Source organism: Astyanax mexicanus, chromosome 8, assembly GCF_023375975.1.
Source record: "Astyanax mexicanus isolate ESR-SI-001 chromosome 8, AstMex3_surface, whole genome shotgun sequence".
In the NCBI taxonomy this organism is placed as follows: domain Eukaryota; kingdom Metazoa; phylum Chordata; class Actinopteri; order Characiformes; family Acestrorhamphidae; genus Astyanax; species Astyanax mexicanus.
In genome coordinates this window covers 31952593-32204023 of record NC_064415.1, presented here as the reverse complement: position 1 = coordinate 32204023, position 251431 = coordinate 31952593, and the positions used below count along the sequence as shown (strand labels likewise).

Sequence of the window (251431 nt, the reverse complement as noted above, 5' to 3'; positions counted from 1 at the left end):
ATAATCATTTCCTTACACAAAGTCCAAGCTATTAGAGTGTTAAACTCCTGAAACCTTGGTCAATTTAAGGAAACTCTGAGTCATATGCTAAATTGAGTACTAGTTATTTACTTTTTCACACTTTACATATTTCTAACTGCACAAGTCACTTTATTTATAGATATTTTTGCTGCTATTATAGAGGTGTGTATATGTTTGCAGATGTACATTGAGTATCTATGTGATAAGTCTAAGACATATCATCGATTTACAATTGTGCATTAATCAATTATTTATAATAAAAAAAAAAACGTTTAATTAGAAATTTCAAATTGTCCTAAATTTGCCTTCAAATGTGCTGATCATAAGGTATTATTATTGTTATTATAATTATTATTATTATTATTCAAGGATTCAAGGAGATTTTATTGTCATTCGCATCACATGTGGTACATGAGGTGGAACGAAATTGTGAAAATTGTATTATTATTAGTATTAGTATTAAATGTATTAAATGTTTTTTTTTTACATAATTTGAAAGTTTTTTTGTTAAATAAGATTCTGATTTATGTTGTATCTGGTGTTATTATAACATAAGTTAAAAAAAAGACTCCCAGTCCAAAAATTGCTTTTCCCGTTTAAAAAAATGATCTGGACAAAACAGGATTTTTGGAATGCAATAGATAATAGAAAAAAAGAATGAACCCATAGCTACATATGAATCATGAAAAATAATTAACTAGAGATCATAAATATTAAGTGGATCATATATTGATCATGCGAAAAATTGATTAATATAAAATATAGATGATTTATTTAATTAAAAGTAACACAATATGCTAAAACTTCTTCACTAAGTTCTTTCAGTTATAAATAGTTTTTATTTATAAAAACTCTATGTCTGTACTATAAATGATCTGAATTTTTTCCTTATGATTATGTGAGATTTTTTTAATTGTCATTAGTGTTTTAGGAGCACCTGTTTTGTGCTGCATCATCATCAAACACAAATAGATTGATTCAATTATAAAAATATACTTACATACTTTTATGCTATATACTTTTTTATTTTATTATAGAGAACAGCATTTTGGTCCAAAGCATTCTTGTTCTGGCATCGTCCACCATCATATCCATGGTTACGGCTTTGATTCTGTGCATAAAATTACACAGCAGTCATTATGAAGGTAGGAGACTCTTAATAATGTTTTAAAAAGTGTAATTTTCTACTAAGAAAAACACAAAACTGAATGTTAAAGTGATTTTATTTTTGTTTATTTTTTAGGCTCTGCTGCAGTTTGTGCATTTGAAGTAAAGCAGGTGATTTATTTTTTTTATTATTTCTAATGCACTGAAGATAGAGAACCTAATCTTGCTCAGCTTGTTAACAGTGAACTTCTTGAATGTTTTTTATAGTTGTGTCAATCGATTAACAAATTTAATCCGATTAATCACAACAAAATTCTGTGATTAACTGCGATTAATCGCATTTGTTTTTCTTCAGACATAAATTATTATGGTGGATATTTAAATGTACATAAAGGAATGAATGTAAGAAATGCAATTATATGTATATTAGTGGTGTCAGTTAAAATAAAAATATATACTTGTATGTTTGAGGGGAGACAAAAATCAACGCAGGGTGCTGGAATAAAGAATGAATGATAAATTGCACTGTAAAATTGGTTGTAATGATTTCTGAATTCGAACTTAATTTGAATATTAAAAATAATATCAGTAAAGTGTGTGTGTGTGCGTGTGTGTGTGTGCGTGTATGAGTAAGAGAGAGAGAGAACTCTAACCGGGTCCGAGCTGAAAGTCTGAACCGGAGTGTTACTGCTGGACACCGTATGAAGCGCGCGTTAACGATTTACCGTTGACACCCCTATTTTTTTATGTAAATGTAGGTATGCACTAAAATAATTACAACTAATTGTCTGAAACAAAGAGAATGTTTTAAATGCTTCATTTTGTTCGATTTTTGTATCTATCTATCTATCTATCTATCTATCTATCTATCTATCTATCTATCTATCTATCTCGAAACAAAAATTGAACAAAATGAAGCATTTAAAACATTCTCTTTCTTTTTGAAAGAGCAAAATGAAACATTTAAAATATTCTTTCTTTTTTTAAAGAAAATATCATAAGTTGGTATAAATTAAGAAGGGATCATTTTGGTTGAAAAAATTTTGGTGCATCCCTGCCTAAAAACAAACTAACTATTTCTAACCTCCTTTCCTTCTTCCCCTCCTTCACTTCTCTGTCCCATTATTTATCTAAAGATGTTTTTACCTTCAACTTCTAGTATTTTTTGTACTTGACTATTGTAAGTCGCTTTGGACAAAAGCGTCCGCCAAATGTAATGTAATGTAATGTAATGTAAAAACCCATTAACCACCAAAAACTTTGGACCCATTGTATTTTTTGTTTGTTTGTTTTTTTGTAGGTTGCAAGTAATGAAGTTTTGACATTTTCAGAAGGGGGTTTCACCATCAAACCACAGCAGATGAATAAAGACCCTGACGTTTACTCGCATGTCATTTATTACTAATAAAACTTATCAATGAATTAGAATTGTAAAGATATCCAGTGCTGGATAATATATGACTTCAAGTTATTTTGAAAAAAGTAATCTGATTACTGATTATTGATCATCTGCCATCTCAACAATCGTTGCGACTCCAAACGTTTCTTCAGATTTGACGTTGTGTTTTGAAGCTAGTTTGCACTGTGTCACCAGCGAGCGAGTGAACAGCCAACCTTGATATAGTCATCTTTAGCTGATACAAAACAGTCAAAATGGTGTCTGTATTTCCAGCTCGAAAAAAATCAGCGTTTCCTGTGAACAGACTGTTAGTATCAATATCCTTAGTCTAACAGAACCTTTTGAGCATGTGTTGTTGGTTTATTTTCACTAGAATTTGGAATACTGTTTAAGAACTGTAGTTTTTTTCTTACTTATTGTTATGATTTTCTTTCCACTGTATTGTATTTAGTGATGCTTTAAAGTATTTTTTTTTCAATGTTTCTTCCCATTTGTGTTCTGTATGTAAAAAGTGAACCATTTTTATTTTTATTCTGTATGGATCTCCAGGGGTCACTCTCCTGGATGTGCCCAAGGCAAGACATGAAAATTGCTGTTCACAGACGCTCTCTGTTCTGGTTGAAAAGAATGGCCATAAATCTCAGTCTCTAGAAGCTCAAAACTTACCCCCAAAGACTTGCAGCTGTAATTACATAGTATTGCAAAACTATTGATATATGAAAGTTGATTACATTTTTATTTGAATAAAATAAAAAAAAACATGTATCAATTTCTTTCCACTTCACTCCACTGCTACTTTGTGTTGGTCTATCACACATGTGTCAAACACAAGGCCCGCGGGCCAAATGTGGCCCGCCACGTCTTTTTATGTGGCCCGCGAGAGCTTGTAAGATCTTAGTGTCTATAATAAATAAGTCAGAAGCGTTCTTTGACCAAAAAATACATTTCCCACAATGCTTGTCGATTGTATTACCCGCAAAGTTACGGCTTACTGCCACTACACGGCAGTGTAGTCATTGATGTGGAAACCCTGCCGGAGGGAAGGTGTAACTTCGCGGGTGGAATTGAGACATATAAATGTTTATCCCATAATGTCCAGAAAAAGAGAAGTTGATGCAGACGGACGGCTGTGCTTCAAGGCGAAAGACCGGTATGCCTTTTGTGTTACGAAGAGTGTTACTGACCAAAATAAACGCTTTTTAGGAGAGATATAAGTTCTGTGTAAATATTTATAAGACAATAGCTGACAAAATCTGTTTTAATGACGTTAATAAACATCACTGGGACAGCGCTAGTCGCAGTTTCACCGCAGCAAAGTACGAGGACGTGAATCACTTATCTAACCAGCCTTTACTAATTTCTGCCCTCAATAACCCTTTCAATAACCTCCAATAGCCTTTAATAGTCTTCAGTAGCCTTCAACAGTCTAACCTTGCAGCCGTGGTGTGTTCTAAACTCCGTAGTTATAAACATCCTGAGGTTAGCAGCGCGATAACTGACCTGTTTATAATGTAATCCCAGCAGTGACTCATGCTCTAAACGGCTGCTGTTAGCTGATTGGGCTGAAAGATGAACTGTAGAGAGCTGTATTATTCGGTTACAAAAATCTTTATTTCATACACAGAAGAACTTAAAAATTTTAAAAACGCTCCAGACTGGCTGAGCTGAGCCCTGTAGCCCGTGGCTGGGCTGTAGCTCTGACTCAGTAAAGACTGCGGACTTGTGGTGCTGCTGCTGCAGCTCCCACTAGTGGTTGGATGAGGAACTGCTAAATCTGAGGAAATGCTATGTTCTTAACAGCTCACAATTTTTGATTTTATATTTATTAAGCCATATTTCAGTTAATAATTTCAAAGTTAATATAACTTGATGTCATTTCTATTCACTTGAATAGTTTGGTTCTTGATTGATGGAGTTTTTGGATTTCATGACATAACAAATTAAAAGGATTTATGTTAATAGAGCAACAAGCAAACATTTTTTCCATGCAACTGTAATATTTGATTGAATAAATAATATATTGAGAGTTATTTAACATTAAGGAGTAATTACATTCATTTACATATATTACATTTGGTTACATTTTATTACATTTATAAGTTACATCTGGCCCTCGGAGGACAGCCAATATGCCAATGTGGCCCTCGGCCAAAATGAGTTTGACACCCCTGGTCTATCACTTTAAATTTTAATAAAATACATTTAATTTAATGCTAAAAGGGTATAGATATAATCTTATTATCACCGTTTTTTCTCTGTCGCTTGTCATTTGGCATTCTTCTGCCCCCGACAGGAAACTACATGCACAGCAATTTTTCTCACCTTTTTTTCTCTCCAACAGGCGCATAGTATGAAAAACAGTGTTTATATTGGCAGAGTTGATAATTATAAAGTTAAACACTGTTCATTAAAAAGAATATACTGCATATCCAAAAACAGATCATTAAAACAGTAAATTCCAAAATCCTAAAACTATTACACAACAGTCTTGGCTCTGATTAAAACTGATTACCCACTAAACTCAGGCATAACGAATCAAGCCAAGAGGCTTATATTATCATTTCATCTGAGTACAGGTACACAGTGCAACGGAATTACGTCCCTCCAGAACCAACACAGTGCAACATGGAACAAACAACGAAGTACAATGATGACAACATGGTTCAAACATGCAACAAATTTTGTAACACAGAACTAAAATAATACAATGAATACAATACATACAGCACACAAGAGACAATTTAAAAGACAGGACATTGCAACACCAACACAGTAAAATCTTAATGTATGTGGTGAAGGAAAGGTGTGGAGACACAAAGCAATCCAGACTGTTCTCATACAGAGTTCCCCAATGGTGGAACAAACTACCTTCCACTACCTGATCAGGAGAATCTGTCACTATCTTTAATAAACTCCTGAAGACAGAGCTCTTCAAAGAGCACTTACTCTCCTAACACCTCTAACACACTAACTACTCTAACCTCATTTCCTTCTTCCTCTCCTTCACTTCTCTATCCCATTATTTCCCTTTGACCTATTTTAGGCCCTATCTAAAAATGTTTTTACCTTTAACTTCTATTACTTTTTGTACTTCACTATAACTATAAAATATAGGGCATACATGATCACAGTATCTACTGAGGTATACAGTATACAGTTCTTGGTGGAATGGAATTAGCAGCAAATTTTGCTGATAGGTATAAAGACAGTTTCAGTCTCTGGGCCCTATGTTAGTGATCTATGGCGTACTAGTTAATCACGCTTTGCGCCGCTGGATTTAAGCGCGTGTCCTGTATCTTTTGTATCGTGAGAGAGCGCTGCGCTTTGTGCATCTCAGCAGAGGATACTGACCCGTGCCTTCATGCTGTGCCAGCAGCTCATTTAAGGGAACAGCAATGACCCTCATTTAAAATGCCATAAATATAAATTTTAAACCGACATTTATTATAGATGAATCAAATATATACGTAAAATATTTTTTAAAAAGAACATAGAAAAAATTGTAACATAAAAAGTAAAGAATTTATAAAATATAAAATGAAGAAAATAAGATAATAGTAAAATTTTAATAAAATGATAAGAATAATAAGAAATAATAATAGGAATAAGAAGAACATGGGAATCAAAATAAAAACATAATAAAAAACGAATTGATAAATAAATAAAAATAAATAAAACAAATAAAAATAAATATTTTACGTATACATTTGATTCATCTATAATAAATGTCGGTTTAAAATAAAATATAAACTCATTAAAAAATAATTTTAAAAAAATCACAAGCTGACAATTCTGATAGTCTGCAGAATAACTGACATTAGTTTCAGTTTAAAATCACGGAAACAGCTCACCGAAACCTCAACCTATCTTTATATTTGACAATATTTTATTAACTTTACATATCCTTACTCATATTAGGTTTATTTAACTGAACTTAATTTATATTATATTCGTAGCCTCGCTCTGAACTCAGCTCTGTGCTGTGAAAATGAGATGGGCACAGCGCATTTTGCCTGATTTTCTCTTGGTTAAATAATAGTAAAGATGGTGGCTATAGTGTGTGTTTTACCATTGCTTTGCTGTTTGAACTGCACTTGATCTGACCTGATTTTTTAAAACGAATGTCGCCCGCTGCTCCACGCTCTGCTGCGCTACGCCATGGCAACTTAAGTAGCCTATATTTAAATTGTAATTAAACTATATTTAAATAAAACAAAATGATTAGGTTGTGCGTTTGAGTAATTCTTTCATATATCTTCTATGAACTAAAGTAGATTTAGGTGTGTGTATTTTAAACATCATTTTTAATACACTTAAAGTATATTGTAAATGTACTACTTTGCATATTGATGCACATATTGTTTACAGCTTAATGACAATGGGAAATAAAACTACACTAAAGTTCACTACAAGAACTATCATACCACAGTTAGTTCTGACCCTGCAATGTTATTAGCTGAGAAGCTTTTATGAGCTTTTTATCAGCCAGTAACTTACTGTAATCGAAGCTCTCTGTGTATTACTTCGCCACATACAGGCAACCTAGCAATAATGCAGCGCTTACAAACCAAACATCGCAGCTGCAAACAGAGCAGCAATGGAACTATTTTAACTTGCAGAGTTTTTATGGACAAACAGATCAGATTTTCTAGTCCTCTTTGACTCTAAATCTTTTAATACACAGTGATAATGAAACTGTGGGATTATTGCAATAATACACTGGAGATTTGTGCTATAACGTATAATATTGGCACTGCTGTGTTGCAGTCATAGGCACGAGGCTGCAGGCCGATTAAACTCCCTTTCAATGCTTCCAAGCAAAAATACTTCCTCTCATGTATTATTGCTTAATTTAATGCCACTACTGTATATAGTTTCTATTTTCACATGACGTATTATTTAAATCATATTGCTTAAAAATACATTTTATGGAAATACAGAGAAAGTTTATTCAGTGTATTAAGTAGAAAATGCAATTTTAGTATTCTTTACTTAAGTTGAACATGCTTTTAATGTTCTTAAGTGTACTTCCTGTTCACAAGGGCAGTCACACTATTAAGGCTGAACAGATTACTGGTGATAATGAACTACAGCACAGTGAACTATGTAATAATGCTTTAATAACAACAAACTCATCAACAGCTACTAAGAACATTACAACAGTAAATACAATAATAACTACAACAGAAAGCATTAGAGAGAGACCGCAATGCCTTATGGGGCTAGACCATCACTTACTCACTTAAAAGAATAATAATAATAATAATAATATTTTAACTTAATATATATCTCTAACATACATGAATTCAACATATAATACCACATGAAAATCTACATTTATTCTACTGTAGCCACTCATTGATCTGAAAGAGGCGTTGGTGACTTCTTTGACCTCTTTTCATAGGAACCAATCAGCTGTCAGCACGGGGGTATAAAGCTGCTCTTGTAGAGGTTTCAAAAAACAGAGCAAAAAGATGTGCATTGAGATCAAGTTTAACATCATCCTTCAAGCTGTCTTCCACAAAAGGTAATCAGGTTAATTGATGGGATTTTTAACAGTATATTATATACTTGATGTATTATAGTGTCTGTATACTTTTTTATTTTATTTTATTTTTCAGGAGAAACGTCACTTACTGAGTTTAATAATGATTCGGTTTTGTGTATTTTTTTTGCTCACAACAGCATTTGGTAACTATATCTATTTTTAATATTAAAAACTTCTTTAATATATAATTTTAGTTTTTTTGTGTAATTTTAGATAACATGTTTTCCTCTTTTTTTTTAGGTGGCTCGACAAAGATTGACACTGTTTCTCAGAATGGACTAAACGTAATTCAGGATGGAGAAAATCTCAGTCTAAACTGCTCGTTCTCATCCTCTGAAGAATCATCTACAGCCTGGTTTAAACAGACTCCAGGAGAAAAGCCTCTCCTCATTGCCTCGGCTCATCACTCCAAACCAATTAAATATCATAATGATTTTTATAAGCAAGACCGTTTAATTGCTTTAAGAGTGAAGAACAGTTTTATTCTGGGCATCTCAAGTGCAGAACCATCTGATTCAGCTACGTACTTCTGCTCAGTCACATATAATACAGAGCACGCCTTAGCAGACTGGACCATTGTAGTGCTCAAAGGTAGGTACTCAATTTATTACACTGCAAATTCCATACATCTGTCTACTGGAAAGTACAATCATCTCTCTCACTCTTCAGGTCCACCTTTAAGTCTATACACTGTTCTCCAGCCTCCCGTATCAGATCCAGCTCAACTGGGAGGAGATACAACTCTGCAGTGTTCAATACTCACAGATAACTCTGCAGGAGATCACAGTGTGTACTGGTTCAGACACGGATCAGGAGAATCTGATCCAGGAATCATCTTCACTCATGGAGACTCCAGCAGTCCGTGTACGAGGAGTTCTGAGACTGTTTCTCCTACACAGAGCTGTATCTACAAACTCCCCAAGAACAACCTCAGCCTCTCTGATGCTGGAACTTACTACTGTGCTGTAGCTGCATGTGGAGAGATACTGTTTGGGAATGGAACTAAACTGGAGTTTAGAGGTAAGATCAGATATTTATAATTTGGTATCCTTTATTTGGATGGTCCTTTATAGATGCCCAAACTGCATGTCTATTGAATTAAAAACTGAGCTCTAAGCTGAAATTAAATCATTCTCTATTGAATGTACTGTAACTCTAAACCCAACTCTAACTCTAAATCTAATTATATAAATTTAAGGCTAGGTTTAGGCTTAGATATTAGCTTTAGCTTATGGTTTGGGTTTGAGTTAGACTGTAAGGTTCATTTATGGTTGAGGTTAGACATAGAGTTAGGGTTAGGTTCTAAAGACAATAATTTACATTCAACTTAGAGTTAAGTTGCGTTTAATAGAGATTAACCTTCCTATTATGTTTATTTCTCAGAAACAGCATTGGTGTTCCCGGGTCATATGGACCCGTCACATATTTAACTATCCAAAAGATATCTGAAACAAATCCTAACAAGCAGTGTGACTACTTCAATACTTACTCCATTGCTTACTTTACTGCAATTTTATAATTGCACTACTGAACTTTTTGCACTTTTTCATATTCCACTGCTGTAGATAACATGTACTTACTTGTAAATAATATCCATAACACATTACTCTTTTCATGTATATATTTCCATCCTGGATGTAAATTTAACACCAATTAAATATTTATATTTAGTTAGTTCATTTCTTTCTTTATTGTATATTTTCTACTTCTGTGTTTATGCTGCATACTTGGCAAGGAGCAAAGAAAGAATTTCATTGTACGAGGAAACTTGTTTCTTACAGTGCACATGACAATAAACTCTTTGAATATTGAATCTTTGAATATTATTATTAATATAATTAATATTTAGTGCAATAGATTTCTTACTAACAGGTAATGGTTCAATTAGGATAATTCACTTGTTTTTCAAAAAAAAGTTCAAGCTTTTTTTAATGTTTCCCTACTTTATTACTTTTGAAAGACCTACATATAAAACAGTAGTTTTACATAACATTGAAACATAACATTGCAAATTTGTTTTAGGTTTAGTTTTTGCAGGGGATGGTTGCAAATATTTGAGATGAACCATTTTCATATTATATGTTGTTTACACTAATTAAGGCAAGCAGAAGAAGTTTTATACTGAAAAAATACTTTTAACTGTTTCTTTTTTTTTCGTTTTTTAAATTTCATAACATAACAGGAGGGTTAATTGGAATGTTAGTTCAGCGTCTATGAGGCATCACTATTGGACCATCCAAATAGAGTGATAGATGAAATTCAAATTAAAACTGTCTCAATGTATTAAATGTACTTTAACTAAAATCTAAGAAAACCTTAATTGAAATTTTTATTTAAAAAAATATTAAAATTCTTTATCTTTCTTGTGCTATAAGGCGGATGTTTTTGCAGCATTTTTTTCTATTTGTTTTGCAACCCTGAAAAAAATTATATATAAAAAACAAACATTCTTTATTTTGGATTATGATTTTGTATCATATTCATTAATTACTTTTTTTCATTTATTGAAATCTGTCATTTTGCTTATTTCAGAGTACAGTCTTTTGGTCATGGCTGTGATAGTTTTAGCAGTGTCAAACATCCTCTCATTGGCTGTGATTTTATTTACGTGTAGAAAATTACGCATCAGTCGTCATAAAGGTAGGTTTTACCTCTGAGATTGATGTTATTGTCTAGTTTCTATTGTTACTGAATGTGGTGTTTATTTTTTATTAATGAAAAATTATTTATTTGTTGTTTTGGCAAAGATGCTGGTGAAGCTCAAGTACTTCAAGTAAAGCAGGTGAGTATTTTATTTTATATTAATTGACAGAGACTATAAACACTGTAATATTTAACATTTTTTAAATTTACTAATTGAAAATGCAAGCATTATGGCTTAAGTTTATCTGGTATTTTGTCATGTTGACTGAAGGAACGCTGCACTGGGGTTTAGCCAGTCTAATCAAAATCGCTCCTTTAGTCAACATTACCTGTAAAGAATACAGCAGAAAAAGAGAAAGGAAGATAAACACAAAAAATATTATTATTATTAGTAGTAGTAGTAGTAGTTGTAGTAGTAGGAGTAGTAATAATAGTATTACATTTTGTAAGTGTTAGTTGAAATAATATGTCCATTTTAAAAAAAATCTTAAAGTTACTAACTACAAAAAACATAAAAAAAAGCATATTATGTTTCTGTTGTTACAGGATGTGTGTGATGATGAAGGTTTGAACTACGCAGCTTTAAGTTTTACCAATAAACCTCCAACATCCAGAGGAGCTAGAAGACAGAAGAAGCTTAAAGACACTGAAGTGTACGCCCAGGTCAAATTTCCACAGTAACACCAAATAATAAAATCCACCACCACTGATGTTGTTATTTAATGTTTGGACGCCAAACAATTCTACTGTTTTTATGATAATGGAATATTTAAAATATGAGGTAGTTTCTATTTTTGTGTATAGAAGTGTATTCTAATAATTGCCATCCGCAAGTTCAACTGAAAGTATAGACTGTGGACGGAATAATTTGCGTACTTTGCGAATTGACTCGCAAATCAATCCTAAGAGATCCTAAGTTTCCTAATAGAATTATTTCCGGGTCAAAGATGAATTTAAAAATATGACAATGTTCTTTATGTGAGAGTTCTTAATTAAAATATTATTTATGATATGTTTGTCTGTTACATAACCTGGATAAATCCAACTTTAGGAATGTACTTAAATAAAATGTTATTTTAGGTTAACCATTCTAAGTCGACTATATATATATATATATATATATATATATATATATATATATATATATATATATATATATATATATATATATATATATAGAGATATATAATTTTTTTTGTATGTATACTTAAGTAATTTAGTCATTTTTGGTCACAATAACCAAAATGATAATTTTATATATGATAATAATCATATATAATAGCATATATATATATATACATACAACTCTGGAAACAATTAAGAGACCATTACAGTTTCTGAATCAGTTTCTCTGATTTTGTTATTTATGGGTATATGTCTGAGTAAAATTAACATTGTTGTTTTACTCTGTAAACTACGGATCACATTTCTCCCAATTGTCAAATAAAAATATTGTCATTCAGAGCATTTATTTGCCGAAAATGATAAATGGCTGAAATAACAAAAAAAGATACAGAGCTTACAGACCTCAAATACTGATTTTGGATAACTTTATGCCACCTCTGGTGCAAAAAGTCAAACATTTCAGCTTGGTTTGATGGCTTTGTGATCAGATGAAAATCAAAGAAATTAATAATTTTGAAGTGGTCTCTTTTTTCCACCTCTCTCTCTCTCTCTCTCTCTCTCTCTCTCTCTCTCTCTCTCTCTTTATTCTAACACCCTCTAGCTTCTATATTAACTGTACATACAGTTTACATTGAACTGAACAGGGAGACAAGCAAAACAAATGCTAAAGCTGCTAACTGCTAATACTGTTAGTACACCTCACTTAGAAAAGCCATTTTCTGAAAACATTATATGCAATTAAATCGACAAAATATACCTGCAAATCTCTCTCACAACAGCTTAGAACATCTCATTTTTAAGATGTTTTAACATACCTGGAACAGAATTAACTAAAACTACACCCAATACATCTGGCATTTCCCCCTCATCCAGATTTGTTTCTTAATTTCTACCAAAAACTAAACATTTATTCAATTCACAGCCCAACATAGGTGTCTAAACATGGACTAGTTAGATTTATTAACTGGTTTAACGTGATTCTGGTGCATTTTAAGCACAGAAGGTTTAAAAGCAGAGACAGAAACCATTATTTGCTTTCATGAATGCCTCTCTGGTCTGAGAGGGGAATTCAAAGCTACTACAGCTAGTCACCGCTAGTCCCAGCATAGCCAGCGCTCCACTGCCATCTACTGGCAGCACCAGGAAATAGCAGCTGTACTTGCCTTAGAAATGCTTAGAATTGAAGTACATAAAAAAGAGTTACATGGCAAATTTAATTAAATAAATAGAAATATTAAATGAAATGATTAACATAAATGTTACCACACTTGGTGGGTAATGAACTGAACATTGCTTAAGGACCCATTAGTAGCTTTTTGAACGTGGGTAGAGAACCCACAACTCTGCCATCATTTTAGCTCTAAACCACACCTGTCAAGTTTTGGAATTAAAAAAAAGGTTCAGTATCCCTTGCGTTTTAAGACAGCCTTACTAAACTATAAACAGAAATGATCAGAATCTGATAGGCCTACCTTTGTTGACGTTGAAATGCTGCGGACATTCCTACATATGTCATTTTTTATAATTCAACCTAAATGAAAACTCTTTTCTAGATATTTACATCAAGTCTTGACTTTTTTGGCCTCTCGCAAGGTTAGTGACATTTCAGTTTGGAGGGCCACAAGATTTTTTTTTATTATAATACAAATTTACACTTTTTTTATTTACGGGAAAATAATAATATGGGAGGATGTCAGGAAAGAGGGGTAAAATACGGTAGTTTTCCAGGCAAAAGGGGAGACTTTTATGCTCTTAACACTAACCTCCATTGGACTTATTCCAGCTAAAAAATTTAGTCAGGCATTCTACAGCACACCTAGATCAGCAGGGTTTGAGGGCCTTGCTCAGAGGCCGAACAGCAAAAGATTTACTAATCTATTTATCAAACCCACAACCCAGTTATTGATGATCCAGCACTTTTACCACTCCCCACTAAACATTAGACGTCTTATGGACGTGAAGATCATGTCTATATTGCGTCGGTCGGTCCAAGACCAATTCTGTACGTCTACACGACGTGCAAACTAGGTCCGCTATTTGGACGTCTAACTATGACCCCACTTGGACGTCAATATGCAGTTAAACATTTGAACGTCGGACTAGGTCACTTTTTTGGACGTCATGGGGACGTCTAATACAGGTGCAGGAAATTAACATTATTTAAGAATATATTTATTTTTAAATGTATGTCAACATTGTTGTTATCAATATTGTTAATCACTATGAATATAGATTATTTATGATTAAGCATCATTTATTTCTAATTATTTATTTGAGTATTATATTTTTTATCTATTTAATTAATTAATGAATGTAGGTATTTATTTACGTATGTTTTTATTTTTATTTGGAAATGCAATTTATGTGGAAAATTGTTAAGTTGATTTCAACCAGTCAACGCTACTCTGATTTGCTGAGACCGCACGTCATCATAAACTCCACTCTGATATGCCGAGGCAAAACACGCTAAACATTTTTTGGCTGCTGCAGTAGCTCAGCTCAGCTCAGCTCATTCAGTTCAGCTCGCTCAGCTCAGCTCCGCTCCGGACCGGACTCAGCTGCCAAGCTATAAGGTAAGACGATATGTATAAGTTAATGTATTTGTAGTGTTAGTTGTTTTAGCTCTGTGGTCTTAAATCATCTGAACCTGCTGGCGTTGCCTCTCTTCCCAGGCAGTTAGCTAACTAGCTAGCTAGCTAACGATAGCTAAACAGTGGCCATAGTTAAAATGGAATTGGAATTACTTTTGAGAACGACCATAATGCAAATAATATTTACTGTAACCGAAGCTTTAACGTAGAAGCATTGTCCGGTCATTAAGTCAATGCACTAACCAGAGCTAGGCTGATAAGCCAATCTAAGCTAAATCAAAGAACCGTCTTTGGCTAAATTCGCTAAGCTAGCCTTAAGTTATATAAGTTTGTGGCACCCACAATTAACCTAGGCAACTGGGGGCAATATCAAGTGCATTTTGAATAGCCTGAAGAAGTAAGTTTATGTTAATATTACATAAATAAGGCCATTTAAAATAGTTTGTTGTGGGAAAACATTTATTAAAATAGCTTAATATGATGTGTGAGAATTAAAACGGCACGATAATTCTCGTCAGGTGTTAAATGTGTATTCCCGCCTTTAGCTTAGCGTTAGCTTATCATTAGCTTAGCGTTAGCTAAGCCATAGCATGAAGAAGTAAGTTTATGTGAATATTACATAAATAAGGCAATTTAAAATAGTTTGTTGTGGGAACAAAAAATAATTAAAATAGCTTAATATGATGTGTGAGAATTAAAACAGCACGATAATTCTCGTCAGGTGTTAAATGTGTATTCCCGCCGTTAGCTTAGCGTTAGCTAAGCCATAGTGTGAAGAAGTAAGTTTATGTTAATATTACATAAATAAGGCAATTTAAAATAGTTTGTTGTGGGAAAAAAAATATATTAAAATAGCTTAATATGATGTGTGATAATTAAAACGGCAAGATAATTCTCGTCAGGTGTTAAATGTGTATTCCCGCCTTTAGCTTAGCGTTAGCTTAGCGTTAGCTTAGCGTTAGCTAAGCCATAGCATGAAGAAGTAAGTTTATGTGAATATTACATAAATAAGGCAATTTAAAATAGTTTGTTGTGGGAAAAAAATAATTAAAATAGCTTAATATGATGTGTGAGAATTAAAACAGCACGATAATTCTCGTCAGGTGTTAAATGTGTATTCCCGCCGTTAGCTTAGCGTTAGCTAAGCCATAGTGTGAAGAAGTAAGTTTATGTGAATATTACATAAATAAGGCAATTTAAAATAGTTTGTTGTGGGAAAAAAAATAATTAAACTAGCTTAATATGATGTGTGAGAATTAAAACGGCACGATAATTCTCGTCAGGTGTTAAATGTGTATTCCCGCCTTTAGCTTAGCGTTAGCTTATCGTTAGCTTAGCGTTAGCTAAGCCATAGCATGAAGAAGTAAGTTTATGTGAATATTACATAAATAAGGCAATTTAAAATAGTTTGTTGTGGGAAAAAAATAATTAAAATAGCTTAATATGATGTGTGAGAATTAAAACAGCACGATAATTCTCGTCAGGTGTTAAATGTGTATTCCCGCCATTAGCTTAGCGTTAGCTAAGCCATAGTGTGAAGAAGTAAGTTTATGTGAATATTACATAAATAAGGCAATTTAAAATAGTTTGTTGTGGGACAAAAATAAATGGCCATCTTCAACATTTTCTGAGATTTCTAATTTGTCTTTTTCTACTTGTGCAGATGGAGTCATGAAATGTGACGGGACAGCCACCGAGGACTTCATACTTCGGAGCATCTCAAACATGCACCACAAAGACGTGGAGGACACAGCGCTGTCTCTCAGGACCTAGAATCTTAATGAAAGTATAATGATGTTAAGGGAAGGTGTAATGGAAAGGTGTGATAGTGTTGAGGGAAGGTGTAATGTTAAAGGTGTAATAGTGTTGAGGGAAGGTGTAATAGTGTTGAGGGAAGGGGTAATGTTAAAGGTGTAATAGTGTTGAGGGAAGGGGTAATGTTAAAGGTGTAATAGTGTTAAGGGAAGGTATAATATTGTTAAGGGAAGGTGTAATGCAGGGGTCTCAAACTCATTTTTGCCGAGGGCCACATTGACATATTGGCTGTCCTCTGAGGGCCAGATGTAATATAAAATGAATGTAATTACTCCTTAATGTTAAATAACTCTCAATATACTATTTATTCAATCAAATATTACAGTTGCATGGAAAAATTTTGCTTGTTGCTCTATTAACATAAATCCTTTTAATTTGTCATGTTATGAAATCCAAAAACTCCATCAATCAAGAACCAAACTAGTCAAGTGAATAGAAATTACATCAAGTACAAGTTATATTAACTTTGATCAAAACGTTTGATACTGAAATAAGGCTTAATAAATATAAAATCAAAAATTGTGAGCTGTGACAGATTTAGCATTTCCTCAGATTTAGCAGTTCCTCATCCAACCACTAGTCGGAGCTGCAGCTGCAGCACCACAAGCCCGCAGTCTTTGCTTAGTCAGAGCTACAGCCCAGCCACGGGCTACAGGACTCAGCTGAGCCAGTCTGGAGCGTTTTGAAATTTTTTAAGTTCTTCTGTGTATGAAATAAAATAACCCCACTAACCGGATAATACAGCTCTCTACAGTTCATCTTTCAGCCCAAGCAGCTAACAGCAGCAGTTTAGAGCAGCGTCACGGAGGCACTGCTGGGATTACATTATAAACAGGACAGTTAGCGCGCTGCTAACCTCAGGATGTTTATAACTACGGAGTTTAGTGGACACACCGGCTGCAAGGTTAGACTGTTGAAGGCTACTGAAGACTACTAAAGCAGGCAACGCAGCGTAAGCAAAAAAAAAAAAAAAAAAAACACACACACACACCAAAATACAAGTTAAGATAAAATATGAAAACGAACATAATAAAGCATAAATAATTAAATTGAATTGCGGGCCAGATGTATGTTTATTTTGTTAACCCGTGAGGGGCCGTATGAAACCGCGTGGGCCGGTACTTTGAGACCCCTGGTGTAATGTAAAGGTGTAATAGTGTTGAGGGAAGGTATAATATTGTTAAGGGAAGGTGTAATGTTAAAGGTGTAATAGTTTTGAGGGAAGGTATAATATTGTTAAGGGAAGGTGTAATGTAAAGCTGTAATAGTTTTAAGGGAAGGTAAATGTTTAGTGAAATTGTTATGGTGTGAATCTAAGGTGTATGTTATGTTGATGTAAAATAAAGGCATTAACCCCAAATGAGATTTACTCATTATGTTTATTATTATATTAATGTTTCCCCAAACAGAAAGGGTCAATTTAAAATCAACAGTGGTAAGATGGGGGTAATTAATTTATCCCTTGCTTTTACTGGTTCTTTGCAGGTTGACATGTTTTGGAAAAAGTGAGAGGGTTGAAATTCAATTTATTTGTAAAGCATATTGTGTATAACTAACGTGCATAACTAGTTCCAGAAGGTTGTGAACCTGTTCCAGTAATTGTTTGGCTTAGCTTTGTATGCGTTTCCAGTTAACTGCTGAAGCTGGAACAATGGAACAGTTGCCACCGTCTGAAATGGCACTACAGTTATGCAGGGAGCCTCAAAGTAGTTGGTCTATAAAAACGTATACATGTAAATTTCGAAATTTAGAAAAGACGTCCACAACGACTTAATTTAAACTAGAATTAGCCCTTATCCGGAGGTGTGGGGGACGTCAATACTGGACGTGCAGAAGACGTCAGAAAAAAGACGTCGTCTGGCGTCACAGTCTGCACCTTCAGGAGACCAAAATTGGACGTGCAAAAATGACCTAGAAAAGACGTCGTTTCAACGTCTCTTTGTTTAGTGGGTCAGCCACCACTGCCAATTTCTATGTGGCCTATTATTGAATTATTAATCAAAATAACTTGTGTATTTACTCATAATAACATGATGTTGGATGTTTTTAGTAACTCCTCAAGAGTTCTTCAGTAAAATAAATGTTATTTGAACACCACTGAAACCATTATTAATTATTAAATGCTTCTTTACCTGGTTTAAGGGTTAAGCTACTTTGTTGAGAGTGTACTATGAACATAATATATAAGTCTGGCTGGTGTGGAGTAAGAAAGGGAAGTTGGACCCACGAGTTTTCTAGTTTTGAAGTTTTACTCTTTTGATGTGGTTGGAAGCTTCAGTAGTCACTTGTCCACCTTCTGCTGCAGTGTGTAAGTCATCTACTCAGTGGTTCTTGGTAAACGTACACATGCAAATACGGGAAATAGTTCAGAGAAAGCGAGTGATAATGTGTTAGCAGAGAAGTGTTGTTGTCTTTAAAGGAAAGAACACAATATAATTACATAAAATGACTTTTAATAAAGTGCCAGTTGTCTTCTGATGCAAACAGGGGTTATGGAGGCATGATTAGTCTTTTTAACTAGTCAAACAGTTATTCAAAAAAAGTTTTTTAAAAATCCAAAAAAAGCTTTTTTTTTTTTTTTTTTTACTTTTTAGTGCTGATTGACCACAGTCACTTAAAGGGCCCTGTCTTACACCCTGCACTAGGCATGTCAAAATGCTTATTGCCATCTTACACTCTGTCAACTATCTATTTTCATGCCTTGCGGCCACGTCGTTGACAATTATCTGAGTTTCTGAATAAATCTACACTGATTGGTGTAGTGCTCTGGAAGTGAGATGTGTTCAGGTACATTTTTGGTGTGTGGTGCGAAATACAGTTGCACCACTGACAGATTTAAACCCAGACAACAGTTAAGAGTCAGCTGCCCAATCCTATCTCAGCCATGCAGGAGCGGTGTGTGCACTGTGCGCCTCAGCGCTCGTACACCCTCACTTGTTTCACACATACACACACGGACACGCTGCAGCAAACCTGCAAATCCAGGTTTTATATCAACAATAAACAGAATAAAGAATAAAATAACATTACTTTTCTACATACTCCAGTGAGCATGAAGGCAAGGTAAAACTCTCTCAGAGGTGGAGGAGGTAGTAACCAGGGCTCACAAGTACCTTGTACTGTTACATGTACTGTCACATGTACTATCAAAGCTAATATATAAGGGGAAACCCATCCTCCTCTGGTCAGACAACTATTAAAAATTTATGTTAAAAAGTCATTATACATCTACATGTGTCTAATATAGCAGTTTGAATATCTAGTAAGAGTTTGTATAAACTGATCTATGATAGGTGACGAAGATGCCTGACTTCCAGAAACTTCCATCAGTTTGGCTGAACAGGTGACAAGAGAATCTGAGTGTCAAACTTAAATAATAAAATTGTAATTTGTTCTTTTGAAGAAGAATTTAAAAATGGTCAGTGTGGCAGGGCTCACTCCATTGTGCCAGTGTGGTCAGGTGCTGCATTTATTTGATCTTTACAATAAACACACACACAATACATTCATTTTTCAAACATTTATCAGTGTCAGGCCAGACAGGAGGGCAGTCAGTACCTCTGAGGATGGTAGAGAGATGGAATTAGTTTTGACTGGATTTATGTAGCACAGAGAAAATGTTATATTAACAGAGTATCGAGATCTACACCACACGCTGCATCTGCAAAGTCACCAGCATTGTGGAAGACCCCACCCATCCCTCACACGGACTCTTCGCTCTGATGCCGTCCGGCAGAAGATACTGGAGCGTCTGAGCCCCCACTACCAGACACTGAAACAGCTTCTTCCACCAGGCAGTCAGACTCCTCAACACACAGAGACAGAGCTGAACCCCACTCCACCATCTAACACCCAACACACTCACACAGAACTGAACTGTACCCCCCCTCCACTCTTCACACACACACAAACACGCACACACACACACACTAGAACTGAAACATCTCTATCCCTATCAGCAATATTTGCTGCTTCATTCCAAAAAACTATAAACTCTCTACCTCAGTAACTGCTGTGACCATATATGTCCTATATGTTACACATCTCTGCAACTTATCCTCACTTTGCATATTTCATTATAACGTATCGGTACTGCACTGTCCTGTCTGTTAGACTGTCTCATCTGCTGTATTTATTGTAGTGTTATAGTTTTATGTTGCACTGTGTTGGTTTCGGAGGATGGTAGTTTCATTACACTGTGTACCTGTACTCAGATATAATGACAATAAAAGCCTCTTGACTCTTACTAATGACTCAGGCAGATCTGAATAAAACAGCCTAACTATAGGAAGAGAGCCAGAAGGTAACATAGACACGGAGGCATCAAAAACACTGGCATTCACCTATTCCACCGTCAGCAAACCTGAGTGATCTCATGCAGTGTGCAGGACAACAACACCAGAATCTCAGTCTACCAGCATTTATGGTTCCAAAAAAAAATCCAATTTGCCAAATTACATTTTAAATAAGCCCAAAGAAGAAGGCTGTGGTTCTGTTTTGTTTTTTTCTTTTGGCATGAAAAAGCTTTAAAATGCATTTCTGGATTACATGGAGAATTGTGTTGCGAGATAATGCTTTCTGGAAGTGTTTCTGATACTATGGAGTGATTTCTAGTACAGAATCAGGTCTGTTTTTTTAATGCAGTGCCATCTGAGGGCCTGAAGATCACTAGCATCCAGTATTAAACTGTCAGTATTGCCCTTTGCTTAGAGGTATGTACTGTAAAAGGGTGAGATATCCAAAGTCTTCACAATTTTACTTTGAGGAACATTTTTCTGAAATTATCCCATACCTTTTAGACAGTTTGTCACCGACTGCTTAACCTCTGACCATTGTTGCTTCTGAGGGATTTTACCTCTTTAAAATGGTAAAAAAAAAACATCCCTAACCAAAATGTTAGGTCTTTAAATGTATGTAACATGTTTGTTTGTGTGCATATAGGCATATAGGTTGTCTTATTTTGCTCAGTTTCTGATGTTCAGAGTCATTGGCCAGCATAAGTAGCATTTGAAATTATAGTATTATAATATTGGTAATAATGTTTTTTTATAGTTGTATAATATTCAAACCATGCTAACATGTGCTAACCTGGTTTTTTTCTACTGTTAATGCTTGTTTAATTCTGTTGTTAGTCTTTTTTCGCTTTGGCCAAACCCAGTTTATAACCCAGCCCAAATTATTTCCATATTAAATTTTAAACTTATGCCCATTGGTGGGGGGCAGCTTCAACATCCTGTAATTTAAGCCAATCGGCTGTCAGCATGGACCTATAAAACTGCTTGGGTAGAAAGAGAAACACTCATTAGTTACGCATTGAGGATCCTTCAAACGGACCTTTAAAATTTGTAAGTAAGCTTGCAGAAAGAACTCAACTCTCAATTGACTGGAATGCATGTAATTTCTCATAGAATATTATATAAATTATGTACAATAGTGTTTATATAGTGTAAACAGAATGCGTTTTCTTCTTCTTTTTTTCAGGAGAAAAATCATTTTGAAGAGTTTTGCAATGATTGGGATTTGTGTAACTCTTTTACTCTCAACAGCACTGGGTAGGACATTATTTATTCATTAATTTATTAATTTTGAAATTATTGAGTAATATTTACAAATAAACCTTTATTTTAACAAAAAAAAAGCGGTACCACTTTAAAATAAGACTAAGGGTTTATAATTAGTTTATTAATGGTTACTAATTAGGTTGTAAATGCCTTAAAAATCATTAATAATCAGTTATAACACATATGTAGAAAGGGCAACAGTATAGATGGCTGTGGATTCACTATTTGGCAAAAAACAGGTCATTGTTGCCCTTTCTACATATGTGTTAAAACTGATTATTAATGATTTTTAAGGAATTTACAACTTAATTAGTAACCATTAATTAACTAATTGTAAACCATTTATAAACCCTTTATAAAGGTAATCTTATTTTAAAGTGGTACCAAAAAAGCTACATTTATTTTGTTGTTGTTGTTGTTTAGGTGCTGCTTTAACGATAGACATTGTTTCTCTGAATGGGAATCATTATGTTCCGTATGGAGGAAATATCAGTCTGAACTGCATTTTCTCATCATCTACTGCTTCAACAGCTGCATGGCTCCAACAAACTCCAGGAAAAAAGCCTCTCCTCATTGCCTCGGGTTATCACTTCAACCCAGTTTTATATCATAATGGTTTTGATAAGAGTAATCGCTTTATTGCACTGAGAGAAACAAACAGTTTTACTCTGAATATCTCAAATGCAGAACCATCAGATTCAGCTACGTATTACTGTGCAGTTATTCATTATACAGATGTTGCTGTAGGAGACTGGAAAGTTTCAGTTGTTAAAGGTTAGTGCTATATATTAAAAAAGTTTATCTATTTTGAGACAGTGGACTTTTTCATGTTACAAAACTGTTTCTTTTGTATTGTTTAGATGCACCTTCAAGTCTCTACACTGTTCTCCAGTCTCCCGTATCAGATCCAGTTCAACTGGGAGGAGATACAACTCTGCAGTGTTCAATACTCACAGATAACTCTGCAGGAGATCACAGTGTGTACTGGTTCAGACACGGATCAGGAGAATCTGATCCAGGAATCATCTTCACTCATGGAAACAGGAGTGATCAGTGTAAGAAAAGCTCTGAGACTGTTTCTCCTACACAGAGCTGTATCTACAAACTCCCCAAGAACAACCTCAGCCTCTCTGATGCTGGAACTTACTACTGTGCTGTAGCTGCATGTGGACACATCATCTTTGGAAAAGGAACCAAACTGGACTTTGAAGGTAAGAAAATCTATTTTTAATAATAAAAAATGAGCCCAACAATCTTTTTTTTTTTCTCAAAATACAACTAGAAGAAAAAAAAGCTCTTTCAGTGAGTAACTATAAAGCCGCAGTGTCAAAATAATATATATATTTTTTTTATTTGGAGATTTTTTTAAACACAACATGTTACAATTAAAATTACTTAAAATTAAATTACAATAGTAAATAAATGACCCAGCTAAGGGTAATTGGAAAATTTTTGCTGCTCATTTTTATTTTGTTCTCATGTTTAGAATGTATATATTTTTGGTTTTGTGCTGCATCACAATCACAATTTTTTAGTTATGTTTTCTAATTATTACAGATAATGGTGTTTTGGTCCAAATCATTCTTGTTCTGGCAACAACAACCACCATATCCACGGTCATGGTTCTGCTTCTGTGCGTAAAATTACACGGCAGTCATCAAAAAGGTAGGATGTTTTAATCAAAACTGTTAATATGTCCAATATATAAAAATAGAGCCCACTTTTTAATAAATATGTCTAATAACTGTTTAGTTAGACATTGATAATTACAGTAATAACAATGTAACTACTGGTGAAGTATGCATTGTTTCAGATGTATTACAGTTGTGAAGGTTAAATAATTATAGGTTAAACAATTGTCAATGTCAATTTTGACTTGTGTGTAATAAGGTGAGTGAATTTTTCATGTCAGCGTGTTAAAAAAATGTATGTGTAATATATTGTGCGTATAAACTTCTGTTTCTAAATTGGATTGTTTTTGAATAATAAGAGTCATAATTCAGATTTTATCACAGGAATGTGGAGAAAATATTCCATGTCTAACTGACACTGATATCCATGTGTAATTACAGAACCTGTACAACTGTAATCCTTCTGTAACAATGCATAATTTAACATTAATTATAATGTTATTACATAGATTGTTAATGTGTAACTACACAGTTATTAGCGACACTTATTATAAAGTGGAACCAAAATATATTTTACAAAAGTTTGGGCCACCCATGTAAAATGTGTTTTTTCAGTGTTCAGTTTATACTACTTCTAATTTCTATACTATTTATTCTCTTAATTTCTAATCTTAAAGTAGGGTTATACATACTATGTTAAATTACAAAAAAAAAAAAAAAAAAAAACACATTGGGAAACTGTATCTTAAAGTGTTTTTTTCTTTACTTAATTTTATTTAGAAAATCAACAAAATCTTTTGATTGAACAAAAACGTCAGGAAACTTCTTACAAATGTTTCAATTATGCAAAAATGCAAGTTTGAGTAATTTATTTATTTTTAATATTCCTCTACAGAATTTGAAATTAAGGAAAAACAGGTTATTATTATTATTGTTTTTTTTTTTTGCGAACTAAAGCTAGAAAATCAAATTTTGCTCAGTTAGTTATTAGTGACACCCGTTAAGTACCTTTGTCTTTTCTTTTTTTTTTGCAGGTTGAAGTGTTGAAATTTGCTGTAGCGGGTTTTACCGAAAAAACAGCTGAGATTACAGACTCTGAAGTGCACTCCCATGTCATTTATTACTGACTTTACTAAATTACTAAAGCTTGAAGTGAGGAATATCCAGTGTTGGGTAATATAGGACTTTAGTCAATCTGGAAAATGTTATTACACAAACGAAGTACTTGTAATCAGTGGTGGCAGGTAACATAACTTTTCAGCACGTCGTAACTGTGCTTAAATATGTACTGTAATGTTTTATACGTAACTTAATCACATTTTCTAAACAGACATATTACTTTTACATGTAAATTACGCTGTTTTTTGATCATACAGTTTCTAAGCAGGCAGATGTTACTGCTGTTATTGCATCTGTTTCGAGTTGTGTCCATTAGTAATGCCAAAAAATAAAACATTTTTATGAGAAATCATGAACTTAGAAGCCATTTTTAAATAAATGCTTTTTTTTTTTTTTTTTTTACTTTATAATACTTTTAGTATCATGAATGTTTATATTTTACTTAAGTGAATAAAAAGAAACTTTTACTTACATACATTCTCTCTGGAGTAGTTGTATTTTTACTTTGTAAAATCAGATCTGAAAAAATGATGAAAAAATGACAAGCCCCAAATAACAAATTCACTCTCTTTCTGACTTACACTCTTTAATTTGTTGATTTATATTTTTTTTTCTCTCATTGCTCACTTTTAATCCCATTAATTGTCGCCTCCATTGTTTGGTAGTCAGATAACTTGCTTTGTGATGCTTTGGCATGTTTGACAGCCTGGCTACCACACTCTAATAAAAAATAAAATGTAAAAAAATAAAAATAATTAAAAAAAATAAATAAATAAAGCCTTGCGCCAATGCAACAGTTTGCAATAGACTTTCTGAGATGTGTCAGTTTCTTGTAGAATTACATTGATCCAAAAAAGTATTTTTACATATGGTATTATTTTTCAGTTTAACTCTCACCATCAGCAGATATGTTTAGGTTAACTGCACAAAAAGTAAATTTAATTTAATTGTATTGTAAATTGTAAATCTGTACACTGTGAAAATGAAAAAGTTTAGAAAACTCACAATTTCAAGGCAACTTTCTTCACTCTATTTTTATTTATTTTTTTTTTAGTTTTGAGGCCAAATCAAACTTTTAAGTTTTAAAATTACTTATCTGTCTTATTATCAGTCATATAAGTATTGCAGTAATACAGATACGGCCAGCTGGATCCAGACAGCATATAGTTCATAAACACTTAGCAACACAAAACACAGTAACTTACTCCTATAGCCTTTAACCCTGAGACCAAGCAGTTATTATATAACACAGATGTGAATCCCAGGAGAAGCAGCAGCAGCCTGTGGGGAATGACTACACACTGATGGTGAGTGAGAGGTGGGAGGACACGCCCAATATGCAAATAGTGTGACCAACATCAGGTGAAAACCCCTGCATAAGTGCTCAGTAGACCCCTTTTAACTAAAGAGTAAAACTGAGCATGTGCAGTAGCTCATGCTCATGTGAGTAGTTGGCTCGGCCTCGACTAGAGTTTGAGAACTACAATTTGTAAATTTTGCAACATAAATGATTTAGTTTGGCCAACTTTTAAAAAGATCTTAATAGTGTTAGTTGAGGCAACTAGTTTACAATTTTACATTTATTACACATTTTTTTAGTGTAGCCTATTATTGCCAAAAATGTATTTATTATCTTGTTGATTTGCTTATATAATATATTTTCTCAACCTTCTCTATTGCCCCTATGATGTCAGTTTTGCTGAAGTTGTCTTAATAAAGTCAAACAATGTCAATATTCAACAGTATGATCAACTTTATTCAATACTTTGGTCACGCAGCTCATCCCTCACATACCTAAAACTGGTGTCTGGTGGAGCTTCTCTACTTCTCCACAGTTAAATCCAACATGTCCAAGTGGGCGGGAGAATTCAGAAGTAGGAGAAAATTAAGTTGCCAGAAAATGACTTTTGTATTTTAGTGTTTAACGGAATATATTTAGTCTGGATTAGTCAGGAAAGTGTGTTGAAACAACACTTCCATTTTTTATGTCACTTCAACTCAATAAAACAATAAATAAAAATAAAAATCCTGCCAAATTCATATAACTTTTTTTATTTTTATCATACAACAGGGTATTTATTTACCTATTCACTAAAGACCATCAGATTTACTTTTTAAAGTGTACTCTGTAAGAAGTGGCACTAGAAGGGTCTCAACCACCACTACCCACCCAGAGCCCTAATCTCACTTTAGACCACATGACATGGCTGAAGAGCTCTTTGGGTAGGAGGCTATCTGTACAAAGGTCCCTGGTGTCAGAGCAGGTGTGGGGTACAGACTTGGGCTTTAAAACAAGATCTTTGAGTACATCTTTCTATGACCTGCAATGTCATAGGTGGTGGAAATAGTGTAGTTGGGTAATAGTTTGTGTGCTGGCCTGCTAAACTCACAAAAAATGTTTCTGATCTATCCAATAACTGTCCTAATTGTTATGGGCAGTATCTCACAAGAGTGAGTACACTCCTCACATTTTTGAAAATATTTTATTATATCTTTTCACTGGATAACATTGAAGATATGGCATGTTGATACAATGTAAAGTAGTCAGTGAACAGCTTCTATAACTGTGTAAATTTGCCTTGCCTTTAAAATAACTCCTATAACACCATTAACACAGCATAACACAGCAATTAATGTACTCAAAAGTGAGCACACTCTTAAGTGTAAATGGTTTAATTGTGGCCAAAGTGTCAATATTATGTGTGGTCAGCATAATTTTTATACTCTATTGGGCATGGAGTTCACTTGAGATTCACAGGTTGCCACTAGAATCCTCATCCACTCCTTCATGACGACACGGAACTACAGGGGTTGGACAATGAAACTGAAACACCTGGTTTTAGACCACAATAATGTATTGTCCTGACGGACAGTTCTGGTGGAAACAGGAGAGTTGAGGTGCACATTGAATTCTGCCGTGATTTGGGAAGCCGTGGTTTTATGTTTTTTGGATAAAATCCGGGTTAGCACCACAAAAACATCTCTTTCAGACAGCTTCATTTTGCATCCACAGTTAATCCTGTTGGATGTGGTTTGTCCTTCTTGGTGGTATGCTGACATTACCATACACTGGAGACTGTGGCTCTTGATACTTCATTACAAAGACTTGCTGTCTTGCTCACAGATGCACCAGCAAGACGTGCACCAACAATTTGTCCTCTTTTGAACTCTGGTACGTCTCCCATAATGTGTGCATTGTAATATTTTGAGCAGAACTGTGCTTCTCTTACCCTGCTAATTGAACCTTCACACTCTGCTCTTACTGCTGCAATGTGCAATTAATGAAGATTGGCCACCAGGCTGCTCCAATTTAGCTATGAAACTTCCCACACTAAAATTACAGGTGTTTCAGTTTCATTGTCCAACCCCTGTAGTTGAAGTGCTGAAATAGCCTTGTGCTTCTTTACGTTCTGTGGAAGAGGATGCCCCACAGATGCTCAATTGTGTCTAGGTCTGAAAAAAAATGCTTGGCCAGTCCATCACCTTTATCTTTAGCCCTATCTGAAGGTAGAGGATTGATTTTCTGCTTTAGAGCCCCACAGAACATGTTGGAATTCAGCTCCCCAGCGCTGGAAGCCCTCCTACAGCCACAGACCATGATATAACCAAAAATACACAGTATTCTCTTTCCGAATCAGAATATTTTCCCCACCTTTAACATACATTCTATTCGCCACGCTTTTTAGCTCTAAGCGATGCTATACACCATTCACCATATCCTGGAAACAGTGATGTCATTCGTGGTAACCCACCTGCTCCTAGTAACACAGATCTGTTGTTAACGATTTCTCATTCACACGTAGACACTGCACCATATGGACAACAAATGCAATAATATATGATTACAATGGATTGTGTCTGACTGAGCGTGCAGCAAACTGGAATCAAGGTATGTGACTAAGTGTGTGAGAAGAAAGTCTAGCTGACTGTGTCTTAATATGTCTTTAACTGGCTTTATGAAACGTGAGATGAACCAAGTCACAAAAGGTGAATAAAAAAATAGAAAATTGAATATATATATATATATATATATATATATATATATATATATATATATATATATATATATATGCTTACGCAATACACTTACAATATTGCACTGCTGAATGTACAAGGTGTAATGTATAACTATATATTGTTATTTATATGTGTGTAAAGGACAGGACTGAATCTAGATACATATACAGAATTTATCCTCATTGATCTGAGGGGTTGGGCCCTTTTTTAACTTCCTGTTATAGAAGCCAATCAGCTGACAGCACAGAGCTATAAAGGTTCTTTAAAAGCAAGGAGTAAATAACTATGCATTCAGAGTTTGACATCGCCCTTCAGACTGTCCTTCAGAAACTGTAAGTAACCTCAGACAAACAACTTGAGTGTATTAGAAATATAAAAACCTTTTTTGTAGGATTTTAAAATATTTATGTGGTTTAGTACATAATGTTTTTTTTTCAGGAAAGACATCACTTGTCAAGTTTGACAATGACTTTATGTGGTGTGATTCTTCTGATCTCAATCGCATTGGGTATTTTCTCTTTTTTTATATTGAAAGAGCGGTAACTCTTTATTTTGAATGGTCCATTATAGATCCCTTATAGGTCAATTAACATTAACATTCAACTCCCTCAATGTCTTTTAGTGCTGTTAGGTAAAAGTAAGTTTTTTTTTATTATTTAGGGTAACTCTACATCAAACTCTAACTCTAATTCTACCTCTAATCTTAACATTTTAAGAGTATATCTAGAGTTAAATTAAACTAAAGAGATATGATTTAGATAAGGATTTGGTTCTAGGGTTGATTTAAGGTTAAGATCAGGATTAGAGTTATAGGGTTAGGTGTAGGGTGGAAATCAAATCAAAGTTGTGTTTGATTGACATGTTAGTTGAGCATCTATGGGGCATCTATAATGGACCATACAAATAAAGTCATACCTAAAAATGTTGTTACTGTCATACAAACGTCTACTTTCAGTGGAAATCAGTTTAAAAAGAGGTAACACTTTACAATAATGGTACATTAATTAACAGTACTTACTAAAGAAAGCCTTAACTAATTAATTATTGACATTAGTTAAGACTAGAGCTGGGTTATGAAATTCGATACCTAAAAGTTACTGACCAAAATGTAAAAAAAAAAAATAAATAAATAATGCTAATTTTTTTCAACTTTGCATGAAATGCACATGAACAAAAAATAAAAACGGACAGCTCTCTCCTGCACAAAGTAGTGAAGATCGTAAAAAACAAAAACAAAAATCTGTTTTTCTTTTTCTGTTTTTCTCTCTCTCTCTCTCTCTCTCTCTCTCTCTCTCTCTACCCTGAGATATTATCATACAGTAAAAAAGGATCTAAACCACACTAAACCATTGTTTTAAAGTGATCGACACCACTACTATAAATAAACTTGAAGTATGCCAATCTAATGCTGTTAAAATTTCATTTCTTAAATAGAACTTGTTAAAGAATTTCTTAAAAAAACTGAAATGCATCCAGTAATATGCTTAGGGAATAAATATTAGTAGTTTAAGCAGTTAAAGTAATGCTGTTGTTTTTGTTCTCAATAAAGCGGCACAATCATGCTCATCGTTTGTTTGTTCCAACAAGATCCTACAAAAAGATGATAGTCTCTCATGGTGACAGTAAAATAATGAGATTACTTAAACAAATATGTTGTATGAGAACAATTATCGCTTTTTTGTATTTTTTTGGTTACAATTTAGAAAAAAGTATCAAAAAAGTAATATTTGCCCTGGTTAAAAAATAGATATATATTTCATTGTACTTATATTGACATATTGAGAAATGTCTAAGTATGCTCTATATATACAAACAGATTTACGATTTACTTAAAATATATTTAAAGTACATTAATATTATGCTTTTATCAAATGTTAAAGTAAAATTTTACCATACTTTTTAAAAAGTACAATATAGTGTATTTTAAATAAATAAACGTCTATGAAGTACACTTTTAGTTCAATGTAATTCTATAGACTTATAAAATACTCATTTCCAAATATACTTTTGTACATTTTTGTACAACTTTTTAGAAAGTAAATTAAATGAGTACATTGGTAATTTAAATTAAAATTTCACATTAAAAAATGTAAAGTAAATTTATAACACGTAAATATTTGTACTACAGTATATACAAAACATACTAGAAGTGTGCTTTACACAAAAGACAGGAACAAGAAGCATATTTGTACTCTAATATAAATAGAACACATATATTTAACATCAGTTCTTAGTACATTTCTAATATACTCGGTGTATAATCGTGATCCAGTTATAATACTCATCAAATATATTGTAATTTTTCTGTAAAGCATATTTGAAATATATATGAAGTAGTGTGTTTAGATGTTACTTAAATATACTTAAAATAGTTCCATTTTAGTACAGTTAAGAACGCTAAGCACAAGTAAGTAAGTCTTTAAGTAAGACTTTTGTACTTTTTTTTATAAAATTAAAGTACAATAATACGTACAAAAAGTTTTAGCACTCTTTAAATATACTGATTAATAATGTGGCTACAAGAACACTTTAGTGCACTATAGCATAATAATGCATAGTATATTTTAATCTACTTTTCTTTTCACTAGGGTTTGGGTATCGGTATCAAATTCAAAGTATTGTTTCGTATCTGTAATTTTTTTTTTATCAGTATTAAAACTTTTAAAACAATACCCAGGCCTAATTAAGACCTTATTATTAATCATTATCATATTTCTAACAAATGTCTCAATAAATTATTACTACTTGCAATATTTCTAATAATAAAAATGTAGTAATGTTTAAAAAAAATCTTAACTAGTGTCACTTAATAGTTATAGTTAATAGAGACATGACATAACTATTTACAAATGTTTTTATTACTGTGGTAAGTACTGTTAACTGTGACCTTTACTGTTAATTACCTAAAAAGATTATGTTTCTAATTTTGGAGCATTTCGATTGGATTATTAATTCTAACATTTTAAACAATGTAAGAACAATGTGGAACAATTGCCAGATTTAAATTCTAAAAAAAAAGATTTATGTGTGATAGTAACATGAAATTTTTTTGAGTAAATTTTTGTATGTGAGATTATATAAGTCATTATTTTATTTAAGTGTACCCCCACTTTTTTTGTAGGTGGATCTGTAAAGATAAACATTGTTTCTCAGAATGGACTGAACTTCATTCAGGAGGGAGGAGATATTAGTCTGAGCTGTTCGTTCTCCTCCCCAGAAGAATCATCTACAGCCTGGTTTAAACAGACTCCAGGAGAAAAGCCTCTCCTCATCACCTCGGCTTATCACTCCGGATCAGCTGAATATCATAACGGATTTAATAAAAGTGATCGATTTACTGCATCAAGACAAAAGAACAGTTTTACTCTGAACATCTTAAACGCAGAACCTTCTGATTCAGCTACGTACTTCTGCTCAGTCTCGTACTACACACAGAATGCTTTATCAGACTGGAACCTTCTAGTGATCAAAGGTAGGAACTCATTTGACAAACTCTTATGTAATAACTGTGAAAAGTAAAAAAATAAGACATTACTCTCACTCTTACTTTCTTTTAAGGAGAACCTGATCCAGGAATCATCTTCACTCATGGAAACAGGAGTGATCAGTGTAAGAAAAGCTCTGAGACTGTTTCTCCTACACAGAGCTGTATCTACAAACTCCCCAAGAACAACCTCAGCCTCTCTGATGCTGGAACTTACTACTGTGCTGTAGCTGCATGTGGAGAGAACATCTTTGATGGAGGAGCTCAAGTGGAGTGTGTCGGTCAGATCAGATCAAATATATTGAATCATTTTAAATGGGCTTAAAGGAGAACTCTGGTGTAAAATTGACTTTTGATACAGTAAAACATGCTAAAAAGTACTTATATTTGATGAATAGCACACCTCTGTTCTTCCACAGCGTTCAGAAATCCAGAAACTTCAACAGTTTGTCTAAACACCCTTCAGACTGGGTGACACGGGGCATGATAAATATTTTTTTTCACGTTATCAAGACTCAAAGTAGCTCCACACCTTCTTGCTAGAACCTGGAGAGCCCTGACATTTAGAACGATGCATAAATAGCATTAAAATTGTGTAGCCTAGGCGCCAAGTGGTCCAGTGGTCTAAAGCGCTGCCACTATAAGCGGGAGGTCTCAGGTTCGAACCCCCTATCATGCAGCTTTGCCATCAAGCTGTCGGCGCTCAGAGGCAAAATTGGCCCTGCTCCCTCTGGGTGGGTAGATGGCGCTTTCTCCCCACATCACTCCTAGGGTGATGTTTGCAGCACAGGGTGTCTGTGAGCTGATGTATCAGAACGAGTCGCTGCGCTTTCCTCCAAGCGCGCTGGCTGCTCGGCAATGCTGCATCAGCAGCAGCTCGAAAAGAAGCGGTGGCTGGCTTCACATGTATCTGAGGAGGCATGTATTAGTCTTCGCCCTCCTGGTGTGTTGGGGCATTACTAGTGATAGGGGGAGTCCTAACGAGTGGGTTGGGTAATTGGCCGTGTAAATTGGGGAGAAAATGGGAAAAATTAGAAAACAAATTGCGTAGCACTCAGAGCTGAAGCTCTTGTTGTAGGATGTAAAGAGTGTTTTTTAAATAAGGTTCTTGTGTACTGTTTTTTTTTGTTATTTATGCCTCGTTTTAAATGTCAGGGCTCCCCAAATTCTAGCAAAGAGGTGTGAAGCTACTTTAAGCTGGATAACAGTTTAAAAAGTGATTTATCAGACCAAAATACGCCCCGTGTCACCCAGTCTGAAGTGTGTTTAGACTGAACTGTTAAAATGTCTGGATCTCTGAACGCTGTGGGAGAACGGAGGTGTGCTATTCATCAAAGCTAAGTACATTATATCATGTTTTACAACAAAAGTCTATTTTACACCCGAGTTCTCCTTTAAGTCCGATCCCTTTACCAAAAGTTCTAAAAGTCTGAGAAAATCTTTTTTTTGTTGTTGTAATTATGTATTTATAAAAAAAACCATACAGTTCTTGAAATAAAAAGAAGAGACCACTTAAAAATTTTGAGTTTCTTTGATTTTACCAAATTGAAAAACTCTGGAATGTAATCAAGAGAAAAATGGTTGATTCCAAGCTGAACTGCTTGAATTTTTGCACCAGGAGTGGCATAGATTATCCAAAAGCAGTGTGTAAGACTGGTGGAGGAGAACATGCCAAGAAGCATGGAAACTGTGATTAAAAACCAGGGTTATTCCACCATTATTGAGGTCTGAAAGCTCTGTATCTTTTTTTGTCATTTCAGCCATTACTCATTTTCTGCAAATAAATGCTCTTAATGACAATATTTTTATTTGGAATTTGGGAGTAATGTTGTATCAGTTTATAGAACAAAACAACAATGTTCACTTTACTCAAACATATAAATAGCAAAATCAGAGAAACTGATCTTTCCAGAGCTGTATGACTTTTAGATGTTTTAGATATTAGTACTATTTTTCATCTTATTTATCAATGACTTTGTATGATTCATTTATTTAAAGTCCTCTAATTTCTCTTTATTTCTATCATTTCTTCCTTTTTTTAGAGAGCAGAGTTTGGATCACAGTCATAATTGTTTTAGCAGCATCAAACATACTTTTCGTGACAGTGGTTTTATGTCTGTGCAGAAAATTACACACTATACGTCACAAAGGTAAGTTTTACTCCTTATTCAGATGCATTGACTAGATTATCTACTTACTTTTGTTACTGAATGTGATTCAGTCTGTATTGTATATTATATTGTAATTTTTGTATGATTTATTTATTTGTTTGTTGAAGATGCTGGTGGAGGTCAAGTACTTCATGTAAACCAGGTTATTATTTTATTTATTTTATAAGAACCTATTGAAATCTTTAACTCTACTACATTTTTTGTTCATTTTAAACATACAAAAAGAAATGTAAATGCAATATAGTTTATTTTAGTTTGACAAAAAGTTAATATTAAAAAAAAAAAATGTTTCTGTTGTTGCAGGATGTGTTTGATGAAGGTTTAAACTACGCAGCTTTGAGTTTCACCAACAAACCTCCAAAATCCAGAGGAACTAGAAGACAACAAAAGAAGCTTAAAGAGACTGAAGTGTACGCCCAGGTCAAATTTCCACAATAAGATCAACTTAATGGACTCCTAAAGGACTTTTATTGCTATTATTTGTTTTTATGGACGCTTCACCGATAGTAACACATTTTATAATAGTGGATTATTTTAAGTATCAAGTATCTTTCTTTTTATTTTGGGCTGGCAGTCAGCTGAACACTTGAAGATCTCACAAATAACTTAAGAAAAAATGAGCGGATACACTCATAACACTGATTACAGACATAACAGTTCTGCAGGTGGAGATGCGACATTGTAAAAGTGTGGGGGACGTAGATGTGAGTACACTGGAATATATTTAACCCAACTCCTACATTCTATATACTCTAAATAAGGCCATATGAACAAACACACCTTCACACACTGTTATGTAAAGATAGTCCAAAGATGTTTAGTATATATGTCACTTCATGAAGAACTTCATGAGTTAAAATAATGGACATAATGCTGTGGGGAACCTTCTACATCTAATAAAGGGTCTGTGACACATACATAACCATGGGCTATGTTAGGTACATTTTGTAGGCGTTTAAGGCCCTTTGAGATCAATTTTTCACAGAGACTTTACGTAGCTTTTAGAATTTCTATATACTATAACTTTCCTAATTAGCACTCAAATGAAGAGGTTAAATATGACAGAAAAAGAAGGACCAGTGTTTCTAGTTCTAATTACAGATCACATTCAACAGTCCTACACTGTACCCATAGGTCATTTAAACTCAAATGATTTAAGTCTGTTTTCCAAACAATACTCAACTATTTTGAGTTAGTTAGTTAATCATTTGTGGGCACATAAATACATTCAAACTGAGATCTTTGAGTTGAACCAACTTATAATAACTGAGTTTAGTCTGTTGCCATTGGCAGCTTGTTTTCCATTGGCTTCTGTCACAATCTATTTGCATACTGGGTGTGTCCAACAGTTTCTGACACTCATCATCAGTGTGTAGTGATTCCCCCTGAGCTACCTTACAAATTAATCAACTTCCCCTTTAGTTGTAATAACTTGATGTTTTAAGTTATGCTAACTTAAGTTTTCATTACTTATTACTTAACATTTTTAAGGCAACCAGTTTCCTCAAATTATTTAAGTAAATTCAACTTATCCAGGCTTACAGTGTAGATTGGAAAGCTGTTCTTTTATGAACATAATAATCAATTATAAAACAACTATATATATATATATATATATTTTTATATCACAGTCAAGAAAGTGCTTTATTAAGTTTTGGTGGAACGTCAGATTTATGTCTCTCATACCACACTACTCATGTTTGTGACTCATGGCTCCTTCGATGTTTAGGTACAGGACAGAATCGCTCACCTGATTTAGTGGGATGTCTTCTAAGGGTCAGACTTTAAAAGGTTGCAAAGAAAAACGGAATAGCAAACTCTACAATGAACATTTCAAAAACAATTCACAGCTACAGTAATTTCTGTAACATGCGTATCTGTTACTTCACCTGGCAAATTTTGTAAACATATTCCAATCATTTCAGTTACTTAAATACATTTAAATACAATGTAACCCTTTTTCATGCAATTTATTTCAAGGTAATTTTTTTAGTCAAATTATGCACTTAATTATGGTGCACGTCTTGCTGGCACATCTGTGACAAAGACAGCCAGTCTTTGTGATCAAGTATCAAGAGCCACAGTATCCAGGGTAATGTCAGCATACCACCAAGAAGGACCATCCACATCCAACAGGATTAACTGTGGATGCAAGAGGAAGCTGTCTGAAAGGGATGTTCGAGTGCTAAACCGGATTGTATACAAAAAACATAAAACCACGGCTGCCCAAATCACAGCAGAATTCAATGTTCACCTCAACTCTCCTGTTTCCACCAGAACTGTCTGTCAGAACAATAAAATTAATTGTCCAACCCCTACAGTGCTGTAAAAAAAAATAAGAGATGACTTCAGTTTCTGAATCAGTTTGTCTGTTTTTTTTTTATGTATAGGTATATGTTTGAGTAAAATGAACACTGTTGTTTTATTCTATGTTTTATTCTTTTATTTGCAGAAAATGAGAAATGGCTGAAATAACAATAAAAGATGGAGAACTTTTAAACATTAAATAATGCAAAGAAAACAATTTCATATTCATAAAGTTTTAAGAGTTCAGAAATCAATAATTGGTAAAATATCCATGGTTTTTAATTACAGTTTTTTAATGCATTTTGGCATTTTATTCTCCACCAGTCTTACACACTGCTGTTCAGTAACGTTATGCTGTGCCTGGTGAAAAAAAAAAAGCAGGTCAGCTTGGTTTGATGGCTTGTGATCATCCATCTTCCTCTTGATTATATTCCAGAGGTTTTCAATTTATTATTATTATTATTATTATTATATTATAATAATAATTTTTTTTAAATGGTCTCTTTTTTCCAGAGCTGTATAAATAGTATAGTATGTAACTAGTGTAAAAGGTAGGCTGGTAAAAGAGTGAGAAAGGGAAATTGGGCCCACTCCTTCTCTACACTAGTCTTTTGTTTCTCTAAGACGTTGTTTATGCTTATTTTATACATCATTATACTTTTATGTGGTTTTACTTCCAGCTTCAGTAGTCACCTGTCCACCCTCTGCTGCAGTGTGTGCATGCTATCTACACATCTACACTGTGGTTCTTGGTAAATGAACACGTAAATACAGGAAATAGTTCACAGGAAGTATGAACTTTGTGAAGTGTGAATGTCTTGTGTTGTAAAGTGTTGTTACCTGTTAAAAAACAACATTTATGTTTCTAAGAAAATTGAGCCAGTACACATCATAACTTACAACTAGTATTAAAGTTATCTAAAGTCCACCCATCTGATTGTGTTTTGGACATATTTTGGTAATGTCAAAAATGTATGTTATTTATATAATTCTTTTTGATTCATTTTTTTTTATAGTCAAAATTATCTGTAATGATCTGATGAACTATCCATAGCCATAAGGAAAAGGCCTAAGAGGCCTAAGATCAGAACAACACTAAGGCAAACCTAAAATGTACCTAAAAATTTACCTAAAAAAAATAGGAAATTTAGAATTTATAAACTACATATGATTTTAATTGAGAATTGAGAAGTTTGGGCTATTTTTAGTAGAAAATTTGAAAGTTAAAACTAATAGGACTCCCTAAAGGAGCACAAAATGCAGGGGTGATTCTATGGTTTCTATATGTTTTAGGGGTGCTAAGCAAGCAATGAACCAAGTTTTATTGCACCACATTTAAGAAATATAAAAAAAACTGTAAATAAAATTGAGGAGAGTTTCCAGGAGGTGTGAGTGGGTCATGTGAGAAGAAATAGAGTCGTTCAGATTCAAATCAGACACACAAATTATGTGTACTGGGAACAGTTGTGTTACTTTCATTTAAAACCTCATTTTAGCAGATAAGATAAGATAATTTACTCCAGTTTAAACACTGAACAGTGGCTGCAGCCTGCAGCATTAGCTTACTAAAGTGAAAAAAGGGTTTAGGTTCTCTGCCTGAGCCCAAGCCCAAAAAGAAATGATGTGACATAGGCCTCTGTGTTTTTTAATGCAATTTATTATTCTATATTATGTTTTGGGACCCTATTTTAGCGCCCCAAAGCACACCAGTTTATTGCGTATCGCACTGCTTGATTTTGAGCGTCGGTGTGTTTTTGGAATCGTAAGGGCGCAAAAAAATGCACTTTGCGCAGCTCAAAATGCGCAAAAGGCTTAATTAATCATGGGTGTGTTTTGGGCGTGATGTGAAATAAGTTGTGCCAGTTGTCATTCCCTTAAATGCCAGATGTGCTCTGACCTTGGCATGTTGATATTTTAACAGTGCAGTGTTTTCAGCAGAGGATAATGACCTGCTTGTTCAGGCTGTAAAGGTGTGTTGACTGTTGTCAGGGTTTTTAAATACACCTGTATTTCCTGCCACCAAGATAAAAACACGATAGATATTTACCTGAACACCCCTCACTTCCAATTTACTACCACCATGTGCAAGGCCCCACTCCTGCCCAGATGCCAAGCTCACGCAGGTTGCCAGATTGACACAATGGGAAGTGAAGACAAGTTTTAAAAAAGTCTTGCTAAATCTACTTTGGAATCAAAAAAGTATCTATCTATCTATCTATCTATCTATCTATCTATCTATCTATCTATCTATTTATCTATCTATCTATCTATTTATCTATCTATCTATTATGTAGCTGATCATTAAATATATATGTATCAATTTTCCAAAGTCCTTGTCTCTACTACCCAGCGATGCTTAGCAACTTTACCGCAGCTAAGTGATTACCTGTTCAGCAGAAAATAGGCCTTTAAACTTGTTGCTGATAATAATTTTGATGTTCTTTTTTGTCTGTTGTCTGGAAAACATGGTGTCCTTGTTTCCAAAAGTAATCTTTCCAGGCAGTAATCTGGAAGTACACGCTGACAAAAAAAAATAAATAAATAAAAAGACACCTATGAATCTGGTCCCCTGTTTAGGCCAAAGGATCCAAACTTTTTGTACCACCTCTCTTATGGTGGGCATCCAACAGCACTTTAGCCCTGACACATCCTATACATTTTAATGTAGAAAGAAGTTGCATTGGACGCGGTCTTGTTGATTGATGACAAGCAGAGCTCAACTTTATGCAAATTGGCATGGCTGCCGTTCTGTGTCCAGCCAATCAGAGAAGAGTAGACTTTTACATCACACACATAGAAGCATCACACAGAGAACGGCCAGCTTTGAAACAAGGAAGAGAAGCTGAAAATGGCAGAATCTGGATTTACACAACTAGTCTCCATCTAACAGAATTGCTTTGATAAAATATATATATTTAAGACTGTTTTGTTGTTCAAAAACATTCCAGACACACCCACATGGCAAGCCTCAGAGATCTGGCACGGCTAAATGAGTTGAAGAAATGTGCTAGTGGTCTCCATTGCGCACTATTATGACACCTCTGAACAACTTTAACTATTTTAAACAAAAAAAACAAACCAAAACAAACAAACAAAAAAAAAAAAAAACAAGGAAACACTGAGCACTTAAATATGCTGAAAACAACGGAAACATGTAACCTGACTGACATAAACATGTACAACCATAGACGAGGAACAAGGAGAACTATTTATACACTCAGACAAGGACAGGAAAGGGGAACACCTGGGACCGGGCAACAAGGGGGCGGAGCTACAGGTGAGCAACAGGAATAGAGACACAGGAAACACACAGGGCACGTGCAGAGGGTAAATAACCACAGGGACAGACCAGAGAGATGCAAAAAACAGACGAGATTATTATATTATCAACATTGTCAGCCTGCTACTGTGAGTTAAATACTAAAATATATTCCACTGTTTTATAAAAGGATTTAATAGGAATGCCTAGGAAAGGCCTTGTGTGCTAAACCAACTTTGATGCAAGTCACTGTTAATAATTTGCATATTAAGTAGCATTTTGCAGCATGTAGATGTGAGTGGTCAGAACCTCTTTCAGTCTCTTCTGACGGGAGCCAATCCGCTCTCAGCACAGCCTTATAAAGCTGACCATGTAGACGTTTTACACACATTTGCAACAGCTCCAAAAGTTACTTTTCTTCTTCAGAAAGTGTAAGTTCTTCTTCTTCTTCTTTATTATTATTATTATTATTATTATTATTATTGTTATTATTATTACTATTTTATTATTTGTAGTATTTGCTGTTGCATATAAGATTCTTATTCCTGTTTTCTGCATTTTACATTATTACAATATTATAATCATACCATTGTTATGGTAATAATTTATATATTTTTCCAGAATTTATATATTTTACAATACATTTTTTTCCCCGCAGGCCATTCATTTCGTGTAGAATTTGACAATGTTTGGATTTTACATACTTGTTTTGCTCGCAGCAGCATTAGGTACAGTTTCTAATTTTTCTTATTTTTTATTTAACCTAAAAAAAAAGATTTGTTTTACGTACTTAGAAGGAAAAGTTTGACTTTTAATTTTTGTCATTTTTCTGTTTTTTCCGTTTTTTTTTTCAGGTGTTGAATCTAAGATTAACATCTCATGTCTAAATGGTAAAAAGTACGTTCAGAATGGGGAAAATGTTAGTCTGAATTGCTCGTTTTCATCTGCTGATGTGACGGCGACGGCATGGTTCAAACAGACTCCAGGAGAAAAGCCTCTTCTGATTGCCTCGGCTTTTCGTTCTTCCGCAGCTGTTTATCATAATGGGTTTAATAAGAGTGGCCGTTTTATTGCAGTAACAGAGCAAAACACTTTTACTTTAAATATTTCAAATACAGAAGCATCAGATTCAGCTACGTACTTCTGCGCAGTTGCATATTTTACAGATATCGCTCTATCAGACTGCACAGTTCTAGTCCTCAAAGGTAAAAGTTCCTGTCTTCTAAAACCTACTGTTTTCTAAAGCATATTTTATATATTTCTACATTTCCACTCATTTTAAAATCATCATTGTTAATTTTATCACTCCTTAGACGCACCTTCAAGTCTCTACACTGTTCTCCAGCCTCCCGTATCAGATCCAGTTCAACTGGGAGGAGATACAACTCTGCAGTGTTCAATACTCACAGATAACTCTGCAGGAGATCACAGTGTGTACTGGTTCAGACACGGATCAGGAGAATCTGATCCAGGAATCATCTTCACTCATGGAAACAGGAGTGATCAGTGTAAGAAAAGCTCTGAGACTGTTTCTCCTACACAGAGCTGTATCTACAAACTCCCCAAGAACAACCTCAGCCTCTCTGATGCTGGAACTTACTACTGTGCTGTAGCTGCATGTGGACACATCTTCTTTGGAGATGGAACCAAACTGGACTTTGCAGGTAAGATCAAATATTTAAAATCCTTTAAATTGTTTTCATATGCCTCCTAGATAAAAAAAAACTAACAAAATTGTCATAGTTATCAGATGCAATCTGACAAAAAGCTTTTGTAATGATGTAAATGAGACACAGGTTTGAGTTTTCTTTTAGTTTTGTGTCTGTAAAAAATTAGTCATTTTCATTCATATAGTTTTGTGATTCTGAGTAAAGAAAGCTTAAAAAAGTATTATTTAAGTTTTTATTTAAGTATGTATTTTGCATCACATTAATCACACTATATTCTTTTTTTGCAGTTTTGCAGATTAGTTATGCTTTGAATTTATTCAATGTTGTATACTTTTTTATTTTCTTTTTTTTTACTTTCATCATGAAACAGTGTTAACATTGGTAACATTAGCAGTGTCTACCATTTACACACATTTATTTTGATGATTCTATAACATTATAATTTATAGGAAAAAAGTATACATATTTTTAAATATAAATATATGATAGAAATATATAACAGAAAACAGCACATTTTCAGGAGTAAAATAAAACCTTTTTTAACAATTAACAATTTAAGTCAATGTAAAAAAAATGTTTATTTCATGTAATTTTGGAGAATTTCTGTTGGTCCCTTCTTCGAGAACGTTTGACACAGTATAAGCGACAGTGTGTGTTAAAATGATTTCGTAAATTATATTAAAAAAAAATAAAAAAGGACATACTTGTTTTTTATTGGACAGCCACAATATGTTTTATTTTTCTTTTCATAGAGAACAGTGTTTTGGAACCAACCAACATACTTCTGTTTTTGGTGGCATCAAACATCATATCAGTGGCCGCACTTTTATTTATGTGCAGAAAACAGAACTGTCACTGTAACGGTACATTTACATTCTGATGTCAAATAATGATTACATTTATAATTTAATATATAAATTTTTCTAACCAAACATTGAGTTATACAATACAGTACATGTTAGAGTGTGATTAACTTATTTACTTATTTATTTATTTTTTGTCTGGCTTATTCAGATGCTGCTGAGGGTCGCAAAGTTCTGGTGATTTCTTAATTTTTTTTTTCTCCTTTCCGCTACAGTCCAATATCTCCAATATCTACTACTTAATGTATGTTCATGCAACTGTCTGCTTTGGAAATATAATTCTTATTTTAATTAAATTCTGTTTATTTTTTACAGGCTGAATGTACTAAAGCTGTGAAGTTTGCTGCGGGGAGTTTTGCCAGTGAACCAAAGAAGATGACTGAAGGTTCTGAAGTTTATTCCCATGTCATTTATTACCAACAAAACTGAATTTTGTAATCCTTACAAAACATTTTCTGCCTTGAAGGAGAACTCTGGTGTAAAATAGACTTTTAGTGTAATAAAACATAATGAATAGCCCACCTCTGCTCTCCTGTAGCTTTCTGAGATACAGTTATTTTATTTCGTTTGCCCGAACATGCTTTAGAATAGACGATATGGGGCATATTTTGCCCCTGCAGATAAATCTCTTTTTACACTGTTATCCAGGCTCAAAGTAGCTCCACACCTTATTGGTAGAATCTGGAAAGCACTGACATTTTAAAAGAGGCATTAATAATTTAATAATATTAAAAACCACTGTTTACAGCCCGTAGCGTAAACTACATCTCCAGGTGCCGCCACCACTCTACTGATCACGACTTAAGATGGCAGCAGATTGTACACTTTTAAAGTTATTTTGGAATTCAAAAAGCTGGGGGAGAGCGAAGGAGGCCTATTCAACAAATGTTAGTACTCTTTATCATGTTTTACTACACCAAAAAAATTACACCGGAGTTCTCCTTTAACTTTCTGTGGCATGATTTTTTTTCTTTTTGGAGAAAAATAATACCAGCACTGCTTTTTTATAATGATTACCCATACAAATGAATTAAACAAATGAAACAAACGCTGTTTTATTTCTTAATTAAAAATATGTAAATAAAATGTATGCTTTTCACTTTTTTATTATTTTTGTGCATTTTTTTTATATATTATTTTTTATTGATTGTTATTTTTAAGTGTAAACATGTAAAAAAATATATTTTTATTCACCAATTGGTGGTTTTGAATCCAATGTGGCTTTGACCTTTAAAATAATTACCCTACCTTCAAAATAAAACTTCGTTTCAACTTCTACTATGCCCTAATTTTATTGGATGGAGACATGTTGTGACAATATTGCTATTTAGAAAAGAACATTATGATAGTTAAAGGAATGGTTTAAAAAAACAAAAAAGTGGTTTGTTGCCTGAGCCATAGAAGGTTAATAGAAGTTATGTTAGTTTGATGAGTTGTCGAAAAGTGGATTGCTAAAATGATTTTTTTTTGTGCAGAAATATATATATATTTTTTTAATTAAAAATAGCTGGGTTACAGTAAAAAAAAATGACATTCCGTGAACCCTAAGAAATGGGTTAAGAATCACTAAGAAAGACCTTCCTGAAGAGAAAGATCAGCAGAGAAAAAAATGTACTTTATGCAATTACAACCTCTGCCAAGATTTTATAACCTTTTTTTATTTTTACCTTTTTTTTTTTAGCTTTGTAAAAATGTTCAGGTTCATTGATAGAGTATCTGAACCCGATGGATTTGTTTTCACAGATCTTTTGTTTTCATTAATAGAATCTACACACAGTAAAGTCAGCTTAGAGATACATTAAAATAAACGCTCACAAATAACAGTGTTTACAACAGTAATAAACATTGTTAAACATAAAAAAGTAAAAAAAAAAGTTATTTTTCAACTAATTCTTAATTGTTACTAGTTAAGACATTATTAAACATTACTATGTTTTAATGCTTAATGATGTTGCAAATAACAATGAATTGAAAAAAATATAAAAAAAATATCTTAACCAGTATTAATCAATAATTAGTCATGATATTCTCTCATAAGTACTGTTAATTAATGTAACCTTTTTGTAAATTGTTACTGTATTTTTAATAAGGGACACAAAGTAAAATTCAGCCTATGGGTGCCAAATTGATTAAGGACACAGCATGGCCTATCAATAGTTTTCATTGGAAACTTTGTCAATATTATAAAATGACAATTATCTAAATGTACAGCTCTGGAAAAAGAAATAAAGAGAACACAGTTTCGGAATCAGTTCCTCTGAATTTGCTATTTATAGGTATATTTCTGAAAAAAGTGAACATTATTGGTTTTTCCCAAATTCCAAAACAAAAATGTCATTTAGAGCATTTATTTGCAGAAAATGAGAAATGTCTGAAATAACAAAAAAGAAAACAAGTACATATTTATAAAGTTTTAAGAGTTCAGAAATCAATGTTCGGTGGAATAACCCTGGATTTTTAATCACAGTTTTTATGCATCTTGGCATGTTCTCCTCCACCAGTCTTACACACTGCTTTTGGATAACTTTATGCCACTCCTGGTGGAAAAATTCAAGCAGTTTAGTTTGATTTGGTGGATTGTGATCATCCATCTTCCTCTTGGTCATATTCCAGAAGTTTTCAATTTGGTAAAATCAAAGAAACTAATTTTTCAGTGGTCTCTGATTTTTTTTTTTATATATATTTTAATTTTATATCTGAAGAAAAGAGTTTTATTTTTATTTCCATACTCTCACTGTTTAATGATACTCATTTATTGTAAGAAATTTAAAACAAATGATGCAATAAAGAACCAGTATTATATTGTTAAAGTTTTCTATTTACTTTTTTTATTAAGGGAAATAAATAATTAATTTGCAAAAAGTTGTTGCATTTTGAGTGTTATATACAACACCATTAAAAAGTCTGGACACAACTTTTTATTCAATGTTTGAATTATTTTTCCTTACATTGTAAATACAAACTATTAAGAACACATAAGGAATCATGTTGTAACTTAAAAGTTTTAAACAAACCAAAATACTCTGTAAAGTGCTTAGGTGACTCTTATCTGGGGTGCTGTTAACTTAAGCAGTTTCTGAGACTGGTAACTCTGATCAACATATCCTGTGCAACAGAGGAAACTCTTAATCTTCCTTTCCTGGGGCAGTCGTGATGAGAGCCAGTTTCATCAGTACATTATTTATAGGCTTTGTGACTGCACTTAAAGAAGCTCTCAAAGTTCTTCAATTTTTGAGGTTTGTCTGAATTACATTTCTTAAAATAGTTTTTCTTTACCTAGCTGAGTTCTTGACTTAATATGAATTAGAACATTATTCATATAGTTATTCACTCTATACCCACTCTACCTCTTCACAACATTACAATTGATGCTCTCAAACACATTAAGAGGTAAGAAATTAACTCAAGTAATTAACTCTTGACAAGTTCAGCACAGCTGTTAACTGAAAGCCATTCCATCTGACTCTACCTCATAAAACTGACTGGGAAAATGCAGAGTTGTGCAAGAAGAAACACTTTTTCAAAGGCACTCTTGAGAAAAATGACTAAAAGCCTTAAATGTGTTACGGCAAATAGATCTAAAAACATTTATGGTGACGTGTTGCGGCCATCTTAGAGGAAAAATGGAGGCAAAGCGTAAAATGGCACCCCTAACTATTAAGTGGGTGGAGTCACCGTCACATGTCTATTGTCACATGATTATAAAAAAAAATGAAATAAAATAAAAAGAGAAAAATGAAAAAAAAAGAGAAAAATATACAATATATCTATAAACAAATAAATAAAATAAAGTTTAAGAGAGAAAAAATATATTATTTAAGAAATAAGAATAACAAATAAACAAAAAAAATCACAGTCTTCATTAAGTCCAGGATAGGAAGTGGCATTAAGAGCACTAATCCAAAAAGTCTCAGGTTGTAGTCCATTTTTTTTAACTGTGGTTATTTAGTGATGTATACATTTGTGTCCTATTTAAATGTATGTATGCTATTGCTCTGTTCCTGTTATCATATGGTTAGGGTAGTGACCTCCTTGGACCCACTGGGGTTATTGTTGGAGAATGGGGTTATTGGGGTCTTATTGTTAGTATAATTAGTATGATTAATAAAACGATTTTTTTTTATTAATTAATTTATTCATGATAATTACATGACAATAGACATGTTATGGTGACTCCATCCACTTAATACTTAAGGGTGTCATTTTATGCTTTGCCTTCCTTTCATGTTTTAGGCCAAAAAGAAGGCCAAGATGGCAAGAACGTGTCTTTTAGTCATTGACTTAGTCAGTGCCTTTGACTGATTTTTTTCATATTTCAGTTTTTGCCCGGCTTCAAAAGAGCACCCGTGGAAGAGATTCACAATTTTAATACTCTAATATCTTTTTCTTTGTCACTTTTTTTTATTTAAAGTGTGTCCAAAAGTGTACATAGATTATTTGCATATAGAAAAAGAAAGATAGATTGGCTCATGTTAAATACTGATATTTAACCCTTGTTCATATAAATGAATGAATAAAAAAAAGCAACAGTGATTGATAACAACTGTGAACATTAACCGCAGTCATTCTGCAGCCTTTACTCTTCAATGTTTCCCACACGAGTTACTTTAAATAAGATGTTTATCTGCAGTCGTGTGATGTTATCTCATTGCTGGAACTTCTCAGGCTAGTGTTAACCACACTACCCTGCTGCAAAGTGTTAAAGTGATACTGCAGGTCTGCAGTATCTTTAACCACCACCACCACAATGGATTTACAATGAATCGATGTAAGTGAAGTTTAGACTTTTAGCTTTATACATAAAATTACCATTATAATTAATTATGTATGCACAAGTGTTCTTTGAGGCTTTAGGGTTTTAGCTGTGCAAAACAAATGAAATATCTTTTTTTACACGTATTTGTTTTCATTAATATTTCCACTATTATGACTCCTAAAGCAAATGTGTTAGTTATAACATTTAATGTTGAACAAAATACGCAGAGTCTATAGCAGAACTTACGCTGCACTTTCATTGATGTCACTATAATGTGGATTTTTATACCCTTAGAAATATATATTATTATTTTCATTTTAATTGTGGAGGCCAAACCAAACATTTTTTTTGTTTATTACTTAACTCCACATGTACATTTATTGTTTTCATGTCTTTAAAATGAATCTACAATGCAAAAGAAATAAGAAGACGTCGACTAGCATTATCACATTATCAATAATCACCAGTGACCCGGGATCAGGATGGGGTGCAAGAGGGACGACGCGGAGGCAGAGACGCAAATGCAAGTAAAAAGGGTTTAAAGATTTATTAAACAAAGAACAAACAAACAAACAACTTAATAAACTAAAACAAACAAGGAAACTAAACCTAAACTCAAAACAAGAAACAAACAAGAAATAAACTAGTGAAATAAACAGGGGAGCAGCGTGAGAAATGAACAAGACGTGATAGAACATATAATCAACAAAGACAGACAAAGGAAACGCAGAAACACTGGGGTATAAATACACAAGGAGGGAAACAGAAATGGAAGACACCTGGGGAAACAGGTAACGAGGGGGCGGAGCTAAAGATTAGAGTCATGTAGGGGAACACAGAGACACAGGGAAAACAACAAGAGAAAACAAAACAGACAGGAGGAACGAAATAACAGAGACAGGTTAGAAAAGACACAGAACAGGACCAGAACGCGAGACCCATGACCAGTTCCTCCTCCGCCATGTTTAAAAGATCATGTGCTTTTGTTCTTCACACTTTCTTTTTTTTTTTACCAGTGTTACTTATTTCTATCTTATCTAGTTCTGTATTTACATTCATTCATCTCTCTTGATTACCTCTGACAGTGATATTTCTGCATTCTTTAAAATGCAGTAGTGATTACAAAATTATATAATAGGTCAGTGAAAATACCAATAGAATTCTGTAAAAAGGTAATCCAGGGCCTACATGCAGGGCTGGTATTTATTTAGCAATTTACCAGATTTTTTCAAGAAAAAAATAAAATAGTAAAAAAAAAATATATATATATATATTTTAAAATTGCATTATATTTCAGTGAAAATACCAAAGGGCTGGTGTGTATTTTGCTATTTACCAGATTTTTAAAGAGAAATTAGATTAAATATAAAAAAAAAATATTTGTACATCCTTTAAAAAAATCAAAGGTCACATGCATGGCTGGTGTTTTGGTTACTTAGATATATTGTGATTTAGATGAAGAGAAGAAAAAAATCTTGTTTACAAAATGATATTATACATCAGTAAAAAATACCAAGGGTATTCAAAAAAAATATAATCCAGGACATATATGCAGTCCCTTTTTTTTACATAAGTACATTACATGTCAGTGAAAATACTAAAGGTATTTTTAAAAAAGGCTTGGTGTTTTTTTTTTCTATTTACCAGATTGTTAAAAAAAAAAAAAAAAAATTGCGTCTTCTTCAGAATATTTTATTTTACGTCAGTAAAAATACCAGTGTATTAAAAAAATATACAGACATATAAATCCAGTAACTTAATGCAGGGCTTAATTAAGAGAAGCAAAAAAATGTTAAGTGAATTCAGACAAACTATTTTAAAAAGCATCTTTTTACACATGTTAAAATGTTAATATCACTGCTCTAGTATATAAGCATAATGTAATATCACAATATCATATCTGAATGACAACCATAAAAAAATGTGATATGAATACATACATACTTACACTTACATTAGCCATTTTTACATTGAAAAATCACATAGCCAACTAAATATATTCTACTGTTGAAAGTTGAGTTGTTCAGTTTTTAGAGTTGAATCAGTGAATTTGTTGTGCTCGCTTTGGCCAAACCCAGTTTATAACCCAACCCAAGTGATTTGCATACTGAGTTCTGAATTACAGCCATTGGTTGGGGGTCAACTTCAACATCCTGTTATAAGAGCCAATCGGCTATCAGCATGGAACTATAAAAGTGCTTGTGTAGAAGTTTGAAAAACATTGATTAGTTACAGCTTTATATTCCTTCAAATTGACCTCCACATATTGAAAAGAAAAGAACTTAACTTATAGGTACAACAACGTTTTTTTATTTATATGGGGTATTTTATACATTATGTACAACAGTGTTTATATACTGTGAACAGAGTGTTTTTTTGTGTTTGTTTGTTTGTTTTTCAGGACAAAAATCATTATGAAGGGATTTGCAATGATTGGGTTTTGTGCAATTGTTTTACTCTCAACAGCACTGGGTAAGAATTTATTTAATTAATAATTTTTTAAACTATTAATTAATTACAAATAAACTATTATTTAAACAATATTATTTTTATTTTTTTTATTATTTTGTTGTTGTTTAGGTGCTGCTTTAACGATAGACATTGTTTCTCTGAATGGGAATCATTATGTTCCGTTTGGAGGAAAAATCAGTCTGAACTGCATTTTCTCATCATCTACTGCTTCAACAGCTGCATGGCTCCAACAAACTCCTGGAAAAAAGCCTCTCCTCATTGCCTCGGGTTATCACTTCAACCCAGTTTTATATCATAATGGTTTTGATAAGAGTAATCGCTTTATTGCTTGGAGAGAAACAAACAGTTTTACTCTGAATATCTCAAATGCAGAACCATCAGATTCAGCTACGTATTACTGTGCAGTTATTCATTATACAGATGTTGCTGTAGGAGACTGGACCGTTTCAGTTGTTAAAGGTTAGTGCTATATATTAAAAAAGTTTATCTATTTTGAGACAGTGGACTTTTTCATGTTACAAAACTGTTTCTTTTGTATTATTTAGACACACCTTCAAGTCTCTACACTGTTCTCCAGCCTCCCGTATCAGATCCAGTCCAACTGGGAGGAGATACAACTCTGCAGTGTTCAATACTCACAGATAACTCTGCAGGAGATCACAGTGTGTACTGGTTCAGACACGGATCAGGAGAATCTGATCCAGGAATCATCTTCACTCATGGAAACAGGAGTGATCAGTGTAAGAAAAGCTCTGAGACTGTTTCTCCTACACAGAGCTGTATCTACAAACTCCCCAAGAACAACCTCAGCCTCTCTGATGCTGGAACTTACTACTGTGCTGTAGCTGCATGTGGACACATCATCTTTGGAGATGGAACCAAACTTGACTTTACTGGAGGTAAGGTAAAGTATTTAAATCTTAAACTATCTTAGTAAAATATGTATATTGTGTCTGTCATGTAATAATTATGTATATTCATTTGTTTTTAGCTTCTGACAAATAAAAACAGTGAAGATTTAAATGTTATTAATTTTTGTGCTAAGGAAGTATCGGTCAAACTTTTGGACACACGTATTCTCATTCAATTTCTATTTTTAATAATGTTTTACATTGTAAATGTAATATTGAAGATTATATTAACACTAAACAGGAACACATGCTGAATTATTTATTAACACAAAGTGTTATTTGTGTTAATAAATTTGTGTTAGTATATTTATTAACACAACAAGTGTTAACCTCTTACTGCAGAAGCGCCCTCTAGCGGGCCCGCCGGCGGGCCCGTTCTGACTATGTAAATTAGAACGCTTAAAAGCGTCAAATATTCTAAACATACCGACCAACTAACCAACTCATATTCATTAGTACTACTTTAACTACCTGCATGCAAATTTACAGCCATCTACATGAAACCAGTCGCCAGAAATCTCCAACTGAAAACAGCCTGTTTTTTCACATTGTTTACATGAGAAACACGCCTCCCCAACAAAATAGCCTTATAAAATAATATTAGTGTATAAAATAACATCATATTATATTATTGAAAATTCACTTACTATCACAGCATCCACAATACAGCACTGAACCGCAGGTAAAATATCCATAAAGTCCTTTATTTGCCTGCTCACTGCTCCTCAAAAACATGCGTTTAGTTTCAGCGCAGCCGTAACGTCGTATTCTCAAGCTCCCAGCGACTACACAATGGAATATTTTCCGTAAAGTTGTACGTGAATACAAAGCTAAGGGTGTCCTCTTCTAGATTCTGTGGTTTTTATTGGTCTACAATCCACTACTTTTCTTGAGTGATCGTCTTTTGAACCAATGGCGTGAGCGCTGGATCGCGCTGGTGTTCAGGGCTGTCCAACCAAATCAAGTCATAGGTTTTCTCCAGCGTCACAAAAGTGATTGACACCTATTTCAACCAATAGTCCACCCTTAGACGAAAACACTGATACGTAATTTGCCCTGATTGGTCTCCGAATGGCTGGGGGAGGGGCATGCCAAACCGTCACCACGTGTTGCGCTGTCTCAAAAAAAAACACCCCTTTCCAAACGCTAAAACTCCATAGCGCACACAGCGCGCAAACATGTGATTTTATGTGTCATTTCATCAAAAAAATATTAATATTACCCTGAGATGGACTCACATTAATTTATTTTATCACAAAGAAACAAAAAAATATTAAAATGTTGTTTTATAGAGACAGATTAATCTCTGCATTAGACTGGGGCGCTCTGGAGAGATTTTTAAGCCTTTGGTGACGCCTGGTGGACACCTTATATATAATGCAGTGTAAAATCCCAGGCTGTCAAAATAATGTTTTAAAATTTTGTACTTTGTTTGACAAGACCCTAATAAACCAGGAAATGTAGAGAATGATTAGCTAATCATCACCAACATCCATACACACACTATAAACTCAAAATATAATAGGCGCTTTTTGTTTTTTTTACATTTTCCTCTGCATTTAATGTTCTCAAATAGATCCTAAATAATGAAAATTACCTCTTGAAAGTGAATTACTGTTTTGTCCCAAGTGTCTACTTCAGTTTAAGCCCTGACTGGTCATTGTGCTATATGTAAAACTTAAGATATCCAGTGTGATAGCATAGTAGTGCAAATCGCATGAAAATGAGCAAAAACATGGATCTGCAGTAAAGGGTCAAACCAGAATAAGTTTTGTATTTTAGTTTCTTCTAAATAAAAAAGTAGCCACATTTAGCTTTGAGGACAGATTTTCACTTGAGTTTATCGTACCCCGAGAAAATTCTGCCCGAGCCCGACCCAACCCGCTTCATAAAGTGTTATAATGAGCTCGAACCCGAATAAAACCTGACATTTTTTTTAGTAAGTAGAGCGTTAAAACTGAGCTTTAAAAAAAAAAAAAATCAGGATGTGGACTATAGACAACATTTCTCCCAAATTCCAAATAAAAATATTTTAATTTAGAGCATTTACAAAAAAGAAGCAGAGCTTTCAGACCTCAAATAATGCAAAGAAAACAAGTTCATATTCATAAAGTTTTAAGAGTTCAGAAATCAATATTTAGTGGAATAACCCTGGTTTTTAATCACAGTTTTCGTGCATCTTGGCATGTTCTCCTCCACCAGTCTTACACACTGCTTTTGGATAACTTTATGCCTGCACTCCTGGTGCATCATTTCAAGCAGTTCAGCTTGGTTTGATGGCTTGTGATCATCTATCTTACTCTTTATTATATTCCAGAGGTTTTCAATTTGGTAAAATAAAAAAATATTTATTTTTTCCAGAGCTGTATACAATTTAAAAACAATAATAAGGCTATGCACTGTACTGCACAGCGCTGCACGTCAAGTGTGTAATACAGACAAGTGGAGTTTGCACTGCACACTTGTGCAACTTTTTTTAAAACACAGTTTGATTTGATATTTTGCTATATTGTGATTATCACGTCATAGCTTTATATAAAATAAAAACAGACCCCTACGGCACAGACTATTTCCTTGAGCCCGATCCGGCCCGAGGAAAGTGGAGGGAAATTTTGGCCGACACGGCCCGAGTTCAGATCGGGACTCGGATTGGGTCGAGTTCGGGCAGAGAATCTAAACTCTAATTTGCACACTCCTGGTATTTTAATCTCAGTCTCTCTTCATGAGGCAGAGTCACCTGAAACAGTTTTCTCAGAGTCTTGAAGGAGTTCCTGGAGGTGCTGAACAATAGTTGCTGCTTTTTCTTTATGCTGTGAAGCTCCAGATAATCCTAAATCACCTCAAATCACACGTTTCAGATTGGATTTAGGTCAGGGGATTGTGGAGGACAAACACTTTTTTGTTTACTATAAAATTCAATATGTGTCCCTTAATAGTTTTGATGTTTTAAATATTAATCTACAATGTAGAAAATAAATTAAATAAAGAAAAACACTGAATGATAATGGTACTTTAAGCTGTATATAATTTAAATCTTTTTTCTTGCATGTTTCAGGGAAGAGTCTTTTGCTACCAGTCGTACCTGCTTTAGCAGCATCAAACATTATATCCATTATTCTGATCATATTTCTGAGTACAAAATTATGCAACAATCATCATAAAGGTAGGTTTCACATTTTAAATATAAATGCTCAGTATCTTTTCTTCAGAATTTTCTTTGAACAATTTGTTCATTAATATAATATGGATTTTATTTGTTTTTAGAAGAAAGTGCTAAAGGCCAAACAGTTCCAGTAACCCAGGTGACTATTAATTCACGTACTACTAAACAACTTAACAATTCAAACAATGAAAATAAATTATTTTTTAATAATTAAACATCAGGGTACATATAATAACTGTTTGTGCACAAAGTAGACAAAGCATGTAGGTGAGTAGGGACACCCAAAGTATCCTCCCTTTCAAGCTGTGATTATGCAAAAAAAAAGAAAAAGATTTTAAATAAATATAATAAGTAAATGTATATGTAATGCTTGCAAAATGACTCTTTATTAACTTATTTTTAGGTAAAAAGTTTCTACACTACAGCTCTGGGAAAAAAAATAAAGAAATCACTTCAGTTTCTGAATCAGTTTTATTCTGTAAACTACGGAAAAGATTTCGCCCACATTTTTTAAATAAAAATATTGTCATTAAGAGCATTTATTTGCAGAAATTTAGAAATGGCTGAAATAACAAAAAATGCAGAGCTTTCAGATCTCAAATTATGCAAAGAAAACAAGTTCATATTCGTAAAGTTTTAAGAGTTCAGAAATCAATATTTAGTGGAATAACCCTGGTTTTTAATCACAGTTTTCAAGCATCTTGGCATGTTCTCCTCCACCAGTCTTACACACTGCTTTTGGTTGGATAACTTTATGCCTCTCCTGGTGCAAAAATTCAAGCAGTTCAGCTTTGTTTGATGGCTTGTGATCATCAATCTTCCTCTTGATTATATTCCAGAGGTTTTCAATTTGGTAAAATCAAAGAAACTCATCATTTTTATGTGGCTTTTTTTTTTTTCGAGCTGTATATTAAATAACTATACAACCTATTGTTGCTCAGCTCAGACCTATATTAAAGCTTTGTATTATATTAACTTGATTTAAAAAGTAATACATTGTCTCTAATTGTAGACCAATATTTAAGTATAATTTAATTGAATGGTCTATTGACTTCTAATAAAATGATAAACAAAAAAAATAACAAATACAACACAAACACTTTCCCCTTAGTAATAACCTATATAATTTTATAAACTTTATAATAAGTGTCTACAATAACAGTGTAACTACAGGACGCATTGTTACAAATGAATTACAATTATACAGGTTATGTAAGCACAGGAGTATCGGCTTCAATTTAATGTAATAGGGCATAGCATTTCAGATTTTGTTATAATAAAATAGACGAGATATTCTCCTGTGGCTAGCTGACCTTTATACATGTATAATTACTTAATCTCACACCAGTCGTTACACTGTTATTACATGGGTTGTTAATGTGTAATTACACAGTAATTGTAGATGTTCTGCTTTAAATACAGCTTCACAAATGAGTTTTATTTTAGTATGCTGCATATAGAAATTTTATATATTCCATTTTTGTATTAAGGCATAGGCATCTTCAAATACTTACACTGTTGTACAGGTGTTGAAGCTTATGCTTTCCGGCTACTTAATAAGCCCTGCCCCCTCACTTCAATATCCCTCACCACTGATACTTATGAGTGGTATACCCTATAGTTTACTGATTCGGGGATCTTCCAACTTTTCTGTTAAACACAAGATATAGAAATTTATTTAACTTTATAAATGTTATTAATTAACTTTGTGTTGTTACAGGATGTGTGTGATGATGAAGGTTTGAACTACGCAGCTTTGAGTTTCACCAATAAACCTCCAACTTCCAGAGAAGCTAGAAGACAGAAGAAGTTTAAGAGTAGAGACACGGATGTGTACGCCCAGGTCAAATTTCCACAATAAAACTGAAACCAAACTGAATAATTTATCTTTGCTTTTGCTAACCTTTTATGCCTAATAAATAGGGGTGACGAGACACTAATATCACGAGACGAGACACGATATTGGGTTCACGAGAACGAGCCCAGACGAGATTTAAAAATAAAATTTTAAAGAAAACCTCAAAACTGAAAAATGGCTTGAAAACTAGAGTTTTATTTGACAAAATTATATAACGCAAACTTAACAGACTGGTTTCTCTCAAATATTGATTTCATAAGAAATAGAAATAAGAATAAGAATAAAAAATAAAAATAAAACTTTTCTAGGTCTTATATAGTGCAAACAATAAGTGCAAACCACAACCAGTCATATTAAGACTATGGTTTGTGTTTTTTTTCTCCTAAATCTCTTGTAATTTAACTATGCATTACCATAACCAGTCATATTAAGACTATGCTTGAAGTTCAAACAGAGACAGAAAATTTGTTTTTAATACAGTACAGAGCTAAGGGATTAGTACCTATGACTAAGTCACGTGTAGGATTTACTTACATTATTACATATGGTTTGTGTCTTGTTGGTCACTCTGTTACCATTTATTGTTTCCACTGGAGCCAAAATGCAGCCAGACATACAACTTTAAAAGGGGGTATGCAGCCTATGCAACGCGCTGCACTAAAGGGGGCGCCAAATGAAAGCCCCAAATAATTTTTGTTCCCAGGAGAAACAGCCAATCAGCTTGCTGGTTTTGCGGAGCACGGTGGGCTAGTAATGACAGAATGTATCTCCTCCATACCCCCCCCCCCCCCCCCCCCGTTGCCAGATCCCGCTTAAAAAGTCCCCACTAAACTATTTTTTTCCCCGCGAGACAGGTTCAATATTGACGAGAAATATCGTCACGTTTAATCTCGCGAGACCTCATGCCACCTCATGAGTTCTCGTCACACCCCTACTAATGAATGTATTATTAATCTATTTACAATCTTTATTTACTATATGTGTGTGGAAATGTATATGTGTGTTTACCAGGGTGTATGTGTGTGATAACTGCCCAGCACAAATTTTGTAATAAACTATGTAAAAGTGTGTGTGGGGGAGGGGAGGGGGGGTGCAGATATCAGTATGTAGGATTACTTTACTCATTACTTGCTGGAAAAAATGTTGTTACTCGTTACTTAACTCCAATTATGTCAATCTTTAGCGAATGGAAAGTACTAAATGTGTTAGAGAAGGAAAATTACTTTAAAAGGTAAAAAGTTGGGCACTAAGTGGTCCAGCAGACTAAACGCTGCCACTATGATTGGAAGATCACTGGTTCGAATCCCGGTCAAGCAGCCTGCCATCAGCTGCCGGAGCCCTGAGAGAGCACAATTGGCCTTGCTCTCTCTGGGTGGGTAGATGGCACTCTTTCCCCTCATCACTCCAAAGGGTGATGTCGATCAGCACAAGGCACCTGTGAGCTGATGTATCATGCTGTGATGCCACTCGGTAATGCTACATCAGCAGCAGTTTAAAAAGAGGTGGTGGCTGACTACACATAAGTGTCGGAGGAGGCATGTGCTAGTCTTTACCCTCCTAGTGTTGTGGCATCACTAGTGGTGGGGGGATATACAGCTGAGTAGCAGCTGAATGTGTGGGACAATCGGCCTAGCTACAAATGTGAGAAAATTAGAAATATAGTCTTAAAAAAACTAAAAGATCACACTGAATGGAAACACTTTAGTAAATATACACAAAAAAACAACTTAAGTACAGTAATAAAGTCAATTTACTTTTTTACTGTCTAAGAGAAGATACACTGATGTGAATACAACTGTAGCCAGAAACTGATTCCTTTCTCCCTGTTTTTGATGATACACATTTGATGGTAGAGCCCTAATGAATTTATACCCTTTCTAATATGATCTATATTTCCAGTTAAATTGTATGTGTGTGTGTGCATGCTCACTAATGTGTGTGTGTGTGTGTGTGATCACGGCATGGATGGATGAATAAAGTGATTTATTGTTTTGTCTTGTATTGTACCAACTTTTGTAAAAGTTATAGGGAGGACATGTGTCAGTATTTTGGATCACTTTGCTCATTTCTTGCAGAAAAAAATGCTCTTACTTATATATGTATTATTTTATATCAATGATACTATGCAATATAGCAATGTGACTGTACCAAAGTATATTTAGTGTTTTATTTTTTTTTTAATTCTTACTTATATATGTATTACTATATATCAATGATACTATGCAATATATCAGTGTGACTATACTAAAGTATATTTAGTGTTTTATTTAAAAAAATGCTTATACTTATATATGTATTACTTTATATCAATGATACTATGCAATATAGCAATGTCACTGTACTAAAGTATATTTAGTGTTTTATTTATAATTTTACTATTTTTACTACTAGAGTAAATTTATTAACCTGACCTCACAGTCAAGTACACTTGAATGAAAAAAAGGTGAACCAGTCAGCAAAAAGATTTAAAATGGGGGTTTGTGTGTTTATTGGTGGTGGTTTGTTATTTGTAAGTCACTAGGTTCGATGATGACAGAAGAGTCTAAAGTCTCAAGAAAATCTTATATGTAAACATAAAGTAATTTCAGGAGAATTATTTATAAAATTGAATATTGACACAAGGGAGCAACAACTGACTTTAGTTATCTTATTTGTTGTAAACTAGTCTTTGTCAAAAAAATATCAACCACAGCATCAGGGGTCATGATGAGTGAGGCAATGTCTCATCACCTGATTACCATTTGAGATCATACTCACTTTTTTGTTTCACATGGAAGTCATTTAGTACAATTGTTACGACCCGGTCTAGGGTCAGGCCATAACAGAAAATGAGAGTGGGCTCTCTCTCCGGACCCTTTGCCAGACCAAACACCAGACACTGAAAATGAATTAAAATCAGAATGATTTTATTGATGAAATTAAGGGAATATGACTTCAGGAGTGAGCATAGGCCAAAATAACAAATAAAACCAACTAAAAAACAAAGAAAACTAACTGAACCTGCCAAAATAAAGAAAACAAAATACACAAACTACCCTGACTCCCCGTCACCAAAACAGGAGAAAAAGGTATCAAAACAAAATGGCACTCACCCCCTACTTTACTCAAAGAGTAAAGTGTAAATCGAAGCAAAAACTAAAGCAACACACAGAATACAAAATGGAGGTGCCGGGTTGGTCTGAGCAGAAAGTTGTTCCAGGTCAGGAAAGGGGAGGAGCCCTGAACGTCTCTCCCAGGTCAGAGTGCGGCCCCAGTGGCCAATCATGGTCCTACAACCAAAAACCAAAACACAAACAGCACAGAGGGCACACAAAGAAAAGCCAATATGACCAGGGGTTGTAACAACAATGCATTTAATTTATATGTACTGCTTTTTAAAGCAGTAAAATTACATGAAAGAAGAAATTAAAAATAATTTGAAATTCTTTGAAGGAAATAAGTATTTGGCCGCCATCATTTAACACTTGGTGGCAAAACATTTGTTAGCAAGCATAGCAGTTAGACATTTCTTGTAGTTTTTTTATAAGGTTTGCACACACTTTAGGAATAATTTTGGATCACATTTTCTCCAAATCAGGAAGTTTTAGCTCTCTCCATAGAGTTTTAATGGGATTAAGGTCAGGAGACTGGCTAGGCCATTCCATGACCTTAATATTCTTCTTATGGAGCCACTCCTTTGTTGCCTTGGCTGTATGTTTTGGGTCATTGTCGTGCTGGAAGACCCAGCCATAACTCATTTTCAGTGCCCTGGTGTAGGCAAGGAGGTTGTCACCCAGGATTTTGCGATACATGGCCCCGTTCATCTTCCCGTAGATTGTGTGAAGTTGGCCGGTGCCCTTAGAACATAAACACCCTTAAAAGAACCTTGTGTGCACTGCAGGATTCTAAATTTTTCTTAATGTAGGACTGTTAATAAATGGACTCGAGTGGGATGTATTTTATTTTATAACCTTTATTGCAGAGTGAGCTAAAACAGAAAAATCCTGCTGAGCTTCTTTGTCCTTGAAGTTGGTGTTGAGATACCAGGTGAGGTTGTCAGCAGTATTCACACTGAGAAACGTAGATACCAAAGTAATAGTAATACCAAAACCAGTTAAAGATAAAAAAAATACCAAAATACATATTCACAGCATGATTACAACATTGAAGACATAAACAATAAAAGAGCTTTATTAAAATATTCTGAACTCCAATCAAGTAGATTATATATGTTGATATGCTTCTAGAAAATAACAGTTTAGTAGACTATGAAACTAATGTGTAAGTCAGAAGTAGAGGTGTTGAGGCCAGTTCTCACCTGAGTTTTCATTAGTGCTTTTTTCCCTTAGAAGCTGCTAAAGTTCATCTTTTCATGTGGCTGAAAGCTTCAGTAGATACTTGCTGGTGTGTGTTAGAGCCATCTTAACTGTGGTCTTGGTAAATGTACAAAGAAATAGAGGATATAGTTCACAGGAAGCAGTGCTAAAGTGTTGCTGCCTTACAGAAGAGCATGGTCCAATTGCATAAAAAGTCCCCCCCCCCCTTTTTTATATAAATGTGAGTTTTAGAGTTTAACACTGGTTTAAGTTTGAATATGACTTTGTAATTTATCCTTAAAGATACAATAAAATATTTAATTTCTGTTTAATGTCAACATAATCTTTGAATTGTAAGAAAAATGTGATGTTGTGTATGGGAGCTCAAAATTAAAGGTATGAGTCCCACTTAAATCACATAAAAATAGACTTCATACATTTCTCAAGACTTCAAACTTTTTCATAACCATTGGCATACGAACTGGGTGGATAAATATCTGAAATGGGTATATTTGTCCCACCCAAAAACTATACCCCAAAAAAAGAACTGTTTAAAAACGTTTGTTTTAAAAGTATTTTTTTGCAAAAATTTAGACAGCCTTCACACTGTTTATTCTTTCTTTCACTTTGTTAAGTCTTGTGTTGAGAGGCTTTTTCAGCAATATCCTGCACTGACCAGCTTAACTGACCTCAGATTTTGCCACATTTTTCATAGTTTTCCCAATAAAATTGGACTCTTCATTGCAAACCACTCAAATTGAAAAAGTAGTGCCTTGTTAAATAGCTGACGAGCTAAGAAGAGGGAGGATATATTTAGTAGGCTACAGCTAAAAGAGAGCGAAAGAGAGAGAGAGAGAGAAAGTGAGATGGGGTGGTGTGGATTTGATATTATTTCTTTTTACACAATTAATGATAAACGTATGGAAGTCACAAAAAAACAAAACTGTTGTATGTTCACTGACTGTGACCATAGCAAATGCTTATTTCACGTCCCCTTAATTTAAAAAAAAAGATCTTTCATAAAAATAAAATGTTTTGTTTAAAGAAATTCTTACATAAAAAGTAATATTACTATTATTATTGATTATATAAGAAAACAGCAATAATACTAATAATGATCTTGTTAAACATAAATTCAAATTCAAAAACAAGTAAAAATTTGGGGTAAGGTGGGATAGAGATCATCCAACTTCCGCAACTCACTAATACTATTTTCACAGAATGCAGTCAAATCGTAACAGCAATGCACCTCATAGAAAGTATTCCCTGGACAATAGAGAAATTGTTATATTGACTTGAGACATGACTTAAAATCTAGCCTTAAGAGTTATAACTGGACTTGATCTTTAGTCTAATGACTTGTGACTGAACTTGGACTCTGGCCTAAAGACTTGTGACATGAATTGATCTCTAGTCTAATGACTTGTGACTTCACTTAGACTCCTGCCTAATAAGTGTGACTGGATTGGACTCTGACCTAAAGACTTGTGACTGAACTTGATCTTTAGCCTAAAGACTTGTGACTGAACTTGATCTTTAGCCTAATGACTTGTGACTGAACTTGATCTCTAGTCTAATGACTTGTGACTGAACTTGATCTCTAGTCTAATGACTTGTGACTGGACTTGATCTCTAGTCTAATGACTTGTGACTGGACTTGATCTTTAGCCTAATGACTTGTGACTGAACTTGATCTCTAGCCTAATGACTTGTGACTGAACTTGATCTCTAGTCTAATGACTTGTGACTTGACTTAGACTAGAGATCAAGTTCAGTCACAAGTCATTAGGCTAGAGATCAAGATCACTTGTGACTTGACTTGGACTCATGCCTAATGACATGTGACTTGACTTAGACTCCTGCCTAATGACTTGTGACTGGACTTGGACTCTAGTCTAATGACTTGTGACTTGACTTATATTGCTGCCTAATGACTTGTGACTGGACTGGACTCTGGCCTAATGACTTGTGACTGGACTTGGACTCTAGTCTAATGACTTGTGACTTGACTTATATTGCTGCCTAATGACTTGTGACTGGACTGGACTCTGGCCTAATGACTTGTGACTGGACTTGGGCTACAGCCTAAAGACTTGTGACTGGACTTGATCTCTAGTCTAATGACTTGTGACTTGACTTGGACTCATGCACAATGACATGTGACTTAATTTGGGCTCTAGTCTAATGACTTGTGACTTGACTTAGAATCTAGCTGGCTGGAGTTGCTCTATAGACTAACAACAGACTTGATTTGGACACCAGTCTTAAGAAGTATGACGACTTACGACTTTTGACTGATGAACAAATCTGCATAAAAGAATCTTCAATTTGCGGTCTGTCAATACAAGGATTGGATGTGAGTAAATACAAAAACAACCATAAAGAGTTTAGTAACAAAATATTGTAGAATAAATCTGAGTTTACTAGTTAAATCAAATAAAAATGTACAAAACCTGAAGATGAAGATGAAAATGGTAAAATACTGTACATTGTCCATGCCTCTACAAGTCCATGCCCTTACCCCTTTGTAGGCTTAGGTGCAGACTCTTTAGTATGGTGCATTGCTTATATGATCAACCTGTCATTCTGAATTAACATATTTGTGGACCTCTACTGTGTTAAATCACATTCATTTATGTACAGTACCTTTAGAGTACAGAAAATAAACTCATAAGAAACAAAACTATCACCACCATGGTTGGAAAAACTATTTAAGCTCTATAATGTACCATAATTTACCATACCATCAGATCTGAGAGTTTATATAAAGTGAAGTCTCTTTAAAACTTTTAAAGCTTCTTCACACTCTCTTTTTCTATCTCTTTTTAGTCATTAGCATATTAAGTTGTATATTTATGCCTGTAGATGTGAGTGGTCAGGGCCTAATTCAGCCTCCTCTTATGGGAGCCAATCCGCTTTCAGCACAGAATTATAAAGCCGACCTTGTAGACATTTTGCATGCATTTTAGCTCAGACACAAAAGGTCACTTTTCTTCTGCAGAAACTGTGAGTAACCTACTGATATTTTTCTATGCTTATAATTATTGTTATTATTATTAGTAGTAGTAGTAGTTGTAGGAGTATTAATAATAGTAGCAGTAGTACATCTATGACATTAATATATTTTTATTTAGAGTTTTTATTTATAATATATACATAAATTAATGACATTTCAGAGCGGTCCATTAATTACTTTTTTTTTTTTTGCAAATTCAGAGATCTATCCATATTCAACTTGTCAATCTTCAGATATTTGTCATTATAAATTTCTCACTTCATTCAATTCACTAAAAACTGCTTTATAATAAAATGTTATAAATTATATCTAAAATACCATTCAACAAATGTATAGTAACTGTTTTCCATATGCATTACGTGTTTTTGATCTATATGTCATACTGATTATATTTAATGTCTTTGGTGAAGTCTATGTCTGAATTATATAGTTGTTTAAAATGTTGTAAAATTGCATTATTATTTAGGTGGCTTTATAAGAGTCTATTATAAAGTTTCTCATATTTTTTGTACTAAATTATCTAAATTAAAACTGAACTGCACTACTACACTGGCTCCCAATTAAAACAAATAGAATTTATATAAAAAAAAAAGAACCGGTATTTTAAACTCTATTCTCCAGCTGATCAGCTTCCAGAAGCTGTGAGATGTTCTGCTCAATCTGTAACCTTTTTTAAGAAAAAGCTGAAAAAACATCTGTTTAGCTGAGCTTTCCACACTGTCTAAATTGCTCTGCTTTGCACAGTTAGTATTGTTTTTTTGTTCTTAGTTTTCATTACCTGAATATTATTTTAACCTTTAATGTCTTGTATTTTCTTTTCACATTGTTCTAAAACTTTTTTTCTTATATAACAATTTTATGAATTTTAATTCTGTTAGAAATACCTTTTTTCTAGCTGTAACAGCACTTTTATTCTAATTAATTCTGTTAAGTTTTCTTCTTTTAAATATATTGTTTTAATCATGTTTGAATCATGTTTTAATCGTGCTTTATTCTTATTTAATTTTTTTCCAATTTTTATTGTTATTTTCTTAAGTTTATATGACTCTCTTTGTATTTTTGTATTATTTGTGCTTAAAAGAGTACAGAGCTTGTCGCTGGGGCTGTACCTTATATTGAGGTACAACAGAGTACCTTTCAGTTAAAGTCTTTTTTGTACCCATGTTTTTTGTACCAGTACAGACTATAAAGTTGAAAAATACTTGACGAACTTGTTGATCCAAAACTGTCTTTCAAATGAAAAATGTATAATCAAAATATATATAGTTTATTAGTACAGTGATACAGAATACTAAATGTACCTTTAGGCTGGTTAAATGGTACAAATCTGTACTTTCTGCTGATAGGAAAAACTTTGTACTTGAGAGGTAACACATGACCATGTGAAGACCAATATTATACATTTGAAGGTACAACTATAAAAAGTGTACCTTTGAGTACAAAAAAGTACAAAAAAATAAAATTGCCTTGCCTTACTAGTAATATTATAAATTGTTGATTTTAATTATACTGTTAATATGTTGTATTTTCATTGGTTTTGACATGTTAATTTTTTATATTACTATTCTTGGGCTTTTTAATGACATATTTATCAATTTTGCTTTCTTTGCAGGGTAGGCATTACCTGAGTTTGATGATGTTTGGATTTTATGTACTTGCTTTGATCTCAACAGCATTAGGTAACATTTATGTTTTTTTCTTCAGGTTTTAACATGAATGTTAATCTGTTAGTGCTAATGTTAAAAGTTCATTTGTTTTACCAAGAAGGCAAAAAAAATACCGCAACATTTACAAGTAACAATAAAATTCCACTTCTTTTCTTCTAGGTGGCTTATCAAAGAACACCATGCCCTGTCCAAACGGTGTGAAGTACGTTCAGCGTGGAGAAACGATTAGTCTGAATTGCTCGTTTCCATCAGTTGATGCATCGGCGACTGCATGGTTTAAACAGACTCCAGGAGAGAATCCTCTACTCGTAGCCTCGGCTTATCACATTGTAAAAGTTTCATATCATAACGGATTTGATAAGAGCGGCCGCTTTAATGCAGTAAGAGACCAGAACAATTTTAATCTGAAAATCTCCAATGCAGAACCATCTGATTCAGCTACGTACTACTGTGTTATTGCATATTACACAGATGTAGCTTTATTCCACTGCACAGTTTTAGTCCTCAAAGGTAGGTTCTATAATTTATTATCAATTTAACAGCTCAAACAATGAAACTTTGCAATTCTAAATCTCATTAATTACATATTTGGTTTTTTTAGACACACCTTCAAGTCTCTACACTGTTCTCCAGCCTCCCGTATCAGATCCAGTCCAACTGGGAGGAGATACAACTCTGCAGTGTTCAATACTCACAGATAACTCTGCAGGAGATCACAGTGTGTACTGGTTCAGACACGGATCAGGAGAATCTGATCCAGGAATCATCTTCACTCATGGAAACAGGAGTGATCAGTGTAAGAAAAGCTCTGAGACTGTTTCTCCTACACAGAGCTGTATCTACAAACTCCCCAAGAACAACCTCAGCCTCTCTGATGCTGGAACTTACTACTGTGCTGTAGCTGCATGTGGAGAGATCATCTTTGGGAATGGAACCAAACTGGACTTAATTAGAGGTAAGATATAATATTTTATATTAGCATAGAGAACAGACATTTATTGAGTAAATGTGCAATCTGTTTCTGTGTTTGGGCACTTTTGGAGACACAGACCAGGTTGAGAATAAATTGAGTGAATAAGCCATTTACCCATCTCCCATTGTACTTCTGTGCCCAGCACTTTGTGTAATGCAGTACTGTTACAAATGAACGATTAGTCAACAATGAAATTTGTAGTGGACAAATTTAAATAATCGACATTGTCGATTATATTGAATAATTGTTGCAGTCCTAATCAGCATAGGGCATAAAAAGAAATAGAAATATGTAGATAATAATGGAAAATTAATCAATAATTGATTATCATAACAAAAAAAAACGTTACTCAAGTATATGTCACCTACTATATGTGTTTATTGACCACATAAATATATTTTTTTTAATGCATGTCATAGTGACCTTAACATCATCCAAAACAAAAGTGTGCAAAATGCTGATTTTTTTTTATATATTTAATATTCCATAGACCACCCATGTGTACAACATGTACAGGACACTAAAAAAGTCATCATGTTAATTTTATATTTACCCAGTTGTCCCCATTGAATTAGGAAAAGTCAACTAAATTAGCCACAAATTATATCAATCATTTATTTAAAAGCGTTAAACAGTGAATGTAGGAGAAAAATAGGAGGGTTAGACAGCAGATTTTAAGCTGTTTGTTAATTTTGATTTAATAAATATTGTTGGCCAGTTTTATTAAGTTATAAAGAAATATATATGTTTTTTTCTCTCTCTTATTAAAGCAATCTGGGATTTGGATCCAGCCACTATGGTTTTAGCAGCATTAAACATCATATTAATGTTTGCCGTTTTGTTTCTGTGTAGACAGTTACACAGTAGTCATCAAAAAGGTAATTTTAACTTTTCCATAATTAAATTAAATGTATTCACACTCTTTATTGAACAATGTTCACTTACGTAATATAGTATGCTTACACGATTTTCTTCTTCTTCTTTTGTTGGTTTTGTTTTTGAAGATGCTGCAGATGTTCACACAGTTCAGGTAAAATTGTACTTTGACTATTTTTTTTTTTACTTTTGGCTACACTCAATCTATGGAATATCTTGTTTTGCTCACATACACTGTAAAAAGTAGTTAGAATTGTTAAAATAAAAATAAGAATCTGGTTTATTTTATTTATTTTATATTTATATACTTGTTACCACATTATGATACGTTTTGTTCTTTATTATTTAACTACGGCGCTTTTCTGCAGGATGCATGTGATGAAGCTTTGATGAAGCTCGCTGGTGAACTTCAGCAGATGAATGAAGGTTCTGAATTCTACTCCAAGGTCGTCTATTACCAGCAAAACTGAATTCAAATATTAATCTAAAGCTTGTAAAATTCTCTACCATTTAACTTTAATATAAACTTATTTTTTTGCTGACTTAGATTAGCATGGCTTATTGGATAGTTAATGATAGGTGTTTTTGCTCATCTGCTGTAAATATACATCTTGTTTAAACCAATGTTTTTTTTTCCATGTGCATGTATTCTATTTGAGGAATGGATTTAATCTATATTAAAATATATTTAGGCTAATTTTTAGCATTGATTCAATGACCAAATGTTTGTGAGTAAATGTCTTGATTGTGTTCATGGCATTTTAACTTTGTCAACATTTCAAATATGGAGGAAACTCTGTAAATTTAGCTGAAATGCAACTTTAGCATTGTGGAGGGTTAAGTCATGTGTTGATCCCCACTTTTTTCCATGACTGAATGAACATGAAAACATTTACATTTACATTTAAAGTATTTAGCAGACGCCCTTATCCAGAGCGACTCACAACAGTGCTTCGATGTTACTTCAAATATCCAAAGCTAGTTTGTAGACTAGGATCAAGAGATACACAGAGCTTGATCATTTTTGGAACCCTAGAAACGCTTTTTTTTTTTTTTTTTTTGTAGTTTATTAGTTTATAAAACCCAAGTCATATGTGTGAATAGAGAGTATATTTTATATGCTAGTATTTTGCTTTAGGCAGCAAGTAGATTAGAAACATCTGGATTTAACAATGCATTTATCTAGAACCTGCTGAATATTTGCATCTGATAAAAGAAATATCATGCATTTCCGCTGTATAATGACAATTGCCCATTTTAGTTAAATAAAAAAAAAATACAATAAAGAATATGTTTTACCTGATATTTAAAAAAAAAAAAACTTTGTCTCTATTGTTTGACTTCTTTGGTTCTGTATATTACATGAATATGTGATGCGTATTCCTGAACTGAAATTTAAACCATACTGGTGAAGATTGTTAAAAAATAAAATCAGTTAAAAATGACAGGGAGTGACAACCATCTATAGCCAGGCCTTCTAATGGTATAATTCACGAAAAATCAACATTTGTCAAAAATGTCTAAATTGTTGTCTCTCAGTTTTTTTTCTCTTAAATAGGAGTTATATATTTTATTTTATTTATTTTATTAGATTTTTAAAGTAATTAAATCAATATTAATGAATATATGCAGTAAATGAAAAGTGATGAAAATGTATTGTTTTGGTATTATTTTTGCCTTACAGTAACTAATCCAAAACAATCTACTTTAAGTAGAGTTGTTTTTAGAATACATTTTTATTGATCTGCTTGAGACTCACATTTCTGCCTCTATGCACCATGATAATTATTTTCTTTTAAATGTTGACCCTTTGACCTCATAAGGAGACACTGCCTGTAGCGTTTAGTGGTCACATGACATCATTACACTCAACTGATTGAAAACAAGAATGCAGAAATCATAATCAAGAGTTTCTACAGGCAGTTCAGAGACAAACTGGGAACTTATTGTAGAAAGCTAAAACATGTTTTTGGGCTAATTGGGTCCTTCTGATCCCAAATGGCAAAGATAGTTTTTAAATGTTAAAATACACTATGTGTCCCATATGAAGACATTGTGAAAAGACAATACTTTCATACTTGTTAGGTCATGATAATCACAAGAAAATGAAAAAACAATAAGGATTATATTTTCAGTAGTAAATGATCAGGATGTATCATCATGTATTAAGGGAACATGTTGAGTTAAAGCACTGGCAGCTCTTGTCAGCATTGCTTCAGCCAGTACATTCCTATTTGGACTGTGCAGTGCATCATGGGTATCTGTGTTTGTTTTGGCCTCTGACTTCACCTGCTGCTCGTTCCTTAACGCTAAGTCCACCCCTGAGATTGCCAATACACAACAGCGATTGAGCGGTGCTGCAGCATGGAAGCTAGCAAGCAGGCTAGTTCAGCTGAAACCTTAGCTGCTACACAGCTTAAAAAGTGGGTATGTGTGTGTGTGTGTGAGGTGGAGAGAGAGAGTAACGCACAGTGACTTGGATAAGTAACTTTAATCTGATTACTGGATTGGAAATAGTAAAGGTCAGATTAGAGTAACGTGTTACTAAGTAACGCATTACTGACATCACTGCTTATGGCCATCCCTAGCAACTATCTAGCTATTTAGCTGTTTATTTATCTGTCTGTCGTGTTACAAGATAAAACAGCATGGAAGCTAGCAAGCAGGCTAGTTCAGCTGAAACCTTAGCTGCTACACAGCTTAAAAAGCCTTGTAATGTTAAAAAAAGCTGAGTGACCAAAGAAGCAATAAAACGTAAAAGAGTAAATATTGGCAGTGATTTCAAAAGATGGAGAAGACATAAAAAGACTACAAGACCGATGCTGACTGCTGGCTACTTTTCTCCTGAATAGGTAAGCTAACTGGCTAGCTAATTTATTTAGGTGATTTATCACCACCACTAGATGTGCTTACTAGGGACTAGTGTTTAAATTAATTCAATAATTGGAGTGTTTGCATTAATATCCGTGTTCTGAGTGCAGCTGGGATTAAAAAAGCCAGAAACTGAAAGTTAGTCTCTATATTGACTCAGTTTAGCTATGAATGTGATTATATAATAAGCGATTTGTTCTGTCCAAAATGATTAATGGTAAATGTTACTTATGGCCAGTGATGGTATAGTTACATTGAAAAAGTAATCCGATTACTGATTACTCCTTTAAAAAGTAACTTAGTTACTTTTAAAATCAAGTAATCCATAAAGTAACTAAGTTACTTTTTAAAGGAGTAATCAGTAATCGGATTACTTTTTCAATTACGGATTACTTTTTTTACTTTACTAGTTACTTTATTAGTTACTTCCAGCAGCTGCAGACACCACCTCAAACCACCTTAACATAAAAATTATAACCAGATTTGCCAATACTCCCTTTATTGAAATGCATTTTTAACAGCAACAATGTATCTCTAGACATTTAAAACTGAACTGAAAAAAAAATTCTTGAATGAATTTAACATAAATACTTGTTTTTATAATACAATACTTGTATTTAAACACTTTAAATCTGAACAATGAACCTGTTGTTCTCTGCAGGGCAGGAAGGAGTGGTTTTACAAAACAAAACCGTGTATATGATCTAGGCTGACATCGTGTGTACTTTTGTTACTTTGGCCTCGTGTTATTTTATAATCACATGTAAAGAGTGAAACAGTGGAGTGGGGTGAGTAAACCAATGGTTGTACCTCATTAACAGAAGCTTCTCAGTCCTCTTGTCAGAAAGTCTATTTCTTCTAGGCACTTTGTTGTCAGCACAGAGTGTACATCGAACCCTGATATTGGAACCTTTAGCTGATACTAATTCAAAATAGTGGCTGTATTTCCAGCTACAAAACGCGCTTCTCTCGCCTGCCTCCATGGATTCGTTTGTGTCGCTGCATGTCCGAAACGCGTGTGGTTGGGGTATGTGTGTGTGTGTGTGTGAGGTGGAGAGAGAGAGTAACGCACAGTGACTTGGATAAGTAACTTTAATCTGATTACTGGATTGGAAATAGTGAGGGTCAGATTAGAGTAACGTGTTACTAAGTAACGCATTACTGACATCACTGCTTATGGCCATCCCTAGCAACTATCTAGCTATTTAGCTGTTTATTTATCTGTCTGTCGTGTTACAAGATAAAACAGTAGGCTACTCAAATATAGAGGTATATGTTATCCGCTAAACTAAGCAGTGTATTACTAGAACCTGTAAAGTAGTAACTCCAGCTCTGGGATGTGTATTTTTGAAGCAGTGGGATTTTTTTTTCCAGTACAACAGGCTTGGCTTAGGCTAACACAGCTAGCGGTGCATGGAGCTAGGTTAGCTAACCACAAATAAAGTTCACATGAGCCGGTTTATAATGTGCAAACAATTAAAAAAACACTCCAGTCGTACTTATTAGCTACAGCACCCATTATATTTATTGGCACCCCTAGTTAAAATGTTTTAAAAGCCTTTAAATAAATTATTATTTTTTTATTGCAGAAGCATAATCTCACTCTGAAAAAAATGAGAAAAAAGCAACCATCAACTTAAGAGAATAAAAAAAATACTGACTAAAAAATAATTACTTTTTTTAATATATAGACCTGGTCCACAATTATTGGCACCCCTAACCCTTAATTATTGGCACCCTTGAAATTAATGTATTTGGACCATTTATGTAATTTCTGCTGTAGTTTATAAAGTGGGGCAAAGTATCTAGGAATCTTTAATCAGTAATTCGTCACTTTCTGTTTCCCTGGGGTATAAATATGATGTTGCACAGAGGACTATTTCTCTTCCTCACTCTTAAACATGGAAAACACAAGAGAGCACACTATTCAAGTAAGACAGACATGTGTCGACCTTCATAATTAGGCAATGGCTACAAGAAAATAGCCACTCATCTGCAAATGCGCTTATCTACAATCAGAGCAATCATGAAAAAGTTTAAAGCATCTGAATTAGGGACAAACAAGTCTGGAAGAGGACGCAAGTGTATCTTACCACCACACAAAGCAAGAAGGAAGATAAGACAAAAGTTCTCCAAAGCTCACTGTAAGAGAACTGAATCAAATGTTAGCATCTTGGGGTTATGAGGTCTCCCAAAGAACCATCAGGTGCTACCTACATGCCAACAAGCTGTTTGGTAGGCATGCACATAAACGGGTGGAGTTTAACAAGCAGTACTGGGATTTTATCTGGGACTGTGTGCTTTGGTCAGATGAGACCAAACACTCTAAGTGGGTCTGGCGTAACACTAAGAATGAGTACACAGCAAAACACCTCATGCCCATTGTTAATTGTGGTAAGTATGGGGGAGGAACGGTGATGCTGTGAGCCTGTTTCTCCTCCAAATGACCTGGAAACCTTGAAAGGACACATGTACGGTGGCCGAGAAAGCCCAACGCAGTGCAAATTGAAAAGCGCTGCAAAAGCACAAAACACATCCATCAAAATTACAACACAGGCGCAGCAAATAGATAAACGCGCTGCAAATACAACCACAACACAGCGGAAGTGAGTCACAACACAACGGAATTTTCCCGGGGGACCTTAAAAGATGAGGCGTTTTGTGAAGCAGAACTTTTAATAATATGCACACAACCGTGGTAATCACAGGTAATAAACATAACTTACTTTTCAGAAGCTTGTTTGCCACTTATTGTCCTTTGTATACAGCTGGTACAGCATCTTTTAAGGTCCCCCGGGAAAATTCTGTTGTGTTGTGACTCACTTCCGTTGTGTTGTGGTTCTATTTGCAGCGCGTTTTTCTATTTGCAGCGCGTTTTTCTATTTGCTGCGCCTGTGTTGTAATTTTGATGGATGTGTTTTGTGCTTTTGCAGCGCTTTTCAATTTGCACTGCGCTGGGCTTTCTCGGCCACCGTACACATGGGATCATGAACTCTTTAAAATATCACAACATTATAAATCAGAATATGGTGGCCTCTGTCCGAAAGCAGAAGATGAGTCGTCACTGGGTCTTTCAGAAAGACAATGACCCAAAACATGTGGCCAAATCTACTTAAAAATGGTTCTAAAGGCACACAATCAAGCTCCTCTAATGGCCATCTCAGTCCCCAGACCTCAACCCAATAGAAAAGCTGTGGGGCGATCTGAAGAGGAGAGTGCACAGGAGAAGACCCAGGACTCTGGAGGATTTAGAGGGGTTGTGAAAAGAAAAATGGCAGAAGATCCCTCTTTCTGTGTTCTCCCATCTTGTGAAGAGTTATAGGAGAAGATTAAGTGTTGTCTTGTTGGCAAAAGGAGGTTTTCACAAAGTACTAACCCCAGGGGTGCCAATAATTGTGGCACACATGATTTAATTTAAAAGATTTATTTTTTTAACATGTGATATTTTCCTCACCAAATAAAGGCACTTGTATTAAAGCTTGTTCGGCTTGCTCACTGTATATAATATATTATACTTTTATATTATACAGTATATCTTTGCCCTATTACTGGAGTCCTGTACTATACTGTAGCTGCTTTGTTACAATGTCAGTTGTAAAATGTGCTATAGACAAAAAACAAAAACAAAAAAAACTTGACCTGACATTGGCTGAATCTGTAGTCATTTGCATATTGAGGAGTACCTTTACGCCCATTGACATTAGTGGGTTGGGTCTCAACTGAGCTTCCTGTAATGGTCATGGTCAAGTTCAAAAGTAGAGTAATGCTCTGATATAAGCTCATCTTCAAGGTTTAACATTGTCTTTCAGAACCAACAAGTAAGTAAGCGTATAGTGTATAGAATTTATTTAGCAGGTTTTGGGCTGTAACTATATTTTAGTTATATTGTTTTCTCGTTGCTTCTTTGCTTATTGCAATGTTTCTCTTCTACAGTGTAAATAAATAGTGATTTGTTTTTTATTTTAGTAAAGAAAAGAAGAAAAATTGCTTGAAGACTTTCTTGAAGATCAAACTACAATGATCATCTTTCGTGGACTTATTTTGCTTTTATCAATGTCAGGTAAGTTTTTCTGGAACTCAGGTTTTTCTCAGCATTTATTTATTTATAAAATTGTAAATATTAAAAATAAATCTTTTTTTTTCAGGTGGCACCTCTAAGATTAACATCCCATGTCTAAATGGTAAAAAGTACGTTCAGAATGGGGAAAATGTTAGTCTGAATTGCTTGTTTTCATCTGATGATGTGGAGGTGACTGCATGGTTTAAACAGACTCCAGGAGAAAAGCCTCATCTGATTGCCTCGGCTTTTCGTTTATCTGCAGCTGTTTATCATAATGGGTTTGATAAAAGCGGCCGTTTTACTGCAGTAACAGAGCAAAACACTTTTACTCTGAACATCTCAAACACAGAAGCATCAGATTCAGCTACGTATTTCTGTGCAGCTGCATATTATACAGATATCGCTCTGTTAGACTGCACAGTTGTAGTCCTCAAAGGTAAATACTTATCTACAATACAATTGAATCTATTTAAAAGTTAAATGTTTAAACAATCACTAAATTACATTTTATTCCATTATTTAGAAACACCATCGAGTCTCTACACTGTTCTCCAGCCTCCTGTATCAGATCCAGTTCAACTGGGAGGAGATACAACTCTGCAGTGTTCAATACTCACAGATAACTCTGCAGGAGATCACAGTGTGTACTGGTTCAGACACGGATCAGGAGAATCTGATCCAGGAATCATCTTCTCTCATGGAAACAGGAGTGATCACTGTAAGAAAAGCTCTGAGACTGTTTCTCCTACACAGAGCTGTATCTACAAACTCCCCAAGAACAACCTCAGCCTCTCTGATGCTGGAACTTACTACTGTGCTGTTGCTGCATGTGGACACATCTTCTTTGGGAACGGAACCAAACTGGACTTAACTGGAGGTAAGATATAATATTTTAGATTTCTTCAAATTGCTTCAAGCCCCATTCAGATACAACAGTTTTGTCAGAATATAACTTGTAAGCAGAAATAAATAATTATAACTTGATATGAAATGATAATAATTGTTTAATCTTTTTTTCTGTTTGTTTTCTTCTATGCTGTTGTGTAATAATGTTGAGAATCAGTGTTAGTTAGCACAGTCAGACATTTAAAGTTTAATGTTCAAGGTTTTTATTTTACATTTGTGTACAGACCATAGTACAGGCAAATTTGAATTCTTGTGCAGGGCAGGGCAAAGTCAACATTTAAAAAAGATAAAACATTATAAACCTATAATAAACCATCAATAAACAAACAAACAAAAAAAAAAAAACAATCATACCAAGATATAATAAATAACCAGCCAACACAACCAGCACAGAGTTGTATCCAAATAATATATATTTAAGGGTTATTATGTCTTACACATTTGTCAGCATATAGCATAAGTAGAAGAAATATTTAATACACATTTTCAAAGATTTTGTTTTGCCATCAATCTGACTGTCGATAGGAAAAAACTGTAAAAAAAAAAAAGTTCTGTGAGTGATAATACTAATACTAATATATTTATTTTATTGTTATTTGAAATGTATATTATTACTTTTCTTTTGTTTAACTCTTATCTTCAAATGTGCTAATATTATTTATGCTTGGGGTCAATTTTAACCTCTGGAATTGTATATTATAATAATAATATAATAATTAAAGTTGTTACCCCAAAAATGCTGCTGAGATGTTTATAGATGTTTATAGATATGTTTATTATTTGAACTTGTGGACAGTCTAATCTGTAGTCAATGGATATAATATTTAAATATTAATGGCTTACATTCATATTTAAATTAATATTTAATATTAATTTTGATGAACTGGTCATTGGAATACAGTACCTTGGCGATAGGGGTGGAAATTTGTGGGTGGTGTACACAATCACACCCATATTCTCTCATTTTATATTCTAAAATTTAAATTACTTACTTATAAGGTGGATAATAATGGAAAATGAATCAATAATTGATCATATCAAAAAACAATTGTTACCCAAGTATATGTCATATACTATATATATTTGTTGACTATGTCATAGTGACCTTCACATCATCCAAAACAAAAGTGTGTAAAATACTGATATTATTTTATGTATTTAATACAGCTAAAACAGACTGGGATCAAATTGACTCCAACGAACACCTTTGTGTACAATATGTGTACAGGACATTAAAAAAATAATAATGTCATCAGGGTAATTTAATGTTTACCCGGTTGACCCCATTAATTTAGGAAAAGTCAATAAATATTAGCCAAAATATATGTAAATAATTTATTTAAACATTGTTAAACATTGAATGTGGTAAATTTGACCCCAATGAAAATAGAGGGGTTAGACAGCAGATTTTGAGCCGTGTTTTTTATTTAATAAATAATGTTGGTCAGTTTTATTAAATTATAAAGAAATGTATGTTTTTTTTCTCTCTCTCATAATAGCGAACAGGGATTTGGATCCAACCACTATGGTTTCAGCAGCATTAAACATCATATTAATGCTTGCAGTTTTGTTTCTGTGTAGACAATTACACAGTAGTCATCAAAAAGGTAATTTTACTTTAAACTTTAAATTCTCCAAAATTAAAATGGATGTATAAATACTCTTTATTGAATAATGTCCACTTACGTAATATAGTATGCTAATGTAGTATTCTTACTTTTTTTGAAGATGCTGCCGATGTTCCCACAGTTCAGGTAAAATTGTACTTTGACTTTTTTTTTTTACTTTTGGCTACACTCAATATATGGAATATCTTGTTTTGCTCACCTACACTGTAAAAAGTAATTAGAATTGTTAAATAAAAAATAAGAATCAGGTTTTTTAATTTATTTTTTATTAACTTATTTGTTATTTAATTCAAGACATTTACTTAAGTTGAATATACTCAGTTTAATTGCTTGTTACCACATTATGGTATGTTTTGATAGATAGATAGATAGATAGATAGATAGATAGATAGATAGATAGATAGATAGATAGACAGATAGCCTTCATTATTATCCCACTCGGGGAAATTGCATTGTTTCAGCAGCACAAACAACAAAAGGAAAAGAGAGCAAAAAGTACATAAAAAATAATAAATAAATAAGATTAAATTTAAGAAAAAAACATACATACAATAAAGGTAAAGTGTAGAGAGCATTTATCACTTAAAGTGACTAGTGTGCCGCCTGGGGAGGTGATGGTTATAAAGCCTCACGGCTGAAGGCAGGAAAGACCTGCGGTACCTCTCCGTTCCACACCGCAGTTGGAGAAGCAGATCACTGAAGGAGCTGCCCAGTCTTATGACCATCTCCTGTGGGAATTGTTCTCCATTATGGTTGCCAGCTTGGCCAGCATCCTTCTTTCTCCCACTACTTCCACTGGGTCTAGTGCATGGCCCAGTACTGAACTTGCCTTCCTGATCAGCTTGTCCAATTTCTTCCTCTCTGTTGCCGTGATGCCGTGATGTTCTCTATTTGTACTATTTTTATTAATGAACTACAATGTCTTTCTGCAGGATGCATGTGATGAAGCTTTGATGAAGCTCGCTGGTGAACTTCAGCAGATGAATGAAGGTCCTGAATTCTACTCCAAGGTCATCTATTACCAACAAAACTGAATTCACAAATGTATCTAAAGCTTGTAAAATTGTCTACCATTTAACTTTAATGTAAACTTAATTTTTTTAGCTGACTTATTTCCTACCCGGATAGGATTAGTTTCTCAGGGGTCCTGGGATAATTGCCTGTAACGGGGTAACGTCCTCTGAGAAAATTACAGGCTGATTTACCTACTGTTTTTCGCCGAACTCTGTGGTCCTCCGGTAATTTTAGGTCCCGTTCAGACGCACATCTCTGAGTTTCGTCTCCTCACATTTAATAAAATTGCTATTTGTCCACTGCCACACACCGTAATTACACTTTGGGCGAGAGTTTCCACAGTGATCCACATAAACACAACAGTGAGTGGAAATGGAGGAGCTACTGAACGCGATGTCACGTGACCCAGAAAGCCAAAAAAAAAACAACAAAAAAAAAACGATCTGGTCCTGCTTTTTTTTTTTCAAATTGCAGTCCAGATGCAAGATTTTTATCAGTCAAAGTATAAAACATTTTTCACAGACGTGCCCCTGAGAAACTAATCCCGTCAGGATAGGGTTTTAGATTAGCATGGTTTATTGGATTGATAGGTATTTTTGCTTATCTCCTATATATCTTGTTTAATGTTTTTTTTTTCCATGTGCATGTATTATATTAAGAAATGGATTTAATCTACATTGAAATTTCATAATTAGGCTAAGTTTTAGCATTGATTCAATGACCAAATGTTTGCGACTCAATGTCTAGATTGTGTTCATGCTGTTTTAACCTTGTCAACTTGGCAAACCTTTAGCTGAAATCTAACTTTAGCTTTGAAGTGTCACCAAGTGGAGAGTTAAGTCATGTGTTGATGTTGCATGTGTTTTGTAACTAAATGAACATGAAAACCTAAGTCATCTGTGTGAATATGAGGTATATTTAATATGCAAGTAAAATTTTACTTTAGGCAGCAAGTAAATTAGAAACACATCTGGAATTAACAATGCTTTCATCTGGAAGTTGCAAAAACTGTTGATAAAAAAATGTTCTGGCTTTCCTTTGTCCTCATTCTCACTGTATAATGATAGTCAATCCTTTTAGTGAACTTTAAAAATGCAATAAAGAATATGTTTTCCCTGAAACTTTAAAAAATAAAAACTTTGTCTCGATTGTTTGACTTCTTTGGTTATGTATATTTTCTGAAAATTGTTGTCTCTCAGTTTTTTCTCTTAAATGGGAATTATTGTGAATATTTTTTTTCTAAATATTTTTGAAAAAAGTAATTCAATCAATATCAAATCAAATTAAATGAACATATACAGAAAATTAAAAGTGATGAAAATGTATGTGTTTCAGTGTTATTTTTGCCTTACAGTCAGTAATCCAAAGAAAAAAAAACTATTTGAGAGTTGTTAGACTCTGCATCCTTATTTGGGGAAATTACACTTCTGCATCTATGCACCATGATTTTTTTTAAGCATTAACCCTTTGACCTCATATAGAGACACTGCCATTACCGTTTAGTGGTCACATGACAACATTGCACTCAACTGAATAAAAACAAGAATGCAGGAATCCCAGTCAAGAGTTTCTACAGCCAGTTCAACCACATACATGGAACAGGTAAAAATTCTCATACTTACTGTAAAAAAGATAAAAAAATGTTTTTTGGGCTAACTGGCTCCTTCTGATCCCAAATGGCTTGTTAATACTTGTTAGGTCCTATTATCACAAGAGAATTAAAGAAACGATAAGGATTATATATTTTTTATTTATCTGCATGTATCATCAGATATTAAGAAAACATGCTGAGTTAAAGCACGTCCCTGTTTGAACTGTGCGATTAACTGTGCAACTAATTCCTCCCCATAGTGCAGTGCAACATGGTATCTGTGTTTGTTTTGGCCTCTGACTCCACCTGCTGCTCGTTCCCCAACACTAACTGCACCTCCAAGGTTGCCAGCACACAACAATAAAGTGAGCAGTGCTGCAGCATGGAAGCAGGTAAGCTGATTCAGTCAGGTAATTTATCTCAACCACTAGGTTAGGTAACTAAGGACTGGTGTTTAAATTAATTAAATAATTGGAGCACTCATATCAGTGATCTGTGTGCATACATTGTGAGCTGTTTTTTTTCTGAACAAAATGCTCTGGTGTTTCTATTTAGCCTTGCTTTAGATAACTGAATTAGAGGTCTCTGAAGAAAGACAGGATTTGGGGTCTTGCTCATTAATATTCACACATGCAAACATATCGCCTCTGATTGGCTAACAGCACTGCAGCAGTGGACCCCTACCTGCCTTCCCCCCACAGTCAATTTTACAGCTCTAAAACTGTAAAACTCAAAGGACAAAATGCTTTCAGAGACGCAGCCTTAGTTATAAAGATATAGCATTGAGTGCTAGATAAACCCTTAAACTTCACTTAACATCAGACTGTCAGCTCAACTAATGTTACTTAACTCTTACCTCAGACTTGATGATTCGGTACTTGGGCAGTTTCACCACGCTAAAGCCCCAGAGTCGGCTCTATATCATAAAATCCTATGCAATCGGTGCCCGCTTTGACCAGAATCATCCGGAGATCCGATTTAAACCTATAGCTATGTACACAAGATAGCTAGCGTTAACTAGTTACTGGAAACAAAAGCTGTAAGCTCCACCTTAGCTATAGCTCCTTCTGCTCTAGTCCATCTTCAGCTCTACCTGTGGGTGGCCCTGAGCCGAGGTGGGTGATGTCATGAACTCAGTATCCAGGCTTCGACATCAGAGCCTTTCCTGATCGTTTGTCTGATGCTTTCCTTTTACTAACTACTGCAAACTATGGAGGTTGAGGAAGTGAGACCTATAGTATTAAGTATTATTACAAAGAACAAGAAAAAGTGGATTGTAGTGGAAGGAGACTTTCAACGGTAAACATTACTTATGGCCGTTCCTAGCAACTATCTAGCTATAAAGCTGTTTATTTCTCTGTCTGTTGTGTAACAAGATAAAAAAGTAGGCTACTCAAATAAAGAGGTATATGTTTTCTGCTTAACTAAGCAGTGTATTACTAGGACCTGTAGTAACTCCAGCTCTGGGGTGTGTACATTTGGAGCAGTGGGATTTTTTCCATTGTTGTGTTCAGCTTGCTCACTGTATGTATATAATACAGTTATACTTTTTGTATTATACAGCATATTGTTAATCACTTACCTTATTGCTGAATGCATATACTATACTGTAGCTGCTTTGTTACAATGTCAGTTGTAAAATGGACAAAAAAAAAAAAAAAAAAACTTGACCTGACATTGGCTGAATCTGTAGTCATTTGCATATTGAGGAGTACCTTTACGCCCATCGACGTGAGTGGGTTGGGTCTCAACTGAGCTTCCTGTAAAGATCATGGTCAAGTTCAAAAGTAGAGTAATGCTCTGATATAAGCTCATTTGATGGTTTAACATTGTCTTTCAGTACCAGCAAGTAAGAAAGCGTATAGTGTATAGAATTAATTTTGCAGGTTTTGGGCTGTAACTATATTTTAGTTACATTGTTTTCTTGTTGCCTGTTTGCTTATTGCAGTGTTTCTATTCTACAGTGTAAATGAATAGTGATTATTTTTTTATTTTAGTAAAGAAAAGAAGACAAAGTGCTTGAAGACTTTCTTGAAGATCAAACTACAATGATCATCTTTCGTGGACTTATTTTGCTTTTATCAATGTCAGGTAAGTTTTTGTACTCAAGTATTTATCAGTGTTTATTTGTTTAATATATTTTAGTTATGTAAAACATGTTTTCTTTTTTTCAGGTGGCGCCTCTAAGATTAACATCTCATGTCTAAATGGTAAAAAGTACGTTCAGAATGGGGAAAATGTTAGTCTGAATTGCTTGTTTTCATCTGCTGATGTGACGGCGACTGCATGGTTCAAACAGACTCCAGGAGAAAAGCCTGTGCTGATTGCCTCGACTTTTCGTTCTTCTGCAGCTGTTTATTATAACGGTTTTAATAAGAGCGGCCGTTTTTTTGCAGTAACAGAGAAAAATACTTTTACTTTGAATATTTTAAATACAGAAGCATCAGATTCAGCTACGTATTTCTGTGCAGCTGCATATTTTACAGATATCGCTCTATCAGACTGCACAGTTTTAGTCCTCAAAGGTAAAAGTACTTATCTAAAATAAAATGTAATCTACTTTCAAATTAAATGTTTCAATATTGTAACACTACATCTAAACAATCACTAAATTACATTTTATTCCATTATTTAGATTCACCATCAAGTCTCTACACTGTTCTCCAGCCTCCCGTATCAGATCCAGTCCAACTGGGAGGAGATACAACTCTGCAGTGTTCAATACTCACAGATAACTCTGCAGGAGATCACAGTGTGTACTGGTTCAGACACGGATCAGGAGAATCTGATCCAGGAATCATCTTCACTCATGGAAACAGGAGTGATCAGTGTAAGAAAAGCTCTGAGACTGTTTCTCCTACACAGAGCTGTATCTACAAACTCCCCAAGAACAACCTCAGCCTCTCTGATGCTGGAACTTACTACTGTGCTGTAGCTGCATGTGGACACATCATCTTTGGGAACGGAACTAAACTGGACTTAACTGGAGGTAAGATATAATATTTTAGATTTCTTCAAATTGCTTCAAGCCCCATTCAGATACAAAAGTTTTGTCAGAATATAACTTGTAAGCAGAAAAAAAATATTTTAACTTGATATGAAATGATAATAATTGTTTAATCTTTTCTTCTATGCTATTGTGTAATAATGTTGAGAACCAGTGTTAGTTAGCACAGTCAGACATTTAAAGTTTAATGTTCAAGGTTTTTATTTTCCATTTGTGTACAGACCATAGTACAGACAAATTAGAATTATTGTGCAGGGCAGGGCAATGTCAACATTTAAAAAAGATAAAACATTATGAATAAATAAACCATCAATAAAAAAAAAAAAAAAAAAAAAAAACAATCATACCAAGATATTATAAATAACCAGCCAAATGTTTCTTTTTAAATACAAGTACAACACAAACAGCACAGAGTTGCATCCAAAAAATATATATAAATGGGTTATTGTGTGTTACACATTTGTCAGCATATATCATAAATAGAAGAAATATTTAATACACATTTTCAAAGATTTTGTTTTGCCATCAATCTGACTGTCGAAAGGAAAAAACTGTAAAAAAAAAAAAGTTCTGTGAGTGATAATACTAATACTAATATATTTATTTTATTGTTATTTGAAGTGTATATTACTACTTTTCTTTTGTTTAACTTTTATCTTTAAATGTGCTAATATTGTTTATTCTTGAGGTCAATTTTAATCTCTGGAATTGTATATTATAATAATAATATAATAATTAAAGTTGTTACCCCAAAAATGCTGCTGAGATGTTTATAGATGTTTATAGATATGTTTATTATTTGAACTTGTGGACAGTCTAATCTGTAGTCAATGGATATAATATTTAAATATTAATGGCTTACATTCATATTTAAATTAATATTTAATATTAATTTTGATTAACTGGTCATTGGAATACAGTACCTTGGCGATAGGGGTGGAAATTTGTGGGTGGTGTACACAATCACACCCATATTCTCTCATTTTATATTCTAAAATTTAAATTACTTACTTATAAGGTGGATAATAATGGAAAATGAATCAATAATTGATCATATCAAAAAACAATTGTTACCCAAGTATATGTCATATACTATATATATTTGTTGACTATGTCATAGTGACCTTCACATCATCCAAAACAAAAGTGTGTAAAATACTGATATTATTTTATGTATTTAATACAGCTAAAACAGACTGGGATCAAATTGACTCCAACGAACACCTTTGTGTACAATATGTGTACAGGACATTAAAAAAATAATAATGTCATCAGGGTAATTTAATGTTTACCCGGTTGACCCCATTAATTTAGGAAAAGTCAATAAATATTAGCCAAAATATATGTAAATAATTTATTTAAACATTGTTAAACATTGAATGTGGTAAATTTGACCCCAATGAAAATAGAAGGATTAGACAGCAGATTTTGAGCCGTGTTTTTTATTTAATAAATAATGTTGGTCAGTTTTATTAAATTATAAAGAAATGTATGTTTTTTTTTCTCTCTCTCATAATAGCGAACAGGGATTTGGATCCAACCACTATGGTTTCAGCAGCATTAAACATCATATTAATGCTTGCAGTTTTGTTTCTGTGTAGACAATTACACAGTAGTTATCAAAAAGGTAATTTTACTTTAAACTTTAAATTCTCCAAAATTAAAATGGATGTATAAATACTCTTTATTGAATAATGTCCACTTACGTAATATAGTATGCTAATGTAGTATTCTTACTTTTTTTGAAGATGCTGCCGATGTTCCCACAGTTCAGGTAAAATTGTACTTTGACTTTTTTATTTTACTTTTGGCTACACTCAATCTATGGAATATCTTGTTTTGCTCTCCTACACTGTAAAAAGTAATTAGAATTGTTAAATAAAAAATAAGAATCAGGTTTTTTAATTTATTTTTTATTTACTTATTTATTATTTAATTCAAGACATTTACTTAAGTTGAATATACTCAGTTTAATTGCTTGTTACCACATTATGGTATGTTTTGATAGATAGATAGATAGATAGATAGATAGATAGATAGATAGATAGATAGATAGATAGCCTTTATTATTATCCCACTCGGGGAAATTGCATTGTTTCAGCAGCACAAACAACAAAAGGAAAAGAGAGCAAAAAGTACATAAAAAATAATAAATAAATAATATTTAATTTAAGAAAAAAACATACATACAATAAAGGTAAAGTGTAGAGTGCATTTATCGCTTAAAGTGACTAGTGTGCCGCCTGGGGAGGTGATGGTTATAAAGCCTCACGGCTGAAGGCAGGAAAGACCTGCGGTACCTCTCCGTTCCACACTGCAGTTGGAGAAGCAGATCACTGAAGGAGCTGCCCAGTCTTATGACCATCTCCTGTAGTGGGTGGGAAGTGTTCTCCATTATGGTTGCCAGCTTGGCCAGCATCCTTCTTTCTCCCACTACTTCCACTGGGTCTAGTGCATGGCCCAGTACTGAACTTGCCTTCCTGATCAGCTTGACCAATTTCTTCCTCTCTGTTGCCGTGATGTTCTCTATTTGTACTATTTTTATTAATGAACTACAGTGTCTTTCTGCAGGATGCATGTGATGAAGCTTTGATGAAGCTCGCTGGTGAACTTCAGCCGATGAATGAAGGTCCTGAATTCTACTCCAAGGTCATCTATTACCAACAAAACTGAATTCACAAATGTATCTAAAGCTTGTAAAATTGTCTACCATTTAACTTTAATGTAAACTTAATTTTTTTAGCTGACTTATTTCCTACCCGGATAGGATTAGTTTCTCAGGGGTCCTGGGATAATTGCCTGTAACGGGGTAACGTCCTCTGAGAAAATTACAGGCTGATTTACCTACTGTTTTTCGCCGAACTCTGTGGTCCTCCGGTAATTTTAGGTCCCGTTCAGACGCACATCTCTGAGTTTCGTCTCCTCACATTTAATACAATTGCTATTTGTCCACTGCCACGCACCGTAATTACACTTTGGGCGAGAGTTTCCACAGTGATCCACATAAACACAACAGTGAGTGGAAATGGAGGAGCTACTGAACGCGATGTCACGTGACCCAGAAAGCCAAAAAAAAAAAAAAAAAAAAAAAAAAAACGATCTGGTCCTGCTTTTTTTTTTTCCAATTGCAGTCCGGATGCAAGATTTTTATCAGTCAAAGTATAAAACATTTTTCACAGACGTGCCCCTGAGAAACTAATCCCGTCAGGATAGGGTTTTAGATTAGCATGGTTTATTGGATTGATAGGTATTTTTGCTTATCTCCTATATATCTTGTTTAATGTTTTTTTTTCCATGTGCATGTATTATATTAAGAAATGGATTTAATCTTCACTGAAATTTCATAATTAGGCTAAGTTTTAGCATTGATTCAATGACCAAATGTTTGCGACTCAATGTCTAGATTGTGTTCATGCTGTTTTAACCTTGTCAACTTGGCAAACCTTTAGCTGAAATCTAACTTTAGCTTTGAAGTGTCACCAAGTGGACAGTTAAGTCATGTGTTGATGTTGCATGTGTTTTGTAACTAAATGAACATGAAAACCTAAGTCATCTGTGTGAATATGAGGTATATTTAATATGCAAGTAAAATTTTACTTTAGGCAGCAAGTAAATTAGAAACACATCTGGAATTAACAATGCTTTCATCTGGAAGTTGCAAAAACTGTTGATAAAAAAATGTTCTGGCTTTCCTTTGTCCTCATTCTCACTGTATAATGATAGTCAATCCTTTTAGTGAACTTTAAAAATGCAATAAAGAATATGTTTTCCCTGAAACTTTAAAAAATAAAAACTTTGTCTCGATTGTTTGACTTCTTTGGTTATGTATATTTTCTGAAAATTGTTGTCTCTCAGTTTTTTCTCTTAAATGGGAATTATTGTGAATATTTTTTTCTAAATATTTTTGAAAAAAGTAATTCAATCAATATCAAATCAAATTAAATGAACATATACAGAAAATTAAAAGTGATGAAAATGTATGTGTTTCAGTGTTATTTTTGCCTTACAGTCAGTAATCCAAAGAAAAAAAAATCAAATCAAATCAAATCAAATCAAATTTATTTGTATAGCGCTTTTTACAACAGGTGTTGGCACAAAGCAGCTTTACAGAAACATGATTACAGGACAAAGAATCAGGCAAAACATTACACATAGAAAATACAGAATACAGAACCCCCAGTGAGCGCGGAGGCAAGGAAAAACTCCCTCAGAGCTGCAGGAGGAGGAAGAAACCTTGGGAGGACCAAGACTCACATTAAAGGGGGGACCATCCTACCACTGGTCAAACGGCTTTTAAATTAAAATTTAAAAAAAGTCTTTTATACATCCATATAGGTTTTATGTACTCAGGAGTGTAATAGCGCCACTAATGGCTTGGATGTAATCTGTAGTGGAGAGTAAGATGGATGATGAGCAGCTGATCTGTGGTGGTGGTGGAGAAGAGCTGACTTCAGAAACTTCCATCAGTCTGGCCGGACAGGAGACGCGAGAGCCTGAGGGTCCAACATCGGTATCGGGTCAGACAGGTGGGCAGTCAGTAACTCGGAGGAAGGCAGAGAGATGGAATTAGTTTTGACTGGATTTATGCAAAACTGAGAATATTAAAACATTATCAGAGTGTGGCAAATGACTCCGGCAGAACTGAATAAAACAGCCTAACTAAAGGCAGAGAGCCAGAAGGTAACATAGACATGGAGGCACCCTGAAACACCAGCATCCACCCACTCCACCGTCCACAAACCTGAGTGACCGTGTGCAGTGGGAGAACAACAGCACCAGCATCTCAGTTTACCACAATTTCCTCTGTCCATGAACCCCTGGATCTGCAGCCTTATCTAAAGGGAAAAACATTAATTACCAAAAGCTAAACTAAACAAGTAAGTTTTCAGTCTAGACTTAAAGATTGAGACTGTGTCTGAGTCCCGAACATATTCGGGGAGATTATTCCAGAGTTGAGGCGCTTTATAAGAGAAAGCTCTTCCTCCTGCAGAGCTCCTCTGAATTTTAGGCACTACTAATAAACCAGCACCCTGAGATCTGAGTAATCGCGGTGGTTCATAACAGGAGATGAGGTCTTGTAAATACTCAGGAGCGAGCCCGTGTAGGGCTTTATACGTTAACAGGAGAATTTTATAGTCTATGCGGAATTTGACTGGAAGCCAGTGCAGTGCTGATAGTACTGGACTAATATGGTCAAATTTTCTAGTTTTAGTAAGGACCCTGGCTGCAGCATTTTGAACTAGCTGAAGTTTATTTAAGTTACTGCCGGAACATCCAGACAGTAGCGCATTACAATAATCTAGCCTTGAGGTAATAAAGGCATGTACTAATTTTTCTGCGTCATGCAGTGATAGGGCATTTCTTAGCTTGGCGATGTTACGGAGGTGTAGAAAAGCTGTTCTAGTAACATTAGATATGTGTTTATCGAATGCTAGATCTGAATCTATGATAACTCCAAGGTTTTTAGCTGCTGAACCAGGGGTGGCTGAGAAGTCAGCCAGATTTAGCATTAAGTCTGATAATTTATTTCTAGCAGCTTTGGGGCCTAATAGGAGAACTTCTGTTTTATCACTATTTAATAGGAGGAAGTTGTGCGACATCCATGATTTTACATCTTCTACACAATCCTCGATTTTCTTTAATCTCACTCTGTCATCAGGTTTGGCTGATATGAAGAGCTGCGTGTCATCCGCATAACAATGAAAATTCACATTGTGTTTTCTAATAACTTTGCCCAGTGGGAGCATATATAATGTAAATAATAACGGTCCTAATATAGAGCCTTGTGGAATTCCATATCTTACCTTGGTATAACTGGAAGACATATCATTTATCCTCACAAACTGATAGCGATCGGTTAAGTACGATTTAAACCATGCTAAGGCAGTTCCGGTTACACCGACCATGTCCTCTAGTCTTTCTAAAAGGATAGTATGATCTATTGTATCAAAGGCTGCGCTCAGATCGAGAAGTACGAGTAAGGAAACACAGCCTTGGTCGGCGGCTATAAGTAGATCGTTTGTTATTCTAACTAAAGCTGTCTCAGTGCTATGATAAGGCCTAAATCCAGATTGAAATTTTTCATAGATCTGGTTTCTTTGCAGGTAAGAGCAAAGTTGTTGGGCTACAGCTTTTTCTAAAATCTTAGAAATAAACGGTAAGTTTGAAATAGGTCTATAGTTAGACAGTACACTAGGATCAAGATTTGGTTTCTTGATCAGAGGTTTAATTACAGCTGTTTTAAAGGCTTTGGGTACATGGCCCAGGGCGAGCGATGAGTTTACTATCATTAACAGAGGTTTAATTATATCTGGCAGTACCTGTTTTAATAATTTTGTGGGAACAGCATCAAGTGTGCAGGTTGTGCTGTTTGAAGAGGAGATAATTTTCTCTAGTTCTAGCTGTGGAAGTGGGTTAAAGACTTCCAACCTAACTTCAGTAACAGAGTTTTGTTCTAGATCAGCCAGACCAGATGACAGAGAGGATGTAATATTTATCTGTTTAATTTTATCCCGAATGTTTTCAATTTTACTATTGAAGAAGTCCATAAAATCGTTGCTGGTGTAAATGGCTGGAATCTGAGGTTCAGTACCTGCCTGGTTTTTAGTTAATTTGGAAATAACACTAAAGAGAACTCTAGGATTATTTTTATTTATCTCGATCTGTGAGGCCAGATATGCTGAGCGGGCTTTATTAAGTTCTTTTCTATATTTAACAAGACTGTCTTTCCACGCAGAGTAAAACACTTCCAGTTTAGTTGATCGATATTTACGCTCTAAATTTCGTACTAACTGCTTTAAGGTACGAGTTTGATCATTGTACCACGGTGCGAGCTTTTTCTGTCTCTCTATTTTGTGTTTAAGGGGTGCTACAACATCTAAGGTAGAGCGAAAGGTATTTTCTAAACCTTCGGTTAGTTTGTCTAGTTCTACTGGGTCTACAGGAGAGTACATTAGAGTTGATAAGTCTGGAAGCTTATCTGTAAATTGTTGGGCTGTAAAAGGCGTAATTGAACGTTTTACAGAGTAGCTAGGGGATGTACGTATATTATGACTAAGATGTAATTTAAATGAAATAAGGTAATGATCTGAAATTGCGGAGGTTTGAGAACGAATATTCGGGTTATCTATGCTCACACCCAGGGTCAAAACTAAATCCAGAGTATGATTACAGTAATGAGTAGGTCCTGTTATATTTTGAATAATACCAACTGAGTCTAAAATCGATGTGAATGCCTTTTTTAATGGATCATCCAATTTTTCGAAATGAATGTTGAAGTCTCCAACTATAATCACTTTATCATTACTTACTGCTAAGTCTGTGACAAAATCACTAAATTCTTTTAAAAATTCTAAATAGGGCCCTGGTGGTCTGTAGATGTTAATTAAAGAAAATGCATTCTTTTTTGTAACTGGATTAATTATACTGGTGTAAAGAAGCTCAAAAGAAGTAAAATTTTCATAGTGTTTCTGATTGCTAACTAAGGTACTTTGGAAAAGTATGCAGACCCCACCTCCTCTACCGGACAATCTCGGATTGTGTATATAATTATAGCCTGCAGGGGTGGCTTCATTTAATGCTACATATTCATTTGGCCTAATCCAGGTTTCTGTCAGACACAGAACATCGAATTTCTGATCAGTTATGATTTCATTCACCAGAACTGCTTTTGAATTTAGAGATCTAATATTAAGTAAACCAATCTTTAGGCTTGAAATGTTAGTACTACAGTCTGGATATGATTGTTTAATATAAGTTAAGTTATTTGGATTTACTGTTTTAGTTTTTTGATGTTTTTGTTTGACTCGGGGGACAGACACAGTCTGAATACATTGGTATCTAGGTAACGTCTCTTTGCAGCTCGCAGACGGTCGGTTAAGCCTCTCTGTCTGCGGCCTGGTCCCGGCTCTGGATTGTCAGCAGCTTCTAATACTACTCTGCCGACTAACTAAAAGACTATGAGCTATGCTGCATGAAAGTAAGGCAGCACCCTCCCGCGTGGGGTGGACACCATCCCTACCTAAAAGACCAGGCTTGCCCTCAAAGTGTAGCCAGTTATCTATAAAGCCCACATGATTTTCTGCACACCACTTGGACATCCAGCGGTTCAGCGAAGAAAGCCTGCTGTAAGCTTCATCACCACGCCTCATTGGGATGGGGCCAGAGCAGATTACCTCCTCGGACAGTGTCTGGGCCTGTTTAATCACCTCTTTAATATTAGCCTTAGTTACTTCAGACTGCCGCAGACGAATATCATTGGCCCCTACATGAATTACTACCCTCGAATATCTCCTATTCCCTAACCTAAGGTTGCCACTAATGTCCGGTGCTCTGGCTCCCGGTAAACAAGTAACTGTTGCCGCTGGTGCCCCTAAAGGAGTAGCTAATTTCACGTGTCGGACGATAGAGTCTCCTATCACCAGAGTACCTTTAACAGGCTCCTCAGTTGGTGCTTCACTGAGCGGGGCAAACCTGTTTGACACGTGAACTGGGGGAGCGTGGTGTTCAGGTGGGCTGGCTGTGGCCTTTGCGGTAGCATTAGCCTTAGCCTTTCGACTATGCCGCCGAGACGTTACCCATTCGCCCCGCTGTGAGGGCTCTAAGGCCGGAGTCGAGGGGGTACTAACTCTCCCTGAGACACCCGGGGCTGCTAACAGTGAATCCTGCTGTCTATCCCTTATTAAACCCCGGACGTGCAGCTCTAACTTATTCACCTTATCCACCAAGGAGCTAACTATCTCACACTTAGTACAAATACCACTATTGTTACCAGTATCGGTGGATAAGGGATCTAAGCTATACATGCCACACTCTAAACAGGTGTAAACCTGAGCAGAAGCCATGGAGAAAAAAAGCACTCACCTTGTTTCAGTTGAAATTAGAAACTTACACAAACAAACTGCAGCAGCAAACAGCTAATCCAGCAAACCTGAGGAAAAAGTCTATAAAAGTAGACTGAAAGTGGATTAATACTATTTGAGAGTTGTTAGACTCTGCATCCTTATTTGGGGAAATTACACTTCTGCATCTATGCACCATGATTTTTTTTAAGCATTAACCCTTTGACCTCATATAGAGACACTGCCATTACCGTTTAGTGGTCACATGACAACATTGCACTCAACTGAATAAAAACAAGAATGCAGGAATCCCAGTCAAGAGTTTCTACAGCCAGTTCAACCACATACATGGAACAGGTAAAAATTCTCATACTTACTGTAAAAAAGATAAAAAATGTTTTTTGGGCTAACTGGCTCCTTCTGATCCCAAATGGCTTGTTAATACTTGTTAGGTCCTATTATCACAAGAGAATTAAAGAAACGATAAGGATTATATATTTTTTATTTATCTGCATGTATCATCAGATATTAAGAAAACATGCTGAGTTAAAGCACATCCCTGTTTGAACTGTGCGATTAACTGTGCAACTAATTCCTCCCCATAGTGCAGTGCAACATGGTATCTGTGTTTGTTTTGGCCTCTGACTCCACCTGCTGCTCGTTCCCCAACACTAACTGCACCTCCAAGGTTGCCAGCACACAACAATAAAGTGAGCAGTGCTGCAGCATGGAAGCAGGTAAGCTGATTCAGTCAGGTAATTTATCTCAACCACTAGGTTAGGTAACTAAGGACTGGTGTTTAAATTAATTAAATAATTGGAGCACTCATATCAGTGATCTGTGTGCATACATTGTGAGCTGTTTTTTTTCTGAACAAAATGCTCTGGTGTTTCTATTTAGCCTTGCTTTAGATAACTGAATTAGAGGTCTCTGAAGAAAGACAGGATTTGGGGTCTTGCTCATTAATATTCACACATGCAAACATATCGCCTCTGATTGGCTAACAGCACTGCAGCAGTGGACCCCTACCTGCCTTCCCCCCACAGTCAATTTTACAGCTCTAAAACTGTAAAACTCAAAGGACAAAATGCTTTCAGAGACGCAGCCTTAGTTATAAAGATATAGCATTGAGTGCTAGATAAACCCTTAAACTTCACTTAACATCAGACTGTCAGCTCAACTAATGTTACTTAACTCTTACCTCAGACTTGATGATTCGGTACTTGGGCAGTTTCACCACGCTAAAGCCCCAGAGTCGGCTCTATATCATAAAATCCTATGCAATCGGTGCCCGCTTTGACCAGAATCATCCGGAGATCCGATTTAAACCTATAGCTATGTACACAAGATAGCTAGCGTTAACTAGTTACTGGAAACAAAAGCTGTAAGCTCCACCTTAGCTATAGCTCCTTCTGCTCTAGTCCATCTTCAGCTCTGCCTGTGGGTGGCCCTGAGCCGAGGTGGGTGATGTCATGAACTCAGTATCCAGGCTTCGACATCAGAGCCTTTCCTGATCGTTTGTCTGATGCTTTCCTTTTACTAACTACTGCAAACTATGGAGGTTGAGGAAGTGAGACCTATAGTATTAAGTATTATTACAAAGAACAAGAAAAAGTGGATTGTAGTGGAAGGAGACTTTCAACGGTAAACATTACTTATGGCCGTTCCTAGCAACTATCTAGCTATAAAGCTGTTTATTTCTCTGTCTGTTGTGTAACAAGATAAAAAGTAGGCTACTCAAATAAAGAGGTATATGTTTTCTGCTTAACTAAGCAGTGTATTACTAGGACCTGTAGTAACTCCAGCTCTGGGGTGTGTACATTTGGAGCAGTGGGATTTTTTCCATTGTTGTGTTCAGCTTGCTCACTGTATGTATATAATACAGTTATACTTTTTGTATTATACAGCATATTGTTAATCACTTACCTTATTGCTGAATGCATATACTATACTGTAGCTGCTTTGTTACAATGTCAGTTGTAAAATGGACAAAAAAAAAAAAAAAAAAACTTGACCTGACATTGGCTGAATCTGTAGTCATTTGCATATTGAGGAGTACCTTTACGCCCATCGACGTGAGTGGGTTGGGTCTCAACTGAGCTTCCTGTAAAGATCATGGTCAAGTTCAAAAGTAGAGTAATGCTCTGATATAAGCTCATTTGATGGTTTAACATTGTCTTTCAGTACCAGCAAGTAAGAAAGCGTATAGTGTATAGAATTAATTTTGCAGGTTTTGGGCTGTAACTATATTTTAGTTACAATGTTTTCTTGTTGCCTGTTTGCTTATTGCAGTGTTTCTATTCTACAGTGTAAATGAATAGTGATTATTTTTTTATTTTAGTAAAGAAAAGAAGACAAAGTGCTTGAAGACTTTCTTGAAGATCAAACTACAATGATCATCTTTCGTGGACTTATTTTGCTTTTATCAATGTCAGGTAAGTTTTTGTACTCAAGTATTTATCAGTGTTTATTTGTTTAATATATTTTAGTTATGTAAAACATGTTTTCTTTTTTTCAGGTGGCGCCTCTAAGATTAACATCTCATGTCTAAATGGTAAAAAGTACGTTCAGAATGGGGAAAATGTTAGTCTGAATTGCTTGTTTTCATCTGCTGATGTGACGGCGACTGCATGGTTCAAACAGACTCCAGGAGAAAAGCCTGTGCTGATTGCCTCGACTTTTCGTTCTTCTGCAGCTGTTTATTATAACGGTTTTAATAAGAGCGGCCGTTTTTTTGCAGTAACAGAGAAAAATACTTTTACTTTGAATATTTTAAATACAGAAGCATCAGATTCAGCTACGTATTTCTGTGCAGCTGCATATTTTACAGATATCGCTCTATCAGACTGCACAGTTTTAGTCCTCAAAGGTAAAAGTACTTATCTAAAATAAAATGTAATCTACTTTCAAATTAAATGTTTCAATATTGTAACACTACATCTAAACAATCACTAAATTACATTTTATTCCATTATTTAGATTCACCATCAAGTCTCTACACTGTTCTCCAGCCTCCCGTATCAGATCCAGTCCAACTGGGAGGAGATACAACTCTGCAGTGTTCAATACTCACAGATAACTCTGCAGGAGATCACAGTGTGTACTGGTTCAGACACGGATCAGGAGAATCTGATCCAGGAATCATCTTCACTCATGGAAACAGGAGTGATCAGTGTAAGAAAAGCTCTGAGACTGTTTCTCCTACACAGAGCTGTATCTACAAACTCCCCAAGAACAACCTCAGCCTCTCTGATGCTGGAACTTACTACTGTGCTGTAGCTGCATGTGGACACATCATCTTTGGGAACGGAACTAAACTGGACTTAACTGGAGGTAAGATATAATATTTTAGATTTCTTCAAATTGCTTCAAGCCCCATTCAGATACAAAAGTTTTGTCAGAATATAACTTGTAAGCAGAAAAAAAATATTTTAACTTGATATGAAATGATAATAATTGTTTAATCTTTTCTTCTATGCTATTGTGTAATAATGTTGAGAACCAGTGTTAGTTAGCACAGTCAGACATTTAAAGTTTAATGTTCAAGGTTTTTATTTTCCATTTGTGTACAGACCATAGTACAGACAAATTAGAATTATTGTGCAGGGCAGGGCAATGTCAACATTTAAAAAAGATAAAACATTATGAATAAATAAACCATCAATAAAAAAAAAAAAAAAAAAAAAAACAATCATACCAAGATATTATAAATAACCAGCCAAATGTTTCTTTTTAAATACAAGTACAACACAAACAGCACAGAGTTGCATCCAAAAAATATATATAAATGGGTTATTGTGTGTTACACATTTGTCAGCATATATCATAAATAGAAGAAATATTTAATACACATTTTCAAAGATTTTGTTTTGCCATCAATCTGACTGTCGAAAGGAAAAAACTGTAAAAAAAAAAAAGTTCTGTGAGTGATAATACTAATACTAATATATTTATTTTATTGTTATTTGAAGTGTATATTACTACTTTTCTTTTGTTTAACTTTTATCTTTAAATGTGCTAATATTGTTTATTCTTGAGGTCAATTTTAATCTCTGGAATTGTATATTATAATAATAATATAATAATTAAAGTTGTTACCCCAAAAATGCTGCTGAGATGTTTATAGATGTTTATAGATATGTTTATTATTTGAACTTGTGGACAGTCTAATCTGTAGTCAATGGATATAATATTTAAATATTAATGGCTTACATTCATATTTAAATTAATATTTAATATTAATTTTGATTAACTGGTCATTGGAATACAGTACCTTGGCGATAGGGGTGGAAATTTGTGGGTGGTGTACACAATCACACCCATATTCTCTCATTTTATATTCTAAAATTTAAATTACTTACTTATAAGGTGGATAATAATGGAAAATGAATCAATAATTGATCATATCAAAAAACAATTGTTACCCAAGTATATGTCATATACTATATATATTTGTTGACTATGTCATAGTGACCTTCACATCATCCAAAACAAAAGTGTGTAAAATACTGATATTATTTTATGTATTTAATACAGCTAAAACAGACTGGGATCAAATTGACTCCAACGAACACCTTTGTGTACAATATGTGTACAGGACATTAAAAAAATAATAATGTCATCAGGGTAATTTAATGTTTACCCGGTTGACCCCATTAATTTAGGAAAAGTCAATAAATATTAGCCAAAATATATGTAAATAATTTATTTAAACATTGTTAAACATTGAATGTGGTAAATTTGACCCCAATGAAAATAGAAGGATTAGACAGCAGATTTTGAGCCGTGTTTTTTATTTAATAAATAATGTTGGTCAGTTTTATTAAATTATAAAGAAATGTATGTTTTTTTTTCTCTCTCTCATAATAGCGAACAGGGATTTGGATCCAACCACTATGGTTTCAGCAGCATTAAACATCATATTAATGCTTGCAGTTTTGTTTCTGTGTAGACAATTACACAGTAGTTATCAAAAAGGTAATTTTACTTTAAACTTTAAATTCTCCAAAATTAAAATGGATGTATAAATACTCTTTATTGAATAATGTCCACTTACGTAATATAGTATGCTAATGTAGTATTCTTACTTTTTTTGAAGATGCTGCCGATGTTCCCACAGTTCAGGTAAAATTGTACTTTGACTTTTTTATTTTACTTTTGGCTACACTCAATCTATGGAATATCTTGTTTTGCTCTCCTACACTGTAAAAAGTAATTAGAATTGTTAAATAAAAAATAAGAATCAGGTTTTTTAATTTATTTTTTATTTACTTATTTATTATTTAATTCAAGACATTTACTTAAGTTGAATATACTCAGTTTAATTGCTTGTTACCACATTATGGTATGTTTTGATAGATAGATAGATAGATAGATAGATAGATAGATAGATAGATAGATAGATAGATAGATAGATAGATAGCCTTTATTATTATCCCACTCGGGGAAATTGCATTGTTTCAGCAGCACAAACAACAAAAGGAAAAGAGAGCAAAAAGTACATAAAAAATAATAAATAAATAATATTTAATTTAAGAAAAAAACATACATACAATAAAGGTAAAGTGTAGAGTGCATTTATCGCTTAAAGTGACTAGTGTGCCGCCTGGGGAGGTGATGGTTATAAAGCCTCACGGCTGAAGGCAGGAAAGACCTGCGGTACCTCTCCGTTCCACACTGCAGTTGGAGAAGCAGATCACTGAAGGAGCTGCCCAGTCTTATGACCATCTCCTGTAGTGGGTGGGAAGTGTTCTCCATTATGGTTGCCAGCTTGGCCAGCATCCTTCTTTCTCCCACTACTTCCACTGGGTCTAGTGCATGGCCCAGTACTGAACTTGCCTTCCTGATCAGCTTGACCAATTTCTTCCTCTCTGTTGCCGTGATGTTCTCTATTTGTACTATTTTTATTAATGAACTACAGTGTCTTTCTGCAGGATGCATGTGATGAAGCTTTGATGAAGCTCGCTGGTGAACTTCAGCCGATGAATGAAGGTCCTGAATTCTACTCCAAGGTCATCTATTACCAACAAAACTGAATTCACAAATGTATCTAAAGCTTGTAAAATTTTCTACCATTTAACTTTAATGTAAACTTAATTTTTTTAGCTGACTTATTTCCTACCCGGATAGGATTAGTTTCTCAGGGGTCCTGGGATAATTGCCTGTAACGGGGTAACGTCCTCTGAGAAAATTACAGGCTGATTTACCTACTGTTTTTCGCCGAACTCTGTGGTCCTCCGGTAATTTTAGGTCCCGTTCAGACGCACATCTCTGAGTTTCGTCTCCTCACATTTAATACAATTGCTATTTGTCCACTGCCACGCACCGTAATTACACTTTGGGCGAGAGTTTCCACAGTGATCCACATAAACACAACAGTGAGTGGAAATGGAGGAGCTACTGAACGCGATGTCACGTGACCCAGAAAGCCAAAAAAAAAAAAAAAAAAAAAAAAAAACGATCTGGTCCTGCTTTTTTTTTTTCCAATTGCAGTCCGGATGCAAGATTTTTATCAGTCAAAGTATAAAACATTTTTCACAGACGTGCCCCTGAGAAACTAATCCCGTCAGGATAGGGTTTTAGATTAGCATGGTTTATTGGATTGATAGGTATTTTTGCTTATCTCCTATATATCTTGTTTAATGTTTTTTTTTCCATGTGCATGTATTATATTAAGAAATGGATTTAATCTTCACTGAAATTTCATAATTAGGCTAAGTTTTAGCATTGATTCAATGACCAAATGTTTGCGACTCAATGTCTAGATTGTGTTCATGCTGTTTTAACCTTGTCAACTTGGCAAACCTTTAGCTGAAATCTAACTTTAGCTTTGAAGTGTCACCAAGTGGACAGTTAAGTCATGTGTTGATGTTGCATGTGTTTTGTAACTAAATGAACATGAAAACCTAAGTCATCTGTGTGAATATGAGGTATATTTAATATGCAAGTAAAATTTTACTTTAGGCAGCAAGTAAATTAGAAACACATCTGGAATTAACAATGCTTTCATCTGGAAGTTGCAAAAACTGTTGATAAAAAAATGTTCTGGCTTTCCTTTGTCCTCATTCTCACTGTATAATGATAGTCAATCCTTTTAGTGAACTTTAAAAATGCAATAAAGAATATGTTTTCCCTGAAACTTTAAAAAATAAAAACTTTGTCTCGATTGTTTGACTTCTTTGGTTATGTATATTTTCTGAAAATTGTTGTCTCTCAGTTTTTTCTCTTAAATGGGAATTATTGTGAATATTTTTTTCTAAATATTTTTGAAAAAAGTAATTCAATCAATATCAAATCAAATTAAATGAACATATACAGAAAATTAAAAGTGATGAAAATGTATGTGTTTCAGTGTTATTTTTGCCTTACAGTCAGTAATCCAAAGAAAAAAAAACTATTTGAGAGTTGTTAGACTCTGCATCCTTATTTGGGGAAATTACACTTCTGCATCTATGCACCATGATTTTTTTTAAGCATTAACCCTTTGACCTCATATAGAGACACTGCCATTACCGTTTAGTGGTCACATGACAACATTGCACTCAACTGAATAAAAACAAGAATGCAGGAATCCCAGTCAAGAGTTTCTACAGCCAGTTCAACCACATACATGGAACAGGTAAAAATACTCATACTTACTGTAAAAAAGATAAAAAAATGTTTTTTGGGCTAACTGGCTCCTTCTGATCCCAAATGGCTTGTTAATACTTGTTAGGTCCTATTATCACAAGAGAATTAAAGAAACGATAAGGATTATATATTTTTTATTTATCTGCATGTATCATCAGATATTAAGAAAACATGCTGAGTTAAAGCACGTCCCTGTTTGAACTGTGCGATTAACTGTGCAACTAATTCCTCCCCATAGTGCAGTGCAACATGGTATCTGTGTTTGTTTTGGCCTCTGACTCCACCTGCTGCTCGTTCCCCAACACTAACTGCACCTCCAAGGTTGCCAGCACACAACAATAAAGTGAGCAGTGCTGCAGCATGGAAGCAGGTAAGCTGATTCAGTCAGGTAATTTATCTCAACCACTAGGTTAGGTAACTAAGGACTGGTGTTTAAATTAATTAAATAATTGGAGCACTCATATCAGTGATCTGTGTGCATACATTGTGAGCTGTTTTTTTTCTGAACAAAATGCTCTGGTGTTTCTATTTAGCCTTGCTTTAGATAACTGAATTAGAGGTCTCTGAAGAAAGACAGGATTTGGGGTCTTGCTCATTAATATTCACACATGCAAACATATCGCCTCTGATTGGCTAACAGCACTGCAGCAGTGGACCCCTACCTGCCTTCCCCCCACAGTCAATTTTACAGCTCTAAAACTGTAAAACTCAAAGGACAAAATGCTTTCAGAGACGCAGCCTTAGTTATAAAGATATAGCATTGAGTGCTAGATAAACCCTTAAACTTCACTTAACATCAGACTGTCAGCTCAACTAATGTTACTTAACTCTTACCTCAGACTTGATGATTCGGTACTTGGGCAGTTTCACCACGCTAAAGCCCCAGAGTCGGCTCTATATCATAAAATCCTATGCAATCGGTGCCCGCTTTGACCAGAATCATCCGGAGATCCGATTTAAACCTATAGCTATGTACACAAGATAGCTAGCGTTAACTAGTTACTGGAAACAAAAGCTGTAAGCTCCACCTTAGCTATAGCTCCTTCTGCTCTAGTCCATCTTCAGCTCTGCCTGTGGGTGGCCCTGAGCCGAGGTGGGTGATGTCATGAACTCAGTATCCAGGCTTCGACTTCAGAGCCTTTCCTGATCGTTTGTCTGATGCTTTCCTTTTACTAACTACTGCAAACTATGGAGGTTGAGGAAGTGAGACCTATAGTATTAAGTATTATTACAAAGAACAAGAAAAAGTGGATTGTAGTGGAAGGAGACTTTCAACGGTAAACATTACTTATGGCCGTTCCTAGCAACTATCTAGCTATAAAGCTGTTTATTTCTCTGTCTGTTGTGTAACAAGATAAAAAAGTAGGCTACTCAAATATAGAGGTATATGTTTTCTGCTTAACTAAGCAGTGTATTACTAGGACCTGTAGTAACTCCAGCTCTGGGGTGTGTACATTTGGAGCAGTGGGATTTTTTCCATTGTTGTGTTCAGCTTGCTCACTGTATGTATATAATACAGTTCTACTTTTTGTATTATACAGCATATTGTTAATCACTTACCTTATTGCTGAATGCATATACTATACTGTAGCTGCTTTGTTACAATGTCAGTTGTAAAATGGACAAAAAAAAAAAAAAAAAAAAACTTGACCTGACATTGGCTGAATCTGTATTCCAGCACAAGTCATTTGCATATTGAGGAGTACCTTTACGCCCATCGACGTGAGTGGGTTGGGTCTCAACTGAGCTTCCTGTAAAGATCATGGTCAAGTTCAAAAGTAGAGTAATGCTCTGATATAAGCTCATTTGATGGTTTAACATTGTCTTTCAGTACCAGCAAGTAAGAAAGCGTATAGTGTATAGAATTAATTTTGCAGGTTTTGGGCTGTAACTATATTTTAGTTACAATGTTTTCTTGTTGCCTGTTTGCTTATTGTAGTGTTTCTATTCTACAGTGTAAATGAATAGTGATTATTTTTTATTTTAGTAAAGAAAAGAAGAAAAAGTGCTTGAAGACTTTCTTGAAGATCAAACTACAATGATCATCTTTCGTGGACTTATTTTGCTTTTATCAATGTCAGGTAAGTTTTTGTACTCAAGTATTTATCAGTGTTTATTTGTTTAATATATTTTAGTTATGTAAAACATGTTTTCTTTTTTTCAGGTGGCGCCTCTAAGATTAACATCCCATGTCTAAATGGTAAAAAGTACGTTCAGAATGGGGAAAATGTTAGTCTGAATTGCAACTTTTCATCTGCTGATGTGACGGCGACTGCATGGTTCAAACAGACTCCAGGAGAAAAGCCTGTGCTGATTTCTTCTGCTTTTCGTTCATCTGCAGTTGTTTATCATAACGGGTTTAATAAGAGCGGACGATTTATTGCAGTAACAGAGAAAAACACTTTTACTCTGAACATCTCAAATACAGAAGCATCAGATTCAGCTACATATTTCTGTGCAGCTGCATATTTTACAGATATCGCTCTATCAGACTGCACAGTAATAGTTCTTAAAGGTAAAAGTACTTATCTAAAATAAAATGTAATCTACTTTAAAATTTAATGTTTCAATATTGTAACACTACATCTAAACAATCACTAAATTACATTTTATTCCATTATTTAGAATCACCTTCAAGTCTCTACACTGTTCTCCAGCCTCCTGTATCAGATCCAGTTCAACTGGGAGGAGATACAACTCTGCAGTGTTCAATACTCACAGATAACTCTGCAGGAGATCACAGTGTGTACTGGTTCAGACACGGATCAGGAGAATCTGATCCAGGAATCATCTTCACTCATGGAAACAGGAGTGATCAGTGTAAGAAAAGCTCTGAGACTGTTTCTCCTACACAGAGCTGTATCTACAAACTCCCCAAGAACAACCTCAGCCTCTCTGATGCTGGAACTTACTACTGTGCTGTAGCTGCATGTGGACACATCTTCTTTGGAGATGGAACCAAACTGGACTTAACTGGAGGTAAAAAAAACTTTTTTTAATAAGCCAAAATGGTCTCAAGCTCAACCCTCAAAGGTTTTGGGTGTTTTGAGGGGGGTCTTGGACAGAAAAAAAACAGCATTATCACTTTAGCATATAGAACTTTTTAAGCCTTTTAATATCTTTAATCTGTTTTATAGTGATACATTTTATAAGTTTTAACTATTCTTAATGTTTTCTTCCATATTTTAGAGAATGGTCTTTTGGTTGCAGCCATTATTGTTTTAGCGGCATCAAACATTGTAACCATAGTTGTGGTTTTATTTATGTGCAGAAAATCACACATCTGTCATTATAAAGGTAGGTAAGAAATAAAAAAGGGCAAAATTAAAAAAAAAAATATTGTAAAGTTTCTATTGTTAGCAATTTAATTAAATATATTCATGTATTTTTCTGTTTAAGATGCTGCTGAAAGAAACACAGTTCAAGCAGACCAGGTGATTATTACAGTTTCTGATTAAAATCTAAGATAAATGCATATTAGGGTTGTCTTAGCAAAATTCTAACTTTATAGGAGTAGAAAATTCACCGTTAGACGATTTTATTCCAAGGTAATTGTTAATTGTTGTTTTACCGATTCTTGAGAATTAGCATAAAACATGATTTAATTTTGAAAAACAAAAGTTAGTTAAATTATAACATCTGAAAGTATATCATAATAGAAAAAGGTCTTCACTGTTCAGAAATGTACAGGGGCACATTTTTTTTAATATAAAACATGTGTTTTTCCTGGTGGTGGTGACAAAAACCATCACATGCAGAAATTATTCACATTATCGACCTTGTTCCCGCTCTGTTTGTAGCTACTTCAGACTTTTTATTAAAAACTATACATTTATGTCATAATCTTATATTGTTGATGTGTAATAGTTGTGACAGTAGCAGCATCCAAATATATGAAGAAGAAAATAAGAGAAAATAGCAAACATAGGCGAGCTTCAGTGATCTTTACAAATGCAGTAGAGCTGAAGGTTTTAATGAAAATATGCGGGTCCTCAGCATTATAGTTTATCTTGTAGTTGCCTGATTTGTATAGCTTTTTAAAATATATAGTGGTGGGGATGAATAAGTGGGAGAAATTGTATTGTTGAAAACTCATACAAAAACCTTGTATCTCAAAAATGATTAAGGTCATCATAGGAGTAGGAAAAATCTTTTTTTATTTTTTTTTTAGGAAGAGTCTGGTAATTGTTAACTGTTATTTTACTATCTATTGAGAGTATATATATAGTTCAGGAAAAAAAGACTACTTAAAAATGACAAGTTTCTTTGATTTTACCAAATTAAACCAAAGCTGAACTGCGTAATGTTTTGCACCAGGAGTGGCATAAAGTTATTCAAAAGCAGTGTGTAAGACTGGTGGAGGAGAACATGCCAAGATGCATGAAAACTTTGATGAAAAAACAGGGTTATTCCACCAAGTATTGATTTCCGAACTCTAAAAACTTTATGAATATGAACTTGTTATCTTTGCATTATTTGAGGTCTGAAAGCTCTGCATCTTATTTTGTTTTTTCAGTCATTTCTCATTTTCTGCAAACAAATGCTCTAAATGACAATATTTTTATTTGGAGGCAAAAACATTGTTTTCAGTTTTTAGTAATTTCAGTGGATTTACATGATGAATGGAGTTGCACAAATGTATAAAATGTATACTTGTATATTTTTAAAATATTTAAAAATATATTTTTACAATTTCTAAATTATTTTTTGTATTTGTGGTTGTGTTCTCTTTGTACCAAGAAGTATAATCTTAAATGTTTAATAGAGGTGTTTATTAAAAAAAAACGTGGTCTTTACAAAGAAAAGAAAATGGGCATTAAATGGTTAAAATGAATAATGCATGCAAGTATTTTTACAGATTTACAGAACACTCCTATGTTTAGTTTATTCACTGAAGCAGACTGCATGGGCTTAATGGATGTTAAGAGATGTTATACATCTAGTAAATGCATTTTTGTAGTGTAATTTGTTTATATGCTTCAAAATAGTGCCTTATTACAAACACCACAAGAGTAGAACATTTTATTTACACAAAAAAGTTCATCAACAGCATGTTAACTTGTTCCACAATTTTACAGCGTATCCAATGTTAGGGTATAAACACTTATATCACCTACTCTTTATACTGAAAAAAACACTTGTATTTTGTTATTGATATGCAATTTTAATGAGTTTGTTTGTAGAGAATTCTGTTAACCACTGTCTCCTTCTGCAGGTTGCAAGTGATCAAGACTTGAACTACGCTGCACTAAAATTTACCAAAAAACCACAAACCTCCAGAGACAACAGAAGACAGCAGAAGCTGAAAAACAAAGACACTGAGGTTTACTCTCAGATCAAATTTCCACAGTAAAACCGAATTTTCTAAAGCCAATCTAATCATCTTCCAAACGTATGTGATGCTAATGCATTACATTTTAATACTAAAAAATAATAATAATAATAAATCAAAAATATCATTTTTTTGATGAACACAAAAAAATAAAAGGAGGGAAAGTGATAGTCAGAAACAAGCATGCAATTGTTTTATGTGCTTAATTTGCTTTATTTGTAGTTTTTCACGTGTTTTAAATGGTTTATTTTCAGATATGTATATGCTATAGTTTATATTTTCCATGTTTTTATTTTATTTATTTTTTTACCAATAGTGTTTGGCCCTTTTTTGTATCTACATAATTTAATATAACTGAATCTCTGATGTGGAGCTAAATTGGGAAAGGTTTGATAAGGAGCTAAGGGCTTATCTAGAATGACCTAGAATCTAGAATAATCTAGAATTATTTTCAGTGTGCAAATAAATTGTTTAGCAACTAATGGCATTTAATTACTTAATAATAATTGCTCATTTCTGTCACACCTGATGCTGTCAGTCTGCCTGCTCTAGTTCCTGTCACTCCCAAATACTCAAACTCCCAGCATGCTCAGCCCATGGACTACACTGAGGCTGCTGAGCATGGGACGCTGTCGTGCTCTGCCTCTCCAGTATTCCGATTGGTTAATTACTCGATTACTCTCTGGTGTCCCGGTGTATTTATAGCCCTCCAGTTCCCCTACTTCCCCGCTGAGTATTATCTGGTTTTATCTGGTTCTCCAGCTCTGTACAACGCATTTTTCCTGTGCTATTGTGTTTCTCTGTTTATGACCTGTTTCTGTTCTTCGATAATTAATAATTGTTTAATAAATGTTTTCTAATTAAATAACACTGTAATGGGATGGGAGCAGGAGCTCTCCAGCCCAGAAGGTTTCAGAACCCAAGTGCAGAGCAGTGGATCTCAAAGCAGGTAAACCCAAGAAAAAAGGAAAATAATAATAATAATAATAATAAGAAGAAGAAGAAGAAGAAGAAGAAGAATTAATATATAATCGTTAGTACATATATTAATAGGATATATAATAATATTATATAATAATATTTTATATATATATATATATATATATATATATATATATTTATTATTATTTATTAAACCCCGCTCCACGCGGGGATCGAAACCAGGCTGTCGCGGTCGGAGACCAATGCTCTCACCGCTGAACCAGCGGGTGGATTGAGACGCGGCCGTTTTATTCGCTCTTTACAGCCTCCGCCGAAAGGGGCGGAGCAACGCAAAACGGGCGGAGGAGGAAAACGGGTGGAAAACAAAAGTCACGCCTAGCGAGAGAGAAGGGGGGATGAATTGAAAACAAAGACCGCCGGAAAGTGCCGACTACCTCTTATGGCGCGAGGTGAGGATTAACTGAACAAAAGGGCTTCCAAACTAAACAAAGAACTGAACTGAGGTGATTATGAATTAAATGCTGTATCTCCGGAGAGGAGAGGAACAGCGAGGGGAGAGAGAGGTGAGTGAACCGCGTGCCTCGCGGCTGCTTCACCCACACACACACACACACACACAGACTTGAGAGAGAGATGGAGGCTGTGGAGCACACCGCTCTACACAGCTACACCAAACTCGAAGGAAAACGGCACTTGCCGTGGATAGAGCAGAAGGGAAGAGAAAAGAGCCGAGGCTCGCTCGAAAAACGGGCATAGATTCGCTCTCACGAGCTTCAAAGATCCAGCGCCGAGTGGCTGGTTGGCGCTGCTTATAAGGTGTTGAAAGCAGGTGTTGATAATTAACCAATTAACCCTGGGCGCTGGCCTGGCGCACCCTCCGATGTCCTGGATGATGCCTCGGTCAGCCACCAGCCCTTACAAACACATTTTATATATGTTATAAAAGAGAGTATAGGATATTTATGGTCACTTTCTTTTTAGATGTTTTTTTCCCAAGAAGCTATTAAAGTTCTGTTTAAGTTCTTTTTAAGCATCATCTTTTGATGTGGTGAAGTTTCAGTAGTCACTAGCTCACCCTCGACTGCAGTGTCTGTGCTATCTACACTTATATGGGATATAGTTTACAGAATGTATTCATGCATCGGGGCAAAGGTGTTGTGTGTATTCTGCAGTCTTATCTTCTTCAGTTGATTATTTATAATAATAAAGTAGCAGAAGCAGAGAACATAAAGCATAATTAAACTAAACAACTGAAAGTGTGAAAGTTTTTTAGTAGAACATTCATGGCATGAGGTTAGAATGTCAAGACCACCTGACAAAATGTTTACAAGTTTAAAAGTATAGGTATTCAATTCACAATATATTTACCTCAGAAGTGCTGGTCTGATCAAAAAAGTTAATGTAGCAGTGCTATTCTAATCATGAATTTACTTCAGGAGTGCTATTCTAATCATGAATTTACTTCAGCACTGCTATTCTAATCATGAATTTATTTCAGCAGAGCTATTCTAATCATGAATTTACTTCAGCATTGCTAGTCTAATCACAAATTTACTTCAGCACTGTAATAAAAATGTGCTTTTGAATATGACATGTTGGAAATTTACAAGGAACACTAAAACTTCCATTATTAAAATATTAGTGTTCATATTATGAAGACTTACCACAACAGTTAAATTATTTTTTTATATATCATTTTATGTAGTTAATTGTGACACCATGCTTCACATCTCCATACAGGTTTGGAATGGCCACTTTATTCAAATGTTTACATGCGGGTAAAATATAACTTGGTTTCAACAACTCTGTATGAATGTATATACTGACATTTTAGTTGCATAAAACAAAAACATAACATGCTTCATACATTTCTTTTTAATTTGCAAATAAAAGTGTGAAATTATTACATTAAATCAAGAACAGGCGAAAACCACACTGGAAAACAAACTGTGTAAAATGTACTAGTTTGACAAAAATATGCAGCACTGAGTGAAAATACAGAAGAAAATTACTTTTTTTTGTACAGAAACTCCCCTTAGTACTGTATCCTGGGTGTCATGCTCCAGCTTAACGGATCACCCCAGCCTGAGAGCATGCTCAAAAAAGGATGGTCTTGCGAGATACCATGCGAGATGTTAAAACTGTACACATATATGGGGAAAATTGGCTAATTCTAAGGATCGATCTCGGGTTAATATGAATCGATATTGAATCATTCAAATAAAGATCGATTTTTTAAAATAATTTGTGTAACACTTATGACTCACAACACTGTGGTCAACCATCACATACAGTCCCCTTCAAATGTACTGAAACAGTAAGGCAAATCCCTTGTTTCTGCTGTAGACTGAAAACATTTGAGTTTTACATTAAAAGATGAATTTGAAACAAAAGATCATCATTTCATCTTTTATTTCCAGGTATTTACATCTGGATTTGATACACAGTTTAGAAGATTGTGAACTCACCCATTTTTCTTGTGAGCAAAAGTATTGGAACATGTGACTGTCACAGCTGTGTCCTGATACATTGTGTAATAAACTTGGCCTAAGCCAGATAGGGTAATGCTGCCACCACCTTTGATACACACACACAGTTAGGGATGAGTTAATTAAGTTATCTTTATTAATATTACTAAGATTGAGAGAGAAGGGTTCAAGCACATCTGGAGCACACACCAAAGGCTAATACAAATAACCCAGGCACAGAAATCACAGCAATCTAAAAACACCCCATAGACTGGACACTCACAGAGTTCATATTCACGCTAGTTTCAGGAATCACCACTACAAAGCTCATTTTAGAAAACAGATAAATAACTAGTGCTTAACCCCAAAGGGGCTTTTAACTAACACTGGGCCTACTTGCTCAGTAGCTTCCCACTACTCTCATTTACTCCTAAGACAAGATAGAGGACAATATAAAAGACTTAACTCGCCCGCCGGCAAGACACTCCCCCCGGGGTCTGAGCTTGTGGCATGGTCCAACTCCCCCGGGAAGCATGCAGGTCGGATTCACGCCTTGCCAACTTCTCTGGTGATCAATGGGGATTCAAAATGGTGAGCCAAACACGCGGCGCAGTCCCTAACCCCCAGCCTATCTTACTACAGGAGGTAGCCGTTCCTCCCCTCCTAGCGCCGGAACAACTAAGCCCCCTGACTCTCTAGCTTCATCGCCGGCTGCTCTAACAGCAGCGAACGACACCCTCCCGCACCAGAACCAATCTTTTGCAGCAGCTCTCTCGCGCTCACCCCAAGCATTCACTCTCTGCATCTCCCGCACTAACTCTTAATTACTCCCAGGTGCAGCCTCGCTCCCATCCGAAGCCCCACCTCCACATTCATTACAATTAATTATTCAAACAATAAATAGTGCTTAATGTCTATTCTCAGTTTCCTATTTGGGTTTTATCTGTGCAGATTGTGCATTTATGGGCCCTATCTTACACCCCGCGCAAGGCGTGTAGCTGGCGCGTTGCCATCGTACACCCCGTCAACAGTCTATTTTTACGCCTTGCGCATGCATCCTTTCAATAGCAATGGACTTTTGGAATATATTAAGGCCGATGGGCATTGTGTGTTCAGGTAAATTTCTGCCGTGTTTCTATCTTGGTGGTGGAAAAAAGCATTGCGCGATTGATCCTCTAAAAGGACGTCTAAATTCACAAGTCACTGGCTCACCCAAAACTGAATCAGGATCGCCCTGCTCTCCAAAATACCCCATACCATCACTTCTTTACCACAGAAACACACACCTTACCCAGAGCCTTCAGCAATCAACTATAAAAAATATATATATTTAAAAAATATTATTAGTTATATTTATTTCTGTCAGATATAAGGATTTATATTTATGTTCAGTACACAGACTTAATAACTGTAACTTAATATAGCAGACATGGGCATTCTGCTGTTTAAGAATTTCAACAGATGCTTATTCTTTTTGAAATGAAAAAGAAAAGAACTTTGACTGAACATAAATTTATTTTATTTAACTTTGCTCTTATTTAACTGAAATTCACTTTTATGTCTGAAAAAAAGCACATAGTCGGCGTCTGGTGCTGCCTGTCAATTATATAAAACTTAAAACATTTGAAATACACAGAAATATAAAGCTATATGTTAGAATTTGTTTCTTATCACCAGGGCAAATTTATTAAAATATTAAATATATTAATTTATTAAATAAAATAATCTATTTTACCGATTTGAGCTTTAATTCAAATCTTAACACAGTTCACTGGATTTCACTGCTTTGACAAACCAAGTCCACACTCTAATTTGCATGTGAAGTTCAAAATGTATTGCCTATTGATGTGACAGGAGGAGGTCTCTTGAGCTTCCTGTCAAGAGAGCCAATCACCTTTATGCACTGAATGATAAAAGCACTTTTTGAAAAAGTTTCCATACACTGTGCATGTACATCTCAAAGGGATATTTTACCTTCAAGAACTGTAAGTACACTTACTGAATACATTTATTTATATTTTCAGTACATTTTGTTAGAATTTCTGATGTATGTACTATTGGTGAAGTGTGAGTGGGATATTTACTGAATAACTGAATAATTTTTTGCTACATTTTTAGGAAGCATTTGAATATGATTGGAATTTATGCACTTGTTTTGTTATCAGCAGTATTAGGTAATGGTATAAGTTCTCTAATCTTCAGTATTAATTAAGTTTTGTTTATTGCCACTGTCACACAAAATAACTTGTATCCCCCATATGCCATTCAACTTTGTAATCACAGCGGGTGGGGAAGAGCTGACTGTGGCGTCTCTACAGAGCGCGGTGGAGGACCGACTGTGGCGTCGGCTGCCCCGCCGTGAGACGCCTGCCCTGTGGTTAGAGCGCGTGCAGTCCTTCGCGGAGCTTATTGACCAACAATTTACACAAATACAGCCAATTCCAGCCATGAATAAAGGAAACAAACATTTTACTAATGCAGGATGACTGTCAAATCAAAGTTATGATGCAATGTGGAATTGTGTTTATTAATTTCTCAATAACATTCAGTCAGCCTCCAAGAAAACGCACCCTTCTTAAATTTACTTATAGCATCTATATATTAATATTTATAGCAAAAAAATCAGCACACATAATTCAGAAAATATAGCTTGAACAAGTTTATAACTATTTGTTTTTTATGTTTTTTTTATATGAGGCTTGTGGCTCGTTTCTTAAGCAGGTCACTGTAATTTGACAATATGCAGATCTTCAGTCTATTTCATCAGATATAGAAACAGCACATGAAATGCAATTTTGTGTTTCCATCATTATATATATTCGGGAAGTTGAAAGACCTTTTTCCTGCCAGTGTCACCAAAATATGCACAAGACACAGTGTCTGTGATTACACTGTTAACTTATGTTTCTGAGCTCATAAATGTGCATTATAGTTTTGATTTGTAATGATGTATGAGAAAATAGTATGTTTAAATGATTTAGTTTACATATAATTTGCATAAAAATGTAATTTAGATTAGGCATACAAATTAGTTGTATAAACAGGTTAACTGTTTTCAGCATAATATTATGATATTAATGTACATCTTACAATTACATTTGGTCACATCTAAAACACATTTTTAGGAAACATATTGGAATAAATGATCAAATTCATCCAAACTATTATATGAACTGCCCATTCACTAAATATCTTAAAAGATTGTATTAATAGATTTAAGACTAGTTATTTTGATTTTATATAGTGTTACAGATTTAAAGCAGCTCTTATATGTCCTTTCCTAATCACAGTCTTTTTTTTATCTGTACTGGAAAAACACTTTGTATTATGTACATCTAAACCCTGGGACTCTATTGCCATTTTACTGTATATACTGTTAATTTGCTCCCCTGGACACTTGTCACTTTACTGTACTTCCTGTACATTTACACTCCTGGATACTTTACTGTACATCCTGTACATTTACACTCCTGGACACTTTACTGTACATCCTGTACATTTACACTCCTGGACACTTTACTGTACATCCTGTACATTTACACTCCTGGATACTTTACTGTACATCCTGTACATTTACACTCCTGGACACTTTACTGTACATCCTGTACATTTACACTCCTGGATACTTTACTGTACATCCTGTACATTTACACTCCTGGACACTTTACTGTACATCCTGTACATTTACACTCCTGGACACTTTACTGTACATCCTGTACATTTACACTCCTGGACACTTTACTGTACATCCTGTACATTTGCATTCCTGGACACTACACTACGCACCTAACATAAATACAATACTTGCACAGGTTTATGTTTAATATTTTTCATATCTGCTGATACCCGCTATCTCCTATACTCAATTTATTCTTTTACTGCACTACCTCATATCTACGACTGATTACTTCCACACATTGTATAGTTTTTGTATTTATATATTTCTGTATATATTGTTAAGTCTCAGTTTAGAATTTCATAGTTTAGAGTCTTATATCCCTTACTGTGCTCTCTTATTGTACTACACCTTTGTTTCTACTTTGTTGTGTAACTGCTATTGGCTGCTAAATTTCCTTTGGGATCAATAAAGTATCTATCTATCTATCTATCTATCTGAGCCATTCAAAGACAACTGTCACACATTGCATTTATTTTGTATTATCTTTATTTCCTTTTACAGTGTACATTTAGACTTAAGTCTTATAGCTGTTTATTTATAAAATAATACTTCTTTACATTATTATTGTTGAAAATAAGAAATTAATAAACACAATTCCACATTGCATCATAACTTTGTCTTGATATGATTTATATAGCACACATACAGTCATCCTGCATTAGTAAAATGTTTGTTTCCTTTATTCATGACTGGAATTGACTTTATTTGTGTATATTATTGGTCAATAAGCTCCGCAAAGGACTGCGCCCACTGTACCCACACGGGAGGCGTCTGGCGCAGGGGAGCCGAAGCCACGGTCGGCTCTCCCCCATGCACTGTGGAGATGCAACCGCTACGGCAAAATCTGCGCACTGTATTATCTAAATGTAACACTAAAGCATAAATATTAGCAGGTTATAAATGTAGATAACTGATTATCATCACAGCACCCCTGTAACAGATCAAGAGAGAAAAATGCTTCTTTCTCTCAGAGCTTTTTGTCTTAGAGCGCATAAAAATCGTTCCCCAGAAATTGTTCACTCAAGTTACGGAAACCGTTCGCTCTAATTACAGAAATCTTCACTCTAATTACAGAAATCGTTTGCTCTGATATCTATATCATTCACTAGATTTTTTTTTTTTAATCCACGGCCCCTCCTGGGCTTGTACATTTATTATGACCTTTAATTAAATTTTTACACAATATAATAATATACTAAGACCAGCCAGATTCAAATGATGGCATAAATGGTGATTCAAGACCTTTGTGTGGCAGCAGCAGCATTATATTTCTGAATAAATATACCATGTGATTGTCATGTTTATTATTTTTTCTTTTAGGTAGAACAACAAGCAATGACATATCCTGCCTAAACGATCATAAGTACGTTCAGCAAGGGGAAATAATTAGTTTAAATTGCAAGTTTTCAGCTGTTCATGCATCAGTGGCTGCATGGTTCAAACAGACTCCAGGAGAGAATCCTCTACTCATTGTTTCTGCTTTTCATACATTACAAGAGAAATATCATAACGGATTTAATAAGAGCGGCCGCTTTAATGCAGTTCGAGAAAAAAACAATTTTATTTTCAGTTTTAATCTGAAAATTTCAAACGCAGAATCATCTGATTCAGCTACGTACTACTGCATTGTTGCTTATCATTCATATGTAGCTTTATTCCACTGCACAGTTTTTGTCCTCAAAGGTAAGTACTATAATTTACTATCAATTTAACAGCCCAAACTTTTCAATTTTGCAATTCTAAATCTCATTAATGACATATTTGTTTTTTTAGACACACCTTCAAGTCTCTACACTGTTCTCCAGCCTCCCGTATCAGATCCAGTCCAACTGGGAGGAGATACAACTCTGCAGTGTTCAATACTCACAGATAACTCTGCAGGAGATCACAGTGTGTACTGGTTCAGACACGGATCAGGAGAATCTGATCCAGGAATCATCTTCACTCATGGAAACAGGAGTGATCAGTGTAAGAAAAGCTCTGAGACTGTTTCTCCTACACAGAGCTGTATCTACAAACTCCCCAAGAACAACCTCAGCCTCTCTGATGCTGGAACTTACTACTGTGCTGTAGCTGCATGTGGACACATCTTCTTTGGAAATGGAACTAAACTGGACTTAACTGGAGGTAAGATCAAATATTTAATTTTTTATCTTAAAAAAGACATCCAAGACGTCCAAAATCACGCCTTGTGTTTTCAGCTTAATTACTCAGAAATCCCTTCACACATAAACATAATCCATATATGATTAGAAAGGGAAACTTAAAAAAGAAACGGACTCTTTCTAAAACCAGTGCGCTACAAGAAACCCATTGAGAAAAACACCTAAAAAAGTGAGATCTCTTTCCCCAACCAATATTATTTACCCTTAGAGCTTCAAACATATTTATATAATGTTTCAAACCAAATAATATCAGTAAATGACTCAAAAGTGTCCACAGAAAACGTGTGAAACTACCTGCACTCAAACTAAAGCTAGGTATGGCACTACGTTATATAGTTTCTATTTTACTTGCACATTTTTACTAAGTAGTTATTTTGCACTAAACATTTTTATTTTTTTCTTTCTTTGTGTCCTAATTAAAATACTGAAATGCATTGGCTGCTCTGAGTGTCCGGTTTTTAGTAATCTATATGTTTCCTAGAGGTGTGATTATCAAGAAAAATAAGTCAGTCTGATGCTCTTCATGTATTTTGTAATAATCCATGTAATGAACTATCATCAATATTCTTATGCTTTCAACTCATATACACTCTAGTCTAACCATTTTTAAAATGATATCTTATGTGTGAATATATGTAAAGTCTGTACATTTAAAAAAAAGTAAAACAACAAAATCCCTGCAATGAAAATCTATACACTACTGTCTGAAATTTAAATTTAAGTCTTTAAAGCCTCCTCTCACATAAACTGTATAACATTATAGAAATAAAAATGGTCAGAATAAATCAATGCTCACTTTTATTTGCAAAATAAAAACATGTCATCCCTGTCAAACCTATAACCTATATACATATAACCAATATAAATAACTTTACATTACAACAGAGGCAGAGCTTCTAATTCTTTTGTAAACAAATTTAACAGATCAAAACAAAAGTGCCTTCATATTTTAGGTGCGGAGCGGAGCGCAGTCGAGCTTCAGGGCGGAAGATTTTAGGTGAGGAGCGGAGCGCAGGCGAGCTTCATAGCGGGAGATTTAAGGTGCGGAGCGGAGTGCAGGTGAGCTTCAGCGCAGGAGATTTTAGGTGCGGAGCGGAGCGCAGACGAGCTTCATCGCGGGAGATTTTAGGTGCGGAGCGCAGGCGAGCTTCATCTTGGGAGATTTTAGGTGCGGAGCGGAGCGCAGTTGAGCTTCAGCGCGGAAGATTTTAGGTGCGGAGCGGAGAGCAGGCGAGCTTCAGCGCGGGACATTTTAGGTGCGGAGCGGAGTGCAGGCGAGCTTCAGCGCGGAAGATTTTAGGTGCGGAGCGGAGCGCAGGCGATCTTCATAGCGGGAGATTTAAGGTGCATAGCAGAGCACAGGTGAGCTTCAGCGCAGGAGATTTTAGGTGCGGAGCGCAGACGAGCTTCATTGCGGGAGATTTTAGGTGCGGAGCGCAGGCGAGCTTCATCTCGGGAGATTTTAGGTGCGGAGGGGGGCACAGGCGAGCTTCAGCGCAGGAGATTTTAGGTGCGGAGCGCAGGCGAGCTTCAGCCCTGTAGATTTTAGGTGCGTAGTGCAGGCGAGCTTCATCGCGGGAGATTTAAGGTGCATAGCGGAGCACAAGCAAGCTTCAGCACAGGAGATTTTAGGTGCGGAGCGGAGCACAGACGAGCTTCAGCGCAGGAGATTTTAGGTGCGGAGCGGAGCACAGGCGAGCTTCAGCGCGGGACATTTTAGGTGCGGAGCGCAGGCGAGCTTCATCGTGGGAGATTTAAGGTGCATAGCGGAGCACAGGCGAGCTTCAGCCCTGTAGATTTTAGGTGCGGAGTGCAGGCAAGCTTCAGTACGGGACATTTTAGGTGCGGAGCGGAGCGCAGGCGAGCTTCAGTGCGGGAGATTTTAGGTGCATAGGGGAGCGCAGGCGGGCTTCAGTGCGGGAGATTTTAGGTGCGGAGCACAGGCGAGCTTCAGTGCGGGAGATTTTAGGTGCATAGCGGAGCACAGGCGAGCTTCAGCGCAGGAGATTTTAGGTGCGGAGCGCAGGCGAGCTTCATCTCGGGAGATTTTAGGTGCGGAGCGGAGTGCAGTCGAGCTTCAGCGCGGAAGATTTTAGGTGCGGAGCGGAGAGCAGGCGAGCTTCAGCGCGGGACATTTTAGGTGCGGAGCGGAGTGCAGGCGAGCTTCAGCGCGGAAGATTTTAGGTGCGGAGCGGAGCGCAGGCGAGCTTCATAGCGGGAGATTTAAGGTGCATAGCGGAGCACAGGTGAGCTTCAGCGCAGGAGATTTTAGGTGCGGAGCGCAGACGAGCTTCATCGCGGGAGATTTTAGGTGCGGAGCGCAGGCGAGCTTCATCTCGGGAGATTTTAGGTGCGGAGGGGGGCACAGGTGAGCTTCAGCGCAGGAGATTTTAGGTGCGGAGCGCAGGCGAGCTTCAGCCCTGTAGATTTTAGGTGCGTAGTGCAGGCGAGCTTCATCGCGGGAGATTTAAGGTGCATAGCGGAGCACAGGCGGGCTTCAGTGCGGGAGATTTTAGGTGCGGAGCACAGGCGAGCTTCAGTGCGGGAGATTTTAGGTGCATAGCGGAGCACAGGCGAGCTTCAGCGCAGGAGATTTTAGGTGTGGAGTGCAGGCGAGCTTCATCTCGGGAGATTTTAGGTGTGGAGCGGAGCGCAGTCGAGCTTCAGCGCGGAAGATTTTAGGTGCGGAGCGGAGAGCAGGCGAGCTTCAGCGCGGGACATTTTAGGTGCATAGCGGAGCGCAGGCGGGCTTCAGTGCGGGAGATTTTAGGTGCGGAGCACAGGCGAGCTTCAGTGCGGGAGATTTTAGGTGCGGAGTGCAGGCGAGCTTCAGCGCGGGACATTTTAGGTGCGGAGTGCAGGCGAGCTTCAGCGCGGGACATTTTAGGTACGGAGTGCAGGCGAGCTTCAGCGCGGGACATTTTAGGTGCGGAGTGCAGGCGAGCTTCAGCGCGGGACATTTTAGGTGCGGGGCGGAGCGCAGGCGGGCTTCAGTGCGGGAGATTTTAGGTGCGGAGTGCAGGCGAGCTTCAGCGCGGGAGATTTTAGGTGCGGGGCGGAGCGCAGGCGGGCTTCAGTGCGGGAGATTTTAGGTGCAGAGCGGAGCACAGGTGAGCTTCAGCGCAGGAGATTTTAGATGTGGAGCGCAGGCGAGATTCAGCCCTGTAGATTTTAGGTGCGGAGCACAGGCGAGCTTCAGTGCGGGAGATTTTAGGTGCGGAGCGCAGGCGAGCTTCAGCGCGGGAGATTGTAGGTGCATAGCAGAGCGCAGGCGAGCTTCAGTGCGGGAGATCCTAGGTGTGGAGCGGAGCGCAGGCAAGCTTCATCGCGGGAGATTTAAGGTGCGGAGCGCAGGCGAGCTTCAGTGCAGGAGATTTTAGGTGCGGAGTGCAGGTAAGCTTCAGCATGGGAGATTTTAGGTGCGGAGCGTAGCGCAGGCGAGCTTCAATGCAGGAAATTTTTGGTGCGGAGTGCAGGCGAGCTTCAGCGCAGGAGATTTAAGGGTCGGAGCGGAGCGCAGGCGAGCTTCAGTGCGGGAGATTTTAGGTGCGGAGCGGAGCACAGGCGAGCTTCAGTGCAGGAGATTTTAGGTGCGGAGAGGTATTATGGACACCAGCTTTTTTTTTTTAAACAACAACAAAAAAACAGAAATACAACTTTTAACGCATAGATTTTGTTTTAATTAATAATCAATATTTTTTGTGTTTTATTTTTTTATAGAGAACAGTGATTTGGACCCAACAGTTATTGCTTTGGCAACATCAAATATCCTGTCCATATTTGTGATTTTATTTCTGTGTAAAAAGTTACACAACAGTCATCATAAAGGTAGGTTATACACATGAGACTGATATGATTGGTTTGTAATGCTTAAAAATGTATAATTTCTACATTTTTGCAATAACTCAAACTGAATGCATTTTTATTGTGTTTTTTTTATATATATCTGTGTTATTCAATTGTTATAGATGCTGCTGATGTTCAAGCTCAAGTAGACATGGTGATTATTTCATGTTTTTTTTTTTACTACAGAAACAAAAATTAGACACTTTTGTGTGCATTATTACATCTTTTCATTGCATTGATGTAACGCATCTAAATTAAAAGTATAAGAATGATCTGTAATAAATCTGTTTTTTTTTTTTTAACATGTTACATGTTTTTCGTGGTGGTGTCTGTCAGACTGAACAAACTGGAGATCTGAACTACGCAGCTCTTAGCTTTAATCAGCCTCCCTCCTCAAGAAGAAGCAGAACAAAGAACAGCGATGATCAGTCTGTGTACTCACAAGTGAAGAGCCATCATTAGAATCAAAATTAATGTTAAGATTATCCCTGGAAAATACTATCATTGTAACTGCTTTGTTAACAGTATTCATTTCACAAATATTCATACTGTATATAGTGAACAGTTAGTAACTGCCTCTCTGTATTCATCAGTGCCATTTATATAATTTTAATATTAACATAATTACTGTAATTTACCTAAACTAAAATAAAATGTTTACTGTCTACAATGCACATTTTGCTTGTATTTTCTATGTTGTCCCCATTTATAGTAATTAAGGGTTATTATGGGTTAACTAAACATGTTCCAAAAGTTTAAATACTGGAACAGGTATTTAATTATAAAAGCATTAGAATAATTGAATACATTCTATATTTATACTCATTATGATAAGTGGTTTGAGCCCACTCCAACATCATGTTTTGATACCCAATGAGGTTTAATCTCATTGTAAAAGGTTTATAAAAGGCTTCCTCTTGTCTTTCTCTTTGTTCTTTTAGCATTGGAAGATATAAATAGAAACAACATTACCAGTTACCAGCGTTCATGCTTTCCTTCACTGACAAAACAACTGCTTTTGAAGATGGAGGCCATTTAAGGTCTCTTCATCTTTGCCTAGTTTACATCATGACGCTGAATACTCAAAACTACAAAAACTGCTGGAAACACCAAAACAATAATTCTAAATAATATATAAGAAGAACTGTGTACACTTGTTAATTATACAGTGTAAACACTGTAATACCTTTCTGACAAGCTATAATATCAAGATGAAGTCTTGAATATTAACTGACACTGTAAGAGGTTGAAGAGTAACCGTTTATTATACCTTGGGTGTTTTGACAAATATCTTTCAATTATGATTACTTAACTTTAGCATCTATAATTACATAATCATTGTGTGAAACCTTGTATTTTATATGCATTTATATAGAAGATTAACCAATACTCACATTGTATTTTATACGCATTTATAATACTCACATTGTATTTTATACGCATTTATATAGAAGATTAACCAATAATCTCAATATATTCTTTACACATATAGTTAAACATTGCTTGATCAGGCATGTAACTAACACAGACTCTATTACAGAGGTCACCAACTGGCGGACCGCGGTCCGTGTCCGGACCCAGACGTTGTCCGATCCGGACCCAAACCGAAACTAGAGAGAAGGATTTAATTCTGACCGTATTCATTTAAAGCGGCGGAACGTTTATTGTCTTTATGGTTTACGTGCAGCGCAGTAAGCACACAGACCAATCGCATGTGCTGTAAAATCACCAAACGCCCTCATCTGCTGTGCAGATGCGAGCGCGAGGAGCCGCGCGGAGCCACGCGGGCATTGAGACAGGCGGTGAGAAGTCGGAGAATAAAGCGAGAAAAGCTAATACAGATGGTGCGCACCAGAAAAATAAATAAAAATACTACCTTAATAAAAACATATTAACAGTAATGTAACCTAGCGGTGTTACTTGGAGGAATTAAAAAGAAACAACCGAGACAACAGTGCAAAATATTCCACTTTACTCCACCTGATCAGAACTCAGCAAGAAAAAAAACCCTCCCTCCCTCGCTCGCAGACGCGCTCTCTTTAATCCCAAAACAACCCTACCTCAAAACTAAGGCAACCCCCACGGGACAAAAAGCATTGGCAACTTCCCACATTAGTTTTACACACTACATAATAAAGTCTGATACAGTAATAATATTAAATAAAATAAAACTGCTGTTTTTTTTAAAAAAGCTGATATTTTGGTCAAGTTCAACAAACATTTCTCCACACATTGTATGATTTGTCATTCATGTAATAATCATGACAGGCAGGCGCAAATCTAATATAAATAAAATTAAATAGAATAAATAAAGCATTTTGAAACAAAGCTAACATACAGATTCACATTAATAGACTCGATAAGTTCATTTATTTAATGATAGGTTCATAATGTAATTTATTTAAATTTTAAAACAATACATATTGTTGAAATATACTAGTATGTGTATTTTGTTTTGTCTTTCAGTATACAGTATATAATACTGTATATAATACAGTATATAATACTGAATCATAACACTAAAAGTTAAAAATAGCGACGGTCCGGACCTTGGCCTGGCAAAATTTTCTCTAACTGGACCATAGTGAATTCTAGTTGAATACCCCTGCTCTATTATATGACAAACTAACCCACATGATACATAAGGCATTTAACTAACACATAGGATCTATTGTATGGCGTACTAACCACTGGTTATTAACATATTAGCATATAACATATGAAATCTATTGTGTGACTTGTGTAGCTCACGCTTAAGGCATCTCGGTCGCTGCATGACCCTAACTAACGGCCATCAATCATCGACTGGTGCACTCTGTACGAACTGAATTGATACAAAGGAGACTTTGGGATGAACGGGGCGGCCTTTCTCTCTGTGCGTGTAAAGTCCTTCACCTACCAAAGCGGGAGGAGGACGCGCGCACATAGGGAGGGCGGCACTGTCCAATTCCTGAAACAATGTCACACTGTCCGGCTGGACACAGTCAAGGCCAAACACTAGTGGTCCGGTCAGACACTTGAAACGGATTACTAACACGTGAAATTATGCATGCTAACATGAGATGATTTTAGCAACGCCTCATCAGCAGGTTTCACGTCATTTGGGGTATAAACATGGAGTCAGATCAGAGGGGGGGGCAGAACTTTTTACTGTTTGATGGCTGCTAACTGTCTCATATGTATTGGTTCTCCTGAGCTCAGTACTTTGTAATAAATACTTGGTTTGCTTTCAACTCCACTCCACCTGTTTGCGACTCTCTCCATCAAAACGAACACGCAGGGGAGTTGTACCCCGGATGGTGGATGGGGGTAACCCATCTTTCATTTTCTTTTTACAACAAGGTTTAATATCAGGATAAAAATACCTGGGTGACTAGCAGCTGCCACTAACAGTGGTCACTAATCCACTGGCAGCTTCTACTGGCTGAGTGGAAGTCTATGCATAATAGACTTCACTGTTATTCTATTTTTTTTTTTTTTAGTTTTTTTTTTAAGTTTTCTTTATTTTTAATCCTATTATAGACAAATTGTTCAATGATGAGCCAGCTAGCTAGATGTTTAGCTTTTTATAAAGAGGCAGACACTGTGGAGGAGGTGAGTGACAGGCTGTGTGGTGAACCGTTCAGTGTGAAACTGCTTAGCATGGACAGCAGAGACAGTGTTTGTTGATAGCTGTGTTAATTAGCATTATCTGGTAAATATATATCAGATTATACCACAGTTAGATCTGACCCTGCAATGTGATTGGCTGAGAGGCGTTTATGAGTGACATTGTTAGCCGGTAATGAATCAGAATCACTTTATTTCACCAATGATATGTAACAGTTACACTACCTATTGGCAATCATTACACTATGAAAGAAGGTGCAATAAATAGCATAAGAAAATAGTTAAAAGGAATAAAGAGCACTGAAAAGCAATAGAAGCTAAGAGATAAATGAAATAAAATAAAATAAAAAAAAAATCAGAACTGTACACATATGAATATTATTGTATCCAAAAATTCTTGAGGTAGGTTAATGTTAAATTTAGTTTAAAGAACCTTGCAGATGATGTTTACATTACAGAAGAGAAGAACATCTAAACAGCTGTTCAAATAAGCAAAGTGCAAGTGAGCAAATTGTGAATCTAGTCAGTAAAGTTCAGTGAGTGAGGTTGGAGACTCAGAGGTGTCCACTGTGGTTAAGGAGAGCTACAGCTCTGGGAAAGAAATGGACTGTAATGCACTGTAACGGAACTGTCCATGTATCACTCCACCACATACTGGTAACCTAGCAACAGTGAAGCTCTTACAAGCCAAATACAAACCAAATGCGATGTCAGGCAAAGACGCAGTCCCACAACTAAGCCCAGAGATAAGAAAATCGCATTATTACAAACATTATCAGCCACCGATATCAGGTTAAGAGTTGTTATTATTCAAATAAAAGCTTAAGTGTATATATTTTTCAGTTAATATGGGGTATTTTATGCTGAACTCTTGTAATTCCACAGGTCTTGTCACTGGGGGGCGCCGAAGTAATCAAAACTTCTTACAAAAAAAACATTTTCTTTGAAAGTCAAACAAGCACTGCACTTTAATCTACACAGATATTTCTCCTGAAAGCCATTTATTTGGATGAGTAAAGGTTTTCCGTTTATTTACAGTAAGCTTAGATTTCCACAGTTTTGACTAAAAAAGGCAGATAATGGAGGCCACCACGTTAACCTAGCAACAATGCAACTTACAACAGCGCCGCTACAAACAGAGCAGTAATGGAACTATTTAGTGTTTATAACCAAACCATTTGTATTTTTCTGCTCTCTTTAACTCAAAATATTTTAATAAACAGCGATATAACAGCAGTGCCAATATTACATGTTATAGCACGAACGTTGAGTGTAGTATTGCTTAATTAAACTGCACCTTATCAGCAGTTTAGATCAAATAAAAGACGTATATTTTATTGCTGGGTCAGATCGAGAGCGGATCACGTTCTCACCAAGGGTACAAACAAACCAGAGCTCATTTGAACCAAAGAGTGCTGGTGTGAAAACACTCTAAGAGAATTAGTATACGTCTTTTCCGCCTTTCAAGCTGTGCAAAGCGTATTTTGTGCCCTCACGTTACCAAAAACGCACACACCGTCATGTGCCAAATCCAGCTGCACGGTGCGCAATTGACTAGTGCACTAAGAAACGCTAAAATAGCGCCCTAAGGGTTAAAGTACCATGTCAATTTGTGTGAGGTTCAGATGAAAACTATTTTGCTACTATCAACACCAAACTCATTCTTACCATCAATACTGTGACTATAATAGCAGACCTGAGGAAGAGCATTTATGTATCATTGTTGTGTTTATCTTCCTCAATAAAGTTATACTTTTGTATTATACAGCATATTGTTGATCTCTTATCCTATTTCTGGATTCCTGTAATTTACTATAGCTGCTTTGTTACAATGTCAGTTGTAAAATGTGCTACAAACAAACATATATATATATATAAAAACTTGACTTGACATTGGCTGAATCTGTAACCCAGCATGTGGGTGGGTTGGGCCTCAACTCAGCTTCCTGTAATGGAAACCAATCCACTTTCAGCAAAGGATTATATAGGTCATGGTGCAGTTTAAAACTAGAGTAATGCTCTGATATAAGCTCATTTTGATGGTTTAACATCGTCTTTCAGAACCAGAAAGTAAGAAAGCGTGTAGTATATAGAATTCATTTAGCAGGTTTTGGGCTGCAACTATATTTTAGTTATATAGTTTTCTTGTTGTTTGCTTATTGCAGTGTTTCTATTCTATAGTGTAAATAAATAGTGTTTTTTTTAGTAAAGAAAGGAAGACCAATAGCTTGAAGACTTTCTTGAAGATCAAACTACAATGATTGTCTTTTGTGGACTTATTTTGCTTTTAACAATGTCAGGTAATTTTTTTGTACTTAAGTTTTTTTCAGCGTTTATTTATTTATTATATTTTATATGTTTAAAACATGTTTTCTTTTTTAGGTGCCTCTAGGATTAACATTTCTTGTCTAAATGGTAAAAAGTGTGTTCAGAATGGGGAAAATGTTAGTCTGAATTGCTGGTTTTCATCTTTTGATTTGACGGCGACTGCATGGTTCAAACAGACTCCAGGAGAAAAGCCTCTTCTGATTGCCTCGGCTTATCGTTTATCTGCAGCTCTTTATCATAATGGGTTTGATAAAACCGGCCGTTTTACTGCAGTAACAGAGCAAAACACTTTTACTCTGAACATCTCAAATACAGAAGCATCAGATTCAGCTACGTACTTCTGTGCAGCTGCATATTATACAGATATCGCTCTATCAGACTGCACAGTTTTAGTCCTCAGAGGTAAGAACTAATCTACAATACAATTTAATTGATTTTAAAATTAAATGTTTTGATATTGTAACACTACATCTAAACAATCACTAAATTACATTTTATTCCATTATTTAGATTCACCATCGAGTCTCTACACTGTTCTCCAGCCTCCCGTATCAGGTCCAGTTCAACTGGGAGGAAATACAACTCTGCAGTGTTCAATACTCACAGATAACTCTGCAGGAGATCACAGTGTGTACTGGTTCAGACACGGATCAGGAGAATCTGATCCAGGAATCATCTTCACTCATGGAAACAGGAGTGATCAGGGTAAGAAAAGCTCTGAGACTGTTTCTCCTACACAGAGCTGTATCTACAAACTCCCCAAGAACAACCTCAGCCTCTCTGATGCTGGAACTTACTACTGTGCTGTTGCTGCATGTGGACACATCATCTTTGGGAACGGAACTAAACTGGACTTAACTGGAGGTAAGATATAATATTTTAGATTTCTTCAAATTGCTTCAAGCCCCATTCAGATACAAAAGTTTTGTCAGAATATAACTTGTAAGCAGAAAAAAAATATTTTAACTTGATATGAAATGATAATAATTGTTTAATCTTTTCTTCTATGCTATTGTGTAATAATGTTGAGAACCAGTGTTAGTTAGCACAGTCAGACATTTAAAGTTTAATGTTCAAGGTTTTTATTTTCCATTTGTGTACAGACCATAGTACAGACAAATTAGAATTATTGTGCAGGGCAGGGCAATGTCAACATTTAAAAAAGATAAAACATTATGAATAAATAAACCATCAATAAAAAAAAAAAAAAAAAAAAAAAAAACAATCATACCAAGATATTATAAATAACCAGCCAAATGTTTCTTTTTAAATACAAGTACAACACAAACAGCACAGAGTTGCATCCAAAAAATATATATAAATGGGTTATTGTGTGTTACACATTTGTCAGCATATATCATAAATAGAAGAAATATTTAATACACATTTTCAAAGATTTTGTTTTGCCATCAATCTGACTGTCGATTGGAAAAAACTGTAAAAAAAAAAAAAAAGTTCTGTGAGTGAGAATACTAATACTAATATATATATTTTATTGTTATTTGAAATGTATATTACTACTTTTCTTTTGTTTAACTTTTATCTTTAAATGTGCTAATATTGTTTATTCTTGAGGTCAATTTTAATCTCTGGAATTGTATATTATAATAATAATATAATAATTAAAGTTGTTACCCCAAAAATGCTGCTGAGATGTTTATAGATGTTTATAGATATGTTTATTATTTGAACTTGTGGACAGTCTAATCTGTAGTCAATGGATATAATATTTAAATATTAATGGCTTACATTCATATTTAAATTAATATTTAATATTAATTTTGATTAACTGGTCATTGGAATACAGTACCTTGGCGATAGGGGTGGAAATTTGTGGGTGGTGTACACAATCACACCCATATTCTCTCATTTTATATTCTAAAATTTAAATTACTTACTTATAAGGTGGATAATAATGGAAAATGAATCAATAATTGATCATATCAAAAAACAATTGTTACCCAAGTATATGTCATATACTATATATATTTGTTGACTATGTCATAGTGACCTTCACATCATCCAAAACAAAAGTGTGTAAAATACTGATATTATTTTATGTATTTAATACAGCTAAAACAGACTGGGATCAAATTGACTCCAACGAACACCTTTGTGTACAATATGTGTACAGGACATTAAAAAAATAATAATGTCATCAGGGTAATTTAATGTTTACCCGGTTGACCCCATTAATTTAGGAAAAGTCAATAAATATTAGCCAAAATATATGTAAATAATTTATTTAAACATTGTTAAACATTGAATGTGGTAAATTTGACCCCAATGAAAATAGAAGGATTAGACAGCAGATTTTGAGCCGTGTTTTTTATTTAATAAATAATGTTGGTCAGTTTTATTAAATTATAAAGAAATGTATGTTTTTTTTTCTCTCTCTCATAATAGCGAACAGGGATTTGGATCCAACCACTATGGTTTCAGCAGCATTAAACATCATATTAATGCTTGCAGTTTTGTTTCTGTGTAGACAGTTACACAGTAGTTATCAAAAAGGTAATTTTACTTTAAACTTCTCCATAATGAAATTATATGTATAAATACTCTTTATTAAACAATGTCCACTTATGTAATATAGTATGCTTACACAATTTTCTTTCTTTTCTTTTTTTTTTTTTTTTTTTGAAGATGCTGCCAATGTTCCCACAGTTCAGGTAAAATTGTACTTTGATTATTTTTTTTTTACTATTTGCTACACTCAACCTATGGAATATCTTGTTTTGCTTAATTACACTGTAAAAAAATCATTAGAATTGTTAAATCAAAAATAAAAATCAGGCTTATTATATATTCTCATTATTAATTATTTAATTCAAAACATTTACTTTGTGTTTAGTGTACTCAGTTCAAAAGTTTGTTACCAAACAATACGTTTTGTATTTTATTTGTACTACTATTTTAAATTAACTACAGTGTCTTTCTGCAGGATGCATGTGATGAAGCTTTGATGAAGCTCGCTGGTGAACTTCAGCAGATGAATGAAGGTCCTGAATTCTACTCCAAGGTCATCTATTACCAACAAAACTGAATTCACAAATGTATCTAAAGCTTGTAAAATTGTCTACCATTTAACTTTAATGTAAACTTAATTTTTTTAGCTGACTTATTTCCTACCCGGATAGGATTAGTTTCTCAGGGGTCCTGGGATAATTGCCTGTAACGGGGTAACGTCCTCTGAGAAAATTACAGGCTGATTTACCTACTGTTTTTCGCTGAACTCTGTGGTCCTCCGGTAATTTTAAGTCCCGTTCAGACGCACATCTCTGAGTTTCGTCTCCTCACATTTAATACAATTGCTATTTGTCCACTGCCACGCACCGTAATTACACTTTGGGCGAGAGTTTCCACAGTGATCCACATAAACACAACAGTGAGTGGAAATGGAGGAGCTACTGAACGCGATGTCACGTGACCCAGAAAGCCAAAAAAAAAAAACAAAAAAAAAAAATGATCTGGTCCTGCTTTTTTTTTTCAAATTGCAGTCCGGATGCAAGATTTTTATCAGTCAAAGTATAAAACATTTTTCACAGACGTGCCCCTGAGAAACTAATCCCGTCAGGATAGGGTTTTAGATTAGCATGGTTTATTGGATTGATAGGTATTTTTGCTTATCTCCTATATATCTTGTTTAATGTTTTTTTTTCCATGTGCATGTATTATATTAAGAAATGGATTTAATCTACATTGAGAGTTCATAATTAGGCTAAGTTTTAGCATTGATTCAATGACCAAATGTTTGCGACTCAATGTCTAGATTGTGTTCATGCTGTTTTAACCTTGTCAACTTGGCAAACCTTTAGCTGAAATCTAACTTTAGCTTTGAAGTGTCACCAAGTGGACAGTTAAGTCATGTGTTGATCTCCATTTTCTTCATAACTAAATGAACATGAAAACCTAAGTCATCTGTGTGAATATGAGGTATATTTAATATGCAAGTAAAATTTTACTTTAGGCAGCAAGTAAATTAGAAACACATCTGGAATTAACAATGCTTTCATCTGGAACTTGCTAAAACTGTTAATAAAAAAATGTTCTGGCTTTCCTTTGTCCTCATTCTCACTGTATAATGATAGTCAATCCTTTTAGTGAACTTTAAAAATGCAATAAAGAATATGTTTTCCCTGAAACTTTAAAAAATAAAAACTTTGTCTCGATTGTTTGACTTCTTTGGTTATGTATATTTTCTGAAAATTGTTGTCTCTCAGTTTTTTCTCTTAAATGGGAATTACATATATTTTTCTAAATATTTTTGAAAAAATTAATTCAATCAATATCAAATCAAATTAAATGAACATATACAGAAAATTAAAAGTGATGAAAATGTATGTGTTTCAGTGTTATTTTTGCCTTACAGTCAGTAATCCAAAGAAAAAAACTATTTGAGAGTTGTTAGACTCTGCATCCTTATTTGGGGAAATTACACTTCTGCATCTATGCACCATGATTTTTTTTTAAGCATTAACCCTTTGACCTCATATAGAGACACTGCCATTACCGTTTAGTGGTCACATGACAACATTGCACTCAACTGAATAAAAACAAGAATGCAGGAATCCCAGTCAAGAGTTTCTACAGCCAGTTCAACCACATACATGGAACAGGTAAAAATTCTCATACTTACTGTAAAAAAGATAAAAAATGTTTTTTGGGCTAACTGGCTCCTTCTGATCCCAAATGGCTTGTTAATACTTGTTAGGTCCTATTATCACAAGAGAATTAAAGAAACGATAAGGATTATATATTTTTTATTTATCTGCATGTATCATCAGATATTAAGAAAACATGCTGAGTTAAAGCACGTCCCTATTTGGACTGTGCCATTTGGCACTAATTCCTCCCCATAGTGCAGTGCGTCATGGTATCTGTGTTTGTTTTGGCCTCTGACTCCACCTGCTGCTCGTTCCCCAACACTAACTGCACCTCCAAGGTTGCCAGCACACAACAATAAAGTGAGCAGTGCTGCAGCATGGAAGCAGGTAAGCTGATTCAGTCAGGTAATTTATCACAACCCCTAGGTTAGGTAACTAAGGACTGGTGTTTAAATTAATTAAATAATTGGAGCACTCATATCAGTGATCTGTGTGCAGCTGGGATAAAAAGGCAAGTAGTGCCTGAGAGAGATCTGGAATATGCATGATTACGCAGTCATGCTACACGCTAACGTGAACTGCAGTCAATTCATTTTAAAATGTCCAGTTGTGGTCTCTAATATGAATGAATACATTGTGAGCTGTTTTTTTTTTCTGAACAAAATGCTCTGGTGTTTCTATTTAGCCTTGCTTTAGATCACTGAATTAGAGGTCTCTGAAGAAAGACAGGATTTGGGGTCTTGCTCATTAATATTCACACATGCAAACATATCGCCTCTGATTGGCTAACAGCACTGTAGCAGTGGACCCCTACCTGCCTTCCCCCCACAGTCAATTTTACAGCTCTAAAACTGTAAAACTCAAAGGACAAAATGCTTTCAGAGACGCAGCCTTAGTTATAAAGATATAGCATTGAGTGCTAGATAAACCCTTAAACTTCACTTAACATCAGACTGTCAGCTCAACTAATGTTACTTAACTCTTACCTCAGACTTGATGATTCGGTACTTGGGCAGTTTCACCACACTGAAGCCCCAGAGTCGGCTCTATATCATAAAATCCTATGCAATCGGTGCCCGCTTTGACCAGAATCATCCGGAGATCCGATTTAAACCTATAGCTATGTACACAAGATAGCCAGCGTTAACTAGTTACTGGAAACAAAAGCTGTAAGCTCCACCTTAGCTATAGCTCCTTCTGCTCTCGTCCATCTTCAGCTCTACCTGTGGGTGGCCCTGAGCCGAGGTGGGTGATGTCATGAACTCAGTATCCAGGCTTCGACTTCAGAGCCTTTCCTGATCGTTTGTCTGATGCTTTCCTTTTACTAACTACTGCAAACTATGGAGGTTGAGGAAGTGAGACCTATAGTATTAAGTATTATTACAAAGAACAAGAAAAAGTGGATTGTAGTGGAAGGAGACTTTCAACGGTAAACATTACTTATGGCCGTTCCTAGCAACTATCTAGCTATAAAGCTGTTTATTTCTCTGTCTGTTGTGTAACAAGATAAAAAAGTAGGCTACTCAAATAAAGAGGTATATGTTTTCTGCTTAACTAAGCAGTGTATTACTAGGACCTGTAGTAACTCCAGCTCTGGGGTGTGTACATTTGGAGCAGTGGGATTTTTTCCATTGTTGTGTTCAGCTTGCTCACTGTATGTATATAATACAGTTATACTTTTTGTATTATACAGCATATTGTTAATCACTTACCTTATTGCTGAATGCATATACTATACTGTAGCTGCTTTGTTACAATGTCAGTTGTAAAATGGACAAAAAAAAAAAAAAAAAAACTTGACCTGACATTGGCTGAATCTGTATTCCAGCACAAGTCATTTGCATATTGAGGAGTACCTTTACGCCCATCGACGTGAGTGGGTTGGGTCTCAACTGAGCTTCCTGTAAAGATCATGGTCAAGTTCAAAAGTAGAGTAATGCTCTGATATAAGCTCATTTGATGGTTTAACATTGTCTTTCAGTACCAGCAAGTAAGAAAGCGTATAGTGTATAGAATTAATTTTGCAGGTTTTGGGCTGTAACTATATTTTAGTTACATTGTTTTCTTGTTGCCTGTTTGCTTATTGTAGTGTTTCTATTCTACAGTGTAAATGAATAGTGATTATTTTTTATTTTAGTAAAGAAAAGAAGAAAAAGTGCTTGAAGACTTTCTTGAAGATCAAACTACAATGATCATCTTTCGTGGACTTATTTTGCTTTTATCAATGTCAGGTAAGTTTTTGTACTCAAGTATTTATCAGTGTTTATTTGTTTAATATATTTTAGTTATGTAAAACATGTTTTCTTTTTTTCAGGTGGCGCCTCTAAGATTAACATTTCTTGTCTAAATGGTAAAAAGTACGTTCAGAATGGGGAAAATGTTAGTCTGAATTGCTTGTTTCCATCTGCTGATGTGACGGCGACTACGTGGTTTAAACAGACTCCAGGAGAAAAGCCTCTTCTGATTGCCTCGGCTTTTCGTTCTTCTGCAGCTGTTTATCATAATGGGTTTAATAAGAGCGGACGATTTACTGCAGTAACAGAGCAAAACACTTTTACTCTGAACATCTCAAATACAGAAGCATCAGATTCAGCTACATATTTCTGCGCAGCTGCGTATTTTACAGATATCGCTCTATCAGACTGCACAGTTTTAGTCCTCAAAGGTAAAAGTACTTATCTAAAATAAAATGTAATCTACTTTAAAATTAAATGTTTCAATATTGTAACACTACATCTAAACAATCACTAAATTGCATTTTATTCCATTACTTAGACGCACCTTCAAGTCTCTACACTGTTCTCCAGCCTCCTGTATCACATCCAGTCCGACTGGGAGGAGATACAACTCTGCAGTGTTCAATACTCACAGATAACTCTGCAGGAGATCACAGTGTGTACTGGTTCAGACACGGATCAGGAGAATCTGATCCAGGAATCATCTTCACTCATGGAAACAGGAGTGATCAGTGTAAGAAAAGCTCTGAGACTGTTTCTCCTACACAGAGCTGTATCTACAAACTCCCCAAGAACAACCTCAGCCTCTCTGATGCTGGAACTTACTACTGTGCTGTAGCTGCATGTGGACACATCTTCTTTGGAGATGGAACTAAACTGGACTTAACTGGAGGTAAAAAAAAAAAAATTTAATAAGCCAAAATGGTCTCAAGCTTAACCCTCAAAGGGTTTTGAGGGGGGTCTTGGACAAGTAAAAAAACAGCATTATCACTTTAGCATATAGAACTTTTTAAGCCTTTTAATATCTTTAATCTGTTTTATAGTGATACATTTTATAAGTTTTAACTATTCTTAATGTTTTCTTCCATATTTTAGAGAATGGTCTTTTGGTTGCAGCCATTATTGTTTTAGCGGCATCAAACATTGTAACCATAGTTGTGGTTTTATTTATGTGCAGAAAATCACACATCTGTCATTATAAAGGTAGGTAAGAAATAAAAAAGGGCAAAAGTAAAAAAAAAAATATTGTAAAGTTTCTATTGTTAGCAATTTAATTAAATATATTCATGTATTTTTCTGTTTAAGATGCTGCTGAAAGAAACACAGCTCAAGCAGACCAGGTGATTATTACAGTTTCTGATTAAAATCTAAGATATTAATCATAATCTTGTCTTAGCAAAATTATAACTTTATAGGAGTAGAAAATTCACCGTTAGACGATTTTATTCCAAGTAATTCTGGTAATTGTTGTTTTACCGATTCTTGAGAATTAGCATAAAACATGATTTAATTTTGAAAAACAAAAGTTAGTTAAATTATAACATCTGAAAGTATATCATAATAGAAAAAGGTCTTCACTGTTCAGAAATGTACAGGGGCACATTTTTAAAATATAAAATATGTGTTTTTCCTGGTGGTGGTGACAAAAACCATCACATGCAGAAATTATTCACATTATCGACCTTGTTCCCGCTCTGTTTGTAGCTACTCCAGACTTTTTATTAAAAACTATACATTTATGTCATAATCTTATATTGTTGATGTGTAATAGTTGTGACAGTAGCAGCATCCAAATATATGAAGAAGAAAATAAGAGAAAATAGCAAACATATGCGAGCTTCAGTGATCTTTACAAATGCAGTAGAGCTGAAGGTTTTAATGAAAATACGCGGGTCCTCAGCATTATAGTTTATCTTGTAGTTGCCTGATTTGTATAGCTTTTTAAAATATATAGTGGTGGGGATGAACAAGTGGGAGAAATTGTATTGTTGAAAACTCGTACAAAAACCTTGTATCTCAAAAATTATTAAGGTCATCATAGGAGTAGGAAAAATCTTTTTTTATTTTTTTTTTAGGAAAAGTCTGGTAATTGTTAACTGTTATTTTACTATCTATTAAGAGTATATATATAGTTCAGGAAAAAAGACTACTTAAAAATGACAAGTTTCTTTGATTTTACCAAATTAAACCAAAGCTGAACTGCGTAATATTTTGCACCAGGAGTGGCATAAAGTTCTCCAAAAGCAGTGTGTAAGACTGGTGGAGGAAAACATGCCAAGATGCATTAAAACTTTGATGAAAAAACAGGGTTATTCCACCGAATATTGATTTCCGAACTCTAAAAACTTTATGAATATGAACTTGTTTTCTTTGCATTATTTGAGGTCTGAAAGCTCTGCATCTTATTTTGTTTTTTCAGTCATTTCTCATTTTCTGCAAATAAATGCACTAAATGTCAATATTTTTATTTGGAGGCAAAAACATTGTTTTCAGTTTTTAGTAATTTCAGTGGATTTACATGATGAATGGAGTTGCACAAATGTATAAAATGTATACTTGTATATTTTTAAAATATTTAAAAAATATTTTTACAATTTCTAAATTATTTTTTGTATTTGTGGTTGTGTTCTCTTTGTACCAAGAAGTATAATCTTAAATGTTTAATAGAGGTGTTTATTTAAAAAAAAAAAACGTGGTCTTTACAAAGAAAAGAAAATGGGCATTAAATGGTTAAAATGAATAATGCATGCAAGTATTTTTACAGATTTACAGAACACTCCTATGTTTAGTTTATTCACTGAAGCAGACTGCATGGGCTTAATGGATGTTAAGAGATGTTATAAATCTAGTAAATGCATTTTTGTATTGTAATTTGTTTATATGCTTCAAAATAGTGCCTTATTACACAAGAGTAGAACATTTTATTTACACAAAAAAGTTCAGCAACAGCATGTTAACTTGTTCCACAATTTTACAGCGTATCCAATGTTAGGGTATAAACACTTATATCACCTACTCTTTATACTGAAAAAAAACACTTGTATTTTGTTATTGATATGCAATTTTAATGAGTTTGTTTGTAGAGAATTCTGTTAACCACTGTCTCCTTCTGCAGGTTGCAAGTGATCAAGACTTGAACTACGCTGCACTAAAATTTACCAAAAAACCACAAACCTCCAGAGACAACAGAAGACAGCAGAAGCTGAAAAACAAAGACACTGAGGTTTACTCTCAGATCAAATTTCCACAGTAAAACCGAATTTTCTAAAGCCAATGTAATCATCTTCCATTTTAATACTACTTCAAAAATATCATTTTTTTGATGAACACAAAAAATAATAAAAGGAGTTAAAGTGATAGTCAGAGAGCAGATGTGCCTGCAATTGTTTTATTGTTTTCTTAATTTGTTTTATTTATAGATTTTTACATATGTCCTATTTTAAATGGTTTATTTTCAGATATGTTTAATTTAATTTAATGTTTAATTGACTTGTTTTTACTTATTTTTATGAACATCTTTTTATTTTTTTTATTTATTTATGCTATAGTTTATATTTGTTTTTATATCTTTTTTTTACCAGTAGTGTTTGGCCCTTTTTTGTATCTACATAATTTAATATAACTGAATCTCTGATGTGGAGCTAAATTGGGAAAGGTTTGATAAGGAGCTAAGGGCTAATCTAGAATGACCTAGAATCTAGAATAATCTAGAATTATTTTCAGTGTGCAAATAAATTGTTTAGCAACTAATGGCATTTAGTTACTTCATAATGATGGCCCATTTCTCTCACACCTGACACTGTCAGTCTGCCTGCTCTACTTCCTGTCACTCCCAAAGACTCAAACTCCCAGCATGCTCAGCCCATAGACTACACTGACGCTGCTGAGCATGGGACGCTGTCCTGCTCTGCCTCTCCAGTATTCCGATTGGTTAATTACTCGATTACTCTCTGGTGTCCCCGGTGTTTTTATAGCCCTCCAGTTCCTCTAGTTCCCCGCTGAGTATTATCTGGTTCTCCAGCTCTGTTACAACAAATTTTCCTGTGCTATCCTGTTTCTCTGTTCATGACCTGTTTCTGTTCTTCGACTACTCTTTAGCTTGTCCCTTTTTGCTCTGCCTTTGTTATCGACCTCCTGCCTTCCTTGACCATTCTCCTTGCCTAGTCCTTCTGTCTTTGTTTGCTACTCTGTTGCTGACTCACTGGCTGCCCCCACTACAATTCTGGTATGTCCTTTATTTCTGCTGCCTGGTTTATTTTGAATTTCTTGTACTCTGTAAATAAACCCCTTGATTTTATTCAGCGTGTGTCTCTGCATTCACTGGTTTCAGTGTTTCTTACAGTTTCACATAATATAACATCATTATACTATGATATATTGTGCTGTTTTTATGTTAAGAACATGCTGGCAGCAGCTGATCCTATGAATAATATTCTCAATGGTCTGTAACCAATGTTTATCAATTATGTACATAAAAAACTTATATAGTTTTTGTGAGAGGAGGCTTTAAAGACTTAAATTTCAGACAGTAGTGTACAGGTTTCCATTGCAGGGATTCTTAGCAGTTTTTCTGAGGCCTTCAAAGTATTTATATCGATATCGAAATTATATTACATCGACCGAAATTAAGGAATATATCGTGATATAAATTTTGGCCATATCGTCCAGCACTATTTACAGGTATACATTAGTTTGGAGTCTTTTTCCCTGATTCACTTATTTTTCACATTCAGCATGAATATGCAACTCGGAGTGACCTTTTGTACAAAAGAACAACTGCTAAATGTTTTCTAGTGAAATGACACATTTTATACCTGTTATAAGAGAGAGTATGGGAAGTTTATGGTCACCTTGTTGTTGGATCATTTTTTCTTAAGAATCTGTTAAAGTTCTGTTTAAGCATCATCTTTTGATGTGGTTAGAAGTTTCTGTAGTCACTAGCTCACCCTCGACTGCAGTGTCTGTGCGATCTACACTCATATATGTGATATAGTTTACAGAATGTGCAGAATTACAGAATTATGCATCAGGGCCAAGGTGTTGTGTGTATTCTGCAGTCTGATCTTCTTCAGTTGATTATTTATAATAATAAAGTAGCAGAATCACAGAAAGTAAAGCTAACTCTTAGCTAAAACTAAAAGTGTGAGTTATTTAGTAGAAAGTTAATTTTACACATAAGTTAGTAGATGATGGTATGAGGTAAGAATTTCAGAACCACCTGACAAATAGTTTAAAAACTATTCAATGCACAATATATTTACCTAAAAGTGCTCGTCTAATCACAAATTTAATTCAGCAGTTCTATTCTAATAATGAACTTATTTTAGTAGTGCTATTCTAATCATGACTTTACTTCAGCAGTGCTATTCTAATCGTAAATTTACTTCAGCCGTGATATTCTAATCGTGACTTTACTTCAGCAGTGTTATTCTAATCATGAATTTATTTCAGCATTGCTAGTCTAATCACAAAATTATTTCAGCAATGCTATCAGTGCAAATTTATATCAGAACAGGCTCCTTTCTACCTGCATTCACTCCTGAAGGCTTACGCTACCTCCCGGCTGCTGCGCTCCTCCAATGAACGTCGCCTCGCTTTACCAAACACAATCTACACAAAGCAATCCAGGCTGTTCTCATACAGAGTTCCCCAATGGTGGAACAAACTACCTTCCACTACCAGATCAGGAGCATCCCTCACTATCTTTAATAAACTCCTGAAGACAGAGCTCTTCAAAGAGCACTTACTCTCTTAACACCTCTAACAAACTAACAACTTCTAACCTCATTTCCTTCTTCCCCTTCTCTTCTCATCTATCCCATTATTTCCCTTTGACCTCCTTTAAGCCCTATCTAAAAATGTTTTACCTTTAACATCTATTACTTTTGTACTTGACTTTGGACAAAAGCGACTGCCAAATGTAATGTAATGCTATTCTAATTACAAATTTTCTTCAGCAGTGCTATTCTATTCATGGATTTACTTTAGCAGTGCTTATCTAATCATGAATTTACTTCAGCAGTGCTATTCTAATCATGAATTAACTTCAGCAGTGCTGTTTTAATCATGAACTTACTTAAGCAGTGCTAAGGTAAACATGTCCCTTGACTTCCATAGCAGTCATTTGAATCAACACCATGATTCCACAGACCCTGATAAATAAACTCTCCTCACTAGGACTGAGCTCTTCGCTGTGCAACTGGGTCCTAGACTTCCTGACCAACAGGCCGCAGTCTGTGAGAATTCACAATATCTCCTCCCCCACTATAATCCTCAGCACTGGCTCCCCTCAGGGCTGTGTGCTGAGCCCCCTCCTGTTCACACTGCTCACATATGACTGCTCACCTCTTCATCCAGGCTGTCATATTGTGAAGTTTGCAGACGACACAGCAGTGGTTGGATGCATCACAAACAGAGATGAGTCCAGCTAAAGGCAGGAGGTGGAACACCTGGAGGGTTGGTGCAGAGAGAACAACCTCTGCATCAACGTAAAGAAGACGAAGGAGATGATTGTGGACTTCAGAAGAGGCCAGCATGCCCACTTCCCCCTGCACATTGGAGGATCTGCGGTGGAAGTGGTCGACAGCTACAGGTACTTAGGGGTGCACCTGAGCAGCAACCTCACCTGGAGCAACAACACCTCCACTCTGGTCAGGAAGGCACATCAGCGGCTCTACTTCCTCAGGAGGCTGAGACGAGCTGGACTCGGGAGCGCAGTCCTCACCTCCTTCTACAGATGTGTGGTGGAGAGCGTCGTGTGCTCCAGCATCAACGTGTGGCATGGAAGCTGCTCTGCTGCAGACAGGAAAGCTCTGCAGAGGGTGGTGAAGGCTGCACAGAGGATTGTTGGAGTCAGCTTCCCCAGCACCATGGACATCTACACCTCCAGATGCAGGAAGAGGGCCACCTGCATCAGGAAGGATCCCACCCACCCAGCACATGCACTTTTTGTCCCGCTTCCCTCAGGACGGAGGCTGCAGAGCATCAAGTGCAAAACAACCAGACTGAGAAACAGCTTCATTCCGGAAGCTGTAAGACTCTTAAACTCCACTTAACAACACACTGCACTGACACACAAGGACAATTACTGCACAAACACGGTCACTTTACCCGCACTGAGACACTTTATTTTCTACTGCTCTAATTCATTTCATGCTGCTATAGCACATTTGCACTCTGGACTTGTTGTTGCAACCTGTCTACTCTTTCTATTTATTTCATTTGGGGTATTTATCTTTAACTATTTTGTATATTCTATTTTTATTGTATTCCTTTATTGTACTTTTATCTATATATCTATTTAATAACAGCTCCTGGGTGTAAACTGGATCGTGAGATCACATTTCGTTCCACCTCATGTACCACATAAGATGCGAATGACAATAAAATCTCCTTGAATCCTTGAAATCATTTACTATGGCTCCTTGACTTTCTAAAGACCTACAAATTGCCAGGCAAGCTACCATATTTCATAACAGACATTTTGTTTCAAACATGTGATTCAGGCCCTTACTTAATGTTTCTGAATATCTATTGTTTTAAAATTATGTTCAATTTCTCTTAAGCGCAGAGACACAAATTAATTTAGCAATTTTGCAATTCTTTGGCCAGGGACCAAGACTATCCTTAATTCATTCTTTGGTATAGCCACTGATTTCCCAGTTCGATTCGGTTCTGATTCAAAGGTCCCGATTCGATTCAAAATCAGTTCACTTAGGGATATTTTAGTTACGATAAAAATGTGATTTTGAATATGAAATGTTGTAATTATAAAAGGAACACTGAAACTTCCATTATTAAAATATTATGAAGACTTACCACAACAGTTAAATTCTTTTTTTTATATATCATTTAATGTAGTTAACTGTGACACCATGCTTTACATTCCATATAGGTTTGGAAAGGCCACTTTACTCAAATTGTTACTTGTGGGTAAAACATAACTTGGTTCCAGAACTTTAATGAGGCTTCGGAAGACATTGTTTTTAACAACGCTGTATTGATGTATATACTGACATTTTAGTAGCATAAAACAAAAACATAACATGTGTCTTCTTACATTAAATCAAAAACAGGCGAAAACAACACTCGAAAAACAACTTAACACTATGTTAAATGTACTAGTTTGACATAGGCAGCACTGAGTGAAAATACATAAGAAAATTACTTAAATTTGTACAGAAACTCCCCGTAGTACTGTATCCTGGGTGCCATGCTCCAGCTTAACGGATCACCCCAGCCTGAGAGCATGCTCAAACAAGGATGGTCTTGCGAGATACCATGCAAGATGTTAAAACTGTACACATATATGGGGAAAATGGGCTAATTCTTAGGATCGATCTCGGGTTAATATTAATCCATATCGAATCATTCAAATAAAGATTGATTTGAATCAATAAATTATTTTTTAAACACTCCCCTATTTATGACTCACAACACTGTGGGTCACTATACTGCCCTCCAAATGTATTGGAACAGTAAGGCCAATCACTGCTGTAGACTCAAAACATTTGGGTTTGACATTAAAAGATGAATATGAAGCAAAAGATCAACATTTCATCTTTCATTTCTAGAAATCTTATTTTCAGATATCCTGGATCTGATACACACTTCAGAAGATTATGTGAACTCACTTATTTTTCTTGTGAGCGAATATATTTGAACTTTGGAGTGTCAGGTGTGTTGTGTTTCCCAGCTGTGTCTTGATACATTGATTATTCAAACAATAAATAGTGCTGAATGTCTGCTCAGTTTCCTGTTTGGGTTTTATCTGTGCAGACTGAGCATTTAGAAGTTAGAAAACTAACCACCATGCAAATCAGGGAGCTGTCTGGATAAAAAAACTAGCCATTGTAAAGCTGAGAGAACATAGTAAATCAACCAGAGCCACTGCACAAATATTGGCCACATCTGTTTGGAAAGTCTTAAAGAAGAAAGTCATCACTGGTATACTATGTAGGGTAGTCCAGACTGCGCATGGGTTCATATCTGCTGTCTTTTGCTTTACAGCAGGGGTCGCTAATAGACAGACCATGAAGCATGAAACATCTGGCCCATGAGGTTGTTTGAACTATAATGAATGATAATCAAAAAATAAATAAAATGCTTCTCTGGCGAGCTTTTGTTTCCTTTCCTCCCTTGTCTCTCTGTCGCGCTCGCCGTGACTTTAGTTCTGTCTGTTCTTGTCTTTCCAACCGTTTTTAGGCTCATCTCCTTATAAGGGCGTTTTTCCCAAGCGCATCCCAAGTTACTAGCCGGGGGAGCGGTAGTATATTGGACGGCGACCCAGACGACACAAGTTGGATCCCGCATGAGGAGAGGTGTGTTTATTTATTTATTTTCTTTCTTCTTGGGTTTGCCGGCTTTGAATTCAACTGTGCTGCAATTGGGTTCAACAACCCTGAAGGAACGTGACGGACTGTGAGGCGCCAAGCGCTGCCGCTGTTGTGCTGAAATCCGACTCCCCGCAGAATCCGACTTTGCACAACACCGCCTGCTGTAAAACTGCTCGAGTGGAAACAGCATTTATAAATAAATTAACCAACACTAAACGAAGGGCATTCTATCTGATCTAATTTCAGTTTCTTAGTTTTATAAACACAGTACAGTTCCAGTTAGTTACCGTTTTTATCTTTTAATTACCATTTCTATTAGTTTCAGACTGTCTGCGCTGGGATTACATCACGTGTTAAGCCATGCGGTTGCCTCATGTTTATGCCCGCTCCCCCTCCCTCTTGCTCCCCCTTTCCTCGCCCTTCTTGGCAGCAGAACTCAGAGTATCTATTTCTTGTGTCAAGAATCAGAACATTGCAACATGATGTGTTTTTACTGAATTGGGTAACATTGCACGACCCACGATGACGATGCTTAAACGATATATCGTGCAGCCCTACTAGAGGGTCTGAAAAGTCGCTAAATATATAGACTGCTCAAAACTCATGCATTACTAGGGCTGGCCCGAATAGCGTTTTTTGAGCTCCGGATATTCGGCACTGATTCGAAGCGAATATTCGAATATTCGTTTTTAAAAAAAGAGGTATAAAAAAAAAAAAAAAAAAAAGCAAATCACGGCCCCTTTAATCCACTGAAAAATGTTCAATTTGCTCTGACCGACGAGACATATTCACCCCGGATTTTTGGTGTTTTTATCCCCCATATTTTTTCTGTGTTTTTAGCCCAGATTTCTTTGTGTTTTCATCCCGGAATTTCTGCTGCCCCACACCGAGGCTGCTGCTGCACGGTTTCTCCGCTGCGCAAGCCAGCCCAGTAAATTGCTGTTTGTGTTTTCACACTTAGGTTATTTGCTTGAAAAAACAAACAAAAAAAAACGTTTGTTCAGGAAGTATTTTATATTCTTAAACATTGTTGATTATATTAGAGGACAGTCATTGTAAACTGTACTTGGTCTATTTCGGTTAAAGGATTGTGCAGGGCATAGCCGTATTACTGATTTTGTATTTTTGCACTTGGGCTATAAGCTCAATATTAAATATTTCGTTTGCTTAGAAATTATTTTATATTTTTAAACCATTTTAAATTATATTAGAGTAGAGGAAATTCGTTCAGACATCATTTTTGTAGGCCAGGCTTTTGTAACCGATTTACCCCTTACGTTTTATTATATAAATCAGTTTCGAAGAGCCTGCATTTTTTTTATCATGTATAATAGAGGTCTGCGCGAGACTGATTTTTAAACCCACTCTTCCACGCTCCCGCGTTTCTGTCTCGTTACCGCGCCACAAAAAAACTGCTTCTTTTAATCCCGCGCCCGCCCGCCACATACACATTTCTGCCGCTCCCGCCCCACGTTCCTAATATAAATTAAATAAACTACATTTAATGCTTCAAATTTACTTATATATTTATTAACACAGCAGCGCTGAATAGTGTGGTCCCGTTCCTTACCCCAGTCCAAACACCATCGGTGTGTGCGTGTGTGTCGGTCCATCCTGCGCGTTGAGAGTTTTCTTTAGGTTTTTTTTTTACAATTATTACAGTTTTCTTAACTATTTATTAATTTGCTCCCGCATCGTCTGGATTAAACTCCCGCTCCAGCCAATAACAGTTCAGTTCTGTCCCGCGCGCAAGATATTCTGACGGGACCCGCGAGAACAGAAGTGGTTAGAGTGAGGTGGAACTCTGGAAAGGAGAAAAAAAACGAATATCCGAATACCAAAATTAAAAACCGAATACCTACTCAACGAACGAATATCCGAATACCCGAATATTCGGGTCCAGCCCTATGCATTACATAATGCATTAACACCACACCAAGATACAAATGATAAAAAATCTGTTGAACATTTTGTTTAGATTTTTCACACACTTTTGGTCCCAACATTGCGGATGGAGAAAAGCTGTACAGTTCTGGTGTGTCAATGAAACATGCAGCGCAGATATCCGTGTAGTAAACGGAGATGCACAACCACGAGTAGTGAATGCAGCACATGCAGCGTTCAGTGTGAAACTGCTTAGCATTTACAGCAGAGACAGTGTTTATTGATAGCTGTGGTAATTAGCATTATCTGGTTAATATATCAGATTATACCACAGTTAGTTCAGACCCTGCAATGTGATTGGCTAACAGCCATTTAATGAGTGACATTATTAGACAGTAATGAATCAGAATCACTTTTTTTCACCAAGTATGTTACAAATACAAGGAATATGGCTTGGTGAGAGCAACACATGTATGATATGTAACAGTTACACAGACTATTGCCAAACATTACACTATGAAGGAAGGTGCATTTTTTATATTATAGAGTTATATTTTCATATTATACAGTATATTGTTGATCTCTAATCATATTACTGGATTCCTGTAATATACTGTAGCTGCTTTGTTGTGAAAATTGTGCTTGTAAAATGTGCTAAAAAGTACTATATATATATATATATATATATATATATTGACTTGACTTTGGCTGAATCTGTAACACTGCTGTAACAAGTCACACATTTCTGCCAGTTGACGTGAGTGGGTTGGGCCTGAACTCAGCTTCCTGTAATGGAAACCAATCCACTTTCAGCATAGAATTATAAAGGTCATGGTGCAGTTTAAAACTAGAGTAATGCTCTGATATAAGCTCATTTTGATGGTTTAACATTGTCTTTCAGAACCAGCAAGTAAAGTAAGCGTTATAGTATATTTTAGTTATATAGTTTTCTTGTTGTTTGCTTATTGTAGTGTTTCTATTCTACAATGTAAATGAATACTGATTATTTTTTTAGTAAAGAAAAGAAGACCAATAGCTTGAAGACTTTTTGAGGATCAAACTACAATGATTGTCTTTTGTGGACTTATTTTGCTTATATCAATGTCAGGTAAGTTTTTGTACTCAAATTCTTCTCAGTGTTTATTTATTTATTATATCTAAATATTTAAAACATTTTTCCTTTTTTTTCAGATGCCTCTAAAGTTAACATTTCTTGTCTAAATGGTAAAAAGTACGTTCAGAATGGGGAAAATGTTAGTCTGAATTGCTGGTTTTCAGCTGTTGATTTGGAGGCGACTGCATGGTTCAAACAGACTCCAGGAGAAAAGCCTCTTCTGATTGCCTCAACTTTTCGTTCTTTCGCAGCTGTTTATCATAACGGGTTTGATAAAAGCGGCCGTTTTATTGCAGTAACAGAGAAAAGCACTTTTACTCTGAACATCTCAAATACAGAAGCATCAGATTCAGCTACGTACTTCTGTGCAGCTGCATATTATACAGATATCGCTCTATCAGACTGCACAGTTTTAGTCCTCAAAGGTAAAAGTACTTATCTACAATAAAATGTAATCTATTTTAAAGTTAAATATTTAAACAATGACCTTTAGTGATCTAAACAATCACTAAATTACATTTTATTTTATTTTATTATTTAGAAACACCATCGAGTCTCTACACTGTTCTCCAGTCTCCCGTATCAGATCCAGTCCAACTGGGAGGAGATACAACTCTGCAGTGTTCAATACTCACAGATAACTCTGCAGGAGATCACAGTGTGTACTGGTTCAGACACGGATCAGGAGAATCTGATCCAGGAATCATCTTCACTCATGGAAACAGGAGTGATCAGTGTAAGAAAAGCTCTGAGACTGTTTCTCCTACACAGAGCTGTATCTACAAACTCCCCAAGAACAACCTCAGCCTCTCTGATGCTGGAACTTACTACTGTGCTGTAGCTGCATGTGGAGAGATCTTCTTTGGAAATGGAACCAAACTGGACTTTACTGGAGGTAAGATCAGATATTTTAATTAAAATAAAATCTATAAATATATATATATATATATATATATATATATATATATATATATATATATATATATATATATATATATAAGCATCTTTATTTATAGATGCTATTTAAAGATATATATTTATAAAGAGAGAGAGAGAGAGAGAGTTAAATAAAGTTACATATAAAAAATAAAGGTTCATTCATTTTTTATGATAACACTTTATTAGATGGTCCATTAATGATTCAATGTGTCTAATAAATACAACTAAAAGTAAAAAAAAAAAAAAAAGAAAAACACTTAACATTTTAGGATTATATTTAGGGTTAGATTTAAGGTTTAGGTTAAGGTTTGAGTTATGCTTAGGGTTAAGTTTGGGGTTAAATTTAAGGTTCATGTTCTTAAGAAAATAATTTACATTCAACTCAGAGTTAAGCTGCATTAAAAATTCACGCAATTAAATGTTAGTTGACGATGAGCATCCATGAGGCATATATAAAAGACCAAATGAAGTGATATTTTTTTATTTATGTTGTGTAACAGTGTTAAGAAATTCTGTCATTGCCTGTCAGCAAATAATAAAATTGATTTATTTTACCTCATGAGATTCAATATTATTAGTATTTTATGGTCTATATAATTATCCTTGTGGTTTTTACCATGATGTTTATAATTGTAACAGGTATTGATACAACAATACATTTTTAACTGATTATTTATTATAAACTTTTATAATCTAACTAATAACGCTAACAAATGTTGTTATAAACAATTTAAAATCCATGTATAAGGGGAGTTATATCAATTAAATAGACTATAATAGACTATTAATTAAATTCAGGTCAGGGGATTCAGGGGTTAGGTTTCAAATCAGGAACACTAATAATTTATCATTTTAATAATCAGTTATCGATGTTATAAACATCATCTACAAAAGATGATGTCTTTTCATTATTAAAATACTATTCTTAGGTAAAAAAAAAACAACAACAAAAAAACAGAAATACAACTTCATACTTATATTTTTAGAGGCGTTTGCATTTCAGAAATCCCACAATAGGCTAATATACATATATTTACATACTTTTGAATTTTGTTTCAATTAATAATCAACATTATTTGTGTTTTTTTAATAGAGAAAAGTAATCTGGACCCAACTATTATTGCTTTGGCAACATCGAACATCCTGTCCATATTTATGATTTTATTTTTGTGCAAAAAGTTACACAACACTCATCATAAAGGTAGGTTTTACACATAAGACTGATATAATTGTTCAGTTTATGATGTTTATAAATGTATATAAAATATTTTCTGCAACACAAACTGAATGCTTTTTCTTTTGTTTTGTTTTTTTCTATATTTATGTGTTATTCATTTGTTAAAGATTCTGCTGAAGGTCGAGCTCAAGTACACCAGGTGATTATTTCATGGTTTATTTATTTATTTATTTAAAACTACAGAAACACTGTCCCGGTAAGCAATAGTTGTGCTGCTAAACAAAAATTAGATAAATAGATTTTGTGTGCATTATAATATTTCTTCATGTCATAGATATAATGCATTTAAAGTAAAAAAATATATCAATTATCTGTAATTGTCAGTAAATTTCCTGTTTTTTTTTTGTGGCGTCTGTCAGACTGAAGAAACTGGAGATCTGAACTACGCAGCTCTCAGCTTTACTCAGCCTCCCTCCTCAAGAAGAAGCAGAACAAAGAACAGCGATGATCAGTCTGTGTACTCACAAGTGAAGAGCCATCAATAAAATCATAATTAATATAAAAATTTTACCATTTTACCATATCATTGTAACTGCTCTGTAAACAGTATTCATTTCATAAATATTCACACTGTATATAGTGAACAATCAGTAACTGCCTTTCTGTATTTATCAGTGTTTATATATATATTTTTTTATTTATTTATCTAAATATAATTACTGTCATATCTACAGAATATTTAGGTCTATATGATATTTTCAGAGGTGGAAAGTAATGAATTACATTTACTCAAGTTACTGTAATTGAGTAGATTTTATGATTAATTTGTCATTTTTATAGTTTTAAAAATAGGTAATTTTACTTTTACTCAAGTACATTTTGATACAAGTAATTTACTTTGCTACACTGGAAAACTCCCGATTACTGAGTAAAAAATAAAATGTTTGAAAAAAAAAAAACAATTGTCTGAATTAAAATAAATAAATAAATAAATTGGCTTGGATTCTCGCGCGTGGAATAACGAGGCAGTAACGTCCTCACGCAATACAAAATGTGCCCCGCCAGACAGGGCTGTTCAGCTTTTAAAACTTTCACATCAAACCTGAGAAAGCATGTGGTAATAAATATGTTTTTCATTAAACAATCTGCATAAATGTTAAAAAAAACATGTAAATAGCAGTTAAAGCAGAGCAATGGCAAGTTAAAAAATAATAATGAACTGTAAAACTATAAAATTAAAGTTTATAGTCACCTATATTACTATAACTTTTTAACTGTAAAGAAAAAAATGGATTATAGAAACCTATTCCACTTGTTCTTTAAAATGTTTTATGGGATGGTCTGAACAAATACTGCCTGAAAGATCCAAATTATTATGTGGAATAATAGTTCAATAAAAACTATTTAATTTAGGATTTGTTTTTACTTTCTTACATCAAATAATAAAAAGTAATTATGTAACTTTTACTCAAATTACATTTTTAAATTGACTACTTTTTTACTTTTACTAGATTTTTAAATGGGTACTTTTACTTTTACTTGAGTAGAATTTTAGCAAAGTAAAGGTACTTTTACTTAATTACAATTTTTCTGTACTTTTTTCCACCTCTGGTTATTTTTGATTGTGTCTTGCATCTGCATGGTCATTGCTGTTTCTGACTCTTCAGGCTCTTTATGCAGTCCAGACACATGACAGGCACATGCAGATACCAAACACACAGTTTATTACTAAAGGGGCACATTTTGTATTGCACAAGGACGATATTGCCTTGTTATTCCATGCGTCAAAATCCGTGCCAATTTATTTATTTATTTTTTTAATTCAGACATTTTTTTTTCCAGCATTTTATTTTTTACTCAGTAATTGGTAGTTTTCCAATGTAGCAAAGTGAATTACTTGTGTCAAAATGTACTTGAGTAAAAGTAAAATTACCTATTTTTAAAACTACTTTAAAAATGACAAATTACTCATAAAACCTACTCAATTACAGTAACTTGAGTAAATGTAATTCATTACTTTCCACCTCTGAAAATATCATATAGACCTAAATATTCTGTAGATATGACAGTAATTATATTTAGATAAATAAAAATATATATATATAAAAACACTGATAAATACAGACAGACAGGAGACAGACAGGGTAAGTAAACAAAATGGCAGCAATAGTAAAAAACATACCAAAGAAAAGCAGGCACAAAGTGTCAATACACAGGACATCCAAACAAGAGAAGGGCTAGGCCAAAAAAGTCATAAACAGAAAAAAAGACAAGAGAGTAGATCAAAAATACAAAATAGGTCAGTAACAAAAGAGCAATACACAAAAGAAATGATTAGTAGAAGCGCTATTATTAGTAAAAGCGCTAGAAACTAGGTCAAATACCGGGCAAGGAGCTACTGAAAACAAGGGGTGTATATACTCACAGGATCAGGTGTGGGTAATCAGAAGCAGTGAGTTAGAGCACATTAGCACCACATTATCAGCAGAGTCCGGAAGGTCTGGTGTAGGTGCATGAGTCTTTAGTGTGTGTATCAGAGTTTATGGCAGGCAGACTGACAATGTCAGGACTGACATTTACTGTATTAAAGCAATAAAAGAAATCCCAAAAATGTTTCTTGTTGCAAATGTACAATTTAATTTAGTACTACATTCTGAACTAAAATAAAATGTTAACTTGCCTACGATGTACATTTTCTATTCTGTCTCATCTTATACTACTTAAAGCAGCACTTGGTAGGATTTCCTTGTTTTTTGATATTTTTTTTAAGTAAAATTACAGCTGGAAACTCACTGCTGCGCTGCATTGAGGTGTAATAGGAGGAATAGCGGTGCTCTCGTGTCTATGCCGGAGCTCCTCTGAGCTCAAACCAGACTCTGTAAGTTTTCCGAGGCGGCCGCGACCAACGCTCGCAAGAAATGCGATCTGCTTTCCGAGTTCTAACAGTTTTACAAGACTTCTGGTTCATTCTTTACAAACTAACATACAGACACTCTGACAGAAGCTGGAAAGAGACCGAATATTTCTGTGAAAGCCAGAAAAACTAATCCGCCTGAAACATTTATTAAACTCTGCAACTGTAGGGGGAGCCCACAAGCACAAAATCTCAATCCTACATAGTGGAGCTTTCAGGGTAATATTAACTAAAGTTTTAGAATAATTGAATAAGTTCTATATTTATACTCATTATTATAAGTGGTTTGAGCCCACTGCAACATCATGTTTTGATACCCAATGAGGTTTAATCTCATTGTAAAAGGTTTATAAAAGGCTTCCTCTTGTCTTTCTCTTTGTTCTTTTAAGATTGGAAGATATAAATAGAAACAACATTACCAGTTACCGGCGATCCTGCTTTCCTTCACTGACAAAACAAATGCTTTTAGATGATGGAGGCTATTTAAGGCTTTTCATCTTTGCCTAGTTTACATCATTACAACTGCTGCGAACACCAAAACAATAATTCTAAATAATCTATTAGAAGAACTGTGTACACTTGTTAATTATACAGTACACACATTATTAACCCTTTCTGACAAGCTATAATATCAAGATGAACTGATTAAATCTTGAATAGTAGCTGACACTGTTAGAGGTTTAATATCAGGATAAAAATACCTGGATGACTAGCAGCTGCCACTAACAGTGGTCACTAACCCACTGGCAGCTTCTACTGGCTGAGTTGAAGTCTATGTATAATCACCACAATTTCAGCAAAGTTATAAATTAGAAGCTAGGTATGAAAACGTTTGGGCACCCCTGATCATTTTTATGATTTTCCTTTTTAAATCATTGTTTGTTCAGATCACTATTTTCAGTTAAATATATCATATAGCAGATAAACTACTTTTTCATACCACTGTGATCAAGGGTCCTTTCTCTGCTTTGTTGGTATAATTAGTGTTGCCAACTCGTAGTAAGGAAAGTAGCCGACTGTCCTAGAAGTCGCTAAATGACGTCTTCGCCTAATTTGCACAATACATGTTTTTGTAGCTGTAAAGGATTAACATTGTGGGAGAGAAAAAAAATAGAAGAAATCACACTAAAAAAAGGTAGAAATGTTACAAATGAATTCTAAAAAATTAACAACTGTGGCTTTTTAAATAGGCAGTCACTTCTCAAAATAACTTAACTGTTACATTAATTACATAAATCAGTTTTTTGTTAAATATTATTATAAGAGCAGCAGTTAGCCGGAACTGTTATTCTATTTTTTTTCATTATGAGCCCGACTCCACCCATTAACTGGCTGTTTTCGGGCTGTTTGAATAACGAAATCTGTTCAGAATGATGTTAATAAACACTACAACACTGAAGGAGCATAAACCTATTATTTAAATAAAAAAAAGTTTAAGAACAGCTACACACAGCGCTGCAAGTCTAAAGTGCTTAGTTTTACTTAATTATTATTCTTCAGAGAACTTTATCAGAGATTTATCAGTTCATCCTCCCGTGTGGGTGTTCTGGTCCCCACGTTCTGCGTCTTGTGTTTTTACCCCAGTGTCTGCTCTACACGTCGGCCCGTTGAGCGACTGAGTGCGGCTACCTCACTGCGACCTCTCCACGGCGCACGACTAAAGAGCGGCTACTTCACTGCGACCTCTCTGGGACGCACGTGGTCCGGCGAGCGACTAAAGTGTGGCTACTTCACTGCGACCTCCCCGCGGCGCACGCGGGTTTGGCGAGCGACTAAAGTGCGGCTACTTCACTGCGACCTCCCCGCGGCGCACGCTGGTCCGGCGAGTGACTGAAGGAACGTGACGGACCGCGAGGCGCCAAGCGCTGCCGCTGTTGTGCTGAAATCCGACTCCCCGCAGAATACGACTCCGCTTCACACAGAATTTCGCTCAACACCGCCCGCTGTAAAACTGCTTGAGTGGAAACAGCGTTTAGAAATCGCAGTTTTCAAATACAAGGAATTTGGCTTGGTGAGACTAACACATGCATGACATGTAACAGCTATAAAGAGCACTGAAAAGCATTAGAAGCTAAGAGAAAAATGAAATGAAATAAAATAAAAATCAGAACTGTACACATATGATTATTATTGTATATTATTGTATTATTGTATCCAAAAATTCTTGAGGTAGGTTTATGTTAAATATTCTTTAAAGAAAGTTGCAGATGATGTTTACATTACAGAAGAGAAGAACATCTAAACAGCTGTTCAAATAAGCAAAGTGCAAGTGAGCAAATTGTGAATCTAGTCAGTACAGTTCAGTGAGTAAGGTTGTCCACTGTGGTAAAGGAGAGCTACAGCTCTGGGAAAGAAATGGACTGTAATGCACTGTAATGGAACTGTCCATGTATCACTCCACCACATACTGGTAACCTAGCAACAGTGAAGCTCTTACAAGCCAAATACAAACCAAATGCGATGTCAGGCAAAGACGCAGTCCCACAAATAAGCCCAGAGATAAGAAAATCGCATTATTACAAACATTATCAGCCACCGATATCAGGTTAAGAGTTGTTATTATTCAAATAAAAGCTTAAGTGTATATATTTTTCAGTTAATATGGGGTATTTTAAGCTAAATATAGGGTGGACTCCCTATATTGTAATTGCGCAGGTCTTGTCACTGGGGGGCGCCGAAGTAATCAAAACTTTAATTCTTAAAAAAAAAAACATTTTCTTTGAAAGTCAAACAAGCACTGGACTTTAATCTACACAGATTTCTCTTCTGAAAACCATTAATTTGGATGAGAAAAGCTCTTACGTTTATTTACAGTAAGCTTAGATTTCCACAATTTTGACAAAAAAAAAGGCAGATAATGGAGGCCACCACGTTAACCTAGCAACAATGCAACTTACAACAGCGCCGCTACAAACAGAGCAGTAATGGAACTATTTAGTGTTTATAACCAAACCATTTGTATTTTTCTGCTCTCTTTAACTCAAAATATTTTAATAAACAGCAACATAACAGCAGTGCCAATATTACATGTTATAGCACGAACGTTGAGTGTAGTATTGCTTAATTAAACTGCACCTTATCAGCAGTTTAGCTCAAATAAAAGAAGTATATTTTATTGCTGGGTCAGATCGAGAGCGGATCACGTTCTCACCGTAAGCGAACCGCTCCAGAGTTCGTCCGGTTGTTTTGATCTGCACCAGAATGCAATTACCTCTTTCACACTTTCACGCTTAATGGAAACAAACCAAGGGTACAAACAAACCAGAGCTCATTTGAACCAAAGAGTGCTGGTGTGAAAACACTCTAAGAGAATTAGTATACGTCTTTTCCGCCTTTCAAGCTGTGCAAAGCGTATTTTGTGCCCTCACGTTACCAAAAATGCACACACCGTCATGTGCCAAATCCAGCTGCACGATGCGCAATTGACTAGTGCACTAAGAAACGCTAAAATAGCGCCCTAAGGGTTAAAGTACCATGTCAATTTGCGTGAGGTTCAGATGAAAACTATTTTGCTACTATCAACACCAAACTCATCATTCTTACCATCAATACTGTGACTATAATAGCAGACCTGAGGAAGAGCATTTATGTATCATTGTTGTGTTTATCTTCCTCAATAAAGTTATACTTTTGTATTATACAGCATATTGTTGATCTCTTATCCTATTTCTGGATTCCTGTAATTTACTATAGCTGCTTTGTTACAATGTCAGTTGTAAAATGTGCTACAAACAAACATATATATATATATAAAAACTTGACTTGACATTGGCTGAATCTGTAACCCAGCATGTGGGTGGGTTGGGCCTCAACTCAGCTTCCTGTAATGGAAACCAATCCACTTTCAGCAAAGGATTATAAAGGTCATGGTGCAGTTTAAAACTAGAGTAATGCTCTGATATAAGCTCATTTTGATGGTTTAACATCGTCTTTCAGAACCAGCAAATAAGAAAGCGTATAGTATATAGAATTCATTTAGCAGGTTTTGGGCTGCAACTATATTTTAGTTATATAGTTTTCTTGTTGTTTGCTTATTGCAGTGTTTCTATTCTATAGTGTAAATAAATAGTGATTTTTTTAGTAAAGAAAGGAAGACAAATAGCTTGAAGACTTTCTTGAAGATCAAACTACAATGATTGTCTTTTGTGGACTTATTTTGCTTTTATCAATGTCAGGTAAGTTTTTGTACTCAAATTCTTCTCAGTGTTTATTTATTTATTATATCTAAATATTTAAAACATTTTTCCTTTTTTTTAGGTGGCGCCTCTAAGATTAACATCCCATGTCTAAACAGTAAAACGTACGTTCAGAATGGGGAAAATGTTAGTCTGAATTGCTGGTTTTCATCTGTTGATTTGGATGCGACTGCATGGTTCAAACAGACTCCAGGAGAAAAGCCTCTTCTGATTGCCTCTGCTTATCGTTTATCTGCAGCTCTTTATCATAATGGGTTTGATAAAAGCGGCCGTTTTACTGCAGTAACAGAGCAAAACACTTTTACTCTGAATATCTCAAACACAGAAGCATCAGATTCAGCTACGTATTTCTGTGCAGCTGCATATTATACAGATATGGCATTATCAGACTGCACAGTTTTAGTGCTCAAAGGTAAGAACTAATCTACAATACAATTTAATTGATTTTAAAATTAAATGTTTCAATATTGTAACACTACATCTAAACAATCACTAAATTACATTTATTCCATTATTTAGAAACACCATCGAGTCTCTACACTGTTCTCCAGCCTCCCGTATCAGATCCAGTCCAACTGGGAGGAGATACAACTCTGCAGTGTTCAATACTCACAGATAACTCTGCAGGAGATCACAGTGTGTACTGGTTCAGACACGGATCAGGAGAATCTGATCCAGGAATCATCTTCACTCATGGAAACAGGAGTGATCAGTGTAAGAAAAGCTCTGAGACTGTTTCTCCTACACAGAGCTGTATCTACAAACTCCCCAAGAACAACCTCAGCCTCTCTGATGCTGGAACTTACTACTGTGCTGTAGCTGCATGTGGACACATCTTCTTTGGGAATGGAACTAAACTGGACTTTACTGGAGGTAAGATCAAATATTTTATTTTTTACCAAAAAAATTACCTCAAGCCCAACTCAAGTTAAGTTTTCTTAGAATATCTGAAACAGTAAAGGTTTATTCATTTTTTATGATAACACTTTTTTTGGATGGTCTATTAAATGCAACTAAAAGGAAAAAATAAAAATAACCTCTTAATATTTATGAATTATATTTAGGGTTAGATTTAAGGTTTAGGTTAAGATTTGAGTTATGCTTAGGGTTAAGGTCATGGTTAGATGTTTTTAAGAAAATCATTTACATTCAACTTACATTTAAGCTGGATTAAATATACATGCAAATAAATGTTAGTTGACGATGAGCATCCATGAGGCATATATAATAAACCCAATAAAGTGACAATTTTTTATTTATATTGTGTCACAGTGTTAAGAAATTCTGTCATTGCCTGTCAGCGAATAATTACATTTATTTATTTTACCTCATGAGATTCAATATTATTAGTATTTTATGGTCTATATAATTATCCTTGTGGTTTTTACCATGATGTTTATAATTGTAACAGGTATTGATACAACAATACATTTTAACTGCTTATTTATTATAAACATTTATAATCTAACTAATAACGGTAACAAATGTTGTTATAAACTATTTAAAATCCATGTATAAGGGGAGTTATATCAATTAAATAGACTATAATAGACTATTAATGAAATTCAGGTCAGGGGATTCAGGGGTAAGGTTTCAAATCAGGAACACTAGATAATTTTAATAATCAGTTATCGATATTATGAACATCATCTACAAAAGATGATGTCTTTTTATTATTAAAATACTTTAGATGTTAAGCTATCTATATTCTTAGGTAAAAAACAACAACAACAACAACAAAAAAAACAGAAATACAACTTCATACTTATATTTTTTAGAGGCGTTTGCATTTCAGAAATCCCACAATACTTGCACGGATTTTGTTTCAAATAATAATAAATATTATTTGTGTTTTTTTATTAGAGAAAAGTAATCTGGACCCAACTATTATTGCTTTGGCAACATCGAACATCCTGTCCATATTTATGATTTTATTTTTGTGCAAAAAGTTACACAACACTCATCATAAAGGTAGGTTTTACACATGAGACTGATATAATTGTTCAGTTTATGATGCTTATAAATGTATAAAAAATATTTTCTGCAACACAAACTGAATGCTTTTTCTTTTGTTTTTTTTTTTCTATATTTTTGTGTTATTCATTTGTTAAAGATTCTGCTGAAGGTCGAGCTCAAGTACACCAGGTGATTATTTCATGTTTTATTTATTTATTTATTTATTTATTTTAAACTACAGAAACACTGTCCCGGTAAGCAATAGTTGTGCTGCTAAACAAAAATTAGATAAATAGATTTTGTGTGCATTATAATATTTCTTCATTTCATAGATATAATGCATTTAAAGTAAAAAAATATATATCAATTATCTGTAATTGTCAGTAAATTTCCTGTTTTTTTTTTTGTGGCGTCTGTCAGACTGAGGAAACTGGAGATCTGAACTACGCAGCTCTCAGCTTTACTCAGCCTCCCTCCTCAAGAAGAAGCAGAACAAAGAACAGCGATGATCAGTCTGTGTACTCACAAGTGAAGAGCCATCAATAAAATCATAATTAATATAAAAGTTTTACCATTTTACCATATCATTGTAACTGCTCTGTAAACAGTATTCATTTCATAAATATTCACACAGTATATAGTGAACAATCAGTAACTGCCTTTCTGTATTTATCAGTGTTTTTATATATCATTTTTTAATATAAATATAATTACTGTCATATCTACAGAATATTTAGGTCTATATGTTATTTTTGATTGTATCTTGCATCTGCATGATCATTGGTGTTTCTGACTCTTTAGGCTCTTCATGCTGGCCAGACACACGACAGGCACATGCAGATACCAAACACACAGTTTATTACTAAAGGGAATGTACTTACAGGGATAGTTTGAGACAGACAGGGTAGGAAAACAAAATGGCAGCAATAGTAAACGACATACCAAAGAAAAGCAGGCAGAAAGTGTCATACACAGGATCCCAATCCCAAAAATGCAAATGTAAAATTTATTTAGTACTACATTCTGAACTAAAATAAAATGTTTTTACGATGCAAATTGTGCTTGTATTTTCTATGCTGTCTCATCTTATTCTAATTAAGGGTAATATTAACTAAACATGTTCCAAATATTTTGAAACTGGAACAGGTATCTAGTTATAAAAGCTTTTTTATGCCCATTTTAATGGTGGTTTGAGCCCACTCCAACATCATGTTTTGATACCCAACGAGGTTTAATCTCATTTATAAAAGGTTTATAAAAGTTTTCCTCTTGTCTTTCTCTTTGTTCTTTTAAGATTGGAAGATATAAATAGAAACAACATTACCAGTTACCAGCGATCCTGCTTTCCTTCATTGACAAAACAACTGCTTTTAGATGATGGAGGCTATTTAAGGCTCAAAACTCCAAAAACTGCTGGGAACACCAAAACAACCATTCTAAATAATCTATTAGAAGAACTGTGTACACTTGTTAATTATACAGTACACACATTATTAACCCTTTCTGACAAGCTATGATATCAAGATGAACTGATTAAATCTTGAATATTAATTGACACTGTTAGAGGTTTAATATCAGGATAAAAATACCTGGATGACTAGCAGCTGCCACTAACAGTGGTCACTAACCCACTGGCAGCTACTACTGGCTGAGTGGAAGTCTATGTATAATCACCACAATTTCAGCAAAGTTATAAATTAGAAGCTAGGTATGAAAACGTTTGGGCACCCCTGATCATTTTTATGATTTTCCTTTTCAAATCATTGTTTGTTCAGATCACTATTTTCAGTTAAATATATCATATAGCAGATAAACTACTTTTTCATACCACTGTGATCAAGGGTCCTTTCTCTGCATTGTTGGTATAATTAGTGTTGCCAACTCGTAGTAAGGAAAGTAGCCGACTGTCCTAGAAGTCGCTAAATGACGTCTTCGCCTAATTTGCACAATACATGTTTTTGTAGCTGTAAATGATTAACGTTGTGGGAGAGAAAAAAATTAGAAGAAATCACACTAAAAAAAGGTAGAAATGTTACAAATGAATTCTAAAAAATTAACAACTTCTGTGGCTTTTTAAATAGGCAGTCACTTCTCAAAATAACTTGTTATTTAATAAATGTTATGTTAATTACATAAATATTTTTTTTTGTTAAATATTATTATAAGAGCAGCAGTTAGCCGGAACTGTTATTCTATATATTTTTTATCTTTATTTTTAAACCTGTTATAGACAAATTGTTCAATGATGAACTAGCTCTTTTTACAAAGAGGCAGACACTGTGGACGAGGTGAGTGACAGGCTACGTGGTGAATGAGGTGAGTGACTGACTGAGACTGTGTGAGTTAAAGTTTCTGTTCGTGTCATACTGTAAATACAGAGCAGGGTCAGTCAGTGGCGGCTTTGAGTACGTGTAGTTCATTTACAGCGGTTCGTGGAGCGGTGTGCGTGTGTGCTCTGAGTGTGAGACTGAATGTTGTGAGCAGGACTGTCATTATGAGCCTGACCTCACCCATTAACTGGCTGTTTTCGGGCTGTTTGAATGAGCGAAATCTGTTCAGAATGATGTTAATAAACACTACAACACTGAAGGAGCATAAACCTATTATTTAAATAAAATGTTTAAGAACAGCTACACACAGCGCTGCAAGTCTAAAGTGCTTAGTTTTACTTAATTCTTCTTCTTCAGAGAGCTTTATCAGAGATTTATCAGTTCATCCTCCCACATGGGGTGTTCTGGTCCCCGCGTCCTGCGTCTTTTCTTGTGTTTTTCACCCCGGTGTCTCCGCTCTACACGGCGGCCCGTTAAGCGACTGAGCGTGGCTACCCCGGCGAGCGACTAAAGCCCGGCTACTTCACTGCGACCTCCACGCGGAGCACGCCGGTCTGGCGAGCGACTAAAGTGCGGCTACATCACTGCGACCTTCCCGCGGCGCACGCCGGTCCGGCGAGCGACTGAGGAACGTGACGGACCGTGAGGCGCTACGTGCTGCCGCTGTTGTGCTGAAATCCGACTCCCCGCAGAATCCGACTCCGCTTCATGCAGAATTTCGCACAACACCGCCCGCTGTAAAACTGCTCGAGTGGAAACAGCGTTTATAAATAAATTAACAAACACTAAATGAAAGGCATTCTATCTGTAATTTCAGTTCGTTTAAGTTACTTTTATAAACACACGGTACAGTTCCAGTTAGTTACCGTTTTTTTCTTTTAATTACCGTTTCTATTAGTTTCAGACTGTCTGCGCTGGGATTACATCACGTGTTAAGCCATGCGTTGCCTCTGTTTACGTTCGCTCCCCCTCCCTCTCGCTCCCCCTTTCCTCGCCCTCCTTGGCAGCAGACAGAGGCGGCGCTGCTCATCCAGAACTGTGAGTATATATTTCTTATGTCAAGAATCAGAACATTGCAACTTGACGTGTTTGTTTTTACTGACTTATGTGACTATTGCGCATGCGCACATCGCGATGATGATGCTTAAACGATATATCGTGCAGCCCTACTAGAGGGTCTGAAAAGTTGCTATATATAGCAACAAAGTCGCTAAGTTTTCAACACTGGGTATAATATTTGTGAGTGCTCAAAACTCATGCATTACATAATGCATTAACACCAAACCAAGATACAAATGATAAAAAATCTGTTGAACATTTTGTTGAGATTAATCACACACTTTTGGTCCCAACGTTGCTGATGGAGAAAAACTGTACAGTTCTGGTGTGTCAATGGAACATGCAGCGCAGATGTCCTTGTAGTAACCGGAGATGCACAACCACGAGTAGTGAATGCAGCACATGCAGCGTTCAGTGTGAAACTGCTTAGCATGGACAGCAGAGACAGTGTTTATTGATAGCTGTGGTAATTAGCATTATCTGGTTAATATATCAGATTATACCACAGTTAGTTCTGACCCTGCAATGTGATTGGCTAAGAGGCGTTTTATGAGTGACATTATTAGACAGTAATGAATCAGAATCACTTTTTTTTGCCAAGTATGTTACAAATACAAGGAATATGGCTTGGTGAGAGCAACACATGTTTGACATGTAACAGTTACACAGACTATTGGCAAACATTACACTATGAAAGAAGGTGCAATACACAATAAATAGTATAAGAAAATAGTTAAAAGTGCTCAAGGAATAAAGAGCACTGAAAAGCAATAGAAGCAAAGAGAAAAATAAAAAGTTGGTTTATGTTAAATATTGTTTAAAGAAAGGTGCAGATGATGTTTACATTAAGGAAGAGAAGAACATCTGAACAGCTGTTCAAAAAAGCAAAGTGTAAGTGAACAAATTGTGAAACCAGTCAGTACAGTTATATTTTTATATTATACAAAATATTGTTTATCTCTAGTCATATTACTGGATTCCTTTAATATACTGTAGCTGCTTTGTTAAAGTGTCGCTTGTAAAATGTGCTATAGACAAAAATATATAAAAAAAATATATATTGACTTGACTTTGGCTGAATCTGTAACCCTGCTGTAACAAGTCACACATTTCCGCCTGCTGACGTGAGTGGGTTGGGCCTCAACTCAGCTTCCTGTAATGGAAACCAATCCACTTTCAGCATAGGATTATAAAGGTCATGGTGCAGTTTAAAACTAGAGTAATGCTCTGATATAAGCTCATTTTGATGGTTTAACATCGTCTTTCAGAACCAGCAAGTAAATAAGTGTGTAGTATATAGAATTCATTTAGCAGGTTTTGGGCTGCAACTATATTTTAGTTATATTGTTTTCTTGTTGTTTGCTTATTGCAGGTTTCTATTCTATAGTGTAAATAAATAGCGATTTTTTTAGTAAAGAAAGGAAGAAAATTTGCATGAAGACTTTCTTGAAGATCAAACTACAATGATTGTCTTTTGTGGACTTATTTTGCTTTTAACAATGTCAGGTAAGTTTTTTGTACGTATGTTTTTCTCAGCGTTCATTTATTATATTTTATATATTTTTAAAACATGTTTTTTTTTTTTTCAGGTGGCGCCTCTAAGATTAACATCCCATGTCTAAACGGTAAAAAGTATGTTCAGAATGGGGAAAATGTTAGTCTGAATTGCTGGTTTTCATCTGATGATGTGGAGGTGACTGCATGGTTCAAACAGAGTCCAGGAGAAAAGCCTCTTCTGATTGCCTCGGCTTATCGTTTATCTGCAGCCGTTTATCATAACGGGTTTGATAAAAGCGGCCGTTTTACTGCAGAAACAGAGCAAAACACTTTTACTCTGAATATCTCAAATACAGAAGCATCAGATTCAGCTACGTACTTCTGTGCAGCTGCATATTATACAGATATCGCTCTATCAGACTGCACAGTTTTAGTCCTCAAAGGTAAAAGTACTTATCTACAATAAAATGTAATCTATTTTAAAGTTAAATATTTAAACAATGACCTTTAGTGATCTAAACAATCACTAAATTACATTTATTCCATTATTTAGATTCACCATCGAGTCTCTACACTGTTCTCCAGCCTCCCGTATCACATCCAGTTCAACTGGGAGGAAATACAACTCTGCAGTGTTCAATACTCACAGATAACTCTGCAGGAGATCACAGTGTGTACTGGTTCAGACACGGATCAGGAGAATCTGATCCAGGAATCATCTTCACTCATGGAAACAGGAGTGATCAGTGTAAGAAAAGCTCTGAGACTGTTTCTCCTACACAGAGCTGTATCTACAAACTCCCCAAGAACAACCTCAGCCTCTCTGATGCTGGAACTTACTACTGTGCTGTAGCTGCATGTGGACACATCTTCTTTGGGAATGGAACTAAACTGGACTTAACTGGAGGTAAGATCAAATATTTTATTTTTTATCTAAAAAAAATTACCTCAAGCCCAACTCAAGTTAAGTTTTCTTAGAATATCTGAAACAGAGTAAAGGTTTATTCATTTTTTATGATAACACTTTTTTTGGATGGTCTATTAAATGCAACTAAATGTAAAAAATAAAAATAACCTCTTAATATTTATGAATTATATTTAGGATTAAATTTAAGGTTTAGGTTAAGATTTGAGTAACGCTTAGGGTTAAGTTTGGGGTTAAATTTAAGGTTCATGTTCTTAAGAAAATAATTTACATTCAACTCAGAGTTAAGCTGCATTTAATATTCACGCAAATAAATGTTAGTTGATGATGAGCATCCATGAGGCATATATAATGGACTAAATAAAGTGATATTTTTTTATTTATGTTGTGTAACAGTGTTAAGAAATTCTGTCATTGCCTGTCAGCAAATAATTAAATGTATTTATTTTACCTCATTAGATTCAATATTATTTGTATTTTTATGGCCAATACAATTATCCTTATGGTTTTTACCATGATAGCTGACATCTTTATAATTGTTACATGTATTGATATAACAATACATTTTTAACTGATTATTTATTATAAACTTTTATAATCTAAATAATAACGCTAATAAATGTTGTTATAAACTATTTAAAATCCATGTATAAGGGTAGTTATATCAATTAAATAGACTATAATAGACTATTAATGAAATTCAGGACAGGGGATTCAGGGGTAAGGTTTCAAATCAGGAACACTAGATAATTTTAATAATCAGTTATCGATATTATGAACATCATCTACAAAAGATGATGTCTTTTTTTATTATTAAAATATTATGTTTCATTAAAAAAAAAAAAAAAAAAAAAAAAGAAATACAACTTTTTACTTATATTTTTAGAGGCGTTTGCATTTCAGAAATCCCACAATAGGCTAAAAATGCATGTATTTACAGACTTGCACGGATTTTGTTTAAATTAATAATGAATATTATTTGTGTTTTTTTTTAATAGAGAAAAGTAATCTGGACCCAACTATTATTGCTTTGGCAACATCGAACATCCTGTCCATATTTATTAGGGGTGGGAATCGTTTACTATCTCACGATTCGATTCGATTCCGATTTTGGGGGCCACGATTCGATTCAAAATCGATTTTTGATTCAAAACGATTTGAATTATAAAAATTTCTGCTTCTGGCTTATGAATCTTATTGAAAAAAAACCCTCCATAATATACACTGGTCCTGGAGCAAGTAATGTGTTACAAAAACAATAAAATGTGCAGGAATGTGGGTCCTCAGTGACAGAGGAATCACTGGGATATCACAATGACGTTAATGAACAATAAATAAATAATAAATAACACTGCTTTATTACCAGGCTACTAGCGGTGGTGTGTAGGTGACGCTGCTGGGCTGATGTGATGATAGCAGTGAAGCGCTAAAGTTCAGGAGCAGCTGCTGATTAACTAGTTAACTTTAAGGTCGTTGTATTTCTTCAGAAAGGGGGCAGGAGGTGGAGAAATTAATTCATATGGTCCATTCCTTAATTCCTCTGTGATGAGGAGCTGAAATTAGCTCTGATTAGCTTATTGTATTTTTCCGTTCCGCCTTAAATGCTGCAGCCCGCTGCCACCTGTAGCGTTATTTAAGGTGGAACTGGAAAGTTAGCTAGTTAGCTAGCTAACAGTTACTGAAACTAACTACTAGCGATCTTTTTTATGCTTGTTATGAAGCATTCTGCCATAAAACATTGAAACTACACGTTAATCTAATGTAATATAGTGCTTGTTCTGCCATCTTACCGGTGATTCTCAAACACCTACGCTCTGTGTGTGTCTGGAAGATCTCCGTTTGAAAGGACAAGCGCTATCCCCAGGGTTGCCAGGTCCAACAAAAATACCCAGCCCAAAATCAGTCTAAAACCCGCCCCTCAGAATCGATTTTGGGACATTTTAAATCGATTCTGAATCGTAGTAAATGAGAATCAAGATTCTTATGTGAATCGATTTTTTGGCACACCTCTAATATTTATGATTTTATTTTTGTGCAAAAAGTTACACAACACTCATCATAAAGGTAGGTTTTACACATAAGACTGATATAACTGTTCAGTTTATGATGCTTATAAATGTATAAAAAATATTTTCTGCAACACAAACTGAATGCTTTTTCTTTTTTCTTCTTTTTTCTATATTTATGTGTTATTCATTTGTTAAAGATTCTGCTGAAGGTCGAGCTCAAGTACACCAGGTGATTATTTCATGGTTTATTTATTTATTATTTATTTTAAACTACAGAAACACTGTCCTGGTAAGCAAACGTTGTTCTCCTAAACAAAATGTAGATAAATAGGTTTTGTGTGCATTATAATATCTCTTCATTTCATAGATATAATGCATTTAAAGTAAAAATATATATTAATTATCTGTAATTGTCAGTAAATTCCCTTTTTTTTAACATGTTAATTTTTTTGTGGCGTCTGTCAGACTGAAGAAACTGGAGATCTGAACTACGCAGCTCTCAGCTTTACTCAGCCTCCCTCCTCAAGAAGAAGCAGAACAAAGAACAGCGATGATCAGTCTGTGTACTCACAAGTGAAGAGCCATCAATAAAATCATAATTAATATTAAAATTTTACCATTTTACCATATCATTGTAACTGCTCTGTAAACAGTATTCATTTCATAAATATTCACACTGTATATAGTGAACAATCAGTAACTGCCTTTCTGTATTTATCAGTGTTTTTTTTATATATATAATTTTTTATTTATCTAAATATAATTACTGTCGTATCTACAGAATAATTAGGTCTATATGATATTTTCAGAGGTGGAAAGTAATAAATTACATTTACTCAAGTTACTGTAATTGAGTAGATTTTATGATTAATTTGTAATTTTTAAAGTCGTTTTTAAAATAGGTAATTTTACTTTTACTCAAGTACATTTTGACACAAGTAATTTACTTTGCTACACTGGAAAACTACAAATTACTGAGTAAAAAATAAAATGTTGAAAAAAAGAACAATTGTCTGAATTAAAATAAATAAATAAATAAATTGGCTTAACAAGGCAATAACAAGGCAATAACGTCCTCACGCAATGCAAAATGTGCCCCGCCAGACAGAGCTGTTCAGCTTTTAAAACTTTCACATCAAACCTGCGAAAGCATGTGGTAATAAATATGTTTTTCATTAAACAATCTGCATAAATGTTAAAAAAAACATGTAAAAATCAGTTAAAGCATAGCAATGGCAAGTTAAAAAATAATAATGAACTGTAAAACTATGAAATTACAGTTTATAGTCACATATATGATCATATCCTTTTAACAGTAAAGAAAAAAAAATGGATCACAGAAACCTATTCCACTTGTTCTTTAAAATGTTTAATTTATTCATAAACATTTAATTTCATGATTGTTTTTTACGTTTTTTACATCAAATAATTAAAAGTAACTATGTAACTTTTACTCAAATTAAATTGAGTACTTTTTTTTACTTATACTCGAGTACATTTTTAGATGGGTACTTTTACTTTTACTTGAGTAGAATTTTAGCAAAGTAAAGGTACTTTTACTTAATTACAATTTTTCTGTACTTTTTCCACCACCTCTTGGTGTTTCTGACTCTTTTGGCTCTTTATGCAGGCCAGACGCACGACAGGCACATGCAGATACCAAACACACAGTTTATTACTAAAGGGAATGTACTTACAGGGATAGTTGGAGACAGACAGGGTCAGGAAATAAAATGGCAGCAATAGTAAACAACATACCAAGGAGAAAGCAGGCAGAAAGTGTCATACACAGGATATCCAAACAAGAGAAGGGCTAGGCAAAAAGAGTCATAAACAGGAAAAGACAAGAGAGTAGACCAAAAATACAAAAACAGGTCAGTAACAAAAGAGCAATATACAAAATAAATGATTAGTAGAAGCGCTATGATTAGAAGAAGTGCTAGAAACTATGTTCAATACCGGGCGAGGAGCTACTGAAAACAAGGGGTATATATACTAGCAGGACCAGGTGTGGGTAATCACGGCGAGTTAGAGCACATTAGCACCACATTATCATTATCAGTCCGGAAGGTCTGGTGTAGGTGCATGCTGGGAGTTGGAGTCTTTAGTGTGTGTATCAGAGTTTATAGCAGGCAGACTGACATTGCCAGGACTGACATTCACTGTATTAAAGCAATGAAAGCAATCCCAAAAATGTTTCTTGATGCAAATGTAAAATTTAATTTAGTACAACATTCTGAACTAAAATAAAATGTTTACTTGTCTACGATGCAAATTGTGCTTATATTTTCCATGCTGTCTCATCTTATTCTAATTAAGGGTAATATTAACTAAACATGTTCCAAACATTTTGAAACTGGAACAGGGTTCTAGTTATAAAAGCTTTAGAATCATTTAATAAGTTCTATATTTATGCCCATTTTAATGAGTGATTTGAGCCCACTCCAACATCATGTTTTGATACCCAATGATACCCAAAATCACACTAAAAAAGTTAGAAATGTTACAAATGAATTCTAAAAAAAAATCAACTTCTGTTGCTTTTTAAATAGGCAGTCACATCTCAAAATAACTTAAATGTTACATTAATTACATAAACCATTTTTTTGCTGTGTTGTTAAATATTATTATAAGAGCAGCAGTTAGCTGGAACTGTTATTCTATTTTTTTTCTTTATTTTTAAACCTGTTATAGACAAATTGTTCAATGATGAACTAGCTCTTTTTTACAAAGAGGCAGACAATGTGGACGAGGTGAGTGACAGGCTGTGTGGTGAATGAGGTGAGTGACTGACTGAGACTGTGTGAGTTAAATTCAGTGATTTCTGTTCGTGTCACACTGAAGACACATTTATATTTACAGTGCCCTCCATAATTATTGGCACCCCTGGTTAAGATGTGTTCTTTAGCTTCTCATAAATTGAGTTTTGTTTAAAATAATATAGGACCACGATGGGAAAAAAAAGTAAAGTCCAACCTTTAACTCAAGTAAATTTTAAGGGGGAAATAAAATCCCTGACTAAGAAATAATTATTCTTCATAAAATCACCTGTTCCACAATTATTGGCACCCCTAACAATTCTTAGGAAATAAATTTAATAAAAGTATTTCTGTCACTTCTACAGTAGTTTACGAAGTTGATCAGAGTATGTAGGAACATTTAATTAGTAATTCACAACTTCCTGTTTCCCTGGGGTATAAATATGACGTGACACAGAGGCCATTTATCTTCAACATGGGAAAGACAAAGGAACATACCATTCAAGTGAGGCAGATGTGTGTTGACCTTCACAAGTCAGGCAATGGCTACAAGAAAATCGCTACTCGCCTACACCTGTCCATATCTACTGTCAGAGGAATTATTAAGAAGTTTAAAACAACTGGAACAGTGGTAAACAAGCCTGGACGAGGACGCAAGTTTATTTTGCCACCACGCACAGTGAGGAGGATGATAAGAGAAATAAAAAGTTCTCCAAAGCTCACTGTTACAGAATTGCAACAAATGGTAGCTTCTTGGGGTCACAAAGTCTCCAAAACAACCATCAGGCGCTATCTACATGCCAACAAGCTGTTTGGGAGGCATGCACGGAAGAAACCATTTCTCACTCACATTCATAAACGCAAACGTTTGGAGTTTGCTAAGCGGTACTGGGACTTCAACTGGGACCGTGTGCTTTGGTCAGATGAAACAAAGATAGAGCTTTTTGGCAACAAATGCTCTAAGTGGGTCTGGCGTAACACAAGAGCTGAGTATGCAGAAAAGCACCTCATGCCCACTGTGAAATACGGCGGGGGATCAGTGATGCTGTGGGCCTGTTTCTCTTCTAAAGGCCCTGGGAACCTTGTTAGGGTGCATGGCATCATGAATGCTCTAAAATACCAGGACATTTTAAAACAAAATCTGGTGGCTTCTGCCCGAAAGCTGAAGATGGGTCGTCACTGGGTCTTTCAGCAAGATAATGACCCTAAACATGTGGCCAAATCTACACAGAAATGGTTCACCGCACACAGAATCAAGCTCCTCCCATGGCCATCTCAGTCCCCAGACCTCAACCCCATTGAAAACCTGTGGGGTGAGCTGAAGAGGAGAGTGCAGAGGAGAGGACCCAGGTCGTTGGATGATTTAGAGAGAATGTGCAAAGAGGAATGGTCAAAGATCCCTCTTTCTGTATTCTCCCATCTTGTGAAACATTACAGGAGAAGATTAGGTGCTGTTTTGTTGGCAAAAGGGGGTTGTACAAAGTATTAACATCAGGGGTGCTAACAATTGTGGCACACATGATTTGATGTTAAATAATTATTTCTTAATGTGGGATTTTTTTCCTACTGAATAAATTCACTTGAGTTAAAGGTTGTATTTTACTCTTTTTTCCCATCGTGGTCCTATATTATTTTGAACAAAACTCAATTTATGAGAAGCTAAAGAACACATCTTAACCAGGGGTGCCAATAATTATGGAGGGCACTGTATAATTCCGTCAGTCAGTGGTGGCTTTGCGTACGTGCAGTTCATTTACAGCGGTTGGTGGAGCGATGTCTATGTGTGCCCTGAGTGTAAGACTGACTGCACTGTGAGTGTTGTGGGCGGGACTGTCATTATGAGCCTGACCTCACCCATTAACTGGCTGTTTTCAGGCTGTTTGAACACTACAACACTAAAGGAGCATAAACCTATTATTTAAATTAAAATAATGTTTAAGAACAGCTACACACAGCGCTGCAAGTCAAAAGTGCTTAGTTTTACTTAAATATAAATTCTTCAGAGAGCTTTATCAGAGATTCATCAGTTCATCCTCCCGCTTGTCCCCGTGTCCTGCGTCTTTTCTTGTGTTTTTCAACCCGGTGTCTCCGCTCTACACGACGGCCCGTTAAGCGACTGAGCACGGCTACTTCACTGCGACCTCTCCGCAGCGCACACCAGTCCGGTGAGCGACTAAAGTGCAGCTACTTCACTCCGACCTCTTCGCAGCGCACGCCGGTCCAGCGATCGACTAAAGTGCGGCTACTTCACTGCGACCTCTCCGTGGCGCACACCGGTCCGGCGAGGGACTGAAGGAACGTGACGGACCGTGAGGCGCCACGCGCTGCCGCTGTTGTTCTGAAATCCGACTCCCCGCAGAATTCGACTCCGCTTCACGCAGAATTTCGCACAACACCGCCCTCTGTAAAACTGCTCAAATGGAAACAGCATTTATAAATAAATTAACAAACACTAAACGAAGGGCATTCTATCTGTAACTTCAGTTAGTTAGTTTTATAAACACAGTACAATTTCAGTTAGTTGCCGTTTTGTTTCTTTTAGTTACTGTTTCTATTAGTTTCAGACTGTTTGCCATGCGGTTGACTCGTATTTATGCCCGCTCTCCCTTTCCTCGCCCTTCTTGGCAGCAGACAGAGGCGGCGCTGCTCACCCAGAAATCTGAGTATCTATTTCTTGTGTCAAGAATCAGAACATTGCAACATGACGTGTTTTTACTGACTTGGGTAACATCGCATGTTAATTCTTTAAAAAAAACAACAACCTGAAAACCATTTATTTGGATGAGTAAAGCTCTTACATTTATTTACAGTAAACTTAGATTTCCATAATTTTGACTGAAATGGCCTATAATAGAGGCCACCATGTTAACTTAGCAACAAGCGCAGCAACAGCGCAGCTACAGGCAGAGCAGCAATGGAACTATTTTAACTTGTGGAGTGTTTATAACCAAACTGATCATATTTTCCTGTTCTCTTTAACTCAAAATCTTTTAATAAACAGTGATAATGGAACTGTGGTATAATCGCAATAATACACTCAATATGTGTGCTGTAACGTGTAATATTGGCACTGTGGCACAGCAGTATTACACAATATTACATGTTATAGCACAAACATTGAGTGTAGTATTGCTTCATTAGACTGCACCTTATCAGCAGTTTAGCTTAAACAAAAGGAGTATATTTTATTGCTGGGTCAGATCGAGATCGAATCATGTTCTCACCGCAAGCAAACCACTCCAGAGTTAATTTGGGAGCAAACCAAGACCACCTCCACTAGTAGGTCTTGGTTTGGTTGTTTTGATCTGTACCAGAATGCAATTACTGTTTTTACACCTGCTTAATGGAAACACACCAAGGATACAAACAAACCAGAGTTCATTTTAACCAAAGAGTGGTGGTGTGAAAACACTCTAACAGAATTAGTATATATCTTTTGCACAATTGAACACTGTGCTAAAGATCGCTAAAATAGGGCACTAAGGGTTAAAAGGCCATGTCAATTTGCGTAAGGTTTAGATGGACTATTAGCTGGAGGTTCAGATGAAAACTATTTTGCTACTATCAACACCAAACTCATCATTCTTACCATCAATACTGTGACTATAATAGCAGACCTGAGGAAGAGCATTTATGGATCATTGTTGTGTTTATCTTCCTCAATAAAGTTATACTTTTGTATTATACAGCATATTGTTGATCTCTTATCCTATTGCTGAATTCCTGTTATATACTATAGCTGCTTTGTTTAATGTCAGTTGTAAAATGTGCTACAGATAAAAAAAAGTATATATATATATATATATATATATATATATATATATATATATATATATATATATATATAAAGTTGACTTGACATTGGCTGAATCTGTAACCCAGCACAAGTCACACTTTTCCGCCAGTTGACGTGAGTGGGCTGGGCCTCAACTCAGCTTCCTGTAATGGAAACCAATCCACTTTCAGCAAAGGATTATAAAGGTCATGGTGCAGTTTAAAACTAGAGTAATGCTCTGATATAAGCTCATTTTGATGGTTTAACATCGTCTTTCAGAACCAGCAAGTAAGAAAGCGTGTAGTATATAGAATTCATTTAGCAGGTTTTGGGCTGCAACTATATTTTAGTTATATAGTTTTCTTGTTTGCTTATTGTAGTGTTTCTATTCAACAGTGTAAATTAATAGTGATTTTTTTTAGTAAAGAAAGTAAGACAAATAGCTTGAAGACTTTCTTGAAGATCAAACTACAATGATTGTCTTTTGTGGACTTATTTTGCTTTTATCAATGTCAGGTAAGTTGTACTCAAATTCTTCTCAGTGTTTATTTATTTATTATATTTTAAATATTTAAAACACTTTTCTTTTTTTTAGGTGGCGCCTCTAAGATTAACATCTCATGTCTAAACAGTAAAAAGTACGTTCAGAATGGGGAAAATGTTAGTCTGAATTGCTGGTTTTCATCTGATGATGTGGAGGTGACTGCATGGTTTAAACAGACTCCAGGAGAAAAGCCTCTTCTGATTGCCTCGGCTTATCGTTTATCTGCAGCTCTTTATCATAATGAGTTTGATAAAAGCGGCCGTTTTACTGCAGTAACAGAGCAAAACACTTTTACTCTGAACATCTCAAATACAGAAGCATCAGATTCAGCTACGTATTTCTGTGCAGCTGCATATTATACACATATGGCATTATCAGATTATACAGTTTTAGTCCTCAAAGGTAAGAACTAATCTACAATACAATTTAATCTATTTTAAAATTAAATGTTTTGATATTGTAACACTACATCTAAACAATCACTAAATTACATTTTATTCCATTATTTAGAAACACCATCGAGTCTCTACACTGTTTTCCAGCCTCCCGTATCAGATCCAGTCCAACTGGGAGGAGATACAACTCTGCAGTGTTCAATACTCACAGATAACTCTGCAGGAGATCACAGTGTGTACTGGTTCAGACACGGATCAGGAGAATCTGATTCAGGAATCATCTTCACTCATGGAAACAGGAGTGATCACTGTAAGAAAAGCTCTGAGACTGTTTCTCCTACACAGAGCTGTATCTACAAACTCCCCAAGAACAACCTCAGCCTCTCTGATGCTGGAACTTACTACTGTGCTGTAGCTGCATGTGGACACATCATCTTTGGGAATGGAACTAAACTGGACTTAACTGGAGGTAAGATCAGATATTTTAATTTAAAAAAAAAAAATATATATATATATATATATATAGAATATCTGAAACAGAGTAAAGGTTTATTCTTTTTTTACGATAACATTTTTTTGGATGGTCCATTAATGATGAAATGTATCTATTAAATGCAACTAAAAGTAAAAAAAAAATAAAATAAAATAACCTCTTAACATTTTAGGATTATATTTAGGGCTAGATTTAAGGTTTAGGTTAAGATTTGAGTTATGCTTAGGGTTAAGTTTGGGGTTAAATGGATGGTTTGTGTTCTTAAGAAAATAATTTACATTCAACTTAGATTTAAGCTGCATTAAATATTCATGCAATTAAATGTTAGTTGATGATGAGCATCCATGAGGCATATATAATAAACCAAATAAAGTAATATTTTTTTTTATTTATGTTGTGTCACAGTGTTAAGAAATTCTGTCATTGCCTGTCAGCAAATAATAAAATAGATTTATTTTACCTCATGAGATTCAATATTATTTGTATTTTTATGGTCTATATAATTATCCTTGTGGTTTTTACCATGATAGCTGACATCTTTATAATTGTAACAGGTATTGATATAACAATACATTTTTAACTGATTATTTATTATAAACTTTTATAATCTAAATAATAACGCTATGAAACGTTGTTATAAACTATTTAAAATCCATGTATAAGGGTAGTTATATCAATTAAACAGACTATAATAGACTATTAATGAAATTCAGGTCAGGGGATTCAGGGGTAAGGTTTTTTAATTTAATCATTTTAATCAGTTATCGATATTTTGAATCATCTACAAATTTGCTGTCTTTTCATAATTACAATATTATGTTTAGCTATCTATGTTCTTAGGTTTTCATTAAAAAAAAAACAGAAATACAATTTTTTACTTTTTTCAATTAATGATCAATATTATTTGTGTTTTTTTAATAGAGAAAAGTAATCTGGACCCAACATTTATTGCTTTGGCAACATCGAACATCCTGTCCATATTTATGATTTTATTTTTGTGCAAAAAGTTACACAACACTCATCATAAAGGTAGGTTTTACGCATGAGACTGATATGATTGTTCAGTTTATGATGCTTATAAATGTATATAAAATATTTTTCTGCAACACAAACTGAATCCTTTTTCTTTTGTTTTGTTTTTTCTATATTTTTGTGTTATTCATTTGTTAAAGATTCTGCTGAAGGTCGAGCTCAAGTACACCAGGTGATTATTTCATGTTTTATTTATTTATTTAAAACTACAGAAACACTGTCCCGGTAAGCAATAGTTGTGCTGCTAAACAAAAATTAGATAAATAGATTTTGTGTGCATTATAATATTTCTTCATTTCATAGATATAATGCATTTAAAGTAAAAATATATATTAATTATCTGTAATTGTCAGTAAATTTCCTTTTTTTTAACATGTTAATTTTTTTGTGGTCAGACTGAAGAAACTGGAGATCTGAACTACGCAGCTCTCAGCTTTACTCAGCCTCCCTCCTCAAGAAGAAGCAGAACAAAGAACAGCGATGATCAGTCTGTGTACTCACAAGTGAAGAGCCATCAATAAAATCATAATTAATATAAAAATTTTACTATTTTACCATATCATTGTAACTGCTCTGTAAACAGTATTCATTTCATAAATATTCATACTGTATATAGTGAACAATCAGTAACTGCCTTTCTGTATTTATCAGTGTTTTTATATATAATTTCTTTATATAAATATGATTACTGTCATCTACAGAATATTTAGGTCTATATGTTATTTTTGATTGTATCTTGCATCTGCATGTTCATTGGTGTTTCTGACTCTTTAGGCTCTTTATGCAACATGACACGACATGAAAGGCACATGCAGATGATTAGTAGAAGCGCTATGATTAGAAGAAGCGCTAAAAACTATGTTCGATACGGGCGAGGAGCTGCTGAAAACAAGGGGTATATATACTAGCAGGATGAGGTGTGGGTAATCACAGCTAGTTAGAACACATTAGCACCACATTATCTTTATCAGTCCGGAAGGTCTGGTGTAGGTGCATGCTGGGAGTTGGAGTCTTTAGTGTGTGTATCAGAGTTTATGGCAGGCAGATTGACATTTACTGTAATGAAGCAATGAAAGCATCTTGATGTTTCTTGATGCAAATGTAAAATTTAATTTAGTACTACATTCTGAACTAAAATAAAATGTTTTTATGATGCAAATTGTTCTATGCTGTCTCATCTTATTCTAATTAAGGGTAATATTAACTAAACATGTTCCAAACATTTTGAAACTGGAACAGGTATCTAGTTATAAAAACTTTAGAATAATTTAATAAGTTCTATATTTAAGCCCATTTTAATGAGTGGTTTGAGCCCACTCCAACATCATGTTTTGATACCCAATGAGATTTAATCTCGTTGTAAAAGGTTTATAAAAGGTTTCCTCTTGTCTTTCTCTTTGTTCTTTTAGCATTGGAAGATATAAATAGAAACAACATTACCAGTTACCAGCGATCCTGCTTTCCTTCATTGACAAAACAACTGCTTTTAGATGATGGAGGCTATTTAAGGCTCAAAACTCCAAAAACTGCTGGGAACACCAAAACAACCATTCTAAATAATCTATTAGAAGAACTGTGTACACTTGTTAATTACAGTACACACATTATTAAACCTTTCTGACAAGCTATGATATCAAGATGAACTGATTAAATCTTGAATAGTAGCTGATAGAGGTGTGCCAAAAAATCGATTCACATAAGAATCTTGATTCTCATTTACTACGATTCAGAATCGATTTAAAATGTCCCAAAATCGATTCTGAGGGGCGGGTTTTAGACTGATTTTGGGCTGGGTATTTTTGTTGGACCTGGCAACCCTGGGGATAGGGCTTGTCCCTTCAAACGGAGATCTTCCAGACACACACAGAGCGTAGGTGTTTGAGAATCACCGGTAAGATGGCAGAACAAGCACTATATTACCTTAGATTAACGTGTAGTTTCAATGTTTTATGGCAGAATGCTTCATAACAAGCATAAAAAAGATCGCTAGTAGTTAGTTTCAGTAACTGTTAGCTAGCTAACTAGCTAACTTTCCAGTTCCACCTTAAATAACGCTACAGGTGGCAGCGGGCTGCAGCATTTAAGGCGGAACGGAAAAATAACAATAAGCTAATCAGAGCTCATTTCAGCTCCTCATCACAGAGGAATTAAGGAATGGACAATATGAATTAATTTCTCCACCTCCTGCCCCCTTTCTGAAGAAATACAACGACCTTAAATTAACTAGTTAATCAGCAGCTGCTCCTGAACTTTAGCGCTCCACTGCTATCATCACATCAGCCCAGCAGCGTCACCTACACACCACCGCTAGTAGCCTGGTAATAAAGCAGTGTTATTTATTATTTATTTATTGTTCATTAACGTCATTGTGATATCCCAGTGATTTCTCTGTCACTGAGGACCCACATTCCTGCACATTTTATTGTTTTTGTAACACATTACCTGCTCCAGGACCAGTGTATATTATGGAGGGTTTTTTTTCAATAAGATTCATAAGCCAGAAGCAGAAATTTTTATAATTCAAATCGTTTTGAATCAAAAATCGATTTTGAATCGAATCGTGGCCCCCAAAATCGGAATCGAATCGAATCGTGAGATAGTAAACGATTCCCACCCCTAGTAGCTGACACTGTTAGAGGTTTAATGTCAGGATAAAAATACCTGGATGACTAGCAGCTGCCACTAACAGTGGTCACTAACCCACTGGCAGCTTCTACTGGCTGAGTTGAAGTCTATGTATAATCACCACAATTTCAGCAAAGTAATAAATCAGAAGCTAGGTATAAAAAATTTTGGCCACCCCTGATCATTTTTATGATTTTCCTTTTTAAATCATTGTTTGTTCAGATCACTATTTTCAGTTAAATATATCATATAGCAGATAAACTCCTTTTTCATACAACTGTGATCAAGGGTCCTTTCTCTGCATTGTTGGTATAATTAGTGTTGCCAACTCGTAGTAAGGAAAGTAGCCGACTGTCCTAGAAGTCTAAATGACGTCTTCGCCTAATTTGCACAATACATGTTTTTGTAGCTGTAAAGGATAAACGTTGTGGGAGAGAAAAATATGAGAAAAAAATCACACTAAAAAAAGTTAGAAATGTTACAAATGAATTTAAAAAAATTAACAACTGTTGCTTTTTAAATAGGCAATCACTTCTCAAAACAACTGAATTGTTACATTAATTACATAAATAAATTTTTTGCCGTGTTGTTAAATATTATTATAAGAGCACCGGAACTGTTATTCTATTTTTTTTTTTTTTTAATCCTGTTATAGACAAACTGTTGGACTGTGAATGAGGTGAGTGACAGGCTACATGGTGAACGAGGTGAGTGACTGACTGCGACCTGTCCGCGGAGCACGCCGGTCTGGAGAGCGACTAAAGAGCGGCTACTTCACTGCGACCTCCTCGCGGCGCACGCCGGTCGAGCGAGTGACTAAAGTGCGGCTACTTCACTGCGACCTCTCCACGGTGCACGCCAATCCGGCGAGCGACTGAAGGCACGTGACGGACCGTGAGGCGCCACGCGCTGCCGCTGTTGTGCTGAAATCCGACTCCGCTTCACGCAGAATTTCGCACAACACCGCCCAATGTAAAACTGCTCGAGTGGAAACAGCGTTTATAAAAAAATTAACAAACACTAAACGAAGGGCATTCTATCTGTAATTTCAGTTCGTTTTAGTTAGTGTTGTAAACACACAGTACAGTTCCAGTCACTTAACGTTTTTTTCTTTTAATTACCGTTTCTATTAGTTTCAGACTGTCTGCGCTGGGATTACATCACGTGTTAAGCCATGCGGTTGCCTCATGTTTACGCCCGCTCCCCCTCCCTCTCGCTCCCCCTTTCCTCGCCCTTCTTGACAGCAGACAGAGGCGGCGCTGCTCACCCAGAACACTGAGTATCTATTTGTTGTGTCAAGAATCAGAACATTGCGACATGTTTTTACTGACTTGGGTAACATTGCACGTCCCGCGATGACGATGCTTAAACGATATGTATCGTGCAGCCCAACTAGAGGGTCTGAAAAGTCTCTAAATATAGCGACAAAGTCGCTAAGTTGGCAACACTGGGTATAAGGTTTGTGAGTGCTCAAAACTCATGCATTACATAATACATTAACACCAAACCAAGATACAAATGATAAAAAATCTGTTGAACATTTTGTTCAGATTATTCACAGACTTTTGGTCTCAAAGTTGCTGTTGGAGAAAAACTGTACAGTTCTGGTGTGTCAATGGAACATGCAGCGCAGATGTCCTTGTAGTAAACGGAGATGCACAACCACGAGTAGTGAATGCAGCACATGCAGCGTTCAGTGTGAAACTGCTTAGCATGGACAGCAGAGACAGTGTTTATTGATAGCTGTGGTAATTAGCATTATCTGGTTAATATATCAGATTATACCACAGTTAGTTCTGACCCTGCAATGTGATTGGCTAACAGCCATTTAATGAGTGACATTATTAGACAGTAATGAATCAGAATCACTTTTTTTTCACCAAGTATGTTACAAATACAAGGAATATGGCTTGGTGAGAGCAACACATGTTTGACATGTAACAGTTACACAGACTATTGACAAACATTACACTATGAAAGAAGGTGCAATACACAATAAATAGTATAAGAAAATAGTTAAAAGTGCTCAAGGAATAAAGAGCACTGAAAAGCAATAGAAGCAAAGAGAAAAATAAAAAGTTGGTTTATGTTAAATATTGTTTAAAGAAAGGTGCAGATGATGTTTACATTAAGGAAGAGAAGAACATCTGAACAGCTGTTCAAAAAAGCAAAGTGTAAGTGAACAAATTGTGAAACCAGTCAGTACAGTTATATTTTTATATTATACAAAATATTGTCTAAAAATAATCTCTAGTCATATTACTGGATTCTTTTAATATACTGTAGCTGCTTTGTTAAAGTGTCACTTGTAAAATGTGCTATAGACAAAAATATTGTAAGGGCTGGTGCCCGATCGAGGCATTCTCCGGGGCATTGGAGGGGCGCCAGGCCAGCGCCGAGGGTTGATTGGCTAATTACCAACACCTGCTTTGAACACCTTATTAGCAGCGCCAATCAGCCACTCGGCGCTGGATCTTTGAAGCTCGTGAGAGCGAATCTATGCCGGTTTTCCGAGCGAGCCCCGGCTCTTTATTTCTTCCCTTCGTTGTTTCCCTTCGAGTTTGGTGGAGCTGTGTACAGCAGTGAGCTTCACAGCCTCCATCTCCCTGTCTCTAGTCTGGTGGAGCAGAGCAGTGTGCTCTCATCTGCCGCCCGCCTCTCTCGAGTCTTTGTGTGTGTGTGTGTGTGGGTGTAGCAGAGACGAGGCACGCAGTTTGCTCACCTTCTCTCTTTCCCTCGCTGTTTCTCCCTTCTCTGGTGAAACAGCACTTAATCCATAAGCACATTAGTTCAGTTTTGTTTTCCTTGGAAGCCCTTTTGTTTAGTTAATCCTTCACCTCGTGACATAAGAGGTAGCTCCGCTTCCGGCAATCCTTGTTTACATTTTCTCCCCCTCACTCACGCTAGGCGTGGCTTTTGTTTTCCATCCGTTTTTACTCTCCGCCCGTTTTCGTTGCTCCGCCCCTTCGGCGGAAGCTCTTAAACGGTGAATGCGCTCTTTGCACAACTACTTCCGCATTCTCATCAGTGCTGCTCGAGCGTTTCCTGTTTGGATTTAGTAAAATACACTCGCTATGGCATTATTTTCAGCTGGTGTTTACAAGAGCTTCTAAAAATTAACCTCAACGTCGAGGAGACCAGTAAAGCCTACCACTAGAAATGCACCTTGCTAGGTGCATTACTGATAGTTGTTAGTTTCTTCTGTTATCAAATGGAAGTCTAATAAAATGCTAGTAATAATAATAATTCTAACTATAATGATCATTATAAAAATAATTATACAAATGCTAGCTATAATAATAATAATAATAATAATAATAATGAAAATAATATCTAGCTATAATAATAATAATAATAGTAAAAATAATAATATGTAGCAATAATAATAATAGTAAAAATAATATCTAGCTATAATAATAATAATAATAATAATAATGCTAGCTATAATAATAGTAAAAAATAAGAATACAAATGCTACCTATAATAATAATAATAATAATAATAATAATAATGCTAGCTATAATAATAATAATGATAATAGTATCTAGCTATAATAATAATAAAAATGCCAGCTATAATAATAATAATAATAATAATAATAATAATATCTAGCTATAATTATAATAATAAAAATGCCAGCTATAATAATAATATCTAGCTATAATAATAATACTAATGCCAGCTATAATAATAATAATAATAATAATAATAATATCTAACTATAATAAAAATGCTAGGTGGTGGATCATTCAGGCAAGTACCTTTAGCTGATCTCCTATCCCAAACACGTGGAGCCTGGGTGCTGTCACGTTAATTATTCCATATTCCAATTATTCCAAGCAGTGGCACTGCATGCTTTGCCAGTCGTCTCCAAGCTTCTGACGTTTTTGGTTTAACCAGGTAGTCTGGTATTAAATGTTTGCTACAGACCTTTCATACAGCGAAATGGTAAAGTGGTGCCGACTGATGTTCATTAGCCGCTGTTTATTAAATCACTCTGAGCAGGGAAGCTATGAAAGCCTAAAGCTTCCATAAAACTTAGTCGACGCCGTGCAAAAAGGAACAAAGCAGTGCTTAAAACGGCTTGAAAACTTCACGCTGGATACTCATTTTGACCTCTCGCTAGTAAAAAATGTACGTTTTGCCTATACAGGCGAATGTAAACAATACAACCGGAAACGTCCGAGCCGTATTATTTGAAAACGGAAATGCGTCAGAGCCGTGAGTGCAAGGAGCCCATTTACACTGCTCCGTCGCGACAACGCACATGGTCGCACTACCCCCCTCCAACCGGTCGCATGTGGGCGTGACAAAGGCGTTCCCTGCGTCGTCCAATTAAATCGTTTTAATAAATGGGAAATACTTTTTATATAAGCTATTGTTATTTCCAATAATTAATAAATATAAATGTGTCTTTATAGATATAAATGTTTGAATGAGCTTCATTACACTGTCTAGTGAGCAGTATATAAGCTGACAACAGCAAACTTTTCCAATTAAATTACATATTAATATTTTAAAAACCCACCAGAGACTCCAACAATCACAGCAGCCTTTCTCCTCGCTGACAGAGTCCCTGTGAATCAGCAGGGATTTTATAAAGAACAGGGAAGCCTGAAACTTTTCTTCCAGGCTTCTCTGGACGCTTGAAAGCAGAACTAAAATGTTTTCATGCGCTGCGCTGAGGACGCGTTACAGGCCAACACTTGCTCTCTGATTGGACAGACGCATCGCGTTGGACGGATTCATTTGCATAAAGTTGAGCCGAGCTCAACATTTCATCGCATCGCATCCACTCGCTGGTGCAGCAGCTAAAGCATTGGGCTGCGACCGTGACAGCCTGGGTTCAATCCCCACGTGGAGCGGGGTTTAATAATAAGATTTATATATTTATAATATTACTATATATCCTATTAATACAATAATATATATTAACAATATATAATAATAATAATTATTATTATTATTATTATTATTATTATTATTATTATTTTCCTTTCTCTTGGGTTTACCTGCTTTGAGATCTACTGTTCTGCCATTGGGTTCTACAACTCTCTGGGCTGGAGTGCCACCTACCTGTAGCACTCCACCCCATTATATATAAAAAAAATATATTGACTTGACTTTGGCTGAATCTGTAACCCTGCTGTAACAAGTCACACATTTCCGCCTGCTGACGTGAGTGGGTTGGGCCTCAACTCAGCTTCCTGTAATGGAATCCAATCCACTTTCAGCATAGGATTACAAAGGTCATGGTGCAGTTTAAAACTACAGTAATGCTCTGATATAAGCTCATTTTGATGGTTTAACATCGTCTTTCAGAACCAGCAAGTAAATAAGTGTATATAGAATTCATTTTGCAGGTTTTGGGCTGCAACTATATTTTAGTTGTATAGTTTTCTGGTTGTTTGCTTATTGCAGTGTTTCTATTCTATAGTGTAAATTAATACTGTTTTTTAGTAAAGAAAGGAAGAAAATTTGCATGAAGACTTTCTTGAAGAAAAAAATACAATGGTTGTCTTTTTTGGACTTATTTTGCTTTTAACAATGTCAGGTAAGTTTTTTGTACGTATGTTTTTCTCAGCGTTCATTTATTATATTTTATTTATTTTTAAAACATGTTTTTTTCTTTTCAGGTGGCGCCTCTAAGATTAACATCTCATGTCTAAATGGTAAAAAGTACGTTCAGAATGGGGAAAATGTTAGTCTGAATTGCTGGTTTTCATCTGATGATGTGGAGGTGACTGCATGGTTCAAACAGACTCCAGGAGAAAAGCCTCTTCTGATTGCCTCGGCTTATCGTTTATCTGCAGCCGTTTATCATAACGGGTTTGATAAAAGCGGCCGTTTTACTGCAGTAACAGAGAAAGACATCTTTACTCTGAACATCTCAAATACAGAAGCATCAGATTCAGCTACGTACTTCTGTGCAGCTGCATATTATACAGATATCGCTCTGTTAGACTGCACAGTTGTAGTCCTTAAAGGTAAATACTAATCTACAATACAATTTAATCTATTTTAAAATTAAATGTTTTGATATTGTAACACTGCATCTAAACAATCACTAAATTACATTTTATTCATTATGTAGATGCACCATCACGTCTCTGCATTGTTCTCCAGCCTCCCGTATCAGATCCAGTTCAACTGGGAGGAGATACAACTCTGCAGTGTTCAATACTCACAGATAACTCTGCAGGAGATCACAGTGTGTACTGGTTCAGACACGGATCAGGAGAATCTGATCCAGGAATCATCTTCACTCATGGAAACAGGAGTGATCAGTGTAAGAAAAGCTCTGAGACTGTTTCTCCTACACAGAGCTGTATCTACAAACTCCCCAAGAACAACCTCAGCCTCTCTGATGCTGGAACTTACTACTGTGCTGTAGCTGCATGTGGACACATCTTCTTTGGGAATGGAACTAAACTGGACTTAACTGGAGGTAAGATCAAATATTTTATTTTTTATCTAAAAAAGTTACCTCAAGCCCAACTCAAGTTAAGTTTTCTTAGAATATCTGAAACAGAGTAAAGGTTTATTCATTTTTTATGATAACACTTTTTTTTGGATGGTCTATTAAATGCAACTAAATGTAAAAAATAAAAATAACCTCTTAATATTTATGAATTATATTTAGGGTTAGATTTAAGGTTTAGGTTAAGGTTTGAGTTATGCTTAGGGTTAAGTTTGGGGTTAAATTTAAGGTTCATGTTCTTAAGAAAATAATTTACATTCAACTCAGAGTTAAGCTGCATTAAATATTCACGCAATTAAATGTTAGTTGACGATGAGCATCCATGAGGCATATAAAATAAACCAAATAAAGTAATATTTTTTTTTATTTATGTTGTGTCACAGTGTTAAGAAATTCTGTCATTGCCTGTCAGCAAATAATTCAATTTATTTATTTTACCTCATTAGATTCAATATTATTAGTATTTTTATGGTCTATATAATTATCCTTGTGGTTTTTACCATGATAGCTGACATCTTTATAATTGTAACAGGTATTGATACAACAATACATTTTAACTGATTATTTATTATAAACTTTTGTAATCTAAATAATAACGGTAACAAATGTTGTTATAAACTATTTAAAATCCATGTATAAGGGTAGTTATATCAATTAAATAGACTATAATAGACTAGTAATGAAATTCAGGACAGGGTGTTTAAGGGTTAGGTTTCAAATCAGGAACACTAATAATTTATCATTTTAATAATCAGTTAACGATATTTTGAACATCATCTACAAAAGTTGCTGTCTTTTCATAATTAAAATATTAAGTTTAGCTATCTATGTTCTTAGGTTTTCATAAAAAAAAAAAAAAAAACAAACAAACAGAAATACAATTTTTTACTTATATTTTTAGAGCCGTTTGCATTTCAGGAATCCCACAATAGGCTAAATATGTATATTTTTTCAATTAATGATCAACATTATTTGTGTTTTTTTTATTAGAGAAAAGTAATCTGGACCCAACTATTATTGCTTTGGCAACATCGAACATCCTGTCCATATTTATGATTTTATTTTTGTGCAAAAAGTTACACAACACTCATCATAAAGGTAGGTTTTACACATAAGACTGATATAACTGTTCAGTTTTGATGTTTATATAAAGTATACAAAATATTTTGTGCAACACAAACTGAATCCTTTTTCTTTTGTTTTGTTTTTTTCTATATTTTTGTGTTATTCATTTGTTAAAGATTCTGCTGAAGGTCGAGCTCAAGTACACCAGGTGATTATTTCATGTTTTATTTATTTATTTATTTTAAACTACAGAAACACTGTCCCGGTAAGCAATAGTTGTGCTGCTAAACAAAAATTAGATAAATAGGTTTTGTGTGCATTATAATATTTCTTCATTTCATAGATATAATGCATTTAAAGTAAAAAAATATATATCAATTATCTGTAATTGTCAGTAAATTTCCTGTTTTTAACATGTTAATTTTTTTGTGGTGTCTGTCAGACTGAAGAAACTGGAGATCTGAACTACGCAGCTCTCAGCTTTACTCAGCCTCCCTCCTCAAGAAGAAGCAGAACAAAGAACAGCGATGATCAGTCTGTGTACTCACAAGTGAAGAGCCATCAATAAAATCATAATTAATATAAAAGTTTTACCATTTTACCATATCATTGTAACTGCTCTGTAAACAGTATTCATTTCATAAATATTCACACTGTATATAGTGAACAATCAGTAACTGCCTTTCTGTATTTATCAGTGTTTATATATATATATTTTTTTTATTTATCTAAATATAATTACTGTCATATCTACAGAATATTTAGGTCTATATGTTATTTTCAGAGGTGGAAAGTAATGAATTACATTTACTCAAGTTACTGTAATTGAGTAGGTTTTATGAGTAATTTGTCATTTTAAAGTAGTTTTAAAAATAGGTTATTTTACTTTTACTCAAGTACATTTTGACACAAGTAATTCACTTTGCTACATTGGAAAACTACCAATTACTGAGTAAAAAATAAAATGTTGGAAAAAAAACCCCAATTGTCTGAATTAAAAAAATAAATAAATAAATTGGCTTAACAAGGCAATAACAAGGCAATAACGTCCTCACGCAATGCAAAATGTGCCCCGCCAGACAGAGCTGTTCAGCTTTTAAAACTTTCACATCAAACCTGAGAAAGCATGTGGTGGTAATTATTTTTTATCATTAAACAATCTGCTTAAATGTAAAAAAAACATGTAAAAATCAGTTAAAGCATAGCAATGGCAAGTTAAAAAATAATAATGAACTGTAAAAGTATAAAACTACTATTCTATAGTCACCTATATTACCATAACCTTTTAACAGTAAAGAAAAAAAATGGATTATAGAAACCTATTCCACTTGTTCTTTAAAATGTTTTATGGGATGGTCTGAACAAATACTGCCTGAAAGGTCCAAATTATTATGTGGAATAATAGTTCATTAAAAACTATTTAATTTAGGATTTGTTTTTACTTTTTTACATCAAATAATTAAAAGTAACTATGGAACTTTCACTCAAAGTACATTTCAAATTGAGTACTTTTTTTGCTTTTACTCGAGTAGATTTTTAGATGGGTACTTTTACTTTTACTTGAGTAGAATTTTAGCAAAGTAAAGGTACTTTTACTTAATTACAATTTTTCAGTACTTTTTCCACCTCTGGTTATTTTTGATTGTATCTTGCATCTGCATGGTCATTGGTGTTTCTGACTCTTCATGCAGTCCAGACACACAGATAACACACAGTTTATTACTAAAGGGAATGTACTTACATGGATAGTTGGAGACAGACAGGGTCAGTAAACAAAATGGCAGCAATAGTAAACAACATACCAAGGAGAAAGCAGGCACAAAGTGTCATACACAGGATATCCAAACAAGAGAAGGGCTAGGCAAAAACAGGAAAAGGCAAGAGAGTAGACAAAAAAAAAAACAGGTCAGTAACAAAAGAGCAATACACAAAAGCAATGATTAGTAGAAGCACTATGATTAGCAGAAGCACTAGAAACTAGGTTCAATACCGGGCGAGGAGCTACTGAAAACAAGGGGTATATATACTAGCAGGACCAGGTGTGGGTAATCACGGCGAGTTAGAGCACATTAGCACCACATTATCAGCAGAGTCCGCAAGGTCTGGTGTAGGTGCATGCTGGGAGTCTTTAGTGTGTGTATCAGAGTTTATGGCAGGCAGACTGACATTGCCAGGACTGACATTCACTGTATTAAAGCAATGAAAGCAATCCCAAAAATGTTTTTTGATGCAAATGTAAAATTTTATTTAGTACTACATTCTAAACTAAAATAAAATGTTTACTTGTCTACGATGCAAATTGTGCTTGTATTTTCTATGCTGTCTCATCTTATACTACTTAAAGCAGCACTTGGTAAGATTTCCTTGATTTTTGATCTTTTTAAAGAAGTAAAATTACTGCTTGAAACTCACTGCAGCACTGTCTCTGAGCTCAAACCAGACTCTGTAAGTTTTCCGAGGCGGCCGCGACCAACGCTCTGCGACCTGCTTTCTGAGTTCTAACAGTTCTACAAGGACTACTGGTTCATTCTTTACAAACTAACATACAGATACTCTGGCAGAAGCTGGAAAGAGACCAAATATGTCTGTGAAAGCCAGAAAACGAGAAAGAGAAACTAATCTGCCTGAAACACTTATTACACTCTACAACTGTAGGGGGAGCCCACAAGCACAAAATCTCAATCCTACCTAGTGGAGCTTTAAGGGTAATATTAACTAAACATGTTCCAAACATTTTGAAACTGGAACAGGTATCTAGTTATAAAAGCTTTAGAATAATTTAATAAGTTCTATATTTATACTCATTATTATAAGTGGTTTGAGCCCACTGCAACATGTTTTGATACCCAATGAGATTTAATCTCGTTGTAAAAGGTTTATAAAAGTTTTCCTCTTGTCTTTCTCTTTGTTCTTTTAACATTGGAAGATATAAATAGAAACAACATTACCAGTTACCAGCGATCCTGCTTTCCTTCACTGACAAAACAAATGCTTTTAGATGATGGAGGCTATTTAAGGCTCAAAACTCCAAAAACTGCTGGGAACACCAAAACAACCATTCTAAAAAATCTATTAGAAGAACTGTGTACACTTGTTAATTACAGTACACACATTATTAAACCTTTCTGACAAGCTATGATATCAAGATGAACTGATTAAATCTTGAATATTAATTGACACTGTTAGAGGTTTAATGTCAGGATAAAAATACCTGGATGACTAGCAGCTGCCACTAACAGTGGTCACTAACCCACTGGCAGCTTCTACTGGCTGAGTGGAAGTCTATGTATAATCACCACAATTTCAGCAAAGTTATAAATTAAAAGCTAGGTATGAAAACGTTTGGGCACCCCTGATCATTTTCATGATTTTCCTTTTAAATCATTGTTTGTTCAGATCACTATTTTCAGTTAAATATATCATATAGCAGATAAACTACTTTTTCATACCACTGTGATCAAGGGTCCTTTCTCTGCATTGTTGGTATAATTAGTGTTGCCATCTCATAGTAAGGAAAGGCTGTCCTAAAAAGCGCTAGAAGTCGCTAAATGACGTCTTTGTCTAATTTGCATAATACATGTTTTTGAAGCTGTAAAGGATTAATGTTGTGGGAGAGAAAAAAAGTGAGAAAAAATCGCACTAAAAAAAGTTCGAAATGTTACAAATGAATTCTAAAAAAATAACAACTTCTGTGGCTTTTTAAATAGGCAGTCACTTCTCAAAATAACTTAAAATAACTTAATTGTTACATTAATTACATAAATCAGTTTTTTGCCTGTTGTTGAATATTATTATAAGAGCAGCAGTTAGCCGGAACTATTATTCTATTTTTTTTCTTTATTTTTAAACATGTTGTTTAAACATTTAAATTGTTCAATGATGAACTAGCTCTTTGGACACTGTGGAGGAGGTGAGTGACAGGCTACGAGGTGAATGAGTGACTGAGACTGTGTGAGTTAAATTCAGTGATTTCTGTTCGTGTCACACTGAAGACACATTTATATTTATAATTCATGCTCTGTAAATACAGGTTTATGCTACACACAGCACTGCAAGTCTAATTATTAATTCTTCAGAGAGCTTTATCAGAGATTTATCAGTTCATCCTCCCGCTTGGGGTGTTCTGGTCCCCGCGTCCCACGTCTTTTCCTGTGTGTTTCACCCCAGAGTCTCTGCTCTACACATCGGCCCAGTAAGCGACTGAGCGCTGCTACTTCACTGTGACCTCTCTGCAGTGCACGCCGGTCCAGCGAGCGACTAAAGTGCGGCTGGAAGTCTTTAACCCACTTCCACAGCTAGAACTAGAGAAAATTATCTCCTCTTCAAACAGCATAACCTGCACACTTGATGCAGTCCCCACAAAATTACTAATACAGGTAGAGCCAGATATAATTAAACCTCTGTTAATGATAGTAAACTCATCGCTCACCCTAGGTCATGTACCCATAGCCTTTAAAACAGCTGTAATTAAACCTCTGCTCAAGAAACGAAATCTTGATCCTAGCGTACTGTCTAACTATTGACCTATTTCAAACTTACCGTTTATTTCTAAGATTTAAAAAAAAGGTGTAGCCCAACAACTTTGCTCTTACCTGCAAAGAAACCAGATCTATGAAAAATTTCGAACTGGATTTAGGCCCCATCATAGTACCAAGACAGCTTTAGTTAAAATAACAAACAATCTACTTACAGCTGCCGACCAAGGCTGTGCTTCCCTACTGGTACTTTTGGATCTGAGCGCAGCCTTTGATACAATAGATCATACTATCCTTTAAAAAGATTAGAGAACATGGTTGGTGTAACTGGAACTGCCTTATCATGGTTTAAATCATACTTAAACGATCGCTATCAGTTTGTGAGGATTAATGATATGTCTTCCAGTTATACCAAGGTAAGATATGGAATTCCACAAGGCTCTATATTAGGACCGTTATTATTTACATTATATATGCTCCCACTGGGCAAAGTTATTAGAAAACATGACGTAGATTTTCATTGTTATGCGGATGACACGCAGCTCTTCATATCAGCCAAACCTGATGACAGAGTGAGATTAAAGAAAATGGAGGATTGTGTAAAAGATGTAAAATCATGGATGTCGCACAACTTCCTCCTATTAAATAGTGAAAAAGCAGAAGTTCTCCTATTAGGCTCCAAAGCTGCTAGAAATAAATTAGCAGACTTAATGTTAAATCTGGCCGACTTCTCCGTCACACCTGGTTCAGCAGCTAAAAACCTTGGAGTTAATATAGATTCAGATCTAGCATTAGATAAACACATATCTATTCATATCGTAACATTGCCAGGCTAAGAAATGCCCTATCACTGCATGGCGCAGAAAATTTAGTACATGCCTTCATTACCTCAAGGCTAGATTATTGTAATGCGCTACTGTCTGGATGTTCCAGCGGTTAATTAAATAAACTTCAGCTAGTTCAAAATGCTGCAGCCAGGGTCCTTACTAAAACTAGAAAATTTGACCATATTAGTCCAGTCCTGTCAGCACTGCACTGGCTTCCAGTCAAATTCCGCATAGACTATAAAATTTTCCTGTTAACGTATAAAGCCCTACACGGGCTCGCTCCTGAGTATTTGCGAGACCTCATCTCCTATTATAAACTAACATGATTACTTAGATCTAAAATTCAGAGGAGCTCTGCAGGAGGAAGAGCTTTCTCTTATAAAGCGCCTCAACTCTGGAATAATCTCCCCGAATATGTTCGGGACTCAGACACAGTCTCAATCTTTAAGTCTAGACTAAAAACATACTTGTTTAGTTTAGCTTTTGGTCATTAATGTTTCTCCCTTTAGATAAGGGTGCAGATTCAGGGGTTCATGGACAGAGGGAATTGTGGTAAACTGAGATGCTGGTGCTGTTGTTCTCCCACTGCACACGGTCACTCACGGTTTGTGGATGGTGGAGTGGGTGGATGCTGGTGTTTCAGGGAGCCTCCATGTCTATGTTACCTTCTGGCTCTCTCCCTTTAGTTAGGCTGTTTTATTTAGATCTGCCGGAGTCATTAGCCACACTCTGATACTGTTTTATATTCTCTGTTCTACATAAATCCAGTCAAAACTAATTCCATCTCTCTGCCTTCCTCCGAGTTACTGACTGCCCACCTGTCTGACCCGATACCGATGGATGTTGGACCCTCAGGCTCTCGCGTCTCCTGTCCGGCCAGACTGATGGAAGTTTCTGAAGTCAGCTCTTCTCCACCACCCACCACAGATCAGCTGCTCATCTTCTATCTCACTCTCCACTACTGATTACATCCAAGCCATTAGTGGCGCTGCTATACTCCTGAATATATCAAACCTATGTGGATGTATAAAAGACTTTTTAAATTTTTATTTAAAAGCCGTTTGACCAGTGGTTGGATGGTCCCCCCTTAAATGTGAGTCTTGGTCCTCCAAAGGTTTCTTCCTCCTCCTGCAGCTCTGAGGTAGTTTTTCCTTGCCTCCGTGCTCACTGGTTCTGTATTCTGTATTTTGTATGTTTAATATTTTGCCTGATTCTTTGTCCTGTGATCACATTTCTGTTAAGCTGCTTTGTGCCAACACCAGTTGTAAAAAGCGCTATACAAATATATTTGGTTTAATTTTATTTGATACTTCACTGCGACCTCCCTGCAGCGCACGTCGGTCTGGCGAGCGACTAAAGTATATGTCTTTTGCGTATTTCAAGCTGCGCAAAGCGTTTGTACCAAAAAATGCACACACCATCATGTGCCAAATCCAGCTGCACGATGTGCAATTGAACACTGTGCCCTCAAAGGGTTATAAGGACCATTTCAATTTGCATGAGGATTAGATGGACTATTAGCTGGAGGTTTAGATGAAAACTATATCAACATCACACTCATCATTCTTACTATCAATACTGTAATAGCAGACCTGAGGAAGAGCATTTATGTATCATTGTTGTGTTCAGCTTGCCCAATATACGTATATAATACAGTTATACTTTTATATTATACAGCATATTGTTGATCTCTTATCCTATTGCTGAATTCCTGTTATATACTATAGCTGCTTTGTTACAATGTCAGTTGTAAAATGTGCTAAAGATAAAATATATATATATATTTTATATATATTTAAATATATATATATAAACTTGACTTGACATTGGCTGAATCTGTAACCCAGCAAAAGTCACACATTTCTGCCAGTTGACGTGAGAGGGTTTGGCCTGAACTCAGCTTCCTGTAATGGAAACCAATCCACTTTTAGCATAGAATTACAAAGGTCATGGTGCAGTTTAAAACTAGAGTAATGCTCTGATATAAGCTCATTATGATGGTTTAACATTGTCTTTCAGAACCAGCAAATAAGAAAGCGTATAGTATATAGAATTCATTTAGCAGGTTTTGGGCTGCAACTATATTTTAGTTACATTGTTTTCTTGTTGTTTGCTTATTGCAGTGTTTCTACTCTATAGTGAAAATAAATAGAGATTTTTTAGTAAAGAAAGGAAGACAAAAAAAAGAATTTTTGAGGATCAAACTACAATGATTGTCTTTTGTGGACTTATTTTGCTTTTATCAATGTCAGGTAAGTTTTTATACTCAAATTCTTCTCAGTGTTTATTTATTCATTATATTTTAAATATTTAAAACACATTTTTTTTTTTTTTAGGTGGCGCCTCTAAGATTAACATCCCATGTCTAAATGGTAAAAAGTACGTTCAGAATGGGGAAAATGTTAGTCTGAATTGCTGGTTTGATGATGTGAAGGTGACTGCATGGTTCAAACAGAGTCCAGGAGAAAAGCCTCTTCTGATTGCCTCGGCTTTTCTTTCATCTGCAGCTCTTTATCATAACGGGTTTGATAAAAGCGGCCGTTTTACTGCAGTAACAGAGCAAAACACTTTTACTCTGAACATCTCAAACACAGAAGCATCAGATTCAGCTACGTACTTCTGTGCAGCTACATATTATTCAGATATCGCTCTATCAGACTGCACAGTTTTAGTGCTCAAAGGTAAGAACTAATCTACAATACAATTTAATCTATTTTAAAATTAAATGTTTTGATATTGTAACACTACATCTAAACAATCACTAAATTACATTTTATTCCATTATTTAGATTCACCATCAAGTCTCTACACTGTTCTCCAGCCTCCCGTATCAGATCCAGTTCAACTGGGAGGAGATACAACTCTGCAGTGTTCAATACTCACAGATAACTCTGCAGGAGATCACAGTGTGTACTGGTTCAGACACGGATCAGGAGGATCTGATCCAGGAATCATCTTCACTCATGGAAACAGGAGTGATCAGTGTAAGAAAAGCTCTGAGACTGTTTCTCCTACACAGAGCTGTATCTACAAACTCCCCAAGAACAACCTCAGCCTCTCTGATGCTGGAACTTACTACTGTGCTGTAGCTGCATGTGGAGAGATACTGTTTGGGAATGGAACTAAACTGGACTTAACTGGAGGTAAGATCAGATATTTTATTTTTTATCTAAAAAAGTTACCTTAAGCCCAACTCAAGCTAAGTTTTCTTAGAATATCTGAAACAGAGTAAAGGTTTATTCATTTGTTATGATAACATTTTTTGGATGGTCCATTAATGATGTAATGTTTTTAATAAATGCAACTAAAAGTAAAAAAAAAAATAATAATAACCTCTTAACATTTTAGGATTATATTTAGGGTTAGATTTAAGGTTTAGGTTAAGGTTTGAGTTATGCTTAGGGTTAAGTTTGGGGTTAAATGTATGGTTTGTGTTCTTAAGAAAATAATTTACATTCAACTTAGATTTAAGTTGCATTTAATATTCATGCAATTAAATGTTAGTTGATGATGAGCATCCATGAGGCATATATAATAAACCCAATAAAGTGATATATTTTTTTATTTATGTTGTGTAACAGTGTTAAGAAATTCTGTCATTGCCTGTCAGCAAATAATTCAATTTATTTATTTTACCTCATGAGATTCAATATTATTTGTATTTTTATGGTCTATATAATTATCCTTGTGGTTTTTACCATGATGTTTATAATTGTTACATGTATTGATATAACAATACATTTTTAACTGATTATTTATTATAAACTTTTATAATCTAAATAATAACGCTAACAAATGTTGTTATAAACAATTTAAAATCCATGTATAAGGGTAGTTATATCAATTAAATAGACTATAATAGACTAATAATGAAATTCAGGTCAGGGGGTTTAAGGGTTAGGTTTCAAATCAGGAACACTAATAATTTATCATTTTAATAATCAGTTATCAATGTTATAAACATCATCTACAAAAGTTGCTGTCTTTTCATTATTAAAATATTAAGTTTAGCTATCTATGTTCTTAGGTTTTCATTAAAAAAAAAAAACAAACAAACAGAAATACAATTTTTTACTTATATTTTAAGAGCCGTTTGCATTTCAGAAATCCCACAATAGGCTAAATATGTATATTTTTTCAATTAATGATCAACATTTGTGTTTTTTTTATTAGAGAAAAGTAATCTGGACCCAACTATTATTGCTTTGGCAACATCGAACATCCTGTCCATATTTATGATTTTATTTTTGTGCAAAAAGTTACACAACACTCATCATAAAGGTAGGTTTTACACATAAGACTGATATAACTGTTCAGTTTATGATGTTTATATAAAGTATACAAAATATTTTGTGCAACACAAACTGAATCCTTTTTCTTTTGTTTTTTTCCCTTTATTTTTGTGTTATTCATTTGTTAAAGATTCTGCTGAAGGTCGAGCTCAAGTACACCAGGTGATTATTTAATGTTTTATTTATTTATTTAAAACTACAGAAACACTGTCCCGGTAAGCAATAGTTGTGCTGCTAAACAAAAATTAGATAAATAGATTTTGTGTGCATTATAATATTTCTTCATTTCATAGATATAATGCATTTAAAGTAAAAATATATATTAATTGTCTGTAATTGTCAGTAAATTTCCTGTTTTTTTTTTTGTGGTGTCTGTCAGACTGAAGAAACTGGAGATCTGAACTACGCAGCTCTTAGCTTTACTCAGCCTCCCTCCTCAAGAAGAAGCAGAACAAAGAACAGCGATGATCAGTCTGTGTACTCACAAGTGAAGAGCCATCAATAAAATCATAATTAATATAAAAGTTTTACAATTTTACCATATCATTGTAACTGCTCTGTAAACAGTATTCATTTCATAAATATTCACACTGTATATAGTGAACAATCAGTAACTGCCTTTCTGTATTTATCAGTGTTTTTATATATCATTTTTTTAATATAAATATAATTACTGTCATATCTACAGAATAATTAGGTCTATATGTTATTTTCAGAGGTGGAAAGTAATGAATTACATTTACTCAAGTTACTGTAATTGAGTAGGTTTTATGAGTAATTTGTAATTTTAAAGTAGTTTTAAAAATAGGTAATTTTACTTTTACTCAAGTACATTTTTGCCACAAGTAATTTACTTTGCTACATTGGAAAACTACCAATTACTAAGTAAAAAATAAAATGCTGGAAAAAAAAAACAATTGTCTGAATTAAAAAAAATAATAATAATAAATTGGCTTGGATTCTCGCGCATGGAATAACAAGGCAATAACGTCCTCACGCAATACAAAATGTGCCCCGCCGGACAGAGCTGTTCAGCTTTTAAAACTTCCACATCAAACCTGAGAAAGCATGTGGTGGTAATTATTTTTTATCATTAAACAATCTGCTTAAATGTAAAAAAAACATGTAAAAATCAGTTAAAGCATAGCAATGGCAAGTTAAAAAATAATAATGAACTGTAAAAGTATAAAACTACTATTCTATAGTCACCTATATTACCATAACCTTTTAACAGTAAAGAAAAAAATGGATTATAGAAACCTATTCCACTTGTTCTTTAAAATGTTTTATGGGGTGGTCTGAACAAATACTGCCTGAAAGGTCCAAATTATTATGTGGAATAATAGTTCATTAAAAACTATTTAATTTAGGATTTGTTTTTACTTTTTTACATCAAATAATTAAAATGTTACTCGAGTAGATTTTTAGATGGGTACTTTTACTTTTACTTGAGTATAATTTTAGCAAAGTAAAGGTACTTTTACTTAATTACAATTTTTCAGTACTTTACCACCTCTGGTTATTTTTGATTGTATCTTGCATCTGCATGGTCATTGGTGTTTCTGACTCTTCTGACTCTTCATGCAGTCCAGACACACAGATACCAAACACACAGTTTATTACTAAAGGGAATGTACTTACAGGGATAGTTGGAGACAGACAGGGTCAGTAAACAAAATGGCAGCAATAGTAAACAACATACCAAGGAGAAAGCAGGCACAAAGTGTCATACACAGGATATCCAAACAAGAGAAGGGCTAGGCAAAAACAGGAAAAGGCAAGAGAGTAGACAAAAAAAAACAGGTCAGTAACAAAAGAGCAATACACAAAAGCAATGATTAGTAGAAGCACTATGATTAGCAGAAGCTCTAGAAACTAGGTTCAATACCGGGCGAGGAGCTACTGAAAACAAGGGGTATATATACTAGCAGGACCAGGTGTGGGTAATCACGGCGAGTTAGAGCACATTAGCACCACATTATCAGCAGAGTCCGCAAGGTCTGGTGTAGGTGCATGCTGGGAGTTGGAGTCTTTAGTGTGTGTATCAGTGTTTATGGCAGGCAGACTGACAATGTCAGGACTGACATTCACTGTATTAAAGCAATGAAAGCAATCCCAAAAATGTTTCTTGATGCAAATGTAAAATTTAATTTAGTACAACATTCTGAACTAAAATAAAATGTTTACTTGTCTACGATGCAAATTGTGCTTGTATTTTCTATGCTGTCTCATCTTATACTACTTAAAGCAGCACTTGGTAGGATTTCCTTGATTTTTAATATTTTTAAAGAAGTAAAATTACAGCTTGAAACTCACTGCAGCACTGTCTCTGAGCTCAAACCAGGTAAGTTTTCCGAGGCGGCCGCGACCAACGCTCGCGAAAACTGCGACCTGCTTTCCGATCTTTAGTTCTAACAGTTCTACAAGGACTACTGGTTCATTCTTTACAAACTAACATACAGACACTCTGGCAGAAGCTGTAAAGAGACCGAATATTTCTGTGAAAGCCAGAAAACGAGAAAGAGAAACTAATCTGCCTGAAACACTTATTACACTCTACAACTGTAGGGGGAGCCCACGAGCACAAAATATCAATCCTACCTAGTGGAGCTTTAAGGGTCATATTGACTAAACATGTTCCAAACATTTTGAAATGGGAACAGGTATCTAGTTATAAAAGCTTTAGAATAATTTTATATGTTCTATATTTATACTCATTATTATAAGTGGTTTGAGCCCACTTATAACATCATGTTTTGATACCCAATTATTAATGAGATTAATCTCATTTATAAAAGGTTTATAAAAGGTTTCCTCTTTGTTCTTTTAAGATTGGAAGATATAAATAGGAACAACATTACCAGTTACCAGCGTTCATGTTTTCCTTAACTGACAAAACAACTGCTTTTAGATGATGGAGGCTATTTAAGGCTTTTCATCTTTGCCTAGTTGACATCATGATGCTCAAAAAACCAAAAACTGCTGAAAACACCAAAACAATCATTCTAAATAATCTATTAGAAGAACTGTGTACACTTGTTAATTATACAGTACACACATTATTCACCCTTTCTGACAAGCTATAATATCAAGATGAACTGATTAAATCTTGAATATTAATTGACACTGTTAGAGGTTTAATATCAGGATAAAAATACCTGGATGACTAGCAGCTGCCACTAACAGTGGTCACTAACCCACTGGCAGCTACTACTGGCTGAGTGGAAGTCTATGTATAATCACCACAATTTCAGCAAAGTTATGAATTAAAAGCTAGGTATGAAAACGTTTGGGCACCCCTGATCATTTTTATGATTTTCCTTTTCAAATCATTGTTTATTCAGATCACTATATTCAGTTAAATATATCATATAGCAGATGCACTACTTTTTCATACCACTGTGATCAAGGGTCCTTTCTCTGCTTTGTTGGTATAATTAGTGTTGCCATATCATAGTAAGGAAAGGCTGTCCTAAAAGTCGCTAGAAGTCGCTAAATGACGTCTTTGTCTAATTTGCATAATACATGTTTTTGAAGCTGTAAAGGATTAACGTTGTGGGAGAGAAAAAAGTGAGAAAAAATCGCACTAAAAAAAGTTAGAAATGTTACAAATGAATTCTAAAAAAATTATAACTTCTGTGGCTTTTTTTTAAATAGGCAGTCACTTCTCAAAATAACTTAATTGTTACATTAATTACATAAATCAGTTTTTTGCCTGTTGTTAAATATTATTATAAGAGCAGCAGTTAGCCGGAACTATTATTCTATTTTTTTTCTTTATTTTTAAACATGTTGTTTAAACATTTAAATTGTTCAATGATGAACTAGCTCTTTGGACACTGTGGATGAGGTGGGTGACAGGCTACGAGGTGAATGAGTGACTGAGACTGTGTGAGATAAATTCAGTGATTTCTGTTCGTGTCACACTGAAGACACATTTATATTTATAATTCCTGCTCTGTAAATACAGGTTTATGCTACACACAGCGCTGCAAGTCTAATTATTAATTCTTCAGAGAGCTTTATCAGAGATTTATCAGTTCATCCTCCCGCTTGGGGTGTTCTGGTCCCCGCGTCCCACGTCTTTTCCTGTGTGTTTCACCCCAGAGTCTCTGCTCTACACATCGGCCCAGTAAGCAAGTGAGCGCTGCTACTTCACTGTGACCTCTCTGCAGTGCACGCCGGTCCAGCGAGCGACTAAAGTGCGGCTGGAAGTCTTTAACCCACTTCCACAGCTAGAACTAGAGAAAATTATCTCCTCTTCAAACAGCATAACCTGCACACTTGATGCAGTCCCCACAAAATTACTAAAACAGGTACAGCCAGATATAATTAAACCTCTGTTAATGATGGTAAACTCATCGCTCACCCCAGGTCATGTACCCATAGCCTTTAAAACAGCTGTAATTAAACCTCTGCTCAAGAAACGAAATCTTGATCCTAGCGTACTGTCTAACTATTGACCTATTTCAAACTTACCGTTTATTTCTAAGATTTAAAAAAAAGGTGTAGCCCAACAACTTTGCTCTTACCTGCAAAGAAACCAGATCTATGAAAAATTTCGAACTGGATTTAGGCCCCATCATAGTACCAAGACAGCTTTAGTTAAAATAACAAACAATCTACTTACAGCTGCCGACCAAGGCTGTGCTTCCCTACTGGTACTTTTGGATCTGAGCGCAGCCTTTGATACAATAGATCATACTATCCTTTAAAAAGATTAGAGAACATGGTTGGTGTAACTGGAACTGCCTTATCATGGTTTAAATCATACTTAAACGATCGCTATCAGTTTGTGAGGATTAATGATATGTCTTCCAGTTATACCAAGGTAAGATATGGAATTCCACAAGGCTCTATATTAGGACCGTTATTATTTACATTATATATGCTCCCACTGGGCAAAGTTATTAGAAAACATGACGTAGATTTTCATTGTTATGCGGATGACACGCAGCTCTTCATATCAGCCAAACCTGATGACAGAGTGAGATTAAAGAAAATGGAGGATTGTGTAAAAGATGTGAAATCATGGATGTCGCACAACTTCCTCCTATTAAATAGTGAAAAAACAGAAGTTCTCCTATTAGGCCCCAAAGCTGCTAGAAATAAATTAGCAGACTTAATGTTAAATCTGGCCGACTTCTCCGTCACACCTGGTTCAGCAGCTAAAAACCTTGGAGTTAATATAGATTCAGATCTAGCATTAGATAAACACATATCTATTCATATCGTAACATTGCCAGGCTAAGAAATGCCCTATCACTGCATGGCGCAGAAAATTTAGTACAGGCCTTCATTACCTCAAGGCTAGATTATTGTAATGCGCTACTGTCTTCAGCTAGTTCAAAATGCTGCAGCCAGGGTCCTTACTAAAACTAGAAAATTTGACCATATTAGTCCAGTCCTGTCAGCACTGCACTGGCTTCCAGTCAAATTCCGCATAGACTATAAAATTCTCCTGTTAACGTATAAAGCCCTACACGGGCTCGCTCCTGAGTATTTGCGGGACCTCATCTCCTATTATAAACTAACATGATTACTGAGATCTAAAATTCAGAGGAGCTCTGCAGGAGGAAGTGCTTTCTCTTATAAAGCGCCTCAACTCTGGAATAATCTCCCCGAATATGTTCGGGACTCAGACACAGTCTCAATCTTTAAGTCTAGACTAAAAACTTACTTGTTTAGTTTAGCTTTTGGTCATTAATGTTTCTCCCTTTAGATAAGGGTGCAGATTCAGGGGTTCATGGACAGAGGGAATTGTGGTAAACTGAGATGCTGGTGCTGTTGTTCTCCCACTGCACACGGTCACTCAGTTTGTGGATGGTGGAATGGGTGGATGCCGGTGTTTCAGGGAGCCTCCATGTCTATGTTACCTTCTGGCTCTCTTCCTTTAGTTAGGCTGTTTTATTTAGATCTGCCGGAGTCATTAGCCACACTCTGATAATGTTTTATATTCTCTGTTCTACATAAATCCAGTCAAAACTAATTCCATCTCTCTGCCTTCCTCCGAGTTACTGACTGCCCACCTGTCTGACCCGATACCGATGGATGTTGGACCCTCAGGCTCTCGCGTCTCCTGTCCGGCCAGACTGATGGAAGTTTCTGAAGTCAGCTCTTCTCCACCACCCACCACAGATCAGCTGCTCATCTTCTATCTCACTCTCCACTACTGATTACATCCAAGCCATTAGTGGCGCTGCTATACTCCTGAATATATCAAACCTATGTGGATGTATAAAAGACTTTTTAAATTTGGTGACCAGTGGTAGGATGGTCCCCCCTTAAATGTGAGTCTTGGTCCTCCCAAGGTTTCTTCCTCCTCCTGCAGCTCTGAGGTAGTTTTTCCTTGCCTCCGTGCTCACTGGGGGTTCTGTATTCTGTATTTTGTATGTTTAATGTTTTGCCTGATTCTTTGTCCTGTGATCACGTTTCTGTTAAGCTGCTTTGTGCCAACACCAGTTGTAAAAAGCGCTATACAAATATATTTGGTTTAATTTGATTTGATACTTCACTGCGACCTCCCCGCGGCGCACGTCGGTCTGGCGAGCGACTAAAGTATATGTCTTTTGCGTATTTCAAGCTGCGCAAAGCGTTTGTACCAAAAATGCACACACCATCATGTGCCAAATCCAGCTGCACGATGTGCAATTGAACACTGTGCCCTCAAAGGGTTATAAGGACCATGTCAATTTGCATGAGGATTAGATGGACTATTAGCTGGAGGTTTAGATGAAAACTATATCAACATCACACTCATCATTCTTACTATCAATGCTGTAATAGCAGACCTGGGGTACGTTTCCCAAAAGCTCAGTTGCTAACTACGTTAGCAACTTACATAGTCTGGACGATGCAGCTGCGACGCAGGTGTTTCCCAAAAGCGTAGTTGGAACTATGGAGGTAACCACCTTAGTAACTTACATAGTGCGAACCTTAGTTAAGCTACTCAGGTGTTTCCCAGAACCGTAGTTCCAGCGAATGTTCGCAACTACCGTGGTTCAGCTGCGTCGTTCCAACTACAGCTCTAGACCTGTCGTTAGGAGCTTAGTTCCTGGTTATTAGTGCAGACGATGGACGGTAGGATTCAGAAAGCTGATAAATTACATTAATATTGCTGCACGAGGATTTAAGATGTCAAGTGTACCTAATTTTTTGATGTTTGTGTTAATTACATTAATTACATTAATTGAGCCACTTTTACCAATGTGCGCCCAGGGAAAATAATAAAATTCAGTACTCAAATGTATTTTGAAAATGTAAGTTAATTGCCCATTTTTTAATGTATGTCTTTAACATTTAGCTTTTTTTGGCAAACATGAATTCAGTGTAGTGAAAAAAGTGCACTGAAGTGCTCTTTAGCTAAAATGTATTTTACAGTCTTGGAAAGATGTATGTTAATTATTCAAGCAGGCATCTCTTGAGTAAAGGTAACTTGTGCTGTGCACATTTATGAATTAGTTAATAAATATTTTTTAAACACACTGTGCTATATGCACTCTCTGAATAAGGCTATTAAACTGTCACTGGGGTAATACTCTAAAATGGCTTTAACGTAAACACCTGTACCCTAAGGACCTTTGATGGTATATTTGCATTGTTTGTACCCAGTGAAACAAATTTATCCATACAGTAGGCAAGAAGGTGTCTTTTAATAATATATTCATAACAAGAAAAAAACTAAGTAAAAAGTGTCTTAAAATAAATAGAGGCATGCAATAAGCAGGTGTTTTGAATTACCTAATCATCCTCTGAAGGTAACAGGGCCAGACAGAGTGTGAATAAAGAAAATGTATCATTTAGCCAATACAACGTGTGTTTCTAGGCCTATACAAATGTTATCAATTAGTATTTGTTAAATAATATATTACAGGAAATAAGTAGAAATATGTAGGCTACATTAATATATATGTAAAAAAATACTAACATTAATTGCCATTATGAAAAAAAAACATCAAGAGAATAAAACCACGACTGGGATTCGAACTAGGTTTCCATCCGGTGTTCTGTCGAGTTTTGCAACCATGTCAAACCGTACTACCCTAGTGCATATTTAATTTTTAAATATAAAATTGCTAGAAAAAGCCCCATATTTAAACATGCTTTCGGTAGAATATTTGGAAAGCCTGAATCAAAATATCAGGAGACAGTTTAGGGTTATTAGAGGTGATTATAAACCTTATGTTTTTTATTGCTAACTTATTATTACTTTCATTATCATCAGCTGTCATTTACGCATTTGTAATACTAAATAATAATAATAAAAAATAATGGCAAGGGGTTTCTGGTTGTTTAATGCACCCAAAAAGAACAGAATTACCATAAAAAAAAACCAATAAATAAATAAAAAATGTTTCCACGCATGGGCGCTGGTGTTGAGAAGCACATCTCGATCGGTTGCACAATTCGACAGAACACCGCGCGCTGCACCGTCGTAGGCGCTCTGCTGAACCACTGAGTAACACACATTTCTCAGGTCTCATTTGAATAAGACTCATTCAGAATGGTGATTATTTTATTTAAAAAAAATTTTGCAATAGCAAATATGTGTATGTTTTTTTAAGTAACACTGTCTGTTACAAATAATAATTAATATATAGCAATTATTGTGTACATTTTACTTGCAGTTCATTGTTATTTTATCAATAGTATTGTTGTCCGTTATGTTCTGGTGATAATTACAATATAAATAGCCTAAATGATACATTATTATTTTTTGCATAATATTTTAAAGATTGTGAGTTTTGCACGTTTTCTGCTGGGAAAGTCTGGCCGAACACATCTGGAAACACCTTAGTTAAGACCACGGTGGTTCAAACCAACATAGTTCAGACTTCTGTGGTACCAACAAAGTACGACGGTTTCGGGAAACCGTCGTACTTCAGATGTTAGTTAGTTTAACGATGCATCGTACCACGTTAGTTTAATGCTAGGCTCCGTCGTTGTACGGGAAACGCACCCCTGAGGAAGAGCATTTATGTGCAATTGTTGTGTTCAGCTTGCCCAATATACGTATATAATACAGTTATACTTTTATATTATACAGCATATTGTTGATCTCTTATCCTATTGCTTAATTCCTGTTATATACTATAGCTGCTTTGTTACAATGTCAGTTGTAAAATGTGCTAAAGATAAAATATATATATATATATTTTATATATATTTAAATATATATAAACTTGACTTGACATTGGCTGAATCTGTAACCCAGCAAAAGTCACACATTTCTGCCAGTTGACGTGAGTGGGTTGGGCCTGAACTCAGCTTCCTGTAATGGAAACCAATCCACTTTTAGCATAGAATTACAAAGGTCATGGTGCAGTTTAAAACTAGAGTAATGCTCTGATATAAGCTCATTTTGATGGTTTAACATTGTCTTTCAGAACCAGAAAGTAAGAAAGCGTATAGTATATAGAATTCATTTAGCAGGTTTTGGGCTGCAACTATATTTTAGTTATATAGTTTTCTTGTTGTTTGCTTATTGCAGTGTTTCTATTCTATAGTGAAAATAAATAGAGATATTTTAGTAAAGAAAGGAAGACAAAAAAAGACTTTTTGAGGATCAAACTACAATGATTGTCTTTTGTGGACTTATTTTGCTTTTATCAATGTCAGGTAAGTTTTTATACTCAAATTCTTCTCAGTGTTTATTTATTCATTATATTTTAAATATTTAAAACACATTTTTTTTTTTTTAGGTGGCGCCTCTAAGATTAACATCCCATGTCTAAATGGTAAAAAGTACGTTCAGAATGGGGAAAATGTTAGTCTGAATTGCTTTGATGATGTGAAGGTGACTGCATGGTTCAAACAGAGTCCAGGAGAAAAGCCTCTTCTGATTGCCTCGGCTTATCGTTTATCTGCAGCTCTTTATCATAACGGGTTTGATAAAAGCGGCCGTTTTATTGCAATAAGAGAGAAAAACATCTTTACTCTGAACATCTCAAATACAGAAGCATCAGATTCAGCTACGTACTTCTGTGCAACTACATATTATTCAGATATCGCTCTATCAGACTGCACAGTTTTAGTCCTCAAAGGTAAGAACTAATCTACAATACAATTTTTATTTTATAATCTATTTATAATCTATTTTATAATCTAATATAATCTATTTTAAAATTAAATGTTTTGATATTGTAACACTGCATCTAAACAATCACTAAATTACATTTTATTCATTATTTAGACGCACCTTCAAGTCTCTACACTGTTCTCCAGCCTCCCGTATCAGATCCAGTTCAACTGGGAGGAAATACAACTCTGCAGTGTTCAATACTCACAGATAACTCTGCAGGAGATCACAGTGTGTACTGGTTCAGACACGGATCAGGAGAATCTGATCCAGGAATCATCTTCACTCATGGAAACAGGAGTGATCAGTGTAAGAAAAGCTCTGAGACTGTTTCTCCTACACAGAGCTGTATCTACAAACTCCCCAAGAACAACCTCAGCCTCTCTGATGCTGGAACTTACTACTGTGCTGTAGCTGCATGTGGACACATCTTCTTTGGGAATGGAACTAAACTGGACTTAACTGGAGGTAAGATCATATATTTTATTTTTTATCTAAAAAAGTTACCTCAAGCCCAACTCAAGTTAAGTTTTCTTAGAATATCTGAAACAGAGTAAAGGTTTATTCATTTTTTATGATAACACTTTTTTTTTGGATGGTCCATTAAATGCAACTAAAAGGAAAAAAAAATAACCTCTTAATATTTATGAATTATATTTAGGGTTAGATTTAAGGTTTAGGTTAAGATTTGAGTTATGCTTAGGGTTAAGGTCATGGTTAGATGTTTTTAAGAAAATCATTTACATTCAACTTAGATTTAAGCTGCATTAAATATACATGCAAATAAATGTTAGTTGATGATGAGCATCCATGAGGCATATATAATAAACCCAATAAAGTGATAATTTTTTATTTATATTGTGTCACAGTGTTAAGAAATTCTGTCATTGCCTGTCAGCGAATAATTACATTTATTTATTTTACCTCATGAGATTCAATATTATTAGCATTTTATGGTCTTTATAATTATCCTTGTGGTTTTTACCATGATAGCTGACATCTTTATAATTGTAACAGGTATTGATACAACAATACATTTTTAGCTGATTATTTATTATAAACTCTTATAATCTAAATAATAACGCTAATAAATGTTGTTATAAACTATTTAAGATCCATGTATAAGGGTAGTTATATCAATTAAATAGACTATAATAGACTAATAATGAAATTCAGGTCAGGGGTTTAAGAGGTTAGGTTTCAAATCAGGAACACTAGATCATTTTAATAATCAGTTATCTATATTATGAACATCATCTACAAAAGATGATGTCTTTTTTTATTATTAAAATATTATGTTTCATTAAAAAAAAAAAAACAAACAAAAAAAAAGAAATGCAACTTTTTACTTATATTTTTAGAGGCGTTTGCATTTCAGAAATCCCACAATAGGCTAAAAATGCATGTATTTACAGACTTGCACGGATTTTGTTTCACTTAATAATCAATATTATTTGTGTTTTTTTAATAGAGAAAAGTAATCTGGACCCAACTATTATTGCTTTGGCAACATCGAACATCCTGTCCATATTTATGATTTTATTTTTGTGCAAAAAGTTACACAACACTCATCATAAAGGTAGGTTTTACGCATGAGACTGATGTAAATGTTCAGTTTATGATGCTTATAAATGTATAAAAAATATTTTCTGCAACAAACTGAATCCTTTTTCTTTTGTTTTGTTTTTTTCTATATTTTTGTGTTATTCATTTGTTAAAGATTCTGCTGAAGGTCGAGCTCAAGTACACCAGGTGATTATTTCATGTTTTATTTATTTATTTATTTAAAACTACAGAAACACTGTCCCGGTAAGCAATAGTTGTGCTGCTAAACAAAAATTAGATAAATAGATTTTGTGTGCATTATAATATTTCTTCATTTCATAGATATAATGCATTTAAAGTAAAAATATATATTAATTATCTGTAATTGTCAGTAAATTTCCTTTTATTAACATGTTAATTTTTTTGTGGTCAGACTGAAGAAACTGGAGATCTGAACTACGCAGCTCTCAGCTTTACTCAGCCTCCCTCCTCAAGAAGAAGCAGAACAAAGAACAGCGATGATCAGTCTGTGTACTCACAAGTGAAGAGCCATCAATAAAATCATCATTAATATTAATATTTTACCATTTTACCATATCATTGTAAACTCTGTAAACAGTATTCATTTCATAAATATTCACACTGTATATAGTGAACAATCAGTAACTGCCTTTCAGTATTTATCAGTGTTTTTTTATATATAATGTTTTATTAATCTAAATATAATTACTGTCATACCTACAGAATAATTAGGTCTATATGTATTTTCAGAGGTGGAAAGTAATAAATTACATTTCCTCAAGTTACTGTAATTGAGTAGATTTTATGATTAATTTGTAATTTTTAAAGTAGTTTTTAAAATAGGTAATTTTACTTTTACTCAAGTACATTTTTGCCACAAGTAATTTACTTTGCTACACTGGAAAACTACAAATTACTGAGTAAAAAATAAAATGTTGAAAAAAAGAACAATTGTCTGAATTAAAATAAATAAATAAATAAATTGGCTTGGATTCTCGTGCGTGGAATAACGAGGCAATAACGTCCTCATGCAATGCAAAATGTGCCCCGCCGGACAGAGCTGTTCAGCTTTCAAAACTTTCACATCAAACCTGCGAAAGCATGTGGTAATAAATATGTTTTTCATTAAACAATCTGCATAAATGTTAAAAAAACATGTAAATAGCAGTTAAAGCAGAGCAATGGCTTAAAAAATAATAATGAACTGTAAAACTATAAAATTAAAGTTTATAGTCACATATATGATCATAACCTTTTAACAGTAAAGAAAAAAAATGGATCACAGAAACCTATTCCACTTGTTCTTTAAAATGTTTAATTTATTCATAAACATTTAATTTATGATTTGTTTTTACTTTTTTTACATCAAATAATTAAAAGTAACTATGTAACTTTTACTCAAATTAAATTGAGTACTTTTTTTTTTACTTATACTCGAGTACATTTTTAGATGGGTACTTTTACTTTTACTTGAGTAGAATTTTAGCAAAGTAAAGGTACTTTTACTTAATTACAATTTTTCTGTACATTTTCCACCACCTCTTGGTGTTTCTGACTCTTTAGGCTCTTTATGCTGGCCAGACACATGACAGGCACATGCAGATACCAAACACACAGTTTATTACTAAAGGGAATGTACTTACAGGGATAGTTGGAGACAGACAGGGTCAGGAAATAAAATGGCAGCAATAGTAAACAACATACCAAGGAGAAAGCAGGCAGAAAGTGTCATACACAGGATATCCAAACAAGAAAAGGCTAGGCAAAAAGAGTCATAAACAGGAAAAGACAAGAGAGTAGACCAAAAATACAAAAACAGGTCAGTAACAAAAGAGCAATATACAAAATAAATGATTAGTAGAAGCGCTATGATTAGAAGAAGTGCTAGAAACTATGTTCAATACCGGGCGAGGAGCTACTGAAAACAAGGGGTATATATACTAGCAGGACCAGGTGTGGGTAATCACGGCGAGTTAGAGCACATTAGCACCACATTATCATTATCAGTCCGGAAGCTCTGGTGTAGGTGCATGCTGGGAGTTGGAGTCTTTAGTGTGTGTATCAGAGTTTATAGCAGGCAGACTGACATTGCCAGGACTGACATTCACTGTATTAAAGCAATGAAAGCAATCCCAAAAATGTTTCTTGATGCAAATGTAAAATTTAATTTAGTACTACATTCTGAACTAAAATAAAATGTTTACTTGTCTACGATGCAAATTGTGCTTGTATTTTCTATGCTTTCTCATCTTATTCTAATTAAGGGTAATATTAACTAAACATGTTCCAAACATTTTGAAACCGGAACAGGGTTCTAGTTATAAAAGCTTTATGTCATGGTGTGCACAGAATACAGACACTCGCAGATGCAGTAAAACGGGTTGTTTATTAAAATAGCAGGTAGAAAAAAGGGTAGTCGTACAAACAAAGTTAGAGCACCGGTAAACAGAAGCAACGTAGGGATAACCATACCATGAGTGAGATACAGTCCAGAGTTCAAACACAAGCAGGCCAACATCAGAGGTAATCCAAAATCAAAAAACGTGAAACAGTCCAGGTCATACACAAAAATATCCACAATCAGAGATAATCCAAAAATCGGCGTCGAGAAAAAACAAAACAAGGTCATACACGAAGATAACAGAGACAATAGAGAGTAACGCTTAGTAATGAGGAAAATCCAACAATACCCGGCACAGAAGTGTGTGAGAGGTGTCCTTAAATAGTGCCAGACTAATATTCGGGGCTTCCTGGTTGGAGCAGGTGAGGTGACGTGTGACTGGGTGTGTGCGTGTCAGCGGGTGGTGCGTTCTGGGTAATGTAGTTGTTAGACTGAGAACCTCTGTCAGAGCTGGGTGCGTGAGAAACAGAGGAGCTAACAGCACCAGATGTGACAGTACCTCCCCCCGAGGGAGTCGGAACGGGAACGGAACGAGGACGACCACGACGACGACCACCCGACGGACAGGGAGTACCGGCGGGAGGAACAGGAGTAGCCACAGAGGTGCCGGACAGGCGGGGGTTGCGGAGCTGGGAACCCCGATGAACCGGAACCGACGAGGAAAGTGAGCGCTTGGGACGCCCACGGGGTCTAGGAGCAGGTTTGCCCGGATGACTAGCATGAAATTCAGCCAAAAGAGCCGGATCCAGCACATCACTGGCAGCAACCCAAGAGCGCTCCTCGGGGCCGTAGCCCTCCCACTCAATGAGATACTGGAGCCCACCGCCGCGCCTGCGAGAATCCAGCACCTCTTTCACCGCGTAGGTGGATGAAGCCTCCCCCTCCACAGCCGCGGGCGGTACGTCATCCGGAAGACCCTCTGCGAGCGGACCTGGGACAAGAGGTTTCAGGAGAGATACATGGAATGAATTATGGACTCTATACTGGGCTGGAAGTTCAATCTTATAAGTAACTTCGTTAATTTGAGACAAAACCTTGAAAGGCCCAATATACTTAGGCAGAAGTTTCCTGCACTCCCCCTCAAACCTCAAGTCCCGGGTGGACAACCACACTCGATCCCCGGGTTGATACTGGGGGGTACTGCCTCGGTGTCTGTCGGACTGCTCCTTGTATTTGCGTAACGCCTCCGAAACCTGCTGGTGAGTTTCCTCCCACACCTGCTCGCTCCGCTTCATCCAGTCGTCCACCGCAGGAACCTCAGAGGACACGGCTGTCCACGGAGCTAACGGAGGTTGGTAACCCAGAACGCACTGAAACGGTGTGAGACCAGAAGTGGAGTTAGTGAGAGAATTCTGTGCAATCTCAGCCCATATAAGGAACTGAGACCAGTCAGAGGGGTGCTTATAACAGTACAGACGGAGAAACTTGCCTAATTCTTGATTAACACGTTCACATTGACCGTTACTAGTGGGATGGAACCCTGAGGTTAAACTAACATGAACACCCAAATGTTCAAAAAATGCTTTCCAAACCCTGGAAGTAAACTGAGGGCCCCGATCAGAGAGAATATCCTCTGGAATACCATAATGTCTAAACACGTGTGTGTAAATGGCTTGTGCAGTTTGAAGTGCAGTGGGCAGGGCAGAGAAAGGAATAAACTTAACCCCCCTGGAAAATCTATCCACAACAGTGAGTACTGTGGTGTAACCCTCGGAGACAGGTAAATCGGTGACGAAATCTACAGCTATGTGAGACCAGGGTCTTTCTGGTACAGGTAGAGGAACAAGCTTACCGGCTGGAAGGGTTTTTGGGGTTTTGCATTGAGCACAAACGGAACAGGAGGAGACGAAAGCGTGTATGTCAGCTCGCATGGTTTCCCACCAATAGCGAGCTGATACTAGCTGCAGAGTGCGCGTAACGCCGGGATGGCCCGAGGTGAGAGCAGAGTGAGCCCAGCTAATAAGACGATCTCTGAATTGTTCAGGAACGAAAGTTTTGTGAGAGGGACACCCCTCAGGAGGTGGTGAGTGCGCTACACTCTGTTGAATGAGATCATCTAATTCCCAGCGAATAGCTGCAATTTTGACGGCCGGAGGAAGAATGCGTTCAGGTTCGGAAGACTGAGATGCGCTATCCGGAGCAGTATAGACTCGGGATAGCGCGTCTGCCTTAGTGTTACGGTTGCCAGGGCGAAACGAAATAGAGAAATCGAATCTAGAGAAAAATAATGACCAACGAGCTTGGCGAGGATTAAGACGTTTGGCAGAGCGTAAATACTCGAGATTCTTGTGATCAGTGATAACAGTAAATGGGTGCGCGGCCCCCTCCAGCCAGTGACGCCATTCTTCGAGAGCCAGTTTGACAGCAAGAAGCTCTCTATCCCCTATGCCGTAGTTGCGCTCCGCAGGAGACATTTTTCGTGAAAAGAAGGCTATGGGATGCATTTTAGGCGGAAACCCACTACGCTGTGACAAAACAGCCCCTACCCCAGTATCAGAAGCGTCGACCTCGACAACGAACGGGAGTTCGGGCTTAGGGTGAGCTAGTATAGGCGCGGACACAAATGCAGCTTTAAGCTTATTAAAAGCTTGCTCAGCTTCGGGGGACCAATTCAGGATCTTAGTGGCTTTCTTGGTCAGAGCAGTAAGAGGGGCAGCTATACCACTGAAATTGCGGATAAATCGCCTATAGAAATTTGCGAAACCTAAAAAGCGCTGGAGATCCTTAATAGACTGCGGAACGGGCCAGTCAGTGACAGCTGAAACTTTGGTGTCGTCCATCAGGACGCCTTGGGAGCTAATAACATAGCCGAGAAAGGAGACTTGTTGACGGTGAAATTCGCATTTCTCTGCTTTGGCATAAAGGCTATTCTCCAGTAAGCGTTGGAGAACGGAACGTACGTGGATCACGTGAGACTCAAAATCAGCTGAATAAATCAGAATGTCGTCTATAAATAGGACGACGTATTTCCCAATCATATCCCTAAATATGTCATTCATGAATGACTGGAAGACTGCCGGGGCGTTAGCGAGACCGAAACTCATCACTAAATATTCGTAGTGCCCATTAGTAGTGGTAAAGGCAGTCTTCCACTCGTCACCCTCACGGATACGAATTAAATTATACGCGCTGCGTAAGTCTAATTTCGTAAAAAAGGAAGCTTCACGAAGTTGCTCGAGAGCGCTGGGTATGAGGGGTAACGGATACGCAAATTTCTTAGTTATGTCATTAAGCCCACGGTAGTCTATACAGGGTCTCAACCCCCCGTCTTTCTTCTTGACAAAGAAGAACCCTGAACCAACCGGAGATTTAGACGGGCGGATGAAACCCTGAGCGAGTGCCTCCTCAACATAGTCTGCCATAGCCTTCTCTTCATCGAGGGTGAGGGGATAGACTCTAGCTTTGGGCAGCGTAGCTCCCTCCACTAGATCTATAGCACAGTCATAAGGACGGTGTGGAGGCAATTTAGTGGCATTGGCTTTGCTAAAGACATCAAGAAAATCAGAGTATTCAGAGGGGATAACAGGAGTATCTACTGCGTCAGGACTTTCTACCGAGGTAGACTGTAAAGCTAACTCATTAAGAGCTAAACAATGTTCATAACAAGAGGGAGACCAAACCGTAATATCACCATCAGTCCAGGAAACCACAGGATCATGAAACTTGAGCCATGGCATGCCCAAAATCACCGGGTGTTCAGAGCAGGGAAGCACAAACAGGGGCAGTTCCTCGTGATGCAGAGCGCTGGCTTGAAGAGCGACGGGAAGTGTCTGACGAGTGATAGCCTTGGAGCGTACAGTTTTCCCATCCACCGCGTGAATAGAAATGGGACGGCGCAGGTCACGGGTAGGGATGCCATGTTCCTTGACCAGGTCCCAACTGATGAAGTTCCCCTCCGACCCGGAATCTACAAGCGCTGGGACACAGAACATACCAGTGGGTGAAGAGATAATAACGGGTAACGTAAAACATTTAGCTTTGTGATTAGAGATAGAATTACGTACCACGTTAGCGCGTGGAGAGCCCCCCACGCGCTTTCCCAGGGCTGGAGCCTTCACGGATCGGGTCAGGAGACCACATGCAGCTTTGCGATGCCCAGCCTCTCCACAGTAGAGACAAAGATGGAACCGAATGCGGCGTTGGCGTTCCGCTGGAGATAATCTGGACTTTTGAACATCCATGGGTTCCACTGTGGAGTCTGATGAAGCGTGAGGTAGCTCTGCTGGAGTGGGTTGTACGTGGAGGTTGGTCTTGGTTTGGCGAGAGAGCAGCTGGTCTAACCGAATGGAGAGGGAAATCAGCTGATCCAAGGTAAGGGATTCATCCTTGCATGCTAACTCCTTCAAAACTTCAGGGTTAAGTCCATTCTTGAACACAGAGATGAGTGCAGCGTTGTTCCAGCCACTGCCAGCTGCCAGAGTGCGAAACTCCATGGCATATGAAGCAACAGTTTTTTGACCTTGTTTTAACGCCAGTAGAAGCTCTCCAGAGGATTGTCCGTAGCGTGAGTGATCAAAAACTGCTCGAAACAAAGTCAAAAACTCCGAATAGCTGGTTTCAGAAATGGTGTCCCAAACCGCCGTAGCCCAGTCGAGTGCTTTACCAGACAGCCTCGAAATAATAAAGCCGATCTTAGCTTTGTCTGAGGCGGGAGAAGCGTTACTAAAAAATACGGAGCATTGTAAGAGAAATCCGCTGCATTTCTCCGGGGAACCATCAAAATACTCCGGCTTGCACACCTGAAAGCCGGAGACAGGAGAGCTAATGGTGCTAGTGTTAGCTACAGGGCTAGCGTTAGCTACAGCTAAGCCCTTGAGGTGCTCGAGAATGCTAGAGAGCTGCTGCTGCTGGTTAGCTTGCTGGCTAGCTAACTCAGTAACAGCGTGGGTCACACCGGCGAGTGTTTGCTGGTGCTGACCGAGCAATCTGCCTTGATTAAACAACCCTGATCTTAGCATATCCGCATCTGCTGTCTGATCGAGAGAGGCCGGGTATTCTGTCATGGTGTGCACAGAATACAGACACTCGCAGATGCAGTAAAACGGGTTGTTTATTAAAATAGCAGGTAGAAAAAAGGGTAGTCGTACAAACAAAGTTAGAGCACCGGTAAACAGAAGCAACGTAGGGATAACCATACCATGAGTGAGATACAGTCCAGAGTTCAAACACAAGCAGGCCAACATCAGAGGTAATCCAAAATCAAAAAACGTGAAACAGTCCAGGTCATACACAAAAATATCCACAATCAGAGATAATCCAAAAATCGGCGTCGAGAAAAAACAAAACAAGGTCATACACGAAGATAACAGAGACAATAGAGAGTAACGCTTAGTAATGAGGAAAATCCAACAATACCCGGCACAGAAGTGTGTGAGAGGTGTCCTTAAATAGTGCCAGACTAATATTCGGGGCTTCCTGGTTGGAGCAGGTGAGGTGACGTGTGACTGGGTGTGTGCGTGTCAGCGGGTGGTGCGTTCTGGGTAATGTAGTTGTTAGACTGAGAACCTCTGTCAGAGCTGGGTGCGTGAGAAACAGAGGAGCTAACAGCACCAGATGTGACACTTTAGAATAATTTAATAAGTTCTATATTTATGCCCATTTTAATGAGTGATTTGAGCCCACTCCAACATCATGTTTTGATACCCAATGATACCCAAAATCACACTAAAAAAAGTTAGAAATGTTACAAATGAATTCTAAAAAAAAATCAACTTCTGTGGCTTTTTAAATAGGCAGTCACATCTCAAAATAACTTAAATGTTACATTAATTACATAAACCATTTTTTTGCTGTGTTGTTAAATATTATTATAAGAGCAGCAGTTATTCATAATTTTTTTCTTTTTTCTTTATTTTTAAACTTGTTATAGACAAATAGTTCAATGATGAACTAGCTCTTTTTTACAAAGAGGCAGACAATGTGGACGAGGTGAGTGACAGGCTGTGTGGTGAATGAGGTGAGTGACTGACTGAGACTGTGTGAGTTAAATTCAGTGATTTCTGTTCGTGTCACACTGAAGACACATTTATATTTATAATTCCGTCAGTCAGTGGTGGCTTTGCGTACGTGCAGTTCATTTACAGCGGTTGGTGGAGCGGTGTGTATGTGTGCCCTGAGCGTGAGACAGCACTGTGAGTGTTGTGGGCGGGACTGTCATTATGAGCCCGACCTCACCCATTAACTGGCTGTTTTCAGGCTGTTTGAACACTACAACACTAAAGGAGCATAAACCTATTATTTAATTTAAAATAATGTTTAAGAACAGCTACACACAGCGCTGCAAGTCTAAAGTGCTTAGTTTTACTTAAATATAAATTCTTCAGAGAGCTTTATCAGAGATTCATCAGTTCATCCTCCCGCGTGGGGTGTTCTGGTCCCCGTGTCCTGCGTCTTTTCTTGTGTTTTTCAACCCGGTGTCTCCGCTCTACACGTTGGCCCGTTAAGCGACTGAGCACGGCTACTTCACTGCGACCTCTCCGCAGCGCACGCCGGTCCAGCGATCGACTAAAGTGCAGCTACTTCACTGCGACCTCTCCGTGGCGCACACCGGTCCGGCGAGGGACTGAAGGCACGTGATGGACCGTGAGGCGCCACGCGCTGCCGCTGTTGTTCTGAAATCCGACTCACCGCAGAATCCGACTCCGCTTCACGCAGAATTTCGCACAACACCGCCCTCTGTAAAACTGCTCAAATGGAAACAGCATTTATAAATAAATTAACAAACACTAAACGAAGGGCATTCTATCTGTAACTTCAGTTAGTTAGTTTTATAAACACAGTACAATTTCAGTTAGTTGCCGTTTGTTTCTTTTAATTACTGTTTCTATTAGTTTCAGACTGTTTGCCATGCGGTTGACTCGTATTTATGCCCGCTCCCCCTTTCCTCGCCCTTCTTGGCAGCAGACAGAGGCGGCGCTGCTCACCCAGAACTCTGAGTATCTATTTCTTGTGTCAAGAATCAGAACATTGCAACATGACGTGTTTTTACTGACTTGGGTTACATCGTATGTTAATTCTTTAAAAAAAAAAAAAAAAACCTGAAAACCATTTATTTGGATGAGTAAAGCTCTTACATTTATTTACAGTAAACTTAGATTTCCACAATTTTGACTGAAATGGCCTATAATAGAGGCCACCATGTTAACTTAGCAACAAACGCAACAACAGCGCAGCTACAGGCAGAGCAGCAATGGAACTATTTTAACTTGTGGAGTGTTTATAACCAAACTGATCGTATTTTCCTGTTCTCTTTAACTCAAAATCTTTTAATAAACAGTGATAATGGAACTGTGGTATAATCGCAATAATACACTCAATATTTGTGCTGTAACGTGTAATACTGGCACTGTGGCACAGCAGTATTACACAATATTACATGTTATAGCACGAACGTTGAGTGTAGTATTGCTTCATTAAACTGCACCATATCAGCAGTTTAGCTTAAATAAAAGGAGTATATTTTATTGCTGGGTCAGATCGAGATCGAATCATGTTCTCACCGCAAGCAAACCACTCCAGAGTTAATTTGGGAGCAAACCAAGACCACCTCCACTAGTAGGTCTTGGTTTGGTTGTTTTGATCTGTACCAGAATGCAATTACTGTTTTTACACCTGCTTAATGGAAACACACCAAGGGTTCAAACAAACCAGAGTTCATTTTAACCAAAGAGTGGTGGTGTGAAAACACTCTAACAGAATTAGTATATGTCTTTTGCACAATTGAACACTGTGCTAAAGATCGCTAAAATAGGGCACTAAGGGTTAAAAGGCCATGTCAATTTGCGTAAGGTTTAGATGGACTATTAGCTGGAGGTTCAGATGAAAACTATTTGCTACTATCAACACCAAACTCATCATTCTTACCATCAATACTGTGACTATAATAGCAGACCTGAGGAAGAGCATTTATGTATCATTGTTGTGTTCAGCTTGCCCAATATACGTATATAATACAGTTATACTTTTATATTATACAGCATATTGTTGATCTCTTATCCTATTGCTGAATTTCTGTTATATACTATAGCTGCTTTGTTACAATGTCAGTTGTAAAATGTGCTAAATTTTATATTTAAATATATATATATAAACTTGACTTGACATTGGCTGAATCTGTAACCCAGCACAAGTCACACATTTCTGCCTGCTGACGTGAGTGGGTTGGGCCTCAACTCAGCTTCCTGTAATGGAAACCAATCCACTTTTAGCATAGAATTACAAAGGTCATGGTGCAGTTTAAAACTAGAGTAATGCTCTGATATAAGCTCATCTTCATGGTTTAACATTGTCTTTCAGAACCAGCAAGTAAGAAAGCGTGTAGTATATAGAATTCATTTAGCAGGTTTTGGGCTGCAACTATATTTTAGATAGATTGTTTTCTTGTTGTTTGCTTATTGTAGTGTTTCTATTCTATAGTGTACATAAATAGTGATTTTGTTTGTAAAGAAAGAAAGAAAAATAGCTTGAAGACTTTCTTGAAGATCAAACTACAATGATTGTCTTTTGTGGACTTATTTTGCTTTTAACAATGTCAGGTAAATTTTTGGACTTAATTTTTTTTCAGCGTTTATTTATTTATTATATTTTATATGTTTAAAACATGTTTTCTTTTTTAGGTGCCTCTAGGATTAACATTTCTTGTCTAAATGGTAAAAAGTGTGTTCAGAATGGGGAAAATGTTAGTCTGAACTGCTGGTTTTCATCTTTTGATGTGACGGCGACTGCATGGTTCAAACAGACTCCAGGAGAAAAGCCTCTTCTGATTGCCTCGGCTTATCGTTTATCTGCAGCTCTTTATCATAATGGGTTTGATAAAACCGGCCGTTTTACTGCAGAAACAGAGCAAAACACTTTTACTCTGAACATCTCAAATACAGAAGCATCAGATTCAGCTACGTATTTCTGTGCAGCTGCATATTATACACATATGGCATTATCAGACTACACAGTTTTAGTCCTCAGAGGTAAGTACTAATTTAAAATAAAATTTAATGTATTTTAAAATTAAATGTTTTGATATTGTAACACTGCATCTAAACAATCACTAAATTACATTTTATTCCATTATTTAGATTCACCATCAAGTCTCTACACTGTTCTCCAGCCACCCGTATCAGATCCAGTTCAACTGGGAGGAAATACAACTCTGCAGTGTTCAATACTCACAGATAACTCTGCAGGAGATCACAGTGTGTACTGGTTCAGACACGGATCAGGAGAATCTGATCCAGGAATCATCTTCACTCATGGAAACAGGAGTGATCAGTGTAAGAAAAGCTCTGAGACTGTTTCTCCTACACAGAGCTGTATCTACAAACTCCCCAAGAACAACCTCAGCCTCTCTGATGCTGGAACTTACTACTGTGCTGTAGCTGCATGTGGACACATCTTCTTTGGAGATGGAACCAAACTGGACTTAACTGGAGGTAAGATCAGATATTTTAGATTTATATTTCTAAATAATAAATGTATAAATAAAGTTACCTCAAGCACAACTCAAGTGCTCTGAATTTTCTCAGAAAACCTGAAATACAGCAAAGGTTTATTCATGATCTATTATAGATGCTCAACTGACATTCAACTTAATATCTATTAAATGCAACTAAACTTAAATGTACACCCAAGTCTAACCCTAACTCTAATCTTAACATTTATAATTACATTTAGTGTTAAATATAAGGTTAAGATTAAGGTTTGAGTTATGTTTTAGGGTTAGATTTAAGCTCTAGGTTAAGGTTTGAGTTATGCTTAGGGTTAAGGTTACATTTAAGATTTAGGTTAAGGTTTGAGTTAGGGTTAGGGTTAGATTTAAGATTTAGTTTAAGGTTTGAGTTATGCGTTATGGTTAGTTTTAAGGGTTAGTTTAAGGTTTGAGTTACGTTTAGGGTTAAGGTAAGATTCAAGATTTAGGTTGAGGTTTGAGTTATGCTTAGAGTTAAGGTTAGATTTAAGGTGCAGGTTAAGGTTTGAGTTATGCTAAGGATAAAGGTTAGATTTAAGGTTTCGTTTTAGATTTAGTTGTGCTTGGGGTTAAGGTTAGATTTCAGATTTAGTTTAAGGTTTGAGTTATGCTTTAGGGTTAGATTTAAGATTTAGTTTTGAATTATGTTTAGGATTAAGGTTAGATTTCAGATTTAGTTTATGGTTTGAGTTACGCTTAGGATTAAGGTTAGATTTAAGGTTTAGGTTAAGATTTGAGTTATGCTTAGGGTAAGGTTAGATTTAAGAATTAGATTAAGGTTTGAGTTATGCTTAGGGTGAGGGTTGAAGGTTTAGGGTTGATTTATGGTTGAGATTAGGTCTAGGTGTAGGGTTAGGTTTTTTAGAGAATCGTACTGAATGTACATATGTAACTATAACGCAAACAAAATACTAAAATATAATAAAAAATATATATTACAATATCACAGCAAAAACACCAGTGTTATATAAAATATGTAAGTGTTGATTTTAACACTTTTGAAGTGTTTATATAATTCTCACTGGGCTAGAGTTAATTCAACACTGTTAACAGTGTTAGAAATGTTACTTCATTTTCAGTGTTGATGTATTAACTCTCATACTCTGATCAGAATTTTTACACTTCCTCAGTGTTGGTTCTATCTTTTCTAGAGTTAAATTAAAAACTATATAGAGTGTAATTTTTACACTTCCTAAGTATTGGTTCTATCTTCTCTAGAGTTAAATTAAAAACTATATAGAGTGTAATTTTAACACTCCCTCAGTGTTGGTTCTATCTTCTATAGAGTTAAATTAAAAACTATATAGAGTGTAATTTTAACACTCCCTCAGTGTTGGTTCTATCTTCTAGAGAGTTACAGTAAAAATTCTACAAAGTGTAATTTTATCACTCCCTCAGTGTTGGTTCTATCTTCTCAAAAATTCAAATAAAAACTTTACAGACTGTAATGTTTACATTATAGTGTTGGTTCTATCTTCTCTAGAGTTTAATTAAAAACTCTACAGAGTGTAATTTTAACACTCCCTCAGTGTTGGTTCTATCTTTTCTAGAGTTAAATTAATACAATACCACAGCAGAAACACCAGTGTTATATAAAATCTGTAAGTGTTGATTTGAACTCTTTTGAAGTGTTTTTATAATTCTCACTGGGCTAGAGTTAATTCAGCACTGTCAACAGTGTTGTGACAGAATTGTAACTCTATTTTCATTATTGATCTATTAACTCTCATACTCCAATCAGAGTTTTTACATTTCCTTAGTGTTGGTTCTATCTTCTCTAAAATAAATATAAAAAACATTGATATCACCATAGATGTCAAGTTTCACAATTATGGCTTGTTGAATCTGCACTGATGAAATTAAATTATTTCATTTGCAGTTTTGTAATTTACTCAAGAACAGGTAATCTGTGACAAAAGTAAAATAAATAAAAACAACAAAAAAAAAAAAAACCCTCCAAATTCTACTTAATTTGTCCTTCAGTCCTGTGTTATATTACATATGTTTGGTGATATATCTTTAAATAAATAACTCCTAAGATGGTCAGTTGGGCAGTAGATCCAAGATGGTTGTAATGAAGTGGCCACACAAACTAACGATTCCAATATACAAATTTAATAAATCTATTAACAACACTACTATCATACCTATCATCCCACAACACCACACTGCGCACTTCTCTGTCAACACTTTTAAAGCTGGATTATTTTAACTAGCTAAGCTAAATAAATAAATAAAAATGTTTGCTTAATTTTATTCCTGAAAAAGCACCACAAAGTCACTCCATGTTTATAGTTTCCACGTCAGACCAAATGCAAGACGATAAAACGATCTCTTAGGATTTCTTTCACTCTAAAATGGTGCAGCCTGCTCCACCTGGCTGTAATTTAGCAGTCAGCACAGTTTAAGTTTGAGGAGTTTATTTCAGCCTCTTTTGTTTGTTTTTTATGTTTTTAAGTAGAAATATGAACAAGAAATTAATAAATCAAATAATCAAACAAGGTGTTCAACTTAACTTAGATTGACTTCTTTCTCATTCCACCTTAAATAGTGTTGCGGTTGTGTAACTCAATGTTATATTTTAGTTATATTTTAATGTTATATTTTTTAAAACCTTAGCTAGTTAGTTAGTTAGTTAGCTAGCTAACTGGCTAACCTAGCTAGATAACCTAGCTAGATAGCCAGCCAAATTACATTAAAAAAAAAAAAACAATTTTAGTCCTACAGCTGCATTTCATTCGTTAATAAATTAAGAACAATTATAAAATTAAAGTGGTTTGTCACAATACTGCTAGTTAGTTAGCTAACTTAAATGCCAGCTTCATGTGTTATAAATAACTTAAAATACTTTAAAAAGGCTCCTGACAGAAAAGCTAAGCTAGCTAGCTAGCTAGTTAGCTAGCCAAATTACATTTAAGGGGGAATGGGAAAATTGAGAAACCAATTTTAGCCTCACAGCTACATTTTATTTGTTATTTAATTAAAAACAATTCTAAAAAGAGTGGTTTACAACAATACTGCAAGTTATGTTAATTTAAAAAGCCAGTTTAAGGTATTATACTTTAAAACGGTGCCTGACTGAAAAGCTAACCTAGCTAATGCTAGTTAGACAGATAATAGCTAGTATTTTAACAAAAAAGGGTCGCATACAATATATTTACTATGCCTAGTTCTTGTCTAGCTACTGTACACTTGCTAAAACATATATTTACAACGGAATATTACATAAAAAGTAGTATTTAAATTAACTGAATTACCTTATTGGGCTTCACACAGCACAAGAAAATGGTTTCAGCTTCTTCTGTCAGGAGTGTGGAGAAGTGTGGGAGGAGCCTAAACTAATTAAACTCTCAGAGAGAGTTATTTACTTACACTAATTTTTAGCATATTATTTTATTTTAGTATTTTTCCCTAATAATGTTTTATATTTTATTTATTGTTGGTGCCACTTTAGGGTGGGTTTATAATTGATTTAAAATGTAATATTATTAGTGGTTATTAATTATACAGTAAATACTATAAAATAATGAACTAACAACTAAACAAAAAATCGAAAAGGCAAATATTTACCTGTCATTGGCCAAATATGCAATTATTCAACATTAATTTATACTGTAAACATCAGATCTTTCTTGACATTTACTTTATTTTTTCAGCATTCAGCCTCCACCTATCATGTTAACAAATATACATTTAAATATTAAACTCTTCAGATAAGTTATTTAATTAAAATGATAAGGACATTCTGTATTTTTTTGTATTTTTTTGGTCTATATTTTTGTCCCTGTCACTCTCACCATGATAGTTGACATCTTCATAATTGTAACTGGTATTGATATAACTTTTTTTTTTTAGCTGGTTGGTAATTATTTGTAATTTTTTTCAATCTAACTAAAATGTTAACGAATGTTGTATAAACCATTCACAAACCATGTTCAAGTTTTTTTTTTTAAAGTGGTACATTATTCTTTATGATATTCACATACAGAACCGATTCTAGACAAAGAGCTTCTAGGGATGCTGAGCATCCAGTTAGACCAGTTATGTATTGATGTATATACACAGTATATTGATTTATATCAATTAAATAGAATATAATAGACTATTAATGAAATTCAGTACAAGGGATTAAGAGGTTAGGTTTTAAATCAGGAACACTAGATAATTTTAATAGTCAGTTATCGATATTATGAACACCATCGACAGATTCTGAGGATATGATCAAGATGCACAAAAGTTGCTGTCTTCATTATTAAAATATTATGTTAGGCCACAACAAATTTACTTGTATAACAAAAAGCAACAGAAATACAACATTTTAGTATTTTTAAGGGTGTTTGAGTTTGAGAACCCATTAAATTGGCTAAATATTCCTGTATTCACATACTTGCACAGATTTGATTCAACTAAATAATCCATTTTATTTGTGTTTTTTACATAGAGAACAGTGATTTGGACCCAACTATTATCGCTTTGGCAACATCAAACATCCTGTCAGTAGTTGTGATTTTATTTCTCTGCAAAAAGGTACACAACAGTCATCATAAAGGTAGGTTTTACACATAAGATGCTTGTTCAGTTTGTGATTCTTAAGAATGTACATACACAAAACTGAATGCATTTGTATTGTGTTTCTTATATATATATATGTGTTATTCAGTTGTTAAAGATGCTGCTGAAGGTCAGGCTCAAGTACACAAGGTGATTATTGAATTTGTATTTATTTATTCATTTATTTGTTTATTTTTAACTACAAAATCATTGTCCTGGTGTGCAGTAGTTGTAATTAAGAACAAGAATTGGACGTTTTTTTCACCTTCAATTCATAAAAGTAATGCATTTAAATTAAAAATACAATAATTATTTGTAATACATATGCTTAGTTATGTTTAAAATGTTACGTTTTCGTGGTGGTGTCTGTCAGACTGGAGAAACTGGAGATCTGAACTACGCAGCTCTCAGCTTTACTCAGCCTCCCTCCTCAAGAAGAAGCAGAACAAATAACAGCAGTGATCAGCCTGTGTACTCACAGGTGAAGAGCCATCAATAAAAGCAAAATTAATATTAAAATTACACCTGGAAAGTACTTTTATTGTAATTGCTCTGTTTACAGTATTCATTTATTCATACAAATATCCATATATATTGTACAGTTAGCAACTGTGTCTCTGTATTGATTACTGTTTTTATATTTTCATTTGACCATAATTACTGTAATATGTTCAGAATGTTTAGGTCAATATATTATTTTTAATTGTGTAATTGATTATAATTATTATAATATTGAAATTTGCTGACTGTTCAGCTTGCATCTGCATGGTGCATGGTATTTCTGATTATTTAGGCTTTCAGTTTTACTGTATTAAAGCAAGCAAAGCAATCCTAAAATGTTTCCTGAACAAATGTCAATTTCTAAACTAAAATAAAATGTTTACTGTCTATGATTTTGCTTGTATTTTCTATGCTTTCTCAACTTATTGTAATTACGGGTTATATTAACTAAACATGTTCCAAAAGTTTTAATAGTGGAACAGGAAACTAATTATAAAAGCAACAGAACCATTTGTAAATATATATATATAAAACACAACTCTCAAATGACCTGAAAACAAAGATTGTTCAACATCATGATTTAGGGGAAGAATATAAAAAGCTTTCTTAGAGATGTCAGCTGTCAGTTTCCACTCTGAGGAACATAGTGAGGAAATGGAAGACCACAGGCACAGTTCTAGTTAAGGCACCCGCACTGTTAATATAGTGTTGGATATAAATATAAATATCTGCGATGTTTCTATCTTGGCAGCTGGAAATACAGGTACACCACTGATCAATTTAAACTCTGTTCTATGCCCAATTCTGTGCACTGTGCACATTGCACAAGCTCGGCACATGTATACACACAAGTAAACGTGCTGCAGTGTGCAAATTTAGTTTGATTTCAACAATAAACAGAACAACGAATAAAATAACATTGCTGTTCCTTTAAGTAAGCTGCTGGTGCACCTTTACATAGTGGATGCGCAGATCAGTATCCACTGCTGAAAAGCGCAAAGCGCTATGCTGTTAAGATATCAACGAGCCAAAGTCAGAGCTCCCCTGGCCCATAAGAGGGAATGGCGAGTCAAACACTACTAATTGGTTTATTTCACATTGTGCCTAAAACACAGCCATGATGAATTAAGAGAATCAGTACACGCCTTTTAGCACATTTTGAGCTGTGAAAGGCGTATTTGGCCCTAAATCCAGCTGCACAATGTGCAACTGACCGGTGTGCTATAGATCACTAAAATAGGGCCCCAGTTCAGACACCCAGTGGAAGTTTTTACAGATCTTGCCTTGAACACTGTCAACAAGTATGAAGAAGCTGGTCTGTTTTTGACCACAACAGGAAGCCAGTGAAAGGAATGCAGCAAGGGAGTCACATGACCATTCTGAATCAGTTGCAGGGGCCTGGTTGCCCACAATGGAAGACCAGACATAAGTGAATTGCAGTAGTCAAGTCTTGAAATTACAAGACATTGCACAAGTACTTCAGTAGCTTCCTAAGAGGCTATACAACAATCACAATAGTGTACTCTAACAAGTTATTTTGTGTTTTAGTCACAAGAACTAATATTATTAAGTGAATTTACCAGCCAGTACATACAGCTTTCCCATAAGGCTCCTGGCACCATATATTTGCATACTGGGTGTGCCTTCTCCCTTACTTATCATTTTTGTGTATGTTGCCCAAAGCTGCCTTATCCTAGGCCTGCATTTGTTTAACATATGTGTTGGTTATCAGGCCTCAGTGTTTGTAGGCTGTAGGATCAAATTACACTTTTTCTGTGTTTCTGTTTGTCGCAGTGCGTTGGCTTGGAGCTCAGGGTTCACTGTTATGCTGACCCTTCTTCTATTTTATCAGCTCTTTAAAAAATATGCAAAATATGTTGAGAATATCTGAATGTATTAAATAAACTAAATTCTGCCAGGCCACAATACTTAAAAAGATTTTGGGTTAATTAAATAAATGTTGTGTGAACAAAAATTAGTTGAAGTTGAATAAACATGAATGATCTAAGTTATTGTAACCCAGCTGTTTTCTAGACATTTAATGTAAGGTTGCCCCTTAATTAAGTGCTGCCCCTTTAAGAAAACCGCAGCAGTTTTCACACACACTCTACACACTTTTTGTCAGTTCTGTCTGCTCCCATAGCTGCTCCCGCAGCTCCCATAGGAATGCATAGGCAGGAGAGCACGAGGCTCAGACGATTAGGCGCGAAGGGAGAGAGAGGTCTGATAGCTGCAGCTAACTCCAGCTGCCGTCATATTAACTCGTGTTTACTGATTCTCCTGCTAGGTGAGCATTGTCTGCTTACAGGGCATCCTAGTGCATAGTTATGAAGAGCTTTATATGTTTTATTTGTTTCATAAAAATAGCACTAAATGTGTTTAAAAGTTCTGCCGAAGTACGTTCAGTTTAAGTTTGAAACTCCGGTTTATCTGCTCTGTATTAGTGGATTATATGCTCTCTACATGCTTTAAGCATGCAACTCAAATGTTTTGAGTAAAATATTAAGTGTATTTTATTTATTTAAAATGCTCTTTATATGCTTTAAATATAAGCATTTAGTTCCTGAAGTTTTGGTTAACATATTAAGTGTTTTATTAACTTTAAATGCTCTGTTTATGCTTTAAATAGAAGCATATAATTCAAGTATTTTGAGTGAAATGTTAAATGTATTTTAATGACTTTATATTGCTCTTTATATGCTTTAAATATAAGCATTTAGTTAAAGTGTTTTAAGCGAAATACTAGAGGTATTTTCTAAAAGTTCTAAAAGTGTATGTTTGTTTAGTAAGTATTTGGGTATTTTCATTTTTATTAATGAGTACTTATTGATTTAGTGTTCTCTGTATAAGATTAAAACTCTGCTCAGACGATTAGGCGCGAAGGGAGAGAGAGGTCTGATAGCTGCAGCTAGCTCCAGCTGCCGTCACATTATTAACTCTTGTTTACTGATTCTCCTGCTAGACTGGTGGTGTGCTCAAGCTAGTTTCCACGCTGAGAGAGAGAGAGAGTGAGGCGGAGAGTGAGATGGAGAGTGAGGGAGAGTGAGACGGCCGCATCTGCTTTAAACCTTTCTTCTACGGAATTGAGTTTCTTTTTTTGGGTACCCAAATAGTTTTTTTTTTTTGGTGGATTTTCCCTTCAATTTTTCCTCCCGGAGTACGAATTGTTCAAGGACTGTTCCAATCCCCTTTTTTTTGTCTACTTCACAAACTCTTAAAGGAATTGTTCTCTGGAAAACCAAATATACATTTCAAGGTTAAAGAGCTCTTCCATATTGTTCAGTGAATATATTTATATTTGGGTTTAATCACATTCATACAAGGTAAATTCAGGGAAGTGTTACTGTGTACATTTTATATAAATATATGTATATATTTTTTATTTTTATACTCATATATTATTTTCATAAGTGTCTTTGTATATAAAACAATTGTTAACTTTTATTCATTGCTGAGAGAAAGAAACGCTCCAGTCCACTAAACTCTTATTAAGTTGGACACAGGTAGTACACTGCTACCGACCCAAAATAAATGCCCTTCACTACCAGTTATATCAGTTTCTTTTGTGGCTCATTTATTTGGCTTGGAACATTTTAAAGTTTGGTTACATTATCATCTAGCTTTCACTCAGTTAAGTTGAAAAAACATTAATATTGTATATATTTACAACTTAACTGAGTCAAATTAAAACGATAACTTGGCTGAGCGAAGTTGAACCAACAGCTAACCGATAGTAAAACAGTTAAAAGTCCATTATTTCTAAAAAGTGATTTTGTGTTTTAGTCAGAGGAACTAATATTATCAAGTTGAGTGAATTTACCGGTCAGTACAACTCAATGAAAATGAGTTCAGAGATCTTCAACCTGAAACTTAAAAATGTTTGTTGTGCTAATAAAAAAAATGTGATTTCAACCAGCTTGTAGTTTACTACACGTCAATGCTCTTTCTACAGCGTTGAGTTATACAGATTTCCCATAATACTCCTGCCACCATATATTTGCATATTGGGTGTGGCCTCTCCCTTACTTACCATCTTTGTGTTGTCTGTTGCCCAAAGCTACCTTATCTTAGGCGTGTAGTTGTGTAATATATACGTTGGTTGTTAGCTCTTGCCGTTTTAGGCTGTAAAAGCAAGATACCTTTGTTCTGTGTTCCTGATTGGTTCAGTATGTTGGCTTGGAGTTTCAGAGTTCATTGTGGTGCTGCCACAGTATTATGCTGCCAGTTTTGGAAGTTCTATAAAGAGATGCTACATATGTAGAGAACACCTATGTATTAAATAAGCTAAATTATTTAAGCCCACAATGCTTGAAAAAATTATGTATTTACAATTTAACTGAGTGAAGTTGAGACAATTAATATATTTTTTTCTGTGTATGTGTACTTTACCTTAGGAGGTAACTAAGAGTAACTATAACTGTGATGTGCCTGATGTTACACCATATGTCATTAACAAAAACAGCCAGCCTTTCGCTTAGTGCTCAAAGGCAGCCAACTTCCTGCAGAGTCAACCACTACAGACCTCCAAACTTCATATGGCCTTCAGATCAGCTCAAGAACAGTAGAGGGTATAGATCTTCATGAAATGGGTTTTCATGGCTGAGCAGGTCCACCTAAGCCTTACATCACTAAGCACACAGCAGACAAACAGATACTTTTAGCAATAAAGTGCATCTTTAGATCCCTTTTAGACTATGTGTAGAATTTGGACTCTTATCTCCCTTAGAATGACCACTGGCCTTTCTGTGCCTGCTCTTGTCATTCATCACTTGCAGTATTTTATTAATACAACCCTGATACAAATGACAGAGACACATGACTTACGTGTGTTTGTTTTTTATTAATTTATTAAAAATTATGAATTCATGCTGATTTTATTCAGTTCCTTACATGTTTACAGTTGGCACTTGCATTAAGTGTGGCTTTAATTGCTTGATGCCAAATATGCCATATTCTTATTGTAATCAATGATATGATCAAAAATAAAACAAAAACCCAAATATTCTGAAAGACAGTACAGTGGCTGCAACTACAGCTGCAAGTCTTTTGAGGTTTGTCTCCACCAGCTTTTTTTCCCGGGCCATTGGCCTGTATTTTGCTCCATCCAGCTTCCCGATCTCTGCTAAAGAAAATCATCTCTACACTGAAAAAAATAAATCTGAGCGTTAGTAAATGTAACGTAATTAAATATGTTATTAAGAACAAAAAATATGTTTCTACCTTTACATGAATATATCTAATTTTTAATTACTCCACATTTGTTCAAAATACAAGACATTGTGTATCTTTTCCTTAATATAATTTATTTATGTAATCCCAACAAATCTTTTTAGGTACACCTGCACAACAAACTAAAGTCTTGTTATATTTACTAGGGTTTTAGTCACTACCTGTGTCAATGCTCTTTCTACAGTGTTGGTTCATGCAGCGTTCCTATAGGCTCCTGGTACCATATATTTGCATATTGGGTGTGGCCTCTCCCTTTCTTACCATCTTTGTGTTGTCTGTTTCCCAAAGCAACCTTATCCTGGGCGTGCAGACATTATAATTTATATGTTGATTGCCAGGTCTCAGTGTTGTAGAGCTGTAAGAGCACATTAACTTTATTCTGTGTTTCTAGTGATCACAGTATGCAGGCTCTGAGCTACAGAGTTCTCTCTTTACTGATTTTACTCCTGTATTGCTCCAGTATTACACTCTCAGTATTGGCAGTTTAATAGTAATATACTAAAATATACTACTTTTTAAAAAGGGCAAATTAAACACTTAAGTTGAGTTAACTCAGCTTTTTAAGTCAGCAGTGTACAAGAGAAAATTAAGTTGACAATACTTAAATTTCCCATGTATTGTCAATGGACTCTAAGTAAGTCCTGAAGTATGTTAGCCCTACTTGAGAAAATTGAGTTGTAACTATTTGAAAAAGCATGTTAGCACTACTGGAAAAATTAAGTAGTAAATACAATGGCTACTCTTGCTTGATCTACCTAATTATCTGATGCAAAAAGTTGACATGATTTTTTAAAGTAGATCAAGCACACTATTTTTTTCAGTGTACAGCATGATGCTGTGTACAGTGGGGATGGTGTATTCAGGGTGAGGAGCTTTTCTGCCACACATTTAAGCTTAAAACCATGTTTAAATACTTTTGCAAACCACTGCCATTATGACAATGTTAATCTGGATACAAAATATAGAATAACACATAAATACCAAGAGAAAGTTACTAAATGTTACTAACATATAATATGCATATTTGTAAAATAAAAACTGTTAACAGAACAGAAAAGTACAATGAAAGTACTTTCTATGTGTAATTGTAACACTAATTTTGATTCTATTGACGGATCTTTACGTGTGAGTACACAGACTGATCATCGCTGTTCTTTGTTCTGTTTCTTCTTGAGGAGGGAGGCTGATTAAAGCTGAGAGCTGCGTAGTTCAGATCTCCAGTTTCCTCAGTCTTTCAGACAACATACAAAAAAACATATAACATGTTAAACATAATGAAAAAATGAAAAAATAAGTAAATAACTGAAATTATATATTAGAGATAACCTTAATATTTTTACATACTAATCAACACAATCTTTATAGTTATAGAACCACAAATTAAGTCATTGAAGTCATAGAGACCATGTTTCTGTAGTTTTAATATACCAAAAAAACATGAAATAATCACCTTGTGTACTTGAGCTTGACCTTCAGCAACATCTTTAACAAAATAAAGAACACAAAGCATGCAGTTCATATTGTTAGAAAAATGAGTAATTACACATTTATAGGCATTACAAACTTACAAATTTACAAACATCAGTCCGAGGTGTAAAGCCTACCTTTCTGATGACTGTTGCGTAACTTTCTACTCAGAAATAAAATGACAGCCAGGGAGATGATGTTTGTTGCTGCTAAAACAATATAAATTGGGTCCAAAAATTTGTTCTCTATAAAAAAGACAAATAATACAGATTTATAATTAAATAAAACTAATAAAAAATCTGTGAAATGTCTGTAAACATACAGTAGTATGAAAAGGTTTGGGCACCCCTCATAATTTTATTGATTTTTCATTATAAATCATTGGTTGTTTGAATCTGCATTTTTTTTATTGAAGAGTATAATACTTGTGTTGTAAACTGTCTCATCCTCTTTAACTCAAAATCTTTTAATAAACCGTCCTAATGGAAATGTGGTATAATCTCAATAATACATTACGACGTTATAGCACTCCCTTTTGTGTTTTTTTTTATTAAGTATGAATAAAATATCCATTACAAAAGAATAGAGCATTTTTTTAAGGAAGAAAACTAATAATACATTAATACTGTACAGATTAAAGTTCTTTAACCTTTTATCGTGTGGTAAAAATGTTTATAGACCAAACCCAATGTCTTATAATTATTGATAAATGAAAGTTTGCAGGTTGTTATTGCATTTTATTTTTATCTGTGACCATAAACCAACAGTGATAAAATGAAAATCGTGGGGTTTATCACAAATATTTTTTTATGACAACATACTAATATAACAACCAAAAAACATGTATTACCTTACAAAAACTTGCAGTAAGAAGTAAGAATATACATTTATTTATTTACTTATTTATTTCAAAATTCCAAAATATTACCTACCAAAGTTTAGTTTAGTTCCGTTCCCAAAGAAGATGTGTCCACATGCAGCTACAGCACAGTAGTAAGTTCCAGCATCAGAGAGGCTGAGGTTGTTCTTGGGGAGTTTGTAGATACAGCTCTGTGTAGGAGAAACAGTCTCAGAGCTTTTCTTACACTGATCACTCCTGTTTCCATGAGTGAAGATGATTCCTGGATCAGATTCTCCTGATCCGTGTCTGAACCAGTACACACTGTGATCTCCTGCAGAGTTATCTGTGAGTATTGAACACTGCAGAGTTGTATCTCCTCCCAGTTGGACTGGATCTGATACGGGAGGCTGGAGAACAGTGTAGAGACTTGAAGGTTCGTCTAAACAGAAAGAGAGTGGCGGTATTTAAAGATTTGAGTTTTGAAATTGACAGTAATGTATAACGTTAGATTAGTAGATAAACACGTACCTTTGAGGACTAAAATTGTGCAGTGGAATAAAGCTACATCTGAATAATATGCAATAACGCAGTAGTACGTAGCTGAATCAGATGGTTCTGCGTTGGAGATTTTCAGATTAAAATTGTTCTGGTCTCTTACTGCATTAAAGCGGCCGCTCTTATTAAATCCGTTATGATATGAAACTTTTACAATGTGATAAGCCGAGGCTACGAGTAGAGGATTCTCTCCTGGAGTCTGTTTAAACTATGCAGTCGCCGATGCATCAACTGATGGAAACGAGCAATTCAGACTAATCGTTTCTCCACGCTGAACGTACTTCACACCGTTTGGACAGGGCATGGCGTTCTTTGTAGTTCCACCTGAAAAAAAAAAGAAAAATAAACATGATAAATATGCATCAAATAGTATACTTTCTTTTTTATATAATATACTGTATATCACACAAAGATCCTGAATCACTATGTTTGCCATTTGAAGTTGGCAGTTATAAGTTCATTATTATGCCACAAAGACTTTCTTGAAAAGGGAAATATATTTAGTGCGGCAATGGGAGTGGCCTTATAGCCTAATGCTTCCTAGAAAAAATAACATTAAACTACCGCTGTCACACACAGATCTTGATCTTGAATCAATATTTTTCACTTTATGACATAACACTGAGTTGGCAGTTATTAGTTTATCACAAGGACATGCATTAAAAGTGAAAAAAAAAAATCTGTGAAATTAAAGTTTTTTATGTGACAATAAAATAAACACAACTTAAGAAATACTAACAAACTTTAAAACTAATACAAAACACTGTACCTAATATTGTCAGTAACAAAACAAGCACTTCTAATCCAATTATGGCCAAACACATCCTAGAAAAACTGACAATAAACTATTGCTGTCACACAAAGACCATGAATTTGGCAGTTGTTGGTTTATTATTACATCACAATGACTTGCATTAAAAGTAAAAAAAAAAAATGAACAAAACTTTAATAATATTAAAAACTTTAAAACTAATACTAAAAAAGTACCTAATATTTTTTATAACAAAATGAGCACAGGTAATACAACCATAGCCAAATGCTTACTACTAAAATAACAATAAACTATTGTTGTCGCACAAAGATTGTGAATCTCTTTTTTCCAAGTCACAACATAATTTGAATTTGGCAGTTATTATTTTATTGTTATATCACAAAGACTTGCAATAAAATAGAAAAAGATAAGGCTTTCTTTTTTCTGTAAAGTTGAATGATATTCTTTTTTAATTTTTACTGTGCCAATAGCAATAAGCACAACTTTAACAATACTAAAAAACTTTAAAACTAAAAAACATTATTTAATATTGTATATAGCAAAACAAGCACACATAAGTTTATTATTATATCACAACCACTTGTAATCCCTCTTTCTGTAAAGTTAAATGACATTTTTTTAGATTTTACTGTGACATTGGCAATAAAGAAAACTGTAATAATACCAACAAACTTTAAAACAAGTACTAAAAACAAACACATTTAATCAAATTATAGCTTATCGCTTCCTAGAAAAAAAACAACAACTATAAACTATTGCTGTCACATTAAGACCTTGACTCACAATTTTCCACTTTATGACATAACTTGAATTCAGCAGTTATTACTTTATTATTATAACACGATGACTTCAATTAAAAGAGAAAAAAGCTTCTTTCTGTAAAGTTAGCTTGATATTTGTTTTAATGTTTTATTAATACAAAAAAATAGAACTAATATTAAAAAATCCTTAACTAATATTGCATATAGCAAAACAAGCACAGTTATTAATTTATTATTATATCACAACCACTTTCATTAAAAGCAGAAAAAAAATGTTTTCCCTCTTTTTGTAAAGTTGAATGACATAGAATTAATAGATATAGATCAGATATTGTAGATAACAAAACAAGCACATATAATCCAATTATAGCCAATATGTTTCTAGAAATAAAAAAATATAAACCATTGCTGTCTTATTAAGACCTTGAATCACCATCTTCCACATTATAACCTAATTTGAATTCAGCAGTTATTATTTTATTAGTATGTCACAATGACTTCTATTACAAGTGAAAAAAAAAATCCTTCTTTCTGTAAAGTTAACTTGACATTTGTTTTTTTGTATTTATTTATTTTACTATTTAACAAGAGTAAAAAAATTTAAAACTTAAACAGTACCTAATATTGTAGATAACAAAACGAGCACATACAATCCAATCATAGCCAAACGCTTCCTATGAAAATCAGAAACAAAATCATTAATTCAGTAAACAAAAGAAAACTTCACCCACATTCTATCAGTTTTACACAGAAATGAAGGTCTAATGAAGTTCAGTAAAAATAAGTTTATTCTCTGAGTGTACTTACAGTTCTTGAAGTTCTTGGGCAAAAGTTCTCTCTCAAAAAACTTCTCCAGGAGTGCTTTTATATTTCTAAGCTGAAAGCAGATTGGCTGCCATAGCAGGAAGTTCAAGTGGGCCTCCTCCAATCACATCAATGCGCATAAATTTAGAACTTAATATGCAGATTTGACAAAGCAGTGAGACTTTTAGTCTTTTTTTAGATTTTTAGTTCATTTTATTTAAATCAGCTTTGTCATTAATATTAGCCTACTAGTGTGGAAATGCAGGAAATACATGGTAAATAATCTGCCAAAAATAAGTTATGTCATATTTATATGTTTTTACATACAGATAATAATGTAAGGATTAATGTTGTATGATCTGTGTATTTTCAGGACTAAAGTCACACAAAGACAGCACGTTAATTTATGAACATTATTATAAACACTGAATAATTCTAGAGTTTATTTATAATTATTTATAAAGCCAATGTTAACATAACAATGCATTATTATTTAGTTAGAATGCACCAACAATTGAGCAACTAAAATATTTAACTGAAAATTACAATAAAGAATAATTTATACAGAACAATAACACTGTCCTGCTTTTCTTATGTAACAATATGTATCCTGGTATCTCCTCCATGCACTTGAGATAATGCTGGACTATCCATGCAACCTGAAAAGTGAAAAGCCACCAGTAGTGAAAAGGACATTAGCAAACCACAAAACTTAAGGGTTTTGCCTTATAGTAAAATTCACTAACAACTGTGTAGTTACACACTATTAATACATGTAATAACAGTGTAGTTACTAATGAAGTATGCATTGCTACAGATTAATTATTCTTGTTCATGTTATGTAGTTATAAATGAGTATAAAAGTTATACAGTTCAGTTATACAGAATGAATGATTAGGTTTATTATTAAAAAATAATCCCAGTTCTAATTACATACCCCACAAAAGCGGCTGAATAAATATTATACACATAAAATGTACACAGAACTTTGAGTGGTCCAGCAAGCTAGGTGCTGCCACTATGTCAGGAGATCGCTGGTTCAAATCCCATGCATGCAGCTTGCCATCTGCTGTCGGAGCCCAGAGAGAGTACAATTGGCTATGCTCTCTCTCTGGGTGGGTAGATGGCGCTCTTTCCCCTCATCACTCCAAAGGGTGATGTCGATCAGCATAAGGCGCCTGTGAGCTGATGTATTGGAACCGAGTCGCTGCGCTTTCCTCCGAGTGCGCTGTGATGCCACTCAGCATTGTTACATCAGCAGCAGTTTGTAAAAGCGGCGGTGTCTAACTTCACGTGTATCGAAGGAGGCATGTGTTAGTGTTCACCATCCTGGTGTTGCAGCCTTACTAGTGATAGAGTGGACCTAATGAATGGGTTGGGTTAATTGGCCGTGGATGAACTTAGGTAGAAAATGGGAGAAAATGCATACAGAACTTATACTACAGACACACTATTACATGTGAAAATTTACACACACTAAGGTCATAATTGATGCTGATACATACAATTACTGCATACTTCACCAGTAGTTACACTTTTATTACTTGATTGTTAATGTGTAACTACACAGTTATTACAGACACTTATTATAAATCGGGACCAATTAGAGTTTGTTTCTGTGACCATTTACATTTTAGGGGTTTGTTATCCTTTAACCTCTCTAGTGCCTCTCTCATGGCTTTAACTTAATTTGCACAAAAACAGGTGAACTTAATGTACAATCATTTTACAACTGAGTTTTTATTGATGTCCCTTAAATTTGACTGACTTTGTGTTATACAGTAATGATTAAGTGTTTCCTTTATTTGTATTTGAGCAGTAAATATTTAGGCTATTTAATTTATTCACTATAAAGAAAAACCTATAAAAAAATCTTGATTTGTATCCAGCCCTTGCCCAGATGTTTAATTTAGAAAAATGTTTTTTTATTTTATTTTGATGCATCTCTATCATTTTTGTAGCATCTTACATCCTACATCCACAAAAATATATGTAGAAAACATATTTACTGGAGAACTCTGACACTTTTCCATTCTTTAACTTTATTTATAAAACACTTCCTGTGCACTACATCCCATATAAGATGTTTACCACAGTGTAGATATCTGACACACTGCAGTCAAGAGTGAACTAGTGACTACTGAAACTTTCAGCCACATCAAAAGAGGATGCTTACCTGGTAATGCTGCATCAACAGCACTTAGCAAAAAAAAAAAAAAAAAGAGGTGGTGGCTGGCTTTACATGTGTTGGAGAAGGCATGTTCTACAGCAGGGGTCAGCAGTAGGCGGCCCGCGTGCCAGATGTGGCCTGCCAGCAAGAAACATCTGGCCCTTGAGGTTGTTTGAACTATAATTAAAAAAATAAAAAAATATAAATAAAATACCTCTCTGGCTCCTCTCCTGTCTCTCTCTGTCGCACTCGGCGTGACTTTAGTTTCCGCCTGTTCTCGTCTTTCCGCCCTTTCTTGGGCTCCCTATCTCCTTATAAAGGCGGGTTTTTCCTAACGTATTAAAATTTACTAGCTTTAGTAAATTTACTTTACCCGCGTGAGACAGAGTCCTGCACGGGTCCGTTTTTTGAGACCCGCACCCACCCATATCCGCAGAGTACAGCACCCACCCACCCGTGAACCCGTGGTTATTTCAAAGTTAAATCCGTACCCATCTATGCCCGTGAAAAATCACACAAATCGAAAGTATTCCCATAGCGCACTTTATTTTTCAATGTGCCTGTGGAAAAAACAACAACAAGGTGCCAATGAGGCTTCTATAGGAAATAAGTGCCAAACTGTTGGTAACATGAGACATTGTTTTTGTTTCAAAATGTCTGTGTTTTTTTCGAGGAAAAAACGTCAGTATGACAAAGTAAAATCACCCTGTGCATGGTAGAGGCTTATATCTTAATATCTATATATCTCAGGTTGCTGTGCAGGAGCCTATGCCTATATCTAAAAGTAGCAATAGGCTAGAAAAAAGCCAGAACATTGAACAAATGCCAGTGTAACAACTAAATAAAATGACATAGGGGGTGTCTTAATATCTAGGCAATCTATCCTAGGTGGAATCTATCCTGTGCTGGAACAGCATATCGTCCACAGTCCCAGGTTTGAGCTGCGTTCTGCGTTCTTGGATCACAAATCCAGCGGAGGAAAAATCTCTCTCACTCGCAGCGCTGGTTGCGGGGATTGAGAGGACACTTCGCGCAATTTTATTATTATTTATAATTTTATTCACGTGCTACCCATGCTACCCACTCGTATTTAACTTGCCCGCCCGCATACCCACCCATAAAATTTCAGTATTTGTAAAACCCACCCGTTTCAGCATTTATTACCCGACCCGACCCGGTGCAGGACTCTTGTGTGAGAATCGGCCTGTTTATTCATTTATTTTTTGACACCCCCCCTGCCCCATGCCACCCACTCCAGCCACATAATGAATTGGAAAATATCTGGCCCGCTGCCAAACTTAATTGCTGACCCCTGTGTTACAGTCTACACCCTACTGATGTTTGGGGCTTTGCAAGTAATGTGGGTAGCATCATATATCATCAAAAAGATGATAGCACAAACACTGCAGTAGAGGATGGACTAGTGAATACTGACATTTCCAACTTCCATATAAAAAGATGCTGCTTAAACTGAATTTTAACAACTTCTCAGGGAAAACAAATGACTAAATATCAGAAAAGAAGCAGGCCCAACATATATTTATTTTATATATACCTTCCTTTTTTTTAATGAGACAGACACAACCACATATGTGAAACCACTCAGCATTGAGTCAAAAGATACGGAAACTTAAAAGAGTCCACTTAAACAGTTCTGCTTTCTAAAGAAGACCAGATCTTTCACTCTTTTTGCAGAAGAATGCTGCAGTTATTCTATTAGTCTGATGTGACCATTGGTTCATTTCTGTGTTGTGGTCTTGCTGGGGCAGCAGCGCCACCACAAGGCATTAATAATAATCACAATAAACTAATGAGAACAGCCAGCAGCTTCAAAAGACTCACAATCAGAAGTTAATGGAGCTTAATAAAAGAGAATAAATCTTTTTAGAAGTTATTAACTATTTATTTCAGGATTTATATAACAAGTGAAATGTTGTAGTATTTGAAACTAGAACAGATATTTGAATATAAAATCTTAAAACAGTTCATCAGTAACTCAGCAGTAGTAATTTGCATATAAGGTTCTATATTTATACCCATTTAGGGGATTGGCTGGAGCCCAGTCATACTTCCTTTTAATGAAGCCAATCAGCTTTCAGCATAGTTATGAAATAGCTCTGGTAGAGCTTGCGTAGAAACAGTACACGTATTACCAGCATCATGAGAAGTTACTTTTGCTCTTCTAAATCTGTAAGTAAGATCAAATGATAAACTTGTATCTGAAAAATATACAGGATTGTACTGTTAATATATATATTTTTGCATACATAATTGACCAATTTTTCTCTCTTTATTTTTTTGTATTTCTTTTAGGCAATGATTTTACTATGTGTACTAGTTCTGGTCTTAACAGCATTAGGTACTTTGTTCTTTTTTTGCATAAATGTTTGTTTATGGTATCATTATTTAAAAAAATATATATGTGCTATATTGTCTAATGCAATTCATTCTTTTTTTTAGGTGGAACTTCAAAGAGTAACATTGTCTGCCCAGATGGGCTGAAGTTCATTCAGAAAGGAGAAGATATTAGTCTGTATTGTTCATTTAAACAATTTGATGCATCAGTGATTTCATGGTTTAAACAAACTCCAGGAGAAAAAACTCTTCTCATCGCTTCCAGTTCTAATTCTGCTCCAACATATCATAATAATTTTGATAAGAGTGGACGCTTTAATGCGTCAACAGAAAGAGGCAGCTTTACTCTGAATATCCGACATGCAGAAGCATCAGATTCAGCTACGTATTTCTGTGCAGCTGCATATTATACAGCTATTGCTTTATCAGACTGCACAGTTTTAGTTCTCACAGGTGAATAATATCTACAAATATCTGTTTTTAGAAATTTACATGCATTTTGTAGTCAACATTGTAATATTCTAACATAATATTTTACTACATAGATGTACCATCAAGTCTCTACACTGTTCTCCAGCCTCCTGTATCAGATCCAGTCCAACTGGGAGGAGATACAACTCTGCCGTGTTCAATACTCACAGATAACTCTGCAGGAGATCACAGTGTGTACTGGTTCAGACACGGATCAGGAGAATCTGATCCAGGAATCATCTTCACTCATGGAAACAGGAGTGATCAGTGTAAGAAAAGCTCTGAGACTGTTTCTCCTACACAGAGCTGTATCTACAAACTCCCCAAGAACAACCTCAGCCTCTCTGATGCTGGAACTTACTACTGTGCTGTAGCTGCATGTGGACACATCTTCTTTGGGAATGGAACCAAACTAGACTTAAGAAACCAAACTGGAGGTCAGATCGAAAATGTTCATCAAAATCTAGCAATTCATATTTGGAGATACATAATAATATATGTGCAAAAAATATACGTATTGGAGTTTTGTGCTCAATTATTATTATTATTTTTTTCATTCATATAATTCTATAAATGATAATTTGCTTTTTTTTTTCAATAGACAGTGTTTTGGTCCCAGTCATTACTGCTATAGCAGCATTGAGCACCCTGTGCATGGTTGCAATTTTATGTCTTGGTAAAAATGCATTGATCAGGCAAGGTAGGTTTTACCTCCATGTTTCCTCATTTTTTATCATTTTGTACATTTTGTACAGTCATTTTTAAGTGATTTATTTATTATTTGTTGTAGATGCCACTGACGGTCACAAGGGTAAAGTAATCCAGGTGATTTTTTAAAAATATTTAAAATATTTTTTAATAGTTTTTTTCTGTCCATTAATTTCTGTAATTATTGTTATTATATATATTTTTTTCACTTTTATTGAGAGCGCCTTTTTTACCACATGTTGGGGGGTTCAACATGTATAAAGTACTGTATTGATGTTCTTTGTTTTTTTTAAAACTTTTCACATATTTTTACTTTTGCTGAAATCTATTATATCATTTTTCATGTTATTAATATGCAAAAATCGGATCATAATCAACAAAACAAAGGAAACAAAAAAAAAAAAACTTTTTTGGGACCAGTTTAATTGGGTTTTGGTCAGTGTTTAAAAGTAAATTAAAAATATATATATATTTATTTTGATCAACAATCAAGATATTCTTGAAAGTGCAAAAAGTCAGGAATTGTATAAAAACAGTAATTTTTTACTTTAGAAATGTATGTTATTTTTTCTGCCAAATTCAAGGTATTCCCAGTTAAGCTTTTACTTATTTATTACCAGTATTTATTTATTTATTTACTTTTTTCTGCAGGTTGAGCATCCAGGCGAGTTGACCTACATAGCAGGAAATTGCAGAAGTGAACGGCAGATTGTTAAAGACACTGAAGTTCAAACCCAGATCATATATTACCAACAAAACTGAATGTAAAAAAAGCTTTTCTCTTGATCCTTTTATCGCTAATGTAATGTTTTCTGATAAAACTAAACAAGGTGTGTTTCTAAAAATGCTACTGGCTTGTTATGGTGTAAAATAAGTTTTTTGGACGGGGTGATGTTTCTTAGAGAGGTCTCAAACAAAACTCTTAACCATTGTAAGTAAGTCATAAAATTCGCTTCTAGTTCTTTTTTTTTTTACTTTTTTGTATTTTAAATAGTTTTAAACTTGCAATAATTAAATTTTGTTTTGTAATTAGTGTCCACAATGTAGTGTCAAATGTAATTACTAAAATGTAATTGGACAAATAATCTTTACCATTAATAAAATCATTTCATTTTAATACTTTGTTGAGAATTTTTAGCAGCCTGAATTATTCAGTTGTTTTGGTTTGGGTATGTTTAATTGATTGTTGGGGTGATTTTTTAGCTTGTTTTACCTTAACTGAAGTAACTTTGTAATTAAAATCCAACAAATCAGATGAAACAGACTCTTCAGCAAAAAAAAGGAAACATGAAAGGCATTTCTTGGGACCATTTTGATTGGGTTTTGGAGAGTGTTTAACAGTACATAAAAAAATTAATTATATATATATACTTTCTGACAAGAATATCTTACATGTGATTACAAATGCATTTGATTATTGAAAAAAAAATGCTCTCACACAATTTCAATTTCTGAAAAAAAATATATATACACGTATATATATATATATATATATATATATATATATATATATATATATATATATACTGTATATAATTTTTTTTTTTTGGAGCATTATTCCTACCATGTGTGCCAGAATATTTTGTGTATTTGCTACAGTATAAATTTTTTTTACTTCTTTTAATACTTCTGAAATTAACCGTAATTTGCTGTATACTGTACATATACCGTATTTATATTAAGCATTTTATTACAAATTCATTTATTATTTTACAAAAGCAATTAAACCTCTTTATTCATTATTGACTTATTTTCATAACAACATTTAATTGTAATTATACCACAGTTAGTTCTGACCCTGCAATGTGACTGGCTTAGAGGCATTCTGTAAGTACTATTATTGCACAATAATAACACTTCAACAGCACATGATAAAAACACACTGATGCTCTTTAAATATTACTTCTTCACACAGATACACATGACCTAGCTCTCTAAACATAAGCTATGAGCAAATCGTTTGCTATAGTTTATGGTGCAATTCAATATTGAGACTGAGAAAAATCTTCTCTATCGCCCCTATGATGTCAGTTTTGCTGAATTTATCTTAATAAAGTCAAACTATGTCAATATTCAACAGTATGATTAACTTTATTTAATCTTTGGTCATGCAGCTCATCCCTCACATACTAAAAACTGGTGTCTGGTGGATCCTCTCTACCTCTACAGAGTGATCTCCAAGGTGTCCAAGTAGGCGAGAGAATTTAGATGGATGAGAAAATTAAGTTGTCCAATACAGATAATTAAGTTGCCAGAAAATGGCTTTTGCATTTTAGTGTTTAATAGAATATATTTAGTCTGGGTTAGTCAGGAAAGTCTGTTGAAAAAACACTTTCATGTTTTATGTCACTTCAACTCAAAAAAAAAAAAAAAAAAAATCTTATTTATTTTTTTTTTTATGGTATTTATTTAAGTATAAAATAAAGTTGATCATACTGTTGAATACTGACATTTTTTAACTTTATTAAGACAACTTCAGCAAAACTGAAGTTTATATCATATATTATATGAGCAAATCAACAAGATTAATAAATACATTTTTGGTAATGAGAGGCTACACTAAAAACAAAACTTAAAATTTTTCACCTTAAAATGATTTTTGAGTCACCTGAACAAGAAATACTGAAATGCACCATAAACTATAGCAAACTAGTTTCCTCAACCAACATTATTAAGTTTCTTGTTAAATGTTGTCCTAAGATTTACAAACTGTAGGCCGAGCCGAGCCAACCACTCTGCACTACTGCACATGCTCAGTTTTACTATTTAGTTAAATGGGGTCTGCTAAGCAATTCTGCAGGGGCTTTCACCTGATGTTGGTCACACTATTTACATATTGGGTGTGTGCTCCCACCTTTCACTCACCACCAACGTGTAAACTGTGAACCCAAAAGTTGTTTGAACTCAAATAAATTAAGTCTGTTTAAATAAAATTAGAGATTTCTAGACAATGCTCAGCTATTTTGAGTTAGATGAACATTTGTGGGCACATACATTCAAATAGAGAGCTTTGAGTTGAACCAACTATAACCAACTGTTAACTGAGTTTAGTCTGTTGGCATTAACAGCTTCTTTTCCATTGGCTTCTGTCACAATCTATTTGCATACTGGGTGTGTCCAACAGTTTCTAACACTCACCATCAGTGTGTAGTGATTCACCCGGGGCTGCCTTAGGTAAACTTGTAGATCATATATTATGATAATTCTTGGTCTTTGTGTTGTAGCTGTAGAAGAAGCATCATTTACTGATCTGCAGTAACTCTGTGTTCTCACTGTGCTCTCAGTGCTTTAAATTCTTGACTGTTTTCTTTCATCTACTTTTTTTATGTGTGTTTAAAAAAAATAGTTGAATGAAACAAGAAAGAAGACTAAAAACAAGTTCAGGAAAATATTAATTATATATGTATATGCATTGTAAGTTCACTGTACTTAAAATTATATTACATGAACTTAAATGATTAGGTAATCGGTTACAACAAAAGTTTTGAGTTTAGTCAACTTGTTGGGTATTACAGTGCAGTCTTACAATATAACAAAAATAAAAATGTTAAATCAACTTCCCCTTTAGTTGTAATAACTTGATGTTCTAAGTTATGTTAACTTAAGTTTTCTTAACCCATTACTTAACATTTTTAAGGCAACCCGTTTCCTCAAATTTTTAAAGTAAATTCAACTTATCCGGGTTTACAGTGTAGTCATTCTCCACAGGCTGCTTTTCCTGGGAATGACATATGTGTTATCTAGTCTACAGGGTTTTGTGTTGCTGAGTGTATATAGACTGTATGCTGCCTGGGTCCAGCTGGTCATATCTGCATTACTGCAATATTTTTAAGACAGACAAATAATTGTCTTGGATCCTCAGTTGCTAACAAACATTAATGAAAGATGCAGTGTTGTGTTTATGTGAGTTTGATCTATGTAAATTATATTTTTTGTGATGGTGACAGTTATGAAGTTCATGCTATTTAAAAGTGCTTTCTACTGTAACTGAAAAACTAGTTCACCATACTTAAAATACTTTTTTGGATCAATGTAATTCTACAGTTGACACGACTCAGAAAGTATATTGCACACGGTTGCATTGTTTGTTTTTTTGTTCACCTAATGCTATATTTTTTAAAGAGCACCTTTTTACACAGCTACTTCTTCTTCTTGTGACTCTCAGGGCTGCACATAGGTTCATAGTTAGGGTTTCTCTCCCCTCACCCTGAGAGATCTCACCCAGAGGCTTACATGCAGGCTCAAACCCTATGTCTCTCAACCAAGAGGCCTCAAGTAACATTATTGAGTTTCTTGTTAAAAGTTGGCCTAACTTGGGGGGCGCCAGCGGTCTAAAGCTATGACTATGAGCGGGAGGTCTCAGGTTTGAACCCCTGCTCATGCAGCTTTGCCATTAAGCTGCCGGTGTTAGAGGGAGCACAATTAGCTCTGCTCCCTCTGGTTGGGTAGATGGTGCTCTCTCCCCACATCACTCCTAGGGTGATGTCTGCATCACAGGGCGTCTGTGAGCTGATGTACCGGAACCGAACCACTGCACTTTCCTCTGAGTGCGATGTGATGCTGCTCGGCAATGCTGCATCAGCAGCAGCTCGAAAAGAAGCGGTGGCTGACTTCACATGTATCAGAGGAAGCATGTGTTAGTCTTCACCCTCCTGGTGTGTGGGGCCTTGCTAGTTATGAGGGGAGTCCTAACGAGTGGGCTGGGTAATTGGCTGTGCTAAATTAGGGAGAAAATGAAAAAAAATTGAAATAAAATTATAAAAAAAAATAAAAAAAACAAAGTTGGCCTAACTTAACTATTTGTTTTGGCACAAATGGTTTAGTTAGGCTTGACGTTGTCCCATGCCTTTCAAATCTAGAAGCCTGCACATGAGTTCAAACTTGAATTTCACCTCCCCATGCCTCTTCAAAGGCCTGTACATGGGCTTCAAGATGAATTCCTTCCCTCCATGCTCCTTAGTTCCAGAGTCCTGCTCATAGGCTCAAAGTTGGAGGCTCACCCTCCCCATGTCTCTCAGTTTCTGAGAGCTACACATGGGCTAAAAGTCAAAGTCCCGTTTTCTATGCCTCTCAGTTCCAGAGGCCTGGAGATGGGTTCAGTACTAAAAGAACCTGCTTTCCTATGTCTCTTGGTTTTTGAGCCTTGCAAATAAGTTCAAAGTCAGTGCTCTCAGGGTTTTAGAGGAGTGCCAAAGAAGGACGCTTACTCTTTTGAGGTTTTCAAAGTTGGTCCAAAGTTGGAGGTGCTCTGTTTTTATTATGCTGAAGGTTTTAAAGGGCTTGAAGGGTCATGTTCTCTCACTTTGGCTCATCAGCTGAAAGTTGGAGGTTTGTGTTTATTGTGTCTTAATTGAAGGATGAATTAAATGCTCTACAAACACTAAAAGTCCCAAACAAACAAAATATAATTTCCACCATGTGATAGTGATATTTAACTTTCTGGGGTCTAAGGACATTTTCTTGATTTTTTTTATATCTTCTTAAGATATGTATGTGTCAAGTATCTTTTAAAAGATAAAATTTTAACACGTTAAGTCATTAATGACACATCATAAGTGCATCATGGGACAGTGTGTGTAAATGTATAATAACTTGATCTTATTTAAATAATTCAGGGGTGCTGGGTTAGTGCTTCAGATAAAACTAGCTTTTTAAAAGTGTATATTTTTGTTTTAGTAAGGTTTTCTTTCAACAAATTTTACAAAATTCAAATGCTTTAATATGAGACTTTACATTCCATATAACTTTCTTTGACATTATTTCTAGAACTTCAAGAGCCACTAAACCTTAAACCAAATATTTTTTTCATTAATAGCTGAAATGTTCTTTTAAAGTAATACCAAAACATACCATTCCTGCTTAAATTTTATAAACAATTCTATTTTTCAACGCTTTTATTATGGTCACTTTCACCTCTGCAGCGCCCTCTCAGGTACAATTGTGATATAGACATGGGTGATGTTTCTGTGATCAGTAAATCAGTAATACCACCCCCTGCTGACGCCCAACCATCTGCACCTCACTGATGTCAGAGGCACACTGCTGCTGCTGCAGCTCAGCCAATCAGCTCCCCCTCCTGCCCTGCTTCTAAACCCATACATCACCCAGTGGCCCTCCAAAACTACCCCTCCCATTTTCAGCCTCTTTCAAATTTGAGCTGAGGGTGGAGTCAGAAGAAAGCAGGGGATTTAATAACCCTCTATGCAAAAAGGAAAAAAAAAACTTTGCTTGCTAATTAAGGACAACAATTTTATTTATTTATTTATTTTTTTGTACAGTGTTTTCTCGTTCAACACTGCAGATGTTGCATCACTCCAGATATATTTTAAGGTTGGCATACATAATATCATACAATGACAAAAACATGCAAATGAAAATAACAAAACATTCTGAAATGGTAAAATACAATGTGAAGCTAAATAAAGGAAAATTAAACAAGATGTTTTTACCTGTCCTCTGAGCTCAAATCAGACTCTGTATGTTATCCGAGCTGGCCGCTACCAACGCTCGCTAGAACTGCGACCTGCTTTCCAACCTTTAGTTCTAACAGTTCTACAAGGATTACTGCTTCATTCTTTACAAACTAACATACAGACACTCTGACAGAAGCTGGAAAGAGACCGAATATGTCTGTGAAAGCCAGAAAACGAGAAAGAGAAACTAATCCGCCTGAAACATTCATTATACTCTACAACTGTAGAGGGAGCCCACAGGTACAAAATCTCAATCCTACCTAGTGGAGCTTTAATACATACATTTATTAAATGAAGATTTCTTGTGAAATAGGTACAATGAATGTACTTTCAGATGTAATTTTAAAACGCTTTGTTTTTCTAATGACGGATCTTTACATGTGAGTACACAGACTGATCATCGCTGTTCTTTGTTCTGCTTCTTCTTGAGGAGGGAGGCTGAGTAAAGCTGAGAGCTGCGTAGTTCAGATCTTCAGTCTGTCAGACACCACAACAAAAAACATGCAACATGTTAAACATAATGAGAAATAAAAAATAAATAAAGAAAATAACTGGAATTATATACTCCTGATAAGCTCAATATTTCTACATATTATTTAATACAATCTTTATAGTTATTGGAGCCACAAATAAAGTCATAGAGACCATGTTTCTGTAGTTTTAATAATAATAATAAAAAAACATGAAATAATCACCTTGTGTACTTGAGCTTGACCTTCAGCAACATCTTTAATGTAAATAAATAACAAAAAGCATGCAGATTGTATTGTCACAAAAATGTGTAATTATTCATTATAACAACTTGTAAACTTATAAACATTATTCCGAGGTGTAAAGCCTACCTGTCTGATGACTGTTGCGTAACTTTCTGCACAAAAATAAAATCACAGCCAGGGACATGATGTTTGTTGCTGCTAAAACAATAATAATTGGGTCCAAAAATCTGTTCTCTATAAAAAAAAAAGCAAATAATATTGATTCATTATTAAATGGAAATCTGTCAAATGTATGTAAACACATAGTGGTATGAAAAAAGTTTGGCACCCCTTATAATTTTCTAATATTAGTCTGTGCTCTTGTTCTCTTTAACCCAAAATCTTTTGATAAACAGTGCTAATAGAACTGTGGTAAAATCGCAATAATACACTTGAAGTTAAAAAATCTATGGAAAAAAATCTTATCATGATATAGTTTTTCATATCAGCTGATATCGATATGTATCATGATATAAATCAAATCGCTTTCTGTTACACTTAAAGGTTTCTTTTTACTCATAAGTGACAGAATAAGGGAGTTATGGCCAAAATCACTAGCAGGCTCAGAGCCTTGTGGACAGACACTAGGACAGGGGTGTCCAAACCTTTTTTGTTGGGGGCCAGAAGGAGAAATATATTTGAAGTCACGGGCCACACTCTGTAATAAAACAAATAATAAAATATATCACTTTAAATAATACTTTTTTCCTGATTATTTCATTTACACACAATTTTACTTGACTAACTATCTTTATCTTTGACAGTGTTGTGTAAACTAAGATTTTTCAAATTGATGTTTAATTTCATGATGTCTCTTAATATTAAACTCCTTAATTACGGCAACTTTTAGATTCTTAGCCCCGTTTTTCTGCGCTAGAAATGCGCACTCTCTCCGCTTTTAGACTCTTTTACCCCATTTTTCTGCGCTAGAAATGTGCACTCTCTCCGCTTTTAGACTCTTTCGGCTGTCACCTAGCGGTCAAACTTTGAATCTCACATTATAAAAACCTGCTTAACAGCGGGCCAACTTTCAATCTATTTCTAAAATACCTCGCGGGCCGCTCCAAAAAAGGAAACGGGCCGCAAATGGCCCGCGGGCCGTAGTTTGGACACCCCTGCACTAGGATGTTCACATCTTGCCAGGTGGGTAAAAGGTGCTCAGACAGCTTTTAAATTAAATTAAAAAAGTCATTATACATCCACACAGGTCCGGAACCCCCACACATGTTTGGCCCCTTAAAAGAAGTAAAAGGGGACAAATATATAAACTCTAATAAAAATTCAGACCCTTTACATTATTTGTCTGTTCAATATAAATTGCAATAGCTCTTGGATTTTTAATATAATTATATTTAATCAAGGGATTATTCCCCTCCCTGAATGCAGGCAACTACATAAAGCAAAATACAAGAGTGTATCAGTGTTCATTTTGATTTAGTTTAATCTTAGTCTTTTGACTAAAATGTATAATAGTTTTAGTTTCATTTTAGTCTATCGGATATTATTAGTTTTAGTCGAGTTTTAGTCGAACATTTTAATGCAGTTTTAGTCTAATACATTTTGGTCATATAAAAAGTATGTATTACATACACTGTAAAAAGTGAAGCATGGAGCTGTTCATTCAAGCTAATAAATATGATTGAACACATAGTACAATTATTGACTTTATTGTGAAACTCAACCTTTTTGAATTTTGATGTGTCAATTTTGATTCAGACTAAATTAATTACAATTCTGAAGGAAATAAACCAAATGTTTTGGTTCCACTGAAATCATACTCGAAGAAAAGAGATAAGGATGTAATATTTTTAATTTGAATCAAACATGAATTGCGCATGCGCACTGTGGAGCAAAGGAGAAGTTGTAGAGAAGTGCTTCAGAGCACTGAAGGAGAGAGGGAGAAAGTGCCTGAACGCGCTCGCGAGAGAGAGAATGAGAGAGGGAGAAAGTGCCTGAACGCGCTCGCGAGATAGCTACGCATGCTTATGGTATTGTGGCGTCGGGACTGGAGGGGGGGCGGAAGGAATTATGGGAGCTCACCCTGTTGGGGGAAGTGGGAGTTTTTCTGCGTGTTTATGTTACTGTTTATCCCAGAGTTTCATGTCATGTTTTATTATCACTGTTCTAGTATTATTCATGTAGTTATCAGTTATGTGGTTGTTTTGTGTAAGTGCCTCACCCTTTGTGTGTTTTCTGTGTGTGGGAGTGGGGTTAGCTGCGTTGGAGCTGTAGTTAGTTTGACTTTCAAAAGTGGAATCCCATGTAAATCCAGCTCTTAGTGTCCTCCTCAGAGCAAAATAAAAAGAGCAAGAGAGCACTGAAACGAATCTCGCTGGTAATCCGTCCTCTTCCACGCCACAGTAACTTCTGGAACTTCTGAATATGCTGCCATGTTTTTTTTTAAGTTCGGTTCAATTTAAATGTATTAGTTTGGTTCCGAAACTGAAATGTAAAGAATTTAACTTGGATCAAGGTGAATAATTAATATTGGGTCGAGTGAAGTAATATGGTTTATGTCAAAATAAAATAATCAGGTTGTAACAATTGACTTTATTTAGATTGAGTGAAGTCAAATAGTTTAGATGCAACAAATGGACATCAATTTTTTTAATTTGAGCAGGGCTACACTTTTTACAGTGTATGTTTTACTGTTTTTCTACTTTATATTTGTTGTTATTTTGAGATTATTTACTGCTAATGTTTATTAAAATAATAGCCTTTAAGATTTGCTGCATTTAAATTACGTTAACATTTAAATATTTTAAAGCAAGTGACCTGTAATGGAGGTGTGATGAATAAAGTCAATTTTCTGAAATGATCCACTTCTACTGCAATACAGATTTATACTAACATTACTGGCTTTCAGTAGACTAGACTTACATTACTCTTAATAAGTGTATTTAAAACTCATCCAGTTCAGTAACAGCAATGTTTGGCTCCGTTTAAATACAGTTACAGATTATATAATCTTCTGTATTTAGTCAAATATCCAGCACAACAGACTCTCTATCTGTTAAAAACTAAAAACACAAAGTAATCACTGTATAAACAGAGACAGAAAATAATTAAGCCTTCAGGGTTTTCTAACAGAAACCGTGAGGGTTAGGAAAAAAGACGGAAAGAGCTGCTTTTTTGTGTGTTTATATACTGACCCATCACTTGTGCTAAAGTTACTGTTAATTTATACGTAAAGTGGATTTACACTGCTAACGTGCGTTAGCCTTTAGTTTATTAGAATGTAAAAAGCAGTGAAGGCTGTATGAATTGTGTCTCGCGGCGTTAGAAAGAGGGATGTTTGTGTCTAATATAAGTAAAACACCTTAGCTAATGATGACAGTTTGCACAGATCCCTTTTACACTGAACCGGAGACGTATCAGACAAGCTAACCTAACCTAGCAGACGAGCTAACAGAGCAGAGTATCAGAGAAATCTGAACAAGCATACCTCTCTAAATATCTCGGGGACGAGACGAATGCCACATATTTACAGTTGAGTTTTCCACGGTAGCGCAGCTGAACTTATCCTATAAATGATGTTTATCCAGTAGGGAAGGAGCCGCTGTGTGGATCAGCGTTGTGAGGATCAGAGTGAGGGGCTCGGGGGTTATGGGGGAGGGGAGGGGTTGTACTTGGATGAGCATGCACTTCAGCGTGCTGCCTGATCGCGTGCTGCGCCTGTTCACAGCGCTAATTAAACAGGAAATAGAAAATAAAGTTTATCGAATCCTATCGCCCCGGCTTATCATAGTTATCGAGGAAAATATATATTGCGATAAATATCGATATTGTTTTATCGCCCAGCACTAGCTTCATTACACTTAATATAGTGCTGCAAACAAAAAAAATAAAGCAATTTTTTAAAGTAATTGTACTCCTCACGGTAAAAAAAGGAAAAATAATAATACATTAATATTGTACAGATTAAATTTCTTAAACCTTTTACTGTGTGGTAAAAATTCAAAGAAATTTGAATGAGTAATCTTACGAAAGCTAATTTGTTAATCTATGTATTTATTTACAGAAATAAAATGTTATGTTTGTTCTTACCCGCAAAGTCCAGTTTGGTTCCATTCCCAAAGAAGATGTGTCCACATGCAGCTACAGCACAGTAGTAAGTTCCAGCATCAGAGAGGCTGAGGTTGTTCTTGGGGAGTTTGTAGATACAGCTCTGTGTAGGAGAAACAGTCTCAGAGCTTTTCTTACACTGATCACTCCTGTTTCCATGAGTGAAGATGATTCCTGGATCAGATTCTCCTGATCCGTGTCTGAACCAGTACACACTGTGATCTCCTGCAGAGTTATTTGTGAGTATTGAACACTGCAGAGTTGTAGCTTCTCCCAGTTGAACTGGATCTGATACGGGAGGCTGGAGAACAGTGTAGAGACTTGAAGGTGCATCTAATAAGAAAAATATACCTAATTTTGTAATTATTGAGATGTAGAGTTTTAATGTAGAAGATTTTTGGTTTAGAAGTGGATAATAAATGATTGTACCTACCTTTGAGGACTAGAACTGTGCAGTGGAATAAAGCTACAGCTGAATAATATGTAATAACGCAGTAGTATGAAGCTGAATCAGATGGTTCTGCGTTGGAGATTTTCAGATTAAAACTGTTCTGGTCTTTTACTGCATTAAAGCGGCCGCTCTTATCAAATCCGTTATGATATGTAAGTTGTGCAGTGTGATAAGCCGATGCTATGAGTAGAGGATTCTCTCCTGGAGTCTGTTTAAACCATGCAGTCGCCGATGCATCAACTGATGAAATTGAGCAACTCAGACTAATCTTTTCTCCACGCTGAACGTACTTCACACCGTTTGGACAGGGCATGGTGTTCTTTGTGGTTCCACCTGAAAAATAATGCAGCATAATCAATGTGCAGCAAGTTATTTTTACTTTTAGTCTAAAATTGTCAACAAACAAAGTTTTAAGAATACTAAAATCTTTAAAACTAATACTAAAAAACAGTACATAATATTTTTGATAACAAAACAGGCACATGTAATCAAATATTAGCCAAATGCTTCCTTAAAAAACAACAATAAATTATTGCTGTTACACAAAGATCTTGAATCACCATTTTCCACATCATGACCTAATTTGGCAGTTATTATTGTACTATATTACAATGACTTGCATAAAAGGGAAAAAAAAAGATTTTTTTTCTTTCTGTAAGGTTAATTGACATTTCCTATTTTTAGCATGACAATGGCAATAAAAAACTTTAAAACTAAAACAACAGTACATAATGTTGTAGAAAACAAGTCAAGCCCAGGTATTAGTTTATAATAATAATAATAATAATAATAATAATAATAATAATAATAATAATAATAATAATAATAATTATTATTATTATTATTATTATTTTTTTATTATTATTATTTTTTTTTAGATAAGACTTTGGCAATAAACAAAATTTTAATAATACAAAAAAACTTTACAACTAATACTAAAAAAGTACACAATATTTTAGACAACCAAATGAGCACAAATAATCCAATCATATTCAATCATAATTCTATTGTTTTTACACAAAGGACATGAATCTCCAATTTCCACTTTAGTACATAACTTGAATTCAGCAGTTATTTTTTTATTCTATATCACAATGACTTCCATCAAAAGTGAAAATATATATATATATATATATATATATATATATATATATATATATATATATATATATATATATATATATATATATTTGTAGTTAGCTTGAGATTTGTTTTTATATTTTAGTTTAATAATAATAAAAAAAACTTTAAAACTAATACCAACAAAACAGTACCTAATATTGTATATAACAAAACAAGCACAGTTATTAGTTCTATTAGTATTATTATTTTATCACAATAACTCTACTACTAAAAACATTAACTAATATTGGAGATACAAAAAGTAGGACATATAATAGAAAAAAACACAACTTTAACAATACTAAAAAACTTTAAAACGTAAACAGTACCTAATATTGTAGATAACAAAACGAGCACATACAATCCAACCATAGCCAAACGCTTCCTATGAAAATAAGAAACAAAAATCAGTAATTCAGTAAAAACTTAACCCACATTTTATCAGTAATACACACAAATGAAAGTCTAATGAAGTTCAGTGAAAATAAGTTTATTCTCTGAGTGTACTTACAGTTCTTGAAGTTCTTGGGCAAAAGTTCTCTCTCAAAAAACCTCTCCAGGAGTGCTTTTATATTTCTATGCTTAAAGCAGATTGGCTGCCATAGCAGGAAGTTCAAGAGGGCCTCCTCCAATCACATCAATGCGCATACATTTAGAACCTAATATGCAGATTTGAGCGTGGACTTGATTTGGACAAAGCAGTGAGATAATAGAAATAAGAGAATCAAGATTTATTGTCATATTTATATGGTTTTACATGCAGATAATAATGTAAAAATAATGTTGATTAATGTATGATCTGTGCATGTTCATTACTAAAGTCACACAAAGACAGCACATTAAGGTATGAGCATACCTTATCATAAACCCTGAATGATTCTACATTTTATAAATAATTAATTATGCCATGTTAACATAATTATGTATTTTTAATTTGTAAGGACGCACCAACTATCCATGCAACTTGAAAAGGCTGCAACCACACCTCATGCCACCAAAAGTGAAACCTGAATGATGATTTTTACTATTCAAAAATAATCACAGCTTTAATTAAATACCACACAAAAGCTGTTGAATAAATATTATACACACAAAATGTGTACAGAACTTGGAGCTTCGAGTGGTCCAGCAGGCTAAGCACTGCCACTATGATCAAAAGATTGCCAGTTTGAATCCTGTTCATGTAGCTTGCCATCGGTTACCGGAGTCCTGAGAGAGCACAATTGGTCGTGCTCTCTCTGGATGGGTAGATGGCGCTCTCTCCTCACATCACCCCAAAGCACAGGGCATCTATGATCTGATGTCTCTAAACAAGTTGTTGCGCTTTCCTCCAAATGCACGCTGGCTACTCAGCAATGCTGCATCAGCAACAGTTAGAAAAGATACACTGTTATTACATGATTGTTAATGTGTAGCTACACAGTTATTACAGACACTTATATATATTATAAAGTGTGACCAACTAGTGTTTTGTCTGTGCCCATTTAAATTTTAGAGGTTGTTTTGCTTTTGCCTCTCTGGTGCACTTGTTCTCACCTTCATTTGCACCAAAGCAGGTGAACTTTCTCTACAATCATTTTACACTTGTTTCCTAACTGGGTTTTGCTTGATATCACTTTTTACTGAATTGATTTTTATCACGTTTTACTGAATTGGGATATACAGTAATGATTAAGTGTTCCCTTTATTGATATTTGAGCAGTGAACATGTAGGCTATGTAATTTATTCACTATAAAGCAAAACCTATAAAAATGCTTGATCTACATTTAGCCCTTGCCCAGATGTTTAATTTAGAAAAGAAGTTTTTTATTTTGATGCATCTGTATAATTCTTTTAAACATTTTGCCACAGAGTCCTTGAATTGTAACATCATACTTCTTACATCTACAAAACTATGTGTAGAAAACTTATTTACTGGAAAGCTCTGACACTCCATTCTTTTACTTTATTTATAAAACACTTCATGTGCACTACATCCCATATAAGATGCTTACCACAGTGTAGATATCTGACACACTGCAGTTACGAGTGAACTAGTGTCTACTGAAACTTTCAGCCACATCAAAAGAGGATGCTTACCTGGTAATGCTGCATAAACAGCACTTCGAAAAAGAAAAAAAATAAAGAGGTAGTGGCTGGCTTTACATGTGTCTAAACCCATACATTGTTTGAACTCAAAAGTCTGTTTTATATAAAATTGGATATTTCTAAACAATACTCAACTATTTTGAGTTAGTTGAACATTTGTGGGCACATATAAACATTCAAACTGAGATCTTTAAGTAAAACCAACTTATAATAACTGAGTTTAGTCTGTTGCCATTAACAACTTCTTTTCCATTGGCTTCTGTCATAATCTATTTGCATACTGGGTGTGTCCAACACTTTCTGACTCTCACCATCAGTGTGTAGTGATTCCCCCTGAGCTACCTTACAAATAAACCCAGTTCCCCTTTAATTGTAATAACTTGATGTTTTAAGTTATGCTAACTTAAGATTTCATTCCCCATTACATAACTTTTTAAAGGCAACCGGTTTCCTCAATTTTTTTTTTACCTACATACAACTTATCTGGGCTTACGGTGTAGGCACGTGCTATCTAGTCTACACCCTACTGATGTTGGGGGTATTGCAAAAGATATGGGTGGGGTGGGGTGGGGTGGGGTAATCAAATTTGGACCAAATTGTGTGAATTAAATAAAAAGATGGTGCTTGATCAAACATTTAACATTTTCTCAGAAAATGAACTTTAAACTGAAATTTAACAACTTCTCAGGGAAAACAAAGGACTAAATATCAGAAAAGAAAGAGGCCCATTATATATATTTAGTATATATCCTTCATTTTTTTAATGAGACACAACAAAACCCTATACGTGAAACTACACAGCATTGAGTGTAAAAATGTGGAAACTTAAACAGTTATTCTTTCTACAGAAGACCAGATCTTTCACTTTGTGCAGAAACATACTGTAGTTATTCTATTAGTCTGATGTGACCATTGGTTCCTTTTTTGATGCTGTGGTCTTGCTGGGGCAGCAGCGCCACCACAAGGCATTAATAATAATTACAAGACACTAATGAGAACAGCCAGCAGCTTCACAAGAAGTTAATGGAGCTCAATTCATAACTAACTCGTTATTTCAAGTGAAATGTTGTAGTATTTAAAACTAGAACATATATTTAAATATAAAATCTCTAAAAACTGTTCATCAGTAACTCAGCAGTAGTAATTTGCATATACGGTTCTATATTTATACCCATTTAGGTGATTGGGTGGAGCCCAGCGATACTTCCCCTTAAGAAGGCCAATCAGCTTTCAGTATAGTTATAAATGGCTTTGGTAGAACTTGCGTACAAACAGTACAGATATTACCAGCATCCTGAGAGGTTACTTTTGCTCTTCTAAATCTGTAAGTAAGATCAAATGATAAACTTGTATCTGAAAAATATATAGGATTGTACTGTTAATATATACTTTTGTGTATATAATTGACCAATTTTACTCTCTCTGTTTTTTTTCCTTTAGGCAATGAATTCATTATCCTTCAGTGCTCTCAGGGTTTTTAGAGGAGTGCCAAAGAAGGACGCTTACTCTTTTGAGGTTTTCAAAGTTGGTCCAAAGTTAAAGCTGCTCTGTCCTTATTATGCTGAAGGTTTTAAAGGGCTTGAAGGGTCATGTTCTCTCACTTTGGCTCATCAGCTGGAAGTTGGATGTTTGTAAGGGTTCATAAGTCCCGAAGTATGTGTGCTTATTGTGTCTTAATTGTAGAATGAATTAAATGCTCTATAAACAGTCCCAAACAAACAAAATATAATTTCCACCATGTGGTAGTGATATTTATCTTTCTGGGGTCTAAGGACCCCCATATCTTCTTAAGATATGTATGTGTCAAGTATCTTTTAAAAGATACAATTTTAACATGTTAAGTTCCTAATGACACATCATAAGTGCATCATGGGACAGTGTGTGTGAATGTGTAATCACCTGACCTTATTTACATAATTCAGGGCTTTTGGGTTAGTACTTGAGACAAAACTAGCTTTTTAAAAGTGTATTTTTTGTTTTTGTAAGGTTTTGTTTCAACATTTTTTTAGACAATTCAAATGCTTTACATTCCATATAACTTTCTTTGCCATAATTTTGAAACTTTAAACAGACACTAAACCCTAAACCATATATATTTTTTCATTAATGGCTGAAATGTTCTTTTGAGGTAATACCAAAACATACCAGTCCTGCTTAAATTTTTATAAACATTTCCTAACCTTTAAAAAATGCTTTTATTGCGGTAATTTCTGCCTCTGCAGCGCCCTCTCAGGTTTAACTGTGCTATAGGCAAGGACTCAGACACTCACAATATGCAAATCAGTCAATCAATAATACCACCCACCTGCTGACAACCAACCATCCCTGCAATTAGAGGCACACTGCTGCTGCTGCTGCTGCTCAACCAATCAATTCTCCCTCCTGTCTTGCCTCTAAACCTAAACATCACCAAGTGCCCCTCCCCATTTTCTAGCCTCTTTCAAATTTGAGCTGAGGGTGGAGTCAGCAAAAAGCAGGGGATTTAGTTAACCTCTATGAAAAAAGGAAAAAAAAACTTTGCTAGCTAATTGAGGAAAACAATTTTGTTTTATTTATTTATTTATTTATTTTACAGTGTGTTCTCATTCAACACTGCAGGTATTGCATCACT

The 251431-nt window shown here is 35.2% G+C and overlaps 4 protein-coding genes, 5 long non-coding RNA genes and 1 gene segment (V, D, J or C); 8 read left to right on the top strand and 2 right to left on the bottom strand.

Annotated features, from left to right (window-relative positions):
• Positions 1 to 19026: 19026 nt before the first annotated feature.
• LOC103033475 (Ig kappa chain V region K29-213-like) lies at positions 19027 to 24901 on the top strand. The segment is given in 4 exon segments: positions 19027 to 19036; positions 22671 to 23021; positions 23368 to 23475; positions 24476 to 24901. Coding segments are annotated over 4 exon segments (474 nt in total).
• A 15557-nt stretch (positions 24902 to 40458) lies between these two features.
• Positions 40459 to 43490, top strand: LOC103033154 (uncharacterized). The gene is made up of 6 exons (XM_022662161.2): positions 40459 to 40526; positions 40653 to 41003; positions 41112 to 41462; positions 42221 to 42331; positions 42483 to 42508; positions 42647 to 43490. The coding sequence occupies exons 1-6, from the start codon at positions 40484 to 40486 to the stop codon at positions 42758 to 42760; spliced, it is 996 nt and encodes a 331-aa protein (XP_022517882.2). The 5' UTR covers positions 40459 to 40483; the 3' UTR covers positions 42761 to 43490.
• A 36982-nt stretch (positions 43491 to 80472) lies between these two features.
• On the top strand, positions 80473 to 217845 carry LOC111190124 (uncharacterized). Its single transcript, XM_049483115.1, has 8 exons — positions 80473 to 80479; positions 81024 to 81377; positions 92754 to 92818; positions 93445 to 93568; positions 100490 to 100843; positions 217122 to 217229; positions 217341 to 217381; positions 217605 to 217845. Exons 1-8 carry the CDS (start codon positions 80473 to 80475, stop codon positions 217728 to 217730), a joined length of 1179 nt encoding a protein of 392 aa, XP_049339072.1. The 3' UTR covers positions 217731 to 217845.
• LOC125803994 (uncharacterized) lies at positions 143502 to 153232 on the top strand. The gene is made up of 3 exons (XR_007440481.1): positions 143502 to 143550; positions 143694 to 143725; positions 153013 to 153232. It is a non-coding gene; the product is annotated as an uncharacterized LOC125803994 (long non-coding RNA).
• Positions 160416 to 161298, top strand: LOC125803993 (uncharacterized). Its single transcript, XR_007440477.1, has 3 exons — positions 160416 to 160467; positions 160610 to 160641; positions 160878 to 161298. It is a non-coding gene; the product is annotated as an uncharacterized LOC125803993 (long non-coding RNA).
• Positions 169329 to 170037, top strand: LOC125803992 (uncharacterized). The gene is made up of 3 exons (XR_007440476.1): positions 169329 to 169407; positions 169551 to 169582; positions 169806 to 170037. It is a non-coding gene; the product is annotated as an uncharacterized LOC125803992 (long non-coding RNA).
• LOC125803991 (uncharacterized) lies at positions 187943 to 201435 on the top strand. 3 transcript variants are annotated; one of them, XR_007440473.1, is made up of 4 exons: positions 187943 to 188026; positions 200725 to 200832; positions 200974 to 201005; positions 201232 to 201435. It is a non-coding gene; the product is annotated as an uncharacterized LOC125803991 (long non-coding RNA). The 3 variants fall into 3 exon arrangements; XR_007440475.1 differs by lacking the exons at positions 200725 to 200832; positions 200974 to 201005 and adding exons at positions 189057 to 189164; positions 189306 to 189337 and having other exon boundaries at positions 201232 to 201434; XR_007440474.1 differs by lacking the exon at positions 200725 to 200832 and adding an exon at positions 189057 to 189164 and having other exon boundaries at positions 201232 to 201433.
• A 4744-nt stretch (positions 217846 to 222589) lies between the features above and the next one.
• LOC103024712 (uncharacterized) lies at positions 222590 to 230759 on the bottom strand. Its single transcript, XM_049483114.1, has 7 exons — positions 230700 to 230759; positions 225798 to 226032; positions 225361 to 225708; positions 224566 to 224673; positions 224412 to 224443; positions 224085 to 224192; positions 222590 to 222875 (listed from the first exon to the last, which is right to left on the bottom strand). The coding sequence occupies exons 1-7, from the start codon at positions 230757 to 230759 to the stop codon at positions 222855 to 222857; spliced, it is 912 nt and encodes a 303-aa protein (XP_049339071.1). The 3' UTR covers positions 222590 to 222854.
• Positions 230760 to 233762: 3003 nt separating this feature from the next.
• LOC111196656 (uncharacterized) lies at positions 233763 to 234811 on the top strand. The gene is made up of 3 exons (XR_007440479.1): positions 233763 to 233857; positions 233948 to 233982; positions 234517 to 234811. It is a non-coding gene; the product is annotated as an uncharacterized LOC111196656 (long non-coding RNA).
• A 5334-nt stretch (positions 234812 to 240145) lies between these two features.
• On the bottom strand, positions 240146 to 245938 carry LOC111196840 (uncharacterized). Its single transcript, XM_049483113.1, has 5 exons — positions 245592 to 245938; positions 245141 to 245491; positions 241181 to 241384; positions 241034 to 241065; positions 240146 to 240815 (listed from the first exon to the last, which is right to left on the bottom strand). The coding sequence occupies exons 1-5, from the start codon at positions 245920 to 245922 to the stop codon at positions 240699 to 240701; spliced, it is 1035 nt and encodes a 344-aa protein (XP_049339070.1). The 5' UTR covers positions 245923 to 245938; the 3' UTR covers positions 240146 to 240698.
• Between the last annotated feature and the right edge of the window lie 5493 nt (positions 245939 to 251431).

Bases quoted from the DNA above. Each gene is read 5' to 3' on its own strand.
- LOC103033154 (XM_022662161.2), top strand. From the start codon at position 40,484: ATGTTTGGATTTTACATACTTGTTTTGCTCGCAGCAGCATTAG. The intron at 41,463-42,220 runs GTAAGATCAAAT...TTCTTTTCATAG, and splicing joins AACCAAACTGGACTTTGCAG to AGAACAGTGTTTTGGAACCA. The intron at 42,332-42,482 runs GTACATTTACAT...TGGCTTATTCAG, and splicing joins ACAGAACTGTCACTGTAACG to ATGCTGCTGAGGGTCGCAAA.
- LOC111196840 (XM_049483113.1), bottom strand. From the start codon at position 245,922: ATGCCCTGTCCAAACGGTGTGAAGTACGTTCAGCGTGGAGAAAAGATT. The intron at 245,492-245,591 runs GTAGGTACAATC...TTTTCTTATTAG, and splicing joins CACAGTTCTAGTCCTCAAAG to ATGCACCTTCAAGTCTCTAC. The intron at 241,385-245,140 runs GTAAGAACAAAC...GAAAATTATAAG, and splicing joins AACCAAACTGGACTTTGCGG to GGGTGCCAAACTTTTTTCAT.
- LOC103024712 (XM_049483114.1), bottom strand. From the start codon at position 230,759: ATGGGTGGGTGCGGGTCTCAAAAAACGGACCCGTGCAGGACTCTGTCT. The intron at 224,193-224,411 runs GTGATTATTTCA...GTTGTCTGAAAG, and splicing joins GTCAAGCTCAAGTACACAAG to ACTGAGGAAACTGGAGATCT. The intron at 222,876-224,084 runs GTAAAGATCCGT...TATTTTTTTCAG, and splicing joins ATCAGTCTGTGTACTCACAC to TGTAGAGATGATTTTCTTTA.
- LOC111190124 (XM_049483115.1), top strand. The intron at 93,569-100,489 runs GTAAGATATAAT...TCCATTATTTAG, and splicing joins TAAACTGGACTTAACTGGAG to AATCACCTTCAAGTCTCTAC. The intron at 217,230-217,340 runs GTAGGTTTTACA...TGTGTTATTCAG, and splicing joins ACACAACAGTCATCATAAAG to TTGTTAAAGATGCTGCTGAA.